The 248,728-nt window shown below is 36.6% G+C and overlaps 6 protein-coding genes and 1 long non-coding RNA gene across 12 annotated transcripts; 5 read left to right on the forward strand and 2 right to left on the reverse strand.

Moving 5' to 3' along the window:
• The first annotated feature begins 14,819 nt into the window (after positions 1-14,819).
• LOC140144167 (uncharacterized) lies at positions 14,820-20,293 on the forward strand. The gene is made up of 5 exons (XM_072165992.1): positions 14,820-15,320; positions 15,616-16,055; positions 17,905-18,159; positions 19,298-19,882; positions 19,913-20,293. The coding sequence occupies exons 2-5, from the start codon at positions 15,699-15,701 to the stop codon at positions 20,291-20,293; spliced, it is 1,578 nt and encodes a 525-aa protein (XP_072022093.1). The 5' UTR covers positions 14,820-15,320; positions 15,616-15,698.
• Positions 20,294-23,539: 3,246 nt separating this feature from the next.
• Positions 23,540-38,742, reverse strand: LOC140144168 (ATP-dependent DNA helicase RecQ-like). The gene is made up of 5 exons (XM_072165993.1): positions 38,592-38,742; positions 35,744-35,793; positions 34,344-34,482; positions 27,341-27,479; positions 23,540-25,253 (listed from the first exon to the last, which is right to left on the reverse strand). Exons 1-5 carry the CDS (start codon positions 38,740-38,742, stop codon positions 24,569-24,571), a joined length of 1,164 nt encoding a protein of 387 aa, XP_072022094.1. The 3' UTR covers positions 23,540-24,568.
• Positions 38,743-39,549: 807 nt separating this feature from the next.
• Positions 39,550-87,184, forward strand: LOC140144177 (uncharacterized). Of its 4 annotated transcripts, none has more exons than XM_072166002.1 (6): positions 39,550-39,709; positions 58,582-58,680; positions 63,004-63,119; positions 83,867-83,989; positions 84,452-84,571; positions 86,680-87,184. In XM_072166002.1, the coding sequence occupies exons 4-6, from the start codon at positions 83,873-83,875 to the stop codon at positions 86,851-86,853; spliced, it is 411 nt and encodes a 136-aa protein (XP_072022103.1). In that variant the 5' UTR covers positions 39,550-39,709; positions 58,582-58,680; positions 63,004-63,119; positions 83,867-83,872; the 3' UTR covers positions 86,854-87,184. The 4 variants fall into 4 exon arrangements, 3 of the variants coding, with proteins under 3 accessions (XP_072022103.1, XP_072022102.1, XP_072022101.1); XM_072166001.1 differs by lacking the exon at positions 39,550-39,709 and adding an exon at positions 40,414-41,127; XR_011857848.1 differs by lacking the exons at positions 39,550-39,709; positions 83,867-83,989; positions 84,452-84,571; positions 86,680-87,184 and adding exons at positions 40,990-41,127; positions 66,239-66,340; positions 69,121-69,225.
• Positions 87,185-88,139: 955 nt separating this feature from the next.
• On the reverse strand, positions 88,140-148,846 carry LOC140144178 (uncharacterized). Of its 3 annotated transcripts, none has more exons than XM_072166003.1 (15): positions 147,666-148,846; positions 126,344-126,827; positions 125,414-125,593; positions 119,545-119,635; positions 115,282-115,340; positions 114,921-115,043; positions 102,685-102,783; positions 102,392-102,490; positions 101,736-101,834; positions 100,382-100,477; positions 100,070-100,168; positions 98,273-98,371; positions 97,961-98,059; positions 93,007-93,069; positions 88,140-90,291 (listed from the first exon to the last, which is right to left on the reverse strand). In XM_072166003.1, the coding sequence occupies exons 2-14, from the start codon at positions 126,803-126,805 to the stop codon at positions 93,064-93,066; spliced, it is 1,611 nt and encodes a 536-aa protein (XP_072022104.1). In that variant the 5' UTR covers positions 126,806-126,827; positions 147,666-148,846; the 3' UTR covers positions 88,140-90,291; positions 93,007-93,063. The 3 variants fall into 3 exon arrangements, with proteins under 3 accessions (XP_072022104.1, XP_072022105.1, XP_072022106.1); XM_072166004.1 differs by lacking the exon at positions 147,666-148,846 and adding an exon at positions 142,796-142,889; XM_072166005.1 differs by lacking the exon at positions 97,961-98,059.
• A 329-nt stretch (positions 148,847-149,175) lies between these two features.
• Positions 149,176-177,864, forward strand: LOC140144180 (PHD finger-like domain-containing protein 5A). Its single transcript, XM_072166006.1, has 3 exons — positions 149,176-149,531; positions 174,070-174,260; positions 176,345-177,864. Exons 1-3 carry the CDS (start codon positions 149,480-149,482, stop codon positions 176,432-176,434), a joined length of 333 nt encoding a protein of 110 aa, XP_072022107.1. The 5' UTR covers positions 149,176-149,479; the 3' UTR covers positions 176,435-177,864.
• Positions 177,865-185,013: 7,149 nt separating this feature from the next.
• Positions 185,014-207,860, forward strand: LOC140144193 (ADP-ribosylation factor-binding protein GGA1-like). The gene is given in 16 exon segments (XM_072166018.1): positions 185,014-185,056; positions 188,566-188,650; positions 189,850-190,024; positions 190,748-190,871; positions 191,297-191,397; positions 192,619-192,837; positions 199,353-199,434; positions 200,559-200,702; positions 201,702-201,890; positions 202,910-203,091; positions 203,668-203,972; positions 205,200-205,363; positions 205,926-206,089; positions 206,871-206,931; positions 206,934-206,980; positions 207,377-207,860. Coding segments are annotated over 16 exon segments (2,178 nt in total). The 3' UTR covers positions 207,470-207,860.
• A 14,427-nt stretch (positions 207,861-222,287) lies between these two features.
• LOC140144192 (uncharacterized) lies at positions 222,288-231,863 on the forward strand. Its single transcript, XR_011857849.1, has 3 exons — positions 222,288-222,423; positions 228,443-228,602; positions 230,682-231,863. It is a non-coding gene; the product is annotated as an uncharacterized lncRNA (long non-coding RNA).
• The last annotated feature ends 16,865 nt before the right edge of the window (positions 231,864-248,728 follow it).

Below are 248,728 nucleotides of genomic sequence, written 5' to 3' on the forward strand. Positions count from 1 at the left end.
TTTTGAATAAATAATAAGAACATTATTATTTGACGGAAATCATACATTTTCAACAGGAATTGTATAATTTTCCCATTTTGTACAACTTTCCTGAAGGAATTTAGTTAGATAATCTTACTAAAAAGATGCGTGTTTTTGGACAACGTAGGTAATACATGTAATATTATCTGCCGTGCATGTATATTAATGAGCACGGAGATATTAAATAGGCCTACGGATTTTTATGCAAGAGGTGTTTGATCAATTTCGTGAATTCTGTTACAGCAAAATGTACAAAATAGGTTAATGGTGAAACACTTAACTGTTTTCGGTGGCGTAGCCACCAATTTTTAGGGGGACGGGGCAAACAGGGGCAACGCACATTTCCGGAGGCCAGCCAAAAAAGGGCTACAAAGGGACGAAAATGGTACAACAAATTGTCTAAACATTACAAGAGCCTCCAACGGAGGGCGGGGGAGGGGCAGCTCCCCCTTTGCCACTGGCTACGCCACTGCATTTTTATAAGAATTTACTGGTCTTTTTTATATAAGTTCTTTCTTTCTTTATTTTTTCCTTCTTCAGTTCTTTCTCTATTTTTCTTTCCTATTTCTTTCTTTCATTCATCCTTTATTTCTTTCTTTCATTTTTCCTTTTTTCTTCTTTTGTTTGTTTAGTTCTTTATTTTTCATTCTTTTTTTCTTTCTTTCTTTCTTTTTTCTTTCTTTCCGAAGTTTCTTTTTCTTTTTTCTTTCTTTCTTTCCTTCTTTCTTTCTTTCACTCCTGAACTTTTTCTTTCCTTTTTCTTTCTTTCTTCATTTCATTCTTTAATTTTTCCCTTTTTTTTTTCTTTTTTTTTCCTGGTTTTGTTTTTTCTTTATATATTTCTTTTTTTCTTTTTATTTCTTTTTTCTTTCTTTCTTTTTTCTTTCTTTCTTTCTTTCTTTCTTTCTTTCTTTTTTTCTTTCTTTCTTCGTTTATTTATTTCTATAATTAATCAATCTATTATTGAGTTAGTTAATTAATGAATGAATGAATGAATTTATTTATTAATTAATAAATTTATTTATTTATTTCTTGATTCATTGATTCATTCATTCATTCATTCATTCATTCATTGATTGATTGATTGATTGATTGATTGATTGATTTATTAATTAATAAATTTATTTATTTATTTATTTATTTATTTATTAATATTTATTTATTTATTTATTTATTTATTTATTTATTTATTTATTTATTTATTTATTTATATATTTATTTATTTATTTATTTATTTATTTATTTATTTCCTGTATAGAAAATGCTTTTTGATCAATTCCTTGTGTCTTTGGTTTCCAACAGAGAGTTTATTCTACTCAAAACATTCATCGGAGTGAGGAGGGATGTGATTGCGCAGATAACAAGGAATAGGAAATAAATCCGTTTTGAACAGGCAACCAATATGCAGTGTAATTTTTCAAATAATATACCTACCTGTACCCTGTAATTGGATAGCAACGTTTGCACGATATTTGTTGTGGCCTTACTGAAGTTTACTTCGAGCACTAAATCTCTAAGATATTAATTCTGCCACATTTCCCATAACATTTGTATTATGTCGCGATTTGAAAACAATCCAAATCATTTGATATCAGAAAGACATTGCTTATATTCAGATTCAGAATTTAATTATTGTGTCTTATAAGGCTTTCATGTCGCCAAAAAAATAGTACGCAATCGTTGCTATTTAATGTTATTGGACCACTGCACAGCAGTGGCGGCGCCAGAATTTTGTTTTTTCGGGGGGCATTGGATTTTTATAATTTGAGGGGGGGCAAAATCGACAAATTTTGCGCAAAATTGCCGCAAAAGCGGAATATTACGTAATTTGGGGCCAAACTGGGGGTAGAAATATATTTGGGGTCAAATGCCCCCTTGACCCCCATAGCGCCGTCACTGCTGCACAGGGGCACACAATACAAAAGACTTAATGTTTATTTCTGGTCAATTGAAAATGTTAAATGCTTTTAATATTGTGCAATCATTGTATGTCTTTTTACTGTATGTATGTTTAATGTTTTTTATCTGGCAAATTAAATGAAATGAAATTAAATGAAATTAAATGCTTCAAAATTTTATTCATAACATTAAGGGAACTGGAATGAGCGGTTTGAGCGTTTCGACAGCATTTTTTGTGGGACATGAGAGCACATCAGACCTATCGAATTGAATTGTGAATACGAAAAATGTCTTTCTGATATCAAATAATTTTCATTTTATGAAATTCACGATATAATACCAATTTTATGACACATGAAAATTTGATATTTTTCACATTTTGGAGATATAACAGTCGTCGAAGTAAATTTTATAAATTTAATCATATAGTCTTAAAGTGTATGTAACTGGGAGGAAAAGCCGACGATCAATTGAAAATGTTGACCTTTCATATTGAAGATATGGATTTGTTCCCCCAAAAGACGTAATTTTTTTTGGTGTTTTGGGAAAAAAATCCATATCTTCAATACGAAAGGTCAAAATTTTCAATTGATCGTCGGCTTTTCATCCCACCTACATACACTTTACGTAGAAGTCATCAGATTTATAAAGTTTACTTCGAGTACTGTTAAATATCAAAAATATCAATTTTTAATCATTTGCCATAAAATGTGTATTACATTGGGAATTTCAAAAAATCCTAATTATTTGATATCAGAAGGCCATTCTTCGTATTCAGAATGCAATTCGATATGTCTGATGTGCTCTAATGTCCCAGAATAAATACTGTCCAAACGTTCATACCCCTTCCCTTAATTAATGCGTGCGTTTGAATACTTATTTTGTCCTGACAAATAACTAAGTTCGGCAACGTTATACGCGTTAGTAAGCATGTGCGGTCTACATAATGCTGCTCGGGAACTTAAAAAGATAATGCAGTTGAGTCATTCCATGTCAACTCCTGGGATGTGCACCGCAGCACCTCTTCAAATGTTTTTCTTTTTCTGTGTGGTGGTAGATATTAATGAGAAAGTAAAATCCTGAAAATTTGAGCTTCATACTCCATTTCGTTTTCCCGTGGCATCAATTTGAAATTGGGGGGGTCAGCGTAAAAATGTGTCGCAACGCGAAAGACGATGTTTGGAGGTCCATAAATGTATAAAGGGAACCCCCAACAACTTTGAAAAGTATGTATCCTGGGGTACTTTTTTGTGTAGAATTCAAATCTGGCAGCAGAAAACTTGTGACCCCTTTACTTCAAAATGTACCAACAATGTAGAATTGGAGTATTGCATAGGTAATATCTCAGCTAAAAGTATTCTAATAGGCTCAATATGGGATAAGAGTAATGTCCTACCAAAGGGCTCTGACTGGCCAAAAAAATGGACAAAAAATTATTTTTACTTTTGGAGTTCTACACCACGTTCTGACCCCCCCCCCCCCCCCCCAAGTTGGTCTTGGATGGACGAAGTTGCATTTTGAGGGCCCGATATCTTTTTAAGTAAAGGAGTCACCAGTTTTCTGCTGCCATATTTGAATTCTACACAAAAAAAGTACCCCAGGATACATGCTTTTCAAAGTTGTTGGGGGTTCCCTTTATACATAAAGAACCTACAAACATCGTCTTTCGCGTTGCGACACATTTTTTACGCTGACCCCCTAAATTTCAAATTGATGCCACGGCAAAGCGAAATGGAGAATGAAGCTCAAATTTTCAGGATTTTACTTGCTCATCAATATCTACCACCACACAGAAAAAGCAAAAAAAATTGAAGAGGTGCTGCGGTGCACATCCATGGAGTTGACATGGAATGGCTCAGTTCCTTTTACGCCAAACGTTGCAAATGCACTTACGCCTACTGAACAATGGCCAATCCAATGAATGGAACCATGTTATACGACCCTCTCAACAACATTTTCACGTATGACGAGAGCCTTCACTTTTATAAGGGAGTTTGTATTGAGGGCAATTTTGGGGAGTTTTAAAAATGAAGTCAATTTTTCTTTTATTTGCACGAACATGTGAATTTCTGTATATCGATGGCCCTGGATGGGATTATCTCAAGGATATTATTTCTGTCCTCTCTACTTTTCTTACATCTTCTATGGTTTTCCATACATTCTTATTTTCACAGCTAAGTGATTAGGGGCCTACGTAACTTCTTGGAAACGGGATCACACACCTTTCATAATGATATGCTGGCGAAGTGATACAATAATAACCATAGCATTAGGTGAAAACAAGTTTTTAATATCCCGCGATGCACTGGTAAAACGTTCACGCTGAGGGCCTACCTCTGCATTGAACCATATCATGCTGATCACTCGCATCTGAAGATTAGTATGTTTTAAAAGAACGGTATTGTATTGAATCTGATTGCAGATACACACAAGTGATGAGTGCAACCTGCTTGCAGTGCAAACCGATGTATTCACATTTTCGCCAGCCCATAGGGCTGGTATCTAATTCTGAGATGGGATTTGTGTACACTAAAGATTAGCTAAGATTATAGCCTTCTTCTATTGGTATGATTTTTTTTTTACTTCTTGTGGTGGAAATGTTTTTGATGTCTGCTAATTCGATTTGCAAGGAAAAGAAAGTATGTTTTGCCGTTTCAACGAACGAAACCGATTGAGTATTGCCAAAGTTATGTTTGAATTAATTATGACTTAAAAGTTATCATATAGGTTAGGCCTACACATATAAACATAAACTTGTTCAGCAATCAGCATATAAAAAATATGACATGGTCAACAATCACTGTGGTCAACAATTAGTAATTAGCGGGGAATGATCACTGATGGAATGAGGTCATATCAGTGGACTACTGAGCATAGCATGATGTTTGGTCGCCTGTGAGTGCATAATTGATATGTTGATAACAGATCTAATAATGTTGTAGAATCAAAATCTTCATTATATGGACCACATTGAAGTCAAAGTAATTATCTATCCTATCCTGTATCGTTTTATGGATAAAATTGACTCAAAATGTTATTGATGATATTATTGCTATCTTTAACATCAGTTTTGTCTTTTCAACGGGAAAATCCGATGGAAAATAAAGTTTTTAGGGGCTAGCTATAATATTGAACAATATATCCCATATTTTGACATGCACTTATAGAAAATAAATAAATTATAAATACTGTCAAATGACACATAACTGAAGTGAGGCCACTTTCTATCTTTTTTATTTGATTCATAAAATTACATTGAACAAAATGATTGAAGACTGAGAAAACACACAATGCAGACTATTACAGAATGGGGTAGGTAAGATGCCATGTCCATAGCTTAATTGCAGGAGTTTCGGACTAACAATCAACACATTCAAAAAATACAGTTTAAAAGTGAAGATTGTAGTGAATGATCAGTCCTTTATCATGTGCTTGCCACTATCTACTTTATAGCAAACTATACATTGCGAAATAATATAAAATCATTTTAAAATAAAATGAGCATGTAAGTTAGGTTTACATAGCGAATTAACTAACAACTGCAGTGTATTTCTTGATTTTAATAATAAGCATGGGTAAAAAGCAGTAAAGACAAAAATACAGAACAATTTGGAGTAATGAATTAAAGAGTTGACAGGAGTTAATTTTTTTTTTTATAGGAGTTAATGTTTTTTGCTGTTTCAGTGTGCATGTTCTCACCATTGATGGTTTGGTGAACTGTCATGTAACATGGATATAAGCGTCATCCTAAAAAATGCCTTTCACGGTGACCCAAACTATTTACAAGACCTCTTCTGCATTGAGGCTGGCTTTCCCTTTTAGAGGGAATTTTTATTTTCACCTATTGCTATGGTACCGTAGTTCTGATTATTACATCATTTCGCCAGCGAAGTGTTACGTGTAATACGATTATCACTATGTCAAATGGATCACGCTTTTGAGTTGTGCGCCACCATCGATATGATCGTAACACAAAGTCTATCATCAAAAGGTGCGTGACGCGTGATCCAGTTAACCAGGGAGTTACCTAACGACTTCGCTTGCGAATGGTAACTGCTATAAACTTTGTGTCGCGATCATTTTGATCATGGCTCAGGAATGGAAACCGTGATCCCCTTAACATAGTGATTATCTGATTACACATAACACTTCGTTGGTTAATAATATATAATACGCTAAATCCATGAAAATCTGGTTCACTAATCTGGACCACAAGGTTACATAACATTACAAAACGATAACTCCCTCCCATCATTCTAAAAATGCCGTATCCAAGCAAACATCAACCCAAGAAGCATTATGAATATGTCCAGACAGAGATCTAAATTTGGAGGTCTTTAATATTTCAGGGTAATGGGGGGGGGGGGTAGATTTTTACCGTATGGATGCATTTGGTGTCGGGCCCGCATTAACATTTGATCGTCATTGTGCTGAACAATCACCTTAAGTGAAACTATGGGGTTCGTGCCATAATGACATGGTAAATGTTGAATTGCATGCGTCGTCACACCAGATAATACACTATGCAGTATGTCCTAATAAAACAAAACTCACCCATTCTTAAGGAGACACTACTCCTTAGTCTCTTGCCTCAATTTTATTTTGTACATGTAAGATAAGCCTGTATCGGGCGTAGGGTGCAGATTGTAGGGTGATACATCAGGTATTTTGTGTCGACGCCCTTGGATGGAGTGTCACACTTGGGATGTGGAATCCTCGAGGGTCCGATACCTAAAATGTAAGACCGTCTGAACACAGGTAAAGTGTGCCAATTTCCTATAAAATGAAAGCAATCCTCTGTAACGTGGTCAGATCATATCATGCCGAAGTCCGAGCGGGATGCCGAGCAATCTCCCGGCTCTTGTATGAGCTGTGGAGGTGGCTTTAAGAAGAGGAAGGATGGGTTTCAACGCCATACTTTACAGGCCAAAATCCGCACTATTGGCCAATCTTCGGATGAAGTGTTGGCCCAGGTTTGGGGAATTCAGGTCATCCCATCAGCCTTTGAGGACCAGTACATATGTACAGAATGTACGTGCCTGTTGGGCAGCATTAAGAATGCCCAACGAAAGTTTCACGAGAAACTAAGTGAGTTTAAAAGTAGAGTGGAGGCAGGGTCAACTATTGGTGACCTGATTGGGAAGAGTCCTGAGAGTGGAGAGAAGTCAACCCTACCGTCAGGAGTGCCTACCACCGCCACTGGGGGTGTCGTCAATCGAACGAAGACAGCACCAAACATGACACAAGTAGAGGTACATGATAAATAATAATGTATGAAATGTTTCTTTGCAAATACTTATATGTTTTGAATGTTATTCGAAGGTTTCATGTCATTTTATAACAATTTTATAACAATTACTCATATACACACATAACGGAACAAAAAGGCACTTGAAATAAGGAATTAACCTGCAACACCATCAAGTTATTTATTGTCGTTACTCATTTGTAACTCAACTGCGCTCAAAAGAAACTTATTAATTTTGAAATGGTCATATCTTAAAATTGTGCCCATTCAAATTAACCTCAGGATTACTTTAATACTTCAATACTTGACTCAATGACAAGTCAATATCCAAACGGTTACCTTATTAACACAAGTGAAAATGCAGTGGGATGGAATTGCTTGTTCTTTCACATGTCACAGCCTGGAAATTTAGGCAACATATAGTTTAAGGCATGACAAATGAAGGTATGAAGAAACTCGAACTCGAAACTGGAAAAGTGTAACTCGAAACACGATACTCGAAACTCGATAAAAAAGTAACACTCGAAAGTGTTGCGGGCCGTATTATGTCCGTGTTCGCCTATGTCTTTGTGTTCGTTGGGTACAATTGGTAATTTTTGTGCGGCGATTGAGAGACAGGAAAACCCACATTGCTCTTATACAATAATTGCTTTATATTTATCAATTGCCTGCGACATGTGGTCCACGAGAATATTCTATGTCAGTGCATTTGGTGTTGTGTCAGTTGGGCAACTGCTTGGTTACTCACATGTATTTATAGTAGAGTATTGAAGTAATCCTCTGTGTATTTTTTGTTAATTTTGATTAACAGGATTTTAAGATATGACCTTGCGAAAAATTATCACTTTCTTTTTGTGCCCATCAGTAGTACAGTAGGGGAAAGTGGGGGTAATGCCGGGCACATTTCGTTAAGGGGGCACTACACCCCTGCCCAATTTTGTGCCTATTTTTGCATTTTCTCAAAAATTATGGCGCATTGGGGACAAGTAAGATATGTATATTATAGGGGCAAGGACTACAACTACTGCACTGGAAATTTTATTTCAGCACAGCCAACAGTTGTGGAGTTACAGTCAAAAATGAGGGAAAACCAATATTTGATCAATAAATCAATAACTACTTGCTTTGTGTTGCTGTATTTTCAGTACAGTAGTTGTAGTCCTTGCCCCTATAATGTACATATCTTACTTGTCACCAATGTGCTATAATTTTTGAGAAAAAATTGCAAAAATAGGCGCAAAATTGGACAGGGGTGTAGTACCCCCTTAAGGCTACACAGGTACAAGATTAAATAAAGTTCATCAGTGAAAATCATATCAATGCAAAGTAGGAGTAATGTTCTAACTAATAACTAGTTTTTAATAACTCAACATCTATAGTTAGTAAGTTATAATTAAAAAACAAAATGGTAAAAAATGATGGGGGTAATGCCGCACACGGGGTAATAGCGGACACATGATTGTTGCTAAGAGGGAAAGTGGAGTAGGATGATAATCCCCTACAATGTATTAGGTACTTCTGTTACCTCAAGCATACAACTATGGGGGCTGTTGTATGTTGTTGTCTATATTTTCGAAATAACAAGTGTCCGGTATTACCCCATCTGTATAGAGACGCATGTGTGTCCGGGATTACCCCTCACGGTCCCGATTTAATTTTTCAGTGCTTGTTCTACTAATCAATTTTTAAGATACCAAAATTCATACATCCAGCTAACAATCAAGTATCAAACATAATTTTCATCAATACCTCATCTGTGTCCCTTGTCGCATTAACTGTCGCCCAGCTAATAAATCACTCTTCAGATATATAAAAAGTAAAAAATTATAATTTCTGTTTTTTCGTAATGTTCACAAAGAAAGACGAGACCCAAATTGCTGGTAGTAGTGCACGTGATGCCGGGGGGCACTCAACACAAATGACCATACGGGTATGCTCCCCGGAAAGACCTCCCTTTTTGGGTTTCGCAGCTCCGAAAGACCCCCTATATTTGACCAAAATAAAGCTCCGAAAGACCCTTGATTTTGATAATGTCAGCTCTAAAAGACCCACAAATTGCTCATTCCTCATATTTCTTGTTTTTTCAGGCGATTTTCAACCAAAAAGCCAACAAAGCCAAGAAAAAGCCCTTGATTTTGAATGTTCGCAGCTCCAAAATACCCCATTTTACTTGTTCACAGCCTGGTTCGCAGCTCCGAAAGACCCCCTTTTACCGGTACGCCGTCAGCTCCCAAAGACCCACCATCTCGAAATTCCGGGGGAGCATACCCACCAAAAATGTGCCCCCCGGACGTGATGTACACCTTGACGTAGCTAATACCCTACGGTAGTATAATAGTGCCACCCTTCTCCGTTTAGCTGCAATCGATGTGTCCGGGATTCCCCACAGTCCGGCATTACCCCACTTTCCCCTACTGTTGAATATCAACGCAAGCATCAACTAATAATAGGTTAATATTTATGCGTATTACTTGTTGAGAGGGAAATTGTACTAAGACCCTTTACAATTAATTATTAGTTTTCTGTTTCCCGCGCGTTTCCAAAGTAGAGAATTGCAAAATCTTTAATTATTTTATTTTTAATTTTCTCTTTTTCTATTTGATACTTTCTGATTTTGCTTATATGAACTATAATGATGAATAAATAACTGTGCCATTACTTATGTATAAAATCAAACATTATAGTTGTAAAATAATTAAATGCATGTTGAGCCATTCCATGTCAACTCCTGGGATGTGCACCGCAGCACCTCTTCAATTTTTTTTTTTCTGTGTGGTGGTAGATATTGATGAGAAAGTAAAATCCTGAAAATTTGAGCTTCATACGCTATTTCATTTTCCCGTGGCATCAATTTGAAATTTAGGGGGATCAGCGTAAAAAATGTGTCGAAACGCGAAAGACGATGTTTGGAGGTCCATAAATGTGTAAAGAGAACCCCCTACAACTTTGAAAAGTATGTATCCTGGGGTACTTAATTGTGTAGAGTTCAAATCTGGCATCAAAAAACTTGTAACTCCTTTACTTTAAAAGATACAGGGCCCTCAAAATGCAACTTTGTCCATCCAGGACCAACTTCAGGGGTCAGATCTCCAAAAGTAAAATAATTTTTTGTCCATTTTTTTGCCAGTCGGAACCCTTTGGTAGGACATTACTCTTATCCAATATTGAGTCAATTAGGATAATTTTACCTGAGATATACCCATGCAAAACTCCAAAAGTACATTTGTTGTACATTTTGACCCCCCTGAAAACCAATGTCAGACAATTTGCCCCACCATCAACTTTAGGTATGTTGAAAATATGTTCTTGGACAACATTTCTGAGAAATAGTGGCTTGGGGTCTTGATGACTTTGCATTAAAAACATCAGTTAGGCTTGCCTACTCACATAGGAGTCATTCCAGCCACATCAACAAAAAGGGTTGGTTGGTCATTGGTCATCCCCTCAAATTTGTCTAAAAATCATTTCTAGCATACCTCTATGAGCATAATGAACACATGCAAAAAATGAATGCTCAACTACAAGCGGTTTTGGAGATATGGCTTGTCAAAATTTGGCCCAGACCCCCACTTTTTGCTCTCTCGAGTCATGTCGTTGAATTAGTAGCGTTTTGGGACACTCATATTTTGACTTTGAAAAATGATATTATGCTGAAAAGTACTAACTGGTGTGACTTTAACCCAGAAAAACATAATCTGGCCTCAGAAACAGCGTATCTTATCTACTGAAGAGGTTATGGATCTCTCAAAACCTTGTTTCGTTTTGTGCAAATTTATTTCTCAAAAACAAAACGAAAAGAGGTTTTGAGAGATCCATAACGTCTTCAGTAGATAAGATACAATATTTCTGAGGCCAGATTCTGTTTTCTGGGTAAAAGTCACCCCAGTTAATACTTTTGTATAAAGGAACCCCAACAACTATGAAAAGTGTGTATCCTGGGGTACACTTTTGTGTAGAATTCAAATGTGGCATCAGACAAATTTGTGACTCCTTTACTTTAAAATATCTAGGGCCCTCAAAATGCTACTTCGTCCATCCAGGACCAACTTCGGGGGGGGGTTCAGAACTGCCAAAGTAACAATAATTTTTTGTCCATTTTTTTGGCCAGTCAGAGCCCTTTGGTAGGACATTACGGTACTCTTATATTATATATATTGAGCCAATTAGAATACTTTTAGCTGAGATAATACCCATGCAAAACTCCAATTGTACATCATTTGTACATTTTGACCCCCCTGAAAACCAATGTCAGACATGTTGCCCCACCATCAACTTCAGGTATCTTGAAAATATGTTCTTGGACAACATTTCTGAGAGATATTGGCTTTGGGACTCGATGACTTTGCTTTAAAAGCATCAGTTAGGTTTGCCTACTCACATACATGACATAGGAGTCATTCTAACCACATCAACAAAATGGCTTGGTTGGTCAGTGGTCATCCCCTCAAATTTTGCTATACCTCATACCTCTATGAGCATAATGAAGACATGAAAAAAATGAATGCTCAACTCCAAGTGGTTTTGGAGATATGGCTTGTCAAAATTTGGCCCAGACCCCCACTTTTTCCTCTCTCCATTTGCGTCGTTGAATTAGTAGCGTTTTGGAACACTCATATTTTGACTTTGCGATAAATTTATTAAGCTGAAAAGTATGACCTACGGTGACTTTTACCCAGAGAAGCAGAATCTTGACTCAGTAACATTGTATCTTATCTACTGAAGAAGTTGTGGGTCTCTAAAAACAATTTTTTCGTTTCGTTTTTGACAAATAAAATTTTTACAAAACGAGAGACCCATAACCATGATAACTTCTTAAGTAGATAAGATGCACTGTTTCTGAAGCCAGGTTCTGTTTTTCTTGGTAAAAGTCAAATCTCTCGGGTCAACGTGCAATTCTATGTTAATACTCAATTTTGTACTTAAAATAATTATTACCATCACTGCTCGATTGTAAAAAAAAAAAAAGCTGTCTTTTAGACCATTTTTTCTAATCTTTTAGTACAATTGTTTCGGAGTTTCCCTGTCAACTTTGTTATGCAATATTATTTCCAATATATAATATTTGTCCTGAAGCTGCAATTTTATTTTTAGAGAATAAATATAATGTGTTGTTTTCGCCAGCCCATAGGGCTGGTATCTAATTCTAAGATGGGATTTGTGTACACTAAAGATTAGCTAAGATTATAGCCTTCTTCTATTGGTATGAATTATTTTTTTTACTTCTTGTGGTGGAAATGTTTTTGATGTCTGCTAATTCGATTTGCAAGGAAAAGAAAGTATGTTTTGCCGTTTCAACGAACGAAAACGATTGAGTATTGCCAAAGTTATGTTTGAATTAATTATGACTTAAAAAGTTATCATAGGTTAGGCCTACACATATAAACATAAACTTGTTCAGCAATCAGCATATCAAAAAAATGACATGGTCAACAATTAGTAATTAGCGGGAATGGTCACTGGAACGAGGTCATATCAGTGGACTACTGAGCATAGCATGATGTTTGGTTGCCTGTGAGTGCATAATTGATATGTTGATAACAGATCTAATAATGTTGTAGAATCAAAATCTTCATTATATCATATGAACCACATTGAAGTCAAAGTAATTATCTATCCTATCCTGTATCGTTTTATGGATAAAATTGACTCCAAATGTTATTGATGATATTATTGCTATCTTTAACATCAGTTTTGTCTTTTCAACTGGAAAAATCCGATGGAAAATAAAGTTTTTAGGGGCTAGCTATAATATTGAACAATATATCCCATATTTTGACATGCACTTATAGAAAATAAATAAATTATTGTCTTACTTTATAAATTATAAATACTGTAAAATGACACATAACTAAAGTGAGGCCACTTTCTATCATTTTTATTTGATTTGATTTGATTCATAAAATTACATTCAACAAAATGATTGAAGACTGAGAAAACACACAATGCAGACTATTACAGAAAATACATGCACACACCCTGTAGAGGAGTTTGGATTTAAGGACTATTTGACCAGATATGATTGCTGCAAATCCAGACTAAATCAACACAAGGATATTTCACATTCGAAAATCCTAAATTTGATAGGCTCATTTCTGACAATTCTGTGATTTTTGATACATTTTATTGTATTTCTAAGCTTTTTCCAATAGCATTGCCAACTGAAATTGAGTCGTTTTCAAGACACAAACTTGGAAATCCAGACCTTTCTTTCAATGAGAATTGTATGTGGGGTGTGCACTTATTCTGGAATACCCTAAACGTCTAATTATTGTCTTATTTCATTAATAGAGTCAAGTTCAAAAGTACATTCGTACGTACAAACCAGACAAGGCGCTTCGCTGTCTAATTTCGCAATACCCAAAGGCAGAAAGTGAAATGGTCCACCTCGTCACTGGTAAAGTCAAAAAGGAAATGGACAATTTCTTATCAACATATGACGAAGACGAAGACGCCAAATGCACCTTGGAAAAAGTCTGCGGGTTTTCGGCAATTCAGGAAGCAGCCAAGCTGCAACAATGTTGTCCAATCTTGTACAACGCCCTCGAAGGTATATAACAACTATCATTTAGAAAGTGGCCATTTTAAATATCCCTTTAGCTGCACTCGAAAATTCAATGAGCAATTTGTCCCTATATGCACAAAACAAGTCCTGGTGTATTTATCCCTATCGGGGTTAGACTTAGGGAGGCATCGCTTTATAAGGTTAGCAATTAATCTTTGCCCCCCCTTTAGACCTACACATGCCAAATGTTTTGGATCCCAATTTGCATTTGAACCAAAAGAAAACAAGTCAAGTTTGTCTGTCAGCCAAGATGGCATATGACATTCTTCCCATGATCTATGTTATTTGCTATTTGTAAAAAGAGATATTAGAATCGTGTAATTCGTTTTCTTAAAATGTATAGAAGATACATATCAAACCTTTGTAGCATTTTCAATACACAAACTTGAAATTATCTCTATTAACAGGAGCCTTAAATGGAGTCAAAGCAGACAAAAGGTCAAAGAAGGTTCAAGTCATTGGAATGATAGCGTCACAGATTGCATTCTTCCACCGCCCAAGAATTAACAACGGCCTGCAAAAATTGAATAGTTTGATGATGTGGCTGGCGGGATGCAAAAGAGAGGTAACGGAAACGGAAAGCAAATTGTAATGGCTCTAAGACTTGAGTGCAATGCAATGAAATCAATGCAAAATACATAATTATGTATGAAATATTTATTAAATCTTCAATTTTCGTGATAATTTCTCTATTGACAATCTGTAGTCGCATTATTTGTGTCAAAACATTGCGGCTGTGTACGACCATTTTCAACACAATAACTCCTTTCGTACGTAATTGGTGCATGTGTATTTACAATTTAGTGAGCAATGTTATCTTTCCAAGCACTGGTTTATCATGCATAAAGACATTACTAAAGGTTGTCTTTGCAAGCACTGGATAGGCCAACACAAAATACTTATTACGAACTAAAAAAATAAATGTTGCTTCTAACTTTTTATAGATCATCACCAAATTCAACCACGCAGGATGGTGCATGGGGATCCAGGCAACTAATAATGTGATAGACAAACTCATCCAGGATCATGATAAGGAACTGGTGGCTTGGAAACAGCACCTGGAAAAGCAATTCTTTCCAGGTACGTGACAAGAAAAAAGACACTTTTAAACAGTCGACTCTTTTGAACAGGGTTCTTCATTTACATTGACCCTGGTCGTGTTGATTTCGAGACGTTCGCTTAATCACGTTAGCCCTCCTTCTTATTTTATACACAGAAACTAGCGATCAGCCTACCGCAGTAGAAGAAATGGAGGAAGATGCAGTGGAATGTCTAGCAAACATGTTTGGTAAGTTGGTGCCTTTATACATAATATGAAATATTATTCAAGCGTTATATACACTATGTGGTGAAAAGAAGGTTCGTCAAAATGAAAACATTTGTGATGTATCATTCCAGCACGTCATGAAGTCCCACAAAAGAAACATACGGGATCTCCAGGATCTGCAGGATCATCAGCTTCATCAGTGTCTGCAGGATTTGCAGGATCATCAGCATCGCCAGTGTCTGCAGGATGTCCAGGATCATCAGGATCTGCAGGAGCATCAAGTGCAGTTAATGAACCGGTCATTTCCCCAACGGCGGCAGCAGGTATAATACAATGAAATTCATCCGTTGAATGCACAAAGAAAATGAAAGGAACCATGGGACTTTTCAGTTGCTTTTGGGGTTCCCTTATATAATATAATATAATTATACAATTATTGATGGATCTTAGGAAAGAGTACGTGGTCTACTAAAAGAATATATTATCAGTAGGTACTCAAATTATCATACTTTTGAAGGGCATTACATAATGCATAACCCATAAAACCGAATGTTGTATATACTATTGATATATATTCTAATGATTAATTTTAATTTTCATTATTTTTCTCATATTTAGAGCCGTTAGCGTATACCATCACGTTTGACAATGTCAATCAGCGTATAAACGCCCGCCATCATTCTAGGAAACATTCAAACACGATGATGAACATGATTAACGCATTTGCGACACAAAGCAGAAACCCACCACCACCGGAGTTATCTTCCAAACGGCCCACGGCTGAAGAAATCCAAGCAATTTCCCTCGAAAACCTGCTTCCTTCGTCACAAGATCAAATCAGGCAAACAGATGAAAGTATAGTTATGGTCATGCGCATGCTTTGTAAGCATATAGCTGCATTTAAGAATGTTGAAGTAGAACAGCACATTTCTCATCCATATACTGATGAGTCGTCCAAGAAAACCCCAGTAGTAAGTCAATATATCATGATATCCATGCACTTCAAAATCTTCGATACAGGGCATATGCTACACAAAAAACCCTTTCTGTTGAATCGGGTTTTTTTTCGTAATCTTGATGGAGAGCTGCAGCCACACAAAGTTGCTTCATCACAAGCCCTATAACACAATTTGCATCCGGTTGGTGACGACCTTCTTAATTACTGTTTAATGCTGACCCATTCCATGTCAACTCCAGGGATGTGCACCGCAGCACCTCTTCAATTTTTTTTTCTGTGTGGTGGTAGATATTGATGAGAAAGTAAAATCCCGAAAATTTGAGCTTCATACTCATTTCGTTTTCCTGTGGCATCAATTTGAAATTTAGGGGTTTCACCGTAAAAATGTGTCGCAACGCGAAGACGACGTTGGAGGTCCATAAATGTGTATAAAGGGAACCCTTTACAACTTTGAAAAGTATGTATCCTGGGGTACTTATTTGTGTAGAATTCAAATCTGGTATCAGAAAACTTGTAACTCCTTTACTTTAAAAGATATAGGGCCCTCAAAATGCAACTTCGTCCATCCAGGACCAACTTTGGGGTTGGTCAGAACTCCAAAAGTACAAATAATTTTATTGTCCATTTTTTGGCCAGTCAGAGCCCTTTGGTTGGGCATTACTCTTATTCAATATTGAGCCTATTAATACTTTTAGCTGAGATATAACCCATGCAAAACGCCAATTGTACATTTTGTGTACATTTTGACCCCCTGAAAACCAATGTCAGACATTTTGATCCACCATCAACTTCAGGTATGTTGAAATGTCGGAATCAACATTTGTACAGATCTATGGCAGGGTATGGCAAACACTAAGTGATGTTTGAATTCTCATCAAGTTATACATAGCCAATATCTCTCAGAAAAATGCTGTCCAAGGACATATCTTAAACATACCTGAAGTTGATGGTGGGGCAAAATGTCTGACATTGGTTTTCAGGGGGTCAAAATGTACACAAAATGTACAATTGGCGTTTTGCATGGGTAATATCTCAGCTAAAAGTATTCTAATAGGCTCAATATTGGATAAGAGCAATGTTCTACCAAAGGGCTCTGCCTGGCAAAAAAATGGACAAAAAATTATTTTTACTTTTGGAAGTTTTGGCCCCAAAGTTGGTCCTGGAAGGACGAAGTTGCATTTTGAGGGCCCTATATCTTTTTAAGTAAAAGAGTTACAAGTTTTCTGATGCCAGATTTGAATTCTACACAAATAAGTACCCCAGGATACATACTTTTCAAAGTTGTAAAGGGTTCCCTTTATACATTTATGGACCTCCAAACGTCGTCTTTCGTGTTGCGACACATTTTTTACGCTGACCCCCCTAAATTTCAAATTGATGCCACGGGAAAACGAAATGGAGTATGAAGCTAAAATTTTCGGGATTTTACTTTCTCATCAATATCTACCACCACACAGAAAAGGAAAAAAATTGAAGAGGTGCTGCGGTGCACATCCCTGGAGTTGACATGATATTTGCGTACTTACAATTCAGTTTGCAATGTTATCTTTCCAAGCGCTGGTTGTGCGTGCATCATAACAGAGTGGACCGAGTGTCTTTGATGATTTCTTTAGAAAACATTGTCAAATTGATGACTTCAATACCAGAAGTAAAGATCGACTGAGGCTTCCTTTTATCAAGAGGTGAACAATATACCAAGTAGCAAAAATTCAGGCCTCCCTTTAGCATTTCCTGTGATTCCTCAGTCTCACATAATATTATATGATATTTGTATTCTGTATAATATTGAATATTGTTATGTCATGAGTGGCTGAATGAATGAATGAATAAATGAATGAATGAAGGAATGAATGAATGAATTAATAAATGAAATGAATAAATGAATGAATCAATCAATGTGTCACTTCTGAAATGGTCTACTTTTCCATTCACATATTATTTTACTTAAGGTTCCTATGGGCGTTAAAAAATATGATGAAAACAAACCAGGCGATATAATAGACTTTCTTCATGAGCTGCATACATATGTCCCTCAAGACATACTTGGGATGGCCTTGGAGATAGTTCTGTTTGGAGACGGGTTGACAGCAGAGAGGATACTTGCTGCTCAGAAAGGGCGAAAGAACGGCGAGTCGATGGTTGATATGCTGATTGGTGTTGTGCCGGCAGCTCAAGATTGGCACAAACGTGTCTTGCTACTGCAGGTTTGAGTTACTTTAAATCAAAATTCATTCATTATATTCATTATTATCATGATTATGTAAAAACCTTCAAACAACATTTACTTATATTATGGACACTTCAAAGTAATCAGTTAGCTTAGCGAGCAAGGAGCAGGGTGGAGAGTGCTCCCATGACAAAAATAAAAGAGAAAGGGGTCCCTGTGACAAAATATTAGAGCAAATCGGAAGCCAAAATGAAAAGAAAAGTGGATAAGGAGTCTGTTACAACCTTCAAATGTTTATGTTTTAGCCCCCCTACAATTTTAATTCCCCAACATAGAAAGCTGCCTACGCCCCTGTTAGAAATGCAGACTCATACAATTGTAAAGATTGTTAAGACTACACTTAATGCCACAAATAGCATATCTTGAGCAGAATCTGCAAGGCGTTATAATCGCACACATTTGTCAACCCAAGCCCGTTTATTTATCCGGGGGGGGGGGGTCACTCACTACTTGACGTCACGCGCCCGTGTCCAAGAAATCGTCTAAAAGAGTATGTTTTTCACCACACAGCGGCGTCGACGCCTTTTTGAAAAAGGGGTACTTTTTCAGAAGGCATCGCCATTTAGGGGTCCTTTTTCAGCCAAATCCTTAGACGGTTAGCGGGTTAGTAATATTATTGTTTGAGTGAGTTTGCATTAATTTGATAAAAATCACCAATTTTTCATTGATTCTTGTTACTTTTGTGCATGTTTTCTTCAGTATCTATATGTCTGCAACATCAAAAAGACACCTTGGGTATCAAAGTAGCTCATTTCCCTGTTTACGCCACTTAGGGTATAAATTAGATATTTCTCAGTTAACGCCATAGGGTATAGTTTTTGCATGTGCTACGCCATTAAGGGTAGGATTTTGCATGTGTTTCGACATTAAGGGGTGCAATTTGGTTATGTGAAAATTCGCCATTAACGGTGCATTTGAGAGGTGTTCGGACGCGGGTGGGAGACACTTTTGTGTGAGAGTGACCCCCCTCGGTTTATTTATCACTTTCACAGGCTGTGACATCAGGTTATATCGACTGACCATCTGTGAAAATGCTTCGAAGGCGACCCTCACATTGGTGGGTTTTTTTTTCAAGTGTAAAACAATTCACTCGTGTATACTTTACCTTATTGCAGGATGATTGGGACACCCTTTACGGGGAAGACCTTGGTGCGCGAGACATCGGCACCTTGGTGTATTTAAGAAACCGGTACTGCCATACCAGTGTTACCAAAGACGTTTCGCACTGCTTTCAGGATGCTTATGAGTTACTGGAGTTTGTAACAACAGCATATGTGGTTGCAATGGCAATGCACATCATGGGAATTGACGACCCAAAGGAGATACCAAATGATCTACCAGAGTCCTCCAGTGATTTGTCCAAGTATGCACAGGATGTGAGCCGCGAAATCGTGGAGTTTTCCATCATAGAGGCCCCCAAAGACGCATATCTCAAATATGAAGACCTACAAGAAGACCTGGACGACGACGTCATAGATTCAGAAGTGTCTGATATGGAGGAAGAGGACGAAGTGAAGGAAGAGGAGGATTATGATGAGCTGTGCCTGTGCAAGCAACAACAGGCCAGCAGCTCCCCTATGTTGTATTGCAACAACCGCTTTTGCACACTAGGAAGCTGGTTCCATTACGATTGTATCGGGATTACATCAGACACAGTTCCCAAAGGTATTTGGTTCTGCTCCAAGGCGTGTGAGGCGGATGTAGCTGCGTCCGGAAAGAAGCCGAAGAAGTCGAAGAAAAAGAAGAAGGATGTCCAAATTAAGGTGGACGGGAAGCGGCAATATGCTCGCGGGATTATATCCGCGGGTCTGAAAGCTATATGCCGACGTGACGCCGTACACGAAAATGACGGGTTAAGAATAATCAGGCACTGGAAAGAAGATCTACTACAGTTCCACGTGCAAAAACATCCCAAATATTTGAACCTGGGAACACACATGCTGCTCTGTGTTAGTGGCGCTGTCTCTGAAAGACTGCGTCATAGCTTGATGTGGGATCGGACTGTCAATACAGTTGGAGGGAAGGGGAACAACATCTCCCAAGATAAATACAACGAGTTGTTGAATGGCGCGTACAAAGGTACTTCCACAGTGAATGTATTTCACAAGTAACAGCTGGATGGTGTGTAATTTGACTCGGTGGTGCGTGGTAAATTAACAGTATGTAACATCATGCATGGTAATTGGTAATGAACCTTCACCTAACCTAACCTCACCTAACCTCACCTAATCTCACTTCACTGTCATGACTGTTGGCATCGTTTGGGCGCCTTAATCATGAATATTACAGCCGCAATGAACGTAGCAGAAAAAACCCATTCATTTGTTTGTTTCTATCTGCTAGCATTATTACACAGTAGTGACCAATGTTCTCTTTCCAAACACTGGTTAGCAACAGAAAATATACGTATTACAAACTAGTGAATAATGTTGTCTTTCCATGCGCTGGTTGGCCGCAGAAAATACGTATTGCAAACTAGTGAATAATGTTGTCTTTCCGTGCGCTGGTTAGCAACAGAAAATATACGTATTACAAACTAGCGAATAATGTTGTCTTTCCATGCGCTGGTTGGCCACAGAAAATACGTATTGCAAACCAGTGAATAATGTTGTCTTTCCCCACAGATGTTCCATAGTGTTAAAACGTGTTTTTATTGTGGCGTATACATGGATTATTAACTCACCAAACACATCACGTGTTCGTCAACGTTCGCAAAAGGTTACACATTTAAAAACAAATGTTTGAAAATCACATTTACAGAACATTTTACCAATCATTTTGTGGGTATGTTTGTATGACCAAATGTTTTGATGAAAACCAAAGGCAACCTTTCAAACATTTTAGCAACACAATGTGTGTGTCCTGGTAAATGTAAACAAGCGATATCAGTGTTGTATGCAATACTTCCTATTCAAGAAAAATAGACCACTATTTGTTTTATTTTTTTTTAATATCACCCACTTTTGCCTAATCAAACTTGTCCAATTGTAATACATCATTTTTTATTTAAGAAATTAATTTCACAACCAATAATTAAATATAACATGAATTACTACAATAATGAGGTAACTCCTCACCCATACTCAACATTTGGAATTCTTACACTTGCGGAAAGTGTTAAAATTAGGTGACTTCATGCAATTTTAATTTTTCAATTTTATAATTCTAATTTGATAATTTTCCCTACAATTACAAAAATATTAACATAGGAATTTTATTATCAGAAGTAACAAATACATTATAGGATTTAGCTATTTTTTCATTTGGCAAAAGAAGATGATATGTGATGCGATAAAGTAAAGTCGGTAGGAACTCGGAAATACTCAATTTTCAGTTTCTCAAAGGACAGTAAAAACATTAATAAATGTGCATTTTGCAGAAACCCTGTTGAAATTGAACGCCTAGTTCCAAAGATATGAGCAATTAAAAGAGTTTCCAAAACAACAGGAAACGAAAGAAACATTAAATTTGTTTGGCTTTTATATAGGCCTATCTCACAATCAATATTTCCAAGTTCCGACTGATTTTGCTTGATCACAACACATATTTGACCAATTGAAAGGAATTAGTGGCGTATTTTTCTTGAAGTATAAGCAACAGTCATCAAAAAATGGACCCCCTTCACCGAAATATTCATGACCCACTCCTTGTTATACATTCCCTTACCATACTACAATAATGCGGTAACTCCTCACCCATACCCAAAATTCAAAATATTTCCAGGTCAATCAATCATCAGTTGAAGCCTTTATTACAGTATTTTTCCACAAATGTTGAAGTCATGTGATAAAGTTTGAGCTCATGAATCGCATATTTTATCATTTATTTTACAGAGAGTTCAAAGACGTCAAAAGGTCAACTTACGGAACAGACAATCAAAAAGACATAGCCTAATGGTTGCACACAAAGAAAACTCGAGCATACATACGATAGACACACATATGCCCTGGCAACAAAGTTGACAAGAGAACTACAGGTATGTTTCAGTCATCCAAAATTGCAAAAGTGACGTTTTGTTACGTAATTTTGTTATACAGACTTGACATTTAATATGGAATACTCAGTTATGCAAAATTTCAAGACCGGTCTGGTAGAGGTCTGCATAAATGGCTCGAGCTAAATATTAACTGGGGAGTGTCGGGTTATAATGCAAAATAATTGTTTGACAGAAAATGTGCTTTCCATTAGTTTATATTATTATTATGCCGCTCATAATGTAGTAAACTAGCCTGAAAATGGCTGATTTAAGGCGACTGAATTTGAATTTTGTGGGGGTAGAATTTCTGAATTTGAGCAACATTATTCTAATATTAGCAAATTGATTGAGGTTTATGGCAATTCTATTGAACCTAAATACCAATAAGTGTTCGTCAGAACTGAAATGCACCTGTGATCTACTAGTTTTGAAAGTGGGAGGAGGCTATAAAATATGCCTCTATAAAATGGTATGCACTCAGACAATTTGAATCCTGATACACCACACTTAGCCCGTGCGGTCTATGCAGACTCCATCCAGACCAGTCTCGGAACTTTGAAACAAAAAAGTCCATATTAAATGTCAAGTCTGTACATAAAAGGATATGACCGTTGTCATAATCGACAATCAACAAATGAATGTAAAAGTATAGGTTATTTTCGGAACAACCATGAGTAAAATGACCTTTATTCTGATCATCATATTATTATGTCCTTCAATATGCAGGAGACCCAGGAAGATAAGAAGACCTTGTTGATTGCATCGGCCTGCTCCATAAGGAGACATTCTTCTGCGACAAGTCGGGCAGAAACCACCGAGATTTCCCCGACTTTCTGCACCGCCAACCAGTCAGAAAGCCAAGGCTTTTTATGAGGAAGTTGAAATTAACTCGAGACAGAATGGCCAACAAGCGAAAGCATGAATTGAAGCCAAGAAAACCAAACAAGAAATAAAAAGTAAATATAATGTTTCCATCCCGGTTTCCATGTATGAAATCGGTTGTTTAAGGGGGTACTACACCCCTCAATAAATTTGTGTTTATTTTTGCATTTTTCTCAAAAACTAATAACACAGTGGTAACAAAAGTTATGTATATTATAGGGGCAAGGAATCCAATTACTACACTGGAATTTCAGTGACCCAAGACAAGCGGTTTGTTATTTATGATAAGAAATAAGGTACCGCTATAGGATGTACCTCGTTTCCTATCATTATATACTGAACCGCTTGTCTTGCGTCACTGAAATTTCAGTGTAGTAATTGGATTCCTTGCCCCAATAATATACATAACTTTTATTACCACTGTGTTATTATTTTTGTAGAAAAATGTAAAACTAGTCTACAATTTACCACAGGTGTAGCACCCCTTAAGCTGTATTTTCAATTTAATACGACCGCAGATTAATTCGTGTGGTGTTTACACTACACCGGGCCATCGGGCCCATACCTACTGCCCCTATAATATACATAACTTTTGTTACCACTGTGTTATTAGTTTTTGAGAAAAATGCAAAAATAGACACAAATTTATTGAGGGGTGTAGTACTCCCTTAAGTCGATTTCGACTTTTTACCAATGTAAACGGGGTATTAGATTGAATTCCAAAACTCTACTTAAAACTAGTGGATGACTTAAGAACATTCACTCATATGACATATTTATATTCCCTCAACATGTTCAATGGAAACAATATTTTCATGAGGTGAAATATGAACTGCTTCACTGGACTCGGCCGCCAACCACAAATGGAACCAATGACAATGCATATGATTCAGTAACCACTGGGCCAAGAGCATGAAGAGTATAATGAAACGTTAAGGGGGCGCAACACTAAATAAGCGTCCCATAGGATAACATGTGATTTCGGGCAACTTCGAGCGCGATTCCTGGCGTCCCTTAAATAAATTTGGTATAAAATTAAAGCTCTGTTTCTGTAGATTTCAAACCTTTTGTCGGCATATATCGCGATGACCGTTGACTTTCTTGGGTATTTCGCGGTGCAAAAAATGCCTACAAATACACCAAACTCGCCACTCGCATTTAAAAATCAGAAGGCGTCTTAATCCGCCGCAGAGAATTGCTTTTGAATGTTTGAGATAAACTAACCGGTTTTTTTTTCTGCATGCTATCATTGAAGACACTTGTCGAATTCATATGAGGTGATATCGAGTGATTTAAAGTTGGATTTAAAGTGAACATGTCGGTAAATAATGGTCGCTATCAATCTCATATTTACTACGGACTATATATATAACTATCCGATTTTCGTTAATTCTTATATAGGGGCTTACATAAAATGCGTAGTGATTTAGTGTTGCGCCCTGTTAAGTTCATAATCCTATACCATCATTTCAATTATTTTGCGAGACAAACTTTTCAAGTTTTGGTGATTTCTGTGGACATGCGCATTTCATTTCACATACATTGCAACACCTGCACATGTCACACGCACACACCCCCACACACCTGTTATCGCACACCTTCTTATCTTTCTCCTTATTTTTAACTCATCTTCTAGGTCACTGCTAACGGTGAATGCTTGAAGACAGTGATGCCTAATACAAACTCCTGCATCCATACGGTCAACTAGCCGCTTCATTGTGGGATCGCTATTCATGGTGATGCTGCGCTTAAAGGCGTAGCAGATGACCATTCCATTATCTCCATCCCTGGCAGCTCGGCCTGATTGTTGCCAGAAGTTGGTGAGCGTGTCAGGCAACCCATAATGAATGATTCGGCGAACATCCGGAACATTGACCCCAATCCCAAACGCAACAGTGGCAACCAGTACGCGGAGAGTCCCGCCAACTGCAGTCATCCGCTGTGCTACTCTGGCATCGGAATTGGCGTCTAAATGCGCATGGAACATTTCCACAACGCGGTTTTCAACGTCGGGCTCCCCGTCATACAATGTGTCCTCGTCGATATTGTCGACGAACCATTCGTAAATATCGCTGGCGTTAGTTATGCTCTTGACATAAATAATAGTCCTCTCCGTGTGTACGCCGCGTTCCTGAATTTCCTTTAGTAACCAATTCAGTGATTGCTTGAATTTGTCTCTGGGTGGTTTACACAGTCCCAGGTAGATATTAGGCCTTTGAAATAGAATGAACATAAACCGCAATGTTTGTCGGGTATTAAAATATAACGTGTATTAGTCAAGTGCGCTCATTTTGGTTGTGATTTTAGTGTGCACCATGATGGTCGTGGGTGTCAATCCCGGGAGGATATGGGGACGTGGCCCCACCTTTTAGCAAAATGAGTGATTTTTGTTATTTTCAGCCACTTCTTAACAATTTGGGCCGGTTGCCCAACCCCACCACACACATATTTCAAGCCGGATATGCTGGCATGCTCAAAGACAAGTGCAAACTGATATCGATTTTAGGCTAAGGGGGTACTACATCCATTTCATTTTTGGTGCGTTGTTTTGCATCTTCTCGTTCTATTTGGTGGCATCGGTATCAATGTAGCTTACATGGTTTTAAAGGTAGAAGCCATAAAGTGGTAAATCACTGATGTACCACTTTTTGGGTGTACACAATGGGTGTAGTAGCCCCCTCAACACGTTTATTGACGTTATTATCTATTATGGGAGAAAACAAATTGATGTCAAGAGTATAACGTCACCGACATAATACATGTGGATAATTGAATGCATGTCACACAACATGATTGTACAGAAAATAATTATTAATGAAACTTACTGTCAATTGTGCAATATTACTTTGCCACGAATGTTTTTCTTATACGACAAGTCGGTGCGATGGCCACATTATGGCTGAGCTAGTGTAACATATGTATGAAGTGCTCTAAGCATGTTTTATCATATACAGATTGAGCTATTCCAGAAAATAGGTTCACATCCCCTATAGAGGAGTACATTTTCAATCAAAGAAATGTCTGCATTTCCAAGTCTGCTTTCTGAAAACAACTGCAATTCCAGTTGCCGATGTCACTTGAAAAAGCTTGGAAATCCAATTAAATGAAGGAAATATCACGGAGATGTCCAAAATGAGGTCTAAAATTGAGGATTTCTGATTTTGAACTCATCATCATCTCATTCTGCCTGATTTTTTTACCTTTGGACACTTGAAAAGTCTGCATTTCCAACAGTCACGATTGCACACAAAGTCCGGAAATCCGAAATCCTCTATAGGGGGTGTGCATCTATTTTCTGGAATAGCCCATTACACATCAATTTGTAAGCGCTCTTTATAGCAAAGTCATAGTTCATTGAATTGACAACCGATAGATAAAACAGCCGCAAATAGTAAGTTTTTGCAAAAGATTGAAATGAAGCTAGTATATGGACAATATACATGTAAGTGTTCTCTTTCATTTAATGTTACCCGGTATTTATTTAATCATCTTTATTAAGCAAAAGAAGAAGAACATATAACCCCAAGATCAACTCTACCTTCGAATTTGCACACGATAGAATGTGAAGCAAAATCTTGGCTAGACTTCTCGAGCAAGCTGTGCTTGGAAATCTTGGAAATATAATGGGTGTATCGGGGTGGAAACTGTGCGTAGATGGATTTATAAGGGAAGTTTTTGTAGCCAAACTTTTTCATATGAATAATAGAAACAAAATGTACAATATTATATACAAGTGCAATTACACCATGTTAGTAGAGGCCGAGGTTAACTTGTATTTCAACTTGCATATCACCCGCATCAAAGCACTTTTTAGAAGTACGTCTACCCAAAAACATCCAAATCAGGTATTTTTCAAAAATGCCAAAGCATTAATACAGTATGACCAAAGTAAGTATTATGTGGTTGTTTCGATACTGAAGCAAGCATTTGACTGATATTAGTTGTCATGAAGACGCCTAACACCACCGGTATCCATCAGTGAAGAGGCCTGAAGAAAACCCAATGACAAACCACACGTTTTGAGTAAAATTGTAAGGACCTATCCAAAATTGAATGTGGTTTTCAACTAATTTTTGTTTCGGAATCTTAATGCTGAATTGATCGACTCTTTTTGATTAACATATTTTATTTTATGTCTATATGTATACGATTAAGGTAACCTTTTCCCCATTTCGTTGTTTTTCATTGCCTAAAAGACACCCTTTTGACACCTTTTGATATATATGGGTAATGGGGTGATATACATCTTGAAATACGGATAACCACCCGGGACATGAGGCATTATCATAAATAGGCGTACCTGTCAGGCAATTGACTGACTATTTTTACGTCAGGTTTCAGTGAGAGAGTCCGTTTCAAATGGTCCAAATGCGGTGTGGTTAAAGTGGCAGTTAGCGCCAAAATTCCTGCTTGTGGTACCAAAGAATGAAGACGACTTACTTTTTGTAAGTTTCACGGAATGTGGTGCCCCTGAATTAATCATAATAGTATAAAGTAGTTCACGTTCTCTGCTATAGTAGAAAAGTCACATGTGTATTATTTTGTGAAAAGAATAGCTACAATTTATAAGCCCGCGTTTAAAAGGGCAATATCCAAATGTTAAAGCACAATAATGTTTACCGGTATTCATTATACATTGATAAGTGGTTAAAGTGTCGCTAGAAAGTGGCGAACGAGTTAGGCCCTTCATATTTGATTTTCAGTTTACTGTTTCACTCCAGCATCCAAATATTTAGAATTTGTAAATATTTCATTATTTGAGTTTTATTTCACGTTTTCTCTCCTGAAATTTTAATTATTCAATTTGGTACATTCTTACTTGAATCATATAAACTATGATGCTGAAAAAAAAACCAATGAACCCCCTGCATTATTATATTGGAACATAATTAAATGCGCAGTGCCAAAACGCACTCTTGATATTGGGCTGTGACTACTCGTTTCAAATAAAGAAATTATAAGTAATTAATGGTTACCATAAGGTAAACTAAGAATTAAATGTGAATGGCCTTATACAGATGCACCTATGTATATTATTTAATAATATGATCTGTCAAGATTCTCCATGATCATGACTAGTTACTACGACTCGCCATGAATCAATATTCGTAACGCATTATGATAGTAAGTTGCTGTCGTTAAGTGAGTTGTACATTATTTTGAATCACTGAACGTTCAATTGGTCAAACACAGATCTTTTATACAGGAGTCACCTGTAAAATGATCTTCAATGAATTTGTATATAGTGAGAAAAGGGTTAAGGTCGTGTACATGTATATTGTAGGCCCTAATTGATTGTAACTTTCATGCAAAAGGCACCAGTGGTTTGTTTTATCCTTGAAACAAATAATTATGAGTATGACTATCATTCAATTGAGGCAAGTAAAATATTAAATAAGGGCCAATATTGTCGCCAACCTTTAATGCCGATAGGATATATTTTTTACTTTTCTTATTTGTTCCCTTATATGCCTTACTTTGTTTCTAAAATATTGTTACAATGAAAAGACATGTTAAGAGGTGTTTAGGGGTTTGGGGAAAATAACAAAGCCTTTGCAGTTGCAATATTACACAGAAATGAATAGTAAACTTTTAAACAAATTAATAAACAATAAGGGCTGCTGTCACCAAATTTGGAACAAAGTCCCAACGATAGACATTTATTTTACTTGGCCTTATAAAAGTCTACTCATCACTATCATACCGTGTAGATAAAAGACGGTTACCCATAGGATCTGTAACCACATATAATATTGGGACAGAGTATCATCCCGGGCGGGGGGGGCAATGTCATTACAAGGTGGACACCGTGCTCATATATGGACTTTCAAAAATGGACCGTAAACAAGTAATTATCCTTTGATCTCAGAATACCCTAAACAAGTATTTTGTCATGTTTTCCCCCACCCTAAACAAGTATTTTCAAATCAAGTCTGAAATCATACCCTGATCAAGTAAGCCTTTGCTGGACGAATTCCCGTTTATGTCGTGGAGAACCACCGTATGTTAGCCTAACTTCTCAGCTCAATATCGCGCAGAAAAACTACCCTTTTTACGCGTTTTTGTACACGAGCATGGTGTCTACCTTGTAAATGGCAGTGCCCCCCGGGAGTATCATGCACACCTAACCTGTACTTTAACAGGTTGATATCCACAGAATGTGTCATTATTATGGCTCCAATTATTGAAAGAAAATATGAGCAAGCATTACTGGGTAGATATGTATCCAAAATCTACAGAGCACTCATGATAATGTTACTTGTTTCTTAATACTAATGTCATGTTCAAGAATAGGGAAGCTTCATCAGGATCTGTGATCCCATTTCGCGAGTAAAATCGGCTGTGTGAAATATCCAGTGTATTTGTCCTATTGTGCTGAAGCTTATCACTTGGTATAACACGGGGAATAACTGATATAAGCCTATTAAATTATTAATAGTATACTCTACTCCCTATACAAAAATACACCACTAATTTGTTGGAATTAAAGTCATAATGTACGATCTTTTTTCAGAATTTACCTTTATTTTTTTCAAAACCGATTTTTTGGCATATTTGTAATACTTACACATGTTCTAACTTAATAAATCTATGAGCAAACTGTCGAATTCGTCCTATTTGTAGTAAAACAGGACGATTTTCTGTTGGTCCGACAGAAACTCATAATTATGATAGAGGTGAAGTTTATGATGTTGTTTCTTTGCAAATTCCCAATGTTTTCGCGTCCAAATGTATTGGGAACTTTCATAATAATTGCATATTATCATTTTAGAAGAAAAAAAAAAAATCTAAAAATTGAAAAACATCGTACATTAAGGCTTTAACAAAATATGAGGCCGTTTTGGCAAATGAAAGAGCTTAATAATTAATAATTTATTTTAAGTGCCAATGAAAGTAAGGTTTGATGATAATTTGGGTATACATTCTTAGTTCTACAAAACACATTATTGTAATGTTTTAAAACAAGTCATCAGAATTTATATAAAATATACAATTGATGAGTTGAACTGATAGCCTATACTACACATTTGTAATGCTTATAGACTTGTCCCACTTGTTGGAATTTTGTGACTAAAAGGAGGAGGATTTCGTGATCCTACCATCTTATTTTTAGAACATTTTCAGTCAATATCCACGAAATAAAATTATTCCCAAAATTTCAGTTGATTTCGATTTTACGTTTGCGAGTTATGCATGATTTTATGTGTATTGCACTGCTCCATAGGCCACTGTTGTAATTTCGTTCTGGTACCAGAATGAAATTCAAATTGGGCGATATTTTTCCTAAACGAATTAATCTGCAAGAAATATTTGGTACATAAACATTATGTGGCCAGAGTTATCCATTGGTATAAAAATCTCAAATTGAGAAAAGTGGGGGGCTGTGGATCACGAAATGCCTTTTATGAATTTACAAGAAATCATACAAAATTGCATGTTCTTTAACCATTTCCGCTGAAATTGATAAAAGGATTAAAATTTTAGAAGCAATTATAACAATACCGGTAACTAATGGATTAAGATTGACCTATATGTTTCATTTCGCAAAAAACAGGATAATAATTTTGTAACTCAACAAGTTAGTGGTATCTTTTTCTGAAATATAATGTACGTTGTAGGTTATTGAATTGAGTACATTCTTACCAGTCCATGATGCAATGACATTCGTCATATACCACGACTTGTGTCCTGCTGGCGTATACACGTTTGATTACACCATGCCAAAAGGGGGCTAAAAATGATTCTGGAGAACCAAAAATCAGTGTTGCCTTGCCTTGCTCCACTTCTGTGAAAGACATGAATATAGCTCTACGATTAAGAGTCTTAAGCCTTAAAAGGGGTTATAGGTAACCCGATTAACAGCCTCATCCCACACTTGACCCATGAAAATGTATTTTTTTGTAGGAGGAGGTGAAACGTCCTATATTTTGTCATTAACATATCGAAATTAGGCGGTCGAAATTGTTGAAATAGTTTCAACTATGGTTGGCCTATACCACGTTTGAGGGTAAAATACGCCGAATGTTAACTCCTAATTTGAATATGTTAATGAAAAAAATAGGATGTTTCATTTCAAATAAATTTCTTACGATTATCATTAATCGAAATACTTAAGACTGCCAGTATGACCCTGTAATGGATACATTTAGAAGAACATTGACGTGTTTTTGTGTTTTTGTTTTGCATGGATGCTTGAAAGGAATGCCATTTTAGGTTAGGCATTATATAGGCCTAAGTTTTAAAGAATTCGATTTTCAAGGTATATCAGGTTTCCTTCCTTTAAATATGCTTCCGCAATCTGGATGTTTTGTGAATTTAAAGCACTAATGCATAAATAGTAAAACACAATTATGTGATGCATAAATGACGAAACCTACATGGCCGTTTTCGCCAAACCGGCGTTTGACAAACATTTAGTGATCACAAACGTTTGCCAAACGTTTACGAAAATGTTACACAAATGTTTGGCTCCTTATCCGTTTATAAACCGTTTGATTATAAATGTTTGACAAACGTTTGTGATCGACAATTGTTTGACAAACGTTTTAGTAGCGATGTATATTAAATGAATTAAATAAATGTTTGGCAAACAATTAATAAATACGTCTTGTTAATGTTTTTCAATAAAATCATCAGATTGATGTTTGTCAATTTTCATCAACTAAACATTTCGAAACAAAAGCACATTTTACATTAAAAATCACATTTTTATACAAAAATCACATATTTTTTTCCAAAATATCATTTTTTCTCCAAAATCACATTTTTTACCAAAAAAGTAATTTTTTTCCAAAAATCAAATTTTTTTTCACATAGGCTAATCACATTTTGTTCAAAAAATAACATTTTTTCCAAAAAATCACATTTTTTCCCAAAAATCACATTTTTTTCCAAAAATGTGATTTTTGGACAAAAATGAGAGTTTTGGTAAAAAAATATGTGATTTTTGGTAAAAATGTGTTTTTTGTTTTAATGGATTATTTTAATTGTTTGCCAAACATTTATTTAATTCATTTAATATACATAATAATAAAACGTTTGTCAAACAATTGCCGATCACAAACGTTTGCCAAACATTTATGATCAAACTGTTTATAAACGGATAAGGAGCCAAACGTTTGTTAAACATTTTCATAAACGTTTGTCAAACGTTTGGCGAAAACAACTGTATACAAATAATTATGTACAAGTGTAGGTCCTTTTATAGTGTATATAGTCTAATTAGTATTATCTACCTCGAGTCACTGACGCTATTGTTTTATTTATTTGGAAAACGCTTTTATAACAGCGGCACCCAACGTGTTGGTGGTGCATCCATACACAGCCGTTTTCGCCGAACGTTTGTCAAACAATTGCCGAGCACAAACGTTTGTCAAACATTTTCGTAAACGCCCGCAAACGTTTGGCAAACGTTTTGATCGCTAAATGTTTGTCAAACGTTTGGCGAAAGCGGCTATGTATCATAATAAAACAAGTAACGGTAAGATAACGCACAACATGCTGAACTTCAAATCTATAGTCTGTCCACATATAAAAATTCAATAGGCCTATAGCCGCTTTCGCCAAACGTTTGACAAACATTTAGCGATCAAAACGTTTGCCAAACGTTTACGGGCGTTTGCGAAAATGTTTGACAAACGTTTGTGCTCGGCAATTGTTTGACAAACGTTTGGCGAAAACGGCTGTATAGACCTCGCAAACTGGAGCTATCAGTGCAATGCGACGCATTATGCGAGTGTAAATGCTTCTTTGGCGCACCAACTAGTGCGCGATTTGTATTTGCCGATCGCACCACGTTCTGTACGCGTCGCATTTTTTGTAACACGCAGTGCATGTGACGCAAAACATCGACCCCCGATGCCACAGATTTGGTTGGTATACTTCTATATGTAGACAGACTGTATTGCCGGTGACTCGAGGTTATAGTAGTGCTCGGTGATAGTGTCAGAGATCATGAGTAATAGGCCGTGTACTGAATATTGCCACTTCGATAAAAAAAATTAGTGTCAAATCATTTCACACCACAGATGCTTTCGTCAAATGACTCGCATTCCAAATATACTTTATTTTGTCTATAGAGTAACAGTTTAGTAGGTCCAAAAGTTGTCATAATTGCAGGATTAAGACCAAATTTCTTAATCTTGTGCATAAACAAGAAGATCATGTTTTAAGCAAATAGCAATTTAATTATGCAAATTGGCAATACTATATAAATTGTGCAGAAAGCCTGAATATTACGAAATTGCCGTATTTGGTGATTCCTGAAAAATTAAAATTTGACAATGTGATTTTAATTGTTTGTGTGCAGTCCACACCCGCGTGAAGAGATTAAATATTATTCAAATGAGATTATGGTGATATTCATGAATGTTGACAGCAACATTAAAAAAAAACAACAAGTATAAGAATATTATATTTTTGCCTTTTAGTTTTGGTACAACAATGTTTGAATGTTTTGTGATGATAACCGCAAAGAAAATAGCTAAATTGTTCATAAGTTGTACACTTTTAAAATAAATTTATTCCTTTTATTGCAAACATGAAATAAATACAATATTAAGAACAAATACATATTGAATATACGTCTTATATCCTTAATTTTTCTTTGATGTTATTGCCCTAAGCACATGCACATACAGGAAGGAGGAGAACATCGAATAGCGTCAACATGGTCAAAGCTGGTTTGTATGTTACCACTGTTGTTCCACTTTTAAAGTGTCCAAAGGCAAACAAATCCGGCAGAAAAATAGTTCCAAATCAGTCATCCTCAATTTGAGAGCTCAATTTTGACATTTCCGTGATTTTCCTTCATTTAATTGGATTTCCAAGCTTTTTCAAGTGACATTGATTGACAACTGGAATTCCAGTCGTTTTAAGAAATCAGACTTGGAAATCCGGACATTTCTTTCATTGAAAATACACTCATCTATTATGTGTATTGGGGGTGTGCACTTATTTTCTGGAATAGCCCATTGCATGTTTTGTCATTTTGTAAAGAAATGAGAGAAAATTTGACAAAGTGGTACACAAAATGAAGAGGCAAATCTTTTCATTCTATTGGTGACATCGGTATCAATGTAGCTGACATGCTTTTAAACGTAGAAGCCAAGAAGTGGTATACATCACTGTTTTTAAAAAGTGAAGTAAAATGGCTGATATATTTTGGGGTGCAAGTATAGGCAGTATGGTGCAAGTATATGAACATTAAAAAAATTTACTAAAATCTACAAGTGATTAAATGACAAGTTTCGATAGTGTACACTACAAGTGCTAAAGTGGAAATAACTTAACATCAGGATTACCCTTTTTTTCCCTGTCGGGCATGTCAGGCCGTATCCAATAGGCCGCCACATTGTGGGCCTGCAGAAACTCTACCTGCTCTCGCAGGAGCGCTCTCAATGGTGCAATAACAAGTGCACACTTTATAGCGTCACTTTTGAGCTAAAAAATAATACATTAATTCATAATTATTGACAAATATTGATGTCCAATGACTGCACCGGATCTAGATTTACATGTGATGGTCACATTTATTTCATTAATAATTGTCAGAACCATTTCTTTATTATTGCTTGCTGTGTTCCTATTGCAGTTATTTTTCATAGTAGGCCCCTATATATTATTATTGTTCATTTCACTAAAAGAAAGAACAAATGAACAATAAATGACCCAAAAACAATTGAATAGATAATTATACCAAAACATGCATCCATATAGGTCTACCTCCAATAATTACCTGACAAAACAATAGAACTGTTTACTATATCATATATAAACATGACAAAATGGAGCAGAATGTGTTTCTCTGACATTCAATTGCAGTTAAGTTATCATGGTTATGACATCGGGCACTGTAAATATTCGCATAATCATTTTAACCTGACACCATAATTATGATGATCTCATATTTGAACCGAGGCCTATGTTTCCAAAGGGGTTTGATTGCATAATCATAAAGACCACTACGGCAAAATGTCTGCGGCGGTTAATTTAGACAAATAAATAATTTAAAGCAATAATAAGTTGTTTTCCTTCCGGTGTCGCGTCGGATGCGTGCCGTTAGACCAAAATAAACGCCATGTCGGACAAAAGTCTTTAAACATGGAAAAGGTTCCAAGTCAGCAAAAACATCTGGTCGTGTTAAAAAACATGAAGTTGTGTTAATGTTTTCTAATGATCAGAAAGGAGTCTCCAAGTATTGATACTTTATAGTACTGGGGCCCAAGCACTGATTAAGACCTCGGCATCGCTGGATTCAGATGTTCTTGCTGACTTAGAACGTTTGCCATGTTTAGAAACTTTTGTCATGCTAATTGAAAAATTGAAAATGATTATCAAGTTCAATATTTTGTTTAATCCCAGTCCTTTACTAAGGATCACCAACAAACTTATTTGATGAATAAGTGTATCAAGGCATGCAAGGAATCTCTATAGACATGATAGACCTTGCATATCAAGCAGAGCGATGAAAAATCTGGCAAGTGGCCGAAATTTAAATTTGATTAAATTTAACTTGATTTGTTGATTAATTTAACTTCTCTGTTCTGTGCATGTTTGTTCAATTTGTTTTGAGGTGTGGAAGTAAACGGCATTTGTACATATTTTAAACAAAGGTAGTTCAAGTTGTAAACCCCTCTTTATACCATCCACTTCATGTGACCTATTCAAGTATTGACAACTGATACAACGTATTAGTAGTTACCTCATTTAAGATAAGAATTGGTGCGTAAAAGCACAGCGACTTGCCAAACCCTGAAAAAGTAAAACAATAGCAACACCATTACAATTATTTAATAGACATCAGTGACACCACGAATAAAACCATTCGTGTACTAAGAATTCCTTTAAAAAAGGAACGGGCTAGCAGCTCATTGAAATTGTTTATTTGCATAATAAATACAAAATTGATCACTGAGACTAGTATACCTTAATATACTAGTCTCAGATTGATCACGCTAAAATTCTAAGCTCAAAATATTTATTTTTAGTCCAAATATTTCTTATGATATTGATACATATGAATTGCAATATCACAATTTACTAGTATGCAAAAAATAAGCGCATGATTTAATCCATATGTTTAAAAACCATTACATTTGTAATACTTAATTCAGAGGCTTGTTTTATCTGAGAACAACAACAGTATACGTTGTGTGAATTGAGAATGTTTACAGTCCCTTCTCTCAAAGCAGGCATGCACATGTCATTTCATGAAGTCAACTTTTTATAGGTAAAATCTATCTCGTTGGAAGGAACTCATTGCTTAAATTGCCTTTTGCATAATATCAATTTTAATTGTCATTGTCCTCATAATATTAGGTTCCCAATGATATGATGTTGTCCGAGTAATATAAGCGGCACTTTAAGCAACAAAGGTCACGGTGTATTGGGTGTTTTTTATTAACCCAATAATTTTCGATTGCAAACAAACATGACACATAATCAATTCGTGCATAACACACAAACGCAAAAACGTAATCAAGTGAAATTTTGTGAATAAGCTTTTTCGTGCATACAGTCAGTCCACTTTGAAGTACAAAGTACAGACGCGGACGCACACATTGTGCCGACTTTGAAAACACGCATACCTGCAGCAGAGACGCATCACTACGCACTGTTAATGGCTGTATACGCGCGCGTTGTCACTTTGTACTTCAGAGTGGAGAAGCTGTAGGCCTATCTTCTGATAAAATGTCATAAAAAGTCCAGTCAATGTAAACAAATATTAGTGGTGTCACCCACCACTAATTGCAACATATTTTTTTTCACTTTTATACAATTTAGAGATGTCCCTGAACATCATACCAAAAATATACTAAAATATACTTGGTGGAAAGGTAGTTTTTGGCGGGAAAATGTCATACAGGGGTCAAATTTCAAAATTGCTCTAATCTTATTACAAACTATACCAAAGGATTCCTCTACTCTTAAGGATTCAGAAAAAGTATAGTTTGTCATATCTGTGATGTATCATTCTCAAGTTATAGGCCTAAGCAAAAAGGTCACATTTTGGGCTCCACGTGGGTCAACTTCGAAAAAATGCTCCGATCTCCTTAAAATGGTCTCAATGTGTTCGTCCTTTAAAAATACTCCAAAATAAGAATAGTTTGCCATATCTTGGACGTTTCGTTACCTAGGTAGCAGGGTAAAAGTGGTCATTGACCATTGCCCTCTATTGACCCCGACCTAGTTTTCGATGTTACGCATTTAGTTAAACGACCTAAACAGTGGAGATATTCTTTAAATGAATTATGTTTGCAAGCCGAACAATTTGAGACCATTTTGGTTAAAATCAGACAATTTTGAGTTTTTTGACCTCTGTTGAACCCAACATTTGACCTTTGACCTTTTCGGTTATAACTCAAGAACCGTTCATTACAGATATGGCAAACTATACTTTTTCTGAATCCTTATGACTAGAGGAATGATTTGGTATAGTTTTAAAATGATTGGAGCGATTTTGAAATTTGACCCCTGTATGACCTTTTCCCGCCAAAAACTACCTTTCCACCAAGTATATTTTAGTATACTTTTTGTATGCTGTTCAGGGGACATCTCTGACATTTATAGCAGTGAAAAAATTCTGTTGCAATTAGTGGCGAGTCAAAACCCACTTTGACTAAAAAGAGGATGCTATGATAACGCAATACGCCTTTAAGGGGTTACTACCCGGGGTTACTACACCCCCGTGGTAAATTTGTGACTATTTGTGCATTTTTCTCACAAAATAATAACACACTTGTAACAAAAGTTATGTATATTATTGGGGCAAGGAATCCAATTAGTACACTGAATTTTCATTGACTCAAGACAAGCGGTTCAGTATAATATGATACAGGAAAGGAGGTACATCCTAGCGGTACCTTATTTCTTATCATACATAACAAACCGCTTGTCTGGGGTCACTGAAATTCCAGTGAAGTAATCAGGGGTAGCGTTAACCCCCGGCGTTAACCCCCGATCGGGGGTGAATGGCCCCCTAAATGTCAAAAATATTAATTTGTCACCCTCCATATATTGGGAATGTGCAAGCTCATGCAGGGGTGAACTCTGACCCTCTACTTTTGGACCTTACCTACCCCTGACTATACAGTGCAAAATATTGTTCACCCCCGAGATTCAATTTTCACCCTATGTATTTGGATTTTCTGCAAGCTCGGGAGTGAAAAACACGGGACCTAGCTATAGAGCTAAATGCAACAATCATTCATGGTGACTTAAAAAAAACAAAAATTTTGTTTCTTAAATATGCAGTTAAAGTTATAATTTGTGACATAAACACAAGTTATAACTTTGCATATTGAAGACACAAAATGTTTTTGGGGGCTTTTTTATATTCAACCATGAAAGATCTTAGTATTAATAGCTCTTGCTAGGTCCACAGATAGGCCTACTCCAAATCTGAAAAAAAAATGGAATTTTACTTATTTTTATATATAACAAAAAAATTGAAACAAAAAATTGGTCAGGCCTTAATCTGAGGAGCGGGCGGTGGAGGACAAACAAACATTTTATTTGGCCCTATAGTATTAAAATAATGTACAACTAACCTGTAGGTAATACACCGACAACGTCATTTTCATTTAAAATATGGTGGATGATTAACTCCTGGTGTGTTTTTAACTTAAAATCAAAATCATGTCGTTTACAAACTTCAACAAAACCAGAACGAACAGAATCTACCGTGAAAACAGACGCCATGGTCGTGTTGCAGGTTTGAATCCCGGTTTGAATCAAAAGAAATGGAGAGAAGGTTACGTATTACTTAACACAATGATCCTTTGATGCGGATTTCTTTAAGGCGAAAACCTATTCAAATGGGAAACGTTTTGTTCATGACAAAAGGATTAACGCTTTAATACCAAGCAGATTACTAAAGGTGCGTGATCCAGTTACCAGGGACTTACATAACCACTTCGAAGTTTGTGTGTAAGCGTCACCTGGTATCTTTTGTTCTTACAGCTCTTTTAATAGGCCTACACATTAAAAAGCATGACATTTTGATTTGTCGAACACGTAGGGGGCCTATGCGATATGTGTCTCCCGAAGTAGGTATTCCTCAAATGTTGAAGTCATGTGATAAAGTTTGAAGAATTAAAAGGGGACATATACTGACAGTAAAAGCTAACATTTTATGGAAAATAAACTCTCTATTTGTACAGAAATGTGAGAATATAACTTAAAATGGCTTAAATGGACAGTAATGTAGGCCTTATTTTAGACGCATCATTCCGATAAATGCCAATTATTAAACTTAATCATCTATATACCCGCAAGAACGTGAAGTGGTGCATTAGTCTAGCAATTCTGTTTATGTCTGGTTTACGCGTCTGACACCTCAGTTCACAATCAATTATGTTAAACTTCAAAGGCAATTCATAAATTTCTGAGGGCGCTATTAAAAAATAACAATATCACTCGACAATGAACACTATCCTATTACGTGCTTTGACACCACCCTATTTCTCTTAATGGACTAATCCATTGCCACTCTCTGGCAAGATGACCTCTTCCCATTCTAATGACCTTTTATTTCGTGAAGTAAGGCGATCACCTGAGAATATTGCAGCAATTTTTCCAGAAATAGTGATGAAATACCTACCTAAATGCACCTGAAATGGCACATAGAACTGAGAATTACTTCGACAACACGCATAGTAACAAATTGGTAGGTAAAGCTGTGTACAAGGAGGTCTTTAGGGGATATTTCAGAATTGCCTATTGTTATTACAATGACATTACGTAACGGTAAGCTTACGTAATTTGTTTACCGACCGATATTCCGGGCAAAGGAACACTAGCCACGAATGCGAGGGCATCCGTGAGCAAATTCGTGGCTAGTGTTTCTCGAGCAACTTTGATGTGACTACAAGATGTGGACCACTGTCGGAATCTAGTCGGTGGTATACATCATGAGTCGCCGATGCGGCATCGAGCAGGTAACACATCGGAGGCTAGCAGTTGTAGTCACTACGTGATGACACTGCTGCATAGTACCCTACTGCCTTGTTTCCGATGTAGTCACTCTCCTGTAGTGACTCTGTCGGCCACCATAGTGTAGGTTATTCTGGAGTGACGGCGGTAGTGACTTCAAAGTTCCAGTGCGATGTAGTCACTCTGCCGCCAGGAATTTTGCAGTGTAGTATATCAAACATTAGCTTTGTATATGGGTTCTGATAGAAAGACTGAATGCTACTAGATTATTCAAATTGTAGTTACACTATGCATGTTCAATATTGTAACTTTCAAAGTTGATATCAGCATGAGGGTGCCAACATATGTCACGAGAAGTTCAAACAATATTTGAGTTTCAAATATTGGTCTGACATTTCAATTTATTACCTGAATGCAATATTAATGTAATTCGCTGTAGTCTCATCTGTGTGACGCCGATGTCACATCAATGTCACTCCATCGGAAACTACACCTCGGTTTTCCATATCGCCGGTCCGAAATAGCCGGGTAGCCAGCCTCCTAGTTTTCTACAACGTGACTACGCAACGCAGTAACCTCGCAGGAGAGTCACCCTGTTGGAAATCGACATCACGGTACCACGTAACGTAGTCACACTGGTGTGACTTCGGTCGTGAAATATGTGACGTCATTCGTAAAATCGTCTTGAACTTTGAACCTCATTTTTAGAATCCACAGTACTAATTACGTATAGCGTATTACTTTCCGGAACTGCGTCTTGCAAGATGAGAATAAAAAATAGACAGACAAAGTTCGCTGACCTTTAGCACCGTATTCCGGGTCGTGTACATTATTTTATTGCTCACTTTCATTATAAATTACAATGAAAATACCGCATTGTCTTTAACAGAAAAATTAACAGTTACAAAAAACATTTATATAGATAAGATTGACAACAAATTAATGGATAACAATTATGATTTAAATTAATATAGAAATAAATCACTTCGGGAAACCCCGCACAATTCCCGCTCAGTTGTTATTGTTGACCTTTTAAACATGTGCGCCGTTGGTGAGCGGTGGACCATCCGGTAGCTGCTGCTGATTCGGAACAATAATGCTGCATAAATACAACTGTATTTTGGTAAATGGCCATACAACATGTACAACAAGGTATTTTAAGAATTAAAGTTTACTATATTAATGTATCTTTAACCGTAGATCTCATTATTTTATCAGATTTACCCCATCATCGACATCGAGATGTCAGACACATCATGGACTAGTCCGAGGTGCTCTGACGATAACACTCCGATCGCCAGGCAATCTACGTTATTAACGTCAGAGAAGGACTACGTCCAGATTGGGAGGGATAATTGACTGCAAACAAATTGCCCCATTTTCTTTTACTTACTTGCTATGGCTTATTCCACGGTCTCATGTAGTCTCCTCCATCATATGAATATTTAGAGCTACGTTTTAAAATCTCATTATGTCTAAATCCGTAGTATTTTAACGATAATCACAGGCACTAAATTGTTTGAATTCGTCGGTAAAATTTTTGCATTAGTACCATCACGCATGCGCAGAAGAATGGACTTTCCCAAGGACATCCCTGGGCGATATCATATATACTTCGTTTCATTCACACTCAGGCATGCACAGTCACGTCACGTATAGCCACTCAAGTTTATCCTTTTAATCTTAATTTAAAATTGCTTTAGGATTTTAATATTAAGATATTCCTTTTGTAATTATTATAATTATATTCTTTGTTTTTTTTGTTTTTTATGTGGGTTAAGTATTTTTGACTGTGATATTTTTGGGTTTTGGTTTTTGTTTTTTTTTTGATTGGGCCTACTTAAAATAAAATTCGGTTTCCGGTAACCCCCCCCGTCCCTCTTTTTGGTGCCACAAAAAAAAAATTATGCCACTTTTGGAAAAAATAAATATTTTCAAGAGTCGTCCGTGTCGAAATTCTGACATGAATAGGCCTAAGCCTCTTTTCCCCCGGCCGACTTTCTGCCATTAACTGATTAATAAAATATTTATCGCGATATAGGCCTATGCACAAGTAGGCCCTATTTATGAAAACAGCGTGCAGCAGGACTCTTAATATTAAGTATGCCTACAACTAGTGAAAACCACTGAACTATTTTGTGTAAAAATTAAAGCGCCCCCCAAAAAAAAAAAAAATTCGCACAAATAGTCGCATATAAACCCGCCAAAACGGTATATAATGCTCATTAAATCGGTGTTGTTGTCGAACTAATCCTCCTAAAGCTCGTATTAAAAAGACAAGTAATAAAAAGTTAACTAAATGCTAAAAATGATGTAGGCCTAGGCCGTAAAATTGTGTATCATTTTCTTGTCCTAGACACTCAACGATCAACCACTATCAAGTATGAATAATAGACTGCTAATTGTCCAAATAAATCAATTTATAAACGTTGAAGAAGTTGTTCATTTTGTCATTTTGTATAACAAAAATTAAAATAACTAACCTGGCAGATTTCAGGATCATATTCCAAGATTTATTTTCTCATGCCGCGCTCGCCCAGGCCTGCATGTTATGCCGTCAAGAAAATCAACCCTAGGCCTACATTTTTCAACATGCAATATAATTCCAATGTGATAAATAGTGAACGTTGCATTGAAGATGAGGATGCTTGGACGATACAGATATTAAGCACATGTTAAATGGGGGTGGGGTATGGGGATGTCCCAGTTTGTTTAACAAGGGCAATTAGTATTTGGCCAAACAATTTTGGTCATCTGAGGTCAAATTAGTAAAAACTATCATATGGGCATGAAACTTGATAGGTGTAGAGCCAAAATTTTGGAAGGTCATTTTGGGGTCACCAGAGGTCATCTGAGGTCAAATGAGTAAAAACTGTCATATGGGCATGAGACTTGGTTTGTACAGTCAACATTTAGAGCCAAATTTTTGAAGGTCATTCCAGGGTCACCAGAGGTCATCGGAGGTCAAATTATTAAAACTGTCATATGGGCATGAAACATGTTGGGTACAGTCAACATTTAGAGACAATTTTTTGAAGGTCATTTTTGGGTCACCAGAGGTCATTGGAGGTCAAATTATTAAAAACTGTCATGTGGGCATGAAACTTGGTTAGTACAGTCAACATTTAGAGCCAAATTTTTTTTTGAAGGTAATTTCAGGGTCAACAGAGGTCATCTGAGGTCAAATTAGTAAAAACTGTCATATGGGCATGAAACTTGGGTGTATACAGTCACCATTTAGAACCATATTTTAGTATGGTCATTTGGGGGTCACCAGGGGCCATATGAGGTCAAATTAATAAAATGTTGTATTGGCATGAATTCTCTGTCGAGATTTGATCCGCAACTAAACAAATTGGTTTGATTTACACTTATGGATTTCAGGTTCAAGTCATTAACTGTTTTGACCGTGATATCATCAAAATATGGGGTATAATTTGCACTGTCCACGAAATTTTGATAAAAGGGGTACTTGGGAAAATGCGATATAAGTTTATGTCAATATTAAGTGTCATTGAAAAGGGGTGTTTGAAATTCTTGTCATTGAAAACCACAAAAAAGTGGTTGTTTTTGGCAAAATTTTGTCCTCGATGATGCATGAAAAGTTGGGGTAAATTTGATGAAAAATAATTTTTTGCCAGGCTTATTGATAATAATCGTATGGTAGGCCTACTGCATATCATATGGATTTCCCACATCTCTTCTCTTTCCCTCCTCTCCCTCTCTCTTCTCTCTTTTTTCCTCTCGCTCCCTCCTTGTTTTCTCGTTTTTCCTTGCACACTAGGGGGCGGGGTACCAAATAGGCAATTTTTTGCCAAGGGGCAACTTCCCCCCTGCCCCGCACGCCACTGGTTCCCCCTCTCAACTTGGAGATAGCACTTTACCCATAATTTGTTTAATGTCATCTATGGTACATGTAGTGTACAAAATCGCCCCCACCCGCCTTGGACACTTGAAAAATCCACTTTTTCAAAATCAGCACCCCCCAAATGAAATCCTGCGTACGGGCCTGATGAGGGGATCTAACTCTCAAAATAACAAAATAAGGGGCTGTGCAACAATTATGAGCCCTGGGGAGGTCTGAAAATCGTGGGGAAGGGGGAAAACAGTACGGAAACGCTTTACTATACAAATTTTCCTGCTCGCTACACTCACAACATAATTCTAGACCATTTAAGGTTTGCAAATTGGGATCCCAAAAATTTGGCATGTTCAAAGGGGGAGCAAAGATTTTTGGCAGCCCGAGGGGGGCAAGCAATTTTGGCAGGCCGAGATGGGGGGGTATGGCGGGCCGTTTGGAAATTTTACCCGGGGGCTCATAATTATTGCACAGCCCCTAAAGAGGCCTCCTCCTTCTTCCAAGCATAATTGCTTACGCTAAAACGTATTATGGGCATTTATTTTGCGATAATAAATGATAAATAGAAAGCCACTCTTCAGGGTTTTTTTTATCGAAAACCCGGATGAGAAACTTGTTTTTTATTTTACTTGGTCTAATTTATTTAATCCAAAATAAATAAAGACATAAACATAAATAAATAACAGTTAATAAATCATAGTAATAAAAACACTGCTTCCTCATAAATAAATAGATTTATAAAATGGGAAAACAAAATTAAATAAGAAGAAAAGAAAATGCACAAATATTCAAATAATTAAAAGTAAATACTTACCGGTAGTATAGGCCTAAATAAAGATATGATGATGATAATATGATAGGCCTAATAAAATAATAATAGTAATAATAATAATAACAATAATAGGCCTAATAATAAAAATAATAATAATATAAAGAAAACAGTAAATATTTATACATGAATATATAAAATATGTGAATACCTATCCCAAGAAATAATTCATTTACATTACTACATTTGTATAACACTGCTATTTCAATTTAATCAGCTAAAAAAACCAAAAAAAACAAACATGTTCGATCTTTTTGTGATATCGCCCAACCCTAAACTCAAAACCAGGAAGTGATTTGACAAAATTGTTCGTACGTGACAGTGCAAGATATAACCGAGCTAATATTACTTTAATTTCTGCTTCTAAGAGGAATTACTTTCTTTAAAGGCCATGGATGACTTATAAAAAGTATATGAAATAACTACTGGAGCAAGGCAGGAGGTGAGCATGAGGTTTTGAATAAATCGGTTGCGCACGTAAATACCTGTGGCGCTGCCCCGGTATGGGCTTATACTATAATACGTAGCGTTGTAGTAGGCCAGTGGGACAACGAAAACGCTACGTGAACGAGCTAATCATGGACATGACATTCAATTCATGCATTCAAATGTCAATGATTCATGTCACACACTGATTGATGCATATCCATTGTCATGATCATAATGTACATTCTCTCACGTGCTCACTGACATGAATTGAAAGTTGTTCATGTTATTGTAATCTTTGACTTTGATAGAGAATACTCTGCAACTCCTCCTTATGAAGTCACCCGCATGCCGCAGTCGTGATAAGTGAATCGTACAATATTTACATCATTATTTATTACATGTATTGTATACATCGAGATAAAATAAAATATAGCGGGTGATCATGTTTATTATTGTCAAGCATGTCAATATACATGACATTTACTCGCATTGATCATGTTGATACCATGATACATTACCGGTCATGGTTTAGCTTGATAGCCATTCAATCTGAAACTCCATATTCTGTCGGTCGGACATCCAGGGCCAGGCATATGGACCGGCTGACAAAGGGCATAAGTTAACTAACACTTTCGTCAAAATTGAGTTGCATGTATGACCAACATGCCAATGCTGGTAGGTCCAGGAACCTAATATCTACACCACATGACACATAGAATATCTCAAACATTTGCAAATGCGATGCCCCAATTCTAATTCCGAAATTGGGTTACATGGGAGCAATCGACAGTTTTTGTCAATTATCTCGAAAAGATCAATTTGATGATCATCAATATGTTAGTTATGCCCTTTTGCCTTGTGAGTGCCGAGTGCAGAATAGCACTGCCACTGGAGTGAAAACAACATTCGCATTCACTGAACTCTGGAGTTCATCACAAGCTATCACATTATCACACTATTCTGCCAGGTTCGACTCTCTGCAAATAAAAATATCCGATAAGTTGTTTTCACTCCAATGCATGAATGGATGTGACGCGTGGCCCGACCGAGAGAAATTGCATAAAATTACAATTTTACATTTTCTTAGTATTTCAGTCAAAATTGCCACGCATCTACGAGCTCATCGGGCCCTTCGCACTTGATTATTAGTTTCCTGTTTATACCGCCCGCGTCCAAAATTGAAAATCTCAAAATAATTATTTTATTTTTATTTCTAATTTTCTCCTTTAAAATAACTTGCGAACTACTTCTACTTGCCATTTTCTGACTTTAATAATATCAACAATAATGATGAATGAACAAAGAGTACAACTCAACCTTCACTTATTTATAAAATCAATTATTGTTGTGAAATAATTAAATGCCCGCTCTAGTCAAAACGAGTCAATAGTTGCTTGTAATAGTTCAAACTAAATAAAGAAAATAAAAGATAATTAATAATTAAAAGTCACCTCGTCCCTTTATCAAAATCTCTAACAGGAAACTAATAATCAAGTGCGAAGGGCCTTACATCTTAAACCAAGCGAGCCAGTCTTATTTACACATGTTTAGCGTGGTTTGTACATTCACAACGAAACAAGATGAGATGCCAACACACCATGCCAATTGACATTGTCCAGACAGTGTTATTTTCTGTTCTTGTGATGTACACGCAGCTACAGTATGTCCACATGAAGTACAACCAAATATGTGGCATCGGGGGTCGATGCTTTGGCATGTTGCGTCACACGCGAATACGACGCGTAAAAAGAGCATAGTGCGCTCGGCAAGTACGGTACAAATTGCGCAGCGCGCAGCAGGTGGCATGCCAAAGAAGCATGAAGCATTGCATTGAATTATTCTCATACCTCCAGTTTCCGAGCTCTATTTACTTTGTACTTCTATGTAGACAACTATAGTATATATATATTCATACTTCCAATTTCTCTCTCACTTCGTCAATCAATGGACATGGTGAATAGAAAAATCATGGCCAACAAGGTTGCATCACTTATGCAGGTTCATACTTTCTGCTGCGTCCATGGCCATGTGTGTCTGCAAGTGCAGCGGCGCACCGCTGAGCCGCGGCGGCATGACTCTGAGTCTGAAAGCCACTCTTGTCGCTCAGCAAAGCGGTGGACTGGACCACGACGAGGCTACTGTACATTTTCAATGGGGTGAAATTTGAAGTTGGCATAAAAACGTTTTGTACTACAATTTCGCTGACAGGTTGGTCTTCACAGGAAATATGAATTTGTATTTCACAGGAAATATTAACATAGTAGGAATGAATAAAAAAATGTTTATAAAAATATGTTTTTGAATGAAGTGCAAAGTTCGCCGCCATTGGAAATGCACTGCAGCCTCCTCGTGTTTATCTCCAAAAAAATTGGCAAATATTACCCACAATTAGTGCTGGTGTCTGAACCATTTTTTGATGTCGACATATTCCATATCTTGACGTCGACATACATTTGGGTTCCAATTTTCCAAAAAAATACCTGGACTTTGTTTTTTCATGATTTTAGGAATATTAAAAAAAAATTAACCTAAAAATATATAGAAAAACCGTTGGCAATTTCAGCAATTTTGTGAAACTATGGATCCAAAGCAATAGAAATAAGGCCAATTACAATTGATCCTTAGTTTCCTGTTTCCCTCGCGCGTCCAAAATCAAGAATGGAAAAATATTTAATTATTTTATTTATATTTTGGATTTTCTCTTTTAAAATAACTTTAAATGACTCCCATTTGCGACTTTCTGACTTTGATCATATCAATAATAATGATGAATAAACAAAGAACATAACTGTACCATTACTTATGTATAAAATCAAACATAGTTGTAAAATAATTAAATGCTTGTCCCTTGTCGAAGCGGGTTGATGTAGGTTGCGACCACTTGTTTTAAAATAAAGAAAATAAAAGATAATTAATAATTAATAATTAAAAGTCGCCTCATCCCTTGTTTTCAACCATGAAACAGGAAACTAAGAATTAATTGTGAAGGGCCTAAAGGGTTCAAATGACCCTTTAACAACCTCAAGTCTTTTCCAAGCAGTATATGCATGTTCCATGTATCATAACAGTACCTACCGGTATATTAAATAAGGACTAACCATCATGCACTATAAAAGTGTTATCACCAGTTTCAACTGCCACTTTACTTTTCAAATCCCATTGAACTCTGTGCCAAAGATGCTGTTTTTAAATTGTGTGGGTCATTATTACTTGGTCGATTTCGTATTAAAAGTGATGTGTGTAGAAATGGTAAATCAACTGGCATAAAACTGATGTTTTTAATGTTGACATACAAATGGTGTTTTTATTGTTGACATAAAAATGTACATTATTCAAATTTAACCATGCAGTTACATGTATGAGAGCAGTGGTGTCATCATTTGTCATGTTTCCTCGCAATGCTATGCTAGGTGCTTGGTTAACCCAGTGGGGTGTTGGGTAGTACCTAATCATCCTCTGGATAGGTTCTATAATTTGTAAATTATGAGTGTTTCAATGCAAAACGATGCGCGAAACTGGAAATTGACTGAAAACGCAAAAACACCACTTCATGACACAGCCAAATATGAAATCACTGAACTATGTGCATACATGTATCTTAAAGTAAACTCTGGATGAACACTACTCAAAGAAATTGAAAGATCAGACTGAATTTATTATCATATTGCAAAAACAGCATTACCACCGTAAATCAGATGAGTGTCATTTCATTTTACAGCAATATTTAGGCAACAGAACACTGGCACTACCAAATACTGATGATGTCCAGTGATACTGAAAAACACCTTGGTTAGCACCATATAAGAATAAAAATGAAAGAAGGTAAAATCAAGATTATCAGAGTCTGATCCTTTAAAAGTTTTGAGTAGTGTCTATATTTTGACAATGAATGTTGGTCTGAACCATAGAATTATTCACTTCTAAATTGTTGATCTGAAGTTATGCTCAATTTTCGAGAAAGTCATCAAAAACCGTGATTTTGTCTTGACCCAAAATATTACGTAAACCGTTACTAAATATTATTTCAGTAAAAAAATATATCCATATTTAAAAATGGTAATTCAAAATTAAGGTGGTACTACACCCCTGCCCAATTTTGTGCCTATTTTTGAATTTTTCTCAAAATTATAGCATATTGGTGACAAGTAAGATATGTATGGCAAGGACTACAACTACTGCACTGGAAATTTTCAGCACAGACAACAGTTGTGGAGCTGGTCAAAAAAAGAGGGGAAACCAATATTTGATCAATAAACCAATAACTACTTGCCTGGAGTTGCTGAATTTTCAGTGCAGTAATTGTAGTCCTTGCCCCTATAATATACATATCTTACTTGTCACCAATAGGCTATAATTGTTGGAAAAAAATGCAAAAATAGGCACAAAATTTGACAGGGGTGTAGTACCCCTTAATGTGCACAGACTAATGAATATAGAATTCAAGAAAACTGTGATTCGGCATTTTAAAAACATGCCATGGTTCAGACCAACCTTAGCACAAGGTGCTCAATGAATCATTTGCAGCTGCACTACTGTGTACAACATCGCCATCATAAAGTCTGGACGAAAAGTTATGCAGCTGTTTAAATAAATACCCCTACAGTTTCAGAACTAATTAGGCCTATTGTTTTCACAATATTTGAACGTACAGAGAAGGATGATTTATTTACGCTCAATTTGATACTCCATTTATCAATGTAAAATGTTCTATATTAACAACGACAGCAGAGTCATTCCATGCCAACTCAACATGAAAGTTGACCCATACTCATTGATTTTTCACAAAAAGTTATCCCAGAAATGAAAAACCTGATAATTTGAGGTCGTAACTCCTTTTCGTTTCCACGCTACAGCAATTTGAAATTTAGGGGGGCCACACGAAAATGATGCGTCACAAGCTCTACCTTGACTTTCAAGGTGTCGTAATTTCAAAAGTATATATCCCACATCCCTGAAAATTTGTATTTAATAGGAAATACCATATTGAAGATATGATGGTCTAAATATAGCCGAAAATCAAAGCTGGACCCACTTCACCAAACCCAAAATAATTAAAGTCCCTTTAGAGTCATCTTTAGCCTGCACCCCCTACTACTCACACACAAAAGAAAGAGCAAATTCCAAATTGTTCAACTGAGTTACAGGTCATCAAAAATGAACGAAATTAATTTTGATATATGTTTGAGATATATGCAATACAATGTAGCCAACAAAGTTTCTAATTTGGTTTCTTGATTCCTTCACTTTGAATCAACAGCATCCATATTCCTATTGCTCTCTATTGTGAAAAGTGTGTTGACCCCATTTACTTAACGGTAGAAGTCTATGATGAGAGTGATGCATAGTGATGGAATTGAGAAACCAAAATGCCTCTTTCAAGGCTTAGTTATATGGCATGTAGCTCAAACATCTCTCCAAGAGAACGAGTTTTCTGTGATTAATGGTTATTATGCCAGCACTGAAGCACGTATAGCCTGCCATTATCTTTGCTATTACTTCAAATCAATACATATAGTTGCAACTTTAAAAATTCAGGTATGTTTCTTTCAAAACACCACTGTACTGTTATGATATATAATTTGATCGATTGAGCCCATATTTATTGGTCTCGCTATGAGTTTTGGACGTACGTCTCGTCCAATATTTTAAAAGTAATAGCGAGACCAATAAATATTGGGCGTAAAGGATCCCATTTTATCATTATTGTGTTTTGGATCCAATATTTTCACACACTTGGACTCATGAAAACATAATGTACAAAATTGGACAAATTTGGTATCAAAATGTGCATAAATAAATCATCCTTTTTATGTTCAAATATTTGTCAATTATTAGTTCTGAAGCTGTAGGAATATATAAAAGCAGCGTTACTTTTTGTGCAGACTTTATTATTCTCCATTAAAGGAAGGTGACCTAATATAAACACAGCAAAAGAAATAAGTCCCCCTCTCAACATTTTGTCATAACATTGTAAGGTTTCGTTTTGTACCTGTATGTGCCAATAAAATTCACTTTCAAATAATTATATGAATGTTTACTACATGTTAAGTGTTGTGGGGAAATGAGAGATTTCCATGACTTCAGGACTGAATGAGCCTAATTGAAGGCAAAAAAACCGAAAGTCACAAAGTTGGCCTATGTTTGTCACAAAAGTTGATTCAAGGCTTGTTACTAGAAAAACCCATGTGGTTGAATGCATTTTAAAATCCTCACCAAGTGAACATTTACTGTAATGTGTATCGATTCTTGATCATGCAGCCATGCAAATCTGCTTGCGATTTGTAAGATAGCCAGTTCCAATACGCGTTGCAGTAACATGTAACAAGCATAGGCCTACTGTGTGACTTTTGGAAAGGGCAATTTTTGTCCTCAATTTGGGTTCATTCAGCCATGAAGTCATGGAAATCTCATTTTCAAACAACATTTAACAAGCAAAATTCTATAAAACTTATGTATAACATGTTGTCCCAGATATTTCAAGCATTCATGCAAAAGATCATATTAAGCGATGGGTTTGAACGTTTAGACGGCATTTATTGTGGGACATTAGAGCATCCGACATATCGAATTGCTTTCTGAATACGTCGAATGACCTAATATCAAATAATTTTTTTTGTGTAATTCGCAATGTAATACACATTTTATGGCAAATGATTAAAAATATTTTTGATATTTAACAGCACTCAAACTAAACTTTATAAATATGATTAAAAATTGATATTTAACATTACTTGAAGTAAACTTTATAAATCTGATGATTTATACTTAAAGCGTATGTAGGTATGATGAAAAGCCGACGATCAATTGACAATTTTGACATTTCGTATTGAAGATAATGGATTTTTTCCCTCCCAAAACACAAAAAAATTAGGTCTTTTTGGTAAAAAAATCCATATCTTCAATATGAAAGGTCAAAATTTTCAATTGATTGTCGGCTTTTCCTCCCAGCTGCATATATACTTTAAAGAATATTATCATTAGATTTATAAAATTTACTTCGAGGACTGTTATATCAAAAATGTGAAAAATATCAAATTTTTATCATTTGTCATCAAATTTGTATTGTATCATGAATTTCAAAAAATTAAATTTCATATTCATAACACATTCTTCGTATTCAGAATGCAATTCCATATGTCTGATGTACACAAAATACTGTCGAAATGCTCATTCCAGATCCCTTAATGTTCCTTATAAAAGCAACTAATTCTTTATGGAATTACTGACATTTGATTTAATGCAGCGTTATACTAGTAGTCTTCATTGTTTTTTTATTAATGATAATCATAATGAAAGTTCCCTTACGAAAATGTAATCATAAAAACAAGCTCGAATAAGCTTGTTTCGAGCTCGAGTGAGCTTATTTTGAGCTCAGATGTGATTGATTTTGCTTGTGTAAGCAACATTGAGCTCCTTCAAGCTCGTAGGTCGAAAGGTCGAGCTCATATTTACGAACACGAGCTCACAATACAAACAAATTACGAGCACAAGTAGTCAATTGCGATCTTGCCCACACAAACCTTACGAGCTCAAAATGCTCGTTTCTTATATGTGAGCTTGCACGAGCACACATGAGCTCATAAACTTTACATGTGAGCTCACACAAGCTTGTACATTTTTTAAGTAAAAATTTCTATTAAATTTGTAAGCTCAAAAATTTGGCGCGAGCTCACTAATGAGCACATACAAGCTCATTAATTTTGTACTTCATATTTCTAAAACATGTTGTGAGCTTGCAAATTTGATGTGAGCTCGCATGACCGCATACAAGCTCGTAAATTTTGTACTTTTGTAAAATTTCTACTATGATAATTTGTGAGCTTGTAAAAGTGTAAGCTCATAAATGTTGTACTTGATAGTGACAATTTCTCCTTTGAATGATTCATATAGACATAGCTGTCATCACATCACTTTTTACATTTTTAATTCCAATATATGTATTAACATTTTTTAGCGAAATAAGTGGTATTGTCGAAGGGCAAATAATTCGCGAAATCGCTAAAAAAGGTGTTTTTTCACCGACTAGCATGAATATCTATATATCTGTGGATGCGCTGCACGGAGTGCCGGACCGGGGTTCCCTGTACTAAGCATCATTTCAAATTCAACAAGTTGTTGTTTATCTAAAATGCAACAAAACATTTAAAGAAAAAAAAGTTGTTGTTTATCACATGATCAATCACAATTCAATTTTAAGGCTTAAGCTTACTTCGAAGTTCGACATCAGCTGTCTTTAAATTAATGAATGGTGCATTCATTCTCAAATTGACACAAGCTCCAGTACAGGAGCTCTTACTTAAACACTCATCATTTCATTACCTTCCCTGAAAATGTGAGTTTACAATATATACAAACCTGAATTGGCTCAAAATATTTTCAACAGTACTGGGCGCTGACATCTTGGATTTTCAATTTGGCATTGTCACAAATCTTTTTTCAGCTGAAAAAAAATATTTACAATAAACAAAAACTGCCACAATTTTTGACATAAAAATATATTTAAATGCGAAAAAAAAATATTTAAAACAACAATTGTACATTATAAAAGATTACTAACCAAATATATTATGTTGAAAGATCTTAGTTTTAGAACGAGCCGACAAGTTAACCTCCACGCATGCGCACAAGCCTTAGCAACGATTTGCATAGGAAGTTTATGGAATCCGTACGTACGTATGTGACTATTTTGAAGAGCATTTGTCACGCAAATTCAACCAATTTACAGGTGTGTGTAGAGTATTTTTAAAAGGAATGGTTAACGAGACATTTAAGAATCACACGATTGCCTAAATATGTAAAAAGTAAGGTGTATGTTAAGGGTTTTTTTTTTTTTTTTGAAATTACGAGTCGCAAGAAAACTGCCGAATTCGTCAGCCTTGGCACCTTTGGTCATGTATTAAAAATTGGTTGGGTATGAGAAAGACAGAGCTGGAGGGGGGCATGGAAAGGAGAGAGAGAAGGGTAAGATAGAGAAAAGAAGGAGACAGATTAGAAAAAAGATGAAGGAAAATGGTGAAGAAAACTGAGAGAATGCGGCGATCGATCCTGAATTAGTAGACCACCCAAATAAACATGTGAAAAGGACTACACGCATTGTGCACGGTATTTAACTTTTACTTTTGCATCAAGGTTTAGTTTTACATCATGGTTAAAAAGGTGCCAAACACTTTGGAGTCAAGGTTAAAATGTATTGGAAACATCATTTATTTTAACATGTGGAAAGAGGGCAGGGCTTCGATAAATGCTTGAGGGCAGGGCTTGGGAAATGTTCAAAATAATCTTCATTAATTAGCTCTTTTCGCGACGCGACGCCATTAAATGCGCATAGACCTTTGACCGCATGAAGTTGGTGAAGCACTACAGCATGTCTGGCAATGCCGACTCAACCAGAACCAGAATGAAGGAAATTATGATGGGGTAAAAAACAAGGTCAAAAGTAGGTATGAGCATGATGATGATGAGAGGCAAACCTAATTTGCTATAGCCAAAATAACAATTTCTCGATCATAAGAGGATGCACCTTCTGCGTCAATGTACTTTCCATAGAATAACACGATCGCGCGACCTGCATGACCGAACCTTGACCTTGCCCAGCAACGACCGTGTGATTGGTCAATACTCAAAAGCTGTGTTTGCGCCGTAAGCGCCGGTATTTGCTTAGTACGCTCCGCGTAAATAACTGTGCGTAACCAAGTTGGCTCTCATGATCGAGAATTTAATATTTTGGCTATAGCCAGCCAAATTCGCCTAGACCGGGACCCAAACACAATGCATATTTACATAGAAATTTAAAAGAACAGATTGGTACAGGCTGGTCACATGGTCAAGGAAACCTACATAAATATGTTTTCTATTCTTCACTTGACCATAGGCCTATAGCAGTTCCATAAATAGCAGTTCCATTAAAAAAAGCTGCTATCATCATGAGACTAAGATCTAGAAACACCATTTTTTTTTTTTTTTTTTTGCTAGCAGAATCTTTTTGATGAAAGTCTGCGCAGAAATAAAATTTCCAGTGCAGTAGTTGTAGTCCTGACCTTGCCCCTATAATATACATATTTTACTTGTCATCAATCCTCTCTAAATTTTGAGAAAAATGCAAAAATAGACTCAAAATTGGGCAGTAGTACCCCTTAACGTCAAAAATATCTCTATAAAAACGTGAATTTTGGAACAAAATAAAGCTTGTAATGTTCGACGAAATAACAGGTACGTGTGTACAGTTGAAAGCAAGTTAAAACCTTTTTGAGAAAGTTTAATTTGATAAATTAGCGGTTTTAACCTAAGTATTTAGCTCGGGTGGTCTAAAAGTCAGGATCGCCGAGGATGCCCTAGTTCTGTTCACCACGTCCACGCATGTATGGCTGACAAAATTCGCACCGCTCGCCATTGAGTTTACTGACTTCCTTATTTTGATTTTTTTAAACGTTTTTATGATCCCTGATTTCCGGTGGATTATTTTAGCTGTGTCACATGTATCAGTACGGGCATAACTGTGAATTCAACGAGGTCGGTCGTTGGATGCAAGGCGTGAGGCAGCCAGTCGTGTAGGGAGTGTGTTTTACACACTCAAATTTGTAAATACACACCCAGATTTTGCCCACATGGCCTATACTTTGTACACAAATATCTTAAATTTTCACACCCAGTGCATTTACACCCCGGGATTTACACACCCAAACTAGCTTGAGATACTGTAGCTTTATCTGTCACTGCACATAAGAATATATCAACTAAAAACACAATGTAGGTATAGGTTTAGTTTAGTGCAAAATAAGCATTTATTAAGTTTTATCATAAAAACATTTCAATAACTGGAAATGTACATCAGTCATGTAGGTGATGCACTGAAAGGTTGCATATTGCACCTACTCTTTTTTGTATTTCGATGTACCTTTTAAATGTTCTTTAAATTAAATGTTCTTTAACTTTATACAGATGTTTGTTTACCTTGTTATTGTTGCAACTACAATAGTCAATCACAATTTTTTTTTTAAACATCATAATATACCTACAGGTGTAGGACCACATGAAGCCCTTTGACCTGACAACAGGATGCCCATCAGCTGACCTGCATATTAGCCAGAATGTGCTTTTTGGAAAAGACAACAATCGAGAAATTACGAATATTGGCTTGTGATATGGAGCTCAATTGAGCTTGAAACAAGCTTGCATTTGTTACAAGCTCGTTAACAAGTTAGCTTGTGAGCTTACATTTATAAGCTTGTGTAAGCTCGATAGAAATTGCTGTTGCGAGCTTGTTTCCAGCTCACAAATGTTGCAAGCTCGATATGTTTCAAAAATAAGCTCGTTTTGTTTCAAAATTGAGCTTGTAATTTACAAGCTCGTATTTGTGAGCATATATTAGCTCGTAATGAAACTGCGAGCTTGTTTCAGCTCGCTTGGGGTGCAAGCTCGTTTTGTTCCAAAATAAGCTCATCAGTTCCAATATCGAGCTTGTAATTTGCAAGCTCATCAAAATGCAAGCTCGTAATGTTTCAAAAATAAGCTCGTTCTGTTTCAAATACGAGCTTTTTCTTGATCATTACGAGCTTTTTCTTGATCGTAACAAGCTCTGAACGAGCATATATAACAAGCTCATAACAAGCTCGTATACAAGCTCAAAATGTGCTCGGCATTTTCATAAGGGTTCTTATTTATCTCACTAACATTCTGAAATTAGGATTTCCAAATCGGGTGTATTTCCGAAGATATAAAAACACTGCTGAATTAGTCGAAAACGTGGTAGGCCTACAGGATACCACAGTTGGGACCAATTCGACATTTTATTTGATGATTTCTTCAAAACTACCGATTTGGAACGCCTATAAATTTCAATGTGTTAAGGGGTTACTACACCCCTGCCTAAATTTAGGCCTATTCTTGCATTTTTCTCAACAATTATAGCCTATTGGTGACAGGTAAGATATGTATATTATAGGGGCAAGGACTACAACTATTGCACTGGAAATTTTATTTCAACACAGACAACAGTTGTGGAGTTACAGTTAAAAATGAGGGAAACCAATATTTGATCAATAAATCAATAACTACTTTCCTTGAGTTGCTGAATTTTCAGTGCAGTAGTTGTGTAGTCCTTGCCCCTATAATACATATCTTACTTGTCACCAATAGGCTATAATTGTTGAGAAAAATGCAAAAATAGGCACAAAATTGACCAGGGGTGTAGTACCCCCTTAACATATTTGAGAAAAATATGAGCTTTCACCCGATATCAAAATATATGCACTTTGATAGGGTAGAGTTGGGGATGAGGCTGTCAATAAGGTTACCCACCTTTAAAATGGAGAATATGGCTGATTGTTAAATACAAAACGATTTAAAAGGTATGCATTTGATTCATTGGCAATAGGAATGAAAACCTGTTTTGTGTTGATAAATCTAGATGGTATCATTTTAATATATTCGTTGATTTTGTAAGCTCTGCATCTGTATTTTCTCTCCACACCTTCAAATTCTTCTTCCCACCTCCTGTATTCTTTACATATAATCCAATTTGTGTGCTCTAGAGTTGTCCCGGTAGTAGTGAACTCTATTCCGAAGTCAAATTTAGCGTAGTGGATCTGAGAAAGAAAAAAATTATTAACCATATCATTTACAAAATTTACAAAACATATAATATAAATTTATTATTCGATTTTGTTTTTGTGCAAGATTGACATTACTGGTACGTAGTGGTATTTAAAGGTTGGGAAATAGTGGGGACCAGGGGCCATTTACATTTAGCCCATGTCCATTGAAAAAGCCCCAGGTTCCCTGTAAAACTCTCTGAACCAGGAGCTATTTTTTCACAAAGTAGCCCCATGTCCGGTGCTTCTTATTACCCAGCCTGACTGAGTAAGGTATCAAAATGCACACAACAAATTTTTCCATCCATTGAATAGCTCAGGTTCATAAAAAATAGCCCCTGGTTCCCTGTAAAAACCTGGGAACCAGGTGCTATTTTTTTCACAAAGTATCACCAATTTTGACCAATTACAAAATGCAAAGAAACAACATATTAACCTTGCCATTTGCAAAATATCTGTGAACCAGGAGCTATTTTTTTTCACAAATTATCACCTGGTCCTGTGCTTTTTGTTTCCAAGCCTGGTGGTCTACTAATTTTGACCAAGTACAAAATAAAAAGAAACAACATATTCACCTCGCCATTTGCAAAATATGCAAACGAGTCGTCCTTGTTGACCATTTTGTCATCAGTGCTGATTACGGCTTTGTACTGATGGCAGCGTTTATTAAGGAGTTCTTCTGTCACCAGCCTGTGATTGGTTGTAGTTGGTTCCCATTGGGTAAGTGCATTCTCGACACTTTCTCGTGATATAAGAGTATTGGCTAAAAATGACTTGCGACTGTTGGAGGCTGCTGTAGTGACGCCCTGTGGAGTAAATGAATGGTCACATATTGAAAATAGTTTCTTCCAAATAATACTAAAAATTCCAATTTTCTTTTCTTTTTTATATATTAACAGATGTGTATGAGATCCACCAAAGAATCAACATATATGCATAACACAATTCAATATTTAGTTGCATCCAAGTCCAGAGAAGCTACTGTGAGCTAGGCCATGGTGAGTGTAAATTCAAGATGAACATGAAGGGCAACTTTTAGACCAGATAAAGTTATTGTTCGAATGATTTACTAATTTACTGTTGAGTTTGATTTACTGTTGATATCTAAAGTTAAGGGGTCGAGCTGTATTGTCTCAAATATCTCCGAAATGGGAGAAAACTGCCATGTTTGCTGTGAAATTTTGCCTAGCAATATCTATCTCAGGTGTAAAATTTATGGTGCACATGAAAGATTGAAGTCTTTAGATTAATATTTTAGCAATCTTAATATTATTAGTTGATAGGAAATTCTTCAAATATGCCTGTACATATAACGACGCATAACAGCCCACGCAGTTTTTTATAGGTGAACTCTTTTCGAGCAGTCCGTGTTGGACGATGACCCTATCTTTTGCTGAGGTATTTACAGGACCTTGAAATAAGAATTATGATAGATATTTGTGACTTGAATGCAACGAAGGCATGTTCAAGCTCGTCAATACACAAAATACTACCTGATTTTACACTCTAAATCGACCACTGTCTGGCGCATGTTATTTTGTTACTTTAAATTCAACAAAATTCCAATTTTTTAGGCAAAAAAGACTTCTAGAGATACCATCCTGCATGTCCATGTTCGATTTATGGTAATACAATTAACCAATTTTTAAATATCAATTTGTTTAGATTCACGGAAGCCATATTTTGTGCATTTTCGACAGTAACGAGTTAACGCCAATTTTGGTACAAATTTGTCAGTTTTGCCAAAGTTATTTATCCGGTTAACTAACGAATACCAAGGTTCATAGGCGAGCTAATAGCGCTATGTTATTTAATTACTTTTACTTACGATTTTTATCATGATTCCGTTTGAGAACAAATATAATTCCTTATGGGTCTCCAACTTTGTCCTCAAGCTTCTTCACACGACAAGCCATGTGTTGCCAGGCAAGTCAAAAGCAAATTGGGACAAATCGGCACTAAATATGGCCCGTAACTACATCAATATATCACCCAAATGTCCATGTTATTTAGGATACAATGTTAATGTAAATTGTAATATACAATTTTAAAACAATGTTTAATATGTTCTAACGTGCGTATGCGCGATTCTTTCTCCCGTTTGAGTTTTAATGTATATACCTGTAAGGGCTGTGCAATAATTATGAGCCCTGGGGAGGGTAAAATTGGGGGGGGCAAGAAATTTTGGCGAGCCAAAGGGAGCAAGCAATTTTTGGCAAGCTGAGAGGGGGGGGCAAGCGATTTTTGGCACACATTCATGGGGCGCCTTTTAATAAAACGCTCTAAAAGGCTTAGGAAAACAGTACGGAAACGCTTAAATATGCAAATTTTTCCTGCTAACTGCGCTTTCATAACAGGTATATAGACCATTTAAGGTTTGTAAATTGGGATCCCAAAAATTTGGCATGCGCAAGGGGGGGCAAAGAATTTTGGCGGGCCGAGAGGGGGGGCAAGCGATTTTTGGCAGGCCGAGAGGGGGGGGGGGCGCCATTTTTGGCGAGCCGTTTGGAAATTTTACCCCCGGGGCTCATAATTATTGCACAGCCCCTAATGTATTGACAATCAATTCATAAGAAGCCCAAAGTTAATACCAACACTGCAGCGCTGGAAACACGGTCAATTCTGTGAAAGGATTTGGGATGAAATCGTTCTGCTTGATTTATTAGGTCTATTAATGTGACAAAGGAACAGGTCTCTAGTTTGATTCCACAACCATTCAAACCGAGCTCGTGTTTTATTGTATCATCGTGTATTAAAATCAGGAAGGCTATATAAGTAAATGGACCGGAACAATATAACAATTATACTGTCACCTGTGTTGAAGGACGGTTCTAAGATACAGGGTGTTCCAGAATGATCTATACCGTGTTTGAAAACATTAATCAACATTGTATTTAATTTGAGTGCGGTGCGTGAAATACAATGGCATAAATGTCACCTACTTATTGTGTTACTTTCATTGCAAAAACTTCATTCGTTTTGGCGTGATATTGATATTCTTAAAACTGGATGTTTTGCACGTGTAAAAATTGCATGTGTGTAACTTACAGCGCAAAGGCTTCATAAGCACAAGACATTGCTGCTTTATCACTATCGCATAGGCCTACTTTGCAATTATGTGTAGACATCATACAGTTGTCATAGGAGATACACCAAATTTGGCACAGATGTAGAGCTTAAAACACTGTATAATTCTTGATATTGGATTAAGTGACCTTTTCATGTGTTTTCAATATTACGAGGGCTCAGAGCAAGAACTAGCTATGTCCACAATTACATGTTACTGATTTCGGCAACAAATGGATAGTTAATTCTGCACTCCATAATAAATGCAAGTGACACCCTGTAGCTTAAGATGACAGCGAGCCAGGTTTCAAGATCGATTTCACGACCAGTCATACATATTACCTGTTTTATTGTTACCTTATGGAGGCCAGACTTTTATTTGAATGATAATGGCTCTGTCACGCCGTATTGAATACCCTCTGTACGGAATGTTACATCACAATTCAGTATAATTATTCAAGGTTGGTACGCGTATCTGTCATCGACTTGACAACAGGCACACCCGGTACAAACATTTTGTAAATCGTGGAAAGTCGTATTTATGCAAAATGATCAAAAAATGATACTTTTAGGTGTTATTCTGTTAGTTTCTGTTTGGCAAATCATAAATGCGTACGTGTTTTGGTCAAAATGGCAATAATCTTACTTTTACCCCTACCCACCTGATATAGCTATACACAACCCTTAATTTTTGGAATGCTTTCTGTCCATTCTGAGCTGAAATAACAAGATAAAGTGAAAGAAACCTTACTGATTATTCTCATGGCTTGAAAAAATGGGGATTTTTCATTCCCCGGAAATATTTGTGTTTGGGGAGTTATTCTGGTATTTGGATTGAAATTGTGTCTTTTTTGTATATATCAAAGCGTGCTATAAATTGTGGGAAATTTAGCTTCCCAGGAAATTTAGTATCATTTATATTATGGCATTGTGTCATTATCATTATAGAATAAAAACTCTTTTATAAAACAACAAAAAACAGTAAAAATCCTGTTGGTCCCTGGCTGGAGAAAATTATAAACGACTGCAAATTAGTCTATGAGCAACTTGTAGGTCAATGAATTATATGCAAACCACACAAAATAACGTTGCACAAGCCAGTGATCTTGCAATACAAACCGCACAAAATAGAGAACGATACATTAGGCGGTCTAATTGTTTATTTTGAAAAGTGGTTGATGATGTGGAATGGATCTCGAAATGCCCCAAATCATACTAAAATTACCTTCCGCAATGTACCGCATAGATAAATATCTTTATTCCTGTCCTTCTCAGCGAATATGTATTTCTTCAATTTTGCATTCTCCCCAACTCTATAATCTTGTGACCCACACGTCCTCTGTTGGAAAAATTAGAAACAGATTGTTACAAAGAAATATAAAAATGGCATTTTGTAATGGCATGTGACATGTTTTAAAATCGGCTTCTACATGAAAACTTTGTATTCATTAGGTTGTCCGAATGAAAAGAGCTTATGGGATTTGCTTGTCCGTCAATGCGTGTGTGTTTGTTTTCACCTACAAATGTGGGGGTCCATGGTTTCACTGTTAACAACCACACACACAATATATTGGTCCACGTTTGTCAGGGAAAACGATTAAGGGTGTGTCCGTCAGACCGTCAACAAAATTAATGCTATTGCAGCCAAACTTGGGTCATTGATGCACTGTGGGAACCCTCATCTACATTCCTGGTACTCTAAGCATTTACTATCAATATCGACGACAGTCATCATTTCGAGAAACCAAAGTCTGTTCTTTAACCCAAAACTCCCTACATTTCATGTGAAAGCACATGAAACAGGCTATCCTAAAACATTGCAAATTAAAGGTGAACTTACTCTCCTTCTGCTACACATGTGCCTCCCAATGTGAGAAACCGCAGGTTTTGGAAGCTGGCGAATGTGTTACATATATCCCGGAGGGGGCCTGGTGATTGCTGAAGATGTTGGCGAGGCGTATTATACCATTCCACCGCTCACATCTGTAAAAGAAGTTAGAATATTATTGCATTTCTTTTGTTAACTAATCTACTACATTCTATGAATATTGATTCACATGCAGGCATGTTAGATTGACTTAATATTTATTACTCATTATAGCCAAAATAAATAATTCTAGATCATGAAAGCCAACCTGGGTACGCACAGTTATTTGCGTCGAATATTAGTGCATTTATTTTGTTAACTAATCTACTACATACTATAGTTATTATTTTATGTAATGTCATGTGCCACTATGTATGTTCTTTTACAGAATTTCAAGAAAATGGATGAACATCACATACATTGTACAGACCATGGAATGTATCTCACACAGGCAACTCATTGCAAAATAAGCCGGTTTGAAACTTTACATCAACAAAATATAAGGTACAGTAAAATGTTTTTGTATATTCTAATTATTACTTTTCAGTGGCGAATCCTGAGGCTGGTCCAAGGTCCTCCATGTTGGTTATTAGATGTAATAGATAATGAACCTTAGGCTTCCTTGTTAACGTCTCTTCGTAAAGATGAGCTGCATGTAGTACAAACTGTTCTATTGTCTCCTTCAGTATGTCTAGCTGTTCTAGATGAAAAAGTGGACAAAATGCAATCCTCGCCACCTGAAATAATATAATAACCAAGCTTATCTTTTTGCATTTTTATATTTTTTCTGAAAATCAACAAATATTGTAATTCTGGTAGATTCTATTCCAACAAATTAGATACAAGTGATGAATTTTGGTGTCATGTAAGCATGCATTTTCATACCTACCTCTGCCAAACTGACTATCAATTGCATGTCTTCTGGCTCCAGATATGTATCGAGGATAAAAGGGGCAATTTGTATCCACTGCTTGAAGTCGCGCCCTGTAATTTGTAGAAGAATAATCAATGTCTTCAAGATTAATTCATATATTTGTAATTTTATTGATACTTAAATTAAATATTAAAGTTTTCTAGTTGAATTTGACCGAAATCATGAATAGAATGATTAGTATCAGGTCAATTTTCAGCATTTTATTTTACCTTTTTTCTTAGTGTGTTCTTTGTGTCTAGAAGTATTTTGTATAGAAAAGTTAATCAGAGTAATTATCGATTTATAACTTATTAGAGATATTGGAATTTAGGAAATCTGCTAGTAGTGGATTAACATTGATTTTGTAGTACAATGCATGTGTGCACTCCTAGTGCACTCAAAAATACCTTATTCTACCAAATCGGGGTGTCCACTTCCTATTCACTCCAATATAAAAATCAGAATTTTAGGGTGTCCAAATTGAAAACAGGACGTCCAAATGACACCCGGACACGGTCTAGGCTTAGAGAGAAAACGCAATCTCGCTTTTCTCGCCGTGAATCTCGCTTTTTAGTGCTTTTCTCGCTTTTAAAAGATTCATTTCTACCACGAAAATCTATTTCTGTGGCGAAAGGTTGCAGAATTCGACAACCATTGCAACTAAAAAAGCTTAAGTTTGACCTGATTTTCCAGCCTGAATGTACAAAAACGGTCCATTTTCTGGCACATTCAAGCAACAACAAAGTAATATTCTTTATTTACTACTCAAACCTTGCAGTATATTGACCTTTTAAGCTGATTTATGAGGACAAAATTTGTGTATTTTTGATAGTCCAGTCGGCAATGTCCATGCTTTGTTTTGGTATCACTCAGGGGTATGGAGTCAATGAAATACTGCCCTCACTCAATTTTTTACCTTTTTTTTATTTTCGCCAATTTTTGGGCATAAATCTCGCTTTTTTCTCGCATTTTGAAGTTGTCATCTCGCATTTTTGGTCAAAAATTGTGTTTTTTCTCTTAGCCTACGGACACCCCTCTGGCTAATGCATTGGCGCACTTTTAATTTTATGCATATTGCTTCCGGACTTCACAACTTAATCTGATGTTAGTTAATGTTAATATTTAAGTACCGGTACTTGATTTAAAAAATAAATTATTTTTTTATCAATCTTAATATATTCCATGCCGGATGGTAGGATTACCTAGGAATGAGCCGCAGTACTTGGTAATAGCAGGGACGGCAAATCCGTGTGCTATGACCTTGATTCTTCCTTCCATGTCCTTCCTTTGGTCCACAGTTAGTTCTGAAAGATTACAACCAATACTATACAAGTTAATAAATATCTTAACCTCACATTCACATGTTGTTTATCCAATCATGATGAAATCAAAACAAGATAGTAAAATGATTTCCTGGTATTTGTTTTTAAAACATGCAAGTACAGGTAGTAGCTTCCATTGAATCTGATCACCAAAACAATCATAGTTATTAGCAGGTTAACAAAACACACAATTGACTCAATAAAAGCAATAAAAATGAATACACACAAAAAAAATGACACAATGTAGCCAGTCGCACAATGACTTAATAAAACCTTTGTATAGCAACATTTGCATTGTATTTTTTGCTGGACACTACAGCACATCAGACACACAACAAATAGTATTTTGAATATTTAGAAAATTAGAAGGTAGACATTTTTTCTGAAAAAAAGACTTCATTTTTATAATCATCTCAAACAAGATAATACTATGCAAAAGTTGGTGACCGATTCCTTAAGATTTGCTATTATTACCTTGTATGTACTTCTTTGTGAGGTATTTCACAACTCCTAGTGAAATAGTATGCAGAATATCAATTGGAGATTTCCTGTGGAGAATTTAAAATTGATTATGTTGTGCAACAGTACATGTATGTTGTGAACATATCCTGGCACATTGGACAAAATCCCACTAAAGACATTTGGTGTGGGGTATTTTATGTGAAGAAGGTCCAAATTATGCATTTGAAATATCAGATTTACATTGCCGCCTATACATGTACACTAATTAATCATTAATTGGGCAATTATGCCAAACCGAAAAGCATTTGCAACTAAAAATTAACATTAAAGAGGGTAACATTCCCTAAAACAAAAAAAAAAATAACTTGTTTTGTCAATTTTGACCATGTAACACAAATTACACCACCTTGTGATGGTATAATTATTATGACAACTTATTAAAACAGGCTTTGCCGTTTGAAATTTGCATGGGAGCTTTTAATCGCTCTCCTTGAGTGCTACTGGAGAGGATTTTTACTGTGTTGTTTGTGTGGTTATTGTTACACCAAAGGTAGGCGAGCAATAGAACCTCTGCTCAGCTTTGCTCGCTCTAGCTCTCCTCAAAATGCAAAGCCTGTTAAAATGAGAAAGTAATCCTGATAAAGACATTAATTTAATTATAAAAGCACACTAAGTTTCCAGCGACGGCGAAAGTGGCAGGTTAATAATTTTATTTTGAATTAAACATAAAAAGTTGATAATTTTATTACCACAGCTACTTTATTTATGTCATTTTAATTATATCCTGTGTCCCAAAGCTACCGCACGCGCTAGTAAATCGCATTTGGTTTGTAATTTCTCACATGCTTTGAGACACTGGATTTAATTAAGGAGGCCGTACAATTTTTTCCCCATAATGTAAATTATATAATTTTGTATTTTTTTAGAACCAAGACTAGAGCATGGAGAACAAAAACATTCGGTGACAATTGACTGTCCTGATTACAATCCATATGGAATAACAACAGGCAGTATCAACTAGCAATAAGGTAAAGGATATATTTTATGGTTGAATTTCCTATATTTGAATCCTAGCATACATGTATGCGCATGAACTCAAAATCAATTCCAATTCTGATAATAACTGTACTAACATCATGAAGAGAACCTTCATGTATTGGTCACATGCTATAGTAGTATGCATGTAGAATACTTACGATTCGCCATCAAATGCTTCTAGTTTGTTGAGATTGTTTTCATTGGGGGATATACCTGTTGCAGTGATGCGCCTTTTCTTTTCTGCACTTGACCTACATGTGAGCAGAAGAATCAATTTAAAGAATAAAGTTTAATGTCAATTGTTTTTTAGCCCGTCTTTGCAAAACTATCCATGCCTTCAAGGTGAAATTACCCTACTCGTGTTACCATCTGGCCATGGTCTGGGTTGCTATCTGATCTTAACCAGTGAAAGATGACATTCCTTTGGTATTGATATTGTTTTCGTTTCATTAACCAGAAATAATGCGCAAGTATCAAAATTAATTGATGAAACAAATGAACTTACTTTGCACGGTTTATGTGTTTCATATCTTCCAGAACTTCTTTGCGTGTTCTTGGTGTTCCACGAAACATTCGCCATGCTTCCTCAACCTATTAAAATACAAACCAATTGATGTTACTTCATTTAAACATTCACTTTTTCATTCATTCATTCACTCTGAAATGGCCCCTGGTTCCATCTCAATTTTAGTTGACCAGGGGACACTTTAATCACAAAACTGGCCCCTTTTTTTTGTGCCAAAGTGGCCTCTGGTTCTAGCCCTCTTATTTTCACCCTTGCATACTAGAGAGAGTGTATTGGTAGTGGGTCTTATGCAAATAGGCAGGATTTGAAGGTTTGGGTGTGTAAATTTAAGATTTGTGTACAAAGTATAGGCCATGTGTGCAAAAATGGGTGTGTATTTACAAATTTGGGTGTGTAAAACACTCCCTACTCGCCTGGCTGTCTAAGCCCTTGATTGAGCATATGTGACAAGAGTATTACCTTACAGATTCTGCAAAATTGCTTGGCCCTCGCAGATATTACATGACTTGATAGAAGTGATGAACGAGGATTGTCCCCTAGTACACACAATAACGGGCAATATGCAATTATATTTTCCTGTAAGCTGGAGTCGTACAATTCTATACCATTTTCCAGCTCCAAAAGATCTTCTCCAATTGTGTTGACCATATCCAGTGGAGTGATCTGTATTTGAAAATATGAATCAACAATGATGGTATTCAGTAGGCTAAAATATTACCAGTATATTAATCTCCACCAAATCTAAATTCAATCAGATGTTGTCTTCTGGGTTCACCGTGAGCTAGTGGCACACTTTGAACAAGTTAGAAGAAAATCGGTTGACATAGTGGGTGTTTGATGCACCCTAGTATTCAGTTACTGAACTTTAATGTCGTGGGATCGGGGCTATTGTCAGTAGCCTTAGTCAGATGTCCTTCAGCCTATTATGCGACTGAACTATTAAACAGGTCGATATGTATTATGACCATACATGGCGGTGGATTCAATCTACCATGGTGATTTCTGCCGTGAAGAAATCGGGGCGATGACACTGTGTGTGGCTGGTCTATTCCATTATTTGCCCCAAATATAAATCGGGTGTGAGTCGCTACATAAAAAAGCTGAAAACAGCTGTCATATAAAGCTGTAATTTTGGAAGATCCTATACTTCTGTACAAAGACCTAGCATACCTTGTCTGATGTTGCAACAAAGTGTATGTTGTGTAGTTTCATGTTCTCTGATCTTGGCAATCCAGCGAACAGTATTGCCATAGAATTAAAACAGGCGTATTTTCTGGAGCGGTTCCCGCTGGTATCATCGCTGTACAGCATCAATGGTATACAAATTGCCTTCTTGCCTTTGCACCTTTGACGTTGCTTGGATGGTGATTCAAGGCATGAAATCATCTGCATGATAGAATACACAATACACAACAATTTTCATGTTTCAAGAATGAAATGTATAAATATAATATTACATACTTAACTAATTATGACCTGATCCTAAAAGAAAAGATTATTTGATCTGATCAAAATATCAAAGTAGCTTTCTGAATCATGTGCAATGATTATTAAGAAATGGTCTATTTGCTTAGCTCCTTTAAATTTAATTATAGTTGGAACTTTTGTGTCACTTTGTGCTTCTAGTTTAAAGGGGTACTACACCCCTGGCCAATTTTGTGCCTATTTTTGCATTTTTCTCAAAATTTATAGCGCATTGGTGACAGGTAAGATATGTATATAATAGAGGGCAAAGACTACATCTACTGCACTGGTAATTCAGCAACTCAAGGCAATTAGTTATTTTTATAGTACCGTAATCAAATATTGGTTTTCCTTCATTTTTGACTGTAACTCCACAACTGTTGTCTGTGCTGAAATAAAATTCCTAGTGCAGAAGTTGTAGTCCTTGCCCCTACATGTATATATACATATCTTACTTGTCACCAATGTGCTATAATTTGAGAAAAATGCAAAAATAGGCACAAAATTGGCCAGGGGTGTAGTACCCCCTTAAATATCCAGCGATTAAACATTGATTTTAATTTATTATGGGATAAAAGGCCAATTTTGATGGCCATGTTGTTTCAATGCAAGGAGGTGGTTAAGACCGTGCCACATTATTGTATGTGTCGGGTGTATGTAACCAATTACATAATTACCCTGTCTGTAATTTAAATATTTATCTTGCAAGAGCTATGATATAATCATATATAAACTACACTGTCCTCACATCTTCATCCAATTGCTGTAATTGATTTTCAGAATTCCAGGAGTACTTCACCGATGGGGTTTGCACAACGTTCTTAATGGATGTGGATGGCAGCTGGATTACCATATCTGTCATTACATAACCCTGATACCCATCAGGTAGGTCGATACTATGTGTTAGACATGTGACTTCGTCCAGAAGGCCTATTATTTCCACCAGGTTTAGCCATCTGATTTTTAAAGAAATAAATATATGGTAAAATTCATGGTTAAAATCATTTCTAATATTGTGTGCACAATGGGTCTTGTTGCTTGTGTATGCATGTGCCATAGTATACAGCAAGAAATCTGTTTCCTTTTTTTTCCAGTTTGAATAACTTAACGGGGTTGTGTCCGAAATAAGGAAAATATGGCCAGGTTATCCTGAGGATAATTAAAGCACAAATTCTGCCTGTCCTCAATACATTTTGGTTGTCCCAAAATGTGTCATACTTTTGGAGGTACAAAATAGTGGTTGTCCAGGGGATAAGTACATAGCTCAATATGGTTGTCCCCAGTGAATTTTTGGACAAGAGGATAAGTGCTTATTTCGAACACTAAAGGGGGTAGGTACTACACGCATTGCAAGGTTTTTTGTTTTTTGCATTTTGTGAAGAAATGAGAAAAAAATTTGACAAAGTGGTATGCAAAATGAAGGGGCAAACTTTCTTGTTCTATTGGTGGCATCAGTATCAATTAGGCTTACTGCTTTTAAAGGTAGAAGCCAAAAAGTGGTACACAAGCATGCCATGTAAGCTCACACTTTTTTTCCTCATTTCTTCACAATATGCAAAAATGCAATGGGTGTAGTACCCCCTTAAGGATAATGATATTTTTTACAAACTATGAATGCATTTAAAATGGATTCAAGAAGTGTTACAATTAAGGGTAATCCATTTCAAATACAAATTTTTAACTGCTATAGATTAACACATGTTAAAACAAACCTTTCACAAAAAAATCCATAACTTTCCCAAATGGAATTTCATCCTGAATTTCTACGATGTCATGCATGTATATGTTCTTCGTTTCATCGTTGACTGTCTTTACCGTCACCATTGGTGTTTTGAACATTGGGTGCTCCCGCCACTTTCTCCCCTGCCACATCTCCTTGATTTTATCTGAAATGCATTGTCATACCATAGTAATCAGGAACATGTCAGAAGTGGTGCATAACACATTGACAGTACATTCTTAAACACTTGAGAACGTTCTTGCAATCTTATTGGTTCTTACCCAGCTTTACCCGTGTGATATTGTCACTGTTGCTTTTTGGAAAATGAATTTTTATTTCATCACAGATTTTGTGGGCACTGTAACCCTTAAAATGGAACTTAATCATGCTACATGCCTCAATTTTCTCCATTTTGCTGGTTGTGCGGTTACATAGGCAGGTACGGTACTTTTTGATACCCCCTCGTACATGTATCAAATCATTTGCTATTATTGATTAATATTCATACCATCAGTGTGGACATCAGTGTGGACAGGGTATCTAACTAATGTTTCAGCAACTCTTGGTATTTTCATTTGTTGTTTCACAATATCACTAGGTTGAAGAAACCATAATGTGTCATTGCCAAAGCTTTTCTATTGAAAGAACAAGACAAATTTATAAAATCTATTAAAATCAATTTGTAATGGTCAAAACCAGTTGGGTATGCATTGTTATATCGCTAAAGAATAAGATGTTACAACAACAATTTAAAGTCCTTTTAAAGATCAAGTGTTCGACAGTGTCATATTAAATGATAACTTGCAAGGTTAGGTCATCCAACCTAAAATTCCCTTCATATTAATTATAGTGGAATAGTTGGATTGCTTATAATTACCATTTCCAAATTCTCCAATATCAATGGAATTGATCCACCAATTACATAGATACCGTCTTCCGAATAATGATTGACATGCTCGTTTTGACCAAAATCACTACAAATGGGCCTGGCTTAATAAGAAAATCTAAGGTTAGACGGGACTATAATTGGAAATTGTGTGTTCTGACATTGAATTCCCCATGAGGTGTTTATAAATCAGGATTTTCATTGCTTGTAGTTATAAAAAAAAACATTACAAAGAATAAGAGCCTGTCTCCTTATTATGTACCCAAATAAGGGGGTTGTGATTCAAAAAAAATTAAAAGTGATGTCTTCCATAGAGGGTGAATGGATTACAACTGGAATAGCCCAATGTAACATACCTGTTTTGGAACAACTGCATCTTTGCCTAGAGGATCAAATGCGAGTACCTTGGATAGAGGTGGTGGTTGTATGCCTTGTGTTTCAAGTATATACCATAGAAATTCAAGGTCTTGCTCAGACTGCAAAATAATTTCAATGCAAGAAATAATTGGTACATAATCATTTATGTAGCGAGAAGTTTCCAGTGATATTTCCAAAAATCTTGGATATTTTAATAAAAATGTTATGGAAATGACAATTTTTTTTATTATAAATCAAAAGGTTTAAGCCTTGAAACATTATTTTACTGTAATTTAAGTTGCTTCTATGCATGATTTCAGTAAACAGAAACATTATTACAGGGGTGTCTATTCCGTTAATTGCCCCCAAAGGGGAGGGAATAATTTTACCCCTATGAGGCCAAATTTTTGTATGGGTTCATTGTGGCCACAAAAGATTATTCTGATGGAATTTCATGAGAGGGTCACCTGGGGACACCTGGTTGATTTGACATGGACTGAACCAATAGTGACTAGTGGTCATACTATAGGTAATAATGCACACAAAGAGTAAGGGGGCTCTGCTTTGCATATTTCATACAAAACCCATTTTCTTTTTAGATTGGACATCTGCCTATCTAGGGAAGCATTTGGGATTCTAAGGGAAGACATGACCATCAATTAGTTAACAGCTCTATTGTCCAAGTTTATCTTCTCTTTTAAACCTCAACTTCAGATCCAAATCCTTGATTATCCTCCCCCGGCCTTACCAATAGTTCAGTAGCAATCTCCAAACTCTGCTACAGAAGTAACTTTATTTTTTTCTGAAAAAAGGCAGTTTTTCTCGCAAAATTACATTAAAACTGAATAAGAATGAGAATAAAAGGTAGGATTTTGCGCCGGCATCCACTACCCAAAATATTGGCCAGCCATCCATTATGACACGATATTGGATAGGCAAAAGACAAAATCCTATCTTTTATTCTCTAAATACATGTAGATAGCAACCAGTCTAAAATTTCCCCTTTTGAGTCCATTTTTTGGGATCTCAGTTGGGGAAGAATCTGGGGATGGATGTGACACAGCCGTAGGGTGAGGGAATAATTTCAACTTTCTGGAAGAATAGACACCCCTGGAAACATATTTTTAGTGGTTTGAAATTTTGACCCTAAAAATCAAGTTACACCCTTTAATGTGAAAATGATTATTTAATTCCCCTCAAAAATATGGAATTTGATTTATATAGTATATACCTTGGGTCTGTGTGGGTTTTTGGCGTAACAATGTAACAGGAAGAATAATTCACTGGGGTATGGATATGTACTGTTATCATTATTGTTGCACTGATTCTCTTCTATTGGTTCCTCTTCCTTCTCATCCTCTTCCTGCTCGAAGTCTTCATCGTCCAAGTCATACAGGATATCTTCATGTTTGTCCACTGTATTTACCACCAGTGGTTCATTAAATACTTGTTGCATCCCTGATGTGAACGAATTGTGTGTAATAACATGATTTAACTTGTGAGCATTCCCTTGCATGTGTCTGGCAAGTTTTGAGGGCTTATCAAACGATGAAGCACATTCAAAGCAGTCGTGATTCCGTTTCGGCATCTTAATTGTTGTTGACCTAGAGTAGAGAATGATGAATATCACATGACTATGAGAAAATTAAATATTCGGATTTTAAGTTTTGTTGTGTATCTGGATGTTCAACGTTTGTATTAAGGGGGTACTACACCCCTGCCCAATTTTGTGCCTATTTTTGCATTTTTCTCAAAAATTATAGCGCATTAGGGACAAGTAAGATATGTATATTATAGGGGCAAGGACTACAACTACTGCACTGGAAATTTTATTTCAGCACAGACAACAGTAGTGGAGTTACAGTCAAAAATGAGGGAAAACCAATATTTGATCAATAATCACTAACTACTTGCTTTGAGTTGCTGAATTTTCAGTATGGTACAGTAGTTGTAGTTCTTGCCCTATAATATACATATCTTACTTGTCACCAATGTGCTATAATTTTTGAGAAAAATCAAAAATAGGCACAAATTGGCCGAGGTAATAATACCTATAAAGATTTCATGTTAAAATTTCACTTATGTGTCACTAAATAAGATATTTATGTTTCTTTTCGTCTTTTTCATTTTATTTCAGAATAAAAAAAACCATCTGGTCAATGTCTAAGAGAGACCTTCTGGCAAAACCCTGGAGAGACAAATGGGGTGTGATTTGCAGCAAACTGGGATTGAAGACTGAAATGAACAGCACTTTAAAAAGGCTATCTTGATTTAATAATGGGTGGCGTTTGTGTCTGGCTTCCAAAATATGATGGTCAATCTCAATTTTCTTCCCGATGACTTTGCACAACAGGTTGAACCAGGATAAAAACCCAAAACAATTACCAAAAAACAGTACAAACATGTAAGAAGCAAACTCATTATGGTTCTGACTTAGTGTGCAGGTAAATGATATGGCAATTAAGTCTGGAATTATATTTATGGTTTGCTTGATGTTCTTTGAAATAAACATCAGAAGAGTTTCTTAATAATCATTGCACAAGATTCAGAAAGATACTTTGATATTTTGATCAGATCAAATAATCTTTTCTTTTAGGATCAGGTCATAATTAAGTATGTAATATTATATTTATACATTTCATTCTTGAAACATGAAAATTGTTGTGTATTGTGTATTCTATCGTGCAGATGATATCATGCCTTGAATCACCATCTATCATGCAGAAGAGTGTGGAAGCATACCTTGTTTGTACTTGTACATAAAAATTATTTTTTCTTTTTCATACATGTCAAATATTGAAATGTTTTATATTTGAAGAGCTTATTTCCAAACCACAAACATGTTGCTGATTTACCTATACATACGATATTACTATGTGTTGTGATGCTAGGTATGATAATTTCAGTTGGGTGCACCATTTCAAAGCAAGCAGTGGATGAACACATAGTAACAATACTGTGTGAGGTCTTTGTTTCCCAAATGAGAACAATAGTCTGCATATTGTTAACCAGTATTGTGGTAAATAATGGCTTGTTGATGGTACAACTCATTGTTGCTAATGTCAAACTAAATTGTGGTTGTGGACTTAACAGTTTGGAAAATAAGCTCTTCATTTATCAAACAAAGGATTGTAAAATGTAGAAATCATCTTATTTTTAACATCATATTTTGATAGGAAAGAATAAGGATTTATATTTATAAAACAAATGATTGGAATGATATGAGTATGGACTACCGTATTAATTGCAATGCGCTAAAAAAAAGTGATTTTGGGTGGACGCTTATTTTTACCTGGTTTTCCTATCTTTTGTAAGGGGTGTTTGTTTAAATTTACTAATGTTATAAAAGGGTCCTGAGATGTTCTACAAGGAATAAAGGTATTGTTTTTAGCCAGGGGGCACTGTTGGGGATAATGAAGTAGCCCGTTTTATATGAGACGATAGATGCACGACAGCAGCAAAAAACAATACCTTTATTCTCATTCTTAAACAATTCAATTAATATAACTTGGAACTACAAATTTTAATCGGATTAAAGCCTACATTTTACATGGAACTACCTAGGGCTTAAAATCAATCAGTCCTGTTGTTGCTATGCGCCTCCGATTAATTCAAGTTTGTCTCAAAACTCAAAACAAATTTGAAATCCTTTTTTTTTATTCCCAGCTTTTTTATCGTATGTTGCAAAAAAAATCTTGTTTCTCGAAAAAATTAAAAAGGAAATAAAAAATATATTTTTCAAATGCGCGCGGGAGAGCTTTGAGACCTTGTCAAAGTTAAAACAAAATCTAGTTCGATAGTGACGTCATCACTCTTGTGGTTGCTGATTAAGTATTTCAAAAGTTGGTCAAAATCAAAAAAGGATAGTTTTTATATTAATTTAAAAAAATTAACTGGAAAGAATGTGAAGTATTATAAAGGCCACAAGTCTGGTAAAGCACAGTCTGCTTATGAGGCCCTAGAGTTTCCATAAGGCCTAAAATAATTGTTTGATTGGCGTAACATAAAAGGAAATTCTGGTAGGTTGGCCAGCAAATTTATTTTAAGCTGTAAATTGCTTTTCATAAAAACACGCTATGTAACAGCGCGCGTGATTGGTCTAGAGCTGGACGTTAATAGCGTTTATGCCCGGTGTCCCAGATGTGTGATCGCCGGGTAAGAAAAGTACAGTAAAATCATGTTTTTTAATGTTACTTGAAATGTATTGTTATTATTTTGATGAAATAAGAATTACAAAATGTTCTGTTATGTATGAACGGGGTTCATTAATATATTTTCATGACTAAACGGGTTGTTTATGCCATCAGGCCGAAACAACTGTTTAGGCGACGAAAAAAGAAAATCATGTCCTACGGGCCCAACCGACCCAGAGTTTGAACAAATTGGGAAACAAATTCTTTTTGTATTTTCTCAAATTGCATATTATTTACAGATTTTCGTAATTGTTCGGGTCAGGAAAAAAAAAGGCTGACCGACTGACCCAACTTAAAAGGTTGTCCACCCGCGTAGAACAGGTTTTCTTTTTTTCGTCGCCTCAGTCATGAAAATGTATGAATGAAACCCTAAATATGATAAAGACCTGGGGACTGGGGTATGAACGTTTGGACAGTATTTTTTGTGGGAATTTAGACCACATTAAAAATATCGAATAGCATTCTGAATGCGAAGAATGTCCTGATATCAAATAATTTTTCTAATACACGTTTTATGGGAAATGATTAAAAATTGATATTTTTGATATCAAACAGTCCTCGAAGTAAACTTGATGAATCTGATGACATGTACGTAAAGTGTATGTAGGGGAAGGTGGGGCATAACGGAACACTTAACTTTGAGGATGCTCTGTGACGTCACCATAAGTAATATGACTGTAAAAAGTATATGTTCAGTTGAAGTTTGTATTTACCTTTAATATGTACCAGTAACCAATATAACTTGAATCTTACAATTTTTTATAAAAATGAAGAAATATTTTCAACAAAAAAAATCCGTTTTGCCCCACTATCGGGGCAAAACGGAACCCCCCTATGGGGCAAAACGGCACCCTGGGTGCAAACTTATATCAGTTGTTCCATCGGTAGGCCCTAGGCCTAGTTATATGTAGGCATGTATTCAGTTACAATATTAAGTGGGCCTACCATCTCTGTGGAGTGAGTGGTTAACTTCTTATAGGCCTAGTAGGCCTATAATATGTATGACCAATATTTGATTAGAAAGAAATATTCAGTAGGCCTACCATCTCTGTGGAGTAAGTGGTTAACTTTTAATCATTAATTCTATCTGTAGGTCTAGTTATATGTCTATGTTTCAGCGAAGTGTTTACCATGTTCGAGTAGGCCCCTAGATAACGCCTACATTTCCTTGAGTGAAGACAACTTATGTCCAATTGGGGCAAAACGGAACCCATCTGTGGGACAAAACGCCCGGGGCAAAACGGAACCCTGTTCCGTTATGCCCCACACCTAGGGTTCCGTTTTGCCCCATGACCCGATTTTTAGAAATAGGTTGCATGCATAATACATCGTAGCATATAGGCCATGCACTTAATACAGCTCATGGCTAGTACCTTCGTGTTTACAATATACACAATTATTTGGGAATCTGATATTAATGAAGTAAAATTTCAGCGCATTAAACATCTACATATCTTACACCAGACGGGTAGTAATTTTTTTACTCTTTCTTGCTCGAATGTCAGTGGATTGTTTCAGATAAAATTTTTGTTGTAAATCCTCGTAGCCATACTTGTGTTCCTCAATATAATTTGCATAGGCGGCAGTATTGCCAAGGCCTATTTTTCCAGGTGGTTCCGTTTTGCCCCGGGGGTCCGTTATGCCCCACCTTCCCCTAGCTGGGATGAAAAGCTGACGATCAACATAAAATTTGACCTTTCGAATCTCAAGAAAAATAGGGCCTAAATCATGATTTTTAGGGTATCTGTGCAATAATTATGAGCCCCTCCCCCCGTGGGTAAAATATCCAAAACACTTCCCCCCTCTCTCAGCCTGCCAAAATCGCTTGTTCCCCCCCCCTTTCTCGGTCTGCCAAAATTCTTTGCCCCCCCCCTCCACCTTGTGTATGCCAACTTTTTCGGATCCCAATTCCCAAACCTTAATGGTCTGCATATTTAATTTTAAGCGTTTTCGTACTTTTTTTCCTAAGGCTAAGCCCTTATGAGCATTTTATTTTTAAAAATAAATGTGTGCCAAAAATCGTTTGCCCCTCCCCTCTCAGCTTGCCAAAAATTGCTCCCCCCCTCCCAATTTTGTCATCCCTCTGCAGGGCTCATAATTATTGCCCAACCCAGCCCTACACTTTATTCAATTTAGGCCTACTTAAACTGCCCGTAGGCCTACTACTAAAGTTTTTGGAATAATAATTGATTACCTACCATATTCCCAAGTATATTTTGCTTTGTTTTTACGGTATCACGACAATTATGAAGTGGCAAAAAATCAAAATTTTCCTCTGTTTTCTTTTCCGTGAATATGACGAATCACCAAATCCAATTAATTAAGTAGGTCAGTGATTTTGTTGATGTATCAACCAATCACGTTCACTCTTACATGCCTTTATTAATCTTTCAGCCAATCATATTGCATTTTATATACCGGCACTAAAAATCTTATAAACTATCATAGTAACTGGGACTTAAAAAACCACTTCACGAATGGTGTTATTGTTGTAATATTTGTTATAATTTGTATATTGTAAAAAATAAATTATGATATATTTCATTAAGCGTTTTAGAATTTTGAAAATGGACTAAGATTTATTTAAAGCTGTAGTATATAATGCCTCAGTAGTGTTTCAGAGATAAATCGTCATGATTTTTACAAATAAAGAGTTAAAAGTTGCCGAGATGATGTAAATATGTATATGGAAATACTTTACAAAAATAGAATGTCTTGCAAATAAAATGTATAATAATTTTAAAAAGAAGAATAAAGCTAAATGCGAATGACTCCTTATTTTGCATAAATAAATACAACAAATTTATGTATCCAGTATAATTATCTTGTCATTTTCCTTGTTGCTATGCGCGGGGCAGAAACCTGAATCTTGATCTACTCCCCGAAATTGTCAGAAATCGTACCACGTAATGATTACGGATAAATAGCAAATATTTATGGGACTATATCGTGATTGAAGTTACTGCATGCGCGCGAGTGAAAATGGCCGATTCGAGGAGAAGAGTAAACATGAACAGCACGGAGGTGGCCGCCGCCCTTTTGTCACGGGCTTTAAGGGCAAATACGTCGATAGAAGTGGATGAAATGACCGGTTCTCCACCCTTGTCAAGAAGCCCCAGTCCAAGTTTGGTTGGAAGGGGTGCAGTAGGCCTACGACGCATGTCATTTACTGGCCGTGTTGTTACAAACCCACCTGAGGTGGGGGGTGATCATGGCGATTCATTTCCGCCTTTCCGTGGTAAGATTTTTCATATTTTATTTTATAATAACGTGCAAATAGGCCTACATTGTACAGCGAATAAATTTTAATTTTCAATGACGTCAACAATCAACCTAAGCTACAATCTTATTCTAGTTGTCAATAAAAACAACAAGTTCGCACAATAATGTGGCACTGCGCCCACATCTTTTTAATCAACAAAATTTAAACGGCGCGACTGCTCATGTGTATCTATAAATTCATTGATCATGTTGATCGCTATATAGGCCCTAGCCTAAAAAGAAGATATGATAGAATTACTTGTGTTGTGGAGATTTAAATTTAAGAAAATTATTGCAAAACCAATTTTGATAACGTCAACTTTCCGTGCCCAGGGACGTGCCGGCTGTCACTGGCAAACTGGTTCGAATCGGTGTGACACATAAAAAGCGTTCGTCCGGGGAATGCGTGTACGTTAGTAGTATGAAATTTGTGTACTCCTTGCGCGGCGTCGTCCAGCGGTAAAAATTGCAGACGTTTGGGCTATTTCATGAACATAGTCCTAGACCATTAATAAAAGAATATTGATTATTAATGCTGTTTATTAATTCAAAATAATCACGTATACTTTCTCCATTATTTATGATTTTGGTCAGAAATAACAAGAATAAAACGCGAGTATAAATTTGTAAACATCAGAATTGTTCTGTGTTTGTACCGGGTTGTTTTCGCGGTGAAAGTTCCCGATTGGTTGACAGAAAAACTACAATTTTGGAACCTTTGTTATGTAACATTGTCAGTATAACGATTATTATGAATATTGCTGCAAGGACTAATCAATTAATAAGGATATTTAATGCAGTAAAAATGAGTAAATTAATTCTAATCGTATTATTTAAAGCTGTTATAATACATATATTTAATTATACGCATGTGTCACGTGATTAGCTTCGTGGCATGCGGGGTGGATTTCACTTGACATGCTTTAATCATGTACTTGCAAATAACATCCGTGTAGTGCTTTAGGCTGGTGGATGAGTAGGCCAGTGAATGAAATAAAGTCTAAATTTAGTTTTCTTCCATCCTTTTCATCATCAAATATAAAATTTAGTCAAAGAATTTTAACGAAATAAGCCCATATAATTTATTTGTTACTTTTTTCATCATTCATGCTAGGCTTAATAATTTCTTTATACATAGGCCTATAAAAAAAAAAATGAAGGCCTATACAGCAAGGGATTTTCTATTTTTTAATATTACTGTAATTTACGTTTGATTAAGGAGTGGAACTTTTTATTTATTTATTTATTTATTTATTAAGGCCCTATTTATTTATTTATTTTAATTTATTATTATTTTATAATTAATTATATATTATTATTATTATTATTATTTAAAAAAAAATGGTAAACAGTAAGGGACCGTTCACAAACACTTGTAAGGGGGCCTGATGCAAAAAATTTTATCGCGAAAAACTTTCCCCCCCCCTTTACAGACCTCGAAAATTTCATGGCACCCCTTTTTGACATGAAAATTATCGGTCAACCCCATAGAAAAGCATATAAACTCAATTTTCCCAGAATTCTCCCCTTCGTGCATCAGGCCCCCATTACAAATGTTTGTGAACGGTCCCTAAACTCACTTCAAAAGATCCAAAGGCAAACTAAACTGAGCCTCTTTCAGGGCTACATTTTCTTCCAAAACAGAAATGACTTCAATAATAAGAAATCAAGTAACAATAAAGTAAGAAAGTAAGAAATAAACAAAAAGGCATAAAATAACCGAGAAAAATAAGTAATTGCAAGTAGGCCTTATAGCAAAAGCAAGTCCCATCACACATCAATTTCGCCCAAATTAATGACACTTGACAAAATCCATAATAAGCCCATCGGTAGGCCCATTCCCTAAAATAAAATTGTTATTTTATAAAAGTTATCATCTAGGAATGTTTTATATTCATGCATGAGATGCACTTTTCAATCTTTGAAGCAGCCAAACCTCCTCTTTTTTGGGGACACCCTTTTTATAATTACCGAGTTTATTATTATGCATGTACAAGGAACACATTTTGGTCAAAATTAACATGATAAAATGCATATTCTTTGTTGTAGGCCTACATGGTGTAAAAAATATAAATTGCTTTTTATTTATTTATTTATTTATTAACACATCAATTTCGCCCAAATTAATGACACTTGACAAAATCCATAAGCCCATCGGTAGGCCCATTCCCTAAAATAAAATTGTTATTTTATAAAGATATCATCTAGGAATGTTTTATATTCATGCATGAGATATGCACTTTTCAATCTTTGAAGTAGCCAAACCTCTTTTTTCGGGACACTCCCTTTTTATAATTACCGAGTTTATTATTAGGGCCTATACATGTACAAGGAACACATTTTGGTCAAAATTAAATGCATATTCTTTGTTGTAGGCCTATATGGTGTAAAAAATATTAATTGCTTTTTATTTATTTATTTATTTATCTACTGATGTGAGGCATGGCCTGGTTTTGAAATAATGGACACTCTGCGAAGCCGGATTTCAATTGGACTTTCAAAATTTGTGATTTTTGACCAAAATTGTAGAAGTTATGTTAATAAATCTCTTCTTTTTTTTCAGATGACTTTACACAACAAGTTGAAGACGAAGACAGAACGTATGACGACATACTGAAGAAAGTGCAGAAGATAGAGAATAATCAACAGTAAATTATGAGCAACCTAAAACAAATCACTGAACAGATGAGTGCACAGAGGTGCATGATGGAGGCCTTCCTGAAGGAGTCGTTTCAGTTCAAAAAGTCTGACATTTACGTAAGCATTATTATCATTTTTTAAGTCTCCTAACACCAACTCTTACGGCCGTCATCTTTAACCTATAATCTTAAACATATATCTTCAACATTAATTATAACACCGAAATTTGGTAAAACTGCGCCCGATTATCCCTGGATTGTGTTATTTATAGCGCCATCATAATATGTACTTACATTTGTTTGAAAGGGGATTTTAGAGAAAATGGGCTCAAATATTAAAGTCAGTGCACATTATGTTTCAACTCTTTTTTGAGGCAATTCACCTTAAACACAAATTTCTAAAAGGTGACATTGTGATACTGTTGTAAATTCCAACCCCGACTATTAAGGGGAGGTGCATAATTATGTGCTCAAAAAAAAGGGGGGAGGTTTTGGCACATCAAAAGGGACAAAGATTTTTGGCAAGGCCAAAGGGGGTGGGGGTGGCAATCGATTTTTGGCAGACAACTTTTAGAATTCACCACCCCGGGATACACATAAATATTGCACAACCACTACAAACGGCCAATTGATGAGCGGGCCGACCCAAGATTGTGTAAAATTGAAATTAATCCCCTCTCATTTTTGTATTTGCATAAAGGGTCAAAACCGAGTAATTGGAATTGAAAAATCGACAAAAGGAGTATCATAAAACCATTCCGTATTTAAATTCATAAAGGCAGTCCTTTAAAGTTTCATTAGGAATATGGCAACTTGATCAAAACTTGGAACTTCACATCTCACATCTTTCAATAATGACCATGGCTTTCATATGGGTAACTTATGTTATTTAGGTGCAGTTTAATACTCTCGAGACGAATGCTATTTTCAATTAATTTGTTAAACATTTTCTTTTAAACGTTTTTTCTTTGTAAATTAGGAGAGTGTTATGAAGATAGTGCGGAGACGATACATCGGCGTGAGCAGGATCAATTTGGGTTTTGATAGAGAACACCATGTAAGTCTGCAAATACTCGATTACGTTTGTCCAAAAACATCGGTCTGAATTATGTGTCATTATTATTATTATGTCAGAATTCAACATTTCATTATTTCGTTTCTGGCAGGGAGGGAGTGGGTCGGCTGAGAAACGAAACTAGTTACGTTTATAGGACGTCATCGATCTTTTGGTTTGTTCCCTAAGGATGTTTCATTCAATAATTCCTAAACTTTGGGTCCCGGGGGGGGGGCACTCAACTTAAATTTTGGTAGGGGTGTGCGGCGCGGAGCGCCGAACTTTGAGAACTAAGAACTGATTTTCGGGCAAAATAGGGGCTTGAAGAACTGAAATTAGGGCCAAATTATAGGCTGTTGAGCTAAAAATTTCTAAATTATTTCCAAATTTGAGCTTAAAGAGCTACAATTGTCAGAGTTTGAGGCTCAAAGAACTGGAGCAGATCCAAATGTGGGGCTTAAGGAACTGCCGGAGAGCCTGAAAAAGGACCCTTGAGCGCCGCACATACCCGTACCACCTTAACATGTGAGTGCCCCCCCGGGCTTTGGGTAAAGGGGACAACCAAAACAAGAGCACCCATGGTGCTGTAGCTCATTGTTTCCTGATGTATAATTAGCATCATGGTATTGTACAATTTCATAAGTTTACTATTAGTTGCCATAAACATTTTAACTGGGCATTTGCTGGTCCGGGGGAAACCAACTTTGGAGGGACGTGTATGTAGGGCTGTTAAGCCTTTTCAGCATCGCTGTTTTAAAGACCCCCCATATTTTTTTACAAACACATGCTCTGTCACCCGAAGACCACCTATTTTTCCGTTTGATCTGTCACCCAAAGAAATTTGAAATAATTTAGAACTAGAAATTCCATTTTCGAGGTTTCTGTGGCGCTGTTTTGGTTCTCACCCAAATATTCCATTTTAAAAAAGGTCATGTTCTCACCCAATAACCCCATATTTTTACATTTTGCTTTCACCGAATGCCAAAAATCATCTCACCCAATGACCCCATATTTTTTACACTTTGCTCTCACCGAATGCCCTTTAGTGCGAAAGTGACAGCCCAACACCTATATCCATTTCAAATTGAAGTGCCCCCCCGGTGAACATGCTGGTATAACCTTTAAATGAAAACTAAAATATAATTATGTTAACTTGATTGCTAACAGGTTACATTGCACTCTGGGTTCACAGCACTCAAATAATAGATATATATAAAAAACAATGTGATTGCAATACATATTATGAATTGTTTTATTTTTGAATTGCAGGAATAGAAATTGCCAAGTTTTCATAATAAACAATAACATACTGGAGAACATGGTACTTTTTACATGTATTTACATGATACATCATTAAAGAAAATTGTGATTGTACAATGTAGAAATCATTTTATTTTTAAAATCATATTTTGACAGGAAAGAATGAAAAGCATCATCACGCAGTCGACAAACCCATGCCCTAAAGATCATGTGCTCAACGCAAGCTTACAACATGAGAGGGAGGTGATGCGTAACTGGCGGAATGAAGAATTAAAGAAAGTAAATATAGACTTGCCATAACTCGATTTTTAGTGAGCGATTTTCAACTCGTCATAGACCCTCGCTGTGAATCTTCAAAATTTGGCCATCTAATCAGCCAATTCAGCATTTAATAGATTCTGTACACCCTCTAAGTGGAAAAATTCGCAAAATTTAGCACCCTTCATGCGAATTTCAAAATCTAAATACCATTTTTTAGATAGCCCGTATTTGATAATGATTGCACTGAAATAAATAGTATTTGTGAAATTCGACCACTCGACCAGTATTTGTGCTAGCAAGTGATTTAGCAACCTTATAAAGTTTAGACAGCATCATTTTGTACAATTTCACAAACAAGATAAATGATACCAGAGATGATACACATTTATTAACCTTTAAATGTGGAGTAGACATTTACCTATGCCAGAATATATATCACCATTTATATTTACCGGTAATTATTATTTAATTAATTTTCAGTACAAAACATCCAAGGAGCCATCGGCAGAGGTGAACGAGAAGGTCATGAAGATGATCTCCCTGCCAGCTCAAGAAAGAGATGAGCTGGCAGGTGAGATGCACCGCCAGTTGACACTTGGCGTGAGTATAATCAGAGAAGATGTAATAAAGAGGAGGTTGATCAAGCTATCCTCAAACAAAATATGTGTGAGACCGCTCACTCAAAGTAAATGATGAATCACCCTATTTAGCTGCTTTACAATAGAATACCACAATAGGGTTTGAACCCGGGATGGGTGTGATACACAAGTTGCAGCTAACTGCTTTTAGGGATAGGTCAGTGTGTGCATGTCATCATGCCATACACACCATGCATGCAGACCCTGTCATCTTGTCAGATTTCAGAAAAAATATGACTGAAGTTCCATGGCAAATTATAATTTTTGCTACTTGTTGCCACTTTCAGACTCTATTATTTATGATAAAGAATGTTATCAATTATCAGAATATCTTTATTAGGTTGGCAGGAAATGACAGGAAAATACATAAAATAATAAAATAGAAATGATCAACAATCATCACCTCTCTAAAAAAAATCCTAAAAATTTCTTCTTTAGAAGTTTATATATTTACAAAAAACGGTGGATTTGGGGGAAACTTTTACAGCACTCGATTTCTTTCTTGTATTATCCACATGTGGTATCCCATCCAAGCAGCAGGTCCTTAACACACGCGTTTCATACTTTTTAACAAATTCTCTATAGAAACATTGGAAATATTTTCAATTCTGAAGTGAAAATTGGTCAACCATGGGCGGTCACACACATAACATCATAGGATATTTCAAGTGGATGTCTAACTACTTGAGAATAAAGGACTATGAATAGATGCGACAGGATTACCTACGGGATTATCTCAAGGATATAATTCCGTTGACCCTCCTCTTTATTACATCTTCTCTGGTATAATTATTACAGTGGTGTGCCAAAATGCCATTGTCATATTTGATTTAATCATCAATTGGCATTGACAATTTGCCACTTTTTACAAATAATTATATGTACTAATACTACTACACATTTGTAAATAAATGTTCGGCTACCATCAGACAGTTCATTATACTGGGGTTCATCTTAAGTTATAGTAGTGAAATAGTGCATATTTTGTTGTGCAAAGTCAGGACAAAGTGCTCACAAAGATTATACATGCACACATACAAGTGTGGTTTGCACTAAGTGTCGATACCATTTGCGTGGTCAGAGGGAGCAAAGGGGGGACAGCTTAACCTGTGAAAAGTCTTGCCCTTCTTCTCACCACTCCCCCGTGTGAGATGTTTTTTGTACTTTTTAGTCAGTTTTGACAATTCTGGTCATACCCGTAAAAGTTTGATGCTCCCCCTTTCCATTCTAAATTATGAATTGCATTATAGTAACATTGGAATGTCAATAATTATTTTATATTTACTTATTAGTACAAATAAGTACAAATTCAATTCAATTCAAATTTTATTTATACACGGAAAGGCCCAGATCAGCCCTTGAGCTGGTCTTCCCTGGGGCCGTGAGTGTGACCCTTCGCCCGGATGTCGCTAAACTTGTTTTTCCGCTACAGTGAAAATTGGCTTGAAAGGTCATTCCGATTAAATTTTTAAAGATTTGAAATGATTTATGTTTTCTTATACTAGTCCAAGTTTCATTGCAAAATATAGAGTAGAAACAAGTAAAACACCTAATTTTCTGAAGCTTGTCGTTCTAAAAATATTCCTAAAATTGAGTAAAAAGTGTTTCAGAGTGTCGAAATAATCTTGAAATTTGTCCACTGCTACGAAAAATTCTCTCGTTCGAGTGCCGCCATGTTTGGTATTGCCGGAAAGTTTGGTTGTAATAGCATGTATGGAAGGTAATGGTTGCTATGGTCAAAAATTGGCAAATTTTTGAACCCCTGATTTTAAACTGTGTTTTCTCGGTTTCGCGTTTTGAAACTGTGACACCTTTGAACGACCATAACTTTACTTCTAGATATGCTATGAAGCTGGTTGAAGTGTTTTTTTAAAGCTTATGGTATGGCCTTTGTAAGTATGCCAAAACCTCAAAATGGTCTAGGGGCGACATCCGGGCTCAGTTGTGGCGTGGGGTCACAAATATCAAGATAACACATATAATGTACATGGTAGTCGGAGATGATTCACATACAATCTTACATACATATATTTACCAATTTGTTATACTCTTGTTTGTATCTTAATGCAGAGACTATACTACTGGAAGATATGGGTGAACTTGCCTAACAGGTCACAGGAGGGATTTTGGCGCTCCTTTTACTTTTGGCGAAGCTCCAATAATCTTACTCAGGGAAATATGGATGAAGCGATGTGGGAGAGAATATCAACAGAGGAGGAGGCGCTAAGAGTTAAATTGATGTAATCATTTTTCACAATAGTATGAGCAATTAAAATCAATACACTCCCTATAGAATACTTGACTTTTATCTCCCACACAGCAGGCAGTGTAGATAAAAATTGGAGTCATCTTTTAAGGCCTCAGATAGCGATGTTTATTCATATTTTTCATGGGACCTGAGAGAACATCGTATATTATATCAATGTACATTATGAATACGATGGATAATTGTATTTTTTGCCATTTGCCATAATGATTAAAAATGGTAATTTTTGAAATATTATCAATCTAATGACATGTATTTTAAGTGTATGTAGCTGGGATGAAATGCTGTCCATCATATTAAAATTTTGATCCTTGGCATTGAAGAAATAGTTTTTTGTCACCAAAACACAACAAAAAAGTATGTTTTTTTTGTGCAGAATTGTATTGCATCAATATGAAAGGAACAATTTTTCAACTGATGGTTAAAAGTCAAATTTTTCAACTGATGGTTAGCTTTTCATCCCAAATTCCCAACTATATACACTTTAAGTACACATCATTGGATTTATATAGAGTTCACATCGAGGACTGTAAAATATATATATATAAAATAGCAAATTACAATACTTTGCCATAAAATTTGTATTATAACAAGAATATCAAAAATTCTAAATTAAGGACATTCATCGAATGAGCTATCAGGTCCCAGTAAAAAATGTTCACATGTAGCTTTCTGATTCCTTAAGGTTGGTCTGAACCCTGGAATTATGAAAACTTTCGGGCCTCATAACTGCTAAATTATTAGTCCAAACAATATAAAAGTATACATTTTTAGAATGGAAATGACTTGATGAATTCATCTGTGAGGTAAAATTTGAGCAAAAATGATCAATTTTGGAGAAAATCCCAAAAAACGGGTTTTTTGGCCCTAATTTTCGTGCAACGTAACAAAAAAATTGTTTGGCCAAAAAATTTTTTTATTAATTTTTAAAAACTAGATAAAAATATCTATGGACCGTTTTTTCATTTTTTTTAATTTTGAACAACTTCACCAAAAATATTTGAAATTTGGGCGAAAATCATGCTTTTTATGATTTTTTGAAAATTTTGCATTTTTGACCATTTTTGGTGCAAATTTCTCAAAGTTGGTCAAAATTCAAAAAAATGAAAAAACGTTCCCTAGATATTTTTATCTAGTTTTTAAAAATGAATAAAAAAAATTTTGTGGCCAAACAATTTTTTTGTTACGCTATACTAAAATTTGGGCCAAAAACCCGTTTTTGGGATTTTCTCCAAAATGAGCATTTTGGCCCAAATTAGACCTCACAGATGAATTTAGCAAGTCATTTCCAATCTAAAAATGTATACTTTTATATTATTTAGACTAATAATTTAGCAGTTATGAAGCCCGAAAGTTTCCATAATTCCAGGGTTAAGACCACCCTTAAGGTAATTCCATTTGAAATTTACAACCCCTGTGTGGAATTTCATGTCTGACACAGTGGGTGTATGGATTTCAACTGTAACTACCCCGGTAGTATATGTATGTCCATTTCTAATTATTCATATTATATTAGCATTTCAATCCATTGTCACTCTTCCGGGGGTATTATGCAGTTGTCAATTGCAGTACGTGACCCCAGTACTAGAGAGGGATGTAATTTTGGAAACTGTTTTGTAACGTCCTAGACCCTTTCGAGATGCATTACATCCCAGTATGAGTCCTGGCTATGACTTGGCAGTGCGGGGACACAATGCGCTGTTACATCACAGGCTAAGTCCTAGCTATTAAGTCCCCGCTCTTGGACGAGTTCTGGGGGTATGCATTGTAATGGACAGGCGCAATTTAAAACTGGTTGGGTGACAAACATCAGTTCTTGGCCTCTTAATGCTTGGACGGTGCTTCTACATGTAGACATGATATCTAAATAATACTGGTAAATGATAGAATACCACAGAATTAAAACCAGAGAACCAGGACTCGACCGCCATCTTGATACAGGCATGGAGTAAAAATTGGGGATATTCATGTTCCCTCGGAATGCGCTCGAGGCATTCGTTGTCATGCAGGCGCGACATGGATGATGGGCAAATTTGAGAGACGCACTTGATGAGACGCATAATTGGTTTCGTTCGTCTCCGCGCACTGTCTTCAAGGACCCGAATACCCCCAATTTTCTCCCCATAGCCGAGGGCGCGATTGTACGTGGCGGAATAGGGAGCCCCGGTTCTCCTTCTCTAATTCTGTGTAGAATACACATACTTCTACTCCAAAAGTTAACTTACAAACTTTAAAAGTTTTACGTTTTCTATAATGAATAACCGTCATGAGAATTATGTAATTCGTTTCCAAAAGTTTTCAATTTGGACCATTGCTACCTCAACATAGACAGACTGCTAATGTTATCATGGATTTGGAGTACCATTTTAAAATATGTATCTTGGATCTTTGTACACAACGAGCTAATAGTCAACTAGTTGAATTTGTGTAAATATTTGTAAATTAACTGGCCTCAAAAAGAAACTTATAATTTTTCACAAGGTCATAATTATCTTAAAATCCTCTCCATAAAAATGAACAAAAATTACACACAGGATTACTTCAATACTCTACTCTAAACACTGGTCAGTAACCAAGCAGTTGTCCAACTGACACAACAGCAATATGCACCGACATGGAACACCTTCCTGGACCAAATTCACAGCCCAACAGATTTCTATTGCTGGATTCCAATTATTCGCTTTTACATGAACAAAATTACACACAGGATTACTTCAATACTCTACTCTAAACACATGTCAGTAACCAAGCAGTTGTCCAACTGACACAACAGTAAAATGCACTGACACAGAACAGCTTCCGGGACCACATTCACAGGCGAATAATTGGATCCCAGCAATAGAAATCTGTTGGGCTGTGAATTTGGTCCAGGAAGGTGTTCCATGTCAGTGCATTTTGCTGTTGTGTCAGTTGGACAACTCAGTGTTTGGTTACTGACTAGTGTTTAGAGTAGAGTATTGAAGTAATCATGTGTGCAATTTATGTTCATTTTTATGGAGAGGATTTTAAGATAATTATGACTTTGTGAAAAATAAGTTTCTTTTTGAGGCCAGTTTATAATGTTATTTCCTTGTTTAGCAAATGAATGGCCACATATTGAAAATAGATACTTCCGATCAATATTCTCTACTGGTGCATCACATACAATAGTGGTGATTAATCTTGATTCAAGCCAGTATCCACCCAAAGCCACATAAAATGTCTTTCTTGTGTGATCAGATTGAGTAGATAGAAAGCTATGCGACACGGAAATAAACAGGTCGCTGTGATTAAAAAATTAACCGCAGTCAAGGGACGTACATCGGTACGTATGCAATTGTCAAAATCTGTGCCAGCTGGGGTGATCCGCTGGATGTAGTATTACTCTTCCCTATATATTCATATCGGTTGCAGTGGATCCATTTTGAAGAGCACACCTGAAAATAGATAATGCAAATATAATTGTTGAGTAGAAGTGTTTGAATGTTGTTTCACACAGCTAATATTTGAATTAAGATATGTGATACTGATGTACACTCCTCAACGTAATTAAAGGATCAAAAACAAAACATTTCATCCAGATTATCTTGACCATACTTATACCTAATTGAAGTAACTTTTTATATTATGTGGCCTTGATCATGCCCTACTAAACAATGTAAAAAGTCTCCTCAAGACTGTTTCATCTGCTATTTAAAATATCTTGTAAGATAATTTTGCTTTTGAAAAATATTGAAGGAAATTGTTTGATCCTTTAATTACTTTGAAGAGTGTATATTGATGATGGTACATTGTACATTTATACTATAAATATATTTTCCGTCCATTTAACAGGTATCCTTGTTAATCATATGTAAATTGTCTAATATTAATAAGTTTGTTCAATTCTTGAATTAAGAATTCTATTATTTAATTGATAAAACTATTTTGGAACCACAGTGGCTTTTGTAAGATTGGTGATACCAATGTTCAATATGGAAATACAAAATATTTTTTAAAAAACCATGCACACCTCTAATCAGAGCAATTTGAGATGAAATACGACAGAAATAAAATACGGTATATTTATTAAAAAACAAAAATAGTTGGAAAATGTTTTTGGTATCTTAAATCAGGGATATGATATAAGCTGTACGAGATGTGATATTGCTTCTTACTGTGGTTTAGCATAACTTTTCTTTGTTTTTAGCCATGGTAATTTTTGGTATTTATTTTATCTGAAAACTCTTAAAAGGCATACTTGAGAGACAACTTTTATTTTGGGATGGGGTGGAGGGTTAATTGAATACAGAGATAAAAAGAACAATTTGCATCTGACGTCATTTGTCAATCACACTCAAGAACGGTTTGTTTACAAGTGTCTTGGTGATGAGTTGCTGAACACGACAGTACAACCAGGTGCCTTATTACTCAAGCAATCGATGTTGTAATTTATATATTTAACTTGTGACTTTAAGAAATCAAGCTAGGTAATATTGTTAGTTAGCAGGCATCCACTTTTGGTCAGTTCATAAATAGTGATTTATGCTACCTACAATACATGGTCAGAGCTTTGGCACAGTATTCGAATGAACTGACATGACCATGTACAATAATTAAATACATTAACAGCCTATACAGGTTAGCAAGTAAATGCCTTTGTTCTTTTCATAATGTGTTGAGCAATTATAAATTAATAAATTATATAAATAACTTACTGTGAAAATACTATTTTGGACTGGTACTTGCATTATTCTGTATCTTTCTATCTTTACTAACATGAAAGTTGAGGGTAAAACATAAGGACATGTAGAATGTGCGATGCGTAAACAACAGCGAAATTTGCACATTTTGGGTATAATTTTGTATTTAGAGCAAACAGTTAATTTTAGGATTTTCATAAAAAAAACTTTTTAATAAAATCAAAGAATTCATAATGATCTGCAATACAATCCATGTAAAAAAAATAGACCATCATAAAAAATTGCAAACAATTTTTTGAAAAAAATAGTAAAATTTTTAAAAATATGATCACATTTGGGGAAAAAAATCATGCATTTTGGGGAAAAAAGCGCAAATTTCGCATTTCCAAAGACTGGCGCCCGCATTTTGCACTGTGCCTAGAAAAACAGTTACTCTCATTAGGCAAAGTAAATAAAAAATAATGTGTATTATTATCATCCGCGCTCACCTGATTTTCTGAGATTTTATGGCCTCCAGTTTTTTTGATATTGTTGGGAAAACCTTCGCATTTAATTGTTGTTAATCTATAGTAGAGAATAATGAATATCACATGAGAAAATTTTGGCCATATGGGGACAGGAGCCCCCTTAATCAATTTCAAAATGGTTAAAGTCCAATAGGAAAAGTGCAGCAAAAAAGGCTCGTCTCCCTCCACAATAAGATCCTTTGCCTCCATAAATCATGTTTGGTACACCCCCAATATGATGACCCACACTACGCCACTGCACCAAAATTGCAAGGTCTCTAAACCCTCGCAATCTGAAATTTAAAAAAAGAGCCTCATCGTTTTCTTGTCCGATGCTGAAAACAGCAAGGAATGTCGATTTTATGTGAAAAGTGCTGTATTTTGTCAATTCAGAAACAGGTGGGGATGTGAAACTTATTTAGAATTTTATGGGGCCTAATTACTGACATCAGATATTCTTATTCAATGGGTGCGTCTTGTAAAGAATTCACGTAATTTGATTGGTTTTCTGGTGTATAATATCTCACAATAGTTGATAGTGATATAGTCAGGGCGCGCGCCGCCACGCAACGGCGGCACGCTTGTTGCTCCTCAATGATCGCGCGATAATGCGTTCGCGTAATACACGTCTTGAGAACTAAGAACGCGATTCAAGCGGCTTAGATGTTCGTGATGGTTTCGTTCATTTAAAACAACGGGATGTCCTCACAAAAGTAACTTTATTTTTTTCAGAAAAAAGGCAGTTTTTCTCGCAAAAATTACATTAAAACTGAATAAGAATGAGAATAAAAGATAGGATTTAGTCTTTTGCCTATCCAATATCGTGTCATAATGGATGGGCTGGTCAATATTTTTATCAGCATCCACTACTCAAAATATTGGCCAGCCCATCCATTATGACACAATATTGGATAGGCAAGCAAAAGACAAAAATCGTATCATTTATTCTCTAACTGAAACTCACCATCGATTTGTAACTAATCTGCCAGCCTCCTATGATTACCCTGCATACTGGTCACTTTCATTTCTGTTGGATAAAAATTGTATAAAACTTTCATTACCGGGTACTAGAACATCTATTTCTAAATTGTTATTCTACCGAGAAAATGAACATTGAAATAAAGGCCGTTGAAGTTTAAAGTGGTCACATTTTGTACTTTGATCGAAGATCACAGGAGAATGCTGCATTTCTCGTTTTTCTACCTTACATACATTACGTGAACTGACAGGGTTGTTAAGTTAGGCGGTCAAAACCTGTTTTGTCCACAAAGCGGTTAAAACCAGGTTAAAACCGGTCAAAACCTGGTTTAAACCGGTCAAAACTGGTCAATACTAAGAATGCGATTCCACATAAGACATAAATGCTGTGACTGTGATGGAAAAGAAACTTCTTGCAATTACATAGTTTTGTTAATGACTTCAATGCTAATTGGGTTTTGATAAGTCAAATTAACTAAATTAACAAAGGGAACACTTTGCTCGAGATCTCATAATCTCATAAACTATAGCTGTTCTACAGTCTGCACACACTATACTGGGTCAACAATTTTTATAATAATACCAAATTCCATTTCATTTGGGTATTTTAGATTTAAAGCATATCTTATACTATACTGCTGACTTAATTAATATTACTTTTTAATTATTTATGTTACCAAATCATACCATGGATCCTCAAAAAATTATTCTAATTATTAATTAAGTCCAATTTAATAAAAAGAAGAAAAATGCAAAGTTTATTTTGTATAGGTTATCTTGGAAGTTGACATCCTAAAAACAATGGTAAACAAGAACAATTTATAGGCAAATTTTCTACTTTCTTGCTAGCTGGCTAGCAGTAATTCGTAAACTAAATGTTAAAATGTAGTTTTACATTACAGGCCTACTGTATACATCATGATGTACCGGTAGTCATATAGGCCTAGTGTCACAGTCACTTCAGCATATTCAGAATGCTATTAACTCAAATTATGTAATCACTAAATGTTCCTTTCTGTTCACATATTTATGAGCTTGGGTTGTACAATGTATTAGGAAGTTATTTGTCTTGAATTAGTGCATTAATTGGTGACTTTAAAATACCAGAATAGGTTTTGACCATTTTTGACCAGTTTTTAGTGGTCAAAACTGCCCGGTTTAAACCAGGTTTAAACCGGTTTTAACCGGGCGGTTAAAACCGGGCGGTTTTAACCTAACAACCCTGCGTGAACATCGGGTAAATCCACAGCCCCTTGAAAAGTTTGGGCGAAATCTATCTTGATATTAAATCGGGGAAAGAACTTGAAAAAAATTTTATCAGCTAAAACAGAGCCATTTTTTTTTAAATCAGTGCTTCCGTGGTGCTTCCATAAGATGCGCCGTCACATGCATGCACATAAGCGTTGCGTATGCGTAGTGTATCTATGCGTTGACGAATTGAGCGACTTGAGGCTGAAAAAATGTTTTTTTCCCTGCAAGCAATCCAGAATTTCCCTTCAGTTTTACCAAATTTCCCTCCAGTATTACATATTTCCCTTTATTTATTTCTTGATTTTTTTGGTCAAAAACCAAAAATTTCCCGGCAATGAGCTTCCTGTATTGCCCACTTTTTCCTGCCACGTATAATAAGCGCGACTACAAAACGCGATATGTCGTTGCGCGTGTACCCCGATGGTAAAACAAAGATTTTCTTTCCGTTTAAATTCCGGGAATATTAAGTGAAATAAAATCCATAAAATAGAGCAGTTAGAGTTAACAAATCTGGATTTTCTTTCATTGTATTTATTATAAAAAAAACCAAAGTAAATAGATTTCAAAAAAGCTCAATTTCAGGAAAGAAACAATGTCTAGAGGGCAACACAGCCATGTTAAACAAATAACCATGAATTTACACCCCTAGAATTCCTTCGAGGCAAGCCGATATATCGATCACTCAAACGCTTTGCCCAAGCGGCAGCATCGCTCATTCATGTACAGTCGTTAGGAGTTCAACTTCAATTCCAAGTCAATTATGACGTATGAGAACAATTCAAGATACAATTTTTACAATATCATGCAGAACAGCAATATTTGCTTTCAAAGTCATGCCGCTGATAAAAGTGTAAGCAACATGACGACGAGTCACACCACTCAGCGACAGAAAGTATGAAACCAGCATATATTTTCATGATCATGGCCCGGGGATCATGGTGGTCATGTGTCGTCAATCCCCTCGTCATTCACTCACTGTCACTAGTGTCAGTGTCACTGTCATGATCATCATGTCAATTGTATGGAGCGGGTATATAAACACCAAAGGCCCGATGTCAAAGGCCAAAGCTCACACATTCAATGACGATGTGTGTAATGATCAAATGATGATACATGATTTAATAATATTTACGTTACTAATATTCATGAAATAAGCTTATCAATGTTAATGAATCATAATCCGACCGAGGATCGAGAATCTGAATGCATTGCAGTGTTTAGCCCAGTTCGTGCGTGCATCATAATCGAGACCAAAATTCGTTACATATCACTTCTAAAATGAAATCTTTACAACACGTACAACACAAGAGTCAAGATGTTGATTTTTGTGGTCAACTACCGCTTTAAATAGCCACATTTCTGCGCTGAACTTGCCATGCTTGTTGACGATGTCCCACCACCAGCATGCGCCATTTATTTACATTCGCTAGGTCACAGTCAGGTCGAGGTGGCGCCCGACCAATTTTGACTGGACTCGGAGAGGGTGAACGACCCGATTTCGCGGCGTAGTCACCTCGAAGTCGACTTCTGGGTACCGAGCAGGTGACGAATGGGTCCAATAGCTACCAAAGTCATTTTGACGTGACTATATTCTGTGGACCATCATAGGAATCTACTCGATGGTGTACATAATGAGTTACCGATCGCGGTATCCAGTAGGTAACATATAGGAGGCCAGCAGGAGTGGTCACTGTGTGATGACACTGCTGCAAAGTACACTACTGCCTTGTTTCCGATGCAGTCACTCTCCTGGAGTGACTCCGTCGGCCACCATAGGGTAGGTTATCATGGAGTGACGGCGGTAGTGACTTCAGAGTTCCAGTGCGATGTAGTCACTCTGTCGCCAGGAATTTTGCAGTGTAGTGATGTAGCATTATTAATTACCACAGCGATAAGTGAAAACTACTTTTGAATGTATTGCCCTGCAACTCTGCATCGATTATCAAAGAATAGGCATAAATACCTGGATCGTAATTCTACAGAAAATTCACATTATGTAGAATAAATGTATGTTTCACTCACACCTGTACGATAAGTGTATTTAAAAAAGCAGTATTGTATTCAATCTATGACTGTACACATACACAGACATGAACTAGAGTCAACAGACGCTGAATACAAGCCGCAATTTGACCCCTATAACTTGACCCCTGGGTTACGGATGGGGTCAACTGCTCTTGCATTGTGCTTAGGATGTCATAAGAAATATTCCTGGTGAATTTCAGCTTAATCGGAACTTAAACATGGATTTTGATTTTTTTAAATTTTTGATTGACCTTTTGACCCCTTTAATGACCTTTGACCTCAATGAAAAAAAAAACCTTATGTACACCGACAAAATGCATTGTTCCAATTTTAATTAAAAATTCTAACATGTTCAGTTCTTGAGATAAAAATTCTTGAAGTTATTCAGCTAAAAACAGGAAGTGACCCCTTAATGACCTTTGACCCCCAAAATAAAAAATACCATGCATACATCAGGGAACACTAATTCATGTATGTTGGTTATATTATTCTGCTCTGCTTACATTTTGAGATAAAAATGTTTTGAACATTTTTGATAATTTTGGTTTTTGACCGGAAGTAACCCCTTAATGACCTTTGACCCCGAAACTGTAGGCATCCTAAAGACCCTGGCTAATAGCAATGCATGTGTGTTAATGGCGACTCTCTGCTATGTAATTTGTACAGACAGTGATTTTTTAAATTTTTTTACAAATTTTTCAGATTTTGACCGGAAATGACCCCTTAATGACCTTTGACCTCAATTCTTTTTAGGAAGTTTTAAGCACTGCCACATGTTGATTCATATGCATGAGTCACATGATCATTGCATGTAATTTGTGGAAGGAGTAGCATTTTTGTGAAATCAACATTTTTGGCCATAAGGTCAAGGTCAAAGGTCACAGTCAGGTCAAAGTCAAATGTAAGGTTTGGCCTAGTCCAGTGGTCATTTGGCTGAAGTATGGTTGAAATCTGTCGAAGCATAAGAGAGCTAGGGCGAAACGTGGCAAGTCACGCAAAATGTCACGAGTTGCCAGAAAGAAAGAAGAAGAAGAAGAAGAATTGGAAGAAGACAGCACAAGCCGACGTTTGACGTCGGCTTGTAAAGATGATGAGTGCAGCCTACAGAGCAGGGCAATACATTCAAAAATTGTTTTCACCTATAGCTATGGTAATTAATCCTGTTACATCAATACTTCTACAGCGAATAGGGACATAACAGCCAATAAAACCATGGATGAGTTGCTGTGTAAAATGGGGACTTTAAAAAGATATATACATATCTGCCCGGGCCATGTGTATTTCATCAATGGTTTATTATACATTTGATTCAGTCAATGAAAAACAATGATCAGTCCCCTGTAAATATTCCCCATGTCTTTTGCATGTACATCTCCTCCAGCTTTCAATAATATCACAAACACCTTATAATGTCCTGATGTACTAGCAATATGAAGTGCTGTTTGCTCCAGCTATAAATACGACAAATGTTGACACCCGGTGTGAATATTTGCTTTTATTGAAATAATTGTACACCCTTTTTCTTCAAAGGTGTAAAATGGGAACTTTAAAAAAGATATACATAATTGGCCTATGTGTATTTCATCAGTGGTTTGTATGTTTGATCCAGATTTAAATTTTCAATGAATAACAATGAATGACATCTATCCTCTGTAAATACTCGCCTCATCTTTGTCATGTACATCTCCTCCAGCCTTCAATAATATCTCACACACCTTATCATGTCCTGATGTACTAGCAATATGAAGTGCTGTTTGCTCCAGCTATAAATACCAGAAATGTTGACACCCGGTGTGAATATTTGCTTTTATTGAAATAATTGTACACCGTTTTTCTTCAAAGGTGTAAAATGGGAACTTTAAAAAAGATATACATAATTGGCCTATGTGTATTTCATCAGTGGTTTGTATGTTTGATCCCGATTTAAATTTTCAATGAATAACAATGAATGATATCTATCCTCTGTAAATATTCACCTCATCTTTGTCATGTACATCTGCTCCAGCCATCAATAATATCTCACACACCCTATCATGTCCTGATGCACTGGCGAAGTGAAGTGCTGTTTGTCCCTTCTATAAATACAAGAAATCATGACATCTGTTATGTGCCCCCAAAATATTCCATAATATTCATTAAAAGTTATGTATTTTGTCATCAAACATTAATTTGCACTTGTTTTGATATTTATATCTATGGGTTTGTTCATGGAATATTCTGGAAACTCATAATGTGACCAGCTCTAACAAAACCCAGAACAAGTTACCAGGCATGTTTTTGAGTTATAAACCTTTAAGGGGGTACTACACCCCTGGCCAATTTTGTGCCTATTTTTTGCATTTTTCTCAAAAATTATAGCGCATTGATGAGAAGTAAGATATGTATATTATAGGGGCAAGGACTACAACCACTGCACTGAAAATTCAGTAACTCAAAGCAAGTAGTTATTGATTTATTGATCAAAAACTGGTTTTCCCTCATTTTTGACTGTAACTCCACAACTGTTGTCTGTGCTGAAATAAAATTTCCATTGCAGTAGTTGTAGTCCTTGCCCCTATAATATACATATCTTACTTGTCACCAATGCGCTATGATTTTTGAGAAAAATGCAAAAATAGGCACAAAATTGGACAGGGGTGTAGTACCCCCTTAAAGATGACATTCCCATAAAAAAATCAAATTTTGGAATTCTTTATTTCATGGAATTTAACCTTGGGACGAAAATGGACTTTCAAATCCTTGAAAGTACTTATTAAGAGCTTTATTTAATTGATAATTGACAGTTGAACTATGATAATCCCTATTCAATCCTCTCTAATCCATTAGTCAAGTGTTCAATTGATCAACCAATTAGTCAATTGGTATAGTCAATCAATAAACAAGCATGCAATTATTCAGGCAATCAATCAAGTAACCAAACAATCAACCAACAAATCAGTTTTTAATGTATCAATCAAATCCTCAATTAATTTGTTATATATTTTGATGATTAATCAGTTTATTGACGATAATTGACTGAATATTCATTAACTGATAATTAATATGATCATCTGGCTGGTTGACTGATTAGATTAGATGAGGATGTTTTTAAAGAAAGGTGACCTGATATATTTGGAAAATGAAATTTTTAAAATTGACATATAACATAAAATGTTGTCCCTTTCAAGCGTTCATGCAAAAAGAACATGTGAATGTTTCTTGTAAATGAGACTAATTCCCGTATGGAATTTTTGAGATTTATACAATGTGATAATCATGATAATATGGTCTATACAGTGTTTTTATTAATGACATTCATGTAATAAATTGATATTAAATGAGAGATCCTATTTTTCTCATTGATATAATGAAATTCCAAAACAGTGTATTTCCGAAGATATCATCAAAAAACTGTCGAATTAGTCTCAAACTTGGTAAGACTAATTCAACAGTTTTTTGATGATTTCTTCGGGAAAATACCGATTTGGAATGCCTAATTTTCAATATGTTAATGAGAAAAACATATATCTGCATTTTGATGGGGTAAAATGGGGGAATGAGGTTGTCAAATCAGGTTACCCTTTAATATTGATTTTAATTGATTGTAAGCAGTCAAAATGCAAGATTTTGTGCGGTCTTCTTAGGGGTTGTATAATTATCAACCCTCCCCCACCTGGGAACTTAGAAACAGATATTGGCCCAATTATATCTCATCAGTGCATGTCTGTACCTTTGATCCAGTTAAATTTTCAATGAATAACAATGAATGATATCTATCTTCTGTAAATACTCACCTTATCTTTTGTATGCACATCTGCTCCAGCCTTCAATAATATCTCACACACCTTATCATGTCCTGATGTACTAGCAATATGAAGTGTTGTTTGCTCCAGCTATAAATACAACAAATGTTGACACCCGGTGTGAATATTTGCTTTTATTGAAATAATTGTACACCCTTTTTCTTCAAAGGTGTAAAATGGGAACTTTAAAAAAGATATACATAATTGACCTATGTGTATTTCATCAGTGGTTTGTATGTTTGATCCAGATTTAAATTTTCAATAAATAACAATGAATGATATCTATCCTCTCTAAATATTCACCTCATCTTTGTCATGTACATCTGCTCCAGCCATCAATAATATCTCACACACCCTATCATGTCCTGATGCACTGGCGAAGTGAAGTGCTGTTTGCCCCTTTTATAAATACAAGAAATCATGACATCTGTTATGTGCCCCCCAAAATATTCCATAATATTCATTAAAACTTATGTATTTTGTCATCAAACATTAATTTGCACTTGTTTTGATATTTATATCTATGGGTTTGTTCATGGAATATTCTGGAAACTCATATGTGACCAGCTCTAACAAAACCCAGAACAAGTTGCCAGGCATGTTTTTGAGTTATAAACCTTTAAAGATGACATTCCCATAAAAAAAATCAAATTTTGGAATTCTTAATTTCATGGAATTTGACCTTGGGAGGAAAATTGACTTTCAAATCCTTGAAAGTACTTATTAAGAGCTTTATTTAATTGATAAATTGACAGTTGAACTATGATAATCCCTATTCAATCCTCTCTAATCCATTAGTCAAGTGTTCAATTGATCAACCAATCAGTCAATTGGTATAGTCAATCAATAAACAAGCATGCAATTATTCAGGCAATCAATCAAGTAACCAAACAATCAACCAACAAATCAGTTTTTAATGTATCAATCAAATCCTCAATTAATTTGTTATATATTTTGAAGATTAATCAGTTTATTGACGATAATTGATTGAATATTCATTAACTGATAATTAATATGATCATCTGGCTGGTTGACTGATTAGATTAGATGAGGATGTTTTTAAAGAAAGGTGACCTGATATATTTGGAAAATGGAATTTTTAAAATTGACATATAACATAAAATGTTGTCCCTTTCAAACGTTCATGCAAAAAGAACATGTGAATGTTTCTTGTAAATGAGACTAATTCCCGTATGGAATTTTTGAGATTTATACAATGTGATAATCATGATAATATGGTCTATACAGTGTTTTTATTAATGACATTCATGTAATAAATTGATATTAAATGAGAGATCCTATTTTTCTCATTAATATAATGTAATTCCAAAACAGTGTATTGCCGAAGATATCATCAAAAAACTGTTGAATTAGTCTCAAACTTGGTAAGACTAATTCAACAGTTTTTTGATGATTTCTTTGAGGCTGTCAAATCAGGTTACCCTTTAATATTGATTTTAATTGATTGTAAGCAGTCAAAATGCAAGATTTTGTGCGGTCTTCTTAGGGGTTGTATAATTATCAACCCTAACCCACCTGGGAACTTAGAAACAGATATTGGCCCAATTGTATCTCATCAGTGCATGTCTGTACCTTTGATCCAGTTACATTTTCAATGAATAACAATGAATGATATCTATCTTCTGTAAATACTCACGTTATCTTTTGCATGTACATCTGCTCCAGCCTTCAATAATATCTCACACACCTTATCATGTCCTGATTTACTAGCCAGGTGAAGTGCTGTTTGCCTCCACTATAAATACAAGAAATCATGACATCTAGTGTGAATATTTGCTTTTGTTGAAGCAATAGTACACACTTTTTCTTCAGTCATAGGCATGGGAACTTCTAAAAAAGATACAAACATATCAGCTCATATATATCTCATTGACTGTTTATAATGATCCAGCCTTAAATTTTCAATGAAAAACAGATACATCTACTGGCAAAGTGAAGTGAAGTGTTGTTTGCTCCATCTATAAGAAACCATGCTACCTCTTATCAGTCATAGGTGTAAAACGGCACATTTGTATTTCATCAATGGTTTCATATTTCACAATTTTGTCATACTATATTTCATCTTTCATATATTATGATATTACATCAAACAATATACAAACACAGTACATATGGAGGAAAAGACTGTTATGGAAGACTAAAAAGGCCTGAAAGTTAGCCTTTCCCTAAAATCAAATGAAATTAACAAAACAAAGCAACTTCACATAACATAACCATGATATGTGTATTTGATCCAGTTTTAAATTGTCAATGAATAGCAATGAATGATGTCAGTTCCCTGTAAATACTCACTATATCTTTTGCATACATATCTGCTCCAGCCTTCAATAATATGTCACACACATTATCATGTCCGAATGAACTGGCAAAATGAAGTGCTGTGATCTGCCTCTATAAATACAAGAAATCATGTCATCTAGTGTGAATTTTTGCTTTTATTCTCCAGTCATAGGTGTAAAATGAGAGCTTTAAAAAAGACATACATATTGCCCCATGTGTATCTTATCAGTGGTTTGTGCAATTGATCCAGTTTAAAATTTTCAATGAATAACAATGAATGATATCTATTCTCTGCAAGTACTCACTATATCTTTCGCATGTACATCTGCTCCAGCCTTCAATAATATGTCACACACATTATCATGTCCTGATGTACTGGCAAGGTGAAGTGCTGTTTGTTCATTCTATAAATACAAGAAATCATGACATCTAGTGTGAATATTTGCTTTCATTGACTTTGGTCATAGGTGTAAAACAAGAACTTAAAAAAAAAAGAAATACATATTGGCCCCATGTGTATTTCATCAGTGGTGTGTATCAATTGATCCAGTTTCAAATAATTTTCAATAAATAATAATGAATGATATCTATCCTCTGTACATACAAGGTGTCCCATAAAAAGGTTACATGTAGAAAATGAACCGCATTTTGTGATGGTATAACAAAACAATGTCATTTTTTTAGATATTATTTATGGATCCTTCCTGTAACTGTCTGCCAAGTTTCAATTCCGTATCTTAAAAGCAACTTAACTTATGAGCGCAAGATGACAGGGGTGTCAAGAGTGGCTAACCATCAAAATATCGCATAGCGAAAGTTGAATACAAGCACATCTTTTGTTTTCAAATTTCTTCTGTATTACTTTTTATGTTTCTCTTGTTTTTCATTGTTGAACTTAATGCACAAAAGAAACAAATTGAAAGATTAAATATTGTACATTGAAAATAAATCAGTTTTAGAACTTTTTGACTCTTGGTGGTAGCAAATAAAGGAAGGTGGTCATTAGAGAAGAACACGTTTTTAGTGAAAGTTCTGCACGCTGTATCTCCTGTCATCAACATAGTGAAATGAATAATCTTTTGCATTTAGGCCTTGTTTGGATTTTGATGACTTGAAATAGCTGATGTTTGTTTTTACATTTCTGACTGAACTCTTGAAATAAAACTGAAGTTTTACTCTTGTTTATCGGAATAAAATACTGCATCTACCATGCTATAGCTGGGCCTACTCAAGTGCCCCGCCAAATGCACGGCGGATGTGACATCCGAGAGATGCATTATGTCTTGCATTATGTCACGTAAAGAGCTTGCTCAGGAATGTGTGGAATGCGTACAAGTACGTAGGCTGTGAACTTGACATTCACAGGGGTGCTAGTAGAGGGTACATAGATTATGTCATGAAAAGGATATTAATATTTGTTAACATTAACTTAGTTTATTTTCAAAAATCTACATGTAACCTTTTTTTGGGACACCCGGTACTCCTGTTACGAGTCGTACTTGACTCAAGGCCAAAATCACCTTTTACCCGAACTCACACAAATGCACAACACAAATACACTGTTTGATTAAGCTAACAAAATCTAAGTCTTTAATTGAAAGCATGTTATGATTGATAATATATGACAACAAATGCACATACACAATAATCAAATATAATCACTCTTTATCTATTTAGTACTTAGCCAGCATTCTTCTTCTTGGTGATCATAAAGTTCTTGCAATGTTCTGGACGACTGATGTAATATATCCTTATTCACTTGTCCTGCGAAAATCAGCGAAGTCCATTGTACACTTGCATTTATAAATCCTTGCGTATAAAATCCTCATACGAAAATGGTGCTACTTTCTCCCAAGTACTAAACTCCTTGTGTTGTTCTCCAAACACGTTTATAACTCCTTGCGCAGTTCTCCAAATACTAAACTCCTTGCACTGCTTTCTCCAAACTCGGTGCTATTTCCACCTTTCACACAATATCTTCAGGAAGCAGGACTGCGATGCAGTTGTCCCCACTTATATTGACAGTTGCGTTGAATCAAAACACCAGACTTCAGCAAGTCGACAGAAGAGTATATATTCCTTTCTTGGAAGAAGTACGTTCTTTGACGTATTCTAGATCTTCTCCGACAACACTGGCAAATAGTAGTACTTTGACTACATACAATATTTCTGGTTTGCAATTTCCTTTCTTTGAAGGAATTGGACTGTAAGCATATTAGCTAGCTAGCCCAGATCAGCACTATCAACTGTGTCAATAATTGTGTTTACATTTTCTTATATATCAAGCAGTGGGAAATCCCAAGTATTAATAGCCAAATGTGATCTTGGGAATTCCCAAGCCTTAATTATAACATTAACCTTTCACATGACATCATTTCCTGAGGGGAATTCCATTACATCATTTTCACTTTACAACCTCAGGGGACTTTCCAATTGTGCAACACACTGAAAAGGGGAAGTCCCGGCTATCCATTCAATTTGCTGAGAGGGGAATCCCTCAAATGTCTCATAAAAAGGATTTTAATTGTAAACAGAGATAAATCATATTAAATTACTCAGGGCACATCACACTCCAAACTTTTGCATGACATCTGCTCCAGATATACATGCACAAATCCACACACAGTGGATTGCTATGTGGTCCTTCCAGCTATGCTGATGACCCAAAAAATATATGAAAAGGTGACTTGTGACATGATTATGATCAAACAAATGTCTGGCAATGGTCGCTATTCCTTGCCTGGCAATTCCTGATTTCTAATCTTCGCCCAAATTTACCCAATCGTTCCAATCAGTTAATTGATCACTCTAATCCATTAGTCAAGTGTTCAATTGATCAACCAATCAGTCAATCGGTATAGTCAATCAATAAACCAGCATGCAACCATTCAGCCAATCAATCAAGTAACCAAACAATCAACCAACCAATCAGTTATTTCAAATGTATCAATCAAATCCTAAATTAATTTGGTTTAGTTTTAAAATTTTTGATGATTAATCAGTTTATTGATAATCTATATAATAATACGCATCGTCTATCTGTGTGTCTGTGTGTCTGTCTGTCTGTCCGCCTATTTTCTCGGAGACTAGGGGTCGCACGTTCCTCAAACTTGGTGGGTGGGTGCAGCTTGACCCTAGACAGAACCAGTTTGTATTGGTTAGTGAGTCAAGGTCACTCAAGGTCATCTAGGGGGTCAACTGAGGTCAAATTAGCAAAAACTGTCGTATGGGCATGAAACTTGGTGGGTACAGTAAACATTTAGAGCCAAAATTTTTGAAGGTCATTTTGGGGTCATCTGAGGTCAAATGACTAAAAAATGTCATATGGGCATGAAACTTGGTGGGTACAGTCAACATTTAGAGTTAAATTTGTTGAAGGTCATTTTGGGGTCATCCCAGGTCACCCAGGGGTCATCTGAGGTCAAATGACTAAAACTGTCGTATGGGCATCATACTTGGTGGGTACAGTCAACATTTAGAGTATAATTTTTGGAAGGTCATTTTGGGATCATCCAAGGTCATCCAGGGGTCAGCTGAGGTCAAATGTGTAAATACTGTCGTATGGGCATGAAACTTGGTGGGTACAGTCAACATTTAGAGCCAAATTTTTGGAAGGTCATTTCAAGGTCACCAGGGGTCATCTGAGGTCAATTTAGTAAAAACTGTCGAACAGGCATGAAACTTGGTGGGTAGTCACCATTTCGAGCCAAAAATTTGGGAAGGTCATTTAGGGGTCACCAGGGGTCATATGAGGTCAAATAAGTAAAAATAATCGCGCCCAGCCGAGAACCGCCAAATACGGGTAACCGCCTAGTAATAAATAATATCGAAACATAAACAGAAAGCCACATCAAAAAGCTAGAACTGTCAATTTCCGCAATTTACAGGGTGTTCCAAAACAAAACCAGTGCTCGCCGTCTACTAGATATACCATTTGGAATGCTCGGTGTATAAAAGCTCCTGCAAAGGTTCCATCGATTATTGATTTTGTTATAGCTCACAAGCTTGACATCCTTGCAATAGTTGAGAACTGGCTAAAACCTGATCATGCCAAAGCCAAGCATCTGATTTTCACTGAGTTTTCCACGCTTGTCGAATCCATGTCTACTATAACTACTCCCGTTATGCGATCAGTGGTGACTTTAACATGCATTATGGATGTTCCTGATGATCGCTATGCAATCACTATGAGAGATCTTCTGAGTCCAGTTCTCTTGAGCAGCATGTCCTGATTCCAACTCATAAGAATGGTCATTTGCTTGATCTTCTCATCACAAAGACTTCTGATTCAATCGCTTCTGACATCAAGGTGGACGCGAGTTTGCCTTTTTTCTGATCACGCCGCACTGAAATGTCTTCTGTATATGTCACAGCCACCTGCCATCAAACAGACTGTGACATTCCGTAAGGTATGCAAAATCCAACTTGAAGATTTCAAACAGGATATTGTTACTTCGCCTGTGGTTACCGATCCTAAGGACAAAATTGATTCGCTTTGTACACAATTTGACACCGTTATGTCTGGACTCCTAGAATGCCATGCTCCAGAGCAAACTAAGTGCATCACTTTAAGACCTCATGTGCCATGGTACTCCGACGACCTCCATGCTGCTAAGCATGAAAAGCGTTGGTGTGAGCGTCAGTATATAAAATCTGGCCTGACAGTTCATAAGCAGATTTTTTGCGATGCATGTGATAACTACAAAGATCTTTTGGAAATGGCTAAGACATAACTATCGTAAGTCCAAGCTCTTCAACCTTGACAGTCGCCAGCTCTTCCGCGAAGTAGACAAAGTTTGCTCGTCCAACACTTCTAAGATACTTCCTTCTCATGACAATGAAGAGCAACTCCCTAACGATTTCGCCGACTTCTTTCGCGATAAAATTGAGCATGTAAAGGACAAGCTAGATAACATCTCGAGTACGGACTCCACTCCCGAAACACCTCTGCATCAATCAACCTTCTGCAAATTTGCAAAGGTATCTGAGGAAGAGGTGCGCACTATCGTGATGAAAGCTCCATCGTCGCCTTGTCAATCAGACTGTATTCTGACCTGGCTGTTAAAGGCATGTCTTCCTGAGCTTCTGCCGTGTATCACTATAAAATAGCACGTGTGACACCATTGATAAAGATGGTTGGCAAAGATCTGGACGATCTCAGCAATTACAGGCCAATATCCAACCTGAAATTTCTCTCTAAGGTGGTTAAGTGTGCATTAGTAACACTGCTGTAAGACTTTATGCAGGAAAACGGTCTTTATGGGAAAGTTGCAATCCGCATATATAGCAAGTGCCATTCTACAGAAACTGCATTACTCTGTGTCCACAACGACATTCTTGGTGCTCTGGACTATCATAGAAACGTGCTTGTTCTGCTTGATCTCTCAGCCGCCTTCGACACTGTTGACATCCTCCCGAGGTGGCTAAGGGATCACTTCGGCATCCGCGATAGAGTACTACAGTGGTTTGAAAGCTACCTTTATGATCGCAAGCAATAAGTTGCTGTAGGTGATAGTTCTTCTGCCAATCATGTCCGTGGTGTTCCTCGGGGGTCAGTGAGCGGCCCTTCACCATGGATATATTCTGCTCCATTAGAGGATGTCATTGCCGGTGATGATGTTGACACAATGTTCTATGCCGATGACAGTCAAATGTATCTTGACTTTACCCCGGAAGAAATGCCTGGACAGTTGAGTAGGCTGGAATATTGCACTCGCAACGTCAAATCCTGGACAATGTGCTATAATCTTCTGTTGAATGACACCAAAACAGAAATTGTTCATATATGTCGTTGTGCTTTGTGAAAGATACGCCATCGATTTCATCTCTTACCATAGGCCAGTCTGAAATTAGCATCGTTAAGGAAGCCAGAAATCTTGGGGTCGCAATGGACAATCACATGACTCTTACAACTCACGTTAAAAATGTATGCCGCTCTGCTTGCCATGCCATCCACAAGATTAGCTCGATGCGGAAGTACATCGACAGATCAACAGCTGAACACCTTGTTTACGCCTTTGTGACCTCACGTCTGGATGCCAACAACAGCCTTCTCTACAGACTTCCTGCTTCAACTCTCTCAAAACTTCAACATGGTCGAAACTGCTATCCGCCTTATTACATGTGCCAAGAAAGATTGCAACATCGCCTCTCTTCGTCGTGAGCTTCACTGGCTTCCAATCAAGGATCTATCGTCTTCAAACTTCTTCTCCTCACATGGCACCATGTTCGACGACTTACTACGGTGAAAGGGCATTCTTTGTCGCCGCGCCAACTTTGTGGAACAAGCTGCCTGCACGCATCCAGAAAGCAGGCATTCTCGCCATCTTTAAGAGACTTTTTAAGACTCATTTGTTTGACAATCCATTGTAAATATTTTTGCCACTTATTGGTTTTTTCATTGGTACTTTTTAAGATGTACTTCTTAAGTTGTAGTTCTAAGTTTTTATCTTTTGTAAAGCGCCTAGAGGCCTTTTTGGTGTTGGGTGCTATAAGTGTGTTGTTGTGCTTCCATAGGATGCGCTGCACATGCAGATAAGCGTCGCGTATGCGTGGCGTATATGTGCGTTAACAAATTACGCAACTACACAACGTGACGTGTTGATGCGCGCATGTACCCCACTGGTACAACAAACATTTTCTTTCCTTTTAAATTGCAAACACAAGTGAAATAGTGAAATAAAATCCATAAAATAGTGCAGTTGGAGTTTACAAAGGTGGATTTTCTTTCCTTATATTTAAAACATAACAAAGTACATTCATATCAAAAAAGCTCAATTTTGCGAAAGAAACAACATCTAGAGTACACAGCTGCATTGAATAATGGCATTTTACAAGTTGACCTCAAATGACCTTAAACCTCAGCATATGACATTGAACACCACCAATAGATAAGTGTTCCCATAGTGCAGCCATGACCAAAATTTGGTTGCAAACAGGATTTGAACTGATATGAGAACAAATTTTAAGTTGACCTCAAATGACCTTTGACCTCAGTATTTGACCTTGAACACCACCACGTGTATTATATCCTGAATTTTAAAAAGATCAAAATTATTTGATATCAGGACATTCTTCGTATTCAGAATGCAACTCGGTATGTCTGATGTGCTCTCATGTTCCACAAAAATACTATCCAAATGTTCATACCAGAGCCCTTCCCCTTAATGCAAATTTTGATTTTTGAACAGCTATAATTATGGCCTTCACATTTTTGAACAGCTATAATTTAGGTGTTCACATTTTTGAACAGCTAGTTTTGCTATAGCTGTTTGATTTTTAAACTTGGCTTATAGCTGTTAGCCAGTTATAGCCTTCACTAGCCTTCACTTCCTCAGTGGTTGACCCAAGGGTCAAATAGGTGCATGATGGAAATATATTTCTTACTGCCATTTTGAACTGGTGTGGATGAATGCAGATGGAATCATAATCCTATAGATGTTCCAACTTTATTTATAGGCCTTGTTTTTCACTTTCTACATTTGGGATGCATGTCATGCAATATCATATGTAGTTATCTTTGTGTGCAAATATATGCCACATCATGCAAGTGGCCAACTCCAGCGTGACAGACGGGACATTTAGATAGGCTCTTTTTTTTTCAAATGCCTCAACAAAAAAATCTACAAGACATATCCCAAATTGTTATACTCCAAGTCAAAGAGAACATGTCATAATTTAATTTAAAACACACAAGATGAAACCAAGTGATTCAATGGCTGTATGGTTGCAAATTGAAATACAGCGTGACAGACGGATGGAAAAAGCATCCATTTAAAAAAAAAAGTACATTCTTGCAAAACTCTATCTGTTCTCAAGTGAGATTTATTGAAAAATGCTGTCAAAATTAAACATTGGTACATAAACTCTCAGTAAACATCATACTCAAAAAATACAAAGCTGAGATTTTTATACCTGGGCTCGCCAAAGTCGTGACAGACGGGACGTGACAGATGGGACCATTTTTGAACATTTTTTACAGTGATCTTTAGACCAATGGTGAGTTGCTCAAATATACTTTGTGGGATTTATTTTCATACAGAAATTACAAACAACATCTAATCATGATAAAATGTTACCTTAAACATCATTTGAGGCCTCTCATGCGAAGGGAGTCAACCTCAAACAGCCAGTACCCATAAAAATGATCAAATTTTAGTGTTTACAATGGTTTGACTGCCAGATGGAATTTTAATTGTTAAAATGAGCATTAAATCATTTTTTATTTGCCAACATTTAGTGCAGAATATGAATCTGAAGTAAAAAAACAAAAATTTCTGACTTGAAAATTTCCCCCCATTTGATTGTACATGGTAAGAATGCTAAAATGTGACAGACGGACACATTTTGAGATGGAATATCTTCTATATATGTCAGTGAACAATTTTACTTTGTTTTTTATATGAGGCCTACTTGATATGAGATAGGAATTAAGTTTTGAACAAAAAATATATTAAAATATGGAAAATAAACAACTTTTTGATGTTTTTCTGTGACAGACAGGACATTTCAATACCCACATTTGAAGGCCGTAGTATACATTTATAATGTTACTGATGGGTTTAAATTTTGTTCTGGAATTGCAGTAGAGATATCAAAGCTAATATTAAACCACTAATACATATATTTTGTGCATGTACACTGGGATCAGCAATACTCATAAGATCAGCAATTTCCTGCAAAATTAGGGATACACACACCTGTTCCAGTTCCCACTACTTCAAATTGTCATAAAAATATATTAAATTGTGCTAGGCAAAAAACAAAAGTGGTTTCTGAAAGCTTTGTTAGTCTACTTTCCAGGAAACAATAACTTGGAAGCATTGAATGAACTTTTAAAATTTATGAAAATGTACCATTTCAGTGGAGTTAGCCAAGTATAGTTAAGCTTAAATATGACTGTATATTTAACTTTGTTATATAGGTTTTTATAGGCAGTTTCTTGAAATATGGAATGGTCTAGTGCAATGGGAAGGAGGAGCTAGTATATTGGGGCATTAATAATTGCAATTTGCAAAACATCAAAAATGTGTAACTCACATACACTGAATGGCTGTTGTATCAGGAACTGCAATAGCTATTAGTTCACACTATACTAGAGTCAATCCATGCCAAATCACCTGATTTTAAGTTTCCTACCTCATAGTCACAGATGTTTAGATATTAGGTGGGGATTTATGTCAACCCAACAGATTTCAAATGAAAAATTCTTATTCCTTATATTACGGTTTTTGGGTAGCGACTCTTCCAAAATTGAGAAAATAGCCGCACAGCCCATTTTTCTTTTGTTTTTATTGTTTTCTAAAGTTAAATATCACAAATATGTGAGCAAACGTCCACATTTTTTCTTTTTTAGTTTCTAATAAAAATGTATCGAACCATTTTTGTCAAAGTTGGTCCTAACTTCGTAAGTCAGACCGATACGTAATTGTAATTACGACGATAGAAAAAAAATAAAGAAATACATAAGAATTGTTGTATAGTAATATCAATCATATTTAATAAGGGCAAATACCCATCAATTTGTCTTTAATATCCGTATAAAATTAAAATACCTTTCAAATAATACCAATTTGATCTTGATGGTATGTTGCGTTAATGATATACGGGGTAATTAAAAATAAAATATAAAAGAATTGTCAAATATGAATATCATTCAAATTGCATGAGGGCAAATACTCATAAATTTTTCCTTAACACCCCTAAATTGGCATTAAAAGACCTTTCAAATGAGACCAGTTTGAACTTGGTGGTATATTGCATTAATGATATTATGGGGTATTTAAAAATCAAGAAATACAAAAGAATAAGCGTATTTGCCCTCATGCAATTTAATGCTAATCTGACAATTTTTTTGTATTTCTTTATATTTAATTAATCTGTATTGTTGACGCAACATATCACCAAGTTCAATCTGGTCCCATTTTAAAGGTATTATAATGCCAATTTAGGGGTTTAAGGAAAAATTGATGAGTATTTGCCCTCATGCAATTTTACTGACATTCTTAATCTTATCTGGTAATTCTTTTGCATTTCTTTATATGCAATTACCCTGTATATCGTTAATGCAACATACCACCAAGTTGAAACTGGTCCCATTTTAAAGGTATGCCAATTTAGGGGTTTTAAGGAAAAATTGATGCGTATTTGCCTTCAATCAATTTTAATGATATCCGTATCTGACAATTCTTTTGTATTTCTTTATTTTTAATTACACCGTATATATATATATATATATATATATATATATATATATTGCTATATGCAGAGATGGATATGCTCATACAACTTTCCACCTCAGGTGATATCACCTGAGGTGATCGCATATTACTTAGCCAAAATAATAACTCTGCTGTATTGGTGATATATACGCATATACGTATATACCGTCAGCGTGGTGTTTTTAATGTTTTTGTTTCATGTTTTTGATTGATTTTATCCCCGGGGATATCTATTCGTGCTTGATTGAAGCATGAAGAATAATTTATAGAAGATAATAATGATATAAATATTATGGTTTAAACAATCACAGTAAGTTCAGGTACTCTATATAGGTTCTCGACCACACCGGGGATACCGTGTGCCCGGAACCGTGTGTTGTTGTACTGATAGTGTCTGCATTGGAACACGTACGATATCGTACATTTGGGTAGTAAGTTACTATATGACTATCAATAAGAAATGCCAATGCCATTTATATTTAACATCAATGTGTACGCCATGTATATATTCTCAAGTTGATTAATTCACTTCATACACAACTTAGAGTGATCTACTTATAGTAAAACATCACTTCAGGTGGTATGTTAAATCAGTTTAACAACCTGAAGTGGTCATTTATACGTCGATATGCATGACATTTACACATCTAAGCGATATGTATGCGTCAAGTTGCTGAATTTACTTCATACACCACTTCAAGTGGTCAACTTAGAGTAAAACACCACCTCAGGTGGTATGATAAAGCAGTTCGGCAACCTAAAGTGGTTAAAGTGTGTACGATATGGTCAAAATATGCACGACATCTACACATCTAAAGGCGTATAGCCTATCTACAGCATGCTTATTTTTCATATTAAAGTTTCATGTCGCTTTAGACATGTGGCTGTCGTACACCTACACGTAAAGTCTAGTACTAAATTTATAAACACAATGTACCACATTTACTGTTTATACATGCAGTATATACGTGTAGGCTATACATGTAGGTAAAATGTATCACATTTAAATATGCAGCGATCATTTCAATGTACTATTTCATATACAGCAGGATTCTATGTAGTGGTGCTGATTAGCCTTTAAGTAATATCTCGAGGTGAAGAACATATTACATAGTTCGCTCAGCGTGATCAATGCTGTGATTGTTGTTTATGAGAACATAGACCATCTATATATTTCATCATTGACCTAGCTAGTAATGGCTTGGTATTCTTAATAAAACTCAGAACTGAAGATATTATAGTAGCCTACAGACCATATTGTGTATATCATTATTATCGTCGATAAATTATGCTTTGTGCTTCACTCAAGCACGATACCATAAACGGTTAAAATCCCGGGGATAAAATATATAGAACAGAAAATATGAAAGTTCAAAACTAAAGCTGACGGTACGCCATAGCGCAGACATGGTTATGCTCATACCACATTGTTTGCACATTTACTAACCTGAGGTGGAAAGTTGTATGAGCATATCCATGTCTGCATAATGCATATAGATCGATAACGCAAGGTACCACCAAGTTCAAACTGGTCTCATTTTAAAGGTATTTTAATGTCAATTTGGGGGTTTTAAGGAAAAATCTTATGGGGATTGCCCTTATTAAGTATGATTGATATTAATATACAACAATTCTTACGTATTTCTTTATTTTTCTCTATCATCGTAATTACGTAATGGTCCAACATACCAAGTTGGAACCAACTTTGACAAAAATGGTTCAATACATTTTTATTAGACACTAAAAAAGAATAAATGTGGAAGTTTGCCCACATGTAAATTGCAAATCAAATTATATGAGCAACTCAAATACACTGCATGCATGGCTGTTGTATCAGGAACTGTAAGTCAGGACCAGCTAGTTAACACTAGCTGTTATGTAACAGCTAGTGAAGGCTTGCGCTAGCTGTACCTAATTTACATAATTCGTCATTTTGCAGGCTTAGTACATGTTAAGTGAAGGCTATAATCATCGAACAGCTAGTGAGGGCTATTTATTGAACAGCTAGTGAAGGCTATTTTTGAACAGCTAGTGAAGGCTATTATTGAACAGCTTGTGAAGGCTATTATTGAACAGCTAGTGAAGGCTATTATTGAACAGCTAGTAAAGGGCTATATCTAATTTACATAATATGTCATTTTGAAGGCTTAGTTCATGCTAAATAACAGCTACTATCTGAAGGCTAAATTACCTGTTCAGTGAAGGCTTTCAAACAGCTAATTGAAGGCCTTCATTTATGGTAGGGCATCCTAAAAACGGTAATAACAATAGAATAGTTTGTATTATAATTTGCGAGTTGTTCATGCACTATATATACTCACTCTATCTCTTGCACCCACGTCTGCTCCCTGCTGCAACAACACCTTGCACCTTTCTTCATCTCCTTGTTCACTTGCTTGAAGAAGTGACTTGCTCTTTGAGGACATACTCTGTAGGGAAATACCCTGTGAGGAAAAGTCCACAATAACACATGTTTCGAGCTGGAATTTTATTTTATGCAAATCAATTATAAGGCAAAAGGTCTAGCACAAAATGTTCCAAAAAGGTTAATACTCATTTGGGTTAAACTAAAATAATTCAAATACAACAACGACTGCAAAACATGGGCAGGTGAAAGAAAAAAATCACGCCTATTATGCTAGATAAAGTAAAATTCAATAGGTTGTCAATATGTTGTGTTACCTTTAATTCTACCTCCTGAATTTTTCCCATAGAAGTATCCAACTTTTCTTCTCTGCTACCTGAAATAAAAGGCATAAAATATAATCAACTAGAATTTCACAGTTCTCAACTTGCGCAATGCCTCCATTTTAACAAGTGCGATTTCATTTGACCCCAAAATGACCTTTACATTATTTGCCTCGCTAAGGTGGTCGGTCCCAACAAATTTCATGAACCTGCAGCAGTATATTGTGATTTGACCCCGAATTATCCAAAATGACCTTGACATTTTTGTCTCGTTTCGGTGGTTGTTCCCACCAAATTTCATGAACATGCAGCAGTCTATGGCAATTTGACCCCAGATGACCCCAAAAAGACCTGGACATTTTTTGTCTCACTACGGTGGATGTTCCCACCAAATTTCATGAACCTGCAACAATATATGGCAATTTGACTTCGGATGACCACACAATGACCTTGCGATTTAGCATATTTTGCACTGAAAATCTGATAAGATCAAAAACCTCTGGCTGTGCTACTCCCCACCACTTTTGATATAAATTATGTATGAAATGTGTATAAAATGAAAGGATAACGAGATCTGATTGCGTTCGCCTGCGACCGCGAGCATGCACAGCCAGCAGTGACAAATGAATCTGTGAGAACCGGAAGTGATCCCTTAATTACCTTTGACCCCGCAAAAATATTACATAGTGCTTAGGATGTCATAAGGAATATTCCTGGTGCATTTCAGCTTAATCGGAACTTATACATGGATTTGGATTTTTTTTAAATTTATGATTGACCTTTTGACCCCCTTAATGACCATTGACCTCAATGAAAATAAAACCTTATGTACACCGACAAAATGTATTGTTCCAATTTGAATAAAAAAATTCTACAATGTTTAGTTGTCGAGATAAAAATTCTTGAAGTTATATTTAGCTAAAAACAGGAAGTGACCCCTTAATGACCTTTGACCCCCAAAATAAAAAATACCATGCATACATCAGGTAACACTGATTCATGTATGATGATTATATTACTCTGGTCTGTTTACATTTTGAGATAAAAATGTTTTAAACATTTTTGATAATTTTGGTTTTTGACCAGAAGTAACCCCTTAATGACCTTTGACCCCAAAACTGTAAGCATCCTAAAGACCCTGGCTAGTAGCGATGCATGTGTGCTAATGGCGACTCTCTGCTATGTAATTTGTAAAGACAGTGATTTTTGAATATTTTTACAAATTTTTCAGACTTTTACCGGAAATGACACCTTAATGACCTTTGACCCAAATTCTGTGAGTAACTTTTAGACACTGGATATAGATGATGCATGTGTGTAAGTGACGTCACGATGCTATGTAATATGTGGGAGGAGTAGCATTTTTAGTGAAAATCCAAGTTTTGGCCATTGACCGGAAGTGGATGACATTTGACCGGAAGTTGATCATGTGACATCTGTGGCACCACCAAACGGTTCTACTGACCAAGTATGGTCAACATACCTGAAAGCATGTGGCTGCGATGGCTGATTATGATGTTGACAGAAGAAGAAAGAAAGAAAGAACGCGGTAAAAACAATGCACAGCGCCAATGGCGGCTGTGCAATGATTCTTGCTCGCCTGCATGCATCCATGAGCATGCACAGCCAGCAGTGACAAATGAGTTATGACCCCGAATCTGTGAGAACCGGAAGTGATCCCTTAATTACCTTTGACCCCGCAAAAATATTACATAGTGCTTAGGATGTCATAAGGAATATTCCTGGTGAATTTCAGCTTAATCGGAACTTATACATGAATTTTGATTTTTTTTTAAATTTATGATTGACCTTTTGACCCCTTAATGACCTTTAAAAAAAAAAAAAAAAAAACCTTAAGTACACTGACAAAATGCATTGTTCCAATCTTAATTTAAAAATTCTACTTTTAGTTGTCGAGATAAAAATTCTCAAACTTATTTAGCTAAAAACAGGAAGTGACCCCTTAATGACCTTTGACCCCCAAAATAAAAAATACCACGTATACATCAGGTAACACTGATTCATGTATGATGATTATATTACACTGGTCTGTTTACATTTTGAGATAAAAAAATTTTAAACTTTTTGAGAATTTTGGTTTTTGACCGGAAGTAACCCCTTAATGACCTTTGACCCCAAAACTGTAGGCATCCTAAAGACCCTAGCTAGTAGCGATGCATGTGTGCTAATGGCGACTCTCTGCTATGTAATTTGTAAAGACAGTGATTTTTTTGAATATTTTTTACAAATTTTTCAGACTTCTACCGGAAATGACACCTTAATGACCTTTGACCCAAATTCTGTGAGTAACTTTTAGACACTGGATATAGATGATGCATGTGTGTAAGTGACGTCACGATGCTAAGTAATATGTGGGAGGAGTAGCATTTTTAGTGAAAATCCAAGTTTTGGCCATTGACCGGAAGTGGGTGACATTTGACCGGAAGTTGATCATGTGACATCTGTGGCACCACCAAACGGTTCTACTGACCAAGTATGGTCAACATGCCTGAAAGCATGTGGCTACGATGGCTGATTTGAAAGGATAAAATTTCAATGCTAATTTGATACAGTTTAAATTGGAACCCTGATTTGATACAGTTACATATTTCATACACTTTTGATATAATTATGTATGAAATATATGTATGAAATGAAAGGATAAAAATTTCAATGCTAATTTGATACAGTTTAAATTGGAATGCTGATTTGATACAGTAACATATTCGATATGTATGAAATATGTATGAAATGAAAGGATAAAAATTTCAATGCTAATTTGATACAGTTTAAATTGGAATGCTGATTTGATACAGTAACATATTCGATACACTTTTGATATAAATTATGTATGAAATGTGTATGAAATGAAAGGATAACTAGAGCAACTGTGCCCTTTGCAAGGGCACGAGGTAAGTTAGGCGGATGACTGTGACGATCTGATCAAGCAGCAACACTGTGTTGGACATAGGATTGATTTTAATAAGACTGTTTCATTCATTGCCTTTTTTAATATACCTTTATCGTAGAAAGCTGTTTTTTTTGAAAACTTGACCTTTGACCCCTTATTGACCTTAAATAAATTTTAAAATATTTTTAAAATGTTAAGAATGTCATAAGGATTATTGCATTTAAATTTCAGCTCAATTGGAGCATATTAAAAAACTTGACCTTTGACCCCTTTATGACCCCTTAATGACCTTAAATGAATTTTAACATATTTTTAAAATGTTAAGAATGTCATAATGATCATTGCATTTTAATTTAAGCTCAATTTGAGCATTTTGAAAAACTTGACCTTTGACCCCTTTACGACCCCTTAATGACCTTAAATAAATTTTAAAATATTTTAAACATGTTTAGAATGTCACAAGGATCATTGCATTTAAATTTCAACTCAATTGGAGCATTTTTGGTTAAAATGACCTTTTTTGACCCCAGTGACCTCTGGATGACCTTTGACGTTAAACAGCCCATAACTTTTGTAGCCAGCTACCCAATACTGCTTGTGACTGAGTTTGGTCGAAATCCGATCAAGGATGTGGCAGAAGTAGCAAATTGTGAGAAGAAAGAAAGAAGAAAGAGGAAAGAAATGGCAAGAAAGAAATAAGTTAGGCTGCACGCCTAACTTAAAAATTTCAATGCTAATTTGATACAGTTTAAATTGGAATGCTGATTTGATACAGTTACATATTTGATACACTTTTGATATAATTATGTATCAAATATGTATGAAATGAAATGATACATTTCATTTTATACTTTTTTGATACATTATCTTGGCATTTGAGACACTTTTGATATGTATAAAATGTGTATGCAATGTTAATTTGATACAGTTTTGATACATAAAAGTGTATGAGATGAGAGTTCCAATTCAAATACTTTTTATTTCATACATTTTTCATACGTATCAAAAGTGGTGTATCAAAAGTATATCAAATTTCAGCCAGGGTGTGCGCGCATGCAAAAAAGATGGGACGAGTAACTTTTAGACAGGACGGTTAACTTTTAGGAGTAACCTGTCCTGCTTTCTGATTGACATTTTGCTTAAGTTGACACACTGCTTTAAGGGGATATTACATATATTTTCGCAGGTATGAATTTATGAGCTGACTGCCATTTACATGAGTGTACACATGTGGTACTACAGTGATTTCTGTGTGGTTTTATACACAAAAGTAAAATAACAAAATTGTGTTATGTCTAACGTTTGAGGAAGGGGGAACAAGCTTGCATTATCAGCATGATCAGTACCTTGTGTCATGTTGAGCTTGAGTATCATGTCATCTACTAAGGTCTTTAGAGCTTCTTGCTGAATGCTTGATGGTATAGATTGGTCTTTGATCTGAAAATGAAAATTATGAATAGGAAAAAGATGCAATGTATTAACTTTATCAACTTTATAATTTTGTTACGAATCGATGTAGAACAGCATAGATAACTGACTTTTGAAACTCATACTTTTGAGATCATAGTATGATTTGCCAAGAGCCCTCTGGATGTTAGCGTAAATGCAATTCTGAGAATAGAGTAATGTATTTCAACAACTTATATTTTTCTGAAATACTTTCATTCATGCTTAGGTATATTACCTTGAGACAGAGCCCAAACGAGCCCATATATTGTGATGTTTCTTATTTGTACAACAGATACCAATAATAGCATGATAAATGAAGATACATGTACTCGAGTTACATTTACTAGAATTAGGTGACTTGGATGATTACATCTTGTTCAGTCTTTAAAAATTATAGATGTCTTCATCAGGGCATGAGAAAGGCGCTATAAGTAGGGATGCCCACTGTCAATACAGTTTCCACTAGAACGATTTTTCATTTACTGTGTGCGTGCACTCACACACGTATTGTCTATGGAGAAACTGATCGATACAAGAAATCCCAGGCCTGTTTAATGGCGTACATACTTGTTTTGATCCAAATGTAGGCCTATATCAGGGTGTTTCAAGAAATTCCTGATTCCACCAGAAAACATTAACCAAACTTTTTCCTGATTGGTCAGTAAATAGAGAGGACTTTCCTTCATGAAGAGATCAACTTTTTTTAATGAAAAATTTAATGAGATTAGAACTACAACAGGTTGAAGTGACACCATTCAGTGCATCAGGTGTTCAAACGCAATGATCTCCGAATTTGGAGTGAATCAGACAAGCAAACTTACATAGTCATAAAATGTAACTATTTTTGAAGACAAAATGTACAGGATGTTAAGAAATTAAAGAATGTTTAAGCCTGCCGAAACCCATCTCAAATTATGCACTTCTCACCACCTTGTAGATTTTAGATATGCTACATCATGGCGTCCATGCACACACAGTATATTGCTCAATGTAATAAAGATAACCGTTGAGTTGGAGCAAATTTCTCAAAATTGGTAGTGATTAATGTTACCAAACTTATATCATGATGAAATATAATCATTTTTGAAGATAAAATGTGCTGACATTAAAAGATTGAACAATGTTTAAGACTGCTGCTATTCATTTGAAAAAAGGCACTTATTCATGTTATTGGTCAGCTCCTCTATGGAGATATTTTCCATGGCAGCCATCTATGATCATACTTGAGGTTCCACCAAACAAACCATGGGTTTTGAGGTCTTATATTTTTTGTTGTATGTCAACAAAATCGTTTAAATTTTCAGGATGATCTTATTTCATGTGGTTATAAGCAAATATAATGTTCCAGATAACGCTAGTTAATAAATACATTAAGAAAAAGCACCTTAAAATTGGACTTTCTGTTAGTATTCCATTTTGGACTTTAACTTTTTAACATGTTCTAGCACCCCTATAAAAGCGTGACACTCGAAAGGCCATACATGTATCTCTGGAATGAAACGTCCGATTAAAATTATTTAAACGCCAAAATGTTTCTTTCATCAATTCCCAGCCAATAAGTAAAGTCTGAATCAATTAAAAGTACTTAAATTTTTAGTGGACATGCCTACTATAAGTGACAATAGCCATAAAATATTATACTATATGTGACCAGCTCCAACAAACCCCGGAACAAGTCGCCAGGCATGATTTTTAGTTATCATATCTTTAAAGATGTTAAAGATGACATTGCCATAAAAAAATCAAATTGTGGTATTTTTAATTTCATGGTATTTGACTTTGGGACTGAGTGGACTTTCAAATCCTTGAAAGTACTTATTAAAAAGAATTTTGAGGTCTGCTTGTTTCTGTAGACAAGGGGCAGTCTTCAGTGAACGGCTCTTTTTCAGAGCCACCAAAACCTTTTATATTAGCAGATAGGCAAGATCAACTTGTTCTCTGTTGACAATCTTCAGTGAACAGCTCTTTTCAGAGCCATCAGTAGGCAAGGGGCGGTCTACATGTCTCATTCTTAGAAGAAGTCAGAGCTACTCCTGATGAAAGCTTGACAGTTCTAAACTTGTCTGACGGCGAACCCGCTAAAAACCCACTAATTGTTATGAATTCCCATCATAAAAGCCTATCCCACAAAAAGAATTTTATTTTATCAATAATTGACAGTTGAACTATGATAATCCCTATTCAATCCTGTGTAAGGCAGGAAACTAATTAGCACATTACTCAGACTAGCAATTTTGCACAAATATCAAGGTATAATTTACAAAATTATCCATATCTTGAAAAGTATTGATGCTATGTTTATAATTTTGGTATCATTTTGAAGCTTATTGTCCAGTGCTTACATTTTTATTCAAATCATGAAATGTCAAAAATGCGACTTGTTCCTGGTTTTGTAGGAACGGGTCACATATATTAACAGCACCTTTTAACATGCTATACTGACAATTTTCACCTCAAGGCATTAATTGATAATTACATAAAAACAAATTGCGCTATATGAAATGAAAGATTTGATATTGCATAATTACGCTACTGACACTTACCATTTTAAAAATTGCATAATAGCAAAGTAGAATTCATAACTGAGCTAGCTAATTTCAAAATGTTAAGGTCTAATGTTGATAAAGCCAAGTAAACAAAATAACATGTATATAGTCCGGACTTTTTCAAAAATCGGTGAGGGAGGCGCTTATAATTTGTTATTATGTTATTTTTTTACCATTCATTTCTGTGTAAAATTGCATTTGAAAAGTCTTTGTCAACGCATCATAAAAACGGAGAGGCCCCTAATATTTTTGTTATTTCCCCAAAGCCCTACCCCTAGCTTGAAGAGAGTTTTAGCAATGCGTTTATAAATGATAACCAAGAACATCCTAATATGTCTTTTCATTACAACAATTTTAGAAACAAAGTATGTCATGTAGTAATGTGCGTGATTAATTGCAATGCGTTCAAACTAGTAGGCCTACACGGTGCGGTGCGCTATGTCCGCAGATTTGCGTAGCGCCATGATTGCGAATGTATTTTATTATTGGAATGCACTTTTGAATGTGATGGAAAAGTAACAAACACGCCTCTTCAATAATGTCCGACCGTGATGTCGTAAAACTATGGAATTCGGGAAGAGGAGAGGGAGGATGGAGACATGATTCTGGAATAAAGGACTCTAATAATATATTATAAAATTTAAATGAGGATTGTGCGATAGTGAAGCATGTATTATAAATATTGCAAATGTACGTGCACAAATGAAAGGTACGTACAACGGAATGTGTATGCACATATCAAAATTAAATGTTGCATACATCATGTTTAGTAGAGATGTAAGCCTAAGCTTATATAATGCACATCAATCTTTGTGGCATTCAAAAATGTTTTGTTGTGTAAAGTATAATTGCGTTTATAAAAAAAAATAAACAGCAATGAAACATTATATTGTTTTAATTTAGTATTATCATGCACATGGACAAATGTGTGCATTATTTCACATGCAAAAACTCGAGCCAGAGTACAAAAATGTGTGCAAGATTTTTATTGGATTGTTGTAATAAGCGACGAGCGTTTGGGATTGCAGCAGTAGTGCGCAAGTCAATCGAGTCGACATTTCTTTGAAAATTGAAATGAAGGGATAAAGTATTATAATATGGTCGTCAAAAACCTGTTGTGTTTAAAATAAGATTTTATCGCAAAATGTGTGTGTTATTGATCAGGATTTCATGATGAATTTAAATTTCTGGACAAGCGTTTGGTATTGCAGCTATAGTGCGCAATCAGTCAAGCAACATTTCCATATAAACATGGACATGTATAACTTAATTCATTATGTTCTGGAGAAATGGAAACTAGTGTGAGATTATCATTGGAGACGAAATTTATAACATAAATCTTATTTGTATTTATGGCAAATGTACGTTTGGAGAATATTTTATAAAATGAATTAAAACGTGCATAAAAAAAATGTATGCATGAAATTATATTTATGCACACAAAAAGAGGTAAATTTAACACAATTTAAATGTGCACTTTTAAGATGATTGACACAATCATATAGGAGTTCGGGGAGTGTCATGTAGTAATGTGCGTGATTAATTGCAATACGCTCAAACTAGTAGGCCTACGCGGTGCGGCGCGCTATGTCTGCAGATTTGCGTAGCGCCATGATTGCGAATGTATTTTATTATTGGAATGCACTTTTGAATGTGACGGAAAAGTAACAAACACGCCTCTTCAATAATGTCCGACCGTGATGTCGTAAAACTATGGAATTCGGGAAGAGGAGAGGGAGGATCGAGACATGAATAAAGGACTCTAATAATTATTGTAAAATCTTCGCTTGATTGTGTGATCTTTGATGTCTAAGACTAGAGAAAACTATAACATTTCATAGTTTTACTAAGAGAAAAGCCGGCAAGCACGTAACACGGAGCAAAGAGGAAAAATAACAAAAATATTTGAAAATCTCCAAAAATCGGTGAGGGCGGGGACGATATACATGTTATTTATTTTACTTGGTAAAATTCCAAAATAGAAAAGGTGCATGTCATAATTGCACTAATTTCAAAAAATATAATGGCAGATGATTGATAATTGCTGCAACAGTTCCGTTTTTCAATGATATTATGGCCACATTTATCAGTTCCATGGGCATGGTAGACCGACAACCAAGGTTGGGATGCCTGTAGACTCGCATCGAGACATGAATAAAGGACTCTAATAATTATTGTAAAATCTTCGCTTGATTGTGTGATCTTTGATGTCTAAGACTAGAGAAAAACTATAACATTTCATAGTTTTACTAAGAGAAAAGCCGGCAAGCACGTAACACGGGAGCAAAGAGGAAAAATAACAAAAATATTTGAAAATCTCCAAAAATCGGTGAGGGCGGGGACGATATACATGTTATTTATTTTACTTGGTAAAATTCCAAAATAGAAAAGGTGCATGTCATAATTGCACTAATTTCAAAAAATATAATGGCAGATGATTGATAATTGCTGCAACAGTTCCGTTTTTCAATGATATTATGGCCACATTTATCAGTTCCATGGGCATGGTAGACCGACAACCAAGGTTGGGATGCCTGTAGACTCGCATCAATCAACTCAGTGATGAATACAACTTGTCCAGTCTTTAAAGGGATTTGCATTGATTTTAGGACAACATGAACAAATTTGGACATTTATTAGAATAGCTAATATAAATAAAAGATAAGTCTATAAAATTACATTACAGTACTTTTTTGCAGGATAAATCGACAGAATAGTAAAAATAAAAATAAAGTAGTAGAAAGACTCACAAAAATTGTGATTTATTTACAGTGCACCACCAATCGACAAGGAAAACTTTTTACATGATCACGGAGGGAATGTTTCTGGTCAAAATTATACAGGTCATGAGACCCAATGGTGCGCTTTAAAAATATTGGAACTTTGATAATGTGAAAGCTTCTTCAATCTCAAGTTGTAATATCTATAATGAAGTAGTGATATTACAGTTAATTTAAAATGCCTTTTTTGTCTTTAATACACAGCTTTCGGCTTGACCACTAGCAGGCCACGTTAGTACATAAAGGGGGCATACTATACTACTGAATTTTGATAATTTGATTTTTCAATTGAGCAAATTGCTGAATGGGTTTTGAGGGTGGGTTTGTAGTGTCCGTAGTTTACATCATCAACTTGGTGATATCATTTTATGCATTATTTTGCGTAAAGACCAGACACTCTTGAACTGTAAACCATTTGTGATGTACATGTGAAGACATACCTCAGTTAACTTGGTGATCACATCTTTTGCAGTCTGCTGTGTGAAATATGGACGTCCTATACCTGGTAAACAGTTGACAAGGTTTGTGATGTCTGTCCAGTAGTTGTTGAAGGTCTGGTCACCAAGATGGAGACTGTTACTGTGTTTGAGGTGAGCAAGCGAGTTTCGGATTTGGGCTACCTGAAACGAAATAATTATCAGAAGGATATATTATTTATGTTCATGGCTTGTACTATCAGATTATCATAACTCAAGGTGCATCAAGGGGAACACCCTCAACTCTCTAACACATTTATAACTTCAACTACAAGCAGGGTTGTTTGATTTAAATCACGCCGATTTAAATCATTGATTTTTGTTTAAATCACTGATTTAAATCAACTTTTTTCATTTTTTACCATTTTTGATAAATGTAAGTTAATTTCTTTGTTAAATTAACTGTTTTACTTCATTCCTGATGTTTCTACAACGTTTGGATACAATTAAAATACCTCTATGATGTCACTTTATTGCTAAAAATTCATCTTCAAGGTGCAGAATTCAACAGGTTTTTCCCCATATTGTGCCGAATTTTTTCTTTGAAATTTTCAGATGTAAAAACATGTTTTGGATTTTTGTAAATACCTGATAGTATTGCATATATGTCTAGCATTCCACTGGTTGCTTTTGAATTTATTATGGGATATAGCAGTTCTTGGAATTTAAAAAATAAAAAATCGATTCAAATAAAAAAATCTGATTTAAATTTTTAAAAATCTGATTTTTTTATATTTTTATTAAAAAATCAAAAAAATCATCAACCCTGACTACAAGATGGGAGCCCCAAATATGGACTCATGTCACACTTTAAAATAATATTTCTTGCACTACACAACACGTACAGTAGTTTAAAAAAACAAACAAGTGGATATCAGTATCTTATTTACTTACCTTCTGAATATTATCAAATACCATCTGATCTCCAAGGTGAAACTCCTTGAATTTACCCATAATCATGAGCAGGGAGGCTGTATCAAAGTCACCTAGTGTTGAATACGTATTTCCCTGATTTGCAGGCATCCGTAAAATAAACAGTTTGATGGCTTCTAAGGGATCTTTGCTGAACAAAGTTGAGTTTGCATTCATCCACTGTAGAGAACCAACATTCCAAGGTGGGTACACCTGAGCCTCGATGGCTGTTGCCCATGTAATGCATTCTGGGCATGATTTGTTCTTCAGAGAAGGTCTCTTGAAAGGGGGGCATTGGGCTGGGTTAGAACACGGTTGGGTGGTTACAGTTGTCTTGTGGTGCCATGTGTCTACAGCATGTTGGAGACTAGGAATTGTGTGTGATAAGAGGGTATGTAGAGCTGCGTGGCACCTGATGAAATTATCTTGTGGAGACTTTGCCATTGTTTCAAAACAAGTGTATCATCTGTAGATAAGATTAAGACAAAGAACAAAAATTATACCATAGAAAACTATTTCTCTCAATCATCTATAAAACTTTTTAAATTTTAAAGATGACATAAGATGTGAATAGTAGGCCGACTTGGTTTTGAGTAATTGCTGCATTATGTGCACAGCATCGATCCATATTCATTGGTATATAAGGTCATGTTTTTTATGTTGGGCACCAATTGTGTTGCATGTGTATTTTCAAGCGAATCACATGCTTTTACAGGTTTGGTACTATAACTTCAAAAGTTGACATTAGAACCCAATTAAAGTATATATATATTCTGAGAGCATATACTCAGATGATTTCAGAAACGATACAATAAGAGTCATTATACAGGGTGACCCATAAAATATACAGGGTGTAACAAGCAAAAATTAGGATTAAAATATTAATTCAGTTAGGGGTGTCACCCCCCGACGTAAAAATTTGACAAATGTTTAATATAGCTAACTTAATTGCCCACCCAGTCATATGGAACTCATGACGGTCAAGTACTTCAATTATGTAAATGCAGGGTTGTCAAAAATCTATCTATATTTATATAAATTTCTTCAAAACACCCCTTATTTGGCACTGGAGATGCAAATTTTTATGATTGAGGTATGTAACTAGATGTAAAATAAGCTCAACAATCCAGTTTTGAAACTTAAAAGAGAATCTGACAAAGCGTTTTCGTAAAAATTGACTTTTTGGATCAAAATTGAGCGTGAGGGCGCTCTCTCAGATTTGTCGCAAATCTTCTATGTTTTACTAGTTTTTATTTTACTTAAGTAAAGAGGATCACAACCAAGGTCTGCTTAAGAAATTTGAGCCTTTTATCATGTTTTGTTTGCCCGTAGCACCCTTTTGAATGTTCCCTACATTAAATCCCTATTCAAATGCATAGGTCAATGAACTTTATTAGTGTAGTAACAAGTAATTAGTAATTTTTAATTGTCTAATTAACAAATACTGAGGCAATGAATGCTAAATATGATATCATTTAGCCGAGACCAAGTACAGAAACAAGTAGAAATCCATCAATAATGTTTATTGATGAGACAATAGTGTATAAATCACCATTGTACTGCATTGTGATCCTCCACGACATGATCCTCCACCACATGAGCCACCCCTGACTAATTAGACTTAACAAGTTACAATAATTAGTACAAATGAAAATCATAAATTTTTGTTTCAGAAATTGAAAGGCCAATGTCTAAGGAACAAAATAGTACTAGACAAGCTCATAATAAATATCAAATAAATGAACTACATGCATGTAAACATGTCTTGATGAGTAAGAATGCAACAGAGCCACCCTTTATTGGTGCCCAGTATAAAAAACATGACCATAACCATGATAACGGAGGTTTCTTTAAAACAGTAAAGAAGTGCAATTAACAGTAAAAGTTATGATTATTGTGCTCTGGTGATATTATTAGTAAAAGGGATTTCAAACTTGGTGATTAGATTAAAATATTAATTCCTTCCGTATTTAGCAGATAACCTGGTGGAAATCATGTGCTGGTGGGATTTTTAGCCGAAGATTGTGAGTCTATCGTGTACATTGCAAGAATTTCACAATTTTGACCCAATTTTGTGAGGGTGCACTCACATTATGGCGTCATAACAACATTAAGTTATTAACTGGATAGAGGAGACCCATTTATACATGTATAATCTAACAATATTTCCTTGGTAAAATACAGAGCTGCGTTTTTTTGTAAAATACATGTGTGTTGTGGTGTGGGTTGCGGCGAAGATCTTGGATTTTGCCACGAAGGAAAAAAATCAAGTGGTGTGAGGTCTGGCGATCGTGCAGGCCACTCCACAGCATGAGCCATCCCAACCACTCTGTTTGCTATCCGTGGACAGAGTGAAAACGGGTACTTTTATTCAAAAGGGCATATCTTCAAAAGTTGTGAGCCGATTGAAATAATTGTTTTGGTTTATTAAAGCTAACGATTCAAGGTTTCTTTACATACCAACATATTGATCAACTTTTCAGAAATAGGCAAAAAAGAGGGCGCAATGAGGGGCCTCTTTTTTTTGGGACATCCTGTATATATATAATGCGCAATATAAAAATGATGATTCATCAAATTTTTGAACCCCCACTCTTCGGGTATGTGGGAGGGGGCCCACATGGGGGGGGGGTACTAATGTGCATAAAGAATACATTGTAGGCCTATGATAAGAGTAATTGTAAAATTTGGTATCATACAGAGTGATGTCACTACAAATTGGGACTAAAATAGTAGGCCTATCCCAAGGGAAATACATACACACAGGCTCACCCTCCCCCACCCCCAAGGCCACCCCGACTGATGCCCACACAAAGCCAAAACTAAAAGGATACAGCTAAAAGGTTCATATCAAACCTTCCGTTTAGACTTAAACATGACTTGATATTAGAGTACAGGCCTATAGGCATCAGTCCAGCATCATCTCAAACGTCGTCATTCATTAATACACATTACATACTTCTTACCATGGCTCGAAAAAGTGGGGAATTTTGGAAGCTCATTCCCAGGAAATGTTGGTGTTTGGAGGGAAATTCTGGTATTTGGAGGGTACGTTGCATATAAAAACATGCTAAAGTGTGGGAAATTTAGCTTGCTTTCTGGGAAATTAACATTTTTTCGAGCCCTGCTTCTTACTAGGGTAATATTCATTGAGGAAAAAGAGATGAGTTTTTAACGCAAACCCCGACACAATCAGTATAACATGCTGGTCAGATAATGGACCAAAATTCATCAATTTGGGGCATGAAAATAATATAAAAGATTTGACCACATGCATGTCAAAAATGAGTACCATTATCTAGCCGAGTCATCCAGTCAGTGTTCTAAGGAATTTTCATTTTAAACTTGGAAATATATGAGTCCAGAAAGAGTCATCATCTATTGATTAAGTTCTGACTTTTTCTTAGTAAAATTGAAACGTTCCGCTTTTTACCGACTTCGAGGTTTAAAAATCGGAACAGCTCCGCCAAAATCGGAACGGTTGGCAACTTGGCAGGTATGCACGATTAAAATCTTTCCCGAGGTAAATGAAATATATAAGAAATACATGTTTTTAATTTTTTTGTTCCACTTGCTCAAAATTTCCCTGAGCAGTACACATTTCCGGGAATGAGATTACCAAATTACCGGTACCCACTTTTTCCTGGCGTGGCACCCACCCACCAAGTTTGAGGAACGTGCAAGTAAGTTGTGCGACCCCTAGTCTCCGAGAAAATAGGCGGAAGGCAAAACCTAACCAAAATGGAACATACAACACATGAAAAGCAAAAAGGTGGTACTACATGTACACCCCTGGGCAATTTTGTGCCTATTTTTGCATTTTTCTCAAAAATTATAGCGCATTGGTGACAAGTAAGATTATAGGGGCAAGGACTACAACTACTGCACTGAAAATTTTATTTCAGCACAGACAACAGTTGTGGAGTTACAGTCAAAAATGAGGGAAACCAATATTTGATCAATAAATCAATAACTACTTGTCTTGAGTCACTGAAATTCCAGTGTAGTAACTGGATTCCTTGCCCCTATAATATACATAACTTTTGTTACCAGTGTTTTATTAGTTTTTGAGAAAAATGCAAAAATAGTCACAAATTTATCAAGGTGTGTAGTACATTTGCCACCTTAAACCATGGCGAAGAGCAAACCCATAGCCAAGCAAATGACAAAGGCAAAAACAAACTAGAGCTACTGTGGCTCACGAGCCACGAATGTCAGGCGATGACTTCTGATTGACCTCATTTGACCTTTGACCTCGGGTAAACGTGAGTTGACTACTCATGCTATCTCAAATCAAGGATAATTTGCATCACATTTAACCCCAATCGGGCCTATTTTAACATTTGACCTCATTTGACCTTTCCTGTCCTGTAACCTTGGATGACCTTTACGGTTTTATACTCCCCAAGTGTCAGGGATCATTTCCGCAAGTTGTTACAGCCTGGTCGGAGCAATATTTAACTTGACCTGACCTTTGACCTCAGATGACCTTTATGGTTTCATACTCCCCAAGTGTCGGGGATCATTTTCCCTAAGTTACGGCCCACTCGGAGCAACTTTAAATTTGACCTGACCTTTGACCTTGCATGACCTTTTTAGTTTTATACTCATGAAGTGTCAGAAATTGGTTTCCCTGAGTTACAGGCCAATCGGAGCAACTTTAAATTTGACCTGACCTTTGACCTCAGTTGACCTTTGCGGTTTTATACTCCTCAAGTGTCAGGGATCATTTACCCCGAGTTACAGCCCAATCGAAGCAACTTTAAATTTGACCTGACCTTTGACCTCGCATGACCTTTGTGGTTTCATACTCCCCAAGTGTCAGGGATCATTTTCCCCGAATTGCAGCCCAATCAGAGCAACTTTAAATTTGACCTGACCTTTGACCTCACATGACCTTTGCGGTTTCATACTCCCCAATTGTCAGGGATCATTTTTCCAAGTTACAGCCCGATCGAGCAACTTTAAATTTGACCTGACCTTTGACCTCGCATGACCTTTGTGGTTTCATACTCCCCAATTGTCAGGGATCATTTTCCCGAGTTACAGCACTATCGGAGCAACTTTAAATTTGACCTGACCTTTGACCTCACATGACCTTTGCGGTTACATACTCCCCAAGTGTCAGGGATCATTTCCCCAGAGTTACTGCCCCATCGGAGCAGCTGTAAGATTTGACCTTGGATGACCATAGATTCATGATCCCGTTATGATTATTATATATAAGTTTTAGCCCAATCGGACAAATTTCAAAATTTCAGCTCAATTGAAGCATTTTGAAAACTTGACCTTTGACCCCTTTATTGCCCCTTAATGATCCTTATAACATTCTTGTTGAAAATTTTAAAATATTTTCAACATGTTTAGAATGTTATAAGGATCATTATGCTTTAAATTTCAGCTCAATCGACATTTTGGAAAACTTGACCTTTGACCCCTTTATGACCCCTTAATGGCCTTAAATGAATCTGAAAATGTTTTTAAAATGTTTAGAATGTCATAAGGATCATTGCATACAAATTCCAGCTCAATTGGAGCATTTTGAAAAAACTTGACCTTTGACCCCTTAATGACCTTAAATAAATTTTAAAATGTTTTAAACATATTTAGAATGTCATAAGGCACAGTCATAAGGATCATTGCATTTAAAAAATGCTCCAATTGAGCTGAAATTTATATGCAATGATCCTTATGACATTCTAAACATTCTAAAAACATTTTAAAATTCATTGAAGGTCATTAAGGGGCAAGAAAGGGGTCAAAGGTCAAGTTTTCAAAATGCTTCAATTGAGCTGAAATTTAAATGCAATGATCCTTATGACATTCTTAACATGTTTTAAATATTTTAAAATTCATTTAAGGTCATTAAGGGGTCATACAGAGGTCAAAATTCAAGGTTGCAAAATGCCAGCTTTCCACGATCAAGGTATATTAAAACGGCAATTAATGAAACAGTCTTATTAAAATTAATACCATCCAGCACAGTATTGCTGCTTGATCAGATCGTCATAGTCATCCGCTTAACTTACCTCCTGCCCTTGCAGTGTTGTAGGTCTTGAGACCAGGTCTCGGTCTCGAGACCATCTCGAGACCTGGTTTTGCAGGTCTCGGGTCTCGAATGTCAAGGTCTCGGTCTCGGACCTCAAAAGTCTCGGTCTCGGACCTCAAAAGTCTCGGTCTCGGACGTTTTTTAGGTCGAGACCTGAAGAAAAAGATTTGACTTTCTGTTGTTGATCATTACTTTTTCCTTACCCTAAATTTCAATGAATGTTGAAGAAATTGTTAAGAATAAAGATACAGAAATCATTTTTATGATACTGACATGTATTAACAATATGTGGGGTTATAAATGACTCAAAAGTGAGCATGTTCGGATGTGACTCATGTGAGCTTTAAATTTTATTTCATAATCAAAAATGCTAATGCTTCCGCCGCCACTCTGATTAAGCTGGGGTGGGGTACTCAGTACAAATGGCCACATGGGGGACGTGCTGCAAACATGGGTAGCAATTTCAGCCTTTCGGTTTATCAATGGCCTCCTTTTTTCTAGACCAAATTTGGTATTTGGATGGGTCCTTTTTTTCAAAATTTTCGCGGAAAATAGCTCAATTTTGCCTCCACTATAGCCAACATTTTTGAAATTTTCACAAAATTTGGAGGAAAAGTTGCAAAAATTAAGACACATATTGTTAAATTTGGGTCCATTTTCTTGAAAAATTGGTACATTGATGGGTCTCCTTTCAAATTCCCAGCTGCACACCCATACCCAAACCAAACTTGAGTATCCTCCGGTATTAAACCAAGGTCTCGGTCTCGGTCTTGGTCTCGGAACTTAGAGGTCTCGGTCTCGGAAGGGGTGGTCTTGGTCTCGGAAGGTTTGGTCTCGGTCTCGGTCTCGATCTCGGACGGGCAGGTCTTGGTCTCGGTCTCGGACATAGAGGTCTTGACTACAACACTGTGCCCTTGCAAAGGGCACAGTTGCTCTAGTTTATTGTATATTCTTTATTTTTCCTCTTTCATTAACACCACTCGGCCGGTCATACCTTCGTAGCATTTCATGATTATGTCCATTACAGACTCCGGGTGACAGTGGTATAGGCCTACCACCGGGCCTACCATAATATACTGCTGAAGCCACATGGTTCAGCTATGGTGCGGTTATCGCTCTAGTTAAATGTTTAAAATATGTTTAGAATGTCACAAGGATCAAATTTAAATTTAAGCTCAACCGAGCATTTTTAGTTAAAATTACCTTTTTTTTCCCCTGTGACCCCTGGATGACCTCCGACGTTTGGAAATATTTTTATTATATTCTTTATGTTTTCCTCTTTCATATGACACCACTCATGGGGTCATACCTTCCTGGCATTTAGAGATATGTCCATTTCAGACCAAATGGTTAGTCAGTTAGTAAGCTAGTAAGTAAGCTAGTAACATTCACTCTTATAGGCTGATACCATTTCATGGTTCAGCAAAAATTCCCACACACATACCACTTTCAAAATGTACTCAAAGTCCTTATTCCATATCTGAACTAGAGCGATAACCGCACCATAGCTGAACCATGTGGCTTCGCAGTATAGGCTACATGTATTGTGGTAGGCCTATACCACTGTCACCCGGTGTCTGTAATGGACATAATCTCAAATGCTACGAAGATATGACCGCCTCGAGTGGTGTTAATTAAAAGGACTGTTTCATTAATTGCCGTTTTAATATACCTTGATCGTGGAAAGCTGGCATTTTGAAAACTTGACTTTTGACCTCTGTATGACCCCCTTAATGACCTTAAATGAGTTTTAAAATATTTAAAACATGTTAAGAATGTCATAATGATCATTGCATTTAAATTTCAGCTCAATTGAAGCACTGACCTTTGGCCCCTTTATTGCCCCTTAATGACCTTAAATGAATTTTTAAAATATTTCCAACATGTTAAAAATGTCATAAGGATCATTGCATTTAAATTTCAGCTCAATTGGAGCATTTTGGAAAACTTGACCTTTGACCTCTTTATGACCCCTTAATGACCTTAAATGAATCTGAAAATGTTTTTAAAATGTTTAGAATGTCAGAAAGATCATTGCATATAAATTTCAGCTCAATTGGAACATTTTGAAAAACTTGACCTTTGACCCCTTTATGACCCCTTCCCTTAATGACATTAAATGAATTTTAAAATATTGTTTAAATGTTTAGAATGTCATAAGGATCATTGCATTTAAATTTCAGCTCAATTGAAGCATTTCCAGTTAAAAATGACCTTTTTTGACCCCTGTGACCCCTAGATGACCTCTGACATTTGGAAATATTTTTATATTCTTTACATTTTTCTTTTTCATATGACACCACTTGGGGGGTCATACCTTCGTGGCATTTAGAGATATGTCCATTTTAGACCAAATGGTTAGTCAGTTAGTAAGCTAGTAAGTAAGCTAGTAAGTAAGTAAGCTAGTAAGTAAGTAACCTAGTAACATTCACTAATATAGGCTGATACCATTTCATGGTTCAGCAAAAATATGATCCCAATTTGTACTTACTTTATTGATAAAAGTCTAAATATCCACATGACAAATTCAGCTGTACATGTATAATTATGTCCATTGTATACATGTATGTTCACAACATGACCCATAAACATAAGACCTTAGACACAACAAGGCCTTGATAGCAGTGACATGTGCAGTAGTAGCCCAATGCATGCTGAACAAGAGACTGGTTGGGAGTCCACATGTTCATTGACCTGCACATGGCTGACATGATGATGTGGCGTTTTAGCATTAACATGATATGACCTCATAGTCACAGTCTCTGTTCTGTGGGGTATTGGTAGAATAACACATGTGTCTATGAAAGGTCAAGTTAAGGGATTGTTTTGTCAGACATTTTGAGAGCCAGATTTGATCAAGAGGGCGCAACACTAAATCACTCCGCATTTTATGTAACAACAAAATTCGGATAATATAGTCCATAGTGAATATGAGATTGTAGCGACCATCTACCGACATGTTCACTTTAAATCACTCAATATCGGCTCATAATATGAATTCGACAAGTGTCTTTAATGGTAACATGCAGAAAAAAACTGGACAATTGATCTTAAAAGCAATTCTCTGTGACGGATTAAGAGAAAACCCGATTTTGAAATGTGAGTGGTGAGTTTAGTACGGTATATTTTTAGCTCTTTTCTTTTGCACCGCAAAATAGCGAAAAAAGTCAATGGTCATCGATATATGCCGACAAAAGTTTTGGAATCTAGAGAAACAGAGCTTTAATTTGATACCAAATTTATTTTGCCAAGTATTGCAGGGACGCCAGAAATGGCGCTTGAAGTAGGCCGAATTCACACGTTATCCAATAGGATGTTGAATTAGTGTTGCGCCCCCTCAACACCATTTGAAGCTACACCCATCGAATGTGTGTCATCAGCCCTCAGATCAGCCCTCAGACACACACATACAGGCATAGAGTTCTGCAGTAGCATGTTTTGTTGACATTTTGCATAATGTTTACATCCATGACAGTTCTAATACCATCATCAGACAACTCAAATACAAAGGATATCAGTTGGCAATCTTAATGTTATGCAATCAAGTTTACAACACTATCACTCTTACAATGAGCAGAAATTCACTGAGTCATGCAATTCAAGTACCAATATTGATTACCTGAAGTGGCCTACTGCAAATGACCAGATATAATTCTTTCTCATTTTCATGTTATTTTGCAATAACAAAACCATGTTTTCCTTGATTTTGGTATGAAATTGAGCAAATAGAATGTCATGTCAATTTGGAATTATAAGGGGCAACTAAAACTGATGAGGTAAGTTTTATATGTTTGGAATCTGTATTGCCTATTCTGGAATTATGGAATTATGGCCATGTAAACAAACCATCCCTTGGCCAATATGGACATGGTGTACAGCTATTCAGTACCCTGTTTTCCATGGGTGACTGTAGGAACCCATGGATTCGATCCATGTAATTTGAAGCATGGTGTACAAAAAATGTAGCTTACAAGCAGGACACATAATTTAGGGGTTCATTCATAGGATTGAGGGCATGATCGCTGTTTATGCCCGAGGCGTGAGCCGAGGGCATAAATCAACGATCATGCCCGAAATCCTATGAATGAACCACGTTCATACAATGTACATACCCAATATTCTGAAAATTGTTAGCAATTCAATACAAATGAAAATAATAAGGGCCATGCGTTTTGAGTTGGGCCAGTAAATAGGTGGAGATGTTACATGCGCCGACATTTTACGGTTCATCTTTTAATTTTCTCAGTTAAGGGTACTACACCCTGGCCAATTTAGTGCCTATTTTGTATTTTTCTCAAAATTATAGTGCATTTGATACAAGTAAGATATGTATATTATAGGGGCAAGGACTGCAACTACTGCACTGAAAATTCAGCAACTCAAGGCAAGTAGTTATTGATTTATTGATCAAATATTGGTTTTCCTAATTTTTGACTGTAACTCCACAACTGTTGTCTGTGCTGAAATAAAATTTCCAGTGCAGTAGTTGTAGTCCTTGCCCCTATAATATATACATATCTTGCTTGTCACCAATGCACTATAATTTTTGAGAAAAATGCAAAAATAAGCACAAAATTGGGCAGGGGTGTAGTACCCCTTAATATGCAGCCTATGTAGTTAAATTTGGTGTCAAATAAAAGCTTGTGATGAGAACAATACAGTAAACTTTTAAAAAGTTGTAAAAAGTTATTAACATTTGAATAATTTGCATCTAATTAGCATAATGTGAGGGGTGGAGGAGGATCCGGAGGAGGAGGATCAGGAGGAGCAAATTTAATAAAAGTGACCCCAGGGGTCAAATGATGCTAGCTCAGGTCCATTTCTTTTTTCACATTTTTACAATTCACTTTAAACTGCATACTATAACACCATACAATCATATTTCAGGTAATTTAATTTGCTTTGAGAAGCAATTTTGCATTTTTATTTTCCATTTGGGTTACACATTGAAGTCAATGGGAAAATATGCCTTAAAAGAGGCTGGCGCAAAATCATTTCAATTTTATTGAACCCTATGATGTTATAATATGTATTATTTTAAAGCTCTGTCTGAGAGGAATTCAAATATGGAACTTTTAAATATGTGGGGGTGAAGCTAACTTTTTTTTTTAATTTGTTAAATTTTACATTTTTTCCCTAAAATATTTGGTATTTTCAGTTTCATAACTCCTTAGTGTTACACCCTGTGCAATTTTAAAGTGCTTCCTTGCTTCATTTGCAGCAAGAAAATGTAGGCCTATACTTTTATATATGTTGGGTATAATGTGAAAGATATGGATATCTAAACGAAAAACGCTGCGTGACGCAGCTTGTTTATGCCCTGCATACTGCATATAAATGGTATTTATGACCAGCAAAAAAAGGGCCCTAATCCAATCAGAAACGTCGTTATATCGTGAGTATGTATGAATTCAGGATATTGACTACAATTTGGACCAATAAATTTCCAGAGACATAATACAACCAAGGAAGCTTACTTCAAAGATGTTCAGGGCAACAGTATGCCTGGTCGAGCACCCTCACAGACCCGAACGTAGTGAGGGTGCTTGGTATATCCGCCATGTTTCAAATACATGAATGGCCAGCATAATTTCCCGCAAATTTAAGCTTTATGAGAAGCCTATTTTGGTTGCAAAATGAGAACACAGAGTGGCTTATCTTTAACCCACATTCTCAATCTCTCATGCCAGAGGTTAAAATAAAACGATCCCTAACTAATTATCAAAAGATCGTAAATTTAATTTCTTGAAACGTGCCGGCGAAATGATTTGTTTACAAGTAACAATCCTTGTTCCGACACCGATACCGTTCATTCGGCAAACCACGTGATCACTCAGGTGAACTAGGATTGGACGATCGATTGCGTTAAATTTTATCCAGGTTACCGGGCCATGCTTAATGGCGATACCTGCGTCTTGGAAATATTTTTCAACCACGTTGCAAAATGATCGGAAATACACCATCAAGGCGACTCGATCGGTAAGCATCATTGAAACTAAGCAATATTTAGTATTTCTTCTTTTGATTTTTTCGATAAAATTGTAGTTTACAGTTTTGATTAGTTTGATGAGAGTGGATTTCAAAACCAGTCCACTAGTAGACGTTGTAATTGACAGTTTGACATTTCCGCCGGAGGATAATGTGAATCCATAAGATGTGGCGATCAATTTCACGATTAAAATCTTTCCTTTGGGGCGATTTCCATTTCTTGCTATCATTTAAAGCCTGAAAGCATCAATACTAAAGATAGGCTATCAGTCGCTTGTGCAGATATACATGTATGTTAACATTGGATTCCATTTCTTGTTATTGTTCACTGTATGGAAAAGCCTGTTCTGTTGTATCTTGTATTGGTTGTATTTCCGACGCATAGGGCAACAGTGACATGGTAAGTGAAATAGTCAGGGAAGAACCTTGGTGTACATTTGAAATGTAATTTCTAGTCTTTGTACATGGACTTCTAGTCTTGCCAGCAAGACTTCAGTCTTTATCATAAACATAATGACATTCTTCTTCTTCTTTTGGTTAAGTCGGTAATTAAGGTGCACACTGTGCATATCACACCAACTGAAATGACCTGGTGACTCACGTGAAGATTTAGTGACTTGCGAAATGCTTTGTTGCGTTGACTTTGAAGGCTGCACTGTCTTAGAGTTAATTACATAAGCTGGCATTTTGTTCCATTCAGCTATTGTATATGGACCTGAATCAGTAATCAGATAATGTCATAATGTTAAATACAGATTACTGAGTTACAGTTACTGGAACTACATGGACTTCATGTCACACGCATGCCATAGTGTAGGTATGCTAGGTGAATTCAAATTTGCCATCAAACTGCATCATTTTATATATCAAATTAAAGCCCTTGAGTAAACAAAGCCAACACTGAAAACCTTTTTTTCATAGCACTTTCCGCAGCAAAGTTACATCTTGTCAAAGATTGACTTTCATCAAAAAGATTCAGCTAGCAAAATTCCCCAAAACGGCATTTCTGGGGTGTTTCTAGATCTTAGTTTCATGGCGATTATAGCAGCTTTTTTTAATGGAACTGCTATCAAAATCACTCTAAAATTCCATGTGCGACTTAATTATCACCATAAATAATCATATATTTGGGTTAGTCCGAATAATCAGACCCAGAACAAAATATTAATTTCTGACATGATCCTGTAGGCTACTGGGTCTGAACTGTTTCCATATGAAATCTTGATGGCAAATTGGACAATAGAAGCACATGGTTCTGTGTGACAGCTTTTTAATCCCTATTCATGTTACGTGAATCACGCTATTGTGGACCATCCTTCTGATACTTGAGTGTTTGGACAAGCGGGACGGTCTTTTGTCTACCTCTCTGTTTGTAAACAAACCAGGAGGTCGAAATCGCCCTCCTCGCCGAATCACGAAAGTCGGCGTAAGGCGCGCGTGAAAGTCGATTCGAGTTTATCGTCCCCCCCGCGTCACTTTTTGGAAACCAAAACACCAGCGTCAAATTTTCAAAAATGCCAAAATAATTCATTATTTTCAAAGTATCGGTGTTTTCACCAGTTTTAGCAATTGGAAACATATATTTTTGTTTGTAAAACATATAAATTCATAACTTGGAAGCAAAACCAGGCTCTTTTCTAACTTTTCTAGTCCCTACCCATATAAAAACCTGTTTATAAATAACATGTATGAGTGTGGCATTAAATCAACACGCATTTGGGGTGGTGCAATAATTATGTGTACCCCCGGGGTGAATTATAGGGGGGCAAAGATTTTTGGCAGGCCAAAAGGGGGGGCAAGCATTTTTGGCAGGTCGAAGGGGGGGCAAGCGATTTTTGGCAGGTCGAAAGGGGGGCAAGCAATTTTTGGCACAGATATTTTGGGCACCGTTTCTATATTACGCCCTAAAAGGCGAGGGAAAACGTTATTTAACACGCTCAAATATGCAAAATTTCCTGCTCGCTAAGGCCGCATTATATGTTAAGACAATTTAAGGTTTTAAATTCGGGTTCCCCAAAATCTTGCATGTGTAAGGGGGGGCAAAAATTTTTTGGCATGTCAAAAGGGGGGCAAAGGTTTTTGGCACGTCGAAAGGGGGGCAAAGGTTTTTGGCACGGCCAAAGGGGGGGGCAAGCGATTTTGGCAGACCATTTTGAGAATTCACTGGGGTACACATAATTATTGCACCACCCCTTAGGTCAATAATGAAATCTGATGAAATAATGAAAAATGAAAAATGAAAAAGTCACCTCACCAACCCGGGAAAAAAAAGGGACGATAAACTCGGAATAGACTTTCATGGGCCTAATAGTACGGCACTATATTTGGGTCAAGTGAAGTATAGAAAACATATGTAGGTTTCCTTCACCGACCTATTCTCGAAAAAAAATCAAATTTCTATGTAAATATGCATTGTGTTTGGGCCCCGGTCTCGGCGAATTTCGCTGACTAGCAAATGTGTTAACTAAGGTTTGCCTGGGATATCATATAATGAAAGACAAAGGGTCGTGTGCCATGAATTGGGGGCCAAATGCGTTACATACTAAAAAATTGAACAATTTACATGTTTTTGTACTTAAACTGATCTAATTCATAAACTGTTCATCAAAACCCTATAAAATTATATATCACTGTAAAGCTTAGAGTACCAGGAATGCACACATACAAACAATTGGTCAATATACAGGGTGCCACAAATGTCATATAGGGTGGTAAAGTTGAATTTTGGTTCAAAAAGTATACTTTTTTGTTCCTTTCTTATTTACTAACATAAACACCTGTTCTGCTAAAACCTTTTTAGATGTGCTAATAACATTGTAGGCTTTCAAAAAAGCGAACTTGTAAAGATGAGTTATGTTGTCTAACTGAGATACAGGGTGTTCAAAAGTCGTACATAATTTTTATGATTTTTATTACATTTTCAATCAAAACTTTTTTCCTCCATGCCTCACACAAAAAACAGTAGCATATTTGAATTCCTCATCAAATTTCCATCCAAAAAATGTAAACTTTTACAGCAGCGGGGTAACTCCTTCAAGAAATATGACCTTCAGAACATTTCGGAGCATAAATGAATAGTTAACACAGTAGGCCCTAACGTATAGGAAAAGCCTAGAACCCATGACACAGAATGCAGCACACTTACAACAAATTAACCTAGCTTGGAGTAAAACTGGTCAAATTGTAAACTAGACATCAATACCAAAACAATGGTACATAATCCATCTCAATACCTTGCTGGGTTACAAAGTTGCAGTAAAAAATAAATTTGGGAGGCACGAAAAATCAATATTCCCTACATGTATACTTTAACACATGCCTCAACCGTAGGCACCTCAACCGTAGGCACCTCCACCCCTGACTCTGCATCGCTTGAATTGCAATATCTCAAAAGTATATACAGTGTTAAGTTTTTACTTTCCACAATTTTAGCTAGATACATTAGCAACAAAATGAGACCAAAACTAGCTCAGTACCCCTCTCCATTCTTGAGATCTGGGACAAAACGTCCCAAATAAAATGGAAAAATGCAACGCCCCCACCTTTTCCTATACCCCAATTCATGACGCACGACCAAAGATAAAGACAATTTATCGCGTCTGACGTCACCTGTCAATCAAACTCGAGCACGGTTTGTTTACAAGTGTCGTGATGATGACTTGCTGAACGAGGATTTATAACCGGGCGCCTTATTGTTGATTTTGCACCTTTCGACATGCAAACCATCTCAAAAGTTAGGGCTTTATAGTAAGAAACTTTCTTTGGTGAAGGCACCATGTCCACAATCCCTATAGTAAGAATTCCAATTGAATGAACGCAGCTTTTTACAGCTGCACTCGATCCAACCGCGATCGTATATTGCGTATTTCAAACTACAACGCTAACGCATCGACCTTGGATACAATGCTATCCAATCACGAAAAGTGCGTTGGCATGGTTGAATTCACTTCTGCGTTACTCACGCACAGTCGCTGACACGCTGGCGTACATCTCGCAGTGTACGCAAAAATTTGTCACGCTATTGAAAGCTGCGTTCATTCAATTGGAATTCCCACTATAGAAAAGCTGCTTTTTGCCTTGTAAAAGTACGAACTTTTTCGCCGATCAGCACCAGATAGATCGGTCTTCCTTTTACGCGCTGATTAACCTGTGTAAACCAATCAAGGATCGTAATTGACAGTGACATCAGACGCGATAAATTGCATTTAATCTCTGTCTTTAATTATAGTGCTTCAGCGCATGTACGGTATTGTTATTATTGAATATGAAGTGAAGTACAATGTGCAAAAAAATATTATACTTATAGCCTTTCATATCTTTCTTGATTTTATGACCCGGGATTCAAGAGTTATAAAAAATATGACAAAAAGTAAAATTAAGTAAATTCAAATACTCACAATCTGATTTTCATTCATGAATGCATTAATTTTTGCTTACGCAGTCATTCAGTGTCCATCATCATGATCATGATCATGCAGTTGGAGCAGTTTAACTCAGATCATACGTTAGGTATAATACAAAAAAAATTGAACTTTTTTTGATTCTCATCAAAGTAATCTCATATTAAAGAGCTAAATGAAAGAAAACTGATGAGGCATAAATGAATGTCATACGATATGTGGTTGCGGAGATATGCTAATTTGAATGGCTCAATTTTTCAGCCAATTTCCTGTACAAACTTTTTGTGCATGCACATATTAAAATGCTTATAGGCCTATACTGTGCATTGTGAGTACACAATTTTAAGAAACAAGCACGGAAAACGCTGCTCGCATCCTGGGTCACAACAGTGCCGAGTCTGCTGAATTACGTGCCAAGACCACCGGCATCCTCAAGCAAGCCAAACTTCCATCCAGCAACATTTCTCGCGAGGAACGCAAGGCTTTACAAGATCTTAAAGCGGACAAGTCTATTTCTATCCTACCAGCTGACAAGGGTAGAGCCTCAGTTGTGTTAAACAAGCAGGACTATATCAACAAAGCCCATCAGCTGTTGGATGATCAGACGACCTATGTTAAATTGAAAAAGGATCCTACCACCCAATATAAAAAGAACTTGGTTAGTATCTTACAAAACCTGGAGAAAGAAAAGGCTATCACTAACATTGAAAAAACGTAAACTGTATCCAACATCGAAGATACGCCGAAGTTTTATGGACTTCCAAAAATCCATAAAGTGAACGCTCCACTCCGGCCCAATTGTGTCGTGCATTGGTTCAATATCATATAATGTAGCCAGACTCGTCATGGACATTATTGGTCCTTTAGCTGGTAAGACGCAACACCATCTTAAGAACTCACAGGAATTAGTGGATAAGCTTAGTGGAATTAGGTTAGATGACAATGAAGTGTTAGTCTCGCATTTATGTCTCGCATTGTTTACCAGTACCCGGTGGATGAATCCATAACCATCATTCATAACCGGTTGAAGAATGATACGTCGCTCGCGGAACGCTCAACACTCAACCCTGACCAGATCATCGAACTGTTAACTTTTTGTTTGAAAACAACCTACTTCCAGTTCAATGAGTGTTTTTACCAACAGCAAGAGGGGGCGGCGATGGGCTCCCCGGTTTCGCCTATCGTGGCAAACCTATTCATGGAGGACTTTGAGCAACGGGCCATTAACACCGCTCCTCATAAGTCAAGATCTGGTATCGTTATGTTGATGATACCCTCACGGTAATGCATCAAGATCACGGGAATGAGTTCACCGAACACATCAACTGTGTGAACAAAGCCATAAAGTTCACCATTGAAAGAGAGGAGAACTGTTCCTTAGCTATGTTGGACACCAAGATCCGTAGACATCCGGATGGCTCATTGTCGTGTGTGGTGTACAGGAAACCGACCCACACGGATCAATATTTAAACTTTAGATCCCACCACCCCTCCAGCATAAATTGGGTGTCGTGAGAACACTCACGCACAGAGCCAATACCATCATCACGCGGGACGAAGACAAACAACAAGAACTCAATCACATTCAAGAAAGCCTCCAGAAATGTGGGTACGAGCCTTGGGTGTTTAATGTAAGTGACAATAAGCAACAAGACCTTCAGAAAGCGAAGAACAAAAATAGACCACCTGCCAAGGGTAATGTAGTCCTCCCTTACATCCAGGGGGTGTCGGAGACAATGGCTCGCTTGTTCCAAGCTAAAGGCATCAGGACTCATTACAAACCCGTGAACATCATCCGGCAACACGTGGTAGCGCCAAAGGACAAGACCAAAACAGATCAAAGATCTGGCACAGTCTATCACATAACTTGTGATGACTGCGACGCGGCCTATGTCGGAGAGTCGGAACGTTCACTGAAAGCTAGGTTAGCTGAGCACCGAAGACCTAGTAGTACCTCCTCCCCTGTGGCCCAACATGTCAAAGCGTCCAAACACACCATCGACTGGAACAATGTCAAAGTTTTGGATCAAGACTCCAACTGGTACAACAGAGGAGTGAGGGAAGCTATTAATATTCACAGACACGTCACACCCCAGCAACCTGAACAAGGACAAGGGACGACACGACCTGGCACCCGTCTACCGGAACATCCTGTCACATGACGTTGTTGACAACAACTCGTCATGTGACACTCATCAAGATCAATAACATCAGTTTGAAAAAGGCTTAGCGACCGCAAGCCGAAAGCTCACGTAAGTGAACATTTTTGTTGTGAGAACAGTCATAAATTCATCAATAAGCACTGTCTTGCTATTTACTGGTACTGAACTGTAAATGTAATCCTAGATTGATTGAATTTGTATTGATGTGAACATAAGGGCCTATCATTTTCTTTGGAAGGGGGGTTCCCAAATATACAGGGGGGGTCATAATGTTTTGGAAAGAAAAATAGGGGGGGGGGGTCATAAAATTTTTGATGACCAAAATGCAGGGAGACGCAAGATGACCACAGATAGTGTGTTTATCTTATTCAAAAAAACTGAATACAATTTTAGCCTCTTCAGAGTGCGTGTAAGGTGTATCAGTGGGTGGTGGGGAGGGGTCATAAAATTTTGTTGCCGAAATAGGGGGTCGTAATTTTAATTTTATTGATGCTGACTTTTTGTAAATTTGGGAGCCCATGAAAATGATAGCCCCTAATATACAAATGAACATGTATGAGTAACATTTTGTTTTATTTCTGTTTTCTGATGCAGATTCCAGGTTTGACAGAGGATGGAAACCAGGGACTGTCTTTTGGAATTTGCAGAGCATTAAATAGCTCTTCTAGAGCCTTCAAGAGCTGTTTAGAACATTTACAATAAAATGTAATGAGAGAATGGTCAACTAAGGAAATCTAAAAATCACTCTCCTATATCCGATTTAAGGAGAGCAGTAGAGAGCGATTGCTCTTGCTCTCCTCAAAAGGCAGTCCCTGGGAAACTACAGTGAGGGCCAACACCAAATGCAAAAATAAAGAAAAACTTATTCAAAAAGATGAAATTTGTGTTGAAGTGTCTTATTTTTTATTTTTTTTGTCATTGAAAAACTCACGGTTTTGATACTACCCACCCGAGTACACCTTTTCACTGATACAAGGGGGGGTAATTTGTTTGAGGGGCACCCTTTAAAATGTTTAATTATTATAAGCAGTAGCTGATGCATTCACCCCCTCCCCAGTAAAATGTTTTTGAGCAGGCACCCTTTGGAGCACTGGCTGGCGCATGCTCCCTATTCCGAAGATCATTGCGGAAACTTGAGGGCCAGTTCACTTGATCATCAGAAGGGGGTCACTCCTGCTCAAGTATGAACCCCCCACCCCTTCTTAAGTTTTGTCTTTGAGCAGGCACCCTTTGGAGCACTGGCTGGCGCATGCTCCCTATTCCGAAGATCATTGCGGAAACTCGAGGGCCAGTTCACTTGATCATCAGAATGGGGTCACTCCTGCTGAAGTATGAACCCCCACCCCTTCTCCCACCTTAAGTTTTGTCTTTGAGCAGGCACCCTTTGGAGCACTGGCTGGCGCATGCTCCCTATTCCGAAGATCATTGCGGAAACTCGAGGGCCAGTTCACTTGATCATCAGAATGGGGTCACTCCTGCTCAAGTATGAACCCCCAGCTTTAGTTTTGTCCTTGAACAGGCACCCTTTGGAGCACTGGCTGGCGCATGCTCCCTATTCCGAAGATCATTGCGGAAACTCGAGGGCCAGTTCACTTGATCATCAGAATCACTCCAGTCAAGTATGACCCCCCATGACGTGGCGTCATAGGAGTACGCCCCCAATCAATTTGAACATTTAGAAAATCAAATAGGAAAATGGCCAAAAAGCGGCATGTGTCCGTCCCCCCGGCCATCATACCCGATGTGCCCACAGTCATTCATGCATCTATCATAGCAAAAATCTGCTAGCGCTATGCATGATGGGATAGGAATAGGAAAGGTCCAAATTTGCTTCTTCCCCCGACTCAAAGTCGGCACAGAATGAGAATCTATCCCAGCATCCACAGCATGAGCCCATTCAATTGAATACATGAATACAAAAGCCACCTAAGTCCATGGGAAGTGATTTTGAGAGAAAACCTGTGTATCATTTTAATTCCTTCAGTTAGATTTACCTGGTCAATATGGTAAGTTTTACGTGCAAATGAGTGGATTAACCTGTATTAGGTATGACGATTAGCATTTCAGGGACTTCGTGGGGTTCATTTTAAATTTTGGACTTAGGTGGTTGTTTGAATCATATACAAAGACAACAATGTTAGAATGAGATTACCACTAGTAAGATAATACAAAATAAAGCGCACAGGTATTATGTTGATAAGCATTCTGCCATGTAATATAAACCACACACTTTCTTTTATCAAACCCATTTTTTTTTCAAAAGTCACTCTCTAGCAATGAATGTGTTACAAGTGGACTTTTATAAATACTGGGTTTTAATCAATGTGTTACAAGACTCAAATCATGGAATTGGGTGATTCTTTCATACATGCTATTTTTCACATGCTCAATAGACACAGAGGATGAATTTGAGTTGTTCTTTCATACATATGGCAGGCCTATGTAAAGCAACACTTTCCCATGCTTAACTCAATTTGGTTCAAGTATGGACTTAGGTGGTTTTTGTATTCATTATATTCAATTAGTATACGCAAACCATGCCGGGTTAAACATGTTCACTCACTGGCAAAAGTCGCCGAATTCCTACTACACAAAGTCCCCAGTTCACTCACTTTTTGCGCAAGGCATCCATCCAATCTCATCAAACCAAACATTTTTTTTTACAAAAAACTACCTTTATTCACCGCGTGCTCCATTTAACTTACCGCTCAACTCCGTTATTTAGATATTTGGAGAGTAATTTCCGAAAAAAATTAGATCGAAATCGTCACTTTCAAACCCACTAGAAAGTCGCCAAAATTTGCCGCGACCACGTGCGAATCATCCCTTCTGAACCTTCTGAATGGCCGATGTTTCCTGCTGCTACAGAAGGTCTCTAGATACACCAAAAATGCAGAAATATCAAATACACTGTCTGCTCACTAGTTCACTAATGCCACATTTAACACAGATATCCAAAGATTGTGATGATATTGGAAATACAGTTAGCTCGATGGTTAACTTTCTGGTCTCCTGCTTTACTCTCACTTTTGTACTGGTTGGTGGGCGTGGTCATTGAATGCCAATTCAATTTTGCTGGCGGATTTACTACACATAAACACTTTCACTGTTACTGATGATGGGTGTCACATACAGTTGCTAACTAGTCACAAAAATTTTGCACAAAGTCAAGATAATGAAAAAGGTTACTTCCCTTTCTTGAAGCTGCCTTGTAGTTGATGCTTGCACTGCTGAATTCTTCACCGTCGTCTGCAATCCAAAATGGCCGATGGCGATGTTTCCCGCCGCTACTTTTGTTCTCTAGATACACCAAAAATGCAGAAATATCAAATGCAGAAATGTCATCTGACCTCTTCCGGGTTATGATCATCTGACCTCTTCCGGGTTATGATCAAGTTCAACCTTTTGACTTGACCTTGTAAGTTCAACCTTTTGACTTGACCTTGTAAGCTTTGGAACTGCTTTTAACTCGATCTAATTCCCCCCAAATTTTTTTTCAAAAACATCGCCGTAAAATTTACTACCGGTAATGAATTTTCAAAATGGCGCCGGGTGCGCGATTTCCCTATGCTGAGAGAGGCTGAATATTGCGCATGCTCAGGTAAGGAATGCTCACATACCCTACATACGTGTCTGGCGAACAGCTTGCAACGCATGCAACGGCGCTGAGGGGAGCTGAAGTGATGTCTGATGAAAATGATGGTGCAAAGATCAAGAAGACTGCAATCGTGACAATGATATTTATATCAACAAGCTGAGAGTGCAACCAGATAAAATGTGGTATGGTTCAACTACTTCCGCATTCAGCTCATGCAATCATGGTGCAATGAATTTGTTTATTTCATTGATTGATTGATATAGACTTGGGCAAACCGATATCGATCACACGGTATGATGTCGTGTCTATTATTATTATGGGTCTATTATTGTATTGTAAAACGAATTTCTTGCTCTCGTACTGGCTCATATTTATCGTGCATTTTTATATATAATTTTTCGTATTTTATGACTTGATATACCTTTAAAAAGTGTACACAGTTAATCTTGATATGTATTGTATATGTTTTTGTTCTTTGTAATTGACTACACCGTTATATTTGGTATTTGTCAATAAAATCTGAATCTGAAATCTGAATCTGTCGTACGGTGTACGGGGCTTTACTTTAAAACACCCGGCCTCTGTGCTAGGTCGATTTGCCCCGCTCTAGTTGGCACATGGTTCAAGGGCTGGGAAACCCCCAATTTGATAGCCCAATTGGGGGACTTTTGATATATTTTACCTGCTATTTTGACGGTTTCTGGTCCAATATAGAAACCAATGATTAAGAAAAATAATATTTGGCGACTTTTAACCATTGTCCTCCTCAATTTTTGGAATTTCCTGTCTCATAGAAAAACAGTGGTTTTAAAAAGAGACAATTGGGCGACTTATCGGTGATTTTACGTTTTGATAATTCCAGAATCCATCTGGATGGAGCCAACTCAATTTTAAACGTCGATTGTACGTGAAGCTCGAGCTATGGCCAAACATCATCCTGATCTGATTTTCTGCCGCAAACAAGCAGGTGTTGGTAAGATGAAAACTTTTTGTAGTGTCTCGAAATCTCCAGTTTTTTGGTTTAACAGTCATACTCATGAACATGATGAAAGTGGTCATATGAATGTATTTTGATTTTAAGCTTAACTTTAAGTAGGTATGCCAGGTGAATTCAAATTTGCCATCAAACTGCATCATTTTATATATCAAATTAAAGCCCTTGAGTAAAGAAAGCCAACACTGAAAACCTTTTTGTCATAGCACTTTCCGTAGCAAAGTTACATCTTGTCAAAGATTGACTTTCATCAAAAAGATTCTGCTAGCAAAATTCCCCAAAACAGCATTACGGGGTGTTTCTAGATCTTAGTCTCATGACGATAGCACCTTTTTTTAATGGAACTGCTATCAAAATCTCTCTGAAATTCCATGTGCGAGTCTCTCATCACCAAAAAAAATCATATATGGTCACGTGTCATATGGTGGGGCACATTTGCGTTACAAACACTGATTTTGATCATTTGTCTTCATTTTCACTTAAATTGATGCATGTCTAAAACTATACATCTCACACCCGGCACCCGGTACCCCAGGTCAACATAAAAAGTGGTAACCATGTGTGTTCTAAATTTCGCGGAAAAGGGGTATTTTGTTGACTGAAATCGCGGACTGCGAAATCGCGAAAAAAGGGGGTATTCTGAGCATTGTCTCCGCGAAATTTTAAAAAAGGGGTATTTCACAGGTTCGATTCGATCGATGTCTTCAGCCCGAGTCTTCAGCCTCCATCCTCTGGCATTTCATTGATTCCGCCCTCAATCGTCTGGCGAGAGCATCAGAAGGCAGCTTTTTACTATTGGCACGGCGGTTTCCCGATATAGTTGTCTAGTGGGTGTTGCATGTATGCTCCCGCGTTTTGAAGAGAGCTGAATGAGCGACGCGTACATCGATGGTGTCAGATGTAACCGTTTTGGCTGCCGTATACACTTTTCCATGTGGTGAATTGAAAACATTGCGGGAAACATTGGCAGTGATTGGAGCGAATTCTACATAATTTATTATAGAAGATATTTTAATATTTTATGTACATAAGGCTAATGAAAGTCGATTCCCAGTTTCCCGTTACCCTACTCCGCTCAAAACAATTTGCTGGCCAAATATTTCATTATTTTGAATAAAATGTTGATTTCTAACAAACTTTAACATACAAATAAATAATTGTGGTTTTAAATATATCATAAATCTATTTATGTTGATTTTCAGGGATTTTCTTTGCAGTAGGAGCATGGTATATGGTTAATAATGAATTATTAATGAATACCTACTGTAGGGGCAAACTTGCTTTGCTCCCCTGGTTAGCAGAAGCTTGGTACTAAAATAATACAATCTTCGATGACTCGGAACCAACAACAAAAAGTGACACAAATCATCACAAATCCAAGGATACACTTTAGCTGAAACGTATCTTGATGATGTTTATTATCTTCACTTGCTATTCTTCTTCTTGTTCTTGTCACAAATACTAATTATGTTGGTTCAGGTAAAGATTAATTGTGTCTTTACCGAGAGCTTCTACACTACAATACATCAAAAACCAAGATGACAGCCTCCAGTGCCAAATTCGGCACCAAATTACATGTGATTGATGGGCTGCAGGCTATGTTTAGCTTATACTTCAGGGGCGCTCATCACATAAACAAACATGCCATAGGAATGCAATGATTAAGGATGCACAACACTTAAACAAACTTTGATTTTGGTAAATGGCATCAACATTCCGGCGCCTAATTGTCTGCTACCAGCAACAATTCCTTCTTAAAACATAGTTTTGGTGTGCCATTTACTGACAAAACTTAACCTTTTACAAGAGGTGCCTTTGTGACCCCTTAAACTTCAAACATCAAACTTGACTGATTTTGAAACATGAATAAAGTTTATGAAATCAAAAACCTTTATCTGTGATTCACTTGTGTAATAAAAAACTTGTATCAATGCTATGATTCAAAACAAAAAAAAAACATTTCAAAAATTTCAAGTGATTCTAGCTTCACATGAAAGAATTATTTAGCTTCATTTTACAAATTAGATGATGCTGCACTCAAGAGATAACTGCCCATGCCAACCAAAATTACTTGAAACAAAAAACCAAACAAAAGCCCACACAACAGGCACAATTTTGGTGAGATTGGAAAAGCCAACTGAACACATGGGAGATACTATTTAAGTGCAACATGATCACAACATATATTATCATGAACACAACAATGTTTAGTTTGTAACTAGAAATGCAGTCTGTTGCTGTCCTTTAGATGAAAGTACAAAACGCCTTGCATGCGAATATCTTGTTTGGTACACCTTGTAAATGAGAATACAACTTGATACAATATGACTGCCTGTGCACAACCATAGCAGCCATGAGAAAAACACAACTTGATATAATATGACTGCCTGTGCACAACCATAGCAGCCATGGCCCAAATTTGCAAATTCAGTCAATCCATGTTATAGTCAAAACACCAGATGCTGATAGGATGCATTTACTTGCAAAGTACATGTAGAAGGGAATACACAATTACAAACTTGAGTGAAATTATTTTGGACCTCGATCATGCATACCCTTTGATAGATAGCAGAGCAATAATTTCAAGAGAAATCAAATTTGAGCATTATCGAGATTCCAAAATACACGCATACGAACATACTTTCAAAAAGGTGTATCCCAAATATGGTTTACATGCTATACTGTACACATCCACAAATTGTGCACACATTTTAAGCAGTAGAATACGATGTAGAATCTTGCAAATTAAAACTCCATGGGCCTGTGGTGTACCAAACTTTAAACAAACTTGCTAATGATGCACACTGGTTCCATTGGTACAAATGTATGCAGCGGATTGTTCTTTACAAAATCAAATTCACAGATGCGGTGATCGGTGACAAACATGTTCATTCTTGATCTTGACGATGAGTTGTATACTGAATCTGGCAACTTCACACTAAACGCAGACACGCCGCTGTAGAGACGAATCACCAGTCTTTACATCTGTAGTACAGGTAGGTTCATCTGTCGTCACATCTGGTAGATCTCATGATGAATTTGACAGTTTGCATCAGTTGTTCTGAAGCGAAAGCAAGGTGTCAGCTTGCCTTTCAAGCAAATTAACGTAAACTGATGTTTAGTCTGTGACTTCTGATTCTAACAGCAGACACAGTTTATCAATGGGTCTGGTGAGAATGCTTGTCCTAGTTTTCACTGCGCACGTCGAACCAGTCCATCACTTGCAGGGAGTGTTTCAACCACCCTGCCTAGGGGCCATACGTTTCTGGGAGTAGATTCATTTACAACCATGACGACATCTCCCACCTTGGCATTTCGCTGTGGGTGAATCCACTTTTGTCTTTGTTGTAACTGAGGAAGGTATTCTTTGATCCATCTGCGCCAAAACAGGTCTGCCAGATACTGGACTTGCCTCCACCGACGCTTGGCATACTGACTCAGCTTTCCTGCAGCAGCGGCTGGTGGTAAGATCATGTCACTCTTTAGTTGAAGAAGGTGATTTGGTGTAAGTGGCTCTAAGTCAGATACTTCTCCTGGAACATTGGTGAGTGGTCGGCTGTTAACTATCGCTTCTATCTCACACAGTAATGTATGAAGTGAGTCATCTGGTAGTATTTGTTCCTTTATAACAGAGCACATCACTTTCCTGATTGTGCGTATTTGACGTTCCCAGATGCCTCCATGGTGACTTCCTGCTGGTGGATTAAAGGTCCACTCAATCTCTCTTTGCAGAAGGTAGTCATGGATTCTGTCTTGATTCCAAGCGGCAATTTCTCGGCGTAACTCTCTTTCTGCCCCTATCAAATTGGTGCCATTGTCAGAGCGGATCTGTTTCACTTGGCCTCTTCTGGACACTAATCGTCAGATGACATTTACGCAGGCATCAGTGTCCAAAGATGCTGCCATTTCAATGTGTATGGCTTTGGATGCAAGGCAGACGAACACTACACCATATCGCTTGACTATACTACGGCCTTGTTTAACTTCTAGGGGACCAAAATAGTCCATTCCAACTCTTGAAAATGGTGGCTCTCCTGGAGTGACTCTGTCTTTGGGAAGATCACTCATCATCTGCTGTTGTACCTTTGCATTCCTTTTTCTGCAGGAGATGCAACTGTTGATAACCTTTCTAGCTGCTGCATTAGCATTTGTTATCCAGTACTTCTTGTGCAGATGCGCCAACATGTGGTTTCTGCCCCCATGTCCAGTTGCTTCATGAACCTCATGTAAAATCAACTTTGCAATGTGGGACTTCTTTGGTATGATTGATGGAAATTTTGTCTTTTCAGGTAGAGCTGACTTAGCCAGTCGACCACCTACTCTGATTACTCCATCTTCTATAAATGGATTAAGTCTGTAGAGAGGACTTGCTTTCTTAATCTTGCTAACTTGTCGCAAGTCGCCTTCTGGCTGACTGTCATTACTTCTCAATTGCAGCTCTTTTAGTGTCTTAATTTCTTCTGGATATGCCTTGGTTTGGACATATACTATCACAGCTCTTTCTGCTTCTTGCATATCAGCAACATTAAGCAAATCTGTAATGTTGCCATGCTCTTCATTCTCATCATTCTTTCTACCATCATCATCTCCATTATCAACTCTATCATCAACTCTATCATCATCTCTATCACGACAGATCTTGCGGAGATGTTTCTTGACTCTGAGGATCCATGCAACACAACGACAAAGTTGATACCATGAGGAGAATCGTGTAAGTAGTTTCTCCATGGTCTCTGTTGCTTCTTCTGTCAACGCTGTGTTGACTACTAATTTCTTTTTAACTTCAGGATCTTCAGCTAGCTCTTCAGAGCTGTCTCCAGTGGTAGTCTTCGGCCACTGGTTTTCTGCTTTGTGTAAGAAATCTGGACCATCAGTCCACCTTCTATTCTTGAGGAAGCAATCAACGGCTAAGCCCCTTGAGCAGTCGTCTGCAGGGTTTGAGCTGGTTCCTACATACTTCCATTGGTGTGGCTGGGAGCCATCTCTAATCAATGCGACTCGATTAGCCACAAAGGTGTGGAATCTGGCGGTGTCATTGTTAATATACTTGATCACGGTCTGACTATCAGTCCAGAAGTATGTGCTTTCAGCTTTCAACTGTAGTTCCTTTTGCAACATGTTGTTGACCTTTACTGCCATTGCAGCTGCAGTTAACTCTAGGCGAGGTATAGTTATGATCTTCAAAGGAGCAACTCTTGCCTTGGCTGTCAGGAGAGTAAGATGCACTTGACCACTCTCATTAACGAATCGTAAGTAACTCACTGAACCATACCCTTCTGACTTGCATCACAGAAGTGGTGCATCTGGACTTCACTTTCTTCAAAGTCCTTGGGCTTGAAACATCTTTCGATGGTGAAATCTGACAATTTTGGTACTTCATCAAGCCATCTTTCCCAACGGGTCAGAAGCTCACTAGGAATAGACTCATCCCAACCAAGCTGCAGCTTGCTTAAGTTCTGCAGTATTTGTTTTGCTGGCAGGATTGCTGGAGCAACAAATCCTAGCGGGTCATAGATGGAGCTTAAAGTTGCTAGGATGCCTCTTCTGGTAGGAGGTCTCTCTTTTACTTTAATATGGAAGCCGAACCTGTCGGTTTGTGGTGACCATAGCAACCCCAGCACCTTTTCTGATGGTAATTCTTCATTCTTCAAATCTAGTGTCTTTGTAGTCTCAGCTCTATCGCTTCAGGAACTGACTGCAACACTTCTCTTGAGTTACTCAACCACTTGGTCAACTTGAAACCACCATCCTTACACAAATTGGTGAGATCACTGACGAGTTGAATAGCTTTGCTTTCACTTTCGATAGATTTGAGGTAATCATCGACATAGAAGTTGGACAGCACTGTGTTGCATACTTCTTCACTGTATTTCTCCTTACCATCATCAGCGGTCTTTCTCAGTGCGAAATTCGCACATGAAGGAGACGAATTTGCACCAAACAAGTGCACATTCATCCTAAATTCCTTCAGAGGCAGACTCAGGTCACCGTAGGGCCACCATAGAAATCTTACTAAGTCTCTGTCTGGTTCTGGCACACGCACTTGATGGTACATTGCTTTTATATCTGCTACAACTCCAACAGGGTGCTCTCTAAACCTCGTCAACACACCTACCAAGTTGCTTGTCAAGTCGGGTCCTTTTAGTAATTGTGAGTTTAAAGACTGGCCCATGTACTTCGCCGCACAATCAAATACAACTCGCAGCTTGCCCTTGGTGGGGTGAAACACCCCATGGTGGGGGACATACCACACCTTGCCATCCTTTCTATTGCATGCATCTTTGGGCACTTCTTCTGCATAATCATTTTTAAACATATCATTCATGAATGCAGTGTATTGGTCGTTGAAAACCGAGTCCCTTTCTAACTTCCTCTTAAGATGGCATGCCCGCAATTCGGCTTGATGTATATTGTTCGGCAATTTCATGTCATCATCTTTGAGCGGAAACCTACTTGGTAGTGCCCATCTACATACTTGATTGATGCTTCTACTTTGTTTAGGAATTGTCCTTCACTCACGCTTCTCTCTGGTTTATCGTCAATGATTCGCTCATTGAACTCAGCATTGTAGAGTTTCTCTAATTGCTGGTCAATAGTGTCATGTGCCTTAATTCTGTGGATGACTGATGTCCTTTTGTGTTCTTTATTTTTGACACCATACACTGTCCATCCGAGTCTAGTTTGGCAGGCGAAAGGTCCTTCACCTTGGCTATTTACTACATGTATTGGCTCAAATGCTTTAGGTACATTATTTCCTATGAGGAGACCAATATGGCATTGAGATTCATCATTTAATCTTCCTAGCTTAACTTCTTCCATATAAGGAATTGCATCAATATCATCCTGGTTGATGATGTCAGCCAAGTCACCAGGGATCTTATCTTGTGTGTATGCCTTTGGAAGAGAGATGATATTATTTCTGTTCATGTCAGAAACTTCTAAATCTTGGATGATTTCACTGTCCACTATGATATCATCTGTTATGGTTTCAATTTCCAACTTGGTTTTCTTGCCCTTAACATGTAGTTCCCTTTGCAACCTTTCAGAACAGAATACAGCATCACTGCCGTTGTCAAGGTAGGCGTAAGTTTCTACAGACATTCTGGAAACTCTTGAGTAGACTATGACTGGTATGATTGTGGGATATGATTCACTAGAGTTAACTCCGCGCCTGTAAGCCCACATGTCTGATTGGCAACTTCACCAGACTTCTTTGTCTCTTCCTGTTTCACATGCAGCACTGTTGGATGGCGCCTTTTACATGTCTTGCAGGTAAGCTTGTATTTGCAGATTTTACTGTAATGTGTTGCTTTCTTTAGGCAGCCAAAACAAACTCCCAACTCTCTTAGATACTGCAACCGGTCACTTATAGGCTTTTCCTTCAATTTGTTACACATTTCCAAAGTGTGATCTTTACCCTTGCAGTATGTACACGGCTTGTCGGCTCCTGGGCTACTTGTCGACACATTTGGCCTGGCTCCTGGACTATATGACATTACATTTGGTCTGGCTCCTGGACTATTTGATGTCACACTTGCCGATACAGCTTCTGTGTTTGTTGCTAGATTTCTTCTAGCTTTATAAGTCTGATAGTTTGGGTTTTTTACCCTTTCTTCCTTCTTAGTACTATCTTCCTTCTCCGTCACACTTCTACCGTAGGCAGCATTAGTTGCGATTCTAGCCTGTTTTTCTAGGAAGGAGGTGAAGTCTTCAAATGTTACCACTTTGTTTCTTTCTTCTTCTACATAATCTACTTGTCTCCTCCATCTGTCTCTCATACTATATGGTAACTTCATCATCAACATTCTAATGTTTGCTGTACTTTGCAACTCATTAGTATAGCCCAGGCTGGTCATGGTATTTTGCATTCTAACAAAAATAATGACAAATCTTGTAGCCCTGAACTATCACCCTTCACATTCGCCACTGCCTCATCTTCGCTAAGTAAGCCTCTGCAATCTTTGCTTATTACCATATTTCCTTTCCAGCAACCTTTTTGCTTCCAGGTAACCAACCTCATCATCCATGTGAATACAACTTTTCACCAAACTGTTGGCTTCACCTCTTGTGTACTGTTCAAGATAGTACAGACGGTCTCTATTACTTTTGCTCTTATTTTCGATTATGAATTCAAGGCTCTTATAAACGTAATATACAGAAGCGGGTCTCCAGTAAATGTCTGTAATGTCCGCTTTGGTAAACTCGCTTGTTTATGTTGTTCGACCAGCAGCCTTGTTAAGTTGTCTTGGTTGCGTGCCAAATTTTCTATACTGGTATCTTCTTTCACTTCTATTGGCTCGCTTTTTACATGTTGCCGTGGCAACATGACTTGTTTTTTCTTCACATCAGGCTCTGGTGACAAAGTTACTCTATGACCGTACTTTACTGATGAAGGCCCTTCATGTTCATACTGTTCACTGTACTGTTCTTGACCATACTGTTCATCAACATTTTCATATTTAGTGGCAGACAAATAATGTGGGGGTATTCTGTCCCCTGTGCTCTCTGCTTCCTCAGGTGCTGCTGCAGGAAACAAGACTTCACTTGGTGGTGGAAAGTTGACTTGCATAACTTGACTGGTTGTTAACCTGCTTCTTGGTTGAACTTGTTGACCTAAATCAGTATGTACTTTACCATCAGTAGTCATGCCCACTGCTGGCTGCTCTTTTGCAGGTCCCAACTCCACATGTGTGTATTTTGGTCTTGCCCCTGGATTTAGTCCTACAGCACCAATTGTATCATGTTTAGCTAGGAACTTGCCATCAATTTCTTGACCTTCTCTGGTGTTGTGGTTCAACCACTGCCTCACTGATGTGTTTGTATCTGGTTGAGCTTCTGTGAGGTCATCAAGCACCGATTTTGGTCTACTTCTTAGGCTCTGGGATTTATGTTCATAATCCTCCAATACATCTATTTTGGCTTGCTGTATGTTTATTTCGGTCTTCATTTCCAACCACTCTTTTTGTTGTTGTAAGTCCCTTGCCCTTGCTTGGATATTAAATTCCTCACTTTCTAAAGCTTGTTTTTCCTTCATTGCTTTGGCTCGACATTCTAGTTCTACCTTTCGAGTTGCAGCTTGTAATAATGCATATTCTGTACTTTTTGATAATGCATCACTTTTATAAGATCTTCTGCTTCTTAATTCGAACTGCTTTTATGACTCGACATGATGTTTTCGATAGCACCAAACGAATCTAATTAACGAAACGACGCCGATGCAAGCAACGGCGCAATACTTTTCTAAAGTGAACAACGGTTCACAAATTTATGTGAGAAACTATACGTAGGACCTGTGTAAGGTGTGCTTTGTGAGGCTACATGTGTCGAAACCTGAAATAAATACTGAATGTCAGTATACACGAAACTTCGCTTGAATGCAGGCCCCACGTTGCTTACCGACGGGTGGGAGAAAGCTCGATGCACCCGTTTATCGTGGGCCGACGGGCGGGAGTAAGCTCTTTGCGTCGGGTCATTGATAACAAAATACCACAAAACTCTTTTTTAGGTAGAAGTCCTGAGTCAGTGTTGTATGATTCTATGAGTTATTCCTGCATGCACTAGCTGTGCAACTGCAAGATTACTAATGTCAGTATTAGAGGCGTACATGCAGGCACTTTACTACCAAACTTTATTTTAATTGTCGTAGCGACTCATGACTGGTGGGAGTAAACTTGTTACCCTTATTTAGATATTTATTAAAATACCACAAAGCTATTTTTCAGTAGTAGTCCCGTGTCAGTTTGTGCTTTTGTTGTCGTAAGCGACTCGTGGGAGTGTTAGAAATGTACATGCAGGCACTACTACTGATATCTTTATTTGATTTCTACGATTCGGATTCATAGGCCTTGATAACTTCTTTGAAGTTCTAATCTATAAGCTTCTACCAAGTGTGCATTTATCTACATGCACACTCATTAATATTTTCTATATTCAGTGACGTCTGACATGACTGGAGGCTGCGGTGACTGTCTGTGCCAATGCAATGTTTATGTTTACACTGCTGACACGACCTTAAGCTTTTAGCTATTTTTAGGTAAGCTTTTAGCTATTTTTAGGTAAGCTTACAAAACAGACGCTCAACTGAACCTTTATTTGGTAACTATTTACCAACTATAGCATCTTTTTACAGATAATTAATCTTTACAAATGTAGGGGCAAACTTGCTTTGCTCCCTGGTTAGCAGAAGCTTGGTACTAAAATAATACAATCTTCGATGACTCGGAACCAAAAACAAAAAGTGACACAAATCATCACAAATCCAAGGATACACTTTAGCTGAAACGTATCTTGATGATGTTTATTATCTTCACTTGCTATTCTTCTTCTTGTTCTTGTCACAAATACTAATTATGTTGGTTCAGGTAAAGATTAATTGTGTCTTTACCGAGAGCTTCTACACTACAATACATCAAAAACCAAGATGACAGCCTCCAGTGCCAAATTCGGCACCAAATTACATGTGATTGATGGGCTGCAGGCTATGTTTAGCTTATACTTCAAGGGCGCTCATCACATAAACAAACATGCCATAGGAATGCAATGATTAAGGATGCACAACACTTAAACAAACTTTGATTTTGGTAAATGGCATCAACACCTACTCAATTGTCTGTCCCGCACTTTTTGATCTGCTCTGATCTCATCCCGTAAAAAATATTGTGAAACTTTTGATAATAGTTGTAGAATCACCTTCATGTGGTTGTACACTACATCTGGTAAAACTACAAACTGTGATTTATCACATGTATACATGGGTAGTTATTGGTTTGACACCTGTCAGATGCAATAATGAAATGGTATAAAATAATGAATAATGAATAATGAAATGGTCACCTACACAGTCATGAAAAATAATGTAACGGGAAACTGGGAATTGACTTTCATTGGCCTAATATGAACATGCATGATGTTCCTAGATAATGTAGAAGCTGTACATGCACGATGATCTCCCAGAGGTGTCTGAACTGGGATAACCTGGATGGGAACCTGGACTGATACCACAAAATTGTACATTTGAATTTCTACTATCTGTTTCTGTATGTGTTTAAGATATATCTGATCTGAGTATCCAACCCATAGTGTTGTGCAGCCTGAGGTCTTGTGTCAAAACTTGGGTACCACAATACTTTAAAGGAACCTCTGTACACAAAACTTCGAGGGATTGTTCCTCTTTGGTTCATTTTCAATTAAAATCAGTATACAGGCATTGTAATTACCCCAGTTAATAACACAGGATCATTTTGTACTTAATATCTATATAAATAAAAGGAAGGTTGCCCATCTTGTGCGCGAGTGTTCTCCGAACTGCCTAGACTTTCGGCTTTGATTTAGTGGTATATTGATCGGGCACATATTGCCATTTTTCCATCGGACATTCGCTTTTGCAAAAATTGGTGGTAACTAAGAGAATAACATAAAAAACTGTCGTGTTGCTATGCAAAATCGATCGCAGTGGCATTGTGGGTAATAAGGACAGTGTGAATCGCGTAATAATATTTCCATTAAAAAACCATACGCAGAGCAACATTGCCCCGTTTTCTGCCAACTGCGAGGTGGCCAAGAAATGATTCAGGCTATCTAGATGCACAACAGCGCATAATTTAATAATGATCTTACGAGCTTTTCGTCCCTCACGCAGATCTCACGCTACCATTTACCGCCACTGCATCAAGGTTGGCAGCCAAGAAATTAAGGCTACGACGCGTGAATCAGGTCTTTGCGTCATCACTAAGGTAGGCCTAACGTAGCAAACAGTGGTCTGGTAGTCTAGAGTGGTGATAGTGCCTGCGTGGAGACCCGGGGTGCAGACAGTCAGTGTACAATTTCATTATTTATTCTAGGCATATGAATCGTCCGGAGATTGAGGAATATATACGGGAAATGCATTGCACTTTATTTGGTTGAAAACGGTCAACAAATATGGTTAAATCCGGGATTTTTTTCCCCGGGCCTTTTTATTGTCAAAACTCAGTGGTAGCGCGTACCGTAACTAACTGGCAGCGCGTTGGTCTTAGTGCGTTGGCGCATAAGGGATGTGACCCGCACGCACGGGGCGCATATGCATAGGCCAACTTTCCGTGCCAGAGAAATAGAAAAGAAAAGAAAGTAGGACAAAACTGAAAAGGTAGGCCTACTATGGATGGGTTATGGGTACTACAGGGTTGTGGATTAGAGTAAATAAATCTATATAAATAAAAGGAAGACGCATATGCATAGGCCAACTTTCCGTGCCAGAAAAGAAAAGAAAGTAGGACAAAAAGGGGTACTGGGTTTGGTTAAGAGATTACCAAAATGATAAAAATCGTAAGGATACGGGAGGAAGGAAGGAACCTAAAAATGAAAGAATAAATAAATAAATAAATAATTCATGAAAAAAGGAAGCTAAAATAATGAGAACAGAATTAAATACAAACGGGAAATCACAAGCTATTTCTTAATAAGCAGGAAATATGAAAAATGGGAACAAAATAATCGAAAAACCTAAAGCTAAAAGGACAAATGTAAGTAAGGGTAGATTTATAAAATAATGCATGGGAACGGGGTTCAATAAATAAATAACATGGAAACGGAAAATCATAAGCTAAGCAGCATATCTATTGGAACAAAATAGATTTATGTAGAAGAAACTGAAAAGAAAGAAAGAATAAAATGAATAAAAAAGAAAAGAAAGGGAAGACAAAAAAGATACGGGTATTATACGGGTTACTAAATGAAACGGAGCAAAATAAAGAAGGAAAGAAAGAAACTAATCAGGAAACGTAAGAAAAAAAAGCTAAAATTAAAAACTAATCAGAAAATATAAGAAAAATGAAGCCAAAATAATGAAAACAGAATTAAATAAATAACATGGAAACGGGAAATCACAAGCTAAGCAGCATAAAAAAGAAGCTAAAGGGGAAACGTAAGAAAGGACAGATTTAGAAAATAATGGGAATGCGGTTAGGCCTAAATAAATAAATAACATGGAAACGGAAAATCCCAAGCTAAATAGCAATTTTTTAATGGGAACAAACTAGACCCATAAGAAACTGAAAAGAAAGAAAGAAAGAAGCTAAATGGAAATGCAAGAAGGAACAGGTTTAGAAAAATAAAATTTACCTTTTCAATGATTCTACCTAGTAATTCCTCCTGTTTTAGTGATCGCTCCCATTTACACATCTAGCGGGGACCCGCGCAAAGCGCGGGTATCCCGCTAGTATTAAAATATTTGGAGTCATTGAAAAGGGGTGTCTGGAAATCTTCTCATTGAAAACCTTGAAAAATGGGGTATTTTTTACCCTGATTTTGTCAGTGATTTGGCAAAAAAAGGGGGGTAAAATCAATGAAAAATCAGTGAAAAGGGGGGTTTTGAAAAAAGGAAGAACACACATGGTTACCACTTTTTATGTTGACCTGGGGTACCGGGATCTCACACCAACAAAACTATACATTTTTGGAAAGCTAATGTTCCAAGGAATCCAACAATGCAAAATTGATGTTGGTATACAGGGTGTGTAAGAAAATATATAGGGTGATATCATGAAAAAAATAATTTTACTAGAAAATTGATAATTTATTGCATTTGCTACTGATATGGAATACCTCTAATGTAATCTAATTTTGTGGCAGGCAACACTATGAGCTTTAATAAAATGTATACTTTTACTATGTTATGATTGGCCAAAGTGGTGATACAGGGTGTGAAAATGTACGTAACTTTACGCACCAAATGTTGATTACATTTTTGAAAATATTTTCTTTAGAGTGTATCCTACATTTATTTTAACTGCATATTTGGATTCCCTGGGTAAAATGCTTTCCAAAAATGTATACTTTTCCTATCTTAGGGTGTATAATTCTCAAGTAACAACAATTTAAAGCCAAAACACACGTTGTGACTGAAAATCTTGGCATTTGTGTGTAGTGAATAGGGAAAAATTGTGGGTCTTGTGACTTGCGGTTCTCAGTGAGTACTTTAAAACATGAAATAGATCAAACTAATAGTTGAATATGAATAATGAATGAACAAGCTTTGATTTGAGATATGATTTGCATGTATAGCACAGAATTTGGCAATGATAAAATTTAAAAAACAAAAAGATATCATGTTTCCACAACATTTCTCATAGAGATTGCACATACTCCTCTACCGCTTATCCTCTACCGCTTATCCTCCAGGTTTATCCTCGTTAACATTTTAATATTTTTCACTAATTAAACAAATGATAATTTCAAATTGTGAAACATATTTGAAAAGTAGAATAATCAAGCTGTATAATGAGCCCAAACTTTATGCAATTGGACAAAGAATAGCTCTGTACCAACAAGTTAAATCTGGAAGAGGAGAGAAAAATGTAACGCCTCCCACTATTTTGGGGTCCCACCATATAACACATGACCATATTTGGGTCAAGTGAAGTATAGACAACATATTTATGAAGGTTTCCTTCTTAAAAAGCTTCTTTTTAATTTCAATGTAAATTTGTATTGCCGGTTTAGGCCATTTTGACTGACTAACAAATGTGTTAACTGAGGTTTCCCTGTGATACCTACTTTAAGCTTACAGGTGAACTTTTTTTCAGTAAGCTAGGGGGTCTTTTTTTAGCGGAGGCACAATAGAAGATGGCCACAGTTAGTAGTAGTTACACTGCACTGCAGATAGTAGGTATACCAGGTGAATTCAAATTTGCCATCAAACTGCATCATTTTATATATCAAATTAAAGCCCGGGTTGGGATTCCGAAGGTGGTTTAACTTAAGGTGGTAATGGAGTCATTTTCTAGAAATTAGGAAATGCTTTGAGCATGTTTTAAGCAGATTATTTGAGTAGGGTAAAGTACACTGATCAATATGCCTTTTGTTTGAAGCAAATCGACATACAGTTTCCATAATACATCAAATTATATTTTCTTTGTATCTTATTGTTTTTTATCAATAATCAATACAGTTAATGAGCTAAAAGGACTGTAAAGGCTCATTAATATGTAATTTTTGCCAATATTTTGCTAAAAACAAATGCATAAATGTTCATGGTACTTTTATTTTACATACTTTTGCCCTGAAACTTGGTCAAAGTGTTTCTAATAGGTTCTAATGTATTATATAGTGAAGCCGCCCCCTAATTAGCATATTTGCATAATTAATGAGCTAATTTGCATAAATGCTAATTAATTATGCAAATTAGGGCGGCTTGCTCATTAATTATGCATAAATTATCTGGAAGTCATTGGGAACACTTTGACCAAGTTTGAAACCAATATTCTATTAAATAAAAATGTTATGAACATTTATGCATTGAATTTTAGCAAAATATTGGCAAAAATTACATATTAATGAGCACTTTCAAGTCATATTAGCTCATTAACTGTATTGATTATTGATAAAAACAATACAATACAAAGAAATTTAAAATGTATGTATTATGAAAACCGTATGTCCGATTAGCTCCAAACAAAAGGCATATTGATCAGTGTTCTCTGCCCTACTCAATTAATTTGTTTAAAACATGAACAGAGCACTTCCAAAATGCCTCCAATACCACCTTAAGCCGGTGCTAACTTAAACCTGGGTCTAACTAGTCCCGGCTTAAGCCTAAACCTAGGTTTAAGTTATTTTACGATTCCGAAAGCTCGGACTAGTTAGACCTGGGTTTAAACCTAGGTTTAAACTTAGACCTGGTTTCGTAGCCGCATAGTACTAACTGTGGTATATACTATTATGCATATTACACAGAACTTTGTGCATGGGTATGATGTTCCAATTTATTTGAAAGGCTATAATACTAAGCATTTGCGTAGGAAATTGTGAATAAACAGCGGGTAGGGGCCTAAAGTTGTTATCTTTGTCATGTTTCTGAGTTTATTGAGGAAAATTATTTTTTTAAACCAAATACGGATCGAGATCTATCATCAACGAAAGCTTAGGCTTAATTTACTGGCGAATTTCTCCAGGGTTTTTTAACAACACTTACGTTGCATGATTGTATTTAGGCTTATAGGCCTAACAGTGATTAAGCTGAAATGGTACTTTCTAAATTACATTTCTTGATTTTGCACGTATAGGCCTAGGCCTACCGATGCAATAATTAAGAAGTCTGGGGGAGGGTAAAACGGGGGGCGGGGGCTGTTTTGGCAAGCCAAAAGAAGAGCAAGCACATTTTACCCAGCCATTTTTGCACACATTTACCTTTAAATAAACGCTCTAAAAAAAGGCTTACAGAATACCCTCCGCGCTATCCGTTGATTACAACGATCGAGGAGGCATCACATGGTTCTCTCTTTTACGGACAGCGCGGAGGGTAGGCTTATATAATTGTACATTCCTGGTTTATCCTATTGCAGGCATAAAATAGCTATAATTACGAATATTAAAACAAAACACTGACCTATATTAATACAAAGTCCAAACTGTGTATACATATTTTATTTTATTATTAATGTTACACATGATACATAATAATGTATAATCCATCAATTCAAATAGTGCGGAAGTAATTTTTTAACAACCTTGTACCTTAAATAATACTAGTAATGAATGAATTCGTTTCATGTAGCATACATGTAGAGGTTTCTTGTTTATATATTTATTAAGATTATGTTCGGCCTACTGTCATGTCATGTCGTGGGCGTCGATCCGTTCTGAAAATGGAGGAGGGGGCACGGATGCCAGTTGACATAGAACAAACGCACGGCGCATGCGCGGACCGGGAACTTTGAAGAAATCGGAAATATCATCGCCGCACATATAGGGATTTTCCCCTTCAGAAAAAAAGGCAAAATGATGTCCAAATGTTGAAGTCATTTGGTGGACATTTTACATTATTTTTGGTTATTTTAGTGCAAATCTCAAAATGGCTATTAGCCTATACTATAGACTACCCCGGCACTATTTTGTGCTTGCATTAAATCGATAGGGGCGCGGGGCCTAATCACAAAAAACAACACCATTTACTTGTGACTTTTTGAATAAGTTAACAAAATGTGAGGGGGACATAGGCCTACTCGGACATTTGACATGATTAATATATGTCCCCCTCCAGGATTGAAGCCCGTGAAAGTAATGAAGATATACTAGTAGACCCTTACCTAAGGACATGTTTAAAATTAATTCCGTTCTAAGACTTAATTACTATAGTGTGTGAAACGTGCAACGTACAAAACTTAATTACATATCGTTGTCCTCATTTCCATTGAATAGCATGTATACACAAACTGGTATAGAGGTTATCCACTTTACTCATGTGTGACTTCTAACAAAAGGCCCTGGTTCCTGTAGTATTCCTCATTCAAACCATTTCAATGCACAACCTCGGAGTTACCTGCATGACTTTGGCGGGCTATTTTGAAACAGTCATAGTTGCACATGCAGGCACTAAGCTTCTTTTGAAAGTCCTAAACAGTCACTGATAGGATATGTAGCTTACAGAACACGGATAGCCTCTATTCCGGAGTAATAAATATTGATACCACTAGTCTCATAATTATGTTAAGTATGTGTTACACTATTAGGCTTAAAGGCCTATGACATTCAGCAAGGTAAAAAGTTTCCTGTTAAAAGCACATGTGGTTGTACTGCTCATCGATTCTGTAGTCCAAACTTTGACGGCCAGTGGATCTCAGCCGGGGATCGCGGCTACTTCATCATGTAGATTGTAGAAGTTCTGTAATGAAAGAAAGAAAAAAATAGACATTTATGTTTAAAATACAAATTAGACCTACATGTAAAATCTTGGCTTTAAATGTGGGTGACCTGACTGACAGCCTCCCCCCACACCTTTGTACGAAGTATAATTTCAATAAATGCATTCTAATTTTTGGAAAAAGCATGTAGGCCTATAGCCAATCATTTCATTAAAGTAACACACAAAAAGGAGAAAATTAGAGCAAAATTGGGGCATATACTCAAAATTTTGAATGCTTAGACTTGTTCCAAGTCTTTGATTTTTGTGACTCGATTGTCAGCAAAATGATGTCGAAAATGCATGTTTTTGGCTTTTTTTTTCTTCTAGAAATTAGTACAATAGTGAATCTACAGTTAGTACTAAATGAATGATTACGATTGAGCTATGTTTCATTTGTCATTTTGATAATGTTTTTTAATCCAAAAAAATCAGTGCTTTATTTTTCTGGAATGGGAAGTAGATTACCTTAGCACACTTTTAAACTTACCAAATCACCTCAAGGTATGATGCATGGGAATCATTCGTAGGCATATCGCACAGTTTGATCTGTAAACAGAAAAACCAAAGCATACCATTTATTTGTCAAAGGTGCTACCGTACTGTTAAATAAGTCATGCATTTAAAATTTGCAATTCAATAAAGTTAAGTTATTCAGTAATATTTAGGCTTACATGATCATGATGATATCTCAAAATCATACTTCAGGGAGCACTGAGAATTCTATCAAATTAGTCAGTCACAGGAATGATGAACAGTCTGTTTTATATATGCCTGATAATATGCCTGTTGGACCAATCTTCCATAATACCACAATGACCTAATAAATACCCCAGCATTAAAATGATAAATTAGGCGGAGCTTCAAGTTCAATAATAAGCCTGGAACAGCCTGAGTCCAGGCCTAGCCAGCCTGTAAACATAGGGCCTATACTATGTAGGGCATGTCATCACATATGCCCTATGCCCATTAATGGTATAGAGTAGACTGGTAAGGCTAGGGCCTAGGATGTTCCACTACCAAGCTTGAATTTGAAGCCTGGCCTATTAATTTACATGGACAAAATTCCTACATCATAAAAACATAGGCCTACGGAAAATATCTGTGTAGTGGGTACCGGTACTGATACAGTTTTTGCCTAGGCTACCATGGCTTACAGCCCACGATAGCCTAGCCCTAGCCTAACCAGCTAGGACCATCATCATGATCATCATGACCAGGACCGCCTGATGGGGTAGGCCTAAACGTTTTACTTCTACCTCGGCGTTTAACTCCATGACATTACTGTCCTGGGTCCTCACATCTTCATTTCAAGCTGGAACTCATTGGAAAAAAGCCCGGACTTCAATAAATAAGTGAACATTGAAAAAGCTTTGTCCGAGCTTCGTTTGCTGATAATAAAAAAAAATCACAAAGCCTCGACTAGGCTATTCTCATGTACCACGGTATTTACATGTAATTTGTTAAGCCTAGCCTAATCGATTCCTAAGCTTGACTAAAAACAATACCACAGTCTAAAATCGTCACCAATAATGAGTGACGATTTACATATAATACCGGCTTCTAACTTTTAAGTGGCAAAGCAGTATTAATATGCCACGAATAAGCCAACGTTTCTTACCTTCACTGTCATGACGCAGCCCTATGCTGTTGCATGCTGTGAGTACCGGGTGTCGGTATGACTGTCACTGCCGTGTATTGCACTGCCACTGCCATGTCCATGATTGCAGCTATGTACAAGCTTGGCCGATCACCTCCGCTTTCAAACTCTGGTTACAATTCTCACAACTCTTCTCTATTCATTATGGAACATAATCCTTTTATTGACTTCCAAAAATCGGATCTGTGGCACATTTTTTCAGTTGCAAATGCCACGAAGTGCAATGGTCCCCGGGAATGGTCCGCTTCCGTAACAAACAGGCTTCCGTGGTTGGCATGCAGATAAATGCACTTAAACCTGGACTTAAACCTACCCCCTGCCAGGTTTAAGTTAAACCCGGCTTTGGCGACTTTAGTACTCGGCTTTAGACCCAGGTTTAACTTAAACCACCTACGGGAAACGCAACTTGGGTTTAAACCTAGGTTTAAACCTAGGTTTAGCTAAACCTAGGTTTAAACCACCTTTCGGAATTCCAACCCTTGAGTAAACAAAGCCAAAACTGAAAACCTTTTTTTCATAGCACTTTCCGTAGTTCATAAAATTTTGAAATTTAATAAATTAATCTAATATTGCTTTCATTAAAAAGAGAATCATTTAACTTAAAAAATGACGGGTCAATCATGTATGTAGGCAGTGTTCGAAATAAGCACTTATCCTCTTGTCCTCTTGTCCAAAAATCACTGGGGACAACCAAATTGAGCTATGTACTTATCCCCTGGACAACCACTATATTTTACCTCCAAAAATATGACACATTTTGGGGACAACCAAAATGCTTTGAGGACAAGCAGAATTATGCTTTAGTTGTCCTCAGGACAACCTCCATATTTTCCTTATTTCGGACACTGTATGTAGGCCTACAATTGGCAATGTTATGAGGAAAAGTAGCTCGCCTGAATGTCCCAAATTGTGTGTCCCAGCATTTTGGCTTCCTATGTCTTAACATGTGTGTATGTATTTTAGGGCCAAATTTTTGAGCACGCAGGGCCATTTTACAAAAATGTGCTAATGTTTCATGAAATGTGGCTTTCACTACTTGATAGTAAGTAGTATTCCACAGATGCATTTTTTTTTTTATCATGCTAGGTTGGAGTTTTGAGGGTCAAAATCCAAATTTTCTTCATTTTCCTATTGGATTACACAGTTAAGGCAGGATCTTGGTGCACATGAAGCTTAATGAAGCCCGCCCTCACATGTTAAAATGTGACCATGGCTAGTGCCAAAGTTACATCTTGTCAAAGATTGACAGGCATAAAAATTTCAAATTAATTCTATTAACATGAATTGTTGTTTATTGGAAGAGAGAACGGCTATCTTTTAGAATACCCTACAATTTTTTACATTCACAGTGTATGTGTATGGGTCGTTCATAAAAGACCCCCATTGTCATGAAAATCTACAGTGGTAGGGTATTCTAAAAGAAATCCGAGAGAACTTCTCAGAAACAATTTGACACCAAAACCAATCTTCTACTCACTACTGTAGGCCTATTGCTAAGTGAAGTTATGACGAAATTACTGTCGGAACATTGGGCCATTTTCTCTGATAAGACTTACCATAGGAGTCGGACGCATGGGGGGACTTGATAATTTTGTGCCCCCTGTCAATTTTTTTGTTTTCATTGTAATTTTATCTAATTTTTGTTGAATATTATGTATGTTATCATTTCCAACACATCTGTGAAATTTTGTGAAAATTCAATTTTTAAGTGGTAAAAATGTGATTTTGGCCGTGATTTTTGTGCTAATTTTGGTCAAATTTTGCCATTTTTCGGCCATTTTGGGCCCATAAGGCAAAAACAATGATTTTTCCCAAGCGATAACAAAAAAGTGCTTTCTCCCAGCAAATAAGTAAACTGGAATTATTATGTGAAAAGAATGAAAGTTTTTGTCAAACCATGTTTCCCTTTTGTCAGAAGATGAATTTTGGGTCAAAATAGAATTTTTTCCCCAAAATGCCCCTTTTCGACCCCTTTTTTTGACCAAAACGGTGATTTTCACCAAGGCATATCTCACAGAAAAATATATTCAAAAGTGAAGTCAATGTTGCATTCTGCTTCCTAAAGCATTGAATCTGTTGTCAATCCAAACTAGAGTATCTGAAAACGATTCATTTTGGTTTTATTCATCATTTTCTCCAAAAATGGTGTTTTCAGTGGCACAAAATGGCACAGATTTACATAGGGCTTTATTATCCAGGCGGCATAGGAAGCGCGACCGTGACGTACGAGGCTGGCGAAGATACAGGGCTGACAGCCCCATTCAAAATACACGGTTAGCAATTACAAATGGAAAATTAACATACTTGCAGTGGGGTACTTTGCAGAACCCCGACGGTTTTAGAGTAAGATAATTTTGCTTTGACACCACATAACAAATTTAGAATTGTTTGTGAAGATTTCATGATTATGTGTTAATCCAATGGCGACCTCAAAATTGGCGATATCGCTTCCATCACCGCCTGTTATTATCAAGTAAAATAAATAGCGCCCTCGCTCAGATGTGCCTGTCCCTATCTTAGTCTCATTATGATAGCAGCTTTTTTTAATGGAACTGCTATCAAAATCCCTCTAAAATTCCATGTGCGATTGTCTTATCACCATAAAAAATCATATATTTGGGTCAAGTGAAGTATAGGAAACATATTTATGTAGGTTTCCTTCTCTTCGGCCAGTTGTTTTAAATTTCTATGTAAATACATTGTATGCATTGACATTATTGGCGAATTTGGCTGACTAGCAAGTGTGTTAACTAAGGTTTGCCTGGGATACCTACAAATAGCACTAGCACTACTTTAATTTGGGCTTTTGTTGCCTGTTGCTTTTAAATACTATCCAGGCTCGCACTAAAGCGCTTCGGTTGAACACCTCGCGCTATGCGCTCGGATGCTTGCGCTTCACGCTCGCTAAAGTTTATTTTTTATTTTTTCTGTGGTCCGAGCTGTGCGCCTAGCGTAGACGAGCGTGCACCAGTGTTGTAGTCAAGACCGGCCTAGCCAAGACCAGGCAGTCCGAGACCAAGACCGAGACCGGCAACTCGGTGACTGGTACATGAAGGGTCATATAATCCATTCTTAGTGCTAGCGTTTTAAGCAAGGATAACAAAATTGAATTATTTTTCAAAATATTTGGATCCAAAACAAGAGATATAAGCAGTTCAAATGACCCATTAGTAACATCGAAATGATAGTATTGGGCAGTGGCGTAGATTTCCTTTTGACATTGGGGGCTGGATGGGTTGGAAAAAATTCTTAAAGTATAGTAATTGCAGCACCTTTTGACAACCAGTTTAAAATGTGTGTGAAGTGCGTGAAAAATGTTGCCATATATTGAAGCTAAAATGATGAAATATGGTGCAAAAGTGGAATAAAAATGGGCACTTTGGGGGCTAAAATGGCCAAATACAATGTATAAGGTTAATTTGGTCAGAAACCCACATACAGGCGTCAACATGGGGGGGGGGATGATTGCATGGACCATCCCCTGGCAAAATATTGGAGGAGGATTTATCCCCAATAATTGGGGGTTTGTCCCCCTCCGGATCTACGCCTAGCCTATGATATTGGGTCCAAAAGCTATAAAAGAATGCGCTCATACTCATGAAGCTCTATGATGCAATGCGCCTTTGTTCATGCTGCATTAAGTTGCATGTAGCATTATCTGCTATCCCTGCCATAATGTCTCTGCTATCCCTGCCATAATATCTAAGTATGGGGAATTTAAAACAAAACTGTTTTCTGCCAAGTGTTAAAATGTTAAATGTTTTTTCAACTTTACAACAATGTACAACAAAATCGGTAACGTTATTGTAAAATATTATGAAAACTGTTACAAGAATACATTTTACCATGTTTAACATTAACTGGTTACCAGCCCTCGAATTAAGGATCTGAAGGGGCACGGCAACTTTTTTAGGGCAAGTTGAAAATTGCCTTGGATTTCCACTTTTAAAAAAGGCAAGGCAGCAAGGCAGTTTGTAATATTTCAAGAGGGCATCATGGCACCTGTTGAAAATTTGAGAAGGGCACCAAGGCAATTTCTCAGAAGTGATGAAAACACACACAAACATAGATAGATGATTTTATAATGAAGGGGCAGGACTGGGGCACCAACGGCAACTTCATTAGAGGGCACGGCAAATGACTGCCTTGGGTAAAGGACATATTTTGAGGGCATTGCGGCAGTGGGGACAGGCACCCACGGCAAAATGCCATGGGTGCCGTGGGTTAATTCGAGGGCTGCTGGTTACCTTTGGGAGTCATTTCAATTTTCATGTTGCTACTTTTTGGTAGGGCCTACGTATATACTTTAATTACTTGGGCAAATGCACCAATGAAATTGCTTAAAATAGATTTTAACAGAATTGGATTCTGGAGATTGAGATAGAGTTTGTTTACAATGAATTCATACAATGTTTTGAACAATACTAATTGGATCTAATTGTAAATAAATAAGTAGGTTCTGATATAAGATTGAGAATATTAATTGGGGATTTAGTACTCATGAATGATTCAATTAATGGAATTAATGAAAATTAATGAATTGCTGATAGGTAACCAAAATGGTGCTATTTTGCCGGTCTCGAACCCAGTATCGGACCGAGACCTCGAGACCAGGAGGGCCGAGACCAAGACCGAGACCAGCAGGTCCAAGACCGAGGCCGGTCTCGAGACCTACAACACTGGCGTGCACACAGAAGAAATAAACAATCACGCTGATTGGCTGATCAACGCACTTGACAACAAGCTGGTTGACCCATTGGTCTTCGGCTTGGCGCGTAGTAGGCGACCTTGACACTCCTACGCGATCGCAATTCACCAGCGCGTACCCGGACCACGGAAATAATAAAAAATTAACTTTAAGTCTGTGAGGGCCAGATGCGGCTGTGATTGTGAGGGACGGAAATCAATAATAGATTTTAAAAACCAAACGTCTTTCTTTTTTTTCTATTGAAAGTGAAACTTTTGGTCTTAATTACACTGTCACTGTTGTAACATTATGTAATTTGAATGAACTCTATAATATCAATACAAGAGACAAATAGTTCTTAGTTTACATGTTTAAATGGAACATAAACTTTACGTTACTTAGTTAGGGACAGACATGAGGGACAGACAAAATGTGACTCCATTTTGAAATTAGAGTCATTACACTTGTTAGAACAATCACCAAAAACTTGTCATTGCTTCTATATTTTCAACAGCTATCGGACGACTATGCGAGAAATGTGATGGCAAGTGTGTGATATGTGATTCCTATGTGAGACCATGTACCCTAGTGAGAATCTGTGATGAATGCAACTATGGATCATATCAAGGAAGGTGTGTCATATGTGGAGGGCCCGGAGTGTCTGATGCCTACTATTGCAAGGAGTGTACTATACAGGAAAAAGATGTGAGTAGGGTATACATGTACAGGGTAGGCCTGTTATCGACTGTCGTATGTGTCGTATTATCGTCGATATGACCAGCCCTCGAATTAAGGATCTGAAGGGGCACGGCAACTTTTTTACTTAGGGCAAGTTGAAAATTGCCTTGGATTTTCACTGAATAGACAAGGCAGCACAGCAGTTTGTAATGTTTCAAGAGGGCATCATGGCAACTGTTGAAAATTTGAGAAGGGAACCAAGGCAATTTCTCAAAAGTGAAGAAAACACACACAAATATAGATACCGTAGATGATTTTATAATGAAGGGGCAGGGCTGGGGCACCGACGGCAACTTCATTAGAGGGCATGGCAAGTGACTGCCTTGGGTAAAGGACATATTTTGAGGGCATTACGGCAGTGGGGATGGGCACCCACGGCAAAATGCCATGGGTGCCGTGGGTTAATTCGAGGGCTGGATATGACTCTAAATCCGACATGTCAAAATAAATTGTCCTTTTTCGACACTTAACGACACATCAAAAAGACAAAAAATGAAATTTCAATGCTATTTTGTCCGAATAAGCTTACCGTGCGATCATGTTTTTATCGGAAAGTCAAAAATTATCTCCCGAAATTGAACCAAACCCGGAAGTGGAACGAACCAGGAAGCATGTTTACACCGAAAGTCGGCAATCGTAACTCATGTCGCGTGATTTTAAGCTTATCTGTCAACTTTTTTCAGAATTTTTACATCTCATTACGAGTTTCGATACGTGTCGATTCAATTGTCGTATTTTTTATCAATATCAAAATTGTGAAATTTAATTCTCGCGCAATTGACAAAATCACAGAAATATCTTCCCATGAAAATATTGACTTTTACAGTAGAACTCAGCTAGTACAGGTCTGTCAACTTTTTGGAACTTGCTTAAAGGCTTAATGTACGATTTCCTTCAAATTTTAAATTTGTCATTATATACTCAAAATGCTGAAATACTACTAGTCATAATGATCGGGAATGGTTTCTGTCCATTTTGAGCTGAAATAACGAGGTAACGTGAAAGAAACACTGCTTGTTATTTTGGCCGTTTAACACGCAGTTCTATGGGCGGACATAAAGTCATACTTTCTTGAATTATGACTTTGCTCTGTTTACCTACAAACACAACAAATTTGGCTGATTCCATTTAGGTGCAAGTTGTGACATGTGTAAACATTACAAATATGCCAAAAAATCAGGTTTGAAAAAAATTAACCAAATTCATATTATAAGATCGTACATTATGACTTTAAGCGTGAGATATTGTCAAACAGGAGCATGTACCGGAATGGAATTGGACAATTGTGTTTGCCGACTAAAATTGTTCATTTTTGACCCATGATTTTATTTGCCAGGGTGCTCAAGAATCTCAGTGATGCAACTTTTCAGGAAATTTCCTGATTTCAGGAAATTTCTAAGAAAATTGACCAATTTCAGGAAACGTTTGCTCCCTTCCTGTGCAAAAGGAGAGGGAAAAGTGCATTTTCAGGTTTTGGTAATTAATATGTTTTTCAGGAAATTTTGACAAACAGTGGCATTCCAGTTAGTGGAGGGTCTAGGGACAAATAACCAGATAATTTTTTGATGATGCATGAAATTGTATTACCTTGACGTGAGATTACTACCTTGGTGTTAGATTTGACTACCTTGGTGTGAGAAAGTGCCCAAATGCTGAATGCGTAAAAGTTGACAGCCCTGTACATGTATAATGTGTTGTTCAAAACCTCAATGCTGAAATCAACTTTATCAACCTGACAACCTCTCAATGTTTGACTGTGTACTGGTTTTCCCTTGATTTTTATGCCTCCCCCGGAGGTATTATGTTTCCTGGTTGTCTGCCTGTCCATGTGTTTTGCTCATGTAGTGCTAAAGTGAATATCTTTGAATCATTTCGCCATGTGCTCAGCAAACATTGATTTCGATTATGTAATGCGTTGTACTGACGAAACATGTTCAGGGCTACTCGACCATCCAATTTGGCAAATTTGTTTTATAAAGTCTATCTGTAAGTTTAAAGTACTATCACATATATCTGCAGTTCTTAATTTTTTTCTGCATTATTTCTTACAGAGAGATGGATGCCCAAAGATAGTCAACCTTGGCAGCTCCAAGACAGATCTGTTCTATGAACGCAAGAAGTATGGTTTCAAGAAGAGGTGATCGGAAGATGCATGGACCCATTTTTATGTCATGACTCTATACATGTATATTATGCCAACTGACGACAGATTGGTATGCAGCTCAATCCTGTGTATGGGTTGATCCAGTGCCACAGAAATTGGGGAGAAATGTATATAGCGGGATATTTTAGCAGTATTAATTTTTCATGATTTTTTTTCAGTTCTGATTTCCGAGTTGTTTTTTAATTCAAATTTTCAAAGTAGCTCTGTACATTACTTCCATTGACACAGGGTTAATCTTAAGTAAACCACAAAAAGTGTGAAAATGAAAATCTTGCACAAATTTCCGCTATATAGTGTTGCTGATATTTGTTGGAAAGGACAAACTGAGGAGTGCCATCTGTAAATTTGCAGCATCAATCTGAAACAAAGCAACTTTGTTGTCAGCTATATTACATGTAGATATGTCAAGGGAACCTGACGGCAAATTAATTTTGTGATGTCAAGTCTGCGGTGTCTGTCATCAGCTAGTCGGACCAAAATCAAAATCTTGTTCTTCCGACAGACTGGTGGCAAGAGTGGGACCAGTGTTTGTTTCCTGTAGACTGCGCGCATTTTGGTTTGGGGAGCAATTTTACCACATTTATTATATTTCAGATAATACGACAGTTAAAAAAAATTATGACAAACAGAAAATCCACTATTCCCCCCCCCCCAAAAAAAAAAAAGAAATCCTGTCACCACAGTGAATGCCACCTGCCACTGCCATGATAGGGTGCTCTGGTCTAAAAAATAACCCTGTGAGGAAGTAAAATTTGATGTTTCTCTACAAATAACTTGCTCTAGCTTTGTTTGATCACAACCTAACAGAGTTGCAGATTGTATATTCTCAACAATTAACTTCAATAACAGTATAATGAAGTTTATCATAATGTCTAATTTGAAAAATGCTCCCACATCACATTTTATAGTATGATCCATAGAATTTAATGAGGAGAACTGAGACTAATGTAGTAACAACATAATGAAACAAAAACCGTCATCCGTATTCCATAGTGGCGTATAGTGGGCGCCCATGAATAAACAACTTTTCGAGAAAATCGGGTTTGAAGAAATGCCAATTTAAAATCGAGTTGTGTAAATCAGACATTCATTATATTTTGTAAATGATGTGAAATTTCTGTAGTAAACTAAATAGATTTTATTGTTATATATTTTTCAAAAGAAATAAATACATATTATTGCTGGCAAACTGAAAATGAAACTATACGTCACTATGGAAAACGAACAAAACGTAATACCCTAACCTAACGTTAACCGTACGCCACCTAGGTCGCCGTGTAATCCCTATGGCGTTACTTTTCGTCGTTCTTATTCCATAGTGGCGTATAGGTCCGATACGCGTGCGCCACTATGACATACGATGTTTTTCATTTTGCCGATATTTATAATTATAAAATGTGTATAAAAAGTGGCGTATGGTCGATCACGCCACTATGGAATACAAAAATGTCACTTTGTAACTATATCCACATTTAATTAATTAATTACTAATTAATTAGCTAATTATGACTGATGAGACTTAGAAAAAAGAAAGAGAACATCATTAAAAACATATGTGCCAATTTTCAAAAAAATGACCAAAAATCACTATACGCCACTATGGAATACAGCCGACGAAACTTGCTTATCACCATATTGCATTCTCACTAACAAATGGTGTACTTCTAGAGTTTTCAACGAAATCAACACATTGTGTCACATCCTAGCTACTATTGGCACATTTAATGTACACATTACATAATACATATACTTCATTATTTCAAGATTTAATTTACTAAATTTCAGTATGAGCCATAAAGACATTCCAGGCCACTTTTGAAGCACTTTATTGTCGTAAACTTTATAGTAAGAGTCTGCCTGAAGAATTTAATATGGGCACTCCCACTTTGTAGACTGTATCTTAAATTTGTATATAATTTTACCATTCTGTTAAGATAGGGAACAACCCAAACTAGGTTATTCCAGCTGAAATCCATGCACCCCTATGACCATCATAATTTCCCACATGGAGTGTAGATTGCAATATGGAGTCACCCATTCAGGTAACCCCATTCAAATTCATATTTCTTGTGTTGAAGATTATTGTCATGTCTTCCATAGGGTGTATGGATTACAACTGGACTGGAATGGCCCAATACTGATAATGACATAATATTGGATGGCTGAGCATGATACCATAACATATCGGATGAGTCATAAAAATATCGGACGAGCCAACGGCGCGTTCGATATTTGTATGACGAATCCGATATGTTATGGTATCATGCGAAATAAGCCATCCAATATTATCATTATTAGGTTTTCTTAACTCCTAATAACCCTGAAAACATAATAATGAAATAAAATTGGATCAATTAAGCCCATATTTATTGGTCGAGCTATGAGTTTTAATTTATTGAACAAGACAGAGGCGAGTCCAATATTTTAAAACTCATAGGGCTAAATATTGGGTGAAAAGCATCCAATTTTATCATTATTATGTTTTGGATCCAATATTTTTACACATTTATATTCAGTGTCCGAAATAAGGAAAATCTGGAGGTTATCCCGAGGATAACTAAAGCATAAATTCTGCTTGTCCTCAATACATTTTGGTTGTCCCCATAATGTGTCATACTTTTGGAGGTAAAATATAGTGATTGTCCAGGGGATAAGTACATAGCTCAATATGGTTGTCCCCAGTGATTTTTGGACAAGAGGACAAGAGGCTAAGTACTTATTTCGAACACTGTTTATATTCATCAAAACATAATAATGATAGAAATTATATGTGACCGTACACGACGAATGAGCCATAAATTCCTCCCCCGGTCAATTTTGTTTTATTTTGTGTTTAGAAAATATATATCATAAGCTTTAAAATGGTATATAATTTGACTTCAAACGATATCCAGAAAAGGGGTTATGGTTTGTTGAACTTTGCTCCTTCAACAAATTAGTACCTTCTTTCATTTCTACATGTATCTCTTTTTTCCACATTGCTTGTAATCATATCAAACAGTCATAATTGGCAATCATTGAACCCACCACTTGCCAAAGCAAACAAAGACCAGAGCTATTAAGAATTCTATCGACATCTAAGGTAGAAGCTTATTATCCTCTTCAACAATAGGATTATTGATTGGTTTAAAAGGTATTTGACTATCTAAATGAGATACTTGTCGAAGCAACTTGAGGTACCGATGAATACGACCTTTGTGCACATTTTACACTTTGTGCACATTTTACACTTTGTGCACATTTTTTGCAGTCAAGTTAGCTCAATCGATAAGGCATTCGACTATGGTGCGAGAGGTTGCGGGTTCGAACCCTGGCGGTGCCTAGTTTGCTCTCGTGGAAAAATTGAGTTTGCTTGAAATTCCCCTGGACAAGGAACTTACTGCTAATTGTCTTGTTGTAACCCGTACGAAACTCGGGGAGCTGATCCTGGTTGCGATGGTTATTTGTGGAATGTCTAGTGTGTGCGCTCGTGAAGCAGCAAAGTCCCTGAATTGTTGTTTAATGGTTTATGGAATTAATGAATTTTTTTTTTAACTTGAATACAATTTAGGACATTTACAGTTCATTTGTGCTGTACAGTCACATATGAACAAAACTGTTCAAATGTTGATTGTATTTCTTCTATGCCCTTAAAAAATATGTTATTTTGACCCACTTCCTGTATTGTTACAGATAGGGAGTAGGGCTCAGCTATAACTTCCATCTGATTCCAGTGACACCTCATGTATATGTGACACGATCAAGGGAAATGAGTCGGATGTCGCTAATATTGATTTTGAGATATTGGCAAAGAAAGTGTTAAAATTCTTTTGTTTTATATTGTTGATTGATAAATTGACATAACTTAGCAAAGAAAAGTCATATCAACATGGGGTTTTCAGTTTCTGAAAGCTCTAATTGTCCTCTTTAGAAACTTATGTAATCCTCATTTTCGACCAGGGTTTACATGCGACTCATTCCCCTTGATCATGTCACATATTATTACCAGGGTAGGATTGGGCAAATGTTCTCTGAGGGACATGGAAACTAGCACTACATGTATGGCCTTGTTATATTGAATTTTCAAGTAGAATGCTAATACATATTACATTACATTCAAAGGTCCAGGGAAAAAACTGAGGTGTCACTGGAGCTGGATTAGATAATTTGTATAAACTAAAATTAATTTTGTATTACTTCCGTGGTCCAAGCTGTGCGCCAAGCGTAGATGAGCGTACACACAGAAGAAATAAACAATCACTCTGATTGGCTGATCAACGCACTAGACAACAAGCCGGTTGACCCATTAGTTGTCAGAGTGGCGCGTAGTAGGCGTACCCGGACCACGGAAGTAATAAAAAATTAACTTTAGTTACATTAAATAGGACGTCATCAATTATTTGGTTTGTTCCCTTTTGGACATGTGAAAAGTCAGTGTTAGCTAAATTTCACTCTTGGTTCCCAGACTTGGTTACATGACCAATATATGTTTTTAAACAAGATTATCTGTGTATTTTGTAGAAAGTTTTGGTGATATTTTGTGAATGTGGTAGAAGTAGCAATTGTAAAAGCATCACAGGATTTGTAATAAAACATGCCAAGGAAGAAAGATGGTTGTGTGTGGCATTATGACCATGTGTAATCAATTTGTTCATTAATTACCCCCACCCCACCCCATTCAAAGGATTGCTACTTACACATGTATATCATGTACTTGTGTTTTGTCAATTAACCCAGGGGTATGTCCAGGTTGGCTATTAAACGTAAGGCGAATTTATACTTCATCACTGAGCGATGAGCAATTGGGTTCTAGCTAATTAAAGTAGAGCACTTGTGGTTGCTTTGCATTGCGAAAAGTTTGTATTGCATTGTTCACTCGACGATGGAGTATAAATTGAGCTTTAATCCGTCTTGGAAGACTTGAATCCTGGATTTGAAGACCGTGGGGAGGAGTCTGGGCTTAATACCTTTCGTCATTTAACATCTAGATGCACAATTACTGCCACTGGTATAGCTGCAAGAGTGATGACCTTCCCCTGACAAATTTGGGGTCCTTCCACCATCCCCCTCGCCCCATGCAGCTGCAGAGCTTTTCCTTTGTAACTTTTGTGTCTTTACATAAGGGAGAATTAGTTTAAAATTACAGCAATATTTTAAAATCAACTTTTGCTTTTGCAAGTTGGGCCGCCACCCCCTCAACAGAGACTTCCCCCTTGACAAAATTTACAGCTACACCACTGGTCATCACTGCATTGTGCTACTGATGGCAACTCGAATAAAGACAACATAAAAAGATTCAGGATTCAAGGAGAGGGTTAGCTAAGTTGAGACCCAATAGAGACTGAGTGTTATTTTAGAATATGCATGATTTTGTGAAATTTGTAGTTTGGTTTAAAGGGGCATTTCGTGATCCACAGCCTCATCCCCCCACTTTTCCCAAAAAAGTTGAGATTTTACACCACTGGATACCTCTGGCTACATAATATTTATGTACCAAATATTTCTTGCAGATTAATTCGTTTAGCAAAAATATCGCCAAATTTTAATTTCGTTCTGGTCCACCAGAACGAAATTACAACACATTGTCTATGGAGCAGTGTAATACACATAACCATGCATAACTCGCAAACGCAAAATCGGAATCAACTGAAATTTTGGAAATAAGCTTCTTTCGTGGATATCTACTGAAAAATGTCATAAAAAGAGGATGCTAGGATCACGAAATCCTTCTTTAAGTTCTCATATTCATAACAAAGCACTATAAAGTGGACTGCAAACTCAAACTGACAACAGCAAAGTATGTTAACTTGCAGTTAGATTACATTATAGCCTACCTGGAATTAAAAAGGGAAAAAATTGTCACAATCCTATTGTATATAAATACAATATTGGATAATTTTTTTAAGTTCTCATTTTAAAACTAGAGCGATAACCGCACCATAGCTGAACCATGTGGCTTCGGCCGTATATTGTGGTAGGCCTATACCACTGTCACCCGGAGTCTGTAATAATCTCGAAATGCTACGAAGGTATGACCGCCCGAATGATGTTAATGAAAGAGGAAAAGTAAACAATATAAAATGAACTAGAGCATTGCCGTTTTAATATACCTTGATCGTGAGAAACTGGCATTGGCATTTTGAAAACTTGACTTTTGACCTCTGTATGACCCCTTATGACCTTAAATGAATTTTAAAATATTTAAAACATGTTAAGAATGTCATAAGGATCATTGCATTTAAATTTCAGCTCAATTGAAGCATTTTGAAAACTTGACCTTTGACCCCTTTATTGCCCCTTAATGACCTTAAATGAATTTTAAAATATTTTCAACATGTTTAGAATGTCATAAGGATCATTATTTAAATTTCAGCTCAATCGAGCATTTTGGAAAACTTGACCTTTGACCCCTTTATGACCCCTTAATGACCTGAAATGAATCTTAAAATATTTTTTAAATCTTTAGAATGTCATAAGGATCATTGCATTTAAATTTCAGCTCAATTGGAGCATTTTGAGAACCTTGACCTTTGACCCCTTAATGACCTTATATAAATCTTTAAATGTTTTAAACATGTTTAGAATGTCACAAGGATCATTGCATTTAAATTTAAGCTCAATCGGAGCATTTTCAGTTAAAATGACCTTTTTTGATCCCTGTGACCCCTGGATGACCTCCGACGTTTGGAAATATTTTTATTATATTCTTTATGTTTTCCTCTTTCATATGACACCACTCATGGGGTCATACCTTCGTGGCATTTAGAGATATGTCCATTTCAGACCAAATGGTTAGTCAGTTAGTAAGCTAGTAACTTAGTAAGCTAGTAATTAAGCTAGTAAGTAAGTAAGCTAGTAACATTCACTCTTATAGGCTGATACCATTTCATGGTTCAGCAAAAACTAAAAGTTGCAAAGAAGTGGCTCTAAATCTGCAAGATGGGGCAGCCGGGGACCAACTGCCCCAGCCCATGCCCTGTCATTCACACAATTAGGGGGCTAGCATTTTCTTCGGAAGGAGGGTCCCAAATATACGGGGGGGGGAGGGGTCATACATTTTTGGAAAGAAAAATATAAGATTTTTGATGAACAAAATGTAGGGCCTAGTGAGTCACAAGATGACCACAGATAGTTTTTATTTTATTCAAAAAGACTGATTTCAATACAATTCATAGCCTGTTTAGGGAGGGGGTAAGGTGTATCGGTGGTGGGGGTCATAAAATATTTGTTGCTGAAATAGGGGGGTCACAATTTTATTGATGCTGACTTTTGGAAAATTTGGGACCCCCTTCCGAAGAAAATGATAGCCCCCTTATACATTCATTCCACTTGGATGATGGGATGTTACAATCAACATTCACTTTAATATTCATTACATTCCCTACAGGGGGGTCTTGATTTTAGATTGGGTAGGGAATGTGCGACTGTGATTCCATAGGCTTACCCCAAAATTATACCAAATTTGTTCACAAAAATGAGACCCCAAAATTAACTAATTTTCTATTTGTACGGTGTCCAATTCTGGGAAATTTGCACAAATTTTGATTTGTAAAACAATGAAGAATCTGCATTTTTCCCAGATTTTGGGGGACAATTTTGAAAACAAAACATTCATTTTTTTTTGAAAATTGCCTGCATGTAGGGGCCTATGTGGCTTGGCCATTTTAGTGGAAACCAGTGGCGTAGATTTCTTTTTGACATTGGGGGGGATGAAGTTGCAAAAATATCTCGAAGTATACTGAATCCAGCACCTTTCGGCTCCAGAATAAGTTTATGGAACAAATGCGTGCAAGTGCAAAAATGTTTGCCATTTGGTATAGCTAAAATAGTTGAAATATGGTGCATAAGTGGAATAAATTCGCGCGAAGCACGAAAAAATTTGCACTTTGGGGGCTAAAATGGCCAAATATGAGGTTAATTTGATTCGAAACCCACATACAGCCGTCAACATTGGGGGGGGGGGAGATGATTGTATGGACCACCCCCCAATATTGGGGGGATAAATCCCCCATCCCTCCGGGATCTACGCCTATGGTGGAAACAGGGATATGCAGCAGATTCGGGGTCTTGGCAGAAAAAAGTACATTTTTCATAATAAGTAAATATTGTCCAAAAATTGATACTAATTTCAGGTTCAGTATTCGGGTAGAGTTCAGAGTCCCAGCTGCACATTCCCACCCAACCGAAAGTTGAGGACCCGCTTTCCCCTGGAAAATGCCAAAAAATGCCCCCCCCCCGCCCCAATATCTTGCCTAAAATTGCTTGCCCTCCACTCTCGCCCTGCCAAAAAACATTGCCCCCCCCCCTCGCCTTGCCAAAAATTGCTCCCCCCTTCCATTTCCCCCTCATCCAATTTTACCCCCCCCCCTCAATTTTACCCTCCCCAGGGCTCACTCATAGGCCCCTGAAATACATTCATCCCCCATTCATACATTCAGTCATAAGTATTTCAGCTTTCCTTCATTTTACTAGCTATTCATCCACAAAGGGAGGGGGGGGGGGCAATTAAAAGTTAGAGGACTTTTATTTTACAAAATCCCATAATGCAATTCTTTCTTATGATTTGGCAAATCCAAGATGGCGGCCTCCGATGACGGGGAAACACTCGAAACGCTCCTCAGTAAGTGATGAAAAAGCATTGTAAACCGTAAATAGAGATAAAATGATCACCCAGATCGTAAAGATATAATACGAATGAGTGCAACTGTGCTATCAATACTCAAAATAATGGCGATCTACTCTTGAAAGACTGGTGGTCTAATTGTTAAATGGGCGTGCAGTTTTGGAAAAGGGTGCTGAATTTTGAACCCATCAGCCATTGAACACAAAAATCGGTATCACAATATTGTGTCGAGTTCTGGTACGTGTTGTGTCCTCATTGCACGATGTATACAATCATGACAATGGACAAGATGGGCGTATATACTATATGCTTTGTAAGAATTGTTTTAAAATTTAAATCAATGTTGTACTTTTTTTTTTAAACACTAACTAAAACGGACCTTTTCCGTTTTTGGTGACCATGTTTCACTGGGGCTAGGCTGGTGGTGCTTACATACGTTTTCAATATTACATTTGCATGGACGGTAATTTTTTGCGAGCTCTCCACGATTCTGGCGAGTAGATGTCTTGCAATATTCATGATATTTGGCTTATTTACCATCCAATTTATATCCTTCAATGTACCTGTATATAATATAGGTATGCTATAGTAAGAATTCCAATTGAATGAATGCAGCTTTTAACAGCTGCACTCGATCCAACCGCGATCTTATATTGCGTATTTCAAACTACAACGCGAACGCACGACCTTGCATACAATGCTATCCAATCCCTAGTGCGTTGGCATGGTTGAATTCACTTCCGCATTACTCACGCACAGTCGCTGCACGCTGGCGTACATCGCGCAGTGTACGCAAAAATTCGTCACGCTATTGAAAGCTGCGTTCATTCAATTGGAATTCCCACTATAGGTGAATTCAAATTTGCCATCAAACTGCATCATTTTATATCAAATTAAAGCCCTAGAGTAAACAAAGCCAAAACTAAAAACCTTTTTTTCATAGCACTGCCCATAGCAAAGTTACATCTTGTCAAAGATTGACTTTTTAAAATCAAAAAGATTCAGCTAGCAAAATTCCCCAAAACAGCATTTCGGGGGTGTTTCTAGATCTTAGTCTCATTATGATCAGCTTTTTTTAATGGAACTGCTATCAAAATCCCTCTAAAATTCCATGTGCGATTGTCTTATCACCATAAAAAATCATATATTTGGGTCAAGTGAAGTATTGAAAACATATTATGTAGGTTTCATTCTTCGGCCAGTTGTTTTAAATTTCTATGTACATATGCATTGACATTGTCGGCGAATTTGGCTGACTAGCAAATGTGTTAACTAAGGTTTGCATGGCATACCTACTGTATATCTCTAGTCTAGCATATCCAGCACGGTCGAAAAAGTTTTTTGAGGTTTCTGATCGTCACGATGAAACACTTTTTCAGGACACAATTTTCTCAGTTTTCCCAGCCATTTTGTTTACCCGGTGTTATCAGTGTGACCCAAAGTAATTGAGTTCATGGTGGCTGTATCGCGAACATGCATTGACGACAGAAACCGGCTGTAAACGAGGTGGGTCATCTTGTGACTTGTATTGTTTCATAACCGACCATGTTTGTCGGATGTAAGGGGATGGCTTGGAAATGATCAGACGACGGTAGCCGACATTATTTATGAGGCAACAGCCAATAGCGTAAACAAAACAGACAATATGACGGCAACACTGCCTGGACGTTGGACGCCCCGTCCGCTTTCCGAGGTGTGTTTTTAGCTCTATTGGCCCTGTTACAGAAAAAAATTGCACAAAATATATTTCTCAGTGCAATGTATACATTTTCACATGAAAATAAATATTTTTGGATTCAAAATGAATGTGAAGAAAAAAAAAATTATAGCCGGGAGTGGGAATCGATCTTGGGGCCCTCTGCGTGGGAGGCAAAAACCTTACCGCTAGACCACGCAAACATTGATACACGATGGGAGAAATTTTTATAAATATATTGTGCGTTATTCATACAAAACATTCATAAAACAGTACTTACAATGAGGTTCACCAGTGTCGAACCTCAACAGATTTAGACTGATAAAATAGTGTTTAATAACATGCATACACTTTTGGAATTATTTGAGACATTTTCGTGTTTACATGTAAAACCAATGACGACGTCAAAATTCATTCAATCTTGCCAGTCTTAAGCCAGTCTCTGTGTACATACGGCTTACATGAGACTGGCAAGCGAGTCTAGCATGTAGGCCCTTGTCGTAGCCCTAGATTAGAACTCGTGGCCATAGTATCTGTTTTTACTTAGGGCCAGAGGCAATTTACATTGAAAAACTTGTAGATCATGCTTGAACGATCCAGTACAAAAGTTAAAAGTACTTCAATGCTCAAGATCGAACCAATACAAATGTGTGTCAGGTTGCTAATTAATAAAACCCTCTTGAGAACACACAATCGTCGGTTATTGCTAAAGAAGCATTTTATACTCAATCGCTTTTGCAGAAAACTAAATTGCACGCATGCATGACCAGTGTACTAAATCGCTGTCGTATATATTCAAAAGCGACTTTCAAAAGACTCATAGACTGATGCATTCTGTCGGTCAAACATTAAACACATACCTTGTGTACGGTACGGTAGTTGCAAGCAACAATGATTCAGTCTAGCATGTGTAAGAGTGTAAACTCAGCTTTACACAAATATACACACAAAAGGCTGTGTTCATGAACAGTTACTTGGCCAAACATGGCAGAGCAGGGCCCGAATGTCCTATCTTCACAATGCTAATTTTCTCTACTAGCACAGAGATATACATCTAGATACATGTACATGTATGAACAGTCTTATAGTTTACATTTATAAGAAGTTGCCCTTTTCGCTTCTGCTTTGGACACCCGGCACTTTATATTTAAAGAAATAAGGCATTTAAATAATGTTTGTATAGTCCTGAACATACATGAATAAATCCTGTTCATACATGAACTTACCAGAACATTTTGTGAATCTTATTTTCAAAATAATAACTAAAATAAAAATAACAAATTGTAACATTTTCCTTCGTTTTCCCTACTTCATGATCGATATATCCGGGCCACCACGCACATCCCAATGAAGCCCCTTTTTTTTAAGCCCAAAGACTTGTATGTACAGTGTCTTTAAAAAATAACCAGATGATCCAGATCCATATGCAGGTCTATCCCACCGATAACACTGGGTCAAAATGATGCAAGCGGAATTGTTTTTTGTCTTCCCCCATTTTATTTTGCCCCCCCCCCCCACGACTAAGAAAGCTGGCTTCTTCCATGTGATAGACATGATACTTGAGGGATGGGGGAACTTGAAAGGAAGTACTTGAGTAGTACACTACATTGTATGCACACATTCTTTGAAATGACATCCCCCCCTAATTATTGGGAATGCTGATATCAGATCCATGATTTTTAATTGAGAATCAACTTGATTCAATCACAGAAGTCTGTTTACATGTATCTTTGCGGGAATAATTTCATTGATTCTCGCTGAAATTGTAACCCTCTATAATACGCCATGTAATTCTTGTACTTCCTTACAGATAAAGCCACTAACCCAGCCAATCGTGAGGATGATTGGGAATATATTATGAACTTCTGTGACAGGGTCAACTTTGAACTGGAAGGGTGAGTTGAATAGTATGGATCTGTATGTGTGTGTGCAGCATGTGTGTTGGGTATGTGCAAATGTTACATGTAGTAGCAAGATTTTACATTCTTGTTATATGACATGATTTATTGCAGCACACCAAGAAAACCGGGTATATAGCATGATTCAACAAAATAAGGGCAAGAAAAAAAATAGTTTGTTTTCCCTCTGGACCAACCCAAAAACACAAAAATCTTGGGTCCCTTTATTTTTATATATAGATTCCATGGCTCATTGTATTAAGTTTTATTTTTCTCCTGTATGATATTTTTGAGAGGGGTAGAATAGTAAAAACTTTCGTTTTGGCCTATTATTTGTCATAACTGAATTAAAAAATACATATGGAAATATAAATGTGACCTACATACATGTATAAGATCAATGTATTACCCTGCAGAAATAAACTGCTTTATTTTTTTTAAAGCAAAATTACCAAATGGGAAAATATTTCCTGAAGGCTCTGACTTGCCTTAAGTAGTACAAAAGGAATACTACCGTAACCACTCGGGTATAAGCCCACCCCCTAGATGGGCAATTTCACTTCAAAAATGGGGGTGGACTTATAACTGGGGAGGGGCTAGTAGTTTAATTTAAAAAATAAGAAAAATCTTCCCCATTTGTATATGCCCAATGTATCAGTAATTTCTATCATCTTTGAGTATGGAATGTTATTGTTAATTTTTAACTGATATTTTTTAAATATTTGTTCTTAAATGTGAAAGAAATGCATTGGTATGATTTAAAAACGTGTTCAAAATGACTACTGGGCTAATACCCGAGTGCACCCTTGTTCCCCAAATGGTTTGAAAAATAGGGGATGGGCTTATAGCCGAAGGTGGGCTTATACCCGAGTGGTTACGGTAAGTAATTAAACTTTCCGACTCCACTAAACAAGGCACTAGTCAGCAAAAACTTGAAGCTCATTACAAAATAATATTATGTTCTTTCAGTTCTTTCAATGTTGGGTTTGCTTCTAAAATTGAAGAGCAATTTTCTTTGTTTTGCCTTGTTCTGCTCAATATTAAAAAGGGATATAGCAGACAGTTGAACAATAACATTTGGTGGAAAAGGAATACAAATCTATTAACTAATGGAAATGTTACATTATTGTGTTGATCTTTTTTGCATGTTTTATTTAACCACAAATGTACTTTTTAACAATTTTACCTAAATGCAGGTGCATCATAGCCTGCAGGTTACTAGGCCACAAGATCCAATCACCCCAAGAGCGTGAAGCAATGCAGGCATTAATAGTAGTGGAAGCATGTGTCAAGAACTGTGGCGAATTATTCCATAAAGAGATTGGAAAATTTAGATTTCTGAATGAGATGATTAAACTTATATCACCAAAGGTAAGTTTAGTGGATCTACTTGGCAAAATCAGATTTATCTCAGAAACTTCACAATCTTACAGACTTTTGCTATAGTATTCAGCAAGGTCCAGTAGCCATCCACTAGGACATGCCCGAGCAGTGTTCGAATTAAGGAAAAATAAATGGTTGTCCCACGGACAACCAGGTTAAAATTTCTGGTTGTCCGTCTAAGTTTTTGGTTGTCCGTACTTGGAACAAAGTTCCCCACAACCACATGTGTACTCATACACGTACAAAGTTGAGTTTTGGCTACAGATTTATGGTTGTCCAGGGGACAACCGAATCAGTATTTTTGGTTGTCCGGCGACTTTTTTAGTTGTCCCGGGCAACCGGACAACCAAAATTTCGAACGCTGTGCCCGAGTCATGTGATGCCACTCGGCTTATTCTGCAAATGAGGTGCCGATGTGATGACGATAGTCAAGAAATATATTTTGCAAGATCTGGATGTGCTCTGTTCATTCAGGTACATTCCGTCATTATCAGCCCATGTTGCGCTTGATACTAAATCAGTACAGAAAATTGAAATGGGAGAAATGCATTATGGGAAGAATACAATATCTTCTCTGGGCTGGATGGTGTGACATACAAGTGGTGCCAGTGAAAAGTATATTTAATACAGCTATGATCATGAGGTCTGACCTGTGATATCAATGGAAGAAACAATTTAGGATAATATGTTCTTGACTTGTTCTCATTGCAGTACCTTGGTAATAAAACAACAGAGAAAGTCAAAAAGAAGACAATTGAATTGTTATACAGCTGGCAGACTGGATTACCCAATGAAACTAAAATCAGAGAGGCATATGATATGCTGAAAAAACAAGGTAAGAGATCTATGCCAGCTTTCAAAATTAATTAAGAATCCAGAAATTTTGCAATTTTGCAAAATGAGGGGTTTTCACCCCCACCTCGATCTCCACACTGAGGTGCTGCACCTGGACCCCACTGGGGGCCTAATTCCGACCTGAAACTTTTCAGCTTTCTTTTTCTTTTCTTTTTTTCTTTTTGCTCAAATTGTATGTGTTTTCCTTTTTTCAGCCAAATATAGCTATTTTACCCCATTTAAAAGTTGCAGTCCGTGGAAGGTCATGTCTTCCATAGGGGGTGTATGGATTTCAACTGGAATAGCCTCCTTTGGCCTGTTTGGTTCAGTTCTTGTCATATATGATGTTTATTTTCAGGTTTGGTAACAATAGAACCAACATATGTTGACCAAGATTTCTTGTCATGTATGATGTATATTTTTCAGGTTTGGTAACAGAAGACCCAACGTATATTGACCAAGATTTCTTTCCTACCACATCACCAAGAAAAAAAAATGCATCATTTGAAGATGAGGATAAATCTAAGGTATGTAATGTGTGCAACTGAATTTTATAGAACACTGTGGCCTGACAATTACAGTGTTTTTTAAACTCCCTTGTCCTGCTGCATCAGGTGTACAATGGATCTGTTAGGAAAAAAAAAAAATTGTTGTGTTGCCCTCAACCGTCCAACCCTAAATCCTGAAATATCAGGGTCGGTATTTTTTTTTTTTTTTTGAATGATGATTTTTACAGATTTGTTCAAAAACTCAATGTTTTTCACTTAAAACTAATATTTTATTGAAAGACTTGTCTTTAATTGATGTCTAACAGGTATCCAGAAGTCAAAATTGACAAATGTCCCCTAATTGAAGAAGCATTATTTAATATTTGAGGGGATTTTTAAAAACTGATGGTTTAAAAAAGAAGAAAAAAAAAAGAAAAAGAAATCCGACCGTCCACCCAAATTTCCCATTTTCCCACTTGAAGGCAACACAACAAATTTTTTTTTTTCCTTAATGTGCTATTCCATTTAAAATCCACACTCCTGTTGGGGAAGATTTTGGAAATCGTTCCACAGGGGGAGTTTGAGTATCAAATGGAATTGACACATTAGGCAGCTCTGTTTAATTTCATAAACCCTCTGAGAAAGATTCAACACGAATCTTCCACAGAGGGAGGGTGAGTTTCTGTGTTCATTCCATTTGAAATCCATAATCCCTTTGCTGAAGATATTTCCAAAATCTTCCCCAGGGGGAGTGTTTATTTAAAATGAAATACCCCAATGCAGGCATGGGCAACCTATGGCCCGCGGTCCGCCTATGGCCTACATATAATTTTTGGGCGACCATCTAGAAATAATATTTTCTGTAGCCAAATATAAGCGAGGTTTGTGAACAAAGCTACCCTCAGTTATTATCCTGTTATTGTATTTATTGTGTAAAATCACAGTAGTCCAATAACTTAACTTTATAAGGGGCTATGTATGCAGGCACTTATTTTAGTTTTTTGAACCAGTAGTGTAGCAACAGGGAAAAAATGATGATAAAATAATTTTTACCCTTTAGTAGCTGATTTGCTTAATTTATTAAAATAGTTAGTTTTTTATCTTTTCCCATGATGATCAATACAGTGACGTAACTTGCAAATTAAGTAGCTGATTTTTTTATTTTTTTTAAACACGGCAGCCACATTATAAGTTGCCTGAGGAATTCACAAGTTTTACTTGCTGTATTTTTAATAATTATAAATGTGTCTCTTCCTGTAGCTTCTGAGTAGGCTTCTGAAGAGCAAACATCCAGAGGATCTACAAGCTGCGAATCGGCTTATCAAAAATATGGTCAAAGAAGATGAGAAGAAAATGGAGAAAGTTGCCAAAAGGCTTAATGAATTGGAGAGTTGCAATAATAATGTGAAATTACTGAATGAAATGTTGGCACACTACCAGCCAGGGGTTACTAGTGATCAGGAGAGAGAACTTATGAAGGTAAATGATTGATAAAGGTTGCTGGGTGATGAAAAATAAATTAAGAAGTTGACTGATGTGACATAGTTATCCCCAAAAAGGAGTTCAGATTTCTACTACTAGCCAGGTGTCACTTGTGAACAGGAAAGAGCATTTGTCAAGTCATTCAAAGCGAGGACAAGAGATATTTTCCTACATTCAAACTGAGGACATTTGGCATAGCGAGGACAAAATCCCAGTCCTCACTTTGTAAATAGGTGCACTGGATGACCAGGGGTAGCATTAAGGCTCAAAAGTCGGGGGTTGTTTTCCTGTGTTTTTCACTCCTGAGCTTGCAGAAAATCCAAATACATGGGGTGAAAATTAAATCTCGGGGGTTGAAAAATATTTTGCAGTGTAGTCAGGGGTACGAGTAAGGTCCAAAAGTAGAGGGTCAGCGTTCACCCCTGAGCTTGCACATATTCCCAATATAGAGGGTGAAAAATTAATATTTTCTAAATTTAGGGGGCCATTCACCCCCGATCGGGGGTTAACGCTACCCCTGTGGATGACACTCTTTCTGTAGTGGGTATGTGCTAGGCCTATTTAGAGATAGATGAAAAAATGTCCTTACTTTGAAAGTGTGAAACTCACTCTTGTCCGCACTTTGAATGCCGGGACAGACACCATTTACACATGTGTGTATCATAAGTCCTCGCTTCTATTTCCCACGCACGTAGGGGTGAATTATGAATGTACATTCTGTTCAGTCTATCTAAACAGAAATTGGCCAAAACTACAAATTGCTCAATAATTGATAATACCCCCTCCTGGCTAGATTTTATTCCCTGGCAAAATGCCTGTGTATATCAAATACGGTCACTCAGGTGAAGAAAACTAATAATTTTGTATGCAACTCAGTAGGAATAGCATTTGGTAGTGTAAAATCAGATGCTCCTTTAGAGAGCAAAATGGCTGAAGTCTTTGACTGTGTAGGTCCAAGTTTGATCCTCAGTGGAGGAAACAAATGGTAACAAAATCCAGTTTTGCCATTACTGCATTTGAATTGTTGGGCAGATGCAGTTGATGACTAAGACCACAACCAATTGTGATAATAATAATAAGAAGAAATTTATTAAAAGCGCACTATTGCACACAAAGCGGCCTCTAGGCGCTGAATACATAATACACATAATAATGAAAATAATACAGCATTTATAAAAATTACAATACTTATCAATATACAAAATATGAATTTACCTTAAAATTAAACAATAAAAACTATGCATAAACAAGCAGGCCAGCTGCACATACACAACATCAAGGGCATAAAAAATAGCAAAAAACACAACCATCTCCATCCAAGGATGGAGACGCCTGTGTAAGAAGCATGCGAGACCCACCGATGTAGCACAAGTGCCAATCCGTGGGCCTCACATGCCCCTCAACATAATTAAATATAATGACACTTACAATAAAATTATTACACGCAAAGAAAACACTATTCTCATGAAATAAATAGCATGGCAAATAAATAAGCGATAACACGACCACCTCCATCCAAAGGATGGAGACGCTTGTGTAAGAAGCATGAGAGACCCACCGATGTAGCAAAAGTACCAATCCGTGGGCCTCACATGCCCCTCAACATAATTACATATAATGACACTAACAATAAAATTATTACACTCAAAGAAAACACTATTCTCATGAAATAAATAGCATGGCAAATAAATAAGCAAAAACACGACCACCTCCATCCAAGGATGGAGACGCTTGTGTAAGAAGCATGCGAGACCCACCGATGTAGCACAAGTGCCAATCCTTGGGGCTCGCATGCCCCTCAACACAACCAATACAATTAAATATGACACTTATAATAAAAATACACGAAAAGAAAACACTACTCCCATAAAATAAGTAACATCATAACAAATAAATAAGCAAAACACAACCATCTCCATCGAAAGAAATGGGGACGCCTGTGTAAAGAGCATGAGAGACCAACCGATATAGCATAAGAGCCAATCCATCGATCTCACATGCCCTTGAAGACAAACAATGTGTCATGTGACTCTGACGTCATATCTAAGTCACATGACCAAAATCCCGCTCCAGTCAACCACTCTTGAAAAAGTCTCGTCGGATGACGGACGAAAATTTGAGTAAGTCAAATTTTTTCTTAAGTTGTGTGACCAGTTTAAACTTACCTCAACAAATGTGAAACAAATATAGCACAAAATAATCTAAAAGCACCAAATATTTGAAATTCATCGTACATGCGCCGTGCCCAACAGAAACGAGAGGCGGCAAAAACCAGAAAACACGAACGCAGCAGCCGCACTCACAGGTTAGGCCAGAGTAGATGCACAATGAAAAACAGACAAAATATTGATTAAGTACAACATAATAATATTATCAAACAGAGTGGATGAACAAACAAAAGACATATATGTCAAATTAGCAGCAAGAACACATAATAAATAAAACAGCAAATGTTACTGAAAGTATTGTTTGAACAGGTAAGTTTTGAGACCTGATTTGAATTGTTCTACAGAGGCATGGCATCTCATATGGATAGGAAGATTGTTCCACAATACCGGTGCTGACATCGCGAAAGCTCTGGAACCATAAGTTATAGTCCGTGGAATAGTAGATGGCAATCTTAGCAGATTCTGTGTTGTAGATCGAAGAGAGCGTCCGGGCTCATACCGAGTAATCAATTGTGTCATATACGATGGAGCGAGATCTTGCAGGCACTTGAAGGTCAGAAGCAATAACTTGTACTGTATCCTCTGACAAACCGGCAGCCAATGAAGCTCAAAGAGTACTGGCGTGATATTTTGACGGTTTTGAAGTCTTTGAAGACGCTGAATTTGTGACACTGGTAGCCCAAAGAATAAGCTGTTACATGAGTCTAGACGCGATGTTATATACGCGTGCACCAGTTTTTCTGTCGAGGATCTATCAAGAAACCGGCGGATCTTTCCAATTTTGTAGATGCAAGCCCAGCCTTTGCGAAGAACACTCCTGATGTGAGCATCCATTGTGAGGTGTTCATCAAACACAACCCCGAGGTTTCGCGCTCAGAACATGTCTTTACTATTGAGTCACAGATGGTAAGCGAGTCGAGGGCAGTGGTTTTCTTGAAGCGAGATGTTAAGTGCAACACTTCTGTTTTTGCATCATTGAATTGCAGTTTATTTGCAACGGCCCAGGCCTTGATATCTTCCACGCAGTGCTCAATTTGACGAATGGAGGTGTCTCTATTGGCTGGCTTGAACAGAAGATAAACCTGTGTATCATCTGCGTACATGGTGTGATTGATGTTATGCTTGCTAATAATGTCACTGAGAGGAGCGCTGTAAAATGTGAACAGTGGGGCTCCTGCTACCGAGCCCTGGGGCACACCATAAGTAAGATCTCTAGGACGTGACTCAGATTCTCCAATGACGACAGATTGAGTCCGGCCATCCAGATAAGAGCGGAACCACGAGAGGACTGTTCCACAAATACCATAGCGCTCTTCAAGACGTGTGATTAGGATGGTGTGGTCAATGGTGTCGAAGGCAGCGCTAAGATCGAGTAGAAGTAGGGTTGCTGATCGAGTCCAAGCAAGATATCATTTGTGACACGGAGTAAGGCAGTTTCAGTCGAGTGGTTGCGACGGTAGGCAGACTGGGCTTCAGCGTACAGATTATTGGAAGCAAAGTATTCCTGAATCTGAGCTAGACAGCACCTTTCGAGCAGTTTTCCCAGAAATTGCAGTTGTGATACTGGTCTATAGTTCTTGTAGACATCTTGATCAAGGTTCGCCTTTTTCAGAAGTGGGGTCACTTTAGCTGTTTTGAAGCTTGTTGGAACACAGCCTGAAGTCAGCGACATGTTGATGATGTTAGTCACAACTGGGAGAATACTATCAATGCATTTCTTGAATAGATCCGTTGGAATTGGATCGAGCGAGCAACTCTTCGTAGGCGAGTCCATTATGATCTTCCGAATCTCAGCACTGGAAAGCTCATTGAATCTCTCAAGACTTCCACTACGCGAGTCTTTGACAATGGTAGAGTGCGATAGATGGACGGCGGAATCTAGGCCTTGACGAATCTTCTGAATTTTCTCGTCGAAGAATGATGCAAATTCCTCTGCAAGCTCACAACTTGAGTTGTGCTTAGGTAGCGCTGGTTTGCTGCTAGGATTACACAGGGTGTCAACAACTCTGAACAATTCTTTGCTGTCACAGTCAAGGATCTTTGCTCGATGATGATTGCGCTTTGCCGTATCAAGCATAGTTTTATAGATTTTACACTGCTCAGCATAAATTTGCTTGTCGATCTCTAACTTGGATTTTGCATACTTCCTTTCAGCACGACGCTTTTTCTGTTTCGCAGAGCGTAAGTCGTCATTATACCAAGGAGTCTGTGTTCTAACGGTTACAGTTTTTTCAACAACTGGAGCATGCTTATCGAGAAGATCGCAGAGGACAGTTTCATATTGATTCACTAGCCCTTCAAGGTCGGAAGCAGGATCAGTGTACAGCAACGACGATTCAATATCTTGCTTGAATGCCTCGACATCTATTTCCTGATCTTTCTATACTTCATAGTCTTTTTTACACAGCTTTAGGAGGGTGGATATTGAGGAGGCACGTAACGGGTAGTGATCAGAGTACAACTCTGGGGTTACTCTAACCTGACCAGCAATAGCTTTGGAGGTAGAACGATCAATTAGAAGATCCAAAGTGTGACCTTTTTTGTGCGCCGCTTCAGTCACATGTTGTTTGAGACCGACAGTGTCTAACATCTCTATGAAGGATCGAGCAAATCGGTCTTGAGCATCATCGACATGGCAGTTGAAGTCGCCTAAAATGAGTATTTCTCCAGGAATTAGTGAAACAAACTCAAGGAAACATCCGAAATCCTCCAGGAACATTGAATCAGTCAATTTGTTTTCCTTGGAGGGAGGTGGGCAATATATGTTGAATATCCTTACAGTGGATGATCCACGCGATATGCTAACATCCATGTGTTCAAAACTCGGGTAAACAGTACTATTGTTGGTTACAAGTTGGTAACCTCTTTTGATGATAAAACAAAGGCCACCACCTTTTCCAGATTTTCTTGGTGATTGAACCAATTCGAAATTGGGAAGTGTAAGAGCAATATCAGCCAATGCATGGTTATCTCTTTCGTCCCCACGAAACCATGACTCCTGAATAGCAATAACATCAATGTCATTGTCAATTATGACGTCACATATTTCAGTTGTCTTATTGTTCATAGATCGGGTATTCCAGGTAGCTATTTTAGGTTTTATTGAGTGATTGTCTGTTTTTATGGAAGCTTCTTGCAACTTGACATTAATGATATTGTTCTGTTGATTATGCTTGATTGGGATTGGCACAAGATTAGATTGATCAAGTTTGGGCCTACTCGTCTGGCTTTTGGGCAAAGTGTTTATTCGCTCGTAACAATCGAAGTGATTTGGCGTTGTTTTAGTCTGCCTGCTCTACAGCCACGTTTGGTCTTCTTCTTGGCACTAATACCAAATTCATTGATGTTTAACCATGTTTGTGAATCAACTTTGTTGTGCGATGTGTTTATCACACCTTTTGCAATACTGATCAGCATCGATTTGGAGTAATTCAAAGTAGGATACATTATACAAAATAGTTAGAGTACGAGATTGTAAACAAATCAATATATTGATACCGATAGAAAGCAATACGGAGAATACCGTACGTAGTATTCATACATACAGTTCAAAATGTAGCACAGTCAAGATGATAAAGTCCAATTTTCTCCAAATAATAAAAGTTAAAAACAAATTCAACAGCAACACAATGTTCTAGGATAAACAACTGTAGTATCAGTTAAGTACAAATCTGAAAATTCAAGTCAAATTTCGGTGAAAAGTTACATAAATCCTTAGCATGAAGTGAAGAGCAGCAGCCAGACGAGCGCCGCCAAACGAGTGGGATCCCTGTAATGCTTGACTGTCAGTATACCCTGCCCTTGGAGAAGCTAATATGGATTGTCACAGCATTTTACTGAGTAAACCCTCATAAGTGAGTTACTTGAGAACTCTAGCTTCAAAGTTGCACACAATAGTTTGGCATTCAAGGCTAGAGTCCATTGCAGATTAGTGTTGACATTTTTTGCAACACATGTTAAATATTTTGTTGATGTTTAAATTTGGATGAAAGTTGTTTTCATCAGTAAACTGTATCTTTTTAGCAAAGGTTGTATTTTGAACAGTCTAAAATTTAGTTGAAGTGCAATTGTAACGAAAGACTTTAGGCATTCACCTGCCTTGATTGGCTGTTTACTTCTGAACTTCCATTGCTTTACACTGTCATTCTCCATCAATTTATACCATTTTTCTATATCTCGGGACTCTAGCCTCAAATGTGAAGCTGTTGGTGAGCAAATTCAAAGCTATAGCAACTTGGGGGATATGGAGCAGGATTGCAAATACTCATTTATAAAATCAATGTATAACACACTTGTCCTGGTGAATTACTTAACAGATAAATGTACATTGTTTTCATCCAACAGGAATTATATTTAGCATGTGAGAAGTTAAGACCCAGCCTCTTTAGATTAGCAAGTGATACAGACGATAAAGACGACAGCATAGGTAAGTTTGCAAACTAAAAGTTGCCAATAATTGCCTTTTTGCAATTTCAGCAGCATATGTTTAAAACTTCAACATAGGGTACATCAACGAGAGAGGAACAAGTGCTTTGTACTTGTGTTTTGCACATTATTTGGTCTTGTTGTCTTGCGTAATCCTATGCCTCTAACAAGTTAAAATGGGTTGAGCCAGTTAGAACTGCCAATCGTGTTAGTCATTTTCAGACATGCCAAAAGTATGTTTCACCATATTTAGTATGGTAAAACATGAAAAATATGGTGGTGCAGTCAACTAAAAAAAATATGATATTCGTTAATCTTGAACAAAATAATAAGTCATGCCTCAAAAAGATAAATGGCTGCAGTTGGTCATTTGTGACCCATCACATCAAAACCAGGCAGTTGTTGTCAAAAATGAGCTTTGCCAAGTTAGAGGACTGCTTTTATTATTCAGAATGACACCTCACTCATGGATATCACATGTAGAATGGTGATTTTTATGTGACAAATATTATTCAAATTTCTTGGTATTTTATTAGTCCTATTCAGTGACCTGACCCCAGCACAGTGTTGACACCCTATATTATAAATATAAACTTAATACTTCGTTGGTGAGCGACGGGCGAGTGGTATTTCACCGAACGAAAGAAAAGGAGTTCTATCTGATTGGCTAGCAATCGATCGCTAGATCGTTCAGTGGTGAACTACAAACTCAAAATGGAGCAATGTATTCAATTCGATTGAAATCGATATTCTATTATTGGCGCAGGTAAAGAAAGTGGCATAGTGTGTATTGTATGACTTATGATCATTTAATATTCCAATACATGTGTTCCTTTATAGAATTGGAATTCTCAAACAGTTGAATATATCACAATAATATTTCGTTACTTATAAAATGCAGTAAAATATATCCACAGCAAAATACCGGTCCCCGCTAATTAGTGTATTTAATTCCCAGTTAGTGTATTAAAAATAAAACCTGGGATTTACCTGACAACAAATCAAATTTTCTTCTAATAACAAGTGGCATCTCTGAAATAACGCTGTGCGCTTATCTTAATTAGCACTTATGGCATGAGGAATGAGGATGATAACTACTGTTTATATATTTATATTTATTTTCAGCTGATATTCTACAAACCAATGATTCGTTAGTAAAAGTCATGGATTTATACAAGGAATTGATAGGTGAAATACCTACTGATGGCGGTGATGGAGACGCACAACTCATGGATACTAGCAGCACACCCATAGCAACACAAAGAGAAGGTATGATATATGATACAGGTGGTATGTAGTGTGCTATGAGGCACTAGCCCATTGGGGGGAGACACTGGTCATTGATAGGTGAAATACCTACTGATGGCGGTGATGGAGATGCACAACTCATGGATACTAGCAGCACACCCAAAGCAACACAAAAAGAAGGTATGATATATGATACAGGTGGTATGTAGTGTGCTATGAGGCACTAGCCCATTGGGGGAGACACTGGTCATTGATAGGTGAAATACCTACTGATGGCGGTGATGGAGACGCACAACTCATGGATACTAGCAGCACACCCAAAGCAACACAAAGAGAAGGTATGATATATGATACAGGTGGTATGTAGTGTGCCCAGGCTGGGAAATAAATGGGGGCCAGGGGCCATTTAGCTCCTGGTTCATTGAAAATAGGCCCTGGTTCCATGTAAAACTCTGTGAACCATGGGCTATTTTTTAACAAAGTAGCCCCTGGTCTGGCACTTCTTATTTCCCAGCCTGATTGAGTGAGGTATCAAAATGTATACAACAAATTTTCCCATCCATTGAATAGCCCCTGGTTCATTGAAAATAGCCCCTGGTTCCCTGTAAAACCCTGTGAACCAGGAGCTATTTTTTTACAAAGTTACAACTCATGGATACTAGCAGCACACCCAAAGTGGGTATCATCTGTGAATGTAATGTGAATAGGGTATCTAAACAAGCAAATTTGTTCAATAAATCATGCGTAGGAGTATTTCGTGATTCTAGCATCCTCTTTTTATGACATTTTTGAGTATATATCCATGAAAAAAGCTACCTTATTCCTGAAATTTCAGTTGATTCTGATTTTGCTTTTGCGAGTTATGCATGATTATGTGTATTACACTGCTCCATAGGCCACTTTTTGTTTGTTTTGTTCCTTGTATCATGTTGGTCCTCAGTGACACCTATGTTGTAAAATTTTTGAAGAAATTTTAAGCAAAATATTTGTTATTGTTTGTGTTACCAATTTTGTTAACAGGTGCAACTTCATCTCTTGTCGACCTGGAAGGCTTGGATGCACCACCATTATCATTTTCCGCAATGCCCCAGTCATCAGCAGGCCACATGGGACATCAGATGGGCAATTCAGTACAGTCTCTACCACAGCAACAGCCTGTCACTAATAGCAACTCAACACAACTCTTACATGATCAGCTGTCCACACTAGGTAAGGCATGGTGTTCTGTATTAGAGAGCTTTTAGAGTTGAGTGTTGTTATCGTAATTATCAGCTAAAAAAGTGGCACAACTGAAGCTAGCCAAACCAATACCAATAGAGGCTTATACATTGATTTGCTTCAAGTTCGGTAGTGACGTCAATGCTTCTTCGCGTTTGCGCCACACAAGTGCCAATAAAGCGCTCTTGTACGCGTGAATGTAAGCTCTGCGGGATTAACTTAAAGCCAAGAATTTTCTGTTTTACAAATGCTAAATTCCGCTTTTCTCCGCTTTGTAATTTTAGCACATTTCTGACATAATAAAATTTCACAAGAATCCAGCGAGTAGCAGCGCAATGCACGTGTCTGAGTCATGTTGAAACACGTTCAAAAGGTCGGGAAAGCCCCAAGAGCTATTTTTAGTCGGACGCGTAAAGGATTGTGGGATACTCGAGCTGTGAAAATTGTATTTTTTTTCTTTTTCTAGGTCATTTTTGCTTATTTTTTTTTTTTTTTCTCAGAACTGCGTTTTCCGCTTTACCTCAGAATTCCGCGATTTTCGCGGAATTTCCGCAACGCGGAGAATTCTTGGCTTTAGATTAACTTTACATGCCAGATTCACTACTGCGGTCAGTGAAATACGCACATACGTCAATACCGAACTTGAGGTGAACCAAAATATTGAATGAAATGACTGTCTGTCGACTGGCACTGCAACAGTTAGATCAAAAAAATTGTTTGCTTTCCCTCTAGTGGAATTTTTGGGGTGGGTCGGTAGGTCAGCCTTTTTTTTTTCAACAATACATTCCCATACATATGACGATAACACGTTGGTCATATGGAAAGGAATGTGGAAGAATACATAGCCTACTCAAACTCATGAAAAGCAAGCTTTAATCTGTCTCTGTGAACAAAAGATAAATAAATAAATTTGATTTAAATATTGAAAGACTAAATTTACAATATTAAAAAAAAATATTCAGTATGAATATTTTGTGAATGCTTTGAAATTCTTCCTCTATGTTCCCCAGGTATCAATAACAATGTTTCACAAGCAGCTACAACAGCACAGACAACCGCATTCACAAGGAAATCTGTGACGCAACCAACAAGTGCCACAGACCTTGAGAACATCCTAGGCCCTTCACCGGTACCTAATGCCCCGCCAACCACAGACCAGTTTGGGGCATTCAGGTCACAGCCTTTACAACCGGTAAGTTCAATATTTGAATTGTTAAGTGGTAGGTTTGTGTTCACTCTTTGTATGTTCTCAGTGTTACAAAGAAGCCAATATTTTCAAGGGCTAATTTATATGGTCCAAACCAAAGAGGTAGAATCAATGCGTACCGACTTCACCATGTTTGAATCCTAAATTTCTTAACCCACAAAACATGGATTTTTTCTTTTGTAGTACATGTATGTTATTATTTAAAATGGTATAATTATACTAGTAAATAATTTTTCTTTTCTTTTCTTTTTTCCTGTTCTTTCCTAACAACCAACCTCCCCTATTACATCTGCACTATTCCATTTCCTTCTTTGCACTATGTTTATTATTAAACTTGATAATCCTATAATCCTCAATGCTATCCCTCATGCATGTAATGACACATACTAAATCATTTCTATAACCCACAACATAAAATTTGTTTTGAATGATTTTTTTTTATTTCTCACCTTCATGTGTGCTATTATTCTATCTCATAATCTGAAATAAACTATCATCATATTTGCACATTGTTTTTGTTTGTAAACATAAACATAGAACACATATATGTTTGCATCACAGCAACCCACAATGCCTGTCACCATGGGGATGGGCAGTGCCCCTATATCATCCAACATGACAGCTGCTCCTATGGCAACTGTTCCCATGGCAACAAATATGGCATTCTCCTCAACCATGACAACCCCTAGCTTGCCCTCAAATCAGTTAACCTCCTCGCAAGCCTCTAGGCCCCAGTACACACCATCCAATCAGCTTTCACCAAAGGGCGACGGCACCAAACCGCTTCCGTCATCAGCGTTTGCGGATCTGGAAAACCTGAGCAAGTCTATGATGCAGACAGCAGCCGGCAAACAAACTACAGTTAGGTGAGTGTTTTGTTTGGTTTGTTCACCAGAAAATAGACAAACTCGTACTGTGATGTAGAAATGGGGTAAAAACCTTGAAATATACCATCAAATTTGTAAAAGGTATACCACAGGGATGTGAGAGTCTGTGTTTCTGCAGTGTAAATACACGTTTCTGCCGTGTTATGAAGATAATACATTGTACGTCCCTCTGCGTTGTTGTACAAATGTACATGTATAAATGATACTAAATTGCCATTGCGTGCATAAGTGGGGATAGCTAATTGCGATCGCTATTGAGTGGTAATATTTCCTTGTTTTTGATGAGAGGCCACTCACATCCCTGAAACCAACCTCATCCGATACGGGTCCAGTCAAATCATGGAAATTTTCCTGCTAGGGCTTTAATTAGCACTTGTCAGTAAATATTCATTCAAATGACCGAAATGAAATATGAGTTGTCAAACTATTCCACACTCATTGAGCTGCCCCCCGTGAGAAGTCTTGCCCCCCCCTGTGGGATGCATGCTGGTCGCCCTGATATTTAAGATTTTAGGCCTTTTGGCCCCCCTGAAAATTGCCTTTCCCCTTCCTTTTACCTGTGAGACCATTTTCTAGTGCTATCACAAGACATGGAAAACAAATGTCTCAAACACAATCATATTGACATGACCAACACTAAGCCTCTTATTAACTGTGTAAGCAGGCCTCAAATTTTAATTTGTTGGGACACTCATTTTCAAGGACACTGGGCAAAGACAAAGAAGGGCACCAAGGCCAACAAGTGATAAAGAATGCCTTGATGTTGACAAAGATCTGGGGCACCAAGGCCAAAACTGAAAAGGGGCAGGCATTGGCCTCTGTGGCCTCCCTGAAATTTGAGTCCTGTGTGTAAGGTACTGCCAGCTGAGATTCCTAGGGCACATCCTTCATCTGCCAAAATGAGACCAGCATGCCCACACACCTCATATATCTATTTCATCTACATCCCAACATGTGCTCAAAGTTACGATAAGGCACTTGCCAAAGATCACTGTGCATGGAGAAATCTTGTGATCACCTTGCTCTGCAGCCGAAGGATGATGATGTATCATCAACAGCAAGAGATTTTAGCTGCTGTAAAACCTACTTCAACATTCATTATTAATGGGAAAATTTAGTTTCTGTGCATGATAAGTATCAAATTATTGAAATAGACAAATCAGTGCACAATATGTCATTAATGTTGTCATCACAATTCTCTTGCAGCCAACCATCATCAACAGTACAGACCGCACCAACACAAGCAGCCACTGTAGTCAATACAACTACAGCTGTTCCAACACAACCACAACCAACACAACCACAGACCCCTCCTAGTTCAGTATTGTCATTGGCTGATGTGTTTGTACCATTAGAAACTGTACAACCAGGTAGGTGTTGATTGCATGTTTACTGTTTGTTTTCCATTTATTTGAATGAACACTGCATGAAGAACGCTTGTGTACACTGTGTGATGCTGAGGTGACTCCAGCTCACTCCTGATTGGTTGATATTTCTGATAATGTCATTTGAAATATGATAGCGTACCGCTGTGTTCATTCAAATGAAATTCTTACTATAGGAACTTTATGGCTACCAGTTTGTGATCTTCAACTTGGCATGTGAGCGGTCCCAGGTTCGAATCCTGTGGGTAACAAATGACTTTTTTCTTCATCTTCTCTCCTTTTTCATTTGTTCGTTCACTTCCGATAGCCAAAAAACATGGGTTAGGGTTAATGCAAGCAACATGCCTCTCTTATTTCTAACACTGGGTACAGACTTCTTGTTACTTCATGATGAGTTAGTCAAGATGTGGACAAAGCTTCATGAAACCCACCTGTGTCTTTGGCCATTGTGATCAACCATTTCTGTCAATTGTGCTGATGTGTTTGGGTTGGCATTGCACACTATAAATCACCTTGTATTTATTTGTTTTGTGTTGTATCAACCCAGGAACAACTCCACCCATCACAGCATACGACAAGAACGGCATAAAGATGGTGTTTCATATCGGCAAGGACAGGCCGAGACCAGATGTCATCGTTATTGTTGTCTCTACTATGAGTTCTAATACATCGGCTGTTAAGAGTCTATCATTCCAAGCTGCTGTACCAAAGGTAATGTTAACATTCTGCAATGCTTTAGATTAATAGCTGCCACCTGTAGTCTGGATCAGAGTTAAGTTATAGGGGCAGGATCACAGGTGGGATTGTGGTAAAGGATGGCAGCTACTACTCTGAAGTTGTTCCACATATTTGTGATAGTGATACATCGTTTTTGAAGAGACAGTGCTCATTTCAAGTTTAAAATATCTTTGTATTTCCCATTACAACAAACAGCAGTTCTGTTTAAAGCTTTTCCTATTTCCATGCATTTTATTAATAACATTGGTATATTACACCCATTTGCAAAAACCTTTTGCAGTGCCCGATTTGGCCCAGTTTTCGGCGTAAATATGAAGTCGGGTGATTGGCTAATTGAATCACATCATCAGCACCTCATTCGCTGATCAATCTATGTAGCATCGTGTGATGCAGGTGCCAACTCGTTCTTTTACGCGATCAGTCAGCAACAGTGCAAAAGGTCTTTTGCAAAACTCTGTAGGATATGACTTAAGTGCTATTTCAGTTGCCTAATCTAATTGTAAAAAGTAAATAAAAGAGCAAATTAGTAGATCCCCTATTCTTGACAATAATATTGCCAAATTGACCATCATCATTACATTACGGATTGATATCCCTCTGGTGGTGACAAATGGACTGGCAAGAGCAACTACTGATGGTGCATCACAGTGTGAATAACTTGAATAAACCCTTGTAGCCCCTGAGACAAAGAGCCCCCTGATATTTTGCCATCAGTGGCATCCTAGTCTTATGCATGTTGTTATTTTTATTGCAGGTAATGAGGGTCAAGCTGCAGCCTCCATCAGCGACAGATCTGCCAGCATTTAATCCAATTCTACCCCTGCTGCAATTACTCAAGTCATGCTTATAGCAAACCCACAAAAGGTAAGGTCAATCTTATGACGAATAATTATGGAAAACAATCAGGTCAACCGAGGTCAATTTATTAAAGATGGGAGAATTTTCACAAAAGTTTGAATGTTTTGGGTCAGTCCATGTCAATTCAACAGATGGCTCCCGCACTACCCTCTCAGAATTTCTTTAAATTTCACTCAAATGTTATACCTATAGCCATTAGAAAAACCCGGAAGTTTTAGATCCCTAGCCCTTATCGTTTTCCCGTGGTGGCCGATCAAAAATTGGGGTGGGGTGTCTATTTTTACCATCAAATCTGACTTTTGAAATAAATGGAAGTTTTAAAGGGTCTAATTGGCTAAATTATATTGGCTAGAGACTTGAAAATGGCTATATAAATCAATTTCTTTCTCTCTGTCTTTGCAGAAAGATGTTCGTCTACGCTTCAAGGTGCAGTTTATGTTAAATGAACAGCAAGTAACGGATGTAGGTGATGTCAGTAGTATTCCTGCACAGTAAAGTATGGGTTCTCATTGCGAGTGGGATAAGGTTCCATTCACACATATATTATTTGTGCATCGTCTAACGAGTGAAAACTTGTTAAAAGAATGGCTTACTAACATGGTTAGGTTGGTGAGAGCTGTTCTTGAGGAATTATAGAGAAAGGGTCAGTATACTTTTGATGCTTTTTAGTGTGTTCTGCTACTGGTATGTGTGATGGGCTATTCCATTTAAAATCCTCACTACCCCTGTGGAAGATTTTGGAAATATCTTCCACAGGTGGAGTATGAATTTCAAATGGAATGAACACATTAGCAGCTCCATTTCAAATGCACCCTCCCTCAGTGGAAGATTCAGGTTGAATCTTTCTCAGAGGGTGTATGAAATTTAAATGGAGCTGCCTAATGTGTTCATTCCATTTGAAATTCATGCCCCCCCCCTGAAAGATATTTCCAAAATCTTCCACAGGGGTAGTGAGGATTTTGAATGGAATAGCCGAATGCATCCAGCATTCTTCATTCTACATTGTATAGGCATGCAGAATGGAGTATGCATTTTTCATGCACGGGTGGCATAGCACACACAAAGTATCAAATTCCATATTGGCCCAAAGGCTATTCAAACCCTTTGTACGTGTGTGTGTAGCGCAACGCCCAATAAAAATTCAAATGCGGATCATCAACTACTTTACAAAGTCCTAGTTCATCCTATAATGTAAGCCACTTGTTCCCCGAGTTGCTCAAGATCAATGTCTTCTGTCTATTTTTTAACAAACCCCAGTCATAATGTTTGTTGCATTTAAAGCAATATTGTAACATTTCCATTTACAAAATATATTTTTATTTTTTTTCTGCAAAACGTTAAGTTTTCACTATCTGATATGTCCCTCTTAATTTTGAGCCATATAAAAAAGAAAATTGCTATGTTACAATATTACTTTAAACAATCGACCATCGTGAAAAAACAGCTGCATGTAAACCACAGGGACTGTACACAGGGATGTAAATCTTGAGGATATTTCCTGATTTCAGGAAATTTTGCTTGGATCTTCCCTGTACAAAGTATAGGGAAATATACATTTTCAGGAAATGTTAAAGCAGTTTTAGGAAATTATGTCAGTGCTTGTTTTCATCCCTATGTACATTATGTGAGTGATATGTCCTTTCATTCATATGTGGTTACACTATACTCTGATCAGCTCGTAATAGGCGGGACTCATAACATGTGGATTGATACAGAATGGCGTACACATAGCTTGGCGCAGCACCTACGCGAACTGCATTTTGCGTGAATGATGCATGCTTTTGTGAATTTATAGTGCCGAAGTTGGAACTTTATTGACTCGCACATTAACAAAAACCGAATAATTCCCGCCTATTAAAAGCTGATCATAGTATAATTTGAAATGATGGAAGATATTAGAATATGTACAGGTATTCATTCTATGGTTTGATCAGCTCGTAATCGGCAGGAATTGTTAGGCTTTTACCACTACGTTTAAAAAAAGACTGATGTTAAGAGTGATGTAATTGGCCTTTCTGGTCTATATTGTGTGTGTTAAATACAGTAGACAAAGTATAGGTCTTGAAATAATAATTTGTGATACTTTTGGAGAGATATATTGATGTTAATTAGCGATGTTATAAGGTACGCCGATTACGAGCTGATCAAACTATAGCGAATTTTCTCTCAAATATAACCCCCCAAAAAAAAGCACCCAACTTACTTATTGTCAAACTCAATACAACAATTGCTAGTAATTACCTTCAACCACATCCAATTTGTATAAGCAGGTAAACATACAATATAAATGCTTGTGTTGTTACATAATTTTATTGTTCCAATATTCTCATTTTTGTTTTCAAGTGTTTTGTTTTATGATTGAGAATTATGTGTGTGTAATTTTTACATACATGATGTAAGCACTTTTTATTTTATAGCACATTTATGAACATTTCTTTTTTAATTTTCATTTCTTTTTCATGTAATGAAAGATCTGGTGTTGGGTTTTGTAACATAAATTAAATTTATTGTATGGGTTAAACTCCAGTAATCTATTAAACATTACTTAATAAATTATTAAAATAGAAGCTTTCATATATGGTATTCAAGAACATGTGAGAAAAGTGACATAAAATGTTTATACTTAATGCATGTTTTAAAACTTACATTATCTTCTTTTTATGGGGGGGGGGGATGATTCACAAAATTTACTTGAAGGACTAAGCTTCAAGAAATTTTTGACTGAAGACTCCCACAGAGAATGATCATAAAGTTGCTAGTTGATTTTCTTTATTTGATGCACACCTGTACAAGCCATTAGTATGTCTCTGTGAATGGGACATTCTGCAAACCAGTGGGATGTTCTTTGTGAATGGGGCACAATGGGTAAAGGACATACTACTCGCTTGTACAGGTGCGGGTCAAACAAAGAAAAACTCAGTGGCCAGAAGGTCTTGAAACTATCTACCAAATTTACACTCATTTTGTGAGAGCAGGTCACATATTTCAAACAGGAACAAAATCTGATTCCCAATCTTTACATTGTGGTAAGAATTATAGCCTCTTTTGATTTTCACACATTAGTCATTTTCAGACGGTAACTTATTATCGATGGAAAAATTTACAGAAGTTTGTAATCATTTTTGAAACATGACCCTGGAAAGTCGGACCACCTGTAACCTATGTCAACATTGTTGCCTATATCTCATTTTAATTCTCATGAGCCCACATTTTATGTTCGCAAACCCTAATGCTGTTGTGACACACAAGCTGCCTACCTGTGCATAAATTGACAGTTACAGCAGCTATAGTATAATTTAGCATCTAATATGTGCATTCATATTACCCATCACCCAGGAGCAGACCTCCCTGTCCCAAATGACAGGTGGTGAGCTAAAACAGTGCTGCTACATCTGCAAAATAATACCACCAAAAACTTGTGCTGGTATAATGTTGAAGTAATTAAGCTGCTTATACTTCATGCACACAGACAACAAACCTCTATTTTGCTTAGTGGCCGTATCCATAGGTTGTCTGTGTGGCAGGTCACATGGGAACAAGTGAACACGGAACAAGGGCACACGCCACAAGGGAACAGCCTATGGGCCTAAAGGGGAATATTCCCTTCCCTGTGCATCCAAGATGGTTGCCATGACATGAGCGGCCATCTTGGATATGTAGTAAAGGTGGATTTAAAAACTATTGATGAGGAATAAGAAATGTCAAGCATAATGTCATTTTGTTTAAGAAATAATCATTTGTGAAATGTTTATGAAAATGTAGTATTATATTTTCGCTGACATATCCAAGATGGCTGCCATGGTGCATTTATGCACTGTGCAAGGAGTGTGATTTTTCTGCTGGTGCATTTATGCGCCATGAGCAAAGGTAGTGTTAAAAATTAAATGGTTACCCCAATATAAATGGATATCCCATTTTCCCTCTTTGACAGGAAAAAACAAGGTATTGAAATTTGAAATCTCATAAAAATGAGTTGTAAGATTCATGTGTATACTCCCACTCTTAATGAGAACCTATTAATGTTTTATATATGTACAGTATGACAACATTATGTACTGTTTTTGTGTGTATTTAATTTTTGAAGGAATATATATTATACATGTAACATATATTGTTATATGAATGCAAGAAAATATGATGATCAAAATGTTTCCTGTTTTAAAATAAACGTTAGATATATGTCGCTTTTTTGGGGGGAGGAAAGAACTTTGAGTGAACATGCTCATTTTATACTTGGAATGTTAGAATTATAGTATTTCCGATTTGTTTTTATCCTTGGGTTTCTGCATAGTTTTGCATCTGATATATGGGAGGAGAACGCTTAATTATCTTCATTACTTTCGCTACTTTTAATGAATTGAGTTTACACTATGATTCAAGTCAAAATGTTGTGATTTTTAATTTCATGTTATTACCCATAAGGCGGCAAAAAAACACATCTGTCCTGAAGACGAGCAGTTCTTAGGGTCGGTCAGTCGGACTGGCTTTTTGTTTTTAGCAGGTGAATCTCACCTAACATGTATAAAAGAAAGCTATGATAGAATTTCCCTATTAGATACTATGATAATTGGCAATTTATATGATAAGAAATTCAAATTGGACAAATTGTTTATTATTATTCTTGAAAATGTATAAATAAACCAAATTCATATATACTAGAAGTACATACTGTATCATTGTTCAATTTATTCATCAAAATGAAAACTTGATTTTATTTTTTCGCTGTTTTTTGGGTTGTTTTTTTTTGTTCTAAGTTGCAAAATTTGGTCACTGCGTATTGACCACTTGTCCAAGACATGCCTTATAAACAATATAGCATTATTCCAGGGATCAGCTCTATGTATACATACAGGCACAGTACCTTATTCACAGCCTACATATAGAATAACCATCACAGCCAGGATATTTTCCCTGAGTTTTGTATGTAGACCAGTAGTATGCTATTCAGGTGAATTTTGAGCTACATTGTAGCTCGATTTTTCCACAAGAACATAATTGTGACACGATCAAGGGGAATGAGTCGGATGTCGCTAATATTGTTTTTGAGATATTGGCAATAACAATGTTCAAATTCTTTTGTTTGATATTGTTTGTTTTCAGCCATTGATAAATTGCTCATAACTCTGTAACGAGATGTCGGATTCTGATGGGGTTTGCATAAAAATGAAGTATTTGTAAAATGATGTGAAAACTTTGAATTGAAAATTGCCGACATGTGACTCATTTCCCTTGATCATGTTACAGTTATGTTCCTGCAGAGTCTGAAACTTGTACGGACTTTCACCAGAGTCAAGAGCCTTACCAATTAGTCTTAAGATAATATATGAATCGGTATCAAACAATATCAGCTTCAAATTGCTTTGCTGTCATTATTTTCTTGCATTCAGTCAAAGATACATCATTACAAGTAAGAATATACAAAATTGTTTATAAAACAGACTATTGTATTTATCAGTACTGAGATTATTATATATGTTGCGTATTTACAGATTTATTATGGTGAATGTACTGAACATGTTGTCACCCCCCAGATTCTGTCCTGTGTATCAGTAGATGCCATTAAGTTTGAGCAATATCCTTCACATTTGGTCAAAAAGGTGAATGAAAAGGGAAAACTGAATTCCATAATGTGTTAGGCAATAGAAACAAATTAGTTTGATCTTTCTTTCGATTGATCATCGATGCTTGGTTGATCCTTATTCATGAAATCAATTAATTGACCATTATTAATTGTGATGAAAAATTTAGCATTAATTCTGATTAATTAGTCATTAGTTCATTAATAACAAGCATCGATGCAGCATCCACTGTCAAGCCGATGATAGAACAAATTTGTTTCTTGTGCCCTAGGGAACAAACCTATGATCAGTGAAGTCCTGTGTGTCAAACTAGTTTTGTAGAGTAGAGAGCGGTTTAAAAATGTTGATTTTGTTTCTCAAATGCTCTAAAAACACCAATGTTATTTTGACCCGATTATGTGTTTGTTACACTTGGGGAGGGCTATCAGCTATGATTGAAACACTAAGCACCCACTCTTATTTCAAAAATTGAATGTGCAAATAAAACCTGAGCAAGATGCATCGATTTAGTCTATTATGTAAATAAGATATGCACTATTCTAAAACATTTGCCACATATTCTAGGTGTACATGCACATTCAGATAAATGTGAGGCCATCAAGATAAAATGGGTTGTTTGCTGTCGAAGTTGATTTTGAGATTTGGCAATAAGAAGAATTAAATTTATTTTAGATTTTGTTTCCTGCGATATCACGATATCCTCGTTGGGCAGGTAAAGCCGCGATAGAGTCATTTGCCCCTGAACGTGTTTAAATCAAAACCTCCCATGTAACCTCTTGGCAGTTTTGGTTTAAACATGTTCAAGGGCCCACAAGAACATAGGAGGCTTTTCCTGCCCAACAACGAGTACATGGTGAGTGAAAATGATCTGTACCCAACTTAAAATTAGTTTTCAAATATTTATTTAGTATTTAAATCAAATCATAATCATATCACTTCATATCTGTACCTTTAAAAATTTGGAAGAAAAGATCATTTTATTCAAAGATGTACGAGGGGCTGTCAATAAGTTCGTAGAACAAGGTACTTGAAATAGTACTAGCCAAATTCTTTCTATCTCACTCTTGAGCATGGTCACTACAAACCTTAATGCACCTGTCGCAATTTTTCTTGAAACCTTCTATGTCAACAAAATGGAAGTCTTCCGATAGTTCCTTGAGCCACTCTTCAGTGAAGGCTCACCAGCATTGATCACCAGCAAACCTGATATTATGAAGCTAGGACTTAAAATTCTAAAATAGGTTACACTAACTAGAGGCCATGCCTGAACCACAATGTGGTTACTTTAGTTAACTGACCCCTCTGTCGTGAATGGCAGCTTGACAAACTAAGAATACCGTACAGGACACAATCCGAGAACGGTCACATTCCTACCATCAACCTTCTTCACATGATGGCTTGCCTCAATTTTGCTATCAAAATTTAATGATATATGCCTATGATTGTACTTGCATTTGGCAAATGATCTGTCATCAAGACTCTCCCTAGATCTCAGAAACAGCGATGATATACATAAAACAATGTATGTTTTATCACCTTTAGCTGCATATAGATTAAACTTGCCTCGGTCCTCATTCTAAGTGTATAGAAGGTGTGGATCTGAATATGTCAATTGGTATCTAATTTGTATATTAAGATTCTGGGACCCCATCTAGAAGACACCCTGGAATACCCAATGTTAATGGATTAATGTTGAAAACACATTCAACAGAGTTGTCATATTTTGAGGCTATCTCATCTTTCTTATTTGGCTCTTCATCCATTATCATTGCCACTGTACCATTACGTATATCGTTAGTGGTGAAGTCAGCAAGTCTTTTGGACCTTGGATGATCTTCAAGGACGCTCATTCCATTCTTGAACTCTAAGAACCATTTCGTTGCTGTTGAATATCAAGGACTTCATTACCATTTACAGCAACTGTACATTGTTAAATTTCATTTGAGTTTTCACCGCCGTTCGGAGAAATTTCCATAATGACCCTGTATTCACTTCTGGTAGTACCTGTGAATTCATGGAGGTAGGCTTCCTCTGAAGAGTGTCCTGCCCACATGCAGTGATGCAAAATTATAATATCTTTGCAGTAATGTTTTGAAGGAACAAGCTTTCAAATGAGACCAAATTGAATACCATGCAACAAAGTAGCATACCGAGTTCTACAAACTTTTTGACCGCCCCTCGTACCAAAACAAAGTTGCACATAGATGAATAGTCTTACAATGTCTGTTCTCTTGACCTCTGAAGATAGTGTTGCAAAGTTTTAATTCAAAGTTCTTGGACATTATATTATAGTGTTGCATATTTTCAATTCAGAGTTGTTGGACATGGTAATTCAATTTTATTTACTACATGTAATACTACATGACCGGGGGCAGTCCAATAGTAAAGTGACATGTGGTTCTTTTGGCTGGAAAATTGTGTGAAAAAATAGGGGTCTTTCAGGGGCAAATGCAAAAATAAATTTATTGTTTTTTACCTCCATATTTTCGCCTTTATTTATCTCAATTTCAAATTTGCAGCCAATGGCCCACATGGACCAGATTTGTATGTAAAATGTTATTAGTGTCTCACATTTTCTTTTTCTTCGATATCAACCGATATTTAGAAAAAATAATTATAATGAAGTTGGGTACAGATCATTTGAAATCATCTTGTATGGTGTAAAATTGGCAAGAATATGAAATAAAAAATGTAAATTTTGTTTTACAGGTAACTCTTTTATCTTGATTGTGTCACATATTTGAGCATTCAATTTTGGAATAAGAAACATGTAAGGATATTGCATTATGTTTTGTTTTATGACATCCCAAAATATAGTAAAATAGTATATGCTGAATTAAATTTACACCCAAAATGCAATACTTGCTTCATTGTAGTCATTCATTCTCATTCTATGTTGTATTAATCTTCATTTCTAGAATGCAACTAAAATAAAACCAAATATGTAGGAAACAGAATATAACATGGGACAGACTTGTAGTGTTGCTTTCACAGCTACATTAGAGATGTCAGTTGAGTATTTGCGGGGAGGGCGAAGTTGTCCCCCAACCCCTTCCTCCATATGGCGCTTACAGGAGCATGCCCGTGGACATGTATGTACGTCATCCACCAGTGGAGCTCCTGCGCCCCTCCGCAGAACATCCGGTAGTGGATGTTCTGCGCTCGGGGCCGCAGAGAATCCACTGTCGGAGTTGCTGCGCTCGGAAGTCAAATAATAGATTTTCGTATTATAATAACGGTGGATCATTGCTGCTGCTCGAGGCGCAGAACATCCACTGTCGGAGTTGATCGCCGGGCGCAGTCCCTTATATGTAACGGTGGATCATTGCTGCGCTCGGGCGCAGAACATCCACTGTCGGAGATAACTGCGCTCGAAGTAAAATAATACATTTTTTGTATTATAATAGCGGTGGATCATTTCTGCGCTCGGGCGCAGAACATCCACTGTCGGAGTTGATGCGCTCGGAAGTCATAAATTTCAATAAGATTATTATTTTGCTTAATTAGGGCCTAATACTAGTTATTATACGCATGTATATTTATTAATATAGGCCTAATAAGAAAATGTATTATTTTGCTTCGGCGCATCAACTCCGACAGTGGATGTTCTGCGCCCCGAGCGCAGAAATGATCCACCGTTATTATAATAAGAATATCTATTATGTTCCTTCCGAGCGCAGGTACTCCAACAGTGGATGTTCTGCGCCCGAGCGCAGCAATGATCCACCGTTACATATAAGGGACTGCGCCCGGGCGCATCAACTCCGACAGTGGATGTTCTGCGCCCGAGCGCAGCAATGATACACCGTTATTATAATACGAAAATCTATTATTTTACTTCCGAGCGCAACAACTCCGACAGTGGATTCTCTGCGCCCGAGCGCAGCAATGATCCACCGTTACATATAAGGGACTGCGCCCGGGCGCAGCAACTCCGACAGTGGATGTTCTGCGCCCGAGCACAGAAATGATCCACCGTCATTATAATACGAAAATCTATTATTTTACTTCCGAGCGCAGTAACTCCGACAGTGGATGTTCTGCGCCCGGCGCAGCAATGATCCACCGTTACATATAAGGGACTGCGCCCGGCGCAGCAACTCCGACAGTGGATGTTCTGCGCCCGGCGCGAAATGATCCACCGTTATTATATACTGAAAATCTATTATTTTACTTCGGCGCAGCAAATCCGACAGTGGATGTTCTGCGCCCGAGCGCAGGAGTGATCCACCGTTACATATAAGGGACTGCGCCCGGCGCAGCAACTCCAACAGTGGATGTTCTGCGCCCGGCGCAGCAATGATCCACCGTTATTATAATCGAAAATCTATTATTTTACTTCCGGCGCAGCAACTCCGACAGTGGATTCTCTGCGCTTCGGCGCCAGAACATCCACTACCGGAAGTTCTGCGGAGGGCAGGAGCTCCACTGGTGGATGACGTACATAACTCCCGTGGAGCATGCCAGCTTGATCTTGTAACTGAAATCACGGTGTGCATTTTCTTTTGGGTCCTTTTACAGGAGGTGGGTCGATCAACAACATCATCGCACTTTATCTTTAGCAGTATTTTTTAAAATAAATAGACATTCTATATTTTTCTCATTAACCATGCATGTTAACCTTGTGAAATATTAGGGCTCCATTGGAAAGATGTTTCATTCAGATTTTCTAAGCCAAAATGTGTAAAATGGTTAATTAACAGCTTGATTGGTTTTTATTAGAGTGTTTTATATGGGCTTTGAAGCTCATATTTTGGGCTCTCATATCAAAAGGGATCGACATGCTGACAACTCAATATTATGTGTATCCCCGGGATGGTGAATTCTCTTTTAATGATCAAAATCGATTGCCTCTCCCCCCTTTTTTTGCTGTGCAAAATAATCTTTACTCCATCCCCTCGTTTTGAGGTGCCAACAAATCTCCCCCCCCCCCCGCAAGATTTTGGGGAACCCAAATTTAAAACCCGGGGGACGCACCATTAGATATTATCGGGGGGGCTAGGTAGTTTTTGAAAAAAAATTGGCCTCACTGATGAGTGAAAAAAATTTGCCTCCCAAAGGCAGCAAAAAAAAAAAATTTCTGCCTGACCCAAACTCCCTAGCCCCCCCGATAATATCTAATGGTGCGTCCCTTAATTGTCTATAATGTGTGTGATTATCCCCCTCTTTCGACCTGCCAAAATGCCCCCCCCCTTGGCCTGCCGAAAATCTCACCCCCACCCCCTATTAATTCATCACCCTGGGGTACACATAATTATTGCACCACCCCAAGTGTTGAGGTCAAGGTCTTCCCCAGTCTCACGGCTTTTTGGGGCCTTCTCACTGAAAGACCCTTCGTTGTCTCTAGGCTCTCACCGAAAGACCCCTAGTTTAAAACTGCATGCTGTCCGCACTCCGCTCCGCACATCCACATCACTTCCAAAGTCGTCGAGTGCCCCCCCCAAAAAAAATGTTGCCAAAGATATTTCACAATAACATTTTAACAACACTGACATGAACGGTTTGAAATGGTATAGTGTACAGACTGTAACAACAAAATGTACCGGGGTACTGCAATTTCGCTCAAGTTTTCAGACAAAATGAAAGATATCATGGCAAGGATGTATTGGATCAGTGGAATCACGGTACCCATCTTGGCTGAAAACAGATCTTGGGCTCAAACGCTATTCAATTTACTAAATCGAAAACGAGTGGCTACGAACGAGTTGGGGCACTTTTGACATATTTTTCCGCATACCACGCTTGCATCGCGTTAAAATCGACTTTCATGATTAGCATTTTGGGGGGGTTTTAGTGCTTTATATATACAAAAATAAAAGGTGTAAAAATAAATGCGATGTGCAGTAGAATCTTGACTGACAGAAAAACTTAACACTGTGTCCGATTTTATTAATCGCCCGAGTTGGCCACTCAATTTTGCCATATAAAAAAATCATAGGCTAAAGTTTGTCAGTATGTAAAATGTTATTAGTGTCTCACATTTTCTTTTTCTTCGATATCAACCGATATTTAGAAAAAATAATTATAATGAAGTTGGGTACAGATCATTTGAAATCATCTTGTATGGTGTAAAATTGGCAAGAATATGAAATAAAAAATGTAAATTTTGTTTTACAGGTAACTCTTTTATCTTGATTGTGTCACATATTTGAGCATTCAATTTTGGAATAAGAAACATGTAAGGATATTGCATTATGTTTTGTTTTATGACATCCCAAAATATAGTAAAATAGTATATGCTGAATTAAATTTACACCCAAAATGCAATACTTGCTTCATTGTAGTCATTCATTCTCATTCTATGTTGTATTAATCTTCATTTCTAGAATGCAACTAAAATAAAACCAAATATGTAGGAAACAGAATATAACATGGGACAGACTTGTAGTGTTGCTTTCACAGCTACATTAGAGATGTCAGTTGAGTATTTGCGGGGAGGGCGAAGTTGTCCCCCAACCCCTTCCTCCATATGGCGCTTACAGGAGCATGCCCGTGGACATGTATGTACGTCATCCACCAGTATAGCTCCTGCGCCCCTCCGCAGAACATCCGGTAGTGGATGTTCTGCGCTCGGGGCCGCAGAGAATCCACTGTCGGAGTTGCTGCGCTCGGAAGTCAAATAATAGATTTTAGTATTATAATAACGGTGGATCATTGCTGCGCTCGAGCGCAGAACATCCACTATCGGAGTTGATCGCCGGGCGCAGTCCCTTATATGTAACGGTGGATCATTGCTGCGCGCTGGCGCAGAACATCCACTGTCGGATAACTGCGCTCGGAGTAAAATAATACATTTTTTGTATTATAATAGCGGTGGATCATTTCTGCGCTCGAGGCGCCAGAACATCCACTGTCGGAGTTGATCGCCGGGCGCAGTCCCTATATGTAACGGTGGATCATTGCTGCGCTCGGCGCAGAACATCCACTGTCGGAGTAACTAACTGCGCTCGGAGTAAAATAATAGATTTTACGTATTATAATAGCGGTGGATCATTTCTGCGCTCGGGCGCAGAACATCCACTGTCGGAGTTCATGCGCCCGGCGCAGTCCCTTATATGTAATTTCAATAAGAAAATGTATTATTTTGCTTTCAATTTGGAGTTATAATAGGCCTAATACTAGTTATTATACGCATGTATATTTATTAATATAGGCCTAATAAGAAAATGTATTATTTTGCTTCTGAGCGCATCAACTCCGACAGTGGATGTTCTGCGCCCGAGCGCAGCAATGATACACCGTTATTATAATACGAAAATCTATTATTTTACTTCCGAGCGCAACAACTCCGACAGTGGATTCTCTGCGCCCGAGCGCAGCAATGATCCACCGTTACATATAAGGGACTGCGCCAGCGCCTTAACTCCGACAGTGGATGTTCTGCGCCGAGCGCAGAAATGATCCACCGTCATTATAATACGAAAATCTATTATTATACCTCCGAGCGCAGTAGCTCCGACAGTGGATGTTCTGCGCCCGAGCGCAGCAATGATCCACCGTTACATATAAGGGACTGCGCCCGGGCGCAGCTAACTCCGACAGTGGATGTTCTGCGCCCGGCGCAGAAATGATCCACCGTTATTATAATACTGAAATCTATTATTTTACTTCGGCGCAGCAAATCCGACAGTGGATGTTCTGCGCCCGGCGCAGCAATGATCCACCGTTACATATAAGGGACTGCGCCCGGCGTAGCAACTCCAACAGTGGATGTTCTGCGCCCGGCGCAGCAATGATCCACCGTTATTATAATCTGAAAATCTATTATTTTACTTCGGCGCAGCAACTCCGACAGTGGATTCTCTGCGCCCCCGAGCGCAGAACATCCACTACCGGAAGTTCTGCGGAGGGGCGCAGGAGCTCCACTGGTGGATGACGTACATAACTCCCGTGGAGCATGCCAGCTTGATCTTGTAACTGAAATCACGGTGTGCATTTTCTTTTGGGTCCTTTTACAGGAGGTGGGTCGATCAACAACATCATCGCACTTTATCTTTACCAAAAATTCGTGGTATCAGTGGACATTCTATATTTTTCTCATTAACCATGCATGTTAACCTTGTGAAATATTAGGGCTCCATTGGAAAGATGTTTCATTCAGATTTTCTAAGCCAAAATGTGTAAAATGGTTAATTAACAGCTTGATTGGTTTTTATTCGTGTTTTATATGGGCTTTGAAGCTCATATTTTGGGCTCTCATATCAAAAGGGATCGACATGCTGACAACTCAATATTATGTGTATCCCCGGGATGGTGAATTCTCTTTTAATGATCAAAATCGATTGCCTCTCCCCCCTTTTTTTGCTGTGCAAAATAATCTTTACTCCATCCCCTCGTTTTGAGGTGCCAACAAATCTCCCCCCCCCCCCGCAAGATTTTGGGGAACCCAAATTTAAAACCCGGGGACGCACCATTAGATATTATCGGGGGGCTAGGTAGTTTTTGAAAAAAAATTGGCCTCACTGATGAGTGAAAAAAAAATTTGCCTCCCAAAGGCAGCAAAAAAAAAAATTTCTGCCTGACCCAAACTCCCTAGCCCCCCCCCCGATAATATCTAATGGTGCGTCCCTTAATTGTCTATAATGTGTGTGATTATCCCCCTCTTTCGACCTGCCAAACTGCCCCCCCCCTTGGCCTGCCGAAAAATCTCACCCCCCCCACCCCTATAATTCATCACCCTGGGGTACACATAATTATTGCACCACCCCCAAGTGTTGAGGTCAAGGTCTTCCCCAGTCTCACGGCTTTTTGGGGCCTTCTCACTGAAAGACCCTTCGTTGTCTCTAGGCTCTCACCGAAAGACCCCTAGTTTAAAACTGCATGCTGTCCGCACTCCGCTCCGCACATCCACATCACTTCCAAAGTCGTCGAGTGCCCCCCCCCCCCAAAAAAAATGTTGCCAAAGATATTTCACAATAACATTTTAACAACACTGACATGAACGGTTTAAATGGTATAGTGTACAGACTGTAACAACAAAATGTACCGGTATAGCATAATTTAGTACATACTTTTAAAGTATGATGTTTTGCATAGACTCTTCAATCGAGTTTGGTGATATATAATGAAATATACGTGTTCGTAACTTTAAAAATATTTGTCAACTTGTGAATCAAATGTGAATTATGAAATATATTGCATTATATCCTAACAATTTTGATTGACCTTTTGCGTGGTTCGCAAATAATTTGAAGAATTTTTGCATTGTTTTAGAAAATATTCCACACAGTTATGTATCACCACGTGGTCATTTTAATTCCAGGGCTTATACCACTAAATCAGACTTCTGCCTAAGTTTATCAGTCATGTAGTGCCATCTTTACATACAAAATGTGACAAATTGATACAATATTAGCAATTTTAGTGTTCAAAGCCATGTTTGAATAGAATTTGTAAATGTGAATGCCACACAGGTTTAAATAAAACAGGAATTTTTGGGCAATATTTACGGCTATCTGCGCATGAATATACAAGGCCAAAATGTAGTTAGCAGTCGGAGTTTTATGTATCGCTAGTTTTCTCAACAAGTAGACGAGCAATGTTCATAATATTGAGCCATTCATGCTTTGTTATGAAAAATATTCTTCTCTAAGATGATACAGAATTTATAATTCGAAACTGTAAAGAAAAAAATCTTCTTTTGCATAAAAAAAAGTTATGGAACTTGCGTGGCAAAATCAATGACGACGATTTTAGTGGTGTGCGGTGCTTTCCAATATCATGAATATAGACAGCTTGTCATTCTCGCAATGAATAATGTCCGCCGCTTTATATCGCTCAGCTAGGCGAAGTAGTGTATATTTATTCGATGTGAGAATCTGTGCATCACTGTCAGATAGTTGGTGTGGTTGAATCATTCCTCGTAGCCAGGTAAGTCTTTGCAAATTAGTTATAAGATACGACGTGTCAGTGTTTACTACACACGATACACCCCAATACATACATCCACCATGGCCATGCATCGCATGTACACAGTACATAGACATGTCAATAAGCCCAATCGCCATTGTGACTTCCGGTTTTTGAGAGCACTTTTAGGACACTTTGACCTCTGACATATCGGGGAAATTTCTCTAATTATTATTTATTTATCTATTATTGTAAAAATGTTATCATTAAAAATATTTAAATAATTAATCTATACAACAAATATATTTTTGATTTGTTTTTATTCTAGTAAAACTTTTTAAAATTATTTTGTATGCACAAAACCAATATTTCTGATAGGTCAAAGGACAAAGTGTCCTAAAAATGCAAAAACTGTCCCACAATGCATTGCAAACTTCTAATGCCGATTTGGCTTATTGTCATAGATAGATACATTGTACATGTACATTCAGGTATGTGAGTTTCGGCTTTTAATATACTGCAGCTCCATACGTTTGATGTATGTATCAGCTAGAAATTTCAACAGCAATAGCTTTCAAAGTTAAAACACTGCTTGAAGTTGAACAGCTGTACACGTGACGATCCAACCGCGATTCAAATTAGGTCCTATCACATAAATTTCAAACTACAACACGAACGAACAACCCTTGTCTTGGATACAATAATTAAAGCCATATTATAACGTCTCTGTAAAAATAGATTAGTAGATCCTGCACACCATGTACGTAGGCCTACTGTGCATACGTGTTACTAGACAAATATTTCCATCGTAAAATGCGGTTCCATCGTTTTATTCAAAATCTCGGATTTTGACAAAACTACAGCACCTAAAGTCTTGATTTTTGCAGAGTATCTTTATTGACTAAAGTACATTTTTATACAATCGTAAAATTACGTACATTTATACAATCGCAGAATAAAAAAAAAAAAAAAAAATTGAGGGCGTTCTCAGCAAATGTTATGATAATATGGCTTTAAGTCTTAATTATAGTACTAAACTAATCACGAGTGCGATGGCATGGCCATGGTTGGATTCACTGCGTGATGCGCACTCATGGGCTTAACACGCTGCGGGTGTACATGAAGCTTCACATCACATTGGATGCTAGTTCCATCTAGATCACTTGCCCACTTCTCAGTCATTCTTTTCGGACGGTTGGCCTGGCGTTACTTGTGATAGATCGCTTCTTCCATTGCTCGTGAAGTTTACATGTAGTCAAGAATTTGCTCACCGATAGCTTCACATTCTAGGCTAGAGACCATTGCATTCAAAATTTAGTAGGATTCGCTGAAGCATGACACCGTATAAATCAAAGCAATGGAAGTTCAGAATTAAACACATACAGCCGATAACCACAGGCGATTGCATCAAAAATGTTCCTAAAATTACAATAAACTAGCGGGATACCAGCGCTTCGGCTGGTCCCCGCTAGATGAGTAAATGGGAGCGATCACTAAAACAGGAGGAATTACTGAAAAGGTAGAATCATTGAAAAGTAAATGTTATTTTTCTAAACCTGTCCCTTCTTGCATTTCCATTTTCTTTTCAGTTTATTCTGCACGGGCCTAGTTTGTTTCCATTAAAACAAAATGCTATTTAGCTTTTGATTTTCCGTTTCCATGTTATTTATCTATCTAGGCCTAACCCCATACCCATTATTTTCTAAATCTATCCTTTCTTACACGTTTTCCTTTATAGCTTCATTTTTATCAGCTGCTTAGCTTGTGATTTCCCGTTTCCTTTAGTTGTTATTTATTTTTCTTATTTTTCGTGATTAGTTTCTAATTTTAACTTCTTTTATCCCTTAATTTTCCTGATTAGTTTCTTTCTTTCCCTCTTTAGTTTGCTCCCGTTTCATTTAGTTACTGTAATCATAACCTGTATAATAGGCCTACCCGTAGGCCTACCTTTTTTGTCTTCTTCTTTTTTTTCTATTCATTTAGCTCCTTTCTTTCTCTTCAGTTTCTTTTGCATAGGTCTATTTTGTTCCCATGCTGCTTAGCTCGTGATTTCCGTTTCCATGTTATTCATTTATTGAGCCCGTTCCCATGCATTATTTTATAAATCTACCATTTCTTACATTTCTCCTTTTAGTTTTGGCTTTTTTTCTACATTTTGTTCCCATTTTTCATATTTCCTGCTTAGCTTGTGATTTCCCATTTGAATTTTATCTATTTAATAGTTTTTTTTACTTTATTTATTTATTTATTTATTTATTTATTTATTTATTTATTTATTTATTTATTTATTTATTTATTTATTTATTTATTTATTTATTTATTTATTTATTTATTTATTTATTTTTTTTTTTATTTTTATTTTTTCTTTCTTTCATTTTTAGCTTCCTTCTTTCCTCTCGTATCCTCACGATTTTTATCATCTTGCCAGTACCATGCATATAATCCACAACCCGACCCATCCATAGGCCTACCTTTTCAGTTTTGTCTTCCTTTCTTTTCTTTTCTATTTCTCTGGCACGGAAAGTTGGTCTGTTCATATTATGCACCCCGTACGTGTGCGTCACATTGCTCAGTACGCCCGACGTACTAACGCCAACCCCTGCTGCCAGTTAGTTACGGTGCACGCTACCACTGAGTTTTGACAACAAAAATCCTGGGAAAAACCCGGTTTTAACCATATTTTCACTGATTTTGAGGCCAATTCTTGGTCTTGACCGTTTTCAACCAAATAAAGTGCAATGCGTTCCCCGTATATTCCTCAATCTCCCGTATGAATGTGGCTGTAAAACTAAACGACGATTCATTATAGGCCTAGAATAAATAATAAAATTCACGCCGACGTAGACTTAATCTCTTGGCTGCCAACTTCGGTGCAGTGGCGGAAAATGGGGTGCGTGGGGGCTTAAAAGCTCGTAAGATCATTCTTAAAGTACGCGATGTTGTGCATCTAGATAGCCTGAATCATTTCTTGGCCACCTCGCAGTTGGCAGAAAACAGGGCAATGTTGCTCTGCGTATGGTTTTTTAATGGAAATATTATTACGCGGTTCACACTGTCCTTATTACCCACAATGCCACTGCATGCGATTTTGCATAGCAACACAACAGTTTTTTATGTTATTCTCTTAGTTACCATCAATTTTTGCCAAAATGAACCTCAGATGGTTTAATGGCAATATGTACCCGATCAATGTATGCGAATAAATCAGAGCTGAAAGTGAAATCATCTCTGAGTCTATTCAAGCACACAAGATTTAGCAACTTCCTTTTATTTATATAGATAACCTTCGATGCAAAAAATTGCACCGCTGTCTGACCAACAAAACATGGCACAGCACTCTAGTACCGGTAACTATCGTGTGCAAATTTGAAGCTGGAGTTCTCGAATATAAACCCATTGGTTGCTTTTGCCAAGATTTGGCTGTTCCATCTCGGCTCCTGTCTTACAAAAGGGGACACTTGAATTGCTATTGCAATTAGTGGGTGAAATCACAAAACATGCCACTGCATTGTCCGAAAGTGCATGGGTGCAATAGATCTAAACAGCCCGACCGAGAGAATGTCTGTCAAAGGGGACACCCTTGTGAAATCCCTATTGGTTTGTGCAGGACCTCTTAGTTCAAGACAATTTCCCCCATAGTGCAACGGTATGTGTCCCCTTCGTGTCTGAGGGGGTGAGCCAAATGGAATTCAGCCAAATCTCAGCAAAAGCGATCTATCACAAGTGATGTCATGCCAACCGACAACCGTACATTTCATGATTTAAGTTATGAACTTATGATATTAAATCAACGCTGATCTACCCAAAAAAAAAAATGGCAAAGGACTCTAGCATGGAATTCATATAGTCTACATGTGCAAATTTGACGCTAGAGTTAATCTCAAAGTAACTTCTTCAGGTCACAAAGGATGCAAAAATGCATACCGTACACTACTTGATCTCATTATTGACCCAGAACTGGCAGCGTGCAAAAGCACATACATATACTGTAGTATGTACTGTTAAATTTTGTTTACGGTTTACATACCCGTTACTTTTCCAAAAGTATGTGGTTTTGCATACATGCATGTTTGCAAAAGTAGAGACCTACATACTTTTGCAAAATAAGTTTCCCTATGTAGTCAGTCTCCTGTAGCCATAAATGCAATTTGTACATACATGTACCGGGTATACATGCAAAAATACATACTTTCATAGCAGTGACAAAACAGAAAATAAAATGAAATGAAATTAATTTTACGCAAAATGGAAATATAATACCAGACTCAAGAGTCAAGAATATTTTCGTCAACAGCAATTTTGGGGTGGCCTGGGCTCACATATAGATGTGAGATAAATTTACGTGTCAAATGCCCATTTTATAGCAATAATTGGCGGTTTAAATGTAAATGACTGATTTCCAATATTCTAATTCTGTAAGCATATGGCCGAATATGATTATTTTTGGTTGATTTTGTGCAATTTATGGACTATAAATTTGATGTTAACTAAGTCCTGTAACATTTTATGTGAAAATTAATCGAGAAAAAAACAATTTTTGTTAATAACAATATAAACCTGTAAATAAACAAACTGAAATAGAAGCGGCATACCTGATCCACTGAAAAGGCATGCTGTGCGGACTGACTACATTGTTAGCACAATAGCTTGGCGTGTACCTTCTATACAATGTTACGTAAATAATTCAATAGATGTTCCATCTGTCTCACTTCCCTGGTTCCTGGGACACATATCGCGCACCATCATACATTGAAACATTCTTAATTTACAAACTACATATTATATCAAAATTATACATTTTCTTGAAGAAAGAAGTTTACTCTTTCCAAAAAAGGGGCAAGTCTTAAGCAGTCCAAGCATTATATCATGCGCAGTATTTTATGGGGGGCTTTGAGCGCTTAGCCCCGGGTCAAAGTAGGGGCGGCAAAAACGAAGGGCGGCGGAAGAAGAAGAAGGCGGCAAAAACAGGGGCGGCAAAAACGAATTGGGCGGCAAAACGAATTAGTAAATAAAAAAGGGCGAATAAAATTGACAAAGCTTAAAAAATTTTGAAAAATGGTTGCTTTTAGGGCGCTAGAGCCGAAAATCCTTTTTTTCTTTTTTTTTTTTTTTTTTTTTTTTGCTCTTCACTTTTTCAAACGACCGTGAAAAAAAAAAAAATTGGGTCAACCTTTTCGGGCTGTTAAAGAAGGGGCGGCAAAATTGTTTCTTCTTCAGCCCCCCGGGGTTGGGGCGGCCACGGTACGCCACTGTATATCCTGTATTTTCCACTTATTTTGACTGAAAATTTTGTAATAAGTCATTCCGTGTACATCATAACAGTTCATCAACTAGTGGCAACCTTTTCAAAGTATATATTTAGGTGGGCCATTGCACTGATAAGGTTGGGTTTTTATATGTGCTGTGGTTTAGATGTTACATGTTTTTGAGGCGGTGCTTCTTGTTGACATCATTTTCATGCATACAAGGATTTGCACAGACTAGCCCCTACTGACATGCCATATTTGGACAGACTGGACATTTTCCTTTCAGAAAATATACACATTTACTATGATAGGGTCTATATTCAGTAAATTAGGAGTGTTTCAATGCAATATGATGCGCGATCATTGAAATTTACTGCACAAAGGAACACCACTTCATTACACACGACCATTTCCATTTTCATATAAAAATGCAATACAAAGTTAAGAGAGGAAGATCAGTACTGCATGCAAAACCACATGGTTTTGCAAAAAAATTACATACTTTTTTGAAAGTATGTGGTTTTGCATATATGCAAATGCAAATACATTTGTAAATAAGGACATAAATATTCATAATGATATGCAAATAACATGGCACAAAACTATACTGCACGTCAGGCCACCATTACAATACCAAGAGTGGAATAATGAAAATGTAGGTAAAATTTGCAAATAAGCTCATTTATATTCATAAATATGCGATAGCGCGCGGACAGAGGGACGGACGGACGGACACGCCATAATTAGTATTGTTATGAGAAGTTCTTCTTCAACCTATATTTTTTCTTTTCCAGATTTTGCATGTTGAAAGTAGTCGGAGCTGAATATGTGAAACGAGATTTAATACAACAAGAGTGCTGTAACAGTTGCAAAAATACTTTCCTGTTCTCTCTGCTGAACCCTACAAGAGCTGCAATCAGATAATGTTGTACATTTTACAGGTGCTTGAGTCAGGTAAGGTGTATCATGTAGCTCTATGAGCAGGGCTGCAAGTGGCCATATATTTCCTATATTTTTAAGATTTCTCTATTTCCTTAGAAAGTTTTTAACAGCCCTATAATCCCTATATTTTCATATAATTAGAATATTTTTAGCTGAAGGTCTAAAACGTAAATGCCTCCCTGGACCCCCCCCCCCCCCACCTGTCAGGCTTATTTGTATACATTTCTATAATTACAGGTTGCATTTTTGCCCTGCAATTTCAGTTAACTCTCTAACTTCTTGGGGCTTTAGCCATGAACCTACACTAGCCCTTTTCACAGTTCATATTGAGTTTTTGCATATAAAATAGAGATAATCAGTGTGATGTTGTATGCCGCTATCTTGTGGGTGCACGCTGCGATACTCGTTCGATCTATATGTGAACAGCTAAACGCACCATCGATGCGTGGCAAGCTGCGACCTGCGCGTAGTGTCTAACACATGAACACACAGATCATTTGTATCCACAAGATGGCGAAATTGGCTGACAGCCCCTATTAATCCCAAGATCGTTAAAACTATTTCTTGCAACAATACAAATAATTTGAGACTAGTTTCATCAAAATCAGAGCAAGTTCCATTTTAGCCCCCATCGGAGGAAAAATTGGACCTATGACGTCCCAATTTTGCCCATAACTCCATAACCGTACATCATAGATTGGTCAAAGTATACCTTATCTGAAGTAGTATTACCAGAGAGTCACGATGGTGTGAGTTTTGAACAGGTCTGCGTAATTTTGAACTTTACCCTTTACCCTGTTCTTCCCCGGAAGTAAATAACTGCCCAATATACGAGGGGGTATCCAAAAGTTTTTGACATCACCCAGAAGGAAAAGAGCTATATTGATGAACTTTTGTCAGTGTAATCACTGGTCCTTATGTACATTATGGTCCAAAAATGGTCTCCTAAGTATGTTTACTTTCTTTACAAGTGACCCTAGATGGGCAGTAGACGCATAACCTGCAAGATGGTGAAAATTGAGGCACACAGCGTGATTAAGTTCCTGCATTTGGAGGGTTAGGCCTACAATGCTCAGAAAATCTATGATGAAATGAAAGCTATCTACGGTGATGATTGCCCATCATATGGCACTGTTGCTTTTTGAAAAGGAATTTCCAAACTGGCCACATGTCCCTCACAGATGAGCCAAGAAGTGGGCGTCAATCATTTACGGATGATGCGGCCACGGTGAAGAAACTCAAGAAAGTGGAGGATCTTATCATGAAAAGGTTATGCGCCTACTGCCCATCATAGCGCCACCTGTAAAATATTAAACATACCTAGGAGACCATTTTTGGACCATAATGTACGTAAGGACCAGTGATTACACTGACAAAATTTCATCAATATAGCTCTTTTCCATCTGAGTGATGTCAAAAACTTTTGGATACCCCCTCGTACTAGTACCCTTTACTAAATGTTTGTTTAGTTATTTTTAACTTTTTAGGGCGAACTGGCCCTACCATATGGGCCATCCTGCCCCGCTCCCTAAATTTGTTTGTCTGCTTTACTCGGTTAGTATTGTAAGGCTTGCAGTCCTGAGATTGGGTTTGTATGTAGCCAAGACACATGGCTCTCATATGGGTCAGTCAGGTCCCTTCTAACCTTAAAATTGACATATAGATACTAGTCGGAAAAAGGGCAAAGACTCCTCGGTCTCCCCTATTGCACTGTTTGAAGTTGCTTTGTCTATATATAAATCTTATTCCACTTAGCAATTCTGGAAACAATATTATCCAGATACACAACACAAATATTCTTACGCATGTCATTTTAAGTGTCCATGTGCCATTTTCAAATTAATGTAATACAAAAGCAACCTGGTCCCAAATGCTTTTGAACTATGTTTATTCAAACAAAAGAAAGGAATTCCACTATTGCTGGAGTGTGGCTAACAGTACGAGTAGATCAGGACATTAAATTAAGTTCCATTAATTATAGAATTTACTGTTCCAAAATGCTAATAACACATTCATGAGTATCCACAGTCAATTGTACAAATGTATGTATTTCTTATTATCTTCTCTTTCTCTGACTCTTTTTATCCATAGAATCATTTGATGCCCTCATTGATGCTACAAGGGAACAAGTGACAACAGCGACACAGTCATTCATGTTTAGCAGCGGGGAAATTTTCTCAATTGTCAACATCCACAGATGTGTATAAAAATGAATGATACAAGCTGCATAAATATGATGAACAAATATATACACTTTATCTATTTAAAAATGCAAGGCTTTTAAGACCAGCACATTTACATGGATTTGTTTCGAAGGAAATGTCAGTGACTGGTCATTTCATATTACCAGTGTTAGCACAACTCATTGTAAAGCTGACAGCATGGCTAAAAATTCAAGTCAAATCCCTACCTTATTAGAATGAGAAGCATGTTATTAAAACATATGGAAACTATATTTAGCAAATAATGTAAACTATAATTATATTGTGAATGATTAGATTTTGTGAATGATTAGCCAAGTCAAGTCCAGTCAAGTCAAGTAATACTTTATTGTACTATTCAGCAAATTACTTCAGATGTGTCCTTCTGCTCTTTCTGATTATCACGTAAAAGAACTACAATCTTAGAAAAATTGTTTGAACACTTTTAAGGCCTTATTGGAAATGGTCCCCCTTCTACCCCCTTACAATATTAGCATGCCCAATATGCGCATCTTCACCATATCTTCTCCCAACATTGTTTGGTGGGGAAAGGGGAGGGAGTATGCCTAAGATAAACATTGAGACAACACTACTATAATCCTTAGTTTCCAGTGGATATAGTGTGCACACTATACTAAGAAGAACATGGGAATTACAGTGGGTGTTCGAACACATTTTTTTCCGGGATTGTAGGTCACACATTGCTACGCAGTTTGACTAGCGAATGAAGTGCCAATGTGATTCTAGAGTTCAGTCTTTTGATCAAGTATTCTACATGTGTATGCCAATTGAGTTTGTCAACAATCATAGTGCCAAGATATTTATATGAGGACACATGCTCCACTTTACTTAGCCCTACTATAGGGCGTTTTAAACACACAATATATCCGAGAACTGCTAAAACCCACTATAACCGCTCCACCCGATTTCTGGGGAATAGCAGTCACAGGGTTTAGCAGTTCTCTGGATATAGCCAGGTTTTATGATATAGCATGGTTTTGGATCACCACAGTCAAAAGGCCATATACTAGTAGGGCTAACCTTACTACCCTTCACCACTATAAGGCTTGGAGTTGTACGTCCTGAAATCAACGTCTCAAGCTATGCTATGTTATTTTGTGTATCAAAATAACCAAATTGTTGAGACCACATGTCACATTATCCAATTCATTCCAAGGCATAGGTTTTTAAACATTTAGACACATCTGCTTCTGCTTGAGAACATTATTACAGTAGCCCTGAGTAATTCAATTTGAAAATTTTTCTTTGTTTACAATTTAAAGCTACTGCATGAAAGTTGGGAATTCCCTTTACCGTGTAATCACAGTAAACAAAGTCAGGACTATTTATGTACTCACAATTCCCTAGTGTAAAGTAGATATAACATCATTTTGGAAATTCCCCAGGAAGTGAAAGGTTAATGTTTAAAATTAGGCTTGGGAATTTCCAGATTACATCGTATTTTGTGAAAGAGTGAATATGTAATGTGCTAATAGAACTGGACATTTATTTATGTTTATGTATCAGAACATTATAAATCATATTTTACTTTTATTTATTCAAATACTGTTAACTTTTCAAGCATTTTTTCTTGTGCATTCTGAAGTGAATTTGGGTGAAAGGTGTGTTTGGCCTTGACGACTCGGTAACAATATTTGACTCACGTTGCTGTTTAATCGCACCTGCTGTCCCAAATCTACAGAGTGTATAAACATTATTCATATATACAGATAATACAACTTCTAAGTTCCCCCTGATAAATGTTTGAATAAATTAATGTAGTTTTAGCCTATTTAAAAACAGAAAAAGCATAATATAATAAAAAACATGTTGTGCATCTTCAGTGTTTTTTAAAGGAAATCCATTCATAGCTATTTTAAGTTACTATGAGTAGAACAAAGTTTGACCATATTTTAAGAGAGCTGGTCTCCACTATATTGAGAGCAGGTCTCTTATTTAATCCCTTAAAAAAGAAAAAATTGTCTTTTAAAAACATCGGATTTTAAACTTTTTTATATGTTTAGTGTTACTGTTACTCCCCATGGATGTTGTCATATTTCCCCTGTTTTAATTTCATCCATTGCTAGTGGGTAAGTGTGACACTGTTGTATCCTTTGGATACATCCTTTGATTCCCCAGCTGGTCAGTTGGAACAGATTTTCCCAGTTTTTATATCATGTTTTAAAAGTTACAGTAAAGCTCTTTTTAAGGGCTCTGGACTGGTATGGCGTGTGCACAGTATTTTTGTGTGGCATGAGAGCACAGCAAACAAATCGAATTGCATTCTGAATACTGAAGAATGTGCTTCTGATATCATGCCATTGCAACTTTTCATTTCAAATTTTGTTCAATTGCTCTGAAACATGGGAAGCATCATTGCATATTTAACACTGAAGATGCCCAACATGCCATACAATTACATAATCGGTTGAAAAACATATATGAGGGGAAACTTTTAAAAGTTGTGTTACCTGTATGTACAAAGGCGCTTCAGTAAACACACAACAAGCGGACGTCACTTCATTACCAAATACAAGGTGAAACAAAGTATACCTGCAATGTTTTGTCACATTGTGTCAACAGTGATTTGGGAAATAAAGGTTATCAAAGCATAATGTTATTTGTGAATTGTTTACTTGTGTGATTCAATGACAATGAGTAACACTACAGCAGAGCATACCAGTTCCTGGTTATGGTTATTTGAACACTGTTCTACTTGTCAAGTGGAAAAAATGCACATAATTTGTGAGAAGTCCAACTACATGATTAGCTGACAGACTTATTTGGTGTTTGTTTAGGCTAAGAAACAGCAAATTCATTTTTTGCCGTAAAAATATTTGTTGCCGTAAAATCATGAAATTCTGACAAATTTGGAAGAAGAGTTACTTGATTCAATACTCGAAAAAAAAAAAAAAAAAACAATGAATATTGTACTTTAATTGTGTAAATCAACCACAATTTTATGTTGTGTACTTTTGAGCAGTCGAAAATTTAAAAAAAAAAGATATCTTAAAAAAAAACCTCCTCATTTCGCATTCGTTTTTGAAACTATTAGCCTACATGACATATATAACATGCTAAATCTATGTGTACAATATTCAAAATATCAATCCAGAATGTTATTAGGGGGCAGTCACTATTTACGCCAGGGGGGGGGGATGGAAGATTGAAGGGGGGAACACGAAAAAAATTCTATTATGATTGGGGGGAACACGAATTATATTTATTCCATTTGGGGGGGAACATGAATTTTTTCCCCAGTATATTAAAAAAAACCCACTGTAAAACAGGAAAAGCAGAGTGACAGAGCGGTAGTACATGTTGATATTAAAGCATACGAGGGGGTATCAAAAAGTTTTAGAAATCGCCCAGAAGTGAAAGAGCTATATCAATGAAATTTTGTTAGTGTAATCACTGGTCCTTATGTACACTATGGTGCAAAAATGGTCTCATAAGTATGTTTACTTTTTTTTACAGATGGCACTAGATGCCAATAACCTGCTGCCCCAGTTACTGCGCATAAACTGCAAGATTGAGAAAATTGAGGCAAGCAGCATTATTAAGATCCTGCTTTTGAAGGGTTGCAGTGCCTAGAAAATTGATGATGAAATGAAAGTTATCTTCGGTGGTGATTGTGATATGTCTCTGTCGCTTTTTGGAAAAGGAATTTTTATTTCATCACAGATTTTCTGGGCATTGTAACCCTTAAAATGGAACTTAATCATGCTGCATGCCTCAATTTTCTCCATTTTGCTGGTTATGCGGTTACATAGACAGGTAGTGACATCTAGCTCCTGTAAAAAAAAAGTAAACATACTTATGAGACCATTTTTGCACCATAGTGTACATAAGGACCAGTGATTGCACTGACAAAATTTCATTGATATAGCTCTTTCACTTCTGGGCCATTTCTAAAACTTTTTGATACCCCTCGTATGTGCATATTCACTACTTTATTTAATCTTTTGACAGCCTTGGTGGCATGACATGTTTTCTTGGATTACATGTAACATAAAATACAATGTACAAACAAGGCTGATTCACTACTGATTTTTACAGTGAAAGTCAAAATTGTTCCCAGGTTTGTGAAAGTGCAGGCTACAGGGCCTCGTTCTTTTAATGTGTAAAATGTGCAAATACTTGCTGCAATGTACGTGCATGTTAAGTGCTACGCAATTATCACCATGGCCTCGCAGCCAGCACTTTCACCACAAGCTTCGAAACAAATTTGAAAGTATTTTCATTTTTGCTTTTGCTACAAATACAGATGTTGTTATTACTATTCTACACCTACAAAACAGCACAGTACACTCTTTCAAAACCATTAAAGTACAAAATACAAAATGTATGTGCAAATCTGAAAGCAGACGGAGAAAAAAGTCTTACAGCCTGACTAACCCAGGAAAATATTAATCATATACAAAAGTATCAATGTACTAACCCACAATTCTAAACTGTTTTCTTGAATGAAAAATGTGTATTATTGATATGATCCAAAAGTAAATTGAATTTTAACCAGTATATGAAGACAAATATAATTATTACTATTCAAATTTTAATCTTGACAAAAGGACAGATCCCACTACTTTTCTTGGCTTGTAAATTACTTTTTGCTGGGGCATGGGGTACGTCAAACCTAAATTTTGTGAAAAATACAAAATGCTGTCAAGTTTTACCTTTCAAAGTTATGTACTCAAATCATACATTTTTGGAAAGGGCAAGAGTGTTAGACTCAATTTCCGTCATCAAATTTCACACAAACCAATGATTTTTCCAATTAGGCCAAATTAAAAAATGTTTGTCTCAAAGCCCCAGCGCATTTAGCAAATGGACACGCATTCGATATCCCACAAATCCAAGTTTTCTTTTTATTTTCTTAATTTTATTTTACAAACATCCCGAAAATACTGAAAATTTACCCAAACGTTTTGCGTTTTGACATTAATTGAAAAAAACATTTTTAAAAAATCTTTAAAAAAAATATAAAAAAATAGCAAAACAATAAAGTTTTTGAAAAATAGGTGGGCTTTGAGACAAACAATTAATTTAAGTTGGCCTTAATAGGCCAAAAAGAAGCAAAATTTAAATTGTTTTATCAACAAATCTAAATTTTGACAGTTTTCATCAATATCTTGAAAACTAACCATTTTTGTGGTGGAAAAAAAGTCCCTGATCCTAGACAATTGCTTTATAATAAAGATGATTATGACCATTTTTAAATAGCAATTTTTACCCAAGTATGATGTTATAGGATGTCACAAAATTGTTAACTATTTTTTATAACCTTTCTCAATTGCTACTTGAGTCTGTATCTGGGCTGAGCTTTCTGAATCTGAACTTTCTGAATCTGAGCATGATTCATGTTCATTTTGTTTACTTGTCGAAGCAAAGTAGTTTGTCAATGTGTTGATTTTTTTTCCCCTTTGTTTTTTGTGAGTCTTTTTTCTTCTCTAATCCATTCATCGACTTGCACAAGTGCATCAGCGGCAAACACATTTTTAGCACGGAGATCTTTGAGAGCATCAAGATGAAATCTTGGAACAAGTCGGGGATTGTCAACCAAATGGTGTTCCTTTACACATTCTGGTGGGGGTGTTTCTTTGCAGGCATCGGGTAATACTTCTTGTGGGTTCACACAAATGGAGTTGATAGTATTTGACTTGTGTCGCTTTAGTATTTTAGTGAAGACAGTGACCATGAAGAAGTTGAAAGTGAAAGTATTGAGGAGGAGAGTGAAGACAGTGACCATGAAGAAGTTGAAAGTGAAAGTATTGAGGAGGAGAGTGATCAAGTATATGGTGTTGTAGGATCAGACACAAGTGATAGTGAGCACGAGGAAAACTTTGAAGATCATGTTGTAGTCACAAGAAGTGGAAGGAAAGCAGGGTCATGGAGAAGTGTTTTTTCATTTTAAAGTGGTATGTTCCTTGCACAGCGTTACCAACAGGCAAATAATGATTCAACACGTACAAGGTTTCCATATTTGATAGTCATTTTTGTATGATGATGGTCTACAGAAAAGATGAAAATATCCTGATACTATTGATATAGATGAACTTCAGTGTCACATTCTTGCCCCAAAAGAGAAAATACAAAGCAACTTTAGAGGTAACATTGTACAAAATGTGGCCGGGGCCATGAAGGTTTATCAATAGAGTAGACTGAAAATACACAGGTCAAAATTGGCCTGCCCCTTTTTTAATTTCACCAAGTTCTTCTGATGTAAATAATAGTATTCAGAATTTTCTCTTCAATAAACAGTGAAATAACCAGTAAAGCGTAGCAACAAGCTGCACCCTGGGTATGTACACAGCCAGAATCTTCAAAATCAACTGGCAACACAGGTATAATGTTAATCACCTTGAGTCCTACTTGTAGCACCCTCGAGTCGCTTGGTGCACATATTAAACCTGTGTTGCCAGTCACAAGAATCTGCCTGTGAATATAGTACTGTGATATTTAATACATGTACAGGCTAGAGTTCTGTGCACCTGTACTATACTTTTACCAGTAACTTAATTTTATTTTTCTGTTTATTTTCCATTTGTGATTTTAAAAAGACCAAGAAAAAGAAAACATTTCTTGTACAAACTTATTAAAAAACAAGGGGTACAGTATACAGAACTCTTTCCATGAATATGAATACTCATATATTTCATTATTTTAAAAGAGAGACAATAAAAGTAAAAATACATGAAGACCGTAGTATTGTTTTTGTTAGGGAGGGGGGAACCTGAATTTTTTTACCTGATCGATGGGGGAACCTGATTTTTTTCTGAAGCCAACAGGGGAACATGAACAAATTTGAGGAAAAGTTGGAAAATCCTCCATCCCCCCCCCTGGTGTAAATAGTGACCGCCCCCTTATAGGCCATTACATATTTTGCAAATGATTTTTAATTGCTGCTTTGTAGAAAGACACTTTCAATTAAAAGTATCTCTTTTAAGATTTTTCAGGACAAGCATATTAAAGCGTATGCCTACCCTTTCAAGCAATGAACAATCCTCGTCAATGCAAAACCACATTCGTGCAAATAGTGTCATTTTGCATGATTATGCAAAATTACATACTTTTCCAAAAGTATGTGCTTTTGCTTATGCAACTTAGTAACTATATTTTAAATAAACGTATAAGACCCAATATCTTGTTTTTGCCAAAACCACATGCTTTTGCAAAATATGTCATTTTGCATGATTATACAAAATTACATACTTTTCCAAAAGTGTGTGTTTTTGCTTATGTAACTTAGTATAGGCCTACACTATATTAATAAACGTATACTAGTATATAAGGCCTAATGTCTTATAGTACATTATACTTTCGGTGGTGGTTTATACACCCCCCTGTTTTTGCCAAAACCACATACTTTTGCAAAGTATGTCATTTTGCATGGTTATGCAAAATTACACACAAAGGTGTGGTTTTGCTCAAGCAACTTAGTATATACTAGCATGGTTATACAAAATTACATATACTTTTCCAAAAGTATGTGCTTTTGCTTATTCAACTTAGTATATACTATATTAATAAACGTATATAAGACCTAATGTCTTATAGTACATTATTTCTGCTGGTTTATGCACTCCCCTCCCCGTTTTTGCCAAAACCACATACTTTTGCAAGATATGTCATTTTGCATTTTGCCTATGTCATATGAATGACCTAATGTCTTATAGTACATTACCATTATATGTCATATGAATGACCTAATGTCTTATATAGTACATTAATAAACGTATAAGACATAATGTCTTATAGTACATTCTATTTCTGGTGGTGGTTTATTCACCCACCCCCCTTTTGCTAAAACTACATACTTTTGCCAAATTTGTAATTTTGCATGGTTATGCAAAATTACATATCTTAACTTTACTAACTTAGTATAGGTCTATACTATATTAATAAACATATAAGACCTAATGTCTTATAGTACATTATAATTCTGATGGTGGTGATTTATGCACCCCATCCGTTTTATAAAACCACATACTTTTGCAAAATATATTATTTTGCATGGTTATACAAAATTACATATGCTTTTCCAAACGTGTGTGCTTTTGTTGATTCAACATACTCAAGCCTATACTATATTAATAAACGTATATGTAAGACCTAATGTCTTATAGTATATTATATTTCTGGTGGTGGTTTATGCACCCCTCCCCGTTTTTTCCCCAAACCACATACTTTTGCATAATCATTTTGCATGGTTATACAAAATTAAATACTTTTCAAAAAATGTGTGCTTTTGCTTTAATATGCAACTCATTAGTCTATACTATAATAATAAAGGTATATAAGACATAATGTCTTATAATACAGTACATTTCTGGTGGTGGTTTATGCCCCCCCCCCCTTTATTGCCAAAACCATATACTTTGGCAAAGTATGTCATTTTGCATGGTTATACAAAATTACATACTTTTCCAAAAGTGTATGCTTTTGCTTATGCAACTTAGTATATACTATAAAGACCTAATGTCTTACAGTACATTATATTTTGGTGTGGTTTATGCACCCCCGTTTTTGTTTGGCCAAAACCACATACATAAATATATCATTTTGCATGGTTATGCAAAATTACATTTTCCAAAGTATGTTGCTTATGCAACTTATTATACGTTTGTTAATATAGAATACACTAAGACATTATTAGAATTAAAAATTATATTTCCGGTGGTGGTTATGCACCATACCACTTTTACCCCTAAGTTGACTAATTATGCCAACTTTCATACCGTACGTTTGCCAAATATGTCATTTTGCATGATTGGGCCAATGCAAAGTGACATATTTTTCCAAAAGTATGTGCTTTGCATATGCAACTTGGTAGGCCTATATATATAAGCATATATAATAATAAACGTAGCCTATAAAAGAAATGTCTTAGGCCTATTGTACATCATTACGGTGATTGCCCCCCCCCCCCACCCACGTTTTGCCCGTAGTTTTTTACCCGTATTTCTTTCACACAGTGTACTAAATATAATTAGTAAAATTGGAAGTAAATGAGCTAAGGATGATAGCCAAATCTCAGTTTGGATGAGGTATAAGCGAGAGATGAGACTGTTAAAATACCAAATACCTCCAGCTACCTCAAAAAGCTCCGTGGAATGAATGGTACGGCACATTATTAAGTGGTGTGCTCCCGCTTTGGTAGTATGCGCCCTGATTCCATATAGCCAGCCCGTATGCCCCATCACGTGTTTCTAGACAAAACATCTATTTTTGTATAAGCTTGTATAGCCCTCTACTTACCGTAAAGTATGATGTTTTGCTTATGCAAAACTCCATGTTTTGCGTAAGTATGTGTTTTGCATATGCAAAAGTACATACTTTCATAAAGTATGTAGTTTTGCATATGCAAAACATCATATTTTGCATAAGTATGTGCTTTTGCACGCAGCACCGGGGTACTGCAATTTCGCTCAAGTTTTCAGACAAAATGAAAGATATCATGGCAAGGATGTATTGGATCAGTGGAATCACGGTACCCATCTTGGCTGAAAACAGATCTTGGGCTCAAACGCTATTCAATTTACTAAATCGAAAACGAGTGGCTACGAACGAGTTGGGGCACTTTTGACATATTTTTCCGCATACCACGCTTGCATCGCGTTAAAATCGACTTTCATGATTAGCATTTTGGGGGGGTTTTAGTGCTTTATATATACAAAAATAAAAGGTGTAAAAATAAATGCGATGTGCAGTAGAATCTTGACTGACAGAAAAACTTAACACTGTGTCCGATTTTATTAATCGCCCGAGTTGGCCACTCAATTTTGCCATATAAAAAAATCATAGGCTAAAGTTTGTCAGTACCGCGTAAAATGAACTCAGTCGCATGCTTATTGATGTGGACGCACCATCGGGTAGATGAGTGCCACTGTTGTAAAACTAAAAGTGAAGATTCCAAATAAATCTATCTATCTATCTATCGTCAAAGATCTCAGAACAAAAAGCTACAAAAAGTACAAAAGCAAGGTTTTTCTTGATTTTCTTTCACAAATGGACATTAGTAGGTCCTATAAATAAATATATGATATTAATGATATTTATTTCAAACTTATGAAGTTAAAACACCACTTCAATGGCAATTTCCCGACATGATTCAACTCAATTCAGTTACTTTTGCTAAAGAAGCTTAAAGACACGAATTGCCGAGAGTGGCCTAAGCTGTTTTGGCGTTTGATATCTTCACTTGCAGACCACCGATTTCAAGTGAAACAAATTAGCTAGGCTATTATTACCTTGAAAGTATATACAATCAATAAGTAGCATGAAATACTACTTTTAAATTGCAATTTTTTTGTTACAACCGGTATTTTGCCAGGGGGATGGTCCATACAATCACCCCCCCCCCCCATGATGTTGTAGGCGCCTGGTTTTTCAAAATTAACCTCATATTTGACCATTTTAGCCGGTTTTAGCCCCAAAAAGAGCACATTTTTGTGCCCTTCGCGCGAATGTACTCAACTTTTTCTCCACATTTCATCAATTTAGCTACAATATTATGGCAAAGGTTTTCGTCATATTTGGTGTCAATTTGTTAAGAAATAGGCCCTAGGCCTATATACTCCTGATTTCAGCACTTATGCCGTTTTGCCAAATGAAAGATAGCCATAGGCGTAGACCCCCCCCCCCAATATTTTGCCAGGGGGATGGTCCATACAATCATCCCCATTTGTTTTTCAATTTGAGGGAAAATGGGCTAACTTTTTTTTTTTAATATGAATAATAAGTTTACATTGTTTTCTTACAATATTGCAGTAATAAAATGCAAATAATTGGCATCCGGCACGAGTCTAATAAGCATTCAAAATCTTGAGTAGGCCTATTGGCTGAGACTTTGCTCAAAGGATTAGAAAAATGTGTTTTAAAAATTAGAATGCATAACTCGAAATTATCCTTTGTACAAGTCTTAGGATTGATTATATAATTTTTCACATTATGAAGAACATGATAATAATATAATGATGATCAGATCATAATAAAGTTAATAATTATATACAGAGCTAGAAATGTCAATTTTGATAATTGGTTATAAGAGGATTTGAAAATGTGTTTTAAAAATTAGAATCCATAACTTTAAATTATCTTTTGTACAAGCCTTTTGGCTTGATTATATAATTTGTCACATACGAAAAACATAAAAACGCACGTTTTTGCCCTTTTTATTTTTTTTACAATTTTTTTACATCTGGCCAAATTAACACTATTATTGCTTGCTAGTTCAATCTAACGGATTAGGCGTGGGCTATGTTGGCCAAACCGGATCACATTTCTTTAATTCTCAACAAATTTTACAACGATGATCACTAATAAAGTTAGTTAAATATGTTGATTTTTATTATTGGATAAAAAATGACTGATTGTTTTTTAATCCTCAATAAATTAGAGCTTCATTTTTCTGGAATCGGTATAGTACCATTTCACACCATTAATATGATGATCAGATCACGATAAAGTTCATATTAGAGCTAGAAATGTTAATTTTGATAATTGATTAGAAAATGTGTTTTAAAAATCATAATGCATAAGATTAGCCCAATTTGTACTAAGTCTTTGTCCAGCATCTGGCCAAATGAACATTTGATTTTTATTACCAGTTCATAGTTCCAACTAGCGGATTAGGTGTGGGTTATGTTTCATTTGGCAAAACACGGTGGTATTGTTTTAATCCTCATTAAAAGCTGCATTTGTATGGAAACCGGTATCGGTAAATGAAGTACCATTTTACACCATTAATATAATGATGATCATAATAAAGTTAACATCTAAAGAGCTTAGATGTCAAGTGTAGGCCCACCCATCGGGCGTCCACCCTGGGGGGGGGGGGTGCCGTGAGTGGTGACAACATCACCGAGCGAAAAATACCAATTATATCGAAACCCTTTCATCATATAGCAATGATTTTCAAAGAAGATTGTATAAAACATTCACAAAATTACAAAGGTTAAAGTTTTAAACAAAAGTCAGTTCAATTCTGAACGTAACTAAACATACTATATCCAAATAACTTAAAATCTTTCTCATATTTTCTCTCAAATCCATTTACATCGTCCACAGAAAGTTCATCGAGGTATGTATGTTGTGTATCGGCATCAGAACTGTTGGTTGCATGACCCGAACTTGACGAAACTACACTTTCTAATTCCGGTACGCCTAATTTCTTCAATATAAATTTGGCATCATTGTCCAGAGTTTCAAGTTTGCCAATGATATCATATTTTATTTGACATGGAAAACACAATTCACTGATTGGCATCCAATGTTGCGCACCATTGACGGTAAATTTTGCATTTGGATTACTTACAAATTGTAAAAACTCTGGCCACGTAAATTGACTACCATAAGGTAATTCAAACAAACTATTCTGTCTCGTTACATAGAGATACATTTGAAATATCCAAGTTTTCCAAATTCTTCTATTTTGGTTATGTTCATTTTCGAATTTTTCGCGATATGCCGATAAAGTTCGTGTAAACGGATCTCGCACGATGATAAATTTGGTGTAAGTTTTTAACCGATGTATAACATCTTTAGGTGACATGCGCATTAATTGCCAATCGGCATAGGTAGTGTTTGTGTGGACATGAAGATTTGATATTACATTGCTGATAAATGATTGGTTATATGGAACCACTCCTTTGTTTAAAATGTAGAAGACTTTCTTCCAGTTGGTGGACGCTACTTTGGGTACATTACAATACAGAGCTTTATGTTTATCCGACACCCAGAGGAACTGCAGCAGCACGTTTAGGTGATCCATAAGCCACTGTCTCAGGTTGTTGGGTACGGTGGCTGATATGTGACATATTTAATTTTTTTTAGATTCATCAAAAAAATAAAATAATAATATTAACAAAGTAACGAATTTAATGTTTTATTCGCGAATTAAACTATTTTGTTCGCGAATTAAATGTTTTATTCGCGAATTAAATGTTTTATTCGCGAATTAAACTATTTTATTCGCGAATTTAATGTTTTATTCGCGAATTAAATATTTTATTCGCGAATTAAATGTTTTATTCGCGAATTAAACTATTTTATTCGCGAATTTAATGTTTTATTCGCGAATTAAACTATTTTATTCGCGAATTTAATGTTTTATTCGCAAATTAAATGTTTTCTTCGCGAATTAAATGTTTTATTCGCGAATTAAACTATTTTATTCGCGAATTTAATGTTTTATTCGCGAATTAAATGTTTTATTCGCGAATTAAATGTTTTATTCGCGAATTAAACTATTTTATTCGCGAATTTAATGTTTTATTCGCGAATTAAATGTTTTATTCGCGAATTAAATGTTTTATTCGCGAATTAAACTATTTTATTCGCGAATTTAATGTTTTATTCGCGAATTAAATGTTTTATTCATGAATTAAATGTTTTATTCGCGAATTAAACTATTTTATTCGCGAATTTAATGTTTTATTCGCGAATTAAATGTTTTATTCGCGAATATAATGTTTTATTCGCGAATTAAACTATTTTATTCGCGAATTTAATATTTTATTCGCGAATTAAACTATTTTATTCGCGAATTTAATGTTTTATTCGCGAATTAAATGTTTTATTCGCGAATTAAACTATTTTATTCGCGAATTTAATGTTTTATTCGCGAATTAAATGTTTTATTCGCGAATTAAATGTTTTATTCGCGAATTAAACTATTTTATTCGCGAATTTAATGTTTTATTCGCGAATTAAATGTTTTATTCGCGAATTAAATGTTTTATTCGCGAATTAAACTATTTTATTCGCGAATTTAATGTTTTATTCGCGAATTAAATGTTTTATTCGCGAATTAAATGTTTTATTCGCGAATTAAACTATTTTATTCGCGAATTAAATGTTTTATTCGCGAATTAAATGTTTTATTCGCGAATTAAATGTTTTATTCGCGAATTAAACTATTTTATTCGCGAATTAAATGTTTTATTCGCGAATTAAACTATTTTATTCGCGAATTTAACGTTTTATTCGCGAATTAAATGTTTTATTCGCGAATTAAATGTTTTATTCGCGAATTAAACTATTTTATTCGCGAATTTAATATTTTATTCGCGAATTAAATGCGAATTTAATGATTTATTCGCGAATTAAATGTTTTATTCGCGAATTAAACTATTTTATTCGCGAATTTAATGTTTTATTCGCGAATTAAATGTTTTATTCGCGAATTAAATGTTTTATTCGCGAATTAAACTATTTTATTCGCGAATTTAATGTTTTATTCGCGAATTTAATGTTTTATTCGCGAATTAAATGTTTTATTCGCGAATTAAACTATTTTATTCGCGAATTTAATGTTTTATTCGCGAATTAAATGTTTTATTCGCGAATTAAATGTTTTATTCGCGAATTAAACTATTTTATTCGCGAATTAAATGTTTTATTCGCGAATTAAACTATTTTATTCGGGAATTTAATGTTTTATTCGCGAATTAAATGTTTTATTCGCGAATTAAATGTTTTATTCGCGAATTAAACTATTTTATTCGCGAATTTAATATTTTATTCGCGAATTAAACTATTTTATTCGCGAATTTAATGTTTTATTCGCGAATTAAATGTTTTATTCGCGAATTAAACTATTTTATTCGCGAATTTAATGTTTTATTCGCGAATTAAATGTTTTATTCGCGAATTAAATGTTTTATTCGCGAATTAAACTATTTTATTCGCGAATTTAATGTTTTATTCGCGAATTAAATGTTTTATTCGCGAATTAAATGTTTTATTCGCGAATTAAACTATTTTATTCACGAATTTAATGTTTTATTCGCGAATTAAATGTTTTATTCGAGAATTAAACTATTTTATTCGCGAATTAAACTATTTTATTCGCGAATTTAATGTTTTATTCGCGAATTAAATGTTTTATTCGCGAATTAAATGTTTTATTCGCGAATTAAACTATTTTATTCACGAATTTAATGTTTTATTCGCGAATTAAATGTTTTATTCGCGAATTAAACTATTTTATTCGCGAATTAAATGTTTTATTCGCGAAATAAATGTTTTAGTCGCGAATTAAATTATTTAATTCGCGAATTAAATTATTTAATTCGCGAATAAAACATTTAATTCGCGAATAAAACATTTAATTCGCGAATAAAACATTTAATTCGCGAATAAAACATTTAATTCGCCAATAAAAAAATTAATTCGCGAATAAAATAGTTTAATTCACGAATAAAACATTTAATTCGCGAATAAAACATTTAATTCGCGAATAAAATAGTTTAATTCGCGAATAAAACATTTAATTCGCGAATAAAACATTTAATTCGCGAAGAAAATAGTTTAATTCGCGACATTTAATTCGCGACTGATATTATTTTTTTCTATTGTTCTGAAAAATATGACGAATTAAATGTTAAATTCGAATTAAATGTTAAATTCGCGAATTAAATGTTAAATTCGCGAATTAAATGTTAAATTCGCGAATTAAATGTTAAATTCGCGAATTAAATTATTTAATTCGCGAATTAAATATTAAATTCACGAATTAAATAATTTAATTCGCGAATTAAATAATTTAATTCGCGAATTAAATTATTTAATTCGCGAATTAAATATTAAATTCGCGAATAAAATAGTTTAATTCGCGAATAAAACATTTAATTCGCGAATAAAACATTTAATTAGCGAATAAAACATTTAATTCGCGAATAAAAAATTAAAATAAAAAATAAAAAAATTTAATTCGCGAATAAAACATTTAATTCGAGAATAAAATGGTTTAATTCACGAATAAAACATTTAATTCGCGAATTAAATAGTTTAATTCGCGAATAAAACATTTAATTCGCGAATAAAACATTTAATTCGCGAATAAAACATTTAATTCGCGAATAAAACATTTAATTCGCGAATAAAATAGTTTAATTCACGAATAAAACATTTAATTCGCGAATAAAACATTTAATTCGCGAATAAAATAATTTAATTCGCGAATAAAACATTTAATTCGCGAATAAAACATTTAATTCGCGAATAAAACATTTAATTCGCGAATAAAACATTTAATTCGCGAATAAAACATTTAATTCGAGAATAAAACATTTAATTCACGAATAAAACATTTAATTCGCGAATTAAATAGTTTAATTCGCGAATAAAACATTTAATTCGCGAATAAAACATTTAATTCGCGAATAAAACATTTAATTCGCGAATAAAACATTTAATTCGCGAATAAAATAGTTTAATTCACGAATAAAACATTTAATTCGCGAATAAAATAGTTTAATTCGCGAATAAAACATTTAATTCGCGAATAAAACATTTAATTCGCGAAGAAAATAGTTTAATTCGCGAATAAAACATTTAATTCGCGACTGATATTATTTTTTTTCTATTGTTCTGAAAAATATGACGAATTAAATGTTAAATTCGCGAATTAAATGTTAAATTCGCGAATTAAATGTTAAATTCGCGAATTAAATGTTAAATTCGCGAATTAAATGTTAAATTCGCGAATTAAATTATTTAATTCGCGAATTAAATATTAATTTCACGAATTAAATGTTTAATTCGCGAATTTAATGTTAAATTCGCGAATTAAATAATTTAATTCGCGAATTAAATTATTTAATTCGCGAATTAAATATTAAATTCGCGAATTAAATGTTTAATTCGCGAATAAAACATTTAATTCGCGAATAAAACATTTAATTCGCAAATAAAACATTTAATTCGCGAATAAAATAGTTTAATTCGCGAATACAACATTTAATTCGCGAATAAAATAATTTAATTCGCGAATAAAACATTTAATTCGCGAAAAAACATTTAATTCGCGAATAAAACATTTAATTCGCGAATAAAATAATTTAATTCGCGAATAAAATGTTTTAATTCACGAATAAAACATTTAATTCGCGAATAAAACATTTAATTCGCGAATAAAACATTTAATTCGCGAATAAAATAATTTAATTCGCGAATAAAACAGTTAATTCGCGAATAAAACATTTAATTCGCGAATAAAACATTTAATTCGCGAATAAAATAGTTTAATTCGCGAATAAAACATTTAATTCGCGAATTAAACATTAAATTCGCGCATAAAATAGTTTAATTCGCGAATAAAACATCTAATTCGCGAATAAAACATTTAATTCGCGAATAAAACATAAAATTCGCGAATAAAACATTTAATTCGCGAATAAAACATTTAATTCGCGAATAAAACATTTAATTCGCGAATAAAACATTTAATTCGCGAATAAAACATTTAATTCGCGAATAAAACATTTAATTCGCGAATAAAATAATTTAATTCGCGAATAAAACATTTAATTCGCGAATAAAACATTAAATTCGCGAATAAAATAGTTTAATTCGCGAATAAAACATTTAATTCGCGAATAAAACATTTAATTCGCGAATAAAACATTATATTCGCGAATAAAATAGTTTAATTCGCGAATAAAACATTTAATTCGCGAATAAAACATTAAATTCGCGAATAAAATAGTTTAATTCGCGAATAAAACATTTAATTCGCGAATAAAACATTTAATTCGCGAATAAAACATTTAATTCGCGAATAAAATAATTTAATTCGCGAATAAAACATTTAATTCGCGAATAAAACATTTAATTCGCGAATAAAACATTTAATTCGCGAATAAAACATTTAATTCGCGAATAAAACATTTAATTCGAGAATAAAATGGTTTAATTCACGAATAAAACATTTAATTCGCGAATTAAATAGTTTAATTCGCGAATAAAACATTTAATTCGCGAATAAAACATTTAATTCGCGAATAAAACATTTAATTCGCGAATTAAATAGTTTAATTCGCGAATAAAACATTTAATTCGCGAATAAAACATTTAATTCGCGAATAAAACATTTAATTCGCGAATTAAACATTTAATTCGCGAATTAAACATTTAATTCGCGAATTAAACATT

This window comes from Amphiura filiformis, unplaced genomic scaffold, assembly GCF_039555335.1.
Source record: "Amphiura filiformis unplaced genomic scaffold, Afil_fr2py scaffold_44, whole genome shotgun sequence".
NCBI classification, from domain to species: domain Eukaryota; kingdom Metazoa; phylum Echinodermata; class Ophiuroidea; order Amphilepidida; family Amphiuridae; genus Amphiura; species Amphiura filiformis.

Excerpts from the sequence above, each read along its gene's own strand:
- LOC140144167 (XM_072165992.1), top strand. The coding sequence starts at position 15,699 with ATGATGAACATGATTAACGCATTTGCGACACAAAGCAGAAACCCACCA. Across the intron at positions 16,056-17,904 it reads AACCCTTTCTGTTGAATCGG|GTTCCTATGGGCGTTAAAAA; the intron begins GTTTTTTTTCGT and ends ATTTTACTTAAG. Across the intron at positions 19,883-19,912 it reads CCAAGGCGTGTGAGGCGGAT|TCGAAGAAAAAGAAGAAGGA; the intron begins GTAGCTGCGTCC and ends AAGCCGAAGAAG.
- LOC140144168 (XM_072165993.1), bottom strand. The coding sequence starts at position 38,742 with ATGGCGTCTGTTTTCACGGTAGATTCTGTTCGTTCTGGTTTTGTTGAA. Across the intron at positions 27,480-34,343 it reads GCCCGACAGGGAAAAAAAGG|TAAGTCGTCTTCATTCTTTG; the intron begins GTAATCCTGATG and ends ACTTACAAAAAG. Across the intron at positions 25,254-27,340 it reads GTCAGTCAATTGCCTGACAG|GCCTAATATCTACCTGGGAC; the intron begins GTACGCCTATTT and ends TCTATTTCAAAG.
- LOC140144177 (XM_072166000.1), top strand. The coding sequence starts at position 82,385 with ATGAAGATAGTGCGGAGACGATACATCGGCGTGAGCAGGATCAATTTG. Across the intron at positions 82,454-83,866 it reads GTTTTGATAGAGAACACCAT|GAAAGAATGAAAAGCATCAT; the intron begins GTAAGTCTGCAA and ends ATATTTTGACAG. Across the intron at positions 84,572-86,679 it reads ACCGCCAGTTGACACTTGGC|AGACTATACTACTGGAAGAT; the intron begins GTGAGTATAATC and ends ATCTTAATGCAG.
- LOC140144178 (XM_072166003.1), bottom strand. The coding sequence starts at position 126,805 with ATGGCAAAGTCTCCACAAGATAATTTCATCAGGTGCCACGCAGCTCTA. Across the intron at positions 119,636-125,413 it reads TGATCACCAAGTTAACTGAG|ATCAAAGACCAATCTATACC; the intron begins GTATGTCTTCAC and ends TTTCATTTTCAG. Across the intron at positions 115,044-115,281 it reads TTCAGGAGGTAGAATTAAAG|GGTATTTCCCTACAGAGTAT; the intron begins GTAACACAACAT and ends TTTTCCTCACAG.
- LOC140144180 (XM_072166006.1), top strand. The coding sequence starts at position 149,480 with ATGGCCAAACATCATCCTGATCTGATTTTCTGCCGCAAACAAGCAGGT. Across the intron at positions 149,532-174,069 it reads CCGCAAACAAGCAGGTGTTG|CTATCGGACGACTATGCGAG; the intron begins GTAAGATGAAAA and ends TATTTTCAACAG. Across the intron at positions 174,261-176,344 it reads GTACTATACAGGAAAAAGAT|AGAGATGGATGCCCAAAGAT; the intron begins GTGAGTAGGGTA and ends TATTTCTTACAG.